Here is a 243,793-nt window from a genome sequence, read left to right as displayed (position 1 = left end):
TTTATTCCTTTCGCAGTTCAGCACCAAGGATGGTGGAATAGCCACCTGAACATGGGGAGAAAAACAACAAGTAGTTCTCGCCTGACAGAGACACACACAGGTTGGCGGAGGATCCGCCAACAGCTGCAAAGAAAACAGCGTCTGGTATATGAAGAGGAGCCTCTCTCTCTCTCCTCATTAAGGTATTTGAGAAGCCGGAGGGTAGGGGGGATACCGTGGGAAAATCCACGCCAACCTGGCTGTGATTCCGTCTGGTCTTCCTAAATATGAATGTATAGGTAAAATCCGTGGGGAGGTTAGTGCTTTGAGAAAGTAGCAGCCAGAGCTACACGCTAACGGCTCCTATAAGGGTGTGCCTGCTGCCTGAGCTGTTTCGAGGTTTGGTTTTTCTTCCTAGAGACCAAACCTTCTCTTCTAAGTCCCTAATATAATAAATGATGGACAAATAGCAAATAATTTAACCGCTTGCTTTTATTCAGAGAGCTTGATCCAAGAAGCCCAGAAACAGAGAGGAAAAAGGGGTGGGGAAGGTGACTGATCCGTATCAAGGAGAAGCAGGGTTGTTTGGTTTCCCTCTGCTTTCTCTCTGTCTATATTGGGGGAAGGAAGAGGTGCAGGGGAAGAGTCCAGATCACCGAGGGGGGAAAAAGCCGTCTGAAAGCAGGGGAGGCAAAGACTGGTTTGTAGAAGGGGGTGTGGGAGCAGCAGTGCTTTGAATTCGTCAAGGATACAGCGAAAGGACTACGAGGTTTCTTTCAGGGTCGTTTGCAAACCAACTTTCCAGTCGCTGGTGCGAAGAGAAGCTCTAACAGCTGCTATTGTACGAAAGCGAGGAGAGGAATAGTGGGAAAACGAGGCGGAGACCCTGGGATGTCAGGGGAAGGCAGGTCCTATTGGAGGGGGATTTGGGAAGATAGAAAAGGCAGTTCTGGAGATTTGGCTCATAGTGGTGGAGGGAAAGGCGGCAAGTTGGGGAAGAGAGGAAGGGTCGACCTAGGTGGTGGGCACAGGAGATGGGAGGAGGGTAAAGAGCAGGGAAGATGTGGGCTGCAGTGGGGCATTTTCGTGTAAGGGGTAGGAGGTAGAAAGTGACCTCAAGAGAATCAGGCTCCCTATCACCCCTCCCATTTCCCATCTTCCTCCAGTCCCTGCTGGTCTCACGCTGACGGGTCTGTCTGTCTGTCCCCCCAGTCATGTCTGACCCAGAGAGATGGGCAAGCTCGAGGATAACGAGAGGGTGATCCTCAACGTGGGGGGCACCCGGCACGAGACCTACCGGAGCACGCTGAAGACCCTGCCGGGGACCCGGCTGGCCCTGCTCGCCTGCGAGTCCCAGAGCGAGTCGTCGGGCGGGGAAGAGCAGCCGCCGCCGCCGGCTCCCCCGCCACCGCCTCCCCCCAACCTGCCCCCGCAGGTGCCGGGCGGCTGCCCGGAGGCCAGCAGCGGCGGCAGCCCCCGGACCAGCGGCGGCCCCAGCGAGTTCTTCTTCGACCGGCACCCGGGGGTCTTCGCCTATGTGCTCAACTACTACCGCACGGGCAAGCTGCACTGCCCGGCCGACGTGTGCGGGCCGCTCTTCGAGGAGGAGCTCGCCTTCTGGGGCATCGACGAGACCGACGTGGAGCCCTGCTGCTGGATGACCTACCGCCAGCACCGCGACGCCGAGGAGGCGCTCGACATCTTCGAGACCCCCGACCTCATCAACGGCGAGCCGCCCCTCGACGACGACGACCTGGCCGCCAAGAGGCTGGGCATCGAGGACGTGGGGGCGGCGGCCGGGCCCCCCGACGGCGTGGGCGGGCGCTGGAGACGGCTGCAGCCCCGGGTGTGGGCGCTCTTCGAGGACCCCTACTCCTCCCGGGCCGCCAGGGTGAGAGCGCGACCCCGGCCCCGCGCAGGCGCTGAGTCCGGGGGCCTGCCTCAGCCCCTGAGCCCCGGGGGGCGTGGGGACGTGACCCTGCCTCAGCTCCTTCCCCCCTGGGGGTGACCTGACTCAGCCCCTCCCCCCGTGTGTTGGGGAGAGTTGCCAATTTTGGTGGGATGGATTCCTGGAGGTTTCAGCACCTGACATAATCTTTAATTCAAGATTAATCTTTAATTCCTGGAGACTCTAGGACAATCCTGGAGGGACCGAATCAGCCCTTGGTCCCCCTAAATCAGCCCTTGGTCCTCTAGGGTGTTTGTGTATGTGGAGGAGGGGTGACCCTTGCTCAGTTTCTGGTCTCCCTGGGGGTGTGTGGGGGGACCCTGGTTCAGGCCCTGGGGTGGGGTGCGAATGTGTGGACCCTAACTCAGTGCCTGGTCCTCTGGGATAAAGGGTGTATGGGGGGGGGCAACCCTGCCTCAGTCACTGGTCTCCTGAGGTGTGTATGTGTGTGAGGGGGTACTCCTGCCTCAGTCACTGGACCCCGAGAGGTTTTGTGCATAGGGGTACCACTGACTTCTGGTGTGTGAATTGGGGTGTATGTGACCCTAAATCTGTCCTTGGTCCCCTAGAGGGATTGGTGTGGGGATGAGTTGACCAAAGGCTGTATATAGATACCCACAAGAGTAGCAGGATCTGGACCCTGCTAGAGAGTGACTCTGACTCACCCTGCTCAGGTTTTGATTTTGTGGGTGACACTGTGTTAATAGCGAAGTGAGGGTGACTTGCTTCCTGTGATTTGTGAGGGTGTCCTTAGTTCTCTCCTTGCTTTGGTGTCTGGATCTGAGGGTGAACATAGTTTAACGTGTGTGTGACAGAGGGTGATCCTGATTCACTCTAGTCCTTGGATTAGTCCTTGATTTCTGAGGGTGACCCTTACTCATTCTGTGATCCAGGACATAATTCTGAGGCAGTAAGTGATTTTACTAAGTTATCTTGATTTAGACTGGAAGTTAGGATTTTACCACAGATTATTTTTCTGTTTTTGAGTGAGACCCTGATTTTAGTCTCATATTTTTGTTTCTTATTCAATCACCATGTGGATTCACTGTCTGACCTGTGGCTTTGGGCCTAATTAAGTCTCTGGAGTTCCTTCTGGTAAGGAAAGCAGGTGCAGTTTTTGAAGAAAAAGAAATGGAGGTTTTCCCAGGTTTAATTTTTTTTAACCCCCCCCCCTTCCACAACAACCTTCCCCAAACAATTTCTTCCTTTTGTGTTTGTTGTAACTACAAGTGGTTTTGTTTTATGCAAGTGGAATACATGTTTTGCAACATATGTATCAGGATTTCTTCTGAAGGGTTCAAACTTGGGCCTCATTCTGCAAATACTTACAACTATGTTTAACTTAACCATGGGAGTAGTCCTATTGACTTCAATAGGATTACTCACCTTTGTAAAATGAAGCATGTGGTTAAGTATGTTGCTGAATCATATTTTAGGGCCTGATCCAGCTCCCATTGAAGTTAATGGGTTAATGCTTACTGACTCAAATGGGGGTAGGATTGGGTCTTTAGTGAGAGGAGAAACTATCCAGGCAGGAGGTGCATTTCTTCCAGCTGCTCTGAGGCTCCCCAGTCACTCCTGTTCTTCACTGATTGGTAGCATTCCCAAGGAATCAAAGCTTGTGCAGCAGTTCGCTTTGTCTGTGCCACTGGCTTCAGATAATACTGAAATAAAATATAATAGAGAATTAATGATAATGGAATAAATTCCTATTGTTGCTTACTAATAGGACATACACACACACATTTATAATATTTCAGCAATATTATTTTAAAAGTAGAATGTGCTCTAGATGTCAGACTAATACCCGTCTTCATCAAAATGCTATTGGAAAACATCTTCAGAATATTCATTACCTACATTTTCCTTTTAACTGTGCATTGAATCTATAGTGGGTTGGTTTGTTTTTTTTGGAGACTTTCCAACATTCTTTGCCAGAGAACTGACAAATATGAAGTAAAGGTTAAATGGAAGACACCAAGAGAAACGTGGAAAGGCAAATGCTGGCTATAATTGAGTCATAGTACCATAGTTCCTTCACATGTTTTTGATCCGCTTGAATTCCTCAATAATATCTTTCAATGCTGAGGACCAGAACATTTTATCATTAGTTGTTTGGTTGATATTAGTGGATTTGTCGAGTCTTAAAAATGAACTGTGTATTTATATTGTAACATAACATTGTAATCTGCTAATATTAATGTTATAGAAGTGACTGCATTTACTTCTCAGTAGATTTAACTCTTGATTTCTAGTTTTGAACTCTTGATTTCTGACTGGCTGCTTAATACTGAAGTGAATAAGCCCATAGCTAGAGCTATAACTACATTGCCTAAATTCAGTGTTTTGCTTTTCCTCAAGGCTGCTACTGTTTATGGTGACCTTTCTGCTAAGAAGGCCACTTTGTGAATTGCTAGTGGCTTTCAGAGAAGAAAATAATTTTGTGTCTAAGTGCTAGTGAACACCTAATGAACAATTTCACTTAATCACCTCCCTGCCACTTTGGGGACCTCAGGCACTGGTACACCTTGGCCCCGTATATTCTCTGTCTGTGGTTCATAATAGTCTAGTCTCCTGTAGGTTGTAATATTTTGATCTAATTTCTGTTATTGGGTTTAGTATGTGAGTGCTGAGTGGTATTGATGGCCTGTGATATATAGGAGATCAGACTAGATGATCTATTGATTCTTTCTGGTCTTAAATGATGATTCTCTAGGTACATCAAGATTGAAAACAAAACAACAAAAACCACAACACTCATGGCAGCGAGTCTCAGAGCTTGGTCCACAGGACTAGTGCTATGGGCTAAAAATAGTAATGTAGAGGTTCCCACTTGGGCTGGAGCCTGGGCTTTGAAACTCAGTGAGGGGAGAAGGTATCAGAGTCCAAGCAGGTACATCTACCCCGTAATGTGAGTCCCACGAGCCTAAGTCAGTTGATCTGGGCTCGGAGACTGACTGATGCTTTTTTCCCCCCTTTGGCAATGTAGACATAGTGTAAGACTCTAAGTGACGGCAACCTTACTCTGGAATTGAAATGCTATTGCCAATTTAGACACCATCTTTCCAGAAAGAAAGATAGCTTTCTGACGCTTCTGATAAATGCAATAATAGTTTGTGTAAACTCAAATAAATGATGTGTAAATCTATAAACATTTTAGGTGCAATCCTGGCTCCATTGAAGTAGTTGCAAAACTCCCATTGACTTCAGTGAGGCCAGGATTTCACACTTTGCATTGTAGTCTATCTTATTGACTCATGAACCACTTATCTCAGATTATAGAGATACTTAGTGTTAAACGTTCATAATCACTATTATTTTTTAGGATTATTGTTCTATGTAATTTGAGCGATTTCAATTTTCTGAAATATGACAAAGAAGAAAACTGGCATTTTATTTATTTTGATTAACAGGATAGCACTTAATATTTATGATTTGTGATTTCTAAACTGTGATCTCTAAAAATAGAAATTTATAGAAATTCAAATATAAGTTGTCATGGTAACCTGTTGTGGTGTGTGTGAGAGATTCTAGCAAGACCATCAAATGATGTTATATAAATAGTGGAAGTAACTAGTTTGTTGATGAAAGATGCATTTGTTTCTATGATTCTAAAAATCTTCAACTTTAATCATATTCAGATGGTAACTGAGATTTATTACCTGTTTTTTTCAATATTCTGTTAAATGGCCTAAGAATGAGAAAGTATTGATATATTAACTGATGTTCCTTAAGAACTCACGTGTCCAAAATGGTGGTGGTGGGGCTTTGATTTTGTTTCGGTTTTTTAAAGAGATATATTAGTAAAACAAAGATAAGACCCAGGTATGTTGCAAGGTAGAGCATGATCAGTATAATTTCTGCCACTGTATAGATATAAAATGTGATATACACATGTGATATCTTTTAAATGGGATTACATAGAATAATTTCTTTCAAAATTTCCAGATCTATGCAACTTTTCCTACTGTGGTTCTCTTTTTGAACATTTTTCTTTCACTCCAGACATAAGTAATAGAGAAATCATTCACAAAACAGCATTTTGCAAAATACTGTTATGCACATATAAGAAGACACTATGCTAAGACACTAGCATAGAAGGGACCAGTCATTTAATATTTCTGTGTCTTTGTTTCCCCATCTGTGAGATAGGTATTATCCCTATCAAGTGTATTATGAGACTTAATTAATTCATATTTGTAAATCACTTTGACATCCTTAGGAGGCAATTGCTATATAAGTGTAAAGTATTAATTGCAGTAAAGAAGAGCAAATTGCAAAGATGAATCTGAAAAATTTATAAGGAAATATTTGAGTCAAAATTAAGTGCTGGGTGTGAAGGAGTTCAAACAGAACCAGCCTTTGGGATCCAGGAAGCTTTTAGTTATCGGACACTCCCAGCACCAACAGGGACTTACAAATGCCAGAGCTAGTTTCAGATTTCATGTTTAAAACCAAGTAAATTTTCTAGTTCATTTTCTTTTGAAATATAATCTTGAATATGTGATGCAATGTAAACAGATCATTAGGGTTTTTTATTTATTTTTCAGAAACATCCTGGGTTATCCATAGTCCCCACTATGGGCTTTCAGATCTGGCCTTAGGGTCTATAAAAACTGTGGCCACATGCCCCTCATTTTTTTAGAAGACCGTAAGTTCATTCACCACTGTGGGGACAGTGTCTGCAAAATGGGGTAGTTGAACAATGTGACAATCAGCATGGGCTATTTCACTAAATATGGTACTTCATGTAAGGCCCTTTACATTCTAATCCTAACCTTCTGTAGCTGTAGTCAAGTCACATAACCCGTAGTTTCCTTATCTCTAAAATAGAGACAATAATATTTGCCTGCTTCGCAGTGGGGAGGGTTATGACAGCTAATTAGGTAACGTTTATGAAGTGCTAATATTCATTGATATGCAAAAACTTCTGAGAGTCCTTGCAACCTTTAGGTCTATCTGGACAACTACTTCTTGCAGAACTTTAAAAAAAAAAAGGTATATCCACCAGCACTCTTGCTGAAGGGGAATGGGAGTCGTAAAGATACCACACTGCAGTATAAAATTAGTCAGTTAAACTTCAAAGACTTATCTCACTAATCCTCTCCAAAATCCTCAAGCATTGTGATGTGACTGCAGTGGGCAGGAATTAGTTACATTGAGCAAGATGGGAGAGGAGACACGTACAGGGGCGGCAGGTTTGTATAATTTTTGGTGGTGCCCAGAACAGGTCCAAGTCCCGCACCCCCCGCCTTGTAAGCTGATCTATATATTTTAAAATAATGTAAAAATGGACTGGAAATAGTACAGTTTTCCTATATTGCACAATGTGTGGGGGTATAGGGAGGTGAGGGCTCTGGGGTGGGGTGGGGGATGAGGGCTGGGTCTGGGGATGAGGGGTTTGGGGTGTGGGAGGGGCTCAGGGCTAGGGCAGAGGGTTGGGGTGCAGGGGTGAGGACTGCAGGGTGGGGCCGGGGATGAGGGGTTCATGGTGCAGGAGGAGGCTTAGGGCTGGGGCAGAGGGTTGGGGTGCAGGGGGGTGAGGGCTCTGGCTGGGGATGCAGGCTCTGAGGTAGGGCGGAGCTGGGGATGAGGAGTTTGGGGTGCAGGCTGCCCCGAGGCTGGGGCCAGAGATGAGGACTCTACAGTCCCTCCAGCCCTCTCCCCGCCAGCAGCACACTCACCAGGCACTGTCACTGCACGTACTCCTAGGGGCTGGGCCCCTGTCAGGTCCAGGAAGCCCCCTCGCCTTCCCTTGGTGGGTGCCAGAGAGTGCGGAGGGCTGCCATCACATGTGTGCCTCCTCCCCTCCTCCCTCTGCAGTGGCACCGCTCCCTTTTGTAGCTGGCAGCAGCCGGTGAGGGAGTTTAGCGCGGAGTGGCAGGGCAGCCGCCCACTCCCCAGGGCGCAGGTAGGGGCGCTCCGGGGGAAGCGTGCGGGGCAGCAGGTGGTGCCAGGGGAGAGACCTGGCCCTGAACATTAGCGGAGCCAGGCCTCCATGCCCTGAATTTGCTGGAGCATGGGCACTACGGGCCCATATAACTCGCCACAGCTGGAAACGTATTGTTTTGTAGACTCACTTCAAAATGCTAAAGTCCACTTGATGTATGGTATACTAGGGAGCCCTGTTATTAACAGCATCACTGCAGGAGTATCTTGATTCTTTATTTGGAAATTGTGCTAGTTATATCCTTAGGGCTAGGCTGTTAATGATGTATGAAGCTTTTAAAAATTTTGATTCTGGAAGTAAAATTGCTGGGCTAATCTGATTGAAACATGGCGAGAGGAGGAGTAAGGAAGCATGACAGAGTAAAAAAGAAAATGTTCAACTCAGAATATTCACTCGCAGGGTAACAAACCTTTCTAATTTCAAATTATTGATTTCTTCCGCAACTGAAACAAATATATTTTCAGACGTTACCTTCTGAGATCTTATGAGTCATATAGCCCTCTTCCATCTGGAAATGATTACAGAAGTATTCTAAGGAAATAAAAAGGATCATAAAGAAATTGAGAGCTTTTTTTGTCATCCTGGTAAGCAAAATGCTAGTTTTATTTGTTTAGTGGGAAAACAATACATCAGATTAAATTAGCTAGACCTAACCATTCTGTTTGAAATATTTAGTCTGTAGGGACAGTTGTTGCTTTTAAAGCAACAGGAAAAATTGTACTTTATGCAACAGTGGATGCAGCAGTATTACAGCAATTCATATCTAGCCAACGGATTACTGTACCCCAAGGGCTGATTAAATCATGTTGTAGATGACTCTTACTAGTTATCTTCTGGAATACTATTACAACACTACCGCAATAGCTTGAGAATGTCTGCTAGAGGGCTTGACTGAAAATCGTTGCTTAATAAATTACCTAACAGCAGCTGATTTGGCCTACCCTAAATTTGGACAGTATCTGTTTGTTTGTACCATCATATCAATAAGGTAAAATAAGAGAGATTTCTGCCTGCCTAACTTCTGCCTTCTTTCTACAGCTGTTCTGCCTGCTGCTGTTCTTGTTTCCATGGAAACAAGCCAGCTCCTGACTTCCTGTTTCCACTGCAAACATTCTCTCTCTGCAACTTATTCATCTTAGAAAAGCATTTTGCCATGGCTCTGACATAAATGCCACACAGATGATCTGTCCTGTCATTTTAGAAACAGAAGATTTTATATCTGCATGCATGTGGCCAAATTCAGGTCTCAGTTACTCTGGAATAATCTGAAGAAAATCCAGTGAAGTCAATGGATTTGTGAATTTACATTGGTGTAACTGAAAGCAGAAGTTAGCTCAAAATATGTGCACTTGCATACATAGCTAATGATAGTACAGTGTGAGATTTATTTTCACTTGGGTAATCTATTAGACAAAATTGTGTTCTGATTTTTTTTAGTTAATACATAAAGGGCAATCTCTTGTATTTTGACCTTGGAAAATATTTAAATAACAGAATAATAGTTACTTTGAAGAAGAGTACTCATTTAGATGGAATGGCTGAAGTAGATTATGGCAGGAGGAAGACCCTCCCCAGTTTTGGTGGCTGTTGTGATAGGTCTCAATACTATATGCTGGCACAGTGTTGCATCCTCATATGGTCACAGGATGCAGCCAGGAAAAGAGAATGGGAACACAAGGAGAAATGTATTGGACAGGTGTTTGTGCCCTTAAGATGGCCCATAGCCAGCCAAAAAGGAGGCTGTGTGAGTATGTGTGTGTGCAGCATGAGGAACTTAGCAGAGGCACCTCCCTGGTGCTACCTTTTCCAATTTCTACCAGGATGGAAAATCTCTATTGATGCATAACACAGAAAGGTGATGGGTCAGATAATTCTGAAATCCCTACTGCAGTTTCCTGCATTTAGAAGATTTTAAGATATTTTGCATAACATTTCTCTGTCCAGGGCTGTCTGTAAATTACATAACACGTTTTGTGGGTGACTTTCAAGACCCACCCACTGCTTGTACCTCTTTGTAATACTGAAACACACATGCAAAATTAAGGACCCAATCACCTCCTAATGTGTTATATACTTTATGGACAGCCCCAGATTCCCTTCCTCCCCCACTAAAGAGAGGAGAGGGAGCACCTGTGTGTGACCTCCTCTTCCTGTGGAGTTTTCCCAGTTACTTTCTTACACCAGGAAAGGGGGGGGGGGAGGAGTGAGAGATCTTTTAATAATAGATAGTATTTTATAGAGCTTTATATATTCAAAGCACTGTACAGACATTTTAGAGAAGAGGGATACACCAGTTCTTCCTGGCTATCAAGCACTGTTGCTGTTCTATCATTGGTGAAGATGGTTGGGAGCTCCTGAGACTCCAGGTCTTGCTGTTGCTCACACTTCACATTTCTCAACTCATGGAGTGGAGAAGAGGGAAAGCCCTAGGGCCAGGTCATCTTGAGGGAGGGGAGGGGAGAGGAGGGGGTGCTCTCTCTCTCTCTGTGTTTAGCAGATGATGGGGAGATGTGTTCCCTTGTCCTCCTCTGTATTTAACTCCTCTTCATACCATGTGTCTGACAAGGAGATTTATATATGTGCTTTTATAGCCAATGCAGAAACTTGTTTTTTTTCCCTGGCAATTTACTTTTCATTGGTAATGAATTTACAAATAAAAATGAATTTAGGTTATAACCTTTCATCTAATATAGAATTACAGTATACAACTCTGGTGTTGGGGATTTATATAGTAGCATAACACCCCCACAAAATGGTGATCAAACAGGTACAAAAATGTTTTTAAAACAATGTTACTTGGTTCTGTTAAGTGATTTTATCCTAATAGCTTGCAGCTCAACATACTGTCCTTATTTGTACACAACACCTGTTGGCTTCAATGAGAGTTTGACCTGAGTAAGGACTGTAGCACTAAGTCCTTTCATGCAGCAGATACAATTTTAAGTGATGAAAAAATAAAGCTGTGAAATATGTACAAACATGTTAATATTAATAAACTTAGTATCATGAATGTCAACAAAATAAAACAGAAATTTAAGTACAAAGGTGACTTGGGCTATTGACTTCATTACCGTGAAATATGCCATAGAAGGTTGTAATAACTACATGCTAATTCTGTTGGAAATACCTATACAGAAAGGATAACATAAAGTCACTTTTGTTTCTTACCACTTCCAATTTGTTTAATTTAAATGTATTGCTAGTACTTGATAACTAAAAACAATTTTAAAAGCAGTACAGTACTGCACTTTGCTTCCTTCAGTTAAACCTCTGTAACAATGAAAATATGTCACCTCTTAACACAAAACCAAAGTTTCTGCTATTTGCATCTTGTTTTGGAGAACCTTTGACCAAAAAGATGACATTATAAGTGATAATCAAATTATCCAGCTATATACCATTACTGCATGTTATTTTCCTTCCTGCCTTTAATGATGTCCGAATGCTCTGAGATGTTTCTGTGCATTTGGTTTTCATGCTGGCAGTTTAATTCAGTGTCTGTTCTTATCACAGCCTTCTACAATCAGCTGGGATTCTAGTTCAATCATACACACACTCTACTTTTCTTCTGAGAATTAACACTGGGATGTTTCTTATTTTCTAATTTTATTTTCCTGAAACCTTGTTCTCTGACAGGTAAGATTTTCTTTCTGGAGTGGGGGTATATGCACATGTCACATATATACAGGTGTGAAGGGGTCAGTTTACCACTGGCACCTCCTCATGGCCAAGTGTAGAACCTCTCTCTCCACTGGAGCCTTTCAGGGTGTATCAGGATCTTTCCCTCGGGAGGGGCCTTCAGGGAATGGTTGTCTGGGAAATTCCTGCCTTCAGTCAGCCCTTTTCTCAGGTTCTCTTCCCTGGTCTGCCCACAAGGGAGCTGTTCTGCTCCATTTTTAAACTCCTCCTCCAGCTGTGCATGCCTTGTAGGTGTTGCAGGGGAGTTGTGTCTGAGCCCAGAGCAGCTCCTTAACCTCTTGTTGTCCAGTGTGGGGTTTGTACACCCCAACACAGGTGTGTATGTATGTATATGGCAAAATTGTATTTTTTTTAATTTAATGAAATTATATTTGTTGCCTAATTTATAAGAGGTGATCTGAACAACCAGTGGTCAGACATTAAGTTTAAGCTCATTTGGAATTTTTTCTACATTGAGTTTAATAGAGCTGAGACTGTTGTCATTTTAGAGCATGTCATCGTTAGTACAGGTTCTTCAGTATTGCTGGATGTATTGTACATAGTAGCATCCTGCATCTTGGCAGAGGGTTAGACTAGATGACTCTGGCCGTCCCTTCTAACCATATGGTTCTAGCTCATTAATATGCTACTGGAAAAGTGCTGTAGTCAGATGAGTAGTCTCTCTTAGCATGGTGATGAATACTGTGTACTGAATAATAACATGGTAATATTTGTTCTTAATATTGTGTACATTACATATTTCACAATATAATTTTGCTTTAAATGAATGTAGTTTCTTAAGGTTATATCTCTGTCATTAGAGTAGTCTACATCATATTATTTGGTGTGTCTGTTTATTGAACAATTTGTGCTGCTGGTTCAGAACAGCACTAATATAATGAGGTACAGCGTACTGACTGTATAAGAAATAACCTTTTCTTTTGCTATTTAGTTCATATCCTAAGGAAATAATTGTACTACAGAAACAACTGCCATCAAACTGGAATGATTGCGTTGAACAATAGTACAAGGATACTCTAAGCCTGTGAACTGGAATAAGGTGTGGGATTAAAAAAAAAACCAGTAATGAGATACTGGGACTCAATGTACTGCTAAGAAAATTGTCCTTCAGAGAATTACCTTTGGGAATGTATGATGTGGAAGTTAAGCAGAGTGAGAAAAAAGATGGTGAGAGAAACTCTATTCAGACATGTGTTGTTACAATAAAAGGCATTGACAGGGCTCCTAATACTTTTGTAACAGAGTCTTCATCTGTGGCCTTCGTTGCACTGAGACAGAATTTGGAGAATGGAGAAAGCATCAGGGCAATAGGTGATCTAAAATTAATGGAAGAACAATTTCCTCTAATCACACTTTTATTAGCCTGTTTAATTTCTCAGAATATAAATGGCTACAAAATATATTAATCTCTTATGGGCTGTCTGGTGTAAATTTAAGTGAAATCAAGTGTGCAATAACTAGTATTTAATATGACATCTATTAATCACAAATGTCCCCTTTAAGAAGTGATGAAAATTCTTAAGGAATATATAAAGTGCATTGTTAAGTAAACAGGCATATTAGTATAAATTAGCTTAAACTTTGATTACTGCACAATTTAGGAAAGAAGTAATTTTGAGCTTCTAGAAATTGCTAATAATAGGCCATGAGAAGACTTCACCATTAGGCATTCTGAAGTAACATAAAAACACAATTATTTTTTTCAGGGGAGTCTTATATTTTCTGCAGAGAGACTGTGAAAGAGGTTTAGAGAGAGAGGCGCTGATATACTGGGACACTGGGAGAAGGATTTGGCAAAGACCCAGGACAGAACAAGATAGGAAGTGGTGCAGGGAGGCAGCGAGAGGTATGGGCTGCTGATTCAGGGTCCCTGGACCAGAACCCAGAGGAGAGGGAGGGCCTGGGTTCCCCTACCAGTCCACCAAGGGAGGTGGAATGAAAACCCCCTTGCAAGGGGTAAAGACTATTGAAACTCCCTGATATCATGTTTAGGGACTAGTGAGTCTGGAGTTGGATTGAAGGCCAAATGTGAAGTTGATAGACTATTGTTTGGTGGACTATTGGTTTACCTTGGAAGGAGCGGGACTACATGTGACCCAGCTGGAGGGCCAAGTCACAAGACTCAGCAGACCACAGACAGAGCAGCTGTCAGCAGGGGATGTAAAAGGAGAAGAGCCTGCTACACCACATCCAGCCACAAGGGAGGCACCAGCTAGTGAGTCACGCTCCCACAGGAGAGGCAAGGGTTTCTGTTTGATCTTCCATGCATATTTGGGAGGTGGATTTTCCCTGTGCTTTAAATTCAAGGGAAAAGGTCTCCCTTTGATTTTTCCATCCAAATTTCATGGCATGATACATTTCAAAGGGAATTGTGGGTTCAATCCTGAGCACTCTGGCTCTGATCCAGAAAAACACATGCATGTGAGTAGTTCCTTTGACTTCAATGGGGCTTCTCTTGTGCTTGAAGTTAAACATGTGCTTAAGTGCTTTGGTGGATCAGGGTCTGAATCTTCAGCACCTTGCAAGAGCAATCCCTGTAATTCCAACTAAGTTTTTTCTTTTTTTAAAGTGGGAAGCTCAGTCCTCTCCTTAGTGTTATAAGGTAACCAGATGTCCCGATTTTATAGGGACAGTCCTGATTTTTGGGTCTTTTTCTTATATAGGCTCCGATTACCCCCCCCTGCACCCCCTGTCCTGTTTTTTCACATTTGCTGTCTGGTCACCCTATAATGTTATGATGCTCCTTCCCTACATTTCATGTTGGACTTTTCAACTGAAGAGTGTATATAGCAGATAGACTTCAAAAGCTCTCTCAGCGGTAAAATCCTGACTTCAGTGGGGCCAGTATTTCAGCCCTGGTGTTTGGATGCATATTCTACTAGGCGCAAGCAAATGTTTAGGTTAAGTAGCTGACATTTCTGAGTGTATACATTTCAGACATCTCTCCCCCTAGATCAGTGAGTTGATGGAGATCAGTCTTTGGGGAAATGCTGTATATGTTGTAGATTTGTACTGGCCTTTTGACAGCAGGAAAAAGAGTTCTTTCATATCAGCTGCTAAGGTGGCCACACATCTGTCCTGCTTGCAGAAGAAGCAGTGCTGTTTAGCATTCTTTTCAGGAAAAAAGCAAATGAAGCTAAGGTTGCAGTGACCAACAAATGTTCAACAAAGCAGGTTTGATGCATTGCAGCTACAGGGCCTCTTTGAGAAGTCATTGCATATCTAAGTTGATGCCTATACGATGGAACAAATGTGGGGGAGAATGAGAGAAAAAAATGATAAATGAGAAAATTATGCCTCAGATAGAAAATGGACAATCTGTGGCTTTCTGGCTTTAGAATGAAGAGAGAATTATGGTCTAATAACTTCAGTTTGTCAAAATAAAGCTAAATGTAAAACCATTAAAAATAACGTCAAGAGAAATCTTATACTGTATTGCATGAGCTTTTATCTGGTGACATTCATAGCTTTAGGGAAGATGATGGATGCACTTTTTCAAAGTTGCAGGCTCATCCATGTGGGGCTATAGCTTTTATCATGCTCAACCTCCCTTCCCTGACTTCTAAGTGAGAAGGGGGGTCTTTATAAAAGCACCCCTTTCTTTGTTGAATGAACTCATTGGATGTTGGAAGCAGCTAATCCGGCCTATATTCTACAGATAACAAACTGCAGATCCCCCCAATATGGTCTGAGTTCTAACGTCTCATTGAAAATTGTAAGCAGGGCCGGCTCCAGGGTTTTTGCCGCCCCAGGCAGCCAAAAAAAAAAAAAAAAAAAAAAGCTGCGATCGCGATCTGCGGCGGCAATTCAGCGGGAGGTCCTTTGCTCCGAGCGGAAGTGAGGGACCGTCCGCCGAATTGCCGCCGAATAGCTGGACGTGCCACCCCTCTCCGGTGTGGCCGCCCCAAGCAGCTGCTTGGCAAGCTGGTGCCTGGAGCCGGCCCTGATTGTAAGTGTTGCTTACAAATTGCTTCCACTGAGGCACAAAAGCTCAACCGTTCTTCCTGAATCACCCCTCCCCTGCATATCAACATCTGGCCCAGACGCTGAGCTGTTAAGGCCAACGGACTATATTTAATTTTTAACAATTCTGAATAATATAAAGCAAATCATTTTGTTACAGTTCAATAAGCAATAGCTATTATAAATGTGTGTATTGTTAATGCTACCTTTTAATTTATTAGCACTGCATTAGCAGCTTTTCTTTGTAAAGCTAATAGCACACACTAGTTATTGATATGAAAAGCCAGTAAAATTTCAATGGCTTTGTAAACTCAAACTATTTAAATCTCGCAGGCATTCATTAGAAGAAATGTTTCCATTAGTCTCTAGAGAAGGCGTGGATTTAGTCAACTTTACCTTTGTATTTTATGAGAATTGTGCATCACTACACTAGAATCCTGACAAATTCATATGAGAGAGAATGCTGCTCTTTGAAGTAACTTCTGCTTTCCCTAAAATATGAAGGGCTAACTTTTAAGAACAGTGTGAGAGAGTACTTATCTCCTGGTTTGTGTAGATACTGATTGTACATTAACTATATTTTGAATTAGCAATTACTGCAGGTCAACAAATATTGAAGGTTTTCTTCACATTTACCAATAACGTTATTCTAAAACACAAGGTAATTGTGGTAGATTCCCCATCATCCCACCCAAAAACCTTCAAAGCAAAACCCAACCCCCCTGTGTGACAGGAAATGTCTTGGCAATAGTGGATGGTAAAATGAGTCAGAGAAATTTTTCACTGTAATTCTCTTACTGTATAGCCAAGTATGTTGCTAACATGACAAGTGTGTACACTATAAGAACAGGTATGAAATGTGACAGGGTAAAACTCTGAGTCTCATTCAATCCAGATGCAGTTGTGTATTTATACCTTTTTTTTAACCTGTAGTTTAAGATGTTAAAGCTGGTTTCCTCTTTATCATTATTGCTTCTGGTGGTCTGTGCTACGAGCCTTTAACACAAGGGGCTGTGTCCAGGATTTAGGACTGCCTGTCAGCAGAATGTTCTTGTGCTTGTGTGTCTTGAGTCAAAACACAAATATTATTTTAAGATAGAGCTTTGTGGTTCATGTGAACAGTCTGCTCTATCACTTTAATACCATGATATTTTTCACCCAGCTGGATTAAAGTAATTTTTGTTAGACAACACTTGTTAATAAATGCAGCATTTCTTTCTTCCATGTAGTTTATCTTAATAAAAATTGAAAGGAAAAATTATATGCAATGTAAAGCCCTGATTGAGGAAAGCATATCTCTTAAGGAACGTGCTTAAGTTCATGCTTTTTGGGAGGGGAGGGATAGCTCAGTGGTTTGAGCATTGGCCTGCTAAACCCAGAGTTGTGAGTTCAATCCTTGAGGGTGTCAGTTAGGGAACTCGGATAAAAATCTGTCTAGGGATTGGTCCTGCTTTGAGCAGGGGGTTGGACTAGATGACCTCTTGAGGTCCCTTCCAACCCTGATATTCTATGATTCTATGCTTAAGTCCCATTGAAGTACTTGGGCACATGTTTAAACCTAAGCAAGTACTTAAGTGCTGTCCTGAATAGGGATGGACTTCAGCATGTGTTGAAGAGCTTCCCTGAATCAGGAATTCAAATAAAAGCCCTGCAAAGCTCTTAAAACTCATTTGTGTCCATATCCTCATCCCCAATACAAGAGCTGGGTAAGTGAGATTTGTCCAGCTTCATTTGTGGCTGAAGAAAGGAAATCTTTCCATCATCCACAGGTCTTCGATGCGTCAGTGGAGATGCTTCACAGCTGCTAGTTTAGCCTCAGAACTATAATAGTGTAGTAGTCCCTCTGATCTCCTTTTCATATGGCCTGTAGTTTTGACAGTGGACACCCTCCCATCTCCAAATCTCCTCCATGTTACTAGGAAGCACTTCTCTGGCACCCAGAGTGAGCTGAGAACCCCATGTGGATTCTCAGCCTTCCCCACTCCTGAATACTGGAACCACACAGCTCTGCTGTATTAAAGACTTTCATTGCTTGCAGAGGTGGGGCAGGATTTTGTCCTTGGTATAATGAAAAATGCATTAATTTAGTATAAATTTGAGAATTAGATGGTCAATTACTATCTTCTTTTCAGAAAATTTGACCCTGTGACATGCCCTCTCAGGGAGCCCAGCAGAGAACATAATGAATTGCTGCCACTTTCTGCTAGCTCAAAGATCAGAAAAAAGAATCCTGAATTTTAAAAAAAATTATAATATATAAAGACCAGGGCTAACATTTTCTGGCTTGGATGCCTATAACTGGGCCCTTAAATAAGTGATGCTGAGCAACTTCAATTCCTTTTAAGTTCAATAGGAGCTACAAGTGATCAGTACATTGAATAAAGTGCCTAACTAGGCATCTTCAATGCATATGCAGACTCTTGTGTCCATGGGGAGTCTCATTGACTTCAGGGGGGTCTATACAGAACAGGAGGTTGTAAATTGCAGGATCAGGACCTACATTAGAAAAATTGGGTCAAGATTTACTTACTTATAAACCAGTATTAAATCAGGATGGAAACAATTTACCTGTCTGATAATACACTCCCATTAGGGTGACCAGACAGCAGGTATGAAAAATCGGGATGGGGGTGGGGGTAATAGGAGCCTAGATAAGAAAAGGACCCAAAAATCGGGACTATCCCTATAAAATCGGGACATCTGGTCACCCTAACTCCCATAGTTATCACTGCTGGAGTCACAACTGATGTCACTTCTTAGGCCAGGTCTACACTAACCCCCTAATTCGAACTAAGGTACGCAACTTCAGCTACGTGAATAACGTAGCTGAAGTTCGAAGTACCTTAGTTCGAACTTACCTCGGTCCACACGCGGCAGGCAGGCTCCCCCATCGACTCCGCGGTACTCCTCTCGTCTAGCTGGAGTACCGCAGTCGACGGCGAGCACTTCCTGGTTTGACTTATCGCGTCCAGACAAGACGCGATAAGTCGAACCCAGAAGTTCGATCGCTCGCCGCCGAACTACTGGGTAAGTGTAGACCTACCCTTAGAGTATATTCTTATTAAACTATTCCATCCTTAAGATAAGATTGGTATCCATCCTTATGAAAAAGCCCTATACAATTTAATACTGAGCAATATCCTTTCTATAGGTTTATTTCAAACATCCTAGACATTTTAATAGAGAATTACATCCCTGCTGTAGAATTCTATAGTGTGGTTTGAAATAAACCTATAGAAAGGTTATATTTCTCTGTAGTTTATTAAGTATCTCTAGAACTCTATGAAACCCTATATCTTATTTATTTTCATTTATAATAGATACTGAAAAAGCACCTGTCCCAGGGATGCAGCTCCCTCTGTTGTAACTGGTGGTGCAGGGCAAGCACATTCACTGGACGAAGTTCCAGCATAGACGCCTTGCTCATAAAGTTGAGTTATAATAAAATGAAAACTCATTGTACATATTTAAGGTGTCATAACATGTCATATCCAGGTTGCAAAACAGAAAGGAACAGCTCAAACCTGGCATATGCACTTTTGTCTTTTGTTGTGGGAATACAGAACAGAGAAAACCACAAATACCTGAAAACCAACATTTAAGCAGTACACAAAAAGGGAGAGTGCAGGCATTACTTTTTGCAGTGATTTCACCACCTATCAGCAGGGGAAGGTGTCTGGAGGCTGTGTTGGATGTAACAATGTCACTTTTCAGAAAGCTGGAGAGGCTGAAATGATATGTATGTGTGAAGCTACAGGATATTTTTAAAATACGTTTTCCTAGGGTAGAAATTTTGTCAGGTGGTTTGTTTGTTTTTTTTGAAGGGGGGGCGGAAATGAAAACATCTATTCTGCAGTGTTGTTAACATTTAGTTCACTGTGATTTCCTCCTTCCTCCTCCTCCTCCCCTCATGATAGGCTTGTCTGGTCCAGGATAGGAAGTGAGATTGGGACGGGGTGCTTGCCAGAGAGGAAGAATAGTTCAGAGGTAGGTGCTAGTGTAGGAGTCCAGAGAACAAGTTTAATTCCTTGCTCTGCCACAGAATTCATAATGCCTCTGTTCCTCATCTGTAAAATGGGGAAACTGTAATAGTACCTCCCTATGTTGCTGGGGTGTTGTGAGGATAAAAAACATTAAGAATGATACCCACAGTAATGGAGGGTATATAAGTACCTGAGATAAGAGAGCATGTGGGTTCAGTAGCTGACTTTATCTCAGGACATTTGTCAAATGAGGTATAGCATACAGTTTCTGTCTCTGGGGGAAGGATCAGGCACGTCTCAAGGGAGGCTGGGGGTAATATATTCATCTGTGCCTTAAAGTTTAAGAATATAAACATGAGATGCACAGAAACTGCATCAAAAGAACATTATTGTTGTTGGAAAGTCAAACACTCAAAAGGTAGGAAATGATCTACCCTAGTTCTTCATTCCAGACCCATTCTCCTTACCTAGCCTCTCCCAGTCTCCTTACGCAGCAAGTCCTAGTTTTACACCTCCCCATTCCCTGTCTCACTCTTCCCCTGCTCCCAGTCCCTGTCTCCTTTCCAAACCATTCCTAGTTCTCCCTACCCTACAGTTCCTTGTTCCCAGTCTCTTGCCAAGCCAGTTCCAGGTTCCCTCCTCCCAGCTCCTCATCTGAGCTGTCTCTCTGCTCCATACTGTCCTCCAGTCACTTCTTACCCCTTCACCCTCATTTCTCATCCCCAGATGCTCAGTCAAAGTTTCCCTCCTTGGGTTCCTCATCCAGTCTGTCCCCCACCTTCCCCCACAATTAAACCAGTATATTTGTCCAGCCAATCCCAGTTCTCTCACCACATCCTGGTTCCTTGTCAGATCTCTCTGCCCTTCCTCCTCCCCATCCCATTCACTCATTGCCAATCACAGTGTCCTTGTCCAGACAGCCCCAGTTTTCCCCCCCAGATCCTCATCCAATCTCAGTCCCCCCCACCACTGGTTCCCTTTCCCATCCCCTGAATTTTCCTTTCCTGGGTCCCAATTCCCTTGCTCAGGCAGTCCCAATTTTCCTCTGATTCCCCCTCCAGTTCCAGGCTCCTTGACCCAAACTACTCCCCCCACCCTACCTCTCCCACAGGTCCAAGTGCATTTGGATCAGGCAGCTTCCTCTTCCATGCAGCCTGGGCTCTGTGTGTGTGTGTGTGTGTGTGTGTGTGTGTGTGTGTGTGTGTGTGAGACATTGAGAGCATAGGAGAGACAGCCTTCCTACTTTCCATTTAAACCTAGGACCAGGCATAGCCCACAGCAGCCCAGATCTGCAGTTGCAGGAAAAGTCCTGCTGAGTACTGGGAATCTTCAGGGAATCTAGCTGGGAAAGCTGTAGCAATTCTCTACTGAGCATGTATGAACTGCAGTTTTTCAAAGGCTTATAGCTTGGCCAAATTTAGAAGGATTTTCATGTGGACTACAAGAGGAAAATCTCTGATACAGAGGCCACCCCCTGCCAAATTTTAAGTCCCTGCTCCAAAGCACAGGGGGCATGAAAGCTGTTCTAAGAAAAGGTCACCAGAATTTCTTAACATAGGCAAGAAATTGTATTTTACTTTAGTCTTTTTCTTGGAAATGTATGAATTGTTGCAGCTGAAATTTTCCAGAAAATCTCACACTGAGTCAGACACCCAACATGGAAAATTTCAGGCCAAATGGTTAAAATTTGGCCAAGGTACAAGCAACTGAAAATTGGATTTTGTAATGTTAAAGTTGCCCAACACTTCCCAATAGGCAGTGCTACCAGCTTCACCTATAATTGATTAAGAAGATGTACATTTTCAAAAATCTCTTGTTGATTGCTAGTTTGTCTTTCTGAAATCACTTTTCAGCTACATATTCATTCTGACACTCTGTCATAGGTCACATGTGGGAATGCCATCCTTGTAACCATCTTGGAGCTTGAAGGTTATATTTAGAGTGACCAGATGTCCCGATTTTATAGGGACAGTCCTGATATTTGGGGCTTTTTCTTCTATAGGCACCTATTACCTCCCACCCCATGTCCTGATTTTTCACACTTGCTGTCTGGTCACCCTAGTTATATTGGTTGTTATGACTTGTAATCTTTAAATCATGATTTGAGGTCTTCAGTAACTCAGCCAGAGGTTAGGGGTCTATTTCAGGGGTGGGTGGGGGTGGTTCTGTGGCCTGCAATGTGCAGGAGGTCAGACCTAGATGATCATGATGGTCCCTTCTGACCTTTAAGTCTGAGTCTATGAGACTTGGTATTTACACACATGCTGTTTGACTTCTCAGCTAGCCTTGAAGCTGAGATGCAGCTAATTTGAGAAAGGCACAGAGCTAGCAAGGGCTGTCCCAGGTGAAAAAAATGGCAGCAGTTGACTCTACACATCAGGAGAGTTCTGATCAATTACTGAAGGTCAGGTTGGTGACCTGACTGTGTACAGTTGTGTGCTACTTTGTAATATGTCTGTTAACTATTTTATTAGAGTATTAGAAAATTGATTTTGATTAGCTAGGTGAGAGCAGCAATTGAGTTGATCTAAAATTGGGTAAGAAGCTTTTTCAAGGAGTAGGTGTCACCTACACTGCAGTTCTCAAATAATAAATATTTCACATAACAGGAAAGTAACACTCTGTGAATTGCTTAGGGATTCAAGACAGATGCAAGCCCAGTTAAAATGCTGTTTCTGTTCTGGAAAAATATCAAACAACATTTGGCAAATATTAAATGCTTCAACTGTATAAAGCACACAGCTTGTCACAACTGAGTTTGTTCCAAAAGCTGAGAGAGATGTTAATTAACTAAGGCTAGGTCTACACTACCCGCCTGAATCGGTGGGTAGAAATCGACCTCTCAGGGATCGATTTATCGCGTCCCGTTGGGACGCGACAATCGATCCCCGAATCGACGCTCTTACTCCACCAGCGAAGGTGGGAGTAAGCGCCATCGACAGGAAGCTGCAGAGGTCGATTTTGCCACCGTCCCTACGGCGGGGTAAGTCGGCTGCGATACGTTGAATTCAGCTATGCTATTCGCGTAGCTAAATTTGCGTATCTTAAATCGACCCCCCCCTGTAGTGAAGACGTAGCCTAAGTCTTCACTAGTCCTGTGCAGGTAAAAGACTACGTCACTCAGCTCATTCCTTTGAACTTACTTAGGCACAGAAACTGGATTCATCTGAAAAGGACTGCACCTGTAGCCCTGCTAGAAATAAATGATAGTTTTTGAGAATTTGTTCTCATGCTTTTGAATTTTGGACAGTTTAATGTTTAGAATGTTTTCAGCACTTGACTAGAGGCAGCATATTTGATATATTTTGTAGAATCCATATATGTAAACTTTCTCATCATGTGAATGAAGCATGACAAAGTAATCTTGTATTTCTCTAGGTTATGCGTTCAGTAGTGTAGACTGTATAACCTAGATCAGTTTCAAAAGTTATCAATTTAGATTGTCACTCTGTTCTTTCCAAAGGTTGCAGTCTCAGCAGTCTTATGAGTTTGAAGTGTCTCTTTGGAAAATCTCCAGTGTCATTCTTTCAGCACTTCCTATTTGTTATGACATCCTCTAAGCAGCAAAGAATTTCCCAGAACATATAGGGAATCCTGACAGACTGAACCACAGTGGTGAATTGACAAACTAGCACACTAGAGATTTCCAGTGCTTCTATAAATAGCTTTAATTAGGAAACCAATCTGAAAAATATATTAGGACCTAGAGGAAAGACATTGTTTGAGGGAAAACCTAATGAGGAACCGCTGAAGAAGACTGATGCCTTTGAAATGACACCTAATTAAGAAGAAAGACCAGGGGAGAGAAATGAAAAGGTGGCAGGGGAGGAGGAGAAGAATTTTGAAGACCAAAAAGAGGTTCAGAGGATTAGGGAATAGCATTGCCTTGAAATGTAGGTTGTGTTGATTATAGCTACTTCCTGATTTGTTTTACTCTGCTGCCTAGGGAAGAGAAAAATACATGTTAACATTTTTGTAGGGTAAAATATTTGCATTTATCATAGACCCTGGGAATTCTTGAGCTGATTAGTATAAAGCATTTAGGGGGAGAAAAAACTTTAATGCCTGTTAATGTAGAGCTATAAAGTCTTCTTGGACAGAATTATACACACAGAGATTATTGAACATTGAGAAAGCATTTTTTCTGAAAAAAAATCTTTGTTCAGTGCACTGTGGGCCTGATCCAAAAACATAAAGACGTGAACTGAAAGACTCCCATTGACTTCAGTAGGCTTTATATCATTGTCCTGTATGTGTGTTTTTTTCCATCCTGGCCTCTAATCATGCCACCTCCTCAGTGTCCTCATTAGCTCTCAATCAAAGTTTCTTTCCTTGGGTTCCTTAGCTAATCTCAATGCCTGTCCACCCTTGTGGCCTAGCCAGTACCAGTTCTCCTCCTGCACAGTAGCTCCTCATCAAAACGGTCTCCCCTCCTCTCGCATCTCCTTCCCCCCATACTACTGATTGTCTGTCCTATTCTTGTCCCACCAGCTCAATCCTGCACCCCAAATCCTCATCTGGTCTCAGTCTTCCCTCCACCTACTGGCTCCCAGTCTCCTTGCCTAGCCAGTCTCAGTCTCTGTTCTGGTTGTCAGTATCCTCCCACAGCAAAGCCCAGACTCAGTTTCCCACTCCTCCCCCAGCTAGTATCCAGTCCCAGGTTCCACCCTTCCTCCCCCCAGTGTCCTTTTCCAAATCTACTCCCTTCACACTTCCTGCAAGTCCAGCTCTTGTTGCTTCTGCTTTTGAATCAGGCAGCTTTCTCCTCCTCTATGCTGCTTGGCCACACCAGTGGCGGTCACTGAGAGCATAGGAGAGACAATTTGCTTTCAGTTCAGGTGCCTCGACCTAGCATGGTCTGATGCAGTCCAGAGCTGCAACTGCAAAGAGATTTTTGCTCATAGCTGGGCTGGAGGATACTAAATAGAAGCTATTAAAATTAGACATTTTAAAATCAGCAGTTCCAGATGACTTTCACCCCAGAGGTTTAAAAGAACTGGCTGAGTAGCTCACTGGACCTTTAATGTTGATTTTCAAGAAGTCTTGGAATACTGGGGAAGTTCCAGAAAACTGGAAGAAAGCTAATGTTGTGCTAATTTTTAAAAAGGGTAACTGGGATAAACCGAAGTACTTGTGGCACCTTAGAGACTAACAAATTTATTTGAGCATAAGCTTTCGTGGGCTAAAACCCACTTCATCGGATGCATGTAGTGGAAAATACAGTAGGAGGATATATATATATATATATATCTATATGGAGATATGTTCTCTGTGTGTGTGTGTGTGTGTGTGTGTATATATATATATATATATATATATATATATATATATATATATATATATATAGCCTCCTACTGTATTTTCCACTACATGCATCCGATGAAGTGGGTTTTAGCCCACGAAAACTTATGCTCAAATAAATTTGTTAGTCTCTAAGGTGCCACAAGTACTCCTGTTCTTTTTGCGGATACAGACTAACACGGCTGCTACTCTGAAACCTGGGATAAACCGAGTAATTATAGGCCTGTCAGCCTCACATCAATCCTAGGCAAGATAATGGAGTGGTTGATACAGGACTTGATTAAAGGAGGATGATGTAATTAATGCGAATCCACATGGGGTTCATGGAAAATAGATCCTGCCAAATTAACCTAATTTTTTTAATGAGATTATAAGTTTGGTTGATAAAGGTAGTTTGATGGTACCGCACAACATTTTGATATTTTTATATTGTTCTAGGTTTTTTTAACATGGTATACATTAAATGGATTAAAATCTGGCTGACTGGTAGCTCTCAAAATATAATTGTAAACAGGGAATCATTATCAAGCAGGTGTGTTTCCAGTGGGGTCCTGCATGGATTGGTTCTTGGCCCTATGTTATTTGACATTTTTATTAATGACCTGGAAGAAAACATAAAATCATCACTGATGAAGTTTGCCAATGACACAAAAATGGGGGAGTGGTAAACAATGAAGAGGGCAGGTCACTGATTCAGAGCAATCTGGATTACTTGGTAAACTGGGTGCAAGCAAACAGTATACATTTTAATATGGGTAAATGTAAATGTATACATATGGGAGCAAAGAATGCAAGCCATACTCACAGGATGGGGGACTCTATCCTGGGCAGCAGGGACTGTGTTAAAGATTTGGGGGTTGTGGTGGATAATCAACTGAACATGAGCTCCAAGTGTGATGCTGTGGCCAAAAGAGCTAATGCAATCGTGGGATGCATAAACAGAGAAATCTCGAATAGGAGTAAAGAGGTTATTTCACCTCTGTATTGGGCATTGGTGCAACCATTGCTGGAATACTGTGACCAGTTCTGGTGCCCACAATTCAAGAATGATATTGATAAATTGGAGAGGGTTCAGAGAAGAGCCATGAGGATGATTAAAGGATTAGAAAATCAGCTTATGGTGATAGACTCAAAGAGCTTAATGTATTTAGCTTAACAAAGAGAAGGTTAAGGGGTGACTTGATCACAGTCTGTAAGTATTTACATGGGGAATAGATATTTAATAATGGGCACTTCAGTCTAGCAGAGAAAAGTACAGCATGATCCAGTGGCTGCAAGTTGAAGCTAGACAAAGTCAGACTAGAAATAAGGTGTACATTTTTAACAGCAAAACCATTGGAACAATTTACCAATGGTCGTGGTGGATTCTCCATCACTGGCAATTTTAAAATCAAGATTGGATCTTTTTCTAAAAGATCTGCTCTAGGCATTATGTTGGGGGAAGGTCTGTGCTATACAGGTGGTCATACTAGATGATCACAGTGGTCCCTTTTGGTCTTGGAATCTATGAATCTATGCTCAATGTGGACAGAATCTTCAAGGAATCTAGCTGGGAAAGCTTTAGCAAGTCTCTCCTGAGCACATGCAAACTGCAAATCTTCAAAGGCTTGTAACTTGGCCAGATTTGGACTGATTGTAACGGAAATGGCAAAAGGCACATCGCTGACACGAAGGCCACCACCTGCCAAATTTCAAGTCCCTGCTCCAAATTGTGTGTGGGTGTGGGTGTGGGGCATGGGGGTGGGAGGGGAAGCACTAAAAAAACGGTCACGATATTTTTTTATCAGGGGCAAAAATAACTCTTTCTTGAAAGCACAGAATCTGTTCGGCTGAAATTTTCCTGAAAAAATCACCTGGAAGCAGACATCCAGCGTTCTAAGCAACTGAAAATAGGGTCATGTAATAGGAATTGTTGGGCAACTTTAACAATAGGTGGTGCTAATAATAGATAAGAATAATTTTTATATAATTTTTATAATTTTATAATTATTTCCCCCCACTTTCTGCTTACTCTTGTAAAATTACTGGACTCTAGACTGCAGCAGCATGTACTGATGATACCTTGCACTTCTAAAAAGCTGGTTGAAGAGAAAAGAGACTTTGAAATCTTTTTAAACATAGAGAGTTTTTTCCTTGCATACCAAGAAGGACTTTAGATGAATCTGTCTTCAAAAGAGAACAAGGTGGAGTCAAGATCTGATTCATGATGCAGGCCAGGTTATTAAAACAGGCCAGGTGGAATCTGCACTTTAATAAATAAAGCAAACTTCAAAAAGGGATGTCCAGACTTAAATGTTTCACTTCAGAGATGGCTACCTTTCAGTGGTGAATAAACTGACATCTCTGAATAGTTTGTGTCAATTAGGGCATGTTTACACTAGAAATGCAAGTCGACCAATATTAGGTCAACTTACAGCCACTGCAATATTTACTGCAGTGGTGCATGTCCACACTACTCTCTTTGGCTCAGTGGTGCATGTCCTCACCAGAAGCGCTTCCACTGACCTAAGAAAGGCAGTGTGGGGAGCTGAGAGCCTGGTCTCTCAGCTCTGCAGGCTCCTGGGCTCATCGTGGGCTGTCCCCCGGGGTCCACTCTCCCCCCCCCCCCTGCTTCCAGCTGAGAGCGGGGCCCAGCCCCCCAGCTCTCCAGGGAAGTGGGGACAGCTGGGCTCTAGCTGCCCAGTTTTCTTGTCAATTTCATGGCTCCTGATGTGAAAGCGACAAGATAGCTAACAGCAGCAGATGTAAGGGATGCAATGTCTACACAGACACTGCCTTGCCCTAATTACACCGACATAAGCTTTACGCCTCTCATGGAGATGTTGTTATTATGTCGGTGTAGTAGGGTACTTACATCGGTGGGACCAAGGCTGTAGTGTAGACACTGACATAGTTAGGTTGACATAAGCTGCCTTATGTCCACCTAACTGTGTAGTGTAGGCCTAGCCCCAAATTAAACACTTTTGGTTGAAAAGTAATATGTATTATATTTTCTATGTATTATTATACCTGGAAAGAGCTGGAAACTTATTGTTAATGACCTGCTGATAGTCAGTTCAGTTCAGCTGATAGTCAGTTTAGTTCTTAAGTTTATCTTTCTAGGGTGCACTAGCCTGTCTGGACTTGGCTTTGGGCTAAGTAGGTATGTCAACCATAGCACAGTGGTTGAGATTTCAAAGCTGACCAGGGGATTTTGCCCCACTGCTCCTATTAAAATTAAGAAGAATTGTGAAGTGGGGTTCTCTATTTGGCTTTGAAAATCTCAGCCAATCTACAACTTGTGTTTGTTTTTAAAGACTGAAAAGGATATGGGTAGCAATCAGTTTGTCATTTATACTTCTGTAGCTGATGTTTCTTTTAGAGTGTTCCAGTGAATGAAATTTCTAGTTCTTTTGGGGTCAGTGCTCTGAACTCCTCAGCAGAACAGACAAAGTCGAGTTAACAAAGCCAAGGAATCCCTGATGGACTGCAGATTACTTCCATTTTTGTCATGCTTTTCTTAATTTTGGTGAGATTCTCCAAAGTTAGCTGTATCCTCTTTCTCTTCCCGGGGGAATAAAATATTTCAGTAGGTACTATGGTTAGTGCCAGAGTTCCAAAGTCTATCAACAGAGGAGTTATTTTTGTAAATTTACTAACTTTAAATAGAGCTGTAAAGAAATGGGGTTTTTACAGTTCACAGATTAAATGGGCAGTAATATGATGATGCTGAGAAGCCCTTCTTGCTTTAATCATCTTGTGCTGCACTGTCTTCTCTACACTGCTGCTGGCTTCAAGGCAAGCTTTAGTTGTGCTGGTTCCCTTTTACATCTGCAGCACGATTCCAAGGCCAGAAGGAACCATTATAAATCATCTAGTCTGACTTCCTGTATAGCAGTGGTTCTCAAACTTGGGCCACTGCTTTTTCAGGGAAAGCCCCTGGTGGGCCGGGCAGGTTTGTTTACCTGCGGCGTTTGCAGGTTCAGCCGATCGCAGCTCCCACTGGCTGAGGTTCACCGCTCCAGGCCAATGGGGGCTGCAGAAAGCGACGCGGGCCATGGGACATGCTGGCCGCCCTTCCTGCAGCCCGGCCTGGAGCGGCGAACCGCGGCCAGTGGGAGCCGCGATCGGACGCGGCAGGTAAACAAACTGGCCCGGCCCGCCAGGGGCTTTCCCTGAACAAGTGGCGGCCCAAGTTTGAGAACCACTGCTGTATAGCATAGGCTTTAGAATATGACTAACATATGCATCAGTTTGAATGAACAATTTACTGCAATTTACCATACAGTACTGACAAAGTTACCAATGAGTATAAACTAAATTTATTTCAAAGGCTAAACACACTCTTACTATAAAGAAACAAAGTGATAGGAAAAAAAAACTCTGCCTCTTGAGACTGACGGTTCATTTTCACTGTTTTCCTAAAGACCATCTTTGAAGCTGGAAGACAACTGTTTGCTTGACTGAATTTAATGGCTTCCCCATTTGAGAGGAAACAATTTGCAGAGCATGAGAGCTTGATTGATTGGTTGACTAAATGTCACTGGAAATGTCATAAACATGAAAACAACTTGCTTTAAATTTCAAAGCAACAGGTCATGCCAGTGGGGATCTAACCAAGGTCATGCAGTAGAAGGCTGTTTGATATAATTTAAATTTATTTGATTTGATACTAACATATTTTCCATCACATAAGGAAGGATGTGAGAGGTGAAACTTCCTGCCTTACTAGCCTGTGATTCAAATGGGGCAAGTTACCTTATGTGCAGAGGCTTCTTTAATTAAATTTGTTCCTAAATCTGTAGCATTATTGCATTTTCAATATCTGTAACTGTTTAGAATTCTATTTATCAAAGAAATTAATGTTCCACAGTTTTGGCCTCTGAGGACACACAGACTTTCATGGTTTGCCTGTTGCAGAGCCTGAGTTTGATTCTAGAGCCAAAATAATCTGCTTTGCTGAGTCTGCAGCCAGCCAGCCAGAAACACTAGCATCAAGCGGCATGAACTTCCTCATTCTTCTCAATGGACCAATATCTCTGAAACCCAATTATGACCATGTCTGTGCCAACATCTTTAATCACTGAACTGATGATCAAAAGTTTATTGATTATTGTTAGATATTTGTTATTTTATCATATCGGAAACCTTGAGGTTCCATTCATTTGAAGGGCTTGGTGAATAAGGCTAAAATTAAATATACAAAGAGAATACTATCCTAACAGATACTCTTTTGATTAATCAGATACTTGAGATGTTTACAAGTGCATTTAAAAATAACAGTGGTGGTTACGTTGCTGCCAACTAAACTGCAAATGATTCCGGTGTTGTAGCTTGCAGGATTTTGTGAGATTTCTATAAAACATCATCTCAGAGCAGCAGCAACTAATATCCTAATAAATAAATATTTCTGAATGATTCCCCTTGTGCCATATAATGATATCTGGCATCCTCCACTACTCCACTAAACATCTGGATTAAGGCAATCCAGAGCTTTAGGCATACTATGACATTAGGCCTCCATGACTCTACCCCCACAGCTTCACCTCAACCCCACTTGGATTGGTGATGACAGAGAGCTTTTCATCTCAGCGGAGTTCCCTTCTTTCCCCTCGGGGTAGTAGCAAAGTTCTTCCCACTCAGAACAAACATATGTGCCAGCAAAAATTTCATCTACTCTCCAGAAAAGCAGCAATGGCAGCAGGAGAGACTCCCAATATTTACCCAGCAGTCAGGCTGTATCTGTTTGGGTGAGCAGGCTATGCCTGTTGCACTGTTCTTCTCCAGCCACACAGTGTTCTGCTGGGATGGTGTTGGAAGAGCTTTCAGGTCAATGGGTCTTGGAGTTAACCTCCCCTTGAAATGCATGGGGCAATGCATGCCTTTCTGAGCTATAATTTCTGACTGTCTTCAGACTCAGGCAGACATCTCTGCATTGGTTACACTTGGGTCATATTTCCAAACTTTTGTCCACGACCATGAGAGATAAAAGTCTTAAACTAAAACCAAAGCCAAAAAATATGTATATATATAAACAAACAAAATAAAAAAAAACAATGTTGCCAACTCTCTTGGTAAAATCAAGAGTCTTGTGATATGTGACTTTTTTTGGATAGCTCTAGCTTCTGGAGTCATGTGAATAAGTGTGAGTCTTAGGGCATGGCTACATTTGCAAATGTAGAGCGCTTTGAGTTAAACCAGTCTTCGGAGAGTGCAGTAGGGAAAGCGCTGCAGTCTGTCCGCACTGACAGCTGCAAGCGCACTGGTGTGACCACATTTGCGGCACTTGCAGCAGCATTGGGAGCGGTTCATTATGGGCAGCTATCCTACAGAGCACCTTTTCCCATTCTGGCACTGTGGCTTGTGGGAAGGGGGTGCGGGGTGCAGGGCATTCTGGGTCCTGTCCCAAATCCCTGTGATGCATTGGTTTACATCCCAGCAATCCCTCTGCTTCTGTCCACATTTGGCGCCATCTTTCAATATTTTTTGTGCTGCGCGCTCTGTCTTCCCTTTCGGTCTGCGGGAATGGAGCCCGAACTGCTGAGGAATATACTGATGAGTCTCGCCAGCACGTCACATTTGGCAGTTGAGTTACTCCTTAAGATCCAGTGAGGACTCCGACGATGATATCGACTCGAGTAACGCATACGACATGAGATTGCTTGTGGCATTCACGGACATGCTCACCACCGTGGAATGCTGCTTTTGGGTTCGGGAAACAAGCACTGAGTGGTGGGATCACATTGTCATGCAAGTCTGGGATGGCAAGCAGTGGCTGCAGAACTTTTGGATGAGAAAAGCCACTTTCATGGGACTGTGTGATGAGCCCGCCCCCACCCTGCGGCGCAAGGACACGAGATTGAGAGCTGCCCTGCCGGTGGAGAAGTGGGTGGCTATTGCAATTTGGAAGCTGGTAACTCCAGACAGCTACTGATCGGATGCTAACCAGTTTGGAGTGGGAAAGTCTACCGCTGGAATCGTGTTGATGCAAGTTTGCAGGGCCATTAATCACATCCTACTCAGAAGAACCATGACTCTGGGTAACGTGCATGACATTGTGGCTGGCTTTGCACAAATGGGTTTCCCTAACTGCGGAGGGGCGATAGATGGGACGCATATTCCAATTCTGGCACCAGCCCACCCAGCGTCCGAGTATGTTAATCGGAAGGGATATTTCTCTATGGTTCTCCAGGTGCTTGTGGATCACTGCGGGCGTTTCATTGACATTAACGTAGGCTGGCCCGGAAAGGTGCATGACGCATGCATCTTTTGGAACACTGACCTGTTCAGGAAGCTGCAAGCCGGGACTTTTTCCCCAGACCAGAAGTTCACTGTAGATGAAGTCGAAATGCTCATTGTGATCCTTGGAGACCCCACTTACCCTTTAATGCCGTGGCTCATGAAACCCTACACAGGGAGCCTTGACAACAGCAAAGAGCGGTTCAACAACAGGCTGAGCAAGTGCAGAATGACTGTGGAGTGTGCTTTTGGCCATTTAAAGGGCTGCTGGCACTTTCTGTATGGGAAGCTGGACCTGGCCGATGACAGCATCCCCGCGGTTATATCCGCATGCTTCACCCTCCATAACATTTGTGAAGGGAAGTGTGAAAGCTTCACTCAGGCATGGACCTCGGAGGTAAACACTGGAGGCTGAATTTGAACAGCCAGAGAGCAGGGCTATTAGAGGGGCCCAGCGCAGGGCTGCAAGGATTAGGGATGCCTTGAGGGAGTAATTTGAGGCTGAAAGCCACCAGTAATGTCTGGTGCTCTGCACGGGAGTGAAGTGCAGTGGTTCCAATGTTAGTAGGAATCTCTGTTTGTACGCTGACTTGCAGTGTCTGTTGCTTTCCTGGGCTAAGGTATATTTTACTTTATGCAATAATAAAGAATGTTTTCAAAGCCAAAAAATCCATGTATTGAAAAAAAAATTCATTTATTGAAAAGAAACACAACTCTTGGGAAACAGAAAGGGCAAGGGGGTGGGGTGGAGAATGGTACAATCACAGATTTGCATATGTCCTGTTATCATACTCAGCCTTCCTGTCTGGAGTCCTGTGCAATGAGTGCTGTACTTCAGGATGGCTATACTGCATGGTGATGGGGGTTGAGTGCAGTGGGTAAGAATCATAGTTTTTAGGGCTGGGTGGTGAAGCTACAGGTGTTGGAGGAAGCTGGTGGCGATAAGAACCCGGATGTTAGGGAAAGTGGTTTGGAGGTGACATGGGGGCACAAGGGAAAGAGTTTTGAGACAAGGGCTGCGGGGGGGGGGGGGGCACGGTAGTGCTCCGCCTGCATGGCTACAAGCGCCTGGATCGAGTCCGCTTGGCGCTCCATGATGCTTATCAGACGATCCGTGCTTTGCTGCCGGAGCTCCGTGCTTTTGTGCCGGCGATCTGCATTCTGCTGGTGGATCCTCCTTTCACTCTCCCTCCACTCTGCATTTTTAGATTCTCGTTAAGTGACTGCTGCATTACTTCATGCAGCCTATCTTCTTTGCTTCTACGTGGCCTCTTCCTATTCTTTGCAGTCTCTTGGCCAGTGATAACACGGACGGCTGAGATCTCAAGGTTGCATCTGTAAAGGCAAAATGCAACACTTAACAGAGGCAGCATTGTTCCCACCAGAGAGAGCAATGATTCCCCCGTACTTAAGGAGGGCAAGCACAGTCTACACAATAGCATAATTTGCCCATCCCAAAGCGAGCGCACATAACCCATGGGAGCCCCAAAATGGTGAGTAAGCACAGGGTCAAGGGGGGCTGTACTGTCCTTTGGGTTTCTGTGCCTTGGGGAGAGCCAACAGCTGTAGGGGGCCCCATACTGAACACTGTCCCCACATTTTCCACAGGAGTTCATCCTGGAAGATATCTCGCTGCTGAGGGTGACATGGAAAGCAAGGGAGGGGCTTCTACTACAATGCAGCTTCCTCCCTGGCCCATATGCAGCTTGCCTCTGGGCAGCAATGGTCCCCCCGCCTCTCACGGTATAGTGGCTTGGACATGTTAGCCTGACTGGCAGAAGGACCACCGTGGCTCTCCCAAGAAACCCGCGCAAGCGCATTGCTCAAGTTCTGGCTGAGACCTTTGAAGAGATCACCGAGGCCGATTACCGCGATGTGAGAGAGCACATCAACACCCTATTCTGCATCTAGGCATGCATGCGGCCCTAACCCTCCTCACCCCACGAGCCCACACAGAATAACTTCCTTCCCAAAATAAAAGCTGCTTACCGGGAACCTCCTCTGGTGTTTGTCCTTCCCCAAGCACCAGCCGCCGCGACTGGCTACCTTCCTCCTGGCTTGAGAACAGCTCATGGCTGCATGCATCAAGGGATTCTGGGGTGTCTTCCTCCATCTCAGCACCCTCACTCCCGCTTTGCTCCTCCTCCTCCTCCTGCCTGCTTGAACTGGGCTCTGAAGTGTCCATGGTGGTACTTGGAGTGGAGGTGGGGTTGCCCCCAAGTATCGCATCCAGCTCTTTGTAGAAATGACAAGTCGCGGGGGCAGCACCACAGCGGTTGTTTGCCTTGCGGGCTTTGCGGTAGGCACTCCGCAGCTCCTCCACCTTAACCCTGCACTGCAGTGCATCCCGGTCATGGCCCCTTTCCATCATGTCCCTTGATATCTGCCCGAAGGTACCGTAATTCCTATGGCTGGAGCGCAGCTGGGACTGGACAGCTTCCTCCCCCAAACACTGATGAGGTCCAGCCTCACCATTGCTCCATACTGGGGATTGCCTGGCGCGTGGAGGCATGGTCACCTGGAAAGATTCGCTGATAACACTCCACGCCTGGCTGAGCAAACAGGAAGGGGATTTTCAAAATTCCCAGAGAATTTAAAGGGTGGGTCTGACAGTTGGTCACCTGAGGGCAGGGCAGTAGAGTTCAAAGTGATGACCAGAGTGGCTTGAACAGGCATTGTGGGACAATTCTGGAGGCCGATCAGAGCGCATTAACAGACCAGGGTATCCACTCTGGCGCCGTGGCGCTCCAGCGGGGGCACATCAAATGTTATTCTTTTGCAGCCTGTTTTGTAAATTGGAAATAACTTAATGATGTACAGGAAATAATAAAACGGCTTTCTAGTCACAGAAATTTGAAAAAAGTACATGTACAGATGTAATATAAAAATATACTTACAGAACCAGAATGGGATATCTGTATTATAGATTAAGGATTCGCTACACATTGTCCATGTGTGGATGCTCTTATTCTGGAATAAGAGTACCTTGTTTCTGTAGAATGTAGCTACTAAGAAATACCAATTAACATAAATGATTCCATAATATATCAATCTTCTTCAGCTAAGAAAATCTGTCATACATTGTAATTAGACTGAAGTTATTTTTCATTCACATTGGTGCTGCTGTATAACCATGTTGGGTCAGATGAATCTCAGCTGATATAACAAGATGCGATAGATGAGCAAGACCCACTGTTCCAAAGATGTATGCATCCCTGGGGAAGGCAGAGAGTTTTTCCACCACCATACCATGGTAGATCCCTGAAACAGTGGCTCTTGATTGTAATGTGAGTCAACTCCCTGACTGCTTTAGTGTGGCAAATAGCTGCGGAATGCCCATATTTTGTGCATTTATTACATATTTCAGCTTTAGCTGGACACACATCTTGAGCTATGAAATTTTCCACATCTTGTGCATTTAGTCTGAAATGCCTTGTACTTAGTCTGGGATTCCTGCATAGCCTCAGGGCTTTTATGGAAATGACTTTTAGCACTCATGCTGTGTCTGTTTACAGCTTCTAAGCTAGTTTCAAGATTGTCTGGTTTGGAAAGTTTGTTTTTTTGCTGGTTCACAAGTTCAGATTGCTTTGCTATTTGGGTAGTAGCATGTAGATTTAAAGCTGTCTTTGATTGTCATTCCTATGAAATACTTTTATCTCTAAGTCCAGTGATTAGCCTGTCTCTGACATTTTCATGTTTTGCAGTTCCATAATCACAGTTTTCAGACAATGCATGTAGGGGTCCTATAAAAGATCCAGCATTTTCTCCTGGTTCTTGAATTCTCTGATGAAAACATGCTCTTTCATAAACCACGTTTCTCTGTGGTATAAAGTGTGCATCAAATATAGCTGGAACCTTTTCATAATCATCTTTGTGACTGTCTTCATTAAAAGCAAAAGACATAAAAATATCCTCTGTCTGCTTCCCCATAGTATAAATTAAAGATGATACCTGGATAATTCCATTTTCCTGGTGGAGCTTTGTAGCAATCTTGCAAAAAACTTCTTGGAGTCTGTCCATTGTGAAGGTCTATCAGTGCTGAAGTTCTCTGTAGCATTGAGAGTGGCATGTTGCTGAGACTGATCCTGAAGGCTTTGTTGCTTTGTTCCTGCTGTTTGGAACCTTTGTTCCTGTTTTGCTTCTGTTTCTGTTCTCCTCTTGCAGCACTAGTTTACTTCTGAGACTATGTCATGTACACCTTGTACACCGTAGGTTGCAAGGCTGCTATTAGTAGGCCAGGTTGTTGTACCAGATATGGACTTGCTACAGAGCATCCTCCCCAGAGAGATACACCAGATGTGTTCACTATAATATCCTTTAATGCACTGCCAGGTATATCTGTATGCACAGCTGAGGTATACGTCACCTAGTGGCTAAATAGTATAATATAGCTTAACATTCTATTACAGGCTCCAAATGTGGAAGGAATCCAAATATAAAACAATTATGTTGCTTTAAGATCTGGCCTGTGTAACCATGCTCTAAAGATGTAGCATGGAGGAGTGCTGGTAAAGCTGATTTTTATATCCTGGAACCAGTCACACAACATAAGTCAGGCTTACTCGGTCACATTGCAGGATTGGTTTTAACTGACAACTCTAGCTACTGCTGCAGTCTGCATTGTAGTGAGAAGAGGAATAGCCACCTAAGCAGGGTTTTGCACAAATTAGCCCTACACTTTGACCTTTTGACCTTGAGTAGAAGTTCCAGTTATAGCTGATAGAAATTTTTCGTTTGAAATATTTTTCCAACAAAAATGGCTTTTTCATGAAAATTCACTGTCCAATTCTGAGAATTTTTTTGTGCTTTTGTGAAACCCAAAAGCCCAAAATCTTTTTAGTTATTACAAAAAACCTCAAGCTTCTTAAGAGAATTTTTGTTCAAGAGCATAAACACTTATGTATTAAATATACTCGGAATATGGGGGTAGAGTCTCTGCCTTAATCCTCTGCCCTCAACTCTGCTAAGTACTGGAGCAAAGAGTTTGATCCCATTCAGCTGTCTTTTTATTGTTGTAGAGCGTAAACACAAATGAATATGGAAGAAGTTTGAGGTGAGAGCCCATTATTGGACAAGAATGTAAGTGGATCCATGTGCCCATCACGTAGAGATTGTTTGGTATTAATGTCACTGCTCAAAGGGCTGTCAAGGTTAACTGTCTTTAACAGCTGTTCTAGTAGGAGTGTTAAATTCCTGATGGCTGAATGTTTGATCTGACAACTGCAGTGGTGTATATTTTCCTGGCATTCAAAATGTTATGGAACTCTTCCTTGTAAAGCAAACATCTGACCTCGCTAAAGGGACAGAGAAATAATGAAATAATGCAAACATGTAATCTGGATGTGTAAGGTTTAAAAAAAAGTTCTGCATTGAAGCGGCCTATACTGAAAAAGCAAAAAACATAAACCATTTTCATATGGAAAGGGGATATATTCTCATGAGCAGAGTGACCAGGTGTGATTTCTCAGAATGTCCCAGTGTTTCGGAAGTGCCAGGTTTATCCTGGCAATTTATACTGAAAGAGATGTTTTAGCTTCAGTGTAATCATTCATCTGGCTGACTTCCCCCTGGCTGGCTGTTAGTGATCTGGCCCCTGCTACATCTTCTTTCCCCCACGGCACCCTTTCTACCTTCCAAATGAACTTAGGGCCAAGTTGGATCTGTGTATCACTTCCGTGTAGTATCTATAATGGAATAGAACGTGGGATGCTCCAATTTTTGACAGACTGATCTTTCTAACACCCCCAATATCAGAGCATGCACCATTCATTAGGTAGATGCTGTGTCAGGGCAGTTGAACCCCATGTTATCTTTTAAGGTCTGGAGAGTACTAGTCTTTCTGTAGCTGGAAAGTCATAAGTAATGAGGTTGATAACAATGTATCAGGCAGGTTAGGTAGTTCCCTAGAATAACGGACTTTTTGACACTGAAAGGAGAACTAAAGCTGGGTTTTGAACATTCACTTCTCCGCAAACATAGACTCTTGCTTATTGAATATGTAAAGCATTCTGCCACAAAGTAAGCTTTTCACTTTGTTTGGTTTAGTAACATGTTTGGGGGGTGTAAAGGGTGTTTATGGAGGAGAGGGGCAAAGAAAGCAAAGAAGAACAGAAAACATACACTAGTTCTATATTCTCTGACTCTCTTTCTCTCTGTTTATATCTGTCAGTCTTCCTATCTATAATGTATGTGTGTATGTATAACAATTTTCCTACCCAGGTATTCAGTTACTTTAAATACAAATTGGTGACTTTAAAGGAAATAGGAATTGGCAAATGACTATTCTAATCAGGCAACAGCATTTGTTAACTCCGTCATATTTTTTTCTTTTGCTATAATACAATAAAGCTAGTAATCTGAATATATTTTCTATTCAATGTAGTGTGATAACTATTATAATTATCAATGCAGTGCCAGTCACTTAAGGATGGGGTATTCAATCTGAATAGTAGTCTTTCTTCTAAAACAATTTTCACTCCCACTGTAATAACTTCTTTTAATAACAATATGACATGAAGTTATGCCTAAATGCATTTTAGAAAAAATATTGCTGACGCTTTCAAATTAGTTTTATGTCTAATTAAATGTCTATCATGACAGATCAGGCATGTGGGGATGTCCAATTGGATTTGTCTGTTGTATTAATTTAGATGGAATATATGGGCCAGAGGTGTTAACATAACTCACTGTCCAACAATAAACAGTGTTAAACAAGGTCTGGTGTTTGGTATACAAAGGACCTCAGCCTCCTTAGTCCACTGACAAATGCACTATCAAAAATCTTCTAAACATTTTATTAAAGATACAGAAAAGAGGGGACAACAGTTAAAGCATTTGAAATGTAAAGCATTAAATAAGGTTTTCATTTTCATAACACCCCTTGATTCCATTGTTTTAGAAGGACCCCCCCTTCTATGACAGTCTTAGATGGCATCAAAGATGGTAATAACTTTGGAGAAAGAAAAGAAGTTAGCTGAGGTGAGCTGGAGCTCTTGCTGCTGCTGTTAAAGTCCAATCCCATATCATCTCAGGAGGTGTTTGGGATTCAGCTGGAGCTGGTACAGGTAGTGTATTTTATCTAGGGCCCTCTGTCTGGCCCAGCCTGGTCAGGACATCTTTCAAGATCAGACTAAGGCCTGGCATCCCAGGAAATGGTAGGAATGGTAGTCGTGATGGTGAAGCTTGCTTCATCAGCCTCCATCAGTTCTGTTCTTTCTGTATTCTCTCCCCGAAGTCACCTTCTTTAAGGACACATAAAGGGAGTGATGGATGGAATAGCCCATCCCCAAATTATTTTGTCCACCAATTAGGCCTAGTAACTGACGTATCGATTTTGGTTCATTAATTTCTGGTTGCACATCTTTTGTTTTTACCATGCATGATTTCAGCATAGTCCTGAATTATATCAATGTGGCCTTTTTTTTGTTTGAACTAATTTAGTTTCCCTGTCTGGTTCTCTTGCACCTGTTTAACATTCATTATAGGAAGCAACTTGACTTATTTTCAATCAACATTTGTTATTATAGGTTATTGTATCATTTTATAAACTTTTACATATTTTTTACAATTGATCTCACAATTAGGGCAAATTTTTAGGCCCAATTATCACAACGTGTCTTAAAGAGCAGGTGAACTGCTATTGGGACAGAGAGACGTCATAAAGCAAATAAAGCAAATTATTGCATCCATCAATGTGATATGTTTAATGTATCGCATTGAATCTTCCTTCCCTGCTGAAATGCTAAATACAGAGTTGCCATTCAGACCAAGATTGAACATTAATAATATGACATTTTAATGTGACACTGATCAGATGGGATGCCATGGAACTAGATGTGTTAAAGTAGGAATATTGGGTGTGTGAGGTCTGTAAGAGTGGGAGAAGCTCTACATGGAAGTTCATAATAATAATTATCTTTGAGACCTCAGCTTGCAGGCTTCCACTAGGCTAGCAGGGAAATTCAATTGCCTAGATTTTGGGAAGGGATTAAGTATAGATCCTCCTGATGCACATTGTAAAATTACTGGCCCAGGCCTGTGAAGCTCACCCTATCCAGACCCTGCGTTTCTTTTGGCTAGATTGCAGTTTTTTGAGTGAACAATTCAGTGCTTTGGGCTAAAGGTTGGGGTGTTTGTTGTTTTGCTTTTTGAATTAAAAATGATTTTTCTGTCTGGTTTGTATTAAATTTAATTCCTATAAGAAATTATCTTTTAGGACTGAATTAGAAATGGATATAATGCACCTTTTTTGAACATTTGGGGTTGGAGAGGGAACATTTTTGGGATGAAATTTTATGTGGACCTTACTATGTAGATATGCCTTGAGTCAATAGTGACACTGACTGTCTTTACAAACCTCTCTAATGAATAAAACTACCTGTATATGAGACTTTCTTTATATTAGCACTAAAGGTCCTCTGTTCTTGAGGGGAAAAAAAGGCAAATGTACCAATCAGAATCCATCTCCCTGGTGCCAATATTTTGTTAGATTCATAGCTGTGATTTTCAAAGCATCCTGAAGGAGCTAAGTGCCAAAATCCTATTGAACATCTATGGGATTTAGATACCAAACACCTCTGTTAGGCTTTTTTTGACAACCCCAACTGATTAGTCTAAATTTAATTAAATGTATGGGCTGTGGTGTAAATTGGGACAGCTCCTTTGACATTAATGGTGCTACACTGATTTACAATAGCTGAGAACTTGGCCTTTAGTTTATAATGGCTGTATCAGAAAAATTATAATGAATATTTCATGGTTTATTTTAACTACACCTCTACCCCGATATAACACTGTCCTCGGGAGCCAAAAAATCTTACCGCGTTATAGGTGAAACCGCGTTATATAGAACTTGCTTTGATTCGCCGGAGTGCACAGCCCCACCCCCCCAGAGTGCTGCTTTACCGTGTTATATCCGAATTCGTGTTATATCGGGTTGCGTTATATCGGGGTAGAGGTGTATTTTTCTCACTATCAGTAGCATGTATTAAGTAAGGAAAACCTCCATTTTGTGAATGTAAAACACCTTGTCTTTTAATTTTATTATATGCCCAAACACACTCAAGGAAACTAAGAAAGTATCAGGTATTTACAGGTAGTTGCTTCCTTCAGCCTTTCACTGGAAAATGTTCATTCCTGCTTTGTTGTACTTGGATATGGAGAACATTTTAATTCCTTGATAGAAGCTGTGTACTACTTGGCAAACTCTGAATGTGTCTTTTTAATGCTATTTTGTACTATACCAACACAAGTCTATCATTATCAGTTATAGGCAGGTGCTTGAGATGTTGACAATTGGTGTGGATTAATATGTCAGTAAATCATACTGAATTAATTTAATTTGGGATGGAAGCTGATCTCTAATCATGTTTAATATGACTGTGACTAACACTAAGTTTAATGTCAACCTCCCATTAAAAGTCATTGTCACAACTCATGAAGGCATCTCCTAAGCCTTTTTAGGTTGCCAATTACATGTGTTTGCCTCTTAGCTTGACACTTCCTTTTACAATTCTGGTGTTAGAATAAACCATTTTTCAAGTTTATTTTGTTCACATTGTTTATTCCTTTTCTCCCAAGGAACAGTTAAGAGTTCAAGCCATGTTTCATTTCACTCCCTTCACATGCTACAGTCCTCTTTTTAGATCAGGCCTAGTCAAAAAGCTTGAAGGCACTTCTAACTAAGCCAGAGTGAAGCCAAAGGGACTGATTTAGTTATTCAGGCTAGAAGAGGAGCTGAGCTGCTCAAACTGATGATACACATACTGAAAATAAATAACATGATATATTAGGTCATTACTGCCTCCAGGGATTACTAACAAAGTCTTGCTGGCATGGCTTTTCCATTTTCGTGGGCACACAGCTGAGCCAGATCAGGCCTGAACTCAGCTTGAGCCCTCATTGACTTGCCTGCATCAGCTTGTTTTGTAGTTAAGAACCTTTTACATTTTCCCTCAAACAACACAGAAAAGTATAACAATCTATTTTAAAAATATTTTGTGAGAGGTCCATTTGCCCTGTATATTAATATTGGTTTTAGACCAGCTTTCAGGAACTAAAATCAACTACAATACATATATGGTGCCATAGGGGTGCTATCATTTTTTTAAAAAGCAGAACCTCCCTTTGATTACAATGGGGGGAGGGAAGAGTTTGCTGAAGGTGCTGTTCTACTCTGAAAAATGGCATGTTGACTTACTGTACAGATCAGCTCCCCGTGTTCCTGAGAATCCTAGCTGCTTGCTTCAGTGACTAAAATTAACATGGAACCCCACAATGCACTTTTAGAGAGTCACCTTTTATTGGCAGTAAAACTGGTGCACAATATGGCCCCTTGATAATGAGGGTCTGAACAGTTGTACACTCGTGCTAGTGAATTTAGTTTTTAAGCCTTCTGAGACTAGCAGATGGTTCTAGTTTTCAGTCTGTGGGAGGTTATTTTTGTTTGGGGTTTTTTATTACTATTATTTTCAGGAAGGAAGAAATGCCAGCATGTAAAACATCCAGATGTTTGCTACATATTATAAGGAAGAATCATATTAAACTAACTGACAGTGCCAAATTACAAAGTATCATTTTTCTTGGTTACTATTTGTGTAGTCCTCACTGATTCATAATTACATTATTTCTTTCTAAAAAAGTGAACTTGAAATCTCTGTTCTTTATCACAGAAGCAGACATTCAAATAAATCTATTTGAACTGTAGTTCAGGTTACACGAGCAATAAAAACCCAGCTTGGATAAATCAGGAGCATTTGTGTGTACGGTTCCTTGAATCCTAAGGCATTTTTCTTAACATGCAGAAAATGTAAACAGCATTCCAAAATGTACAAAGAGAAGGAGATCGCAACCTGGCATTGCTTTTAAGGAAATTTTCCTGCTTTCTTATTCCCCAATATATTCTGTCTGCTTTGGAAGGTCATATTGTCTGTACAGCTTTCTCCATATGGCAACATTAATAAGTCATAACCACCAAAATATGTCTATGTTACCCAGGTATGTATATAAAGAATGCTTCAGGGCAAACATTAATTATTGTGGTGCTATTTGGATCTCCATATCATTCAGGATGCATCAGCACTTCTGTCCTGTTTCTCAGGATTTAACTCAGCTCCATAAATTCATCCTGATTTGAAATATGACAGACAAGACCTTTGTAAGTGAGCATATTAATTTTGTTTAATTGATTTATTTAAATCAGTTGCTCATGAAAATGAGAGATGATGGCTTTGGCTTGCACAACATATGCATGCTCCCCATGCGTGGCTGTGTCACTGCACCTCAATCCAGTGCCCTTACTCTGCCATTTGTGGGTCTCTCTTGAGCAAACATTCTGTATTTTGCTAAAAGGAATGATGGACAAAACTCCTTTGAGTGTTAATACGAGAACAGCAATCTTAGTTTCACCTGTATCATAAGCAAAATTTGATTCCAGGTCTACAGAAAAGAAAGACTTGTAAAGACACTGAACCATTAGGCCTGCCAATTTGGCCATTGTATTTGCTTTTGTAAATCACAATATTTATGATTTAAGGTCTTCCTGCACTCATCTAGTTCAAAACCACATTATGGAAAATAAGTCTTGCAAAATTTTTGTTGAAAAAATCAGGTAGATTGGTGTCTTGAGTATTACTTTGAGGGGAAAATGAGAATAAGATATTTAGTGGAATTTTCAACAAATGTGTTCTAATCATTCGAAGTATCCAAATTCATCTGGGAGTGTGAGGATTTATCGATAACTTCTACTAACCCTAAAAGTTTGGAACGATATGCCAAGGCTCTCGGTAGAGTCTCCATCACTGACAATATTTAAACATCAAGATTGGATGTTTTTCTGAAAGGTCTGCTTTAGAAATTATTTTGGGGCAAGTTCTATGGCCTGTGTTACATAGGAGGTCAGACTACATGATCACAGTGGTCCCTTCTGGCCTTGGAATCTATGAATGAATCTAATGGGATTTGGAGACTGGGATATATGTGCCTTGAGATGACTACTGTATAGTGTACATATATGCAGTCAGATTGTGATGACTGGAGCCATTACTGTCTGAGTTCAGCCTGTATGAAATTAACTTCTGTGGCTGCTGGCTGACAAAAAGTCTGCAGGTTTCAGCTGTGGAGGACGATTACAATTTTTTTGGCGGGGAGGGAAATGCGCTTATTCAGCAGCCATGAATATATGATTAGATATTACAGAGCAGAGTCTCGGCTTCCAACCAGTCCTGTTACCAGGACTGACAATCAGTTTTTTTAAGTGCCTGCTTTTCAATTATGCCTCTCTGTCAGGACTAGAGATGGAGGCAGATGGTTTTCAAGAGCAGAGCTATAAGCAGAAAATAAGTCAAAAGTAGCTCAAAAATTTTACAAAATACCCTCTGTGGCCAATGTAGACAGCCTCTGTGCATGTGAATTTCTGTGTGGTGGGGAAAGAGAATCTACACTTTTAAAAAAAAAATGTAAACCAAACTAAACACTCACTGATTCCATCTGCTGGAATAACGTCTGTTTATTGTACAGCCCTATGCAGGGATGCTAACGGAAACAAGAATCAGGAGTTGTGGACGCCAGAAGGAGATGAGTCCATGTCTGACGGGTCCATAGCTTGTAGTATTTTTGTGGGCTCTGGTGGCTGAGCAGTGTTGCTGCTGAATAGCTTGGCCTTCACTGAAGCCAGAAAAGCTCAGGTCTTTGACACTGAAGAGTTGACATCCATGATATGAGGATGTTGTGCCAATTTTGGAAGTTTGTTTCAGGGCAGTTTGATGTCTGGCAGCTGTAGGGGTGTAATCTACTAGAATTCTTTGAGGGGGTCGTCAAGCATGTGGACCAAGGGGATCCAGTGGATATAGTGTACTTAGATTTTCAGAAAGCCTTTGACAAGGTCCCTCACCAAAGGCTCTTATGCAAAGTAAGCACAGGATAAGAGGGAAGGTGCTCTTATTGATCGGTAACTGGTTAAAAGATAGGAAACAAAGGGTAGGTATAAGTGGTCAGTTTTCAGAATGGAGAGGTAAATAGTGGTGTCCCCCAGGGGTCTGTACTGGGACCAGTCCTATTCAACGTATTCATAAATGATCTAGAAAAAGAGGTAAACAGTGAGGTGGCAAAATTTGCAGATGATACAAAATTACTAAAGATAGTTCAGACCCAGGCAGACTGCGAAGAGCTACAAAAGGATCTCTCAAAATTGGGTGACTGGGCAACAAAATGGCAGATGAAATTTAATGTTGATAAATGCAAAGTAACGCACATTGGAAAGCATAATCCCAACTATACATATAAAATGATGGGGTCTAAATTAGCTGTTACCACTCAAGAAAGAGATCTTGGAGTCATTGTGGATAGTTCTCTGAAAACATCCACTCAGTGTGCAGCGGCAGTCAAAAAAGTGAACAGAATGCTGGGAATAATTAAGAAAGGGATAGATAATAGGACAGAAAATATCATGTTGCTTCTATATAAATCCATGGTATTCCCACATCTTGAATACTGTGTGCAGATGTGGTCGCCCCATCTCAAAAAAGATATATTGGAATTGGAAAAGGTTCAGAAAAGGGCAATAAAAATGATTAGGGGTATGGAACGGCTTCCATATGAGGAGAGATTAATAAGGGTATGTCTACACTAACCCTACACTTACCCCAGCCTACCCCTTGCTCCCATGGCTCATGAAGCCTGGACAGTAGTAAGGAGCAGTTCAACTATAGGCTGAGCAAGTGCATAATGGTGGTAGAATGTGCCTTTGGACGTTTAAAAGCTTGCTGGCGCAGTTTACTGACTCGGTTAGACCTCAGCGAAACCAATATTCCCATCGTTATTATTGCTTGCTGTGTGCTCCACAATATCTGAGAGTAAGGGGGAGACGTTTATGGTGGGGTGAGAGGTTGAGGCAAATTGCCTGGCTATTGATTACGTGCAGCCAGATACCAGGGCGGTTAGAAGAGCACAGCAGGGCGCGCTGTGCATCAGAGAAGCTTTGAAAACCAGTTTCATGACTGGCCAGGCTACGGTGTGAAAGTTCTCTTTGTTTCTCCTTGATGAAAACCTGCCCCCTTGGTTCTCTCTACTTCCCTGTAAGTCAACTGCCCTCCCCTTCCTTTTTTGATCTCCGCTTGCAGAGGCAATAAAGTCATTGTTGTTTCAAATTCATGCATTCTTTATTAATTCGACATACAAATGGGGGGATAACTGCCAAGGTAGCCCGAGAGGGGTGGGGGAGAAGGGAAGCACAGGGGTGGCGTAGTTGTAGGGGCACCCCCTAAAATGGCATGCAGCTCATCGTAGAAGCGGCATGTCTGGGGCTGTGACCAGCGGCTGTTTGGTAGGCTCCTTAAGTTTCACGCGGCACTGCTGCGGGTCCCTGTTATAGCCTCTGTCCTTCATGCCCTTGGAGATTTTTTTCAAATATTCCGGCATTTCGTCTTTTGGAACAGAGTTCGGATAGCATGGATTCGTCTCCCCATACAGCAATCAGATGCAGAACCTCCCGTTCGGTCCATGCTGGAGCTCATTCAAAAGTTCGTGGGGCTTTTCCTGTCTACCTGGCCAGTGCATCTGAGTTGAGAGTGCTGTCCAGAGCGGTCACAATGGAGCACTCTGGGATAGCTCCTGGAGGCCAATACCATCGAATTGCTTCCACACAACCCCAAATTCGACCCAGCAGGGTCGATTTCAGCGCTAATCTCCTCGTCAGGGAGGAGTACAGAAAGCAATTTTAAGAGCCCTTTAAGTCGACAAAAATGGCTTTGTCGTGTGGACGGGTGCAGGGTTAAATCGATCTAATGCTGCTAACTTGTAGTGTAGACCAGGGCTAAGACTGGGACTTTTCAGCTTGGAAAAGAGACACCTAAGGGGAGATATGATTGAGGTCTATAAAGTCATGACCGGTGTAGAGAAAGTAGATAAGGAAGTGTTGTTTACTACTTCTCATAACACAAGAACTAGGGGTCACCAAATGAAATTAATAGGCAGCAGGTTTAAAACAAATAAAAGGAAATATTTCTTCACACAATGCACAGTCAACCTGTGGAACTCCTTGCCAGAAAATGTTGTGAAGGCCAAGACCATAACAGGGTTCAAAAAAGAACTAGATAAATTCATGGAGGATAGGTCCATCAATGGCTATTAGCCAGGATGGGCAGGAATGGTGTCTGGGAATGAGCGACAGGGGATGGATCACTTGATGATTACCTGTTCTGTTTATTCACTCTGGAGGACCTGGCACTGGCCACTGTCAGAAGACAGGATACTGGGCTAGATGGACCTTTGGTCTGACCCAGTAGGGTCATTCTTATGTTCTTATGTAGTTGTAGAAAGGAGACCATAACTGCATGTGTGGGGATTGGGGGCGGAGGGTTATAGTAAAGGAATAGTAAGGAAAGGGTAGAGGGGCACGCAGCTGCCCATTCAGTGCATGGGATGGATGCACAAAGGGGTGGAATTAAGGTTGCACAGTCAACTGCAAATATGACAATTTCTAACTTTTGAGTGCTTCATTTTGCAATCTAAATAATGTTCTTTTATGTATTTTTTTGTATGGAATATAGACTATTCTGTGCAAAATGGTATTGGAAAGAACTGGTTATATGAGGAAAATATCTCAGAATTTCTCAATTATGACAAAAAAAACCCCTCTCATGTGAGAAATAGTTGCAAAGATGACTCTGTCTATCGATCTATCTATCCAGTGAAGAGCCTTCTAATTTTGTTTCTTTGGGTAAAATACCAAAATAATGCAAGTCTTACTGTTCAAAAACTAAACTTTCTGTGTCCAAATCTTTTAGGCCTTCTCCAGATTAAACAAACAAAACAATGCAAACAAAACAAAAACATGAGAGGATACTATCAATTAATATAGGAAATCAGCTTTACACAGCTTTAAAATCTATCATAGGGAATATTTTTCTTGGTTCAACCTTTAGTGTTTTTGCATCAATCTTTTCAGCAATGAGTATTATCTTTTGAAAAATGCAGCATTTACACTAAATCCTACACATACACAAAATAGTTGTTCAGTCAGTTGCATTCCTGTCAGATATCTATCCTAAAAGCCTTTTGAGCTTTGAGAGGGATAATTCCCCGAAGAGTTGCTGGTCTTTTTTTGTAAATTCTTTCACTTGTCTGAAACTAACTAATCAATTCAACATTCAATCCTTTATTTAAACTTTGGGATTATCTTTCTGCCAAATATTCCTGTTTAAAGTATAGTTTCACTCTAAAAAATGACCATGTAAAATGGAACCTTCTTACTCAACAGATCTGTTCTTCATGCATATTAAGAGACATATCTGTTTACATTAGTGACAAAAATATTTTTTCTACCTTTCATTCCCTGCACAGCTGTGAAAAAGTTCATTCTTTTTTGTGCATCATCAGCAGAATTGTTTACTTATTTAACCCCAGTGAGGCTTACCATTTGTGGGTGATACTAGTCAGTCTTGCTCAGCACAGCCATGGAGGCTCATGTAAACACAGTCCCCTTTGCAACAGTGACCTCAGGACAAAAACTGCCCCAAAGTCTTCTGATTGGATCGTTGGTTTGGGCTCCCTTTTGCCATAGCAAAGAAAACCCTCTTCTTCAGAATGTAGCCAGTGGAGGCTGGCAGTGATGAGCTGCCAAAAACGTAACAACCGGTTCCCTCCTCACCCCACGAGGGGGTCGTGGCCCGCCCCCCCGGGGACTCCTGCCCCATCCACCCCCCCACGTTCCTTGACGCCCCCCTGGCACCTCTGCCCCATCCACCCCCCCTTCCCTGTCCCCTGACTGCCCCCCGCCGTCCCATCCAATCCCTCCTCTCATTCCTGATGGCCCCCTGGGACCCCTGCCCCATCCAACCACCCCTTCTCTCTGTCCCTTGACTGCCCCTGGAACCCCTGCCCCTGACTGCCTCCCACCGCCCCATCTAACCCCTGCTCCTTCCTGACTGCCCCTCCCCCGGGACCCTTGCCCCCATTCAATCCCCCTGTTCCCTGCCCTCTGACTGCCACGACCCCTATCCACCTCCCCCAAACTCCCCTGCCCTCTGTCCAACACCTGCTCCCTGCCCCCTTACCGCGCTGCCTAGAGGTGGCTGGCGGGGCTACAGCTGCGCCATTTGGCTGGAGCCAGGCCGGGCCGGGCCGTTTGGCTGGAGCCAGGCCGGGCCGCACCGGGCCACGCAGTGCCTGGAGCCGGGCCACGCTTGCTTCTCAGCCCTCCCAGGCTTCCCGCGCGAACAGCTGATTCGCAGGAAGGGGGGTGGAGGAGAAGCAGGGCGGAGTGTTCAGGGCAGGAGGCAGAGGCGGAGCAAAGGCGAGCTGGGGCCGGGGGCGGGGAGCTGCCGGAGCTTTACCGGTTGTTAAATTTAGAAGCCCTTTTAGAACCGTGGGACAACCGGTTCTAAAAGGGCTTTTAAATTTAACAACTGGTTCCCGCGAACTGGCTCCAGCTCACCACTGGAGGCTGGCAAAGTTCTTAGAATACTACCTAGTTTCCAATTACTTCACTCCTGGAAACTGGGAGCTTTCAAGTTGCCAGAGGAATAGGAGGCAAGGTGGGACTAGAATGTTTGGAGTATTTCTCTTGAAACCCTGTCTAAGTTTTCCCAGGATCATCCCTATTTTTAGGTAGCTGTACTAGGAAATCTGTAAGGGTGCTCCTCAGTACACACTGCCTGCTGTCCAGTTTTATGAGCTCAGGATCATCCTGGATGTCCCGTTTATTTGTGCCTCATAGGTGACAACCTTATCTTGAGGAGAGCAGGGGAGTTTGGGTGGTTGGGAATGCGGTTTTGTCGAGTGCTTATCTGGAGGCTGATGGAAACGGAGAGAGTTTGTGTTGTGCACAGAAATGTCCAGGTAGGTGGCTTGAGGCTATTATGTAGCTGGCGTGAGGATCACCATTAGAGTGATCAAATTATGGACAATTATACGAATTCAATGTTTTCTTAGGATAAAGACAGTAAACTGAGAAAAATACATTGGGCTTAATCCTATACTCCTTGCACACTCAAAACCCCATTGAAGACAAGATCAAGTTTTTATAATTGTAAGCATTGCATGAAAATAGTACTGACAGCTTTTTCTTCTGAACTTAAATTCCACTTTATGAGTAGTTTTGCTGTATGAGTTTTACCTTTGTTAAGGTAATATCTTCTTAATCACATTTTAGTCTACTCTAATCTGAGTGCTGCTTTTTTAGTAGTGTTGCTATATAGACTGAAAAATGAGAATATTCCCCAAATACCTTTAGTCTGTTTCCATGTGAAATTGTACATTTTGTGAGTCTTCGGCAATGAAGCATTAGATGCATAAAACTGTGAAATACATGAAAAACCTAAAAGCATCATATAAAAAATTGAATCTCTAAATGTATAAAACTCACATTGCACATCATCCAGCTACACATTTAACAGTTTTCCCTGAGCATTAGGCAGCTAGAGCTGGAAAGATCATGAATATTTTATCCTGGGAGATGAAAAGTAACCATGTCGCAAACAGAGGACCTTCTACATTTTTTATTTTGTTTGTTCCCTTTTTTGTTTTTTGTCTGGATAAATCAGCCTTTTATCTTCCCAAAACTAACTCAATGGGAAACATTTTAGATGGTAACGCTTATTGCTGAGGACAGAGCTCATCTGCAGCGGGTTCCCTCAGTGATGAACTGCGCTAAGATGCAGCTCATGACTGTCCCTAGCAGATGTTTGTTTCTTCAGTCAGTGGGGGTTCTATGAAAAAATGCCAGGAAAAGGGAGGACTGAAAATGTAATGCTGAATGCCAGAAATAAAATGTTGTCTAAACCCTTAGTGCTCTCTTTAGTTGTAATGATGATCTGCAACCTTCTGATTTGGGCAAAACTACAGGAACTAGAGAGGGTCATAAATCTTGGCTTTTTGCTTTTTATTATTTTGTATTACCAGAGTGCCTAAGAGCCCCAGTGATGGACCAGGATCCCCACTGTGCTAGGTGCTGAACAAAAAGATGGTCCCTGCCCCAAAGAGCTTACAGTCTAAGTAAAAGACAAGAGACAACAGATGAATAGAGAGACATGGAGGAATACAAGGAAACAATATTGGTCAGCACAATAGTGAGCTAATGGTTGTCAAGTTTTTTGTAGGCCAGGGGAGTTTTAGGAACAGATTTGAAGGAGAACAGTGGAGTGGCTCTGCAGATATTTATGGGGAATACCTCCAAGTGTGAGACGCAACATGGGAGAAAGCATGAAGGTGCTTGTTTGAAAATTTATTAAGTGGGCGATGGAGGCTGGCATCATGGTGAGGCAGAAGCTGATCTTTCAGTACTGATTGAGAGATGATAGGTAGCCTGGGGATAAGCTTTGAAAGGGAAGACAAGTAGCTTCAGTTTGATACAATGGAGAAGGGGGAGCCAGTGAAAGCTTATGACGAGAGGGCTAACTAGTCAAAGCTAAGAGAACGATCTTTGCAGCAGCATTCTGAATGGATATGAGCTGGGCAAGATTGCATGTGTGAAGGCCAGAGAAAAGGATTTTGCAGTAATTGAGACTCAAGATGATGTGTGCCTGGATGAGCATTTTCGCTATGTGGATAGATTGGAAATTTTAGAGATGTAATGCAGGAAAAATCTGCAAGACTTAGACATAGACCTCTTTCTAAGTCCTCACATTCATTATGAGTCAAAGATGACAATCAAATAATGGGTCTGAATGACAGCCAGGATGGTGGTGTTGTCCACAGTGATTGTGAAACTCTTTGACAGGCCAACATATTGAAGAGAAATTGGCCAGCCCATTGAAGATGTCCTTTCTAGTACTGTGATGGGCTAGGTTGTTTTGAGGAGAAATCATGCTGGTAAACTCTCAGATCAACAGATTTTTGTCTGATTCAGCAAGTAGACTATGGTGCAGTGCACCTAATGCATTATTTTTGTCTGAAGAATTATTTCAGTGCCAAACTGGACTTTCTTACACAGCTCATCCACTGACAGAGATAACTCTGTTGCCTCAGTTTATATTATTTAAATTTATTTTTTTTAAACAATATTTTGTGGCTTTTCTTTCTGAGGGCTCTTTAGGGCTTCTTGCCCACTGTGTTTCTGTTCTTTTAAAATAAAGTTCTTTTTAGCTGTTTTTCACTTTGTAAGTCTGTTTAACTTGCAGCCTACTCTTATTTTTCCTGTTAATCAAAGAGTTCTCTCTTTGGGGCTAGATGTCAGGGAAGTTAACCGAGCATGCCAGCACAGTTTCCCAAGATGTTATTTCACATACATAGTTGCTACAATAGGAATAAAGAAATGATCTCTGGATGCTGTAGCTAGAAGCAGTGGGGAGGAAAGCCTTCAGCAGGTGACAATATTTATTTATTATGGATGCTGAAATCAGGCAATCATGCTGCAGCTGTAGTTCTAAGGAGGCCATCTGACCTTCTGGGGGTAGAGCAGATGAATATATTTTTAGTGTATTGAACCATTAGTAATTAAACTTGAAAAATGGTTCTTTCAAACAAAGTATTAATGCTGCAAGATAGTGGAGAGTACCTAGGAGTAGTCATAATTGGCACTCCATTCTCTAGGGGGCAGATCTTCAGCTGGTGTAAATTAAGAACACAAGAACGTAACAGCTACCACACTAGGTCAGGTCAATAGTCCATCTAGCCCAGTATCCTGCATCTGAGAGTGGCCAGTACCGGAGCTTCAAGGAGAGTGTACAGAACAGGGCAATTTTGGAATAATCCTCCCCGTCTTCCACTCCAGGCTTCTGGCAGTCAGAGGTAGGGTTGCCTCAAGCATGGGATTTCATCTCTGATCATCTTAGCTAATCGTCATTGATGGATCTCTCCTCCATGAATGTATCTAGTTCTTCTTTTAAGCCAGTTAAACTTTTGGCCATCACAAGATCCCATGACAATGAGTTCCACAGGTTGTGCATTGTGTGAAAAAAGTATTTCCTCTTGTTTGTATTAAACCTGATGCTTATTAATTTCATCAACTGACCCCCGGGTTTTTGTATTGTGGTGAAGGGTACATAATTCTTGTCCATTCACTTTTTCCACACCATTTATTATTTGATAGACCTCCATCATAGCCCCCCTTATTAATCTCTCTTTTTTAAGATGAACAGCCCTAATCCTTTTAATCTCTCCTTGTATAGAAGCTCTTCCATCAGCTTGGTCATCTTTGTTGCCCTTTTCCAGTTCCACTATATCCAGGATTCAAGGTGTGGGCACACCATGGATTTATATAGTGGCATTCTGAAAATTTCTGTCTTATTTTCTATTCCTATCATAATAGGTCCTAACATTCTGTCAGCCTTTTTGTCTGCTGTTGTGCACTGAGAAAAAGTTTTCTGAGAACTATCCAGTAACTCCAAGATCTCTTTCTTGAGTGATAGCAGCTAATTTAGCACCTACCATTAGATATGTATAGTTGGGATTCTTTTTTTCAGTGTGCATTATTACTTTGATGAATGTTGAATTTCATCTGCCATTTTGTTGCACAATCACCCATTTTGTGTGACCCCCCTGTAACTCTTTGCAGTCAGCTTTGGACTTAACTATCTTGAATAATTTTGTATAATCTGCAAATTTTGCCACTTCACTGTTCACTCCCTTTTCCAGATCATTTATGGATGTGTTGAACAGCACAGGTCCCAGTACAGATTCTTGGGGGACTCCAAATTGTTATGGTTCCACTGACTTCAATGACAAGTTTCACCAGCTGAGGATTTCCCCCTAGCTCTTGCTCTCCATTGCTCGAGGGTGCACACTAAAATGCACAGTTACAATTTTGTTCTAAATATATCTTCCCTACCTGTCAGTACAAGGGATGAGCCATGGAACTTCAAACCACATCCACAACTTCTCATTTGAAACTTTGAAATTCAGATAATGCCCTTCCTGCGGTGTGCTTAAAACATCCAGGAAAGATGTACTGATTTCTGAGTTTAACAAAAATTGCAACACTTTAGATACACACATGGCAGCTCAAAAATTTGATCATGTTTATAAGGGAGAAGATTAAGATGCCATGTCTCAATCTGAGTATAAGGAAGTCCACAGCTGGGCCACTCTAGGGAATTAATTGTGATTCAGATCTCAACAGGCTATCAATCACATAATCCCTGTCCCCCAAATCACATGATTTATAAGGAAAATCAGACATAGGTAGAGCTGAACCTGAACTCCCCTTACAGGGCCAGCTCACCTTGCGGAGGTACTAAAGGAAGTAAATAGTTTGCTTTCAAAGATTTAAACATGAAATCAAAATGAATACACATTATTGCTTACAGCTTTTCTTTTGACTTTTCATTTATACTGAATACCTCTCTTGAAAGGAATAGATCTGATGAGGAAGCTCTCCAATATAGCATTGCACAGAATCATTACGCGATACTCTCTTCACACCTCTTTCAGAATTTACACAAACCAATCCCATTTCTCTTGGTGCATAAACTTTAGAATATTGCAAATATTCACAAGCCTTTAGGCTTTTCTCTTATAAACATATGTTTATGCCAATAGAATATCATGGAGTATTCTCCACATTATTACATTCATGCTCCCAATCAACACTGAATCAGAAAGTAAAACAGATGGAATTTATTTGCTCATGAATTATGCAAAATTGTAGTTCCTGCATTTTCATTGGCAAATGAGCTAATGGCTATGTGGGTGGGCTGTGTACTAATGCTGGACTATGATTGCTTTGATTCACTATCTCTGCTTTCAAGTACACCTGTTCTCCATTGTGATTTTCAGCTGGAAAATCTGCCATCTGGATTGAGATCAGTTTTTTGAATAAAAATGAATGGATATAAATTTAGGTCAGAAAAATTTTCTCAGCCAAAAAACAAAAACAAATTCTTTTTCTGTATGTAACTTAGTAACAATAAAAAATGTGTGTAGAAAGACAACTTACTGATATAGAGTAAATAATTTCATATTGCATGCTAATGGACCATGGAAGCTGAAAATAAAGGATATATGCAAAGTGTGTCAGCAAACTGCTTTAAATTTTGCAGATTGCATTTGATCAAAACACATGGCTTGGCTGAAAGTTACTGTTTATTAAAATCCTGCTTTCTTCCAACTGAATGGCTAAAAGAAAATTATAATGTTACTACTGTAATTATATTTGATGCAAAGAAACTAAGGAAATAAATAGGGAATGATGCAAACCAGTAGATGATAGGGCATACCACCTGATCATTACCTAACTTTGCTCACACACACATTTACTGCTTAACGTACTTTATTATGGTTGGGGAAGGCCTCTTTTGACTTAAAAAAATCTTCCTCTTTTTGGTTTGCTAAAAAACGGACTCAGATTTAATTTCTCCACAACCCAGTACAGTAGCAGAAAAAATACAGGAATTTGTAGTAGTCTGATTTACATAAATTTGAATAGTATAAGTAATTGGACAGTACACTTTATAGCTGGAAGAATAATCTTTGATCTTGTTTTGTCTCCTCTTGTGAGCACAAACAGTTCCTGGTTCTAAATATGATTTATTGAAAGCAATCAGTACAGTGTACAGAGTAATATGAATATCCAATATTAGGAAAATTAATGACTCTTGCTCTTCCAAGTTCTGAGGAGTGAGACTGTAAAAATGAAAACCTGAACCAAATTATGCCCATGTTTACACTTGTGCAACCCATTGCCTTTAGTGGGATTGTAGGTGTGTAACTGACACTGGAATATGGCCCATGATTTAGCACTTAACAAGCAAACTGTGTGATTAAAAATGTTTCTCTGTGTGTTAACGCTTCATTCTATTCACTGTTCAGCTATGGTCAATATTTCATGTCATTCTTTTATTTTGCTGGGTGTTTGTATTTAGAAGTTGATTGCAATGGTTTTAAAGGAAACAAAGTGTCTTCAAGGGGGAGTGTGTTGCTGCCAATATGGAATCATGCATTAATGATGAGCCCCGCTGACAGCTGCTCATTCACCTTTGTCTTCATTATGTAAAGCACCGTCTGTCAGGAATGAATACTGTCCGACTTAGAGTAGAATGGTTTATTGAGTATCAACCACTGGACCTAAACTATTAATAAAGTGAAAAGATTATCTGGTGACACATACACACAAAAAGAAAAATTAGAAAACTCTTGGGTTTCCCACTGATTTGAACTAAAGAATCATCAGCACCTACCTACTGTGTTTACTGCAGTTGACTGCTTTCATATGAAATCTGGTATGACCCCAATTTAGCAAAGTACATCTGTTGCTTCTCTAAACTACACACTCAGGTTTTGTCTATACAGCAAGCTAGTGTTTTACAAGCCGAGTTGTGACTCTCCAGTATACTAGCTGGTCATGCTAATGTCCCATGTGGTCACTACTACAGTGCAGTGAAACTCCTGCCACACTCTGGGACTTTTACCGAGCTGTAGTTGTGACCACATGGGACGTTATTGCTCAGCAAGCAAGTGCACTGTAGAGTCACACACCCTGTCTTGCCGCGCACTAACCCACAGTGATAGATAAACATTCAGCATCAAAGCATTAGATTAGTGATACAAGTCAAAAGAAAGACACTTAGGGTACGTCTACACAGCATTTTGGAGCCTGTGGGAGCGAGCCTCCCAGCCCAAGTTGATCGACTCAGGTTAGCGGGACTTGTGCTAGCCCTCTAAAAATGGCTGTGTAGACAGTGCTTTGAAGTGTTGACTTGGGCTGAAGCTTCAGCTCTAAAGCCCTCTCCCTTCCTCAGCAGCAACTTCAAAGCGCAGCCTACACAGCCATTTTTAGAGGTCTAGCACGAGCCCCATTAGCCTGAGTTGATCAACTTGGGCTAGGAGGCTCACTCCCACAGGCTCCAAAATGCTGTGTAGACATACCCTCATTGACTCCAATGGGCTTAGGATCATGTGCATTCTGAGCTATTGTTTTGGTTTTGGAAACAGAGTGAAGATACCCAGACTCTTCTTTCCCAGGAATTCAGGTTGAAATTATTTACTTCCATCATTTTGGAACCAACAAGCTCTGAAAGTAAATAATAAAAGATTAGGAAAACCAGAATAGAAAAGAAGGATAATGGCTAATTTGAAATGGAGTAATTATACTGCTTGTTGCTTTATAATAGGTATGTAATGTGGAAATATTTTCAACTAAGGAATGCAAAGTAAGTATCTTTGGCCTGAATCTGAGAGATTAATCTAGAGAAAATTCCATGGAGAAATAAAATACATGGAGAAAACTAAATGCAGTGATACACTAGGGTGTTTACAATCTCAGTGTCAGTTCATATGTAACAAGAAAAAGAAAAACCTTAAGACAAATTTGCAATAGGGACTTGAATACCAGTCTTGATCCAGAAGGCTGGGATTCCACATGTGCCAACATACACCACTTTTGCAGTGACCTTTAATGGATACAAAAGAATGTTATTCAAATTGAGAGTTGGTAAAATGAAGTAAGGAATCATGACAACAGTGGTTGGAGGAATTGTAAAGCAGGTTCATTTTTTTTCACTAGTTGTGAAGGTTGCTATAATGTTAAGGATTGAAAGTCTGTACAATTCTTGATACCAAAATATGTGAAAATCCCAAATTATGCATCCTTGGGGATGTTAATATAATTTACCTAATCCCAAACTAAAGTGTTACTAAGAACTATAGTATAATAACTAAGAAATAAACACTGCATAATTGAAAACCTTTCTCATGCCTAAATATAGCTATGGATGTCTATAAGAAGTGCTATATGCACATAGAAAAAGTATCCTTTCAGCTATCTGATAGAAATAACATATTCCAGGATATGCTGTCTAGGCCATGCTTCTAGATATATATGGTGTCACTAATAGCTCATGTATAAATAGAGATGATAGAATGTATGTACTATTAGTGTTTCTATGTTGACATCTACATAATTCTACACATCCTGTTCTCTGTCACATTTAGCCATTCTAAACATAATTAGTGTATTTAGTTAAAACTTAAATATATAAAAAGAAAATAATCATATATACTGGAATTATTTTTGTGTGTGAATTTTGCCCCTGGATTACTAAATTAGCTCATAGGAAGCATTCACGCAGTTTCCTACTATGTTAGCTAGTGTGCCAGTAAAAAACAAATACAAAAACAAAAAAACCCCTATTTTAGAACAGGTTCACTCCTTGAAATTTTAAGAAGCAATAAAAACTTCATCTAAACATTTTGTGTCCAGTTGTCCCAGGTGGTAGATCCAGGAAGAAGTAATGTTGGTTTTAATGTGTTTTTTAATTTTATCTCATCAAATTTTCCACATGTTAAAATGAGCAATAAGTGGAGGTTGTTTTTTTTTAATGCACTTTCCTCCAGCGCTAGGCACAGTGTTCAGGATTGTCCAAGTTGCCTGAATGCTGCAGATTTTGAACAAAGGAACATTGTAGTGCTGTCTTGCCCTTTCAAAGTCTTCCCCCTGTAACTGAGCTCTGCAAACCTTTCATAATGGAACACACCACCAGGTAATACCTAATTTTGTTAATAGCTAGCACTTTGAGATTTGTAAAACTGGGTCACCTTTCATTTTTCCCCTTCCCACTCCAGCAGATACCACCAACTCCTCCAACAGGCCTGGGCTCACTCTTAAACTTTTGCTGTCGATACAGTGACTTGCTTCCCTCCTTTTGTTCCAGAGCACATGTTGCTGACATCTTCATTTTTCCTTGTCTCTTCAGAGGCTGGCTGATTGCTCTGCTTCACCCATCCTTTGCCTTCAGTAAAAAGACTAGCAAATTTACTAATCTGTTTCCTGAATGAAGAGAGCACATTTAAGGGTTAAGGCTGCCTACATTCCCATTCATTTGCAACAGGGACTCTATACACTTACTGATCCTTGTGTTGGTGACGCTAACATTCCTCTCCACCTAGGGTCTAATACATCTTGTAGTAGTCTACAGTGCTAGGGTCCCTGTTTATAGAATAGAGTTACAGCAGAACCTCAGTTACGAACACCTCAGGAATGAAGGTTATTCATAACTCTGAAATGTTCCTAACGCTGAAGAAAACGTTATGGTTGTTCTTTCAATAGTTTACAACTTAACATTGATTTAATACAGATTTGAAAACTTTACTATGCAGAAGAAAAATGCTGCCTTCCCTTTATTTTTTTAGTGGTTTATGTTTAACACAGTACTGTACTGTATTTGCTATTTTTGTTGGTCTCTGATGCTGCCTGATTGTGTACCAAGTGAGGTGTGTGGTTGACTGGTCAATTTGTAACTCTGGTGTTCATAACTCTAAGGTTCTATTGTATGTGAATCCCTAGAATTGGAATTTCTAGTACCTCTCCTTCCTCGTGAATTTTCCAGATCCTTGATGAGATGCATCTGTGCTCACTTTTTCTTTGGCATAGTCTGAGTCAAGAACCAGGATAATGGTACTTTTTGTAGTCAGAGGAATGGAAAGCAGAACCCTTTTGTTAGATCATTTTTATCCTGTCAATGTGCTACCAACAGTTCTGGTGGTGGCCACATGGTAAACTGTGTCCTGGAGCAACCTTGAAACCAAAACAGGAACAAGATGACTCAGCGAGTGAATATGCTAGTCATAAAGCATTCAGTGTTTCTAGCCCTTTCAGAGTCATCAGTTACTGTTCACAGGGGATTTAGGATAAAAAGGTGGAAGAACAAGATGGCTGAGGCAGAAATGTGAGTCATTTGTGAACTACTATTGTTGCTGGTTGCCTTCATTTACGGAATGTGCAAAATACCCATCTCCCTTCATGCAAGTGATTCTATCACATTAATAGTTACTCAGGCTATTCTAGCAGCACTTTTCCATTATTCAAGATGGACTATTATGCTGTTTGTTCTCTTACAATACATCTAAAATATGAAGTTTTTTCTTTGTGATGATTTCATATTTTTCACATTTGTGTTCATTCTCCTTTGCTTAATTTAGCGTTGCCTGATAGTTTTCATCTCCAGATGCAGATACATAGAATTAGCTTAGTGTATTGACATGGATCAGCCATGGTATTCAGCGCACAAATCCTCTGGGCACATAGCTATTTCCCATGTTGCTTTTGCTGCTGAGTTAAAATAAGCAAGTGGAAAAAATGGAAGAACTGCTCTGCAGAAATGAACTCTATTGTAGCTTTGAGATAGTGACGCTATAATTAAAGCTGAGACTGGCATTCCATTCAAATCTCCTCTTTTTGATTGGTCATACTTTCTCAGAAATTCTTTTTGGGGCTGCAATTTCTGATATTTGAGCTCATCCAATAGATGAATTTTTTTGAGGAAATTTGAATCAAATTGTGTGTGTGTGTGTGTGGGGGGGGGGAATTTCTGTGCAGACTTTGTGTGTGTTTATTTTTGCATTCAGCTAACTGAAAAATACTGTTTAACACACAACTTCAAATGTTGGCTCACATTCCACTTATATTACTCACGTGAGTAGCCCATTGAATTGGGGCAACCTTAATTCTGGAATTGTGTAATTGTAAGGTTGCAAAGTTAAGCACTCTGAAGTTCTTTTAACATTGGTTTTCTGGATGTATTTTAATATAAAATACTGGTGTCTGCTAAAAATTTTCATGCCCCCTCACTTCATCTCTTTTTGGTATGATGTGAAACTTGTTTACCAAGCTGCTTCTCTTCCCAGTGGTGGCTACACTTCACTGGTGAAGGGTATGTCTACACAGCAATGAAACAGCCCGAGCCCCATGAGCCCAAGTCAGCTGGCATAGACCAGCCGAGGGTTTTTCTTTGCTGTGTAGACATAAACATACAGGGCTTGATCTTGCAATGATCTCTGTGCCAGTAGATCACTGCACCCATGCAGAGACCCGTTGACTTCAACTGAAGTCAGCAAGGCTCTGCATGGCAATATTGAACTTGTTGCAGATTCATGTGCTTAAAATTAATTATTACATGTGTAAGACTTTGAAGAATGGGGTCCCTAGTGTGTGTGAGAAGTTTTAGAATCCTTTGCAGTGAAATACTATATACATATAAAGGCATTATTCTGAGAAAGGGAAAATGACAAATACTGTATCTATTGTTTTAAAGGGTTTAAAATGTGTAGACTGTAATAAAATCCATTTGGGGAAAAAATCTTTACCAAGTTTTCTGAAACCATAAAAAGAGTTATACAGTGAGCCTTTGCCTTTGACAATTCTTAGTGTATCCCATGGCTTAGTAACTAAATTAGTGTTCTTTGTTTTTGTTTGTTTATTTTTAAGCAAAAGAAAACCCAGTAAAAGTTATAACAAGGCAGAGAGAAAGAACTCTCAGGAGAAGAGAAAAAATTGTCGCCAGATCATCAAAGCTTTTAATGTGATGATGAGAAGTTGTGGCTTGAATAAAGAATAGGTTTGGGTTGTAACTAACAGCTTTTAGGACAGTGTTTGTTCGTCTGCTGATCTAGAGCTATAGGGATGATGTACTTTGCTCACCCTTTATTTCTTCTCCCAGTACCTAATTTTATTCCATATTTTAAATGTTTTCTTCTGTTAAAATATTTTATTTGGCTCCTTTTCCTTTCAGAACATTATTTTTAGCTTGAAATCAACAGGAAAAAATGCAAACAGAGACTGCTACAAAATCTTAAATAGCTCAAAAGAGCAGTTATGAAGAAATTTTGTTAACAAGTCAGTTCCTTACTTATGCTTTAGATACATATTGTAAGAATATTCTCAGCAACTCTTATCAAAGAAGATTCTTCCCACTGTTGGGGGGATGGTTTGTTTCTGTTGTCCTACTGAAATGCCACTGCTAAAGGGTTTGGGTTGTGGGGAGGGTATTCATTTACTTATCTCACTGGTCTATTCTAGCATCTAGGTGAGAAACACTCATATAGAAAATGTTATAAAAATGTCAGCATTTGAAAATGGATACCACAATTATTTCTTATGCTCTGTTTAAGAGAAACATTAGAATTTCAGATACTGCTGCATGGTAACTGTTAATGACTCCTACACAAGGTACAGTTGGTCTATGCCTGTATTTGAACTAGGGGTGTGATTCCCTGCTTGCTTAGACACAGCTGCCCTAGCTCTGCTCAAGCTAGTGCACTACGAATAGTATGGTAGCTGTGGTAAGCGGCAGCCTGGGCTAGCTGCCCCAAGTACATACTCACAGGTCCAGGTGGGTTTGTACTTGGGGCAGCCCATGCCACTGCTTGCCTGCTGTGATACTGTAGCTACACTACTATTTTTAGCACACTAGCTCGAACAGAGCTAGTGTGGGTATGTGTACGCGAGCTGGGAATCACACCCCACAGGCGTCATGTAGTTGTAGCCTAAAAGAGAGGCTGTGACCCTGCAAAGGGATCCACCAAGCCCAGGGCTCTGCCTCAGTAAGTGTAAAGTTTTGATGGTTCAGAGTGAATGGAGAAGTTGTATAGCATTTATTTTCAAGTAGCTATTTAGCTAAATTTCATGTGTTTTATTGTTCCTCATTCTGCGGGCCACCGCCATCTGTTTTGTCCACCTGTTGCATCCTGTTTGTCATACAAGTGGTGAGATCTCTGGAGCAGCGACTGTCTTCTTTGTTACATGTTTGTTCAGTGCCTCACACAATGGTGCACTCGTCCTTGGTTGGATTCCTAGGCGTTAGTGTAATAGTAGGTGAAAGGAAGACTGCACACAGTCAGTACTCCATCTTCCAGCACTTTAAAAATAATTTATTTAAAAATATTTGAAAATTAGTATTTTATTTCCATAGAAAAAAATTACATATTTGCAAATAGAGGATTAAATTGTGGTCAATCTATCATAGTGGCGCAGGGCATGGGCCAGCTGCCTGCATCACAGATAGCCGTGTGAGAAGGTGTAACAGACTGCTGGGAATCAGCAATTGAACCAGCACTCTGGTCAGTGTTTAATCAGTTGGACAGCCCCCACCCCTGGGAGGGCCTGATTAAGGAGAGGAGTTCCTGATTACCAGATCAGATTGGGGCTGGGAAGGTAATGAGCTAATAAGTCTATTAATAAGAAGACTGAATACAAGAGCACAGGAAGGAAGTGGAAGATGGGGAGGGAGAACAGACAGGGCCTGACAAAAGGGAGGTCTCTGAGAGGAGACACCTTCCCCCTAGGGTGACCAGATGTCCTGATTTTATAGGGACAGTCCTGATATTTGGGGCTTTGTCTTATATAGGTGCCTCTTCTCCCACACCCCCCATCCTGATTTTTTACACTTGCTGTCTGGTCACCCTACTTCTCTTGGCCCCTCCCCCACTTTTTTGGGAGAAGGGGTAGAAAAGCTGGATAACCTTGTCAATACTGTGACTGCACTAGTATGTAAAAAGTAGCAGAGTGAAACACTGTAAATAAACTGCACCGTGGGATTTACAAGGTCTCTGAGCAGTCTGTGCAAGGCAGAAAGGATGGGAGCAGAGGGATCCCATCACACGTGGGTACTTGTTTGGATCCTGCATTTATCCATGCAGACGGAGACCCTGATGGGGGAGCTGCTGTAATGGTTTGACAGGCTGGGAGAAGGAGGAGATATTACAATGGCTGGTGGAACCGCAGAAGGAAATGCAGAAAACCTTGTAGACCTTCCTGTAGTCTCGCAATTTGGAGAGACTGTCTGTGCTTGCATGGCAGGCTGAGCAGCAAAAAAGCCCGCAGGAATTTATAAGGGAATGAGACCAGGTTCAGCATCAACTACTATAAAGTGCAATGAGTCCTGCAGCTGGGATTGGCAATCAAGCACAGGGGGTACGCCTCTGCAAATGACCCCAACACAGTTTTGGTCATATTTGAGAGAGTGGCTATTGGGGCAGGATGGAATAAGAGAATCTGGGCCCTATGGCAAGCATCCTATTTAATAGGGGAAGCTCAGGTGGCCTACATGACTCTCAGTGATGAGCAGGCAAGGGATTACAAAGTGGTTAAAGTGGCCATCCTAGACTTGGGGGGCCTTTCCACAGAGAAGTATCAGTAAGAATTATGAACCATCAGATAGACTGGGGGATTACAGCCCTGAGTATTTGCCTGAAAATTGACAGCCTGGGCCAAATGTTGATTGAGGCCAGATACCCAAAGTGTGGGCGATATCACGGATGCTGTTATTCTTGAACAGTTCATTCAGTCTCACAGAGAATACCCAGGTATGGGTCAGGTGGCATCAATCCATTACCCTAGATGCAGCAGTTAACAGAAGAGTTCATAGAGGTGGACATTCCCAGTGGAGGACTGCAGTTTAAGGGACCAGATGTGGGAAGGAAGACCAGAGAACTTACAGTCAGAAAGGGTGCCAAGACTAACAGGGAAGGGCCCAGGGAACACCATCTGGATTGAGGGCTGTCATGTGTTAGCTGTGTGGGTGGCAGGAACATATACAAAGAGATTGCTGTATATGGAGTGTGGGTTTACAGAATTCTGTGGTTGGGTTGGGACTTCCAAGCAGGGAGAAAGAAGGAAGTTACTGACCATTTCTGTAATGTTGGGGAGGAGGTATTAAAGAGGTGTGGTGGACACAGCCTCACACTGTTCACTAATAAGGGGGAAGTTGGTGAAACCCCATTGAATACTTCCTGGAGCAAAAATGAGGCTTGAGTGTATACATGGAGGGGATAAGAAACTCTGCCCCATGGCATAGGTGCCCCTTGAAGTTTGGGAGAAGATTAAAAGGAAGTGAGTTGGATAGTGGATGGGTCGCTGCCACCCCCAATTTAAGCACAGGCTGTAAACTCTTCCCATTAGGGAATTAAAGGGGTGTCCAGGATCCCCAGAGGGAACTAATGAAACCCATGGCAAAGGAAAAAGAGCCGTTAAATATAGAAGGGTTAGAAAATATTAGACAGGAGAACACAAGCCAAAGAGAAAATAAAGAAAGGGGAGTACCCCTAGAGATGAAGGGGGAGGGAAAAAAAGACAAGGAAATAGTTTCAGGGATAAAGCTAACCCGAGCTCGTTAACAGCAGTCAAGTGGCTGTCTAAACTCCTACCTCCGGAATGCCAGGAGGAGGGTATCCAAAGAGGAGTTTGGAGGATTTGCAGGACAAGCGACCATAGGTAACCAGGAGGAGAAGGGTCACCAGCAGACCCCTGCACAAAACAGAGGGTGAGAATGCGGCGAGGGGACTCCAGGTTATCCCTGGTGTGAGGACCTGTGGACCAAAGTGGAATTGCGAGGGTGACCTCCACCCAGGAAATGTGATTTTTTTTTCTTTTTCTTTTTTTGTGGGTGGAGAATGGGTGGACCCTAAAAAGGAATCTTAGATGATCACCCTGGAGGCAAAGAAAGGCTGAAGCTGAATAGCACCTCTGGTAAAGGCAGGAGAGTCTGGGGAAAGAAATACCTTTCTGGCAGGCAAGGGGAAGAGGTGTGTGACAACTGAACCAGTACGCTGGTCACTGTTTAACAGTTAGGCCCTGGGGAGGGCTAGATTAAGGAGAGAAGTTCCTGATTACCAGATGAGATGGATCTGGGAAGGTAATGTGCTAATTAGCCCATTAACAAGGAGAGGAGCGAGGTTGGGTGAGGGTGAGAACTGGCTGGCTGGGCCTTACAAAAGGGAGCTCTGTGGGAGGAGACACCTTCCCTGCCTCCTTCTTGTTTTTTGAGAAGGGGTAGAAAACCTGGATAACATTGTAAATACTGTGACTGCACTAGTATGTAAAAGGTGGTGGAGTGAAACGCTGTAAATAAACTGCATGGTGGTATCTATGAGAGAGAAGGTCACTCAGCGGTCTGTGTGAGGCAAAGAGGAGAGGAGCAGAGGGACCCCATCATAGAGGGGAAGAAGGCTCCAAAAAGCTGCTATATCTCCACTGTTATGCAAGTAGGTGGGAGGGGGTGGAGCTACCCCAACTCACCAGCCAGTATAGCTGCCCCAGTGCATGTATGTTGTGCTGGGCATAGACTCAGAGCAATTAACTCCCTTTCTAGAGCAGTGGGGGAACTGGGAGGGAGATTCTAAGGTCCAGAAGTTATGTGCGTGTTACAAGAATGACTGGGTGAAATTTTATGATCTATGTTATGCAGGTGGTCAAACTAGATGATCATAAAAGTTTTTTTTCTGGCATTAAACTCTATGAATTATGACTCTTCAGTCATAATCTTCCTCCTAAACTGTTCTTGAGGCTATGCAGTAATATACTACCTCTTACTCTGGGCTCATCCAAAGGTCTGACTGAGACCTTAGTTTTTAAAATACATTATTTTTCTCCTCCCTATTCAGTGAGTATACCGCTGCCTCACTCACTACACATCATGCAGTTGGTGTGCCAAGAGCCACAATTTCCTTTTGGTTGCAATGATGTAAATCCAGATGTGGAGTTGCTCTGGATTTACTTTACTGTAATTGTGAACAGAACTTGGTCCAGAGTGGGACAGAGAATCTCAGTATTCCTGCTTCATGCACCATGTTGTCTTGTGAACCTGTTTATGGTTAACCTGTCCACTGAAGGATAGGGGTCCTGGAAATAGTAGTATGCGATCTTGAAATGAAAAATTACATCATAATACCTACACATACTAATCTCTAGAGAAACCCAATACAGCTACCATGTTAAGGCTTCATTCTAATTTATAATAAGGCCCTTATACATGGCACTTAGAGTGGGAGCAACACAGTACAGTACCAGAGTGGTGTAAAGGGGCCTTAGTGTAACTGAAAATGCAGCCTACACTGATGGTATGCTACTGCTTAGCTTTTGAGGCATTGCAGCAGGAATGGAGTGTTTCTCCACTCTGCTGGGTGTAAACGAGGGGCAGGTACTTTCTGACTCCCTTTAGATCATTAATTGAAGAGGAGGGGGAACAGGTCCTTTCCTGGCATCCTCATCTTCACAGACAGAAGATATAAGAGCAGCCTTCCTGACCCACAGTGGTACATGGGGACAGGTCACACCCAAGACACAAAGAAGAGGTTGGAAGTGGGGAAGGAGCAGGCTTTAGGGAATTTGGGGGCAACAGAGGTGGCATTTGGAAGGGTGGAAGTTCTCTGATGATTGGACTTCAACAGAACTTGAACCTGGAATGTAATGTGCATTAGGTGGCCTGCTTCCAATCCCTGTGAATGAATTCTGCAAGGTCAGATTAATGGATTATGTGAGCTAAACCCTTCAAGGTCCATTCAGTTCTAATTGCTCCCACCCAATGTAGAGTGTTGACTTATACTTGTCCCCATGAAATCAAATAGACCAAAATGAATGGCTTACAATGAATACTCAGAGTGGCTGTAGCATGCAAGTTTCCTGTGAAGTGGTTTAGAGTGAAGCAAAAAAGCAACAAAGGGGAAAGAAAAGCCCTATTGCAATGGATTTATATGATCTAAATAGCATTATAATATCTGAATGGTTTTAGGCCAAAGTGGCATGTGGAATTGGAGAGATTTGCATAAGTACTAACTTGCCTCCAGTGTTAGCTACAGCTGACTAAACAATTAGTATGGAAATACTGTAATGTCAAATCTATGGTCACAAACTGTATGAAAATGTTTGCATAAAAGTTCATGAACTGTTCTTTTTGCCCTCCTTCTGAGCCTGTTTTTCTTCCATCCTCCTTGTCTCTACATTGCCTTGCATTGATGGGACCATTGCACTTTGAGGCTGGACTCTTTAAATAAAATCTTTCAGTCTGGAATCACTTTACTTCTGAAATAGAGAATCTTTAATGTTGGCAGTGGAAGAAAAGTAGGGCAAAACATTTAGGGGCTTTCCTAGTCTAGAGAGAAGCCTTGTCCTCTCTGAATAACTGTATATATGATGATACATCTGAAAGCCTATTTTAGAGGAAAAAGAAAACGCTTTATTATTAAAGTGAAGAAATGGGAGTCAGATCTGGCTTTACTCCCAGCTGTGCCACAAGCCTCAGCCTCAGGCTTAATGTTTTTTGTGTCTGTTTCCACATCTGTAATGAGATGATAACACCACAGAGGGCTGTTGTGAGGCTGAATTCATTCATGTGTATGAAGTGCTCTGAGAATGTTGAATGGTATTGGGTGGGCATAACCTGTAATTTAGTTCAGTGTAAGAGACTACCTTATTAAAACTAGAGTGTCTGACTAGCATGATATAGTCACTGAAGTTTTACCAACAGCACTACGTATGTCATAGTAATGATCCTTTATATATAAAATGGAGAAGAGTAAGAAATAAACTTCAATCCAATCTCACCCAGCAGAGGTCAATTTTTATAGAAAGGACAACCCCTTTGTCTGTGTTATGCTAATGTTGGAATCCTGTAGTGCAATTATATTATGAATGTCTCAATATTAGTAAGAGAGACAAGGTGAGTGAGGTAATCTCTTTTATTGGACCAAGTTCTGTTGGGGTGAGAGACAAACTTTCGAGCTCATCTCTTTCACAGACAGAAGTTGGTCCAATAAAAGATTACCTGACCCACCTTGTCTCTCTAATATCCTGGAACTGATACTGCTACAACACTGCACCCAATAACAGTAACAAATAACAGACATTGTCTCATGGATCGTAGTGCATTTAGCTACATAACTGTTAAATGCTTTTTCCTGTTAAATCTCTAAGGATGCTGTTGTCTACCGAGACATGCAGCCATTTTGTGTTCAATTCATTGCAGACTGTAGGAGTGGAAAAACACCCCATGCTCTCTTATGGAGGCTTGACTTTTGTTTTTTCTTTCTTTGGTCCTCTGAATCTGACAAATTATCTGCTTGCTCTTTGTGGTATGAAAAAAAATATAACATTATGGATACAGTAAATTCTTCTTGTTCCTCATAACAAGAACATAGCTGCTATCTAAAGCTGGTCTAAAATTTTCCAATTACATATTTTTCTGTGTGAAAATACCATTTCATCATCAAAACTTTCTCTGGGAATGTCTTGAATTTGATGAAATTTTGTTTTGGAATAAAAATGGGGGAAAAATTATTTTAAGATCAAAATGTTGAAACTTACCAGAATGGAACATTTCAATTTTTCATTTTTGAAAACTTTTTGAAATTTATTTTATTTTTTTAAAAACTTTTAAAAAACTTTAAAAATCTAAATCAAAATGAAATGTTTAGAATTCATCAAAATGTTTAGATTGACTCAATTAAAAAAATGTGGGAAATTTCAAGGTTTTTTTTGGTCTTTATTCCAATTTGGACAAAAGCATTTCAAAATGTTGGAATTTCCCATGGAACAGAAATTAAATTTTGACCAACTCTGCTGCCGACCCTTGATCGTACCTGTTCTGACAACACAAAGGGTATATATGTTATAAAGTTATATGCTGCCTATTGAACTTCAGCTGAAGTCTACCTAAATTTAATTCTTCTGCATTTGAACATAGCAGTTCTCTTCACGTCCACTCAGGTATACCACTTGGTTTCTCCACAGCTGCATTATGTCGGGTATTAATTACAGCTGAGTAAACAATGGATTTTGTTTAAACTTGGACTTTTTGGCTAAAAACAAACAAAAACAAAACATAAAAAAACAAATACTGTAATATTTTGGCCAAAACCAAACATTTCAATTTGGAAATGCTGCCATGATTTATAAATTACAAGGCCAGAAGGAACCATTGTAATCATCTAGGCTTACCTCCCTTATAACACAGGGCAAAGAACTTCCCCTACATAATTCCTATTTTAGACAAACATCCAATCATGATTTTAAAAATTGCCAGTGATGGAGAATCTACTGTAACCCTTGATAAACTGTTCCAATGGTTAATTACTCTCACTGTTAATTTTTTTACTTTTATTTCCAGTCTGAATTTGTTTAGCTTCAATGTTCAGCCATTGGATCATGCTATCCCTTTGTCTGCTAGACTGAAGAGCCCAGTATCAAATATTTGTTCCCATATAAGTGCTTATAGATTGTAATCAAGTCACCTCTTAACCTTCTCTTTGATAAGCTAAATAGACTGAGCTCCTGGAGTCTATAACTGTAAGGTATTTTTAATCTTTTAATCATTCTCATGGCTCTTCTCTGAACCCTCTCCAATTTATCAACATCCTTTTTGCATTGTGAGCACCAGAACTGGACACTATTCCAGCAATAGTTGCACCAGTGCCAAAGACTATGCCTCATAGGAGTTGGTTTTGGATGTCTTATGCTCCCATTCTTTACTGTAGTCTGGTCTCTCTAGGTGGTTTGTATCTTCCATGAAGCACCATAGTCTCCATTCATAGTGAGGAGAGGTGCTTGCATCATGGGAGTCCCTAGCCATGGTGTGTTATGGAATATATAGTCCAGCTGTGCCCATACAGGAGAATGGGAACATGAGGAAACTGAACTAAATTTCTTATGCAACATCATAGTGGGATTTCTGAAATGAAATATTTTGGGTTTGGGGCATTTGGTTTTTCAATGAAAAATTTAAAATTTCCAGAGAAAGCAGATACTCTTCACACATTAGCATGTACACACAAAGACCCAGAAAAAGTGTTTACTTGAAAACTCAGTTTTCCGTTGAAAAACCATTTCAAAGAAAAATTTGCAACCAGCCCTAGTATTAAGATTAAATACACCAGTGGCTGTAATTTTCTTTGAATTAGAACATTTGTTAAATGTATCTTCTACATTATCCCAAGTCCCAGTGAAATGGTTAATAGCAAGTCTATGCAAATGAAACAAACAACTACAAAATATTAGGTTAGCTGTACATTAATGGAATGCATATTAGTTGTTAAACCTCTGGGAGGTTATTACCGTAGGAAAAGAAGGATGGAAAGCTATGTATATTATCCTGGGCACTGTGTGGGAAATCTACTTCATCTCTGACCTTGCAGAAGAACAAATACAGAGGAAAAAAAAAATCTGAAGGCAAGTCTGTTTTTACACCTAGGGAGGGATTTTCAAAAACACCCAGCATTAGTCTAGTTTTGCTCCCCTTGAATTCAATGGTAAAGCTCCTTTACTCTTCAGTTGAAGGTGGAGTTAGGCCACTGCTTTGTGTTTTCAAAAATTCTACCCCAAACGCATGACTTATTGTAGGTGTTTGCTAATATTGTTGCACCCAAAAAGTTTGAAATATAGAGTGGGTGTAAGGAGGAAAATGTTCTGGGGTGGGGAGGGAGACTCTTAACATTTTTTTTTAAAATTGTATAAGTGCCTAAGGAGCTTTATATGTGTGCATGATAATACTGTAAGTCAAAATAAATAAAGAGGTAAATAACTTGAGCGTATAGGCTTTTTGAATGCAAAATAATTCTATTGATTTCAAGGAGAGCCAGTAACCATATTTATTATAATCAGCTGCAATAAAAAGCCCTGCATGCATTTGGTAGATGAGCCTGCTCTACAAGCTCCAAGAGGTATGAAATGAATTCATACAGATAACTGACTCAGCCTCACATTGATAGGCATGGCAGGCTCTGCCAATCATTCTATTCTTTAGGGATTAGATGAAGACATGATTTCAGATGTCATGCTTTCTGTGTATAACCAATGTTCCTATTATCAATCATCCACAAATGATATTCAGATAGGTATTATTATGTCTCTGAGTATGATCTGTGAGTTGTTGGAGGACAAATAAGCTAAAAACATGCCAAACACTTCTGGGACATTTTCCTAAACACATTTTATTAATAAAATATATTATGTTGCTTGTTGATTCATATTATGGCTGGTGTTATAGACTTTAAAAATCATTTCAGTATATTGACCACATGTAAATCAACAGTAAAAGGGATTTTGTAATATATGAAGATAACAGCCATATCAGGAGCCTAAAGCTTAAGAGCTGAGTAGAACTGCAACTAAAATAGTCTTTTGAAGATTCACAGAGTAACTAGTAGTCTAAAAATGGGTGATTGCACATCTACCTGGCTTCATAAACGTACAAGAGATAAACACAGCTTCTAGAACCTTGGCCATTTGCTTTGGCTGTGTGAAGGTACACGTACTAATTGAGCAACAGGACTTGCCCTCCTCCTTTTAGATCTCTAATCCTAAATGTGCAAAGGAGGGAAATTATTTTAGGAAAAGCTTAACCTGTATTTTAACATATTTAAAGCTAAGGATGAGAGAATTAATTTTGCCTTATTTAGAATCAACTTGAAAATCATGGGTTCTAAATTTAGATAAGACCTCAAAACAGCTGAGGTTCAAGCAGGCGCTACCAAAATGGGAGTCTGAAGTGCCTGTATGGATTTTAAATTGAATTCACCTGGTGGTACTAGAAGCTGGAAAAGCATTACTTTTTTTGAGCAGGGTAGGCTTCTGTTAGTTAGAACTACATGCTTTCCTAGATTGATTTTCTTCTAAACAACAATGGGGAAAATGTTTCACAAAAACTAATTTCCATGAAATCCCCAACTAAAAATAAAGTTCTAAAGGTTACATAAAATCTCCTTTGGTTTGCCTTTCCCTGTTTCGAACAGTTGATCAGCTTCCAAAAAAGGAAGGTTAGAAATAGCAAAAGTATCTGCTAGGAACACTACAACAGGACAAAGATGCATGTGAGCATTAGCTGAAAGACAGTTTTAAATAAGCTGAACTCATAAACAGCTGCCTTGAATCAGAGAACCTTAGATAACTTGGAGCCATTGCAAGGAATCCAATAGTGCTGAAAGATATGGGAGGAGATATTGATTTTTAGCCTTTTTACAAAGAAAAAAGAAAGAAAATCCTTTACTATTATAAGTCAGAAAAAGAGGAGGGAAAGTCAACCTAACAGCCAAATATTGGAAAAAGAGTGCAAGAAATCCTTATGGTTGCCAAGGTAGCTAATCTTAGTAGTTTTTGCCAGGCCTGCAAAACATTTTGCTACTAACCCCATGCCCCACCTTTCCCTACCCAGAAACAAAAGAACTAATGCCTACCACCCAAATAAGGATAACTTACTTTTTTCTACCATGCTCCTACCTTTAATGTGCATTAATGTGAACGAACAGCACAATATCCATGTTTATAAATAAACAGAGTAACCATGTGTGCCAGAGAACCAGGAATGTCCCTGTGTTTATGGCCAACTCCTGTTGGTTTTACAGAAAACAGTATTTTGTCTTGTGGTGACCAGGGTCACTGGACAGAGCTACTAGCCAGCTGAGCTTGGGTGAGCAGAGATGTACCATTTCTCTCTTTTCTATCCCCTTCCTCCCATAACCCCCATCCCAAACCACCAAGTCTTCCTGTATGCACCTCTCTGACATTCACTACAACCGTACGGTAGGAATCCTCTGTCCCCAGGACAAGGGTTTTCATCTTTATTGCCCTATAAATAAACTCTGGTGTTTTTTAAAAAATATGCACACTGTCTCAAACTATTAGCTACCATAAATGGTTGGGGCAGCTTAAATGCAGGCAGCTCAGAGTTTGAGGAACATTTCTGATTTTTTTGAATAAAAATTCAACTAGTAGACTGCTGTATTTAAGGCTTTTTGACAGTTAATGTTTCTACTTTTATCACAAATCCTGAGAGCCATTCCGACTCACTGAAGCCTTCAAATAGTTCTTGAACAGTTTACGTTTCAAACAGTTTTATTCTTCAGCAGCCAGATATGTTCAAGAAAATATGCAGCATGACAGTGTCATGTGGGTTAATCTGAACTACTGCTGCAGTCTGTTCTTAATAACTAGTAGTGATGAAGTCAATAACTCTTCAGCAGGACTCTTTTGCTCCTTTGTTAGTTCCTAATCATGGAAGTCACAATGATTTATTTGGTTTGTTAGTAGTTCTTTGCAAGCTCCACACTATAGCCCAGGGGTTGGCAACGTTGGCACGCGGCTCGCCAGGGTAAGCACCCTGGCGGGCCGGGTCAGTTTTATTTACCTGCTGACGCGGCAGGTTCGGCCGATCACGGCCCCCCACTGGCCGCGGTTCGTCGTCCTGGGCCAATGGGGGCGGCGAGAAGTGGCGCGGGCGAGCGATGTGCTGGCCGCGGCTTCTCGCCGCCCCCATTGGCCCAGGACGGCGAACCGCGGCCAGTGGGGGCCGCGATTGGCCGAACCTGCCGCGTCAGCAGGTAAATAAAACTGACCCGGCCCGCCAGGGTGCTTACCCTGGCGAGCCGCGTGCCAACGTTGCCGACCCCTGCTATAGCCAGACTTAGTATTTTTTGCTGGGCCTGTGAAAGTATTATTTGTCCTTTTCATCCCATTGTAAAAAGCTCCTGCTCAGCATCATAACATGGCTAAGAGTAGGTATTGGTGGGTTAGCAAGATGATCCTTTGGCATATTCCCAAACTTAACTGGCTTTCCATAACTGCTAGTGGAAAGGGGTCATAAATCAAACTACTGGTCTTCCACTAACATAAGATGAATCCCCAGGTGGTGCACTGCCAGCATATTGGCTCTATTGGCTTCCTGGAGGTGTTCTTGGTTTTAAAAGAGTGTGTGGCCAGAGTAATTGCAGTATGGTTTTTCCCAGCTTCTGGAATTGCTCCCTTATACCATATGTACCAAGGTGTAACATAGAGCAGCTGAGGAGCTAAACAGACTCCAGCTGGCTGCAGAACAAGGGAAGTAAAAAGGTAGCAGTATTTGCCTCCCACTTCTCTCCTCTCTCTATGTGTGTGCTGAACAGAGCTCATTCAGAACAGACCCAGTCAGACCCTTAGTGTAGTCAATTACAGCTCTGCAAAGTTAATGTAAAATTATTTTTACAGTGTCTTAGGCCATGTGTACACTACACACTTACTTTGGTATAGTTATTTTGCTCCGGGATGTGAAAAATCCACACCCCTGAGCAACGTAGTTATACCAACCTTACCCCCCCATGTAAAAGCTCTCCCGCTGACATAGCTACCACCTCTCAGGGAGGTAGAGTTATTAAGCCGATGGGAGAGCTCTCTCCCATCAGCTTAGAGCATCTTCACCAGATGCAAGCTGCACCAATGCAAGTTGCTAGTGTAAACCCGCCCTTACATTAACTTTGCACAGGTGTAAATGCCTACAAAGGTGCAAGGCAGAGGAAATTCACTCTGTCACACACCCCCTTTTCTGCTCTCACACTCCATACATATTTCTCATTCACCAGACTCTCAACTCCCCCACTCAGTTGTTCACACTCCAACTTGCCCCCAGTTATTCCCTAACCCGTTCAATGACTGCTCACCTCTAGATTCAGTCACCCACCATTCACCCTTGGCAATCAATTTCCTTCCACCCCAAATTAATCAGTTCTCTCATCTCTTCTCCTCTTCCCACCAAATTAATCAATTCTCTGACCTTTCCCTTAAATATCTTTCACAACCTCACCAGTTTATCAGTTCTGTTCCCACTTCTAGCATATCTATTTCCTCTCAGAAGAATCTCTTGAAAGCTGCAACAGTTACAGCAACCCCTTTATGCCAATCTTCTTACAGCTTCAGGAGCATTCTCAGGAATTCTCCCCAAGCTAGGCTCCCTCCAGTTCTTTCCTGGTGCCTCACCTCTTATCCTGGCTGCTTTTCCAGTCCCTACAAAGGGACTAGAGATCCTGCTCTACCTTTGCCTGTGCTTAGGGAGGGGCGCCTAAATCTTTTAGACTCTTCTCTGAAAGGAGATAGGGAGCTGAGTATCCTCTGTTCCAGTGCCTTTGCTTGGAGAGGGACCATGGATTGTTGCAGGAGGCTACAGGGCTTTAGATTTGGTCTTACCTGGTTGGGGCTGAGACCAGTGGGCACAGACCAAGCTCAGGGGGAGTCCAGAGGAACCACTGACCTCGACTTTCATGTGGAGGCAGGGTAGGGAGGAGTCTGGATGATTCAGCAGGCAATGCTGGTCTGCTATTGGATTAAGAAGAGTGTACCAATAAGGTAACTCCACCTACTGCTCGCATGCTATGGCATTGGTGTACACTGAGTTCTTTCTCTAAATATTTTTCTTGGTAACAATAAAGGCTAGAAACATGTTTTAAAAATGAATGCTTAGATTCTGGTTTGGAGGCAAGTTGGATTTTGTCTGGCTGAATAATTATAATAATAATAGTTGTGGGCAAGACTGTTCTGTTGTTTTAAATCACCCTTTCTAAGGGTATGTCTACACTACGAGAGTAGTTCGATTTTACTTAAATCGAATATGTGGAATCGATATTACAAAGTCGAATGTGTGTGTCCACACTAAGGACAGTAATTCGACTTTGTGAGTCCACACTAACGGGGCAAGCGTCGACATTGGAAGCGGTGCACTGTGGGCAGCTATCCCACAGTTCCCGCTGCCCATTGGAATTCTGGGTCGAACCCCCAATGCCTTCTGGGGAAAAAAATGTGTCGAGGGTGCTTTTGGGTAACTGTCATCATCCAACCGTCACTCCCGCCCTCCCTCCCTGAAAGCGCCGGCGGGAAATCAGTTCGCGCACTTTTCTGGTCAGTGACAGCGCGGATGCCACAGCACTGCGAGCATGGAGCCCGCTGCGACCATCACTGCAGTTATGGCCGTTGTCAACACCTCGCACCTTATCATCCACCTTTCCCAGAGGCAGATGCTGAGAAATCGGGCGAGGAGGCTACGGCAGCGCGGTGAGGACCTGAAGTCTGAGAGTGGCACAGACCTGTCACAAAGCACGGGACCCCGCGCCGAGGACATTATGGTGGCAATGGGTCATGTTGATGTTGTGGAACGGCGATTCTGGGCCCGGGAAACAAGCACGGACTGGTGGGACCGCATAGTGCTGCAGGTCTGGGATGAATCACAGTGGCTGCGAAACTTTCGCATGAGGAAGGGGACTTTCATGGAACTTTGTGAGTTGCTGTCCCCTGCCCTGAAGCACAATGACACCCGGATGCGAGCAGCCCTGAGTGTCCAGAAGCGAGTGGCCATAGCCCTCTCGAAGCTTGCAACGCCGGACAGCTACCGGTCAGTCACGAACCACTTTGGCGTGGGCAAATCTACCGTGGGGGTTGTTGTCATGCAAGTAGCCAACGCAATCATTGAGCTACTGCTCTCAAAGGTAGTGACCCTGGGAAACGTGCAGGTCATCATAGATGGCTTCGCCGCGATGGGATTCCCAAACTGCGGTGGGGCTATAGATGGAACTCACATCCCTATCCTGGGACCGGACCACCAGGCCAGCCAGTACATTAACCGAAAGGGCTACTTTTCAATGGTGCTGCAAGCACTGGTGGACCATAGGGGACGTTTTACAAACATCAACGTCGGATGGCCGGGCAAGGTTCATGACGCTCGTGTTTTCAGGAACTCTGGTCTGTTTAGACGGCTGCAGGAAGGTATTTACTTCCCGGACCACAAAATAACTGTTGGGGATGTGGAGATGCCTATAGTCATCCTCGGGGACCCAGTCTACCCGCTAATGCCCTGGCTCATGAAGCCCTATACTGGCGCCCTGGACACTGAAAAAGAACTCTTCAACTACCAGCTGAGCAAGTGCAGAATGGTGGTGGAGTGTGCTTTTGGACGTCTCAAGGGGAGATGGAGAACCTTACTGACTCGCTGTGATCTCAGCGAAACCAATATCCCCATTGTTATTGCAGCTTGCTGTGTGCTCCACAATCTGTGTGAGAGCAAGGGGGAGACCTTTATGGCGGGGTGGGAGGTTGAGGCAAATAGCCTGGCTGCTGATTACGCCCAGCCAGACAGTCGGGCGATTAGAAGAGCCCAGCGGGACGCGCTGTGCATCCAGGAGGCTTTGAAAGCTAGGTTCCTGAGTGAGCAGGGTAACCTGTGACTATTAAGTTTGTTTACAGAGAAGCTGAACCTGCCCCTGTTTCTTTACCCAGTAAATGTTCACTATCCTCTCCAGTTACATACCCCGTTCCCCCCGTTACCCCCCTTCCAACACACGTTTAAAAATAAAATCACTTGAATTTTGTTAATGAACACCGTTTTCTTTATTACTGTTTTCTCGGTAAAGTGTTGAACCTGGGACGCAGACTGTGGTGGGGAGCGGGTGTAGTGTAGTGATGCAAAGGACGCTTCTAAACTCCAGGAATGACAGGCTCCGCAGTGGTGGACTGGTTGTTTCAACGGAGCCTGCCACCCCTCCTGTTCGGGACTCTGTGTGTGGGGGGGCTATGTGACTTTGTGGCAGGGGGAGGATGGTTACAGATCCCCTGCTGCGTGGCTCTGTGATCCAGGATAAGGACCGCTGCATAAGATCTCTAACCGCCCTCCCCCGCCACAAAGTCACATAGCGCCCCCCCCCCCCCTACAGAACATGAAAACCACCTCCCAGACTGACCAGGGTAACTAGTGACTGCAATGTGTGTGTGCCCTGCTGCTGAACCTGCCCCCGCCTCTGTACCCTGGTAAAGGTGACTGTCCTGTCCAATTACCAACCCCCTTCCCCCCCTTCAGACAGACTCTCCTCTAAAAGAACATGATGGAAACAGTAATTAACAGAAACGTATTTTTTATTAGCAACTACACATGAAACTGGGGGATGAAACTGGGACGGGGGCTTGGGTGAGGCGGGAAGGAAAGGACTTATCAAATTTTGGGGAATGAGAGCCTTCTGGTACTTGAGCAGTCTGCAGGGGTGGAGTGAGAGTTTTCACGGACTCTGCCGCCCCTCCTTCTTGGGACTTTGGGTGAGGGGGGTATGGGACTTTGTGGTGGGGGAGGGCGGTTAGAGATAGACTGCGGCGGGGCTCTGTCCTCCTGCCTCCGGTCCTGCAGAACATCCACAAGGCGCCGGAGCGTGTCCGTTTGCTCCCTCATTAGTCCAAGCAGCGTTTGAGTCGCCTGCTGGTCTTCCTGCCGCCACCTCTCCTCCCGTTCCATGTGTGATAGGTGCATTTGGGACAAGTTCTCCCTCCACTGGGTCTGCTGGGCTGCCTGGGCTCGGGAGCAGCCCATAAGTTCCGAGAACATGTCCTCCCGTGTCCTCTTCTTCCTATGCCTAATCTGCACTAGCCTCTGGGAGTGTGATGCCAGGCTAAGTCGGGAGACAGTCGCAGCTGTGGGATGGGAAAAAGGGAGTGAATTCCTCAGAAAGATAAATTTAGTTGTGAACAAAGAACATAGTCTTTCTCTGTGAACAAGACCATGCACAGCACCTATCACATGCGCACTCAGGACAAGGTCGAATTTTCGGCCTTCGCATTCAGTGCCTGGGGTCTTGCAGTGCAGATCAGAGAAGCGGGGCAGGACAGCGGAATTTGTGTAGCAGGCCGACATGGTAAGCCGTAGACTTGTGGCTGCTTAAAACTTTAATAATAGCACTGGCCTCCTTTCACGTTCAAAGCAATGCCAGTCCCTGCTGCCAGCAATCCGGCAAGCATGAACTCTGCCCCTGTCCCACCCCCTCGCGGCTGTCCCAGGGAAAGATCCCTGTATGCTGCCCCTCTCCCGCCTCCACCGCGTGGCTGTAAACCGCCAGTTACAGTTCTGTAAAGGAACAGGCAAGCCGTCCCAATACTAACATTCCCCTACCTAATTCAAAGCAGGTCACCATGAGCGACATCACTCTGATGAGGATTTCAGAGACGGAGAAAGAAAGGATGCTTCGGGAAAGCATGCAAAGACCAGGGCCGTATGCCGCCATGCTCTGCAAGGCAATGATCCCGGAGTACTTGCTTGTCTCCTGGCGCGGAAACGTTTCGTACCACGGAGGACCCAATAAGGCCGCTCTCCCCAGGAACCTGATGCAAAGGCTTTCCAATTACCTCCAGGAGAGCTTCGTGGAGATGTCCCAGGAGGATTTCTGCTCTATCCCCGGACATATAGACCGGATTTTACTGTAGCTGCACTGGCAGGGACTAAACAGTAAAGCGCCTAGGGCAAACCAATCATGCTAAACCGGACATTGTTAGATTTTTTTTCAGTAGTTGCACTGCCAAGGACTGAAACGTGAAGCGTCTAGGGCAAACTAATCATGAAAAACCCATTGTTAATATTGTTAATATTCCTGTTCTGTTAAAAATAAATGTTTACATGTTTAAAACACTTACTGACTGATCCTTCCCCTGATTCTGTGTCCGGGTTAACGCCTGGGGACGGTTGGTAGGGGATCTCTGTAAGCGTGATGAAGAGATCCTGGCTGTCAGGGAAATCAGCGTTGTAAGCGCTGTCGACTGCCTCGTCCTCTTCATCTCCTTCCTCATCTTCCCCGTCTGCTAACATGTCCGAGGAAGCGGCCGTCGACAATATCCCATCCTCAGAGTCCACGGTCAGTGGTGGGGTAGTGGCGGCGGCCGCACCTAGGATGGAAAGCAGTGCCTCGTAGAAACGGGATGTCTGGGGCTGGGATCCGGAGCGTCCGTTTGCCTCTTTGGTCTTCTGGTAGCCTTGTCTCATCTCCTTGATTTTCACGCGGCACTGCGTTGCATCCCGGCTGTATCCTCTCTCTGCATGGCTTTAGAGATCTTCTCGTAGATCTTTGCATTCCGTCTTTTCGATTGCAGCTCGGAAAGCACGGACTCATCGCCCCACACAGCGATCAGATCCAAGACTTCCCGATCAGTCCATGCTGGGGCCCTCTTTCTATTCTGAGATTGTACGGCCATCTCTGCTGGAGAGCTCTGCATCGTTGCCAGTGCTGCTGAGCTCGCCACGCTGTCCAAACAGGAAATGAGATTCAAACTGCCCAGACAGGAAAAGGAATTCAAATTTTCCCGGGGCTTTTCCTGTGTGGCTGGTCAGAGCATCCGAGCTCGGACTGCTGTCCAGAGCGTCAACAGATTGGTGCACTGTGGGATAGCTCCCGGAGCTATTAGCGTCGATTTCCATCCACACCAAGCCTAATTCGATATGGCCATGTTGAATTTAGCGCTACTCCCCTCGTTGGGGAGGAGTACAGAAGTCGAATTTAAGAGACCTCTATGTCGAACTAAATAGCTTCGTGGTGTGGACGGGTGCAGAGTTAATTCGATGTAATGGTGCTAAATTCGATATAAACTCCTAGTGTAGACCAGGCCTAAGAAGCTGGGCCGGTATCTCAATGTATCTAATCAAATGTGCACACAGTGAAAGAATTTCTCACTTAAAATAATATCAAACAACTAAAATAATGTATTTTACTGCTGCTCCTACCAATGCCTCAAAGTTTTTGTCAGTCTTTAGTTTGGTTTTTATAATACTTACTCAGGGTCTGATATTTAGCTGTATTGCAGTCACTTAAGAGATGAGACCACAGAGTGCTCTTTTAGTGGATTCCCTGAAGCAAATGCTAGTTGCCCACAGTTGATGAGGATAACAAGTCCTTTAGGGCAGTAGATGCTTGCAAACCCTGTTGTAACAAATCTAAGATAAGATAGACATTGCATGTAAAAGTCTGAGCTTAAACAAAAACACATGAAGTAATGGTTGTGGGTTTCAGCTAGCTAGAAAATCTTTCTGATAAGAAAACAAGGATTGTCAGGATAATGCTACTTACATCAGGTATTCTGCCCTGATGCTGAGACTTGGAGTAATCATGGAAGCTGTGACTTTCATTCTCTTCCATGGACCTTAGAATCATAGGGTTAAAAAGGACCACAAGGGTCATCTAGTCTAACTCCCCTGCCAAGATGCAGGATTTGTTGTGAGACAGATAGCTATCCAGCCTCTGTTTGAAAACCTCCAATGAAGAATGTTCCACACCCTCCCTAGGCAATCTGTTCCATTGTCCTACTGTTCTTATGGTTAGGAAGTTTTTCCTGAGATTTAATCTAAATCTGCTATGCAGTAGGTTGAACCCATTGCCTCTTGTCCTGTCCTCTGTGACAAGAGATCAATTTTTCTCTATCTTTTTTTTATGGCAACCTTTCAAGTATCGGAAGACCACTGTCATGTCCCCTCTTAATCTCCTTTTTTCCAAACTAAACATACCCAGTTCCTTCAGCCTTTGCTCATATGGCTTGCATTCCATCCCTTTGATCATCTTTGTTGCTCACTCTGGATCCTTTCCAGTTTTGCTACATCCTTTCTATACGTTGGTAACCAAAACTGGACATAATCCTCCAGCTGAGGCCTAACCAGCGCTGAATAGAGCAGTACTATCATCTCCCGTGACTTGCATGCTATGACTCTGTTAATGCAACCTACAATTGCAAAAACTGCCAAGACAGTTTTTCCCTATTCTCTATTTGTGCATTTGTTTTTTCTTCCTAAGTGTAGCACCTGACATTTGTCTTTGTTGAATTTCATTATGTTGTTTATATCCCAGTTCTCCAATTTATCAAGATCCCTCTGAATTTTAGCTCTATCCTCCAAAGTATTGGCAACCCCCCCTCCAGCTTTGTGTCATGTGCAAACTTGATCAGTATGCTCTCTATACCTACATCTAGGTCATTAATAAACATGTTAAACAATACTGGACCCAGAACAGATCCCTGTTGAACCTCACATGAGACCTCCTTCCAATCCAACATCATTCCATTAATAATAATTACTTTTTGCTTGCTATTGTTTAACCAATTATGTATCCACTTAATGGTAGTTCTGCTGAGCCCACATTTCTCCAGCTTACTTATCAAAATGCATGTGGGACTGTGTCAAAAGCCTTGCTGAAGTCCAGGTATATTATGTCCTCTGCATTCGTCCTATCCACCAAATCAGTTACCCTGTCGAAGAAGGAAATCAAGCTGGTTTCCATGCTGGGTGCTAGTTGATTACCCCTTCATCCTCCAGGTATTTACAAATTGAATGTTTCATACATTGCCCTAGTAGCGTCCTAGGTATCAAAGTCAGGCTGACTTTAATGAAACCAGAAATGTTATAGGTGAATAAATGGTTTAAGGTTTTTAATTTAAAATGTGATGATACAGCCATGAGGCTATATATAGTACCAAGAATTTAGTTTACCACAAGGAAATCCCATAGACTGGTTAAGATCCAGGGCACACGTGTGTTTTTTGCATGTTTTATACATTGCTGTGGAGTTTAAAGGACCAGGTTAAAATCTGTGAATATCAACCTTTATAACTGATTACTTTGCTGTTTCTGCAACCCAAGAAGATGCTTTTAGGCTCAAATTGTATTCCTAAACTTTATTTGATCTGGGATTTATTAATATCCAGTTCTCTACAAAAGCTCATACTCACAGAGCTTTCTGAAAGGTACTAGTGGATTTAGAGTGGAAGGCTAAAACAAAGTCAAATGCTAACACACAAGCTATACACAACCAACATGGGAAGAATACGTGATGGTGGGTTTTGGTAGTTAGAGTCTTTTTTGAGTGACAGTCTGACCTATGTTTCAGGTTAAGCTAAGCAATGTTTTTGGTAAGAAGCATTAATGGTTGTGCCATAGGATTTCTGTGTGTCAAAAGTGTGTGACCACTTACAGGTCAGAAACAAAGATGACTCATGAACAGAGAATAAATATGGTCTGACTAATTCCGAAATATTCTAATTCGTGTTGAGTTTAGTGGGAGTGTCTCCTAACATTAGACAAAATACCATCTGTTTGGCACAAGGATGCCAAAGGCAGTGGGCATAAAGAGCCACTTTCTAATCCAGCACACCCATACAATAATAGAACAGGCATCAAGAGGGGTCTTTGTTAACATGCTTACTACAATCCCATAGTCCCAAGTGATTTGCCAACTTCAGGCTAATGCAAGGCACTCAGCTTCTCATCTAGCATGCTATGATCAGCTCTATGTGTTAGCAGTAAGTACGTTACTCCTCCTTGGAACAGCAGTAGAGTGTTTCTGACCACTAATAATCCTTCATCCCCTAAACTCTAAGGTATGCCACATGATCAACCCTGTTCTCTTTCCCTTATACTTCATCATGACACAAGAAAGCAAAAGCTGGCCTGCAGTTAGTTATTTACAGAACAATAGATGAGAAAATTAACCCTCCGTTTGCACAGCAAACTACTCATTGAATCACAACACTTGAGGTCTAAGGCGTGTCATATTAAATGAAGTTAAAAGTTTAATTACATTAATTTAAAAAAAATGCTGATTTTATTAAGTTGCTGAAGTTCTTATTAGAGATGTTCTCAAACAAAATCAATAGAGCCAAACACTTTGTGGGCTCTGGAGAAGTTCAGATTTAGAGCTGGACCTTGCAATGTGGGTCTATCACTAGTTAAAATTTTCTCAAATATGCAGAAATTACACCCTCCTTCCCACACAAAAGCTGTTTACTTAGTGAAAAAGTTGCACAAGTGCATTTCCTGTGAGCACAATCCATACAAATAGGGAAATCAGCAGTTAACCCTAACATTAATTTCCACAGCAACTTCAGTTCACATGTCTAATCATACAAATATCTTGATACCTATATGCACACAATCTTCACCTTCACAGCAGACTTTCTTTTACTTCCCATGTTACCAAATATGCAGCTCCCTCAGTCACACTCAAATACACAAGATTAATTGGATGTTTCTTCTGAAGTAGTGATAGCACAGTGCATGCTTTTACAAAGAAAGCATGTATTTTGGTAAAATACCTTAAACTCCCCAAGGCTGCAGGTAAGCTTGTGCATTTGCGTGGGGTTTGGAGGAACTGAATGAATATGTGCATTGTGGCTGGATGTATGTTGGAGGGAAAGGGATTTCTGTTGTGCAGGTGGAGAGTTTGTGAATGTATAGGGTGCTGTAATGTTTGGCAATATGGGGCATAAGCAGGCATGTAGATGCAAGGAGGAGTGTGTGGGGCCATAGGGGTAAGCAAGATATAACATGGGGAAGCAAGCAGGACTAAGGGGACAGCATGAGGCTGGGGGTGAGTAGAGCTAGGATGTAGGGCAGGAGGGAATAGGTTAGTGAGTGAGACTGTAGTGAAATTGGGAGAGTAAACAGACCTTAATTGGAAGCAAAGAGATTTCTTTCCCTGGTGAAGCATAGCATCAGGTGAAAAACCTCTCTGGCTTCTCCTTTGCCTTCACCTATTCCCTGTATTCCCCTTCCACAGACACACTCATTCCCCCTGCCCTCATATTCCTGCGCATTCCCCATGGTCCTCCCCCCTAGTCCCCATGCCCAAGGCTGCTGGCTAGCAATAGGTTTGTCAGAAGCAGAGCTGCCTTGAAGACCATCCTAAGGATTGTGAAAGTGGCTCTCCTGCTGACAAGCCACAGGAAACTTCTTCTTCCCAGAGTGTGCCTCTTCCATTGTGGAGATGCAAACTGGCTTTGTCAGCCTAATTTGGCTACTACTCTACTCTCTCTTTGTTCCTTCTCACCATTTCTTGGCACCTAATAACAAGGGAGATTAGGAAGAGGGGTGGCTTGCTGCTGAATTGTACTAACAAACCAAGCTTGAACCTCCCCTGTGCCTCCCACACAGGCACTGTGTGGATCTGATGAACCTCATGCTCTTCAATGTGCAGAACAGCTGCTTCACTAGTCTGTGGAGAGAGATAGGTGTTGCAGCACACTAGATATTTCTCTCAGAGCACAGAGAATCCCCTCTCCATAAGCTAGAGCAGGTGCATCGGATGGAGAGAGCAGGGCAGCACTGGTGTTCCCTGTTGCCACCACCTTTTTAATGTGCATACCCTCAATGCCTTCCCATAGCCCAGTTCACACACTGCTTCTCCCAGCATCTTCAGTCCCTCTCCGGATGTCTCTTGCCTCCACTCTGTCCACCATGTCCCCATACTCCAGCTCATTTCCTTATTTCCATTTCTTTCCCTTCCCCCCGCCAAGGGCACCTTTTAATTTTTTTGGTAAGTCTTGTGATTTATAGAAGAGCATGCCATTGACAAAATGTCTCTCCTCTCTTGTCTTCCTTTGATAAAACTCAATTTAGTTATGACAAATTACAGCAATAATTTTTAAATTACAGTAATAATTTTGTTTATTCAAGAGATTGTAAATATGAGATATGGGGTAAAATTTAAAGACTATGAAACATTTATATTTTATGAAGCATGGGGAAAAACTAATCAAAATTCCAAAAAGGGAGCATTTAAATGTTTACTCTGCTGAAGCTACTAAACTTTTTTATATAATTAATATTATCACATTTAATTGTACGTTGAAGATTTATTCTGCCAAATTTGGAGATTAATAATTAAAATACAAAAGAGAGAGATTTTTAATAATGCTTTATGTTGAAATCGCAGTAAAACCTTAACTTTGGAATCACTACTAATACTTCCAGTACTATTCTGTATTTTCATTAATGACTTACAGAATTTGCAGATGACACCAAGCTGGAAGGAGTAGCAAGCACTTTGGAAGAGAGGATTAGAATTCAAAATGACCTTGACAAATTGGAGAATTGGTCTGACGTCAACAAGATGAAATGCAGTAAAGAGAAACACAAAGTACTTCACTGAGGAAGTAAAAATCAAATGCACAAGAAGATGACTGGGAATAACTGGCTAAGTGGTAGTACTACTGAAAAGGATCTGGGTGTTATAGTGGATCACAAATTAAATATGAACCAACAATGTGATGCAGTTGTGAAAAAGGCTAATATATTATACACCTGGGGTGTATTCACAGGAGTGTTGTATGTAAGACATGGGAGCTAATTGTCCTGATCTTTTTGGGACTTGTGAGGCCTCAGCTGGAGTACTGTGTCCAGTTTTGGGTGCAACACTTTAGCAAAGGTGTGGATAAATTGAAGAAAGTCCAGAGGAGAGCAATGAAAATGATCAAAGGTTTAGAAAACTTAACCTTAAGAGGAAAGGTTAAAAAGAATCTGGGCATGGTTAGTCTTGATAAAAGAGGACTGAGGATGGACCTGTTAAGTCTTCAAATCTGATAAGGGTGTTATAAAGAGGATGATGATCAGTTATTCTCCATGTCCACTGAAGGTAGGACAATAAGTAATGGACTTAATTTGCAGCAAGGGAGATTTCGGTTAGATATTAGGAAAAACTTTCTAATTATACAGGTAGTTAAGCTCTGAAATAGGCTTCCAAGGGAGGTTGTGGAATCCCCATCGTTGGAGGTTTTAAAGAACAGATAGGACAAACACCTGTCAGAGATGGTCTAACTTTAATTGGTGCTGCCTCAACACAGTTGGCTGGACATGACCTCTTGAGATTCTTGGCAGCCTATGTTTCTATGATTCTATAATGCAAATGAAATTGGTTTTCTTCTATCTGATTCACAAATTGTGTAGAAAATGCTCTAATTATTTAGTAAAACAGGAAAAACAGCCCCAAGAATGAGAGAGAATTGCATTCTTTGCCCCAGATACACTACTCCCCCATCACTTGAACAGTAAAATCGAAGGGCAGAAAGGAAGTGACTGTTTGACATGACCCCCTCATTGAAATGCTGTGTTTAGATATCTTCCATCTGACTGCAGATACAGCTGAGTTTATATAAACGTTAGTACTTCTGAAATGTTAATTATAACTGCAATTGTAGTTTAAATTTAAACATGATGCATTTTAGCCTGAGAAAAGTATAGATAATTTTGGTACAAATCTATTTTTAGAGTAGAGTAGAGTATTTACAAAGAAGCAAACAAAATTAAATTGGTAATGTTAGCTGTTTTTGAGAAAATTATAAAGCAATGTCATTTCCATAATTTATCTCAAAACTTTCAAAAAATATACACCAAGAGATATTACAGTAATTTGGATGTAATTTATAAATCCATATAATCTAATCTGTTTGCACAGGGAACATATTGTATAATTACTAAGTATTATATTACAGGGCCTGGACAAATAGATATTCTAAAACTCTGCCTCCCATCAAGTTTGGGCATGTCAAAATTAAAACTAAATTGACATATTTCAATTATCCAGGTTGATACAAGTAGAAATAGTTCAGTTATACATGGTTCTCTAATATTTTTCATGAAGTAATTAAACAATATTTGCATTAGATACACTACAGTTCAGCTCAGAAATGTCTTCACTGGTTTCCTGTGATGACTAGTTCTTTTCCAACAAATCCAGTTTTTATTAATTCAAATTAGATTGTAAATTCTTTGGGGCCAGGACCATGTCATTTTGCAAAATACTTAAGAAGCCTTATGATGCTACCACAATCTAGTTAATAACAACAATGGATGAATGAATCTAATAGAATCAAGTTAAATTCACATATTTGATCTAATTTGGGAAGTACATTAAGCATTTTAAATAATACTACTTTGTTTCCTTGAATATTATCCATTTTTCATCAGTATCATGAAAACTGATACTTTCAGCTCTCTGGTGCAGTACTTGTATTAGTAATGTGCCATTACATTAAATTAGTTTGTTTGTATGATCCTGTACTTTATAAGAGCCTTCAAAAAGCTCAAGATTCATGAGTCAATATATTTGTGAATAAAATCAACTGAAGTGGAAATGTCATTTTCTCAGAGATGCCTTTTTCTTTCAGTATTTCAAATATTGTACACTGATGTGGGGAAAAAAGCCCTTTAAAATATAAGGACAACATATAAAAAGTAAAATGAATAAAAGTATAGAAATTATTTAAACAAAAATCTTGTTATAAATGCCTTTGTACTTGAGTATGTGTAGTATTGAGAGAGAGCTAAATGATCGTTTCTGAAGCTTTAAGTATTTGATCAAAGATAATTTATAATTCTGTTTTTAGGAAATTGAGGACTGCAATATTTGAGTCCTTTTATTGCGATCTCCTGTTTGCTTAGCAGCAGCAAAACAATGACAAACTAGCAAATTGAATAGATGTCACTCCTAGGCTCCCCCTAAAATAGCTGCAGAAATGGTAGAAATGATTTATTCAATATAACTAATGCTGTAAAATATCTGTTTAGTAATCAGTATTTTATTAGATTAGCATTTCCTTGGGGGAGTGAAGTGATTCCTATAATGATACATGGGGCCTGTTGCTGATCACATCTTGATTGTCTGGAGTTTATATGTGCCCCAGAAGGTTGTATAAATCAGCTGGTCAGGTATACAAGTAGGGGAGCTGTACTGATTAGCCAGATGCATAGGGAGGGTTGGATGTTGTAGGGCTGCTTAGGAGCCAGGAAACTCATAAAACTGAAGTCCCCACTAGCCTAAGCAGCACTGCACACTTGAAAGGTCTGTAGCAAATTGCTCCTCATCCTCCTAGCACAACTGGGGAGCTCTGGGGCCAACTATCTCCTGATGCTTCCCTACGGTGGTGTGATTCTGCACCATCCCCAGTGTTGGTCTGTGACTAAACACAACTGAGCTTAGAATGTATAATTTTCCAGCTTTGCCTAGCTTATATAAAATGGGAGGAAAATCACTGAGATTGTAAAATCTCTTACAGGAGAAACTTGTGGCTGCAAAATCTTGATAAGAAAATTGGTTGATTGTTTATGTCGTCGTTCCCCATCTTTATGCAAATTGACTGATATGTAAGTGTGTTGTGATTTTTCTTCAGGTTCCAAGTGTGCTGTATGTTTGACACAAGCTACCCAAACATTCCAGTGGGTCCACGCCAGCCCACTGGCAGAGTTTAGGGGCATGTACATAAGGGCATACTTCTGTTTTCAGGGGAATGTGAGGAAGCAAAAATCCTTCTGGGATTCCCACTGTTCTTCCTGCCCATATTAATCTGCTTTAACAGTGAAGCTAAAAGTGAATGTTTATGACTCAGGGTGATTTCTGTGGAGTAGCATAGAAATGACGCTCCAATTATTTCTGCAGACATAAAGCTATCACTGCCTAATAACACTATGTCAAATGCATTGTTAAAGTAATATTTGAATTACCTTTGCCATTTGGGTAGAGTTTAGATTTGTCTGAGCTCATGCATAGTTTAAATTAAAAATTCTTTGCAGATCCTGAAAAGAGTTCTCTTGTGATGAGCTTTATTTATTCTGGAACATTCTTGGCAAAATTTTATTGGAAGCATTCTTTTATTCTGCTTTCTCTTATCAGCAGTTAAATAGGAGGGAGAGCAGAACCCTGCTGCTCCTTTTATAATAATGTTGCTCCTTTGGCCCGAGCAGTTAACCAATATTTGGGGCCTTGCCAGGTTGTTTCCATTAGGAGGAGAAATTGATGGTACCAATCAGGTATTTCTTTGGTGCAATCCTGTTTATTTACAAATAATGTAAATGCAGCCCTGTTTCACTGAACACAGTAGAATCATACAACAGTGGGCAGTTTCCTTGCTCAGAGCCTGCCTTTCCAGCACATTCAGTGTCCAAGGAACTCTGTCTCTCTTCTTTCTATAAGGGTCACATGTGAGACTGCTCCTCTTACTGTCTGCTGGCTTTCTTCTGTAGCACACACCCACAGCTTGCCAAACCAACCCCCAATCCCCTTGCGTTTACAATCAAGGGCTTGGCTACACTTGCGAGTTAGTGCGCAATAAAGGAGCCCTGTGCGCACTAGCTCACTTCCCGTCCACACTGGCAAGGCAGGTAGAGCGCTCTGACTCCACGGCTAGAGCGCTCCTGGTACTCCACCTCGGCGAGTGGAATAACGTTTGATGCGCCCCTGCTGGAGCGCTGCGGCGCCAGTGTGAACGGGATGTTGCATTACTGTGCTCTGATCGGCTTCCGGAAATGTCCCATAATCCCCTTAAGTCAAGTGGCCACTCTTGTCATTGTTTTGAATCACTGCAGGAATGCGGATATGCCCTTTGAAAGCTCCGTTTCTGACAGCCGGCTGCTTATCTGCTCCGAGACAAAGCAACCGTTAGTGTGGAATGCTGTGTGTGAGAGAGAGAGGTGGCGGGGAGGGGGAGGTCTGCTGCTTTCTGAACTTACAAGATAGCATGCTGACATGCTCTCAGCCCCCCCAAAACCCACTCTCTCTCCCCCCATATACACACAACACACTCCCTGTCACACTCCACCCCACTCCCCTATTTGAAAAGCACGTTGCAGTCACTTGCATGCTGGAATAGCTGCCCATAATGCACCATTCCCAATGCCGCTGCAAATTTGGCCACGCCAGTGCGCTTGCAGCTGTCAGTGTGGACAGACTGCAACGCTTTCCCTACTGCGCTCTGTGAAGGCTGGTTTAACTCAAAGCACTCTACATCTGCAAGTGTAGCCATGCCCCAAGTAACCTCTTGGCCCACATGCTTAGGTCCCGGTCAGGCCTTGTCATGCAGCCCCAGTGACTTGGGCAGTGGCTTCTATTATTTCCAGCTATCTTGCTTTATACAAAGGCTTAATTGCTTCTTGCATTTAGCCTGAAAGAAGAGTATTTAGCACACCCATCAGCTTTAACCTGGTCTGTGACTGTCTATAGATCAAGGACCTGCTTGATGGCAGCTGTTAGCACCTTCCAGTATAACAATAACATTGCATTTTAAGATGTGTGGCATCTTCATGAGAATGTAAGGTGATCATCTGCAGGAGTCAAGAAGGAATCCTATTTCTCCCCTTCCCCAATGTACAGTGTCTCATAGTTGTATAAGTGTATTCTGTTTTTTTTTACCTTCCTCTGAAATATCACATATTGACCTCTGCTACAGAAAGAGTTTAGAACTCAACTGAGTAATGCCCTGACCTTGCATTCTTTTATGAGACCGTGCTAGCTTCTTAAGTCCTCATATATACATTTCTCTTGGTAGCAAAAGGGAAATCAGTAACAGTAAATCGCTTTCTAGTTCATATTTGCCACCAGCATTTTTCCCAGCTTTGCTTCTGATGGATGTAAGTTTCAGAAAGCCTCATGTTAATTGAGTATTTTAGGATCTACTTCATCTTGTCACAGACCATTCTCTGCAAAGAATCTGGTTGTAGTGATAGTGTCTCCCTTTTCATCTCATCATGCTCATGTAGCTGAAACAGGGCACATTTCAAAATGTTTGGAGATTTGGTTAAGTTTTTCTTAGCTTATCCAACCTTTATCTGAAGTTTTCTGGTCTATCAAATTCATATGGAAATTTACCAAGATTTACATTAGTTCAAGTTTCCAATGAGGCTGAAAATAACAGCAACATTTTTTAACAGTATTTCAGGATTTCTGGTCCCATTTGTAAACAGAAGAGCAGGGAATAGACAATATTCTATTCTCAAGGGCTTTGGAGGGAGTGGGGAGGTCTCCCAAAGGGGAAGATGGGGACAGGCTGACCAGTGAACTTAAATGTTAGGCACAATAAGTGGAGTGATAAAGTTCCTGATGCATTTTGACTGGAGTTTTAAAAATATTGCACATTTCCACTTTCACTGGAATTGTTAGGCATTAACACTACTGAAGATTTCAAACACAAAAACTTCTAACCTATGAGACTGGTTCTAAGCTGGTGCATAGAATCCAGTGGATTTTCATATTTTGCCAACCTATTCATGACAATACACTTCATAAAGTTTTGGGTTGTAATACCTTTGAAAAGATTCCAATTAGCTCACAGAGCTACAACCCGTCTGCTACAAGCAAGTCTGGTAGGTGGAGCCATATAATAATGATGCTACATTGGGTCCCTAATGAATAGTAGTTCCATTTCAAGGTCCTGATATTAATCTTGGAGACTTTCAGTGACTTGGATCTAATGTACCTTATGGACTTCATCTCCATGACCAGAAACTTCCATGACAGCTACACTCAGGAATGATGGGGTTGTCCACGACAAGAGTTATCTGTGTGAGTGCTTGAGTCTGGACTTTCTCAGTGGCTAGTCTATGGTTATGTAACTCATTTCCTTAAGATATTAGAGTGACTCCTAATCTTCCTGCCTTCAGGTTGAAATTCAAGACCAATCTCCTCACCTTTTACTTTCCAATAATAACAATAAATCACTAGTAACCAGTGCCAAACCCCTTTCTATACCTTTTAATTGGAGGAAGGGTTTCTTTTCTTGTAAAGTGCTCAGATACCATAGTGATGAGTGCAGTATAAATACGCAGACAGACATAAATATGGGCCAAATACCTAGCCCTGCAGTTAAACCCATATTCATATTCATTATAAAAATATTTAGGACTAATTGTCATACACTCCTTATGGAAAAAAGGCTTATAGAATTGAATAGCAGTCCATAGAATTTAGTTAAACATCAAATGGGCCTCCATTTCAGTTGCCTACTAAATTTTGGTACCCAGCATGAGAAATGGGCTTTTACCATTTGGCATCCAAAATAGTGGATACTTTTGAAAATTTAAACCATGGGTTTTAGTAGTGTGTGTGTGTGTGTGTGTGTGTGTGTATATATATATATATATATATATATACATATATATATATATATATATATATATATACATATATATATATATATATATATATATATACACGCATACGTTAAATGTTCTAGTAAGGCTACTATTTTCTTTTAAATTGTGTAGGACTTTGCCATAAGAGTCAATGCTGGAGCTAAGGTGCTGGACAAGCACTCAGAGGATCTGGGTTTAATTCCCAGCCCTGCCATTGCCATACTGTGTGATCTTGAGCAAGTCACTTCCTTATTGTTTGTGCCTCAGTTTCCCATCTGACCAATGGAGATAATACTTCACTACTTCACAAGGATTACAGAAAGATACATTCTTTAATGTTTGGGGAGTTCCATCAGGTGAGGGAGACCAAATAAGTACCTAGACAGAAAAAATATTTGCAGCATAAAGTGCTTCTGCCTTTTTTCTTGAAGTGTGAATACTATTTTCTACGTTCTGGGAGAGTAAATGGTGATACTTTAAAATATACATTTTTATCATTTGTGTGATGCAGTAGGTATATTTTCTTTAACTTGCCAAAACCTCATAAAGGAATAACAGTCATAGCACAAGGGCAGTGGTTCTCAATCTGTGCTTTGCGGACCCCATGAAAGACTTAGATTGAAAACCGACGAACAGAATTAAACTATATATGCAAACCCATGAAAAAATGTTGAGAACCACTGCATTAGAGTACAGGAAGCAATAACTGGTTTGTGGTATAAATATCAAAATGAAGCTGATGCAATGGATAGCCGCAAAAGCCAAATAGACTTGTGGTAATCCAAAGCCTCTGGCTTGCTTTGGCCATCACTACAAAAGCCATTTATTGCTTTGAATATCCCAGTGCTATGAATGAAATTCCTGTTAGACCACAAGATTTAAAAATGATGGAGACAGTAAAACATAGTGTAAAATAACTGGTATATTCTTCTCTAATGGTGGAATGAAAGAGTTTGGTTTTTAAGATTTCCAGAGATTCGTATTGGAGGATGTGGCAAATATGTGTATGTGTGGGGGAATAAACGAGGGGACAGAGAAAACAAAAACAAAAAAAAAAAGGAGTGAGAATAACACTAACCCAGGAAGTAGAAAAGGAAAAATGGGGAGGATGATAAAATGAGTGATGAGAAGAAGACAAGGAAATAAAATGGGAGGCAGAGAGATAAAGGGAATTAAGGAATGTAAAGACATTACAAAAAACATGCACACAGTTCAGGTTAGAAAACAGTGTTCATTTCATCTACTATACAGTACATTTTATTTCCAAGACAGAGAATGGAGAATCCACTTTAAGCCCATTGTGGGGTGGGAGAAATTCTTGACAGAGTTGGATCCAGGAATGAGGGGCAGATTACTTGACCACAAATGTCCAGCAATAGGACATACCAGAGCCTCATCCCCACCCTAATTAGAAAATTTACCAATTAATTTTTATGTGACTTTCAATCCCCCCGGAATTTTGTTTTTCACACATTTTGAGGGCTCCAAAAGCATTTGCAGATTGGTTTGTGAAATCTACTTCTAGTTTAAAATGTCTTAATTTTGCCATTTGGGCAATTTGAAATTTGGCACAAAAGTACTCGCAGAGTAGTAGCCATCTTTCACAGCTTAGGCTTATGGACAGAAGATGAGATTCCACAGTATTCTTTACAGACAAAAGAATTTCAAATTTTCTTACAATTGTTTTCTATTTCACAAATGTGTTTTAAATTCACAAACAGGCACATTTTGAGTCCCCCCCACTCTTTTGTTATGAAACTTTGCACAGTTGTAATGTGCTTAAAATATACCGCAATATAAAATGAGCCTAATACCAATATTATTTGAAACACTATCTTTGCTACTTGTTTTAATCCCTCATAGTGGGGCATGTAATTTTAGATGTAAAGCCTTTCTTTAGACATAGATATGAATATATACCTAGCTTTCAGGCTTAAATGTATTTCTGGTGTGTGTGTGTGTGTGTGTGTGTGCGCGCGTGTGCGGGCATGCGCATATAATAAAACAATTCAGTAAGACAAGATGGGAGGAAATGTCAATATCATAAATCAATAGAAGTGTACCTGTTATATTTCAAAAGACCACTGAATGTCCCTGGATTTGATAAACAGAGAGATCAATCACATATTAAATCAATTTTCAAGGGGAAAAAAAAGAAATCTATTGCATTGCAATAAAGTGGGCAGTATTCAGTCAATAAATTCTGTGAGTGAATGTTCCTGCTTTTGGGCTTTTTAATATCTATAAATCTAGACATTTTCATATTGATGTGATTGTCTAGATTTTTGATCTGTTGATAACAGGTAAAAAGAGAGAATCTGGCATACAGTTGTACTGATCTAGAAAATGACAAGAGAGCCTGTCATTCAGTCTCAGTTTGAATTAGTAAAGCACATTTCAAATCAAAATACTTAGCATATTTTCAGGATATTTTCCTACTTAAACGTTTGGCTTGTAAATGTGAGATGTGGGGTGCTGAGAATTTTGAAACATCTGCCCCCCCCCCAATTTTTCAAAATTACCATTGGAAAAAAGTCTCTCCTTCTTTCAAAAGGACAGTCTATTGAATGTATTTTCAAATGCCAAGGGAAAAGATAGGGGACAGGTGGGGGCGTAAACTAGTTGTGTTTTCAGCAGAGAATGTAGTGATTCCCATTGATGAAACCAGGCAGTGACACACAGGGCGAAAGCACTGTATACAAGTAAATCATTCTCGACATATCCCTTGGGCACTTGGCTTTCTCGTGTTATTCAGTGCATTGGGATGTGCTATTATTATTTCCCATGTGATAATGTGTGTGCCTATGCTGTCACTTTCCATTGCTGGAATAAGCAGTTTGAGCTGAATTATTTGAGTTTTAAATATTCCTTCTTTTCTTCCTAAATGAAAAGTTGTTCTTATGCAATTTCAGGACTTATTGAATTTGGTCAGCGAATAAAAACAAGATTCTCCCGTCTCTTCCCCCATCGCCTACTCTAAAATTAAGAAGAGCCAATTACATTGTGGACTGTTTCTAACATGTATTGGGCACTGGTAGCTAAGTATAAAGTAAGGTGGAGAAAATGCAGCTCTGCCTTCCAGTCGTGTTCATTTCCAAATGTAGGGCCTGCTCCTGAGGATACTAAATGTGGGCAACTACCACTGATGTCCAAAGCAATTCTGGATGCTCATCCTCTGTTCAGATGAGACCCAAAGAAAGGTGTAGTATACGAGGCAGTCCTAACAAACATATTTTTGTTTTAAAGTAATCATGTGGCACTTTGCCTTGTGTTTTTCAAGGACATTCTATTTGTGGTACACACATTTCTTTTACCTATTCATGAACATAGTAGAGTAATGCTGTTTGTCACCATTTAAAATCAGGACTAAGACCGCTAAATCCTGATCGCAATCTCAACTGGCTGGTCCTGAAAGGAAAAAGGCTCTTGTGTTGTTCCTCCTCCACTCCCATATTCTTTTTGCCATTCCTATTATTCAGTAAAAAGCAACAGAGGGTCCTGTGGCACCTTTAAGACTAACAGAAGTATTGGGAGCATAAGCTTTCGTGGGTAAGAACCTCACTTCTTCAGATGCAAGTAATGGAAATTTCCAGAGGCAGGTATAAATCAGTATGGAGATAATGAGGTTAGTTCAATCAGGGAGGGTGAGGTGCTCTGCTAACAGTTGAGGTGTGAACACCAAGGGAGGAGAAACTGCTTCTGTAGTTGGATAGCCATTCACTATTCAGTAGTGGCTGTGGGTTTTTTAAAGGTGGTAGGGGAGGCGAAAGCACACTGTTTAGCATCCCTGTCAGTATAAATAATGTAATCACATGCTGAACTGTTTAAAACAAATAACAGAAGTAATAATTAGAGCTGGAAGGGAAACTGTTTTCCTATCCCATGAAAATGTTCAAGATTCTGAAACTATTTCCTGTTCTGCTTTAGGATGAAACTGCAACCTTTCAAAACATGTTGTGAAAAATGTGTCTGAGAGTGTGTGCAAGAGAGTCTGATCAACAGTCAAGTGGTTAGGGCACGCACCTTGGATGTAGAAGACCCCAGTTGAAGCCCCTATTCTGCCCGACTTGGAATTCATAGATTTCCCCATCCGCCGCCTTGTCTTGTTTTTTTTCTGATTTATTCAACTCACAGTCAAGAATCAGATTTGTGACCACTGTCCTTTGGTTGAGAGGAGTTAGATAGAGCACCCTTCAGGGTCCCCCAATACAGCTCTTGATTTGTGCCTGAGAATGCGGCCCTCATTCTGTTCCCAGCTCTGAATGTTATTTTAATCAAGTTTATTTAAAATGTCCTTGACTTTAACAAGTTGCACATGTATATTTGACTATCAGTCAGTGAGATGCAATCACTGGTCCCAGACCTGAGAAGCTTATTTCACTGTTTTATTATCAGATTACACATATTCAGGACTACGCTGTGGCTTTGAGCCACTTGCCAAGGTTGGCAGATTGTCAGTAGGTACTTCTCTAGCAGGAGCACAATGCCTCAGAGCCAGAGAATGCAGCTCTTCCTATGTCCTTTGAAAGGATGTGAAGGTGTAATTCTTATTCTTATGTATTATTAGTGCTTGTGTGATATCTCCTCTTTTCCATCCTACATCAGAAAATCAATACTAACTGACTGCATGAAAATTGTATGATCCCACCTCTGAGGAGGAAAGAAAGTAATCAGTTGCACGAGTAGCAGATGGAACATAACAGTACTTAGCAGCTATTGGGGGAGAGTGTAGCTCTATTCAAATCAATGGCAAAGCTCCAGTAAGTTCAATTGGCCCTGGATTTTATCCAGTTTTCTTTGCCTCCTCTTGTAAGCATGGACTCCATCCTGTGGGGATCTGAAGAAGGAAGTTGTCTGATGCACAGAGAGAGGAAACTGTTCCTGGCTCAAGTGATGACCTTATGTCAACAGCACTGGCTAGAATTTGGTCATATTTGCATGCTTACCTCCATTCATATGTTTTAAATTAAAAAAATTAAACTGGTACTTCAAAAGGTAAACTTTCCACTACAAAGCTTTCTGCACAAAGAAGTCCTTTTTTAACTCCAGATGTGTGTCTTGAGTCATTGTAGCGGAGGTGTACATGGTTTGTCCAGCTCAGAATATTAAACGAGGCAATTGTAGCATTATGCAAAGTGACAATATCAACACCAAACATAAAATATATCATTAGCAGTTGTATCCAAGCTTCTGCTTTAGTTCTCTATTTGTGTGGGGAATAGAGCAAAAGTTAAATGAGTGATATTCATAGACGAGTCAAGCAGGGTTGAAGCAATGTCAACATGATCTGTTGTCATGAGAGAATATCTCTAGATGAAATTTCATATGTAACCTGTGTAGTCAAAGTCAGAAAAATTTCCATATGACCTTCTGAGGCACAAAATATGGAATCCTGCCATTGGACAGCTGTAAGTCAAATAGCCTTCACAAAGACTCATAGATAAAACTGTCCTCTAGAATAATTTGTACAGGGTCTTACTGTGAAATGGCATCACAGTGAAAAATATCCTGCAAGTGTGCAAGAATAAGTGTGCATATAATTAATCATTAAACCTTTGAATTGTACAATGCTGATTTTTAAGTCATTTGTTACTTGCCACCCTTTTTTAATAGGTGATATAAAAATAAAATGTCAGCTCAGCTAATTAACAGTAAATTACACTAAAATAATTAACCAGAGAAAATGTCACATAAGAGCATGGTACTGTTGTCTGTTTAAAAGTTTCTTTAGTTTCACTGTCACAGATCAGGTCAGGTGCCCCTGCTGGCCACCTACTAGATTTATCTGCAGACTGAGCGGAGTCCAGCTACTGTGCCAATCTTTGTGTCTGTAGGCACACTCTTGGGGTTCAGATCTGCTGAATAGCACCTCATCCCAAGAGCTGGAACCTGCTGCAATGGTGACACTTCAGCCTCGTACTTAAACACACCCTCTCCTTGGACTCCACTCCAAGGGGTGAGCTTTCTAGTTTATACTTTCTAGTTGTGAAGCAGATAATAAACAAACACACACACTTTGCAATGAGTTTAACACCTGAATGCTCTTATTTAATCAAACAAAGCACAAGAGAGTACAGATCATTTAGAAAACAATAAGCATCCTAGCTGCAATCCTCCTCGCTAGCTCACCCATCCCTTGGGAGTTTTTGGGGCTCAGAAAAGCAGGCAGGGCCTCAGGGAGGCCCCTACATACTGGGTTGCTGCTCTCTTCTTTTGAGCTATAGACAAAATGTCCACAATCCCTAGATAAATCTGCTCTTCCCTCTTTGCTTTTAGCCCCCTCTGTCAGGTGATACCTTTGCCAGTTTCTCCTCAGCAGCACAAACCCCTGCCAGGTGACTTCATTGCCAAGGCAACCTCTTCCTTGCTAAACCATTTCTGCTGCTTATAAGCCAGTCTGCTGTGCAGAGCTATTACATTTCAATGGTAGAACATTTTAAATCAATGGCCCTCTTTTGTTGTTCTTTTGCCACCAACCTTTGGAATTTCAGCCCAACAAGGAGGCAAACAGACAACAGAGGAGGTAAAAGGCTGCACATTCAAAATGGAGTTTGCGGCTTGACACAGATGCATAGAGTTCATAATCTCACACAGCATCCATCAATTATAGAGACAGATTCCCAAAGTGTAACAATGACATGCTGTTGTCTCTTTTCTTTTCAGATTCAGACTATTGCCCAGTTACGTAGCTGGAGAATGTTTGCAATTGTTCTCACTCCACATGCTTCACAGCCCAATTTCTTGCATTATAGAATTCTTCCAATGATGATTGCAAAGAAAGGATTGATCTTTCCTTATAAGAAGAATTTCAGAGAAACAATAGAGGCTGATGGTCTAGAATACTTGAAAAATAACTCTATACAAATAAAACTCAACTAGCTATGTCACGTGATAAATATGCTTTATAATCAGCAGCAGATTGTAGTTGTAATCCAACAGTGGGATTTTTGGTTCCCCTCCCTACAGTCCCAGTTTTACCTCTGCAAATCTTCAGGTGTCTAACCTTATGCTCCCTGCCCATGATGCTCTTCATTCTCCTCCTGTCTTTTCCCTTCCTTTTCCTTTCCCTTTTCGCCCTGTTTTCCTTTGCCCATTTCCTTCTCACTGCAATGATACCTTCCTCTTCTCCACTTTAATCCTACATGTGTCACTAAAATAACCTCAAACTAAGTTGTTGTAACATAAATTAAACAAATTAAAAGAGATTTTCGAACTATTGTGATCTGTGCTTGCCATCACCCTATTTGTATGTTGTAACCTTTTCTCCCTTGGTTATATGTGGCATTTTTTTTGTCTTCTTAGTTTGGCAACTCCTTTGAGCAAAGAACAGCACTTTACAAATAAAGAGTAAGGAACATTTTTTTCCTAGCTAATATTTTCAATGGAAATGGAACTTCCAGAAAAGCCATAATACACACAATTTTCACATAGACATTTTTAGTAAGGATTCCACACTCAGCTGTATTCAAAAACAAAACATTGGCAGGACATTTACATGGATTCCAAACATATTCACAATTAGGACACAATCTGCACAAGCCAGTGGAACCTGTAAGTTCTTTGATCCAAAGAGATTTACTAACAGACCCCTGAGGCCCTGTTTAAAAAACACCTCAACAATGCCAGTCCAGATAAAATCCTGTAAAATCACAATTTTATTTGGCACAATAAGAAATAAATGAGAGATGAAGGCTCTCTGAAAGCAGGAAATAAAGAAAGCAGGAAACAAAGAAAAAAATAAAAAAATACCAGAGGTAAGATTAATTAATTAATATTAATAGAATTTTTAAATACTAGCAGAGAGATTTCACTGCTCTATAATTCCAAAAAATTCTTTTCCCTAACATTTCACAGCCATCGATGCTATCTCATACATGTTTTCCTTTATATATGTAAGTGTTGTAAATATTTTTGTGGCCTTTTCATATACTTCTGGATGCTACTTGAAAAGAGGACAACTGTCTTTCAAACCATTTGAAACCTATGACAGCTCTAAAACCCTACAACACTGCAACTGATTGTGCACCATTCCCGTTATACAATACAAACATATGGACCATTTGGAAAGACTCAGCAAATTCTAATGCTGTCTAAACCAAAATTGCCATTTGGAACTTGGATGGAAAATCTATCGCACAGCATGACAGAAAGGCACACTCTCTTTGCCTTTCTTGTAGTCTACTTCTGGGGCTACTCATGTGAGTAAGTATTATGGGGTAATGCCTAGCATGCTTGGCTATATATTAAGTCATTCAAGAAATTCCAATTTGTATTCCAGGTCGTATGTAAAGCATGTGTAGAAGCTAGCAGAGGTAAGGCTGAGTGGTAAAGCTTAACTTCTGGAATTGCCTCACTTTGTAGTATTTTATTTCCCCTTTGTTAGGGTCAGATTGTCGCCTGTCCTGTTCAATCATAAGTAAAGATGTAAGGCATCCCTTACTTTTCTGTCCTCTTATCACTCTACCCTTCACAGACTTTCTTTACACTCTGGATACTTCCACTCCACTCACTTTCTGCACTCTCCACATACACTCATTACTATCCACACTTCTGGAATTGACTTACCACTAACTCTGCTCTTCTTGGACAATATACTCTGCTGCATTCTTTCTTGGTCCCTGCTATCTCAGCCCCTCTACTCTTTGCTGCATTTCGAATTCCTACTCTCTGCTGAGTCCCCTGGCCTAGCAAACACTGTTGATGGTTAAAAAGACCTGCCAGAGGAAGGTGATTAGGAAAGGGACTCTATGGTGGGCAGGAGTTGGGGACCAGGGAAAGGCATTATGGTAAAATCCTAGAGAGCGGCCCTGGAGTCTTTTTCTCCTCCTCTCCCTGGATTTGAGAGAAGACATGCCTGAAGCTGAAGATCATAAGAGAGGTAGCAGGGCCAACAATGGATAGATCTTCTTCCCCCTCTCCTCAGAGGGGAAAAGGACAGGAGAGGTTCAGTATGGCCTCTCTTCTGAGCCCTTCATTGCTTTGCACAGTGAAACGTAGAGTCCCTTCTGCTCCCCTGAACAGCTGTGAGCTGTCAGGAGAGGTGAAGCAGGAGTCTGTTCAAGTACCACGTGGTTTGTGAGAGAGGTATTTGCTGCCAGAGATTATTCCTTTTGCTACCTTCTGACAACATGTGGCTAGTCAAGGGATGCCACATTCAACCACACAGGTCCCAGGAAAGACTAGACTGGGAAAATGAGGTTTGTTTATAAAGTGTTAGCCAGTCATGGACAATCTCAGTGTTAACCAACCTAATTTTCCTAGGTTAGAGAGAGGCATAGTTAGCATGACTCAAAAACCCATCTCTAGCAGCAACTATGGCAAGGAGCAACAGAAGGCTTCATCTTTTCTCTTCTGAGGAGGGGCAGGTACGAGTCTCCTAATCCTGTTGCTGGGGGGAGTTAAATGCTCCTCAGTGGAACCTGTTTATGCTGTAGCAGTGGTTCCCAAACTTTACTGATTCACGGCCCATCTTCTTTAAAAAATGATGTTTGAAGCATCCCGGGCAAATTTCTCTTTTTATGCAGATTTATTTTTTGCCTGAACAGAGTTAAGTTAAATATTTCCTAACTCACTAGTCAAATAAATGCCTAAGGAAGATTAAAATGTGTGCATATAACCAGGCCTGGCTGGAAAACAAGAATTTTCTTTTACAAAAGTTTTTAAGGTTTCCGCATTTTGTTTTTGTTCCAATGTGGAATGAAACCAAGAGAGAGGTAGACTAGGGCTGTCAAGCAATTAAAAAAAAATAATTGCGATTCATCGCACGATTAATTGCGTTGTTAAACAATAACAGTACCATTTATTTTAATATTTTTGGATGTTTTCTACATTTTCAAATATATTGATTTCAATTACAACACTGAATACAAAGTGTACAGTGCTCACTTTCTTTTTGATTACAAATATTTGCACCGTAAAAAACAAGAAATAGTATTTTTCAATTCACCTCATACAAGTACTGTAGTGCAATATCTTTATAATGAAAGTTGAACGTACAAATGAAGAACTATGTACAAAAAAACTTGCATTAAAAAAATAAAACAATGTAAATCTTTAGAGCCTACAAGTCCACTCAGTCCTACTTCTTGTTCAGACAATTGCTCAGACAAACAAGTTTGGTTACAATTTGCAGGAGATAATGCTGTCTGCTTCTTGTTTACAATGTCACCTGAAAGTGAGATCAGGCGTTCGCATGGCACTGTCGTAACCGGCATTGCAAGATATTTACGTGCCAGATACGCTAAAGATTCATATGTCCCTTCATGCTTCAACCACCATTCCAGAGGACATGCGTCCGTGCTGATGACGGGTTCTGCTTGATAACGATCCAAAGCAAAGCAGACCAACACATGTTCATTTTCATCATCTGAGTCAGATGTCACCAGCAGAAGGTTGATTTTCTTTTTTGGTGGTTCGGGTTCTGTAGTTTCTGCATTTGAATGTTGCTCTTTTAAGACTTCTAAAAGCATGTTCCACACCTCATCCCTCTCAGATTTTGGACGGTACTTCAGATTCTTTAACCTTGGGTCGAGTGCGGTAGCTATTTTTAGAAATCTCACATTTGTACCTTTTTTGCGTTTTGTCAAATCTGCTGTGAAAGTGTTCTTAAAATGAGCAACATGTGCTGGGTCATCATCCGAGACTGATATAACATGAATTATATGGCAGAATGTGAGTAAAACAGAACAGGAGACATACAATTCTCCCCCAAGGAGTTCAGTCACAAATTTAATTAACACATTATTTTTTGCGTCATCAGCTTGGAAGCCTGTCCTCTGGAATGGTGGCCGAAGCATGAAGGGGCATATGAATGTTTTGCATATCTGGCACATAAATACCTTGCATTGCCAGCTATAAAAGTGCCATGCGAATGCCTGTTCTCACTTTCAGGTGACATTGTAAATAAAAAGCAGGCAGCAGTATCTCCTGTAAATGTAAACAAACTTGTTTGTCTGAGCGATTGGCTGAACAGGAAGTAGGACTGAGTGGACTTATAGGCTCTAAAGTTTTACATTGTTTTGTTTTTGAGTGAAGTTATGTAACAAAAAACCCCACTACATTTGTAAGTTACACTTTCACGATAAAAAGATTGTATTACAGTACTTGTATGAGGTGAATTGAAAAATACTATTTCTTTTGTTTATCATTTTTACAGTGTAAATATTTGTAATAAAAAATAATATAAAGTGAGCACTGTACATTTTGTATTCTGTGTTGTAATAGAAATCAATATATTTGAAAATGTAGAAAAATATTTAAAATATTTAATACATTTCAATTGGTATTCTATTGTTTAACAGTGCGATTAATCATGATTAATTTTTTTCAGTTAATCGTGTGAGTTAACTGTGATTAATTAACATCCTAAGACCCTAGAATAGCCAATAGCACTCACTGAGAATACAGGAGACTCCTTGGTCTGAAAGTAGGAGACCTTTACCTGGACATCAGGCAGCTTCTTCTCAAGGAGGTCTCTTGCTCCTCAGCAGTGCAAGCCCACTCCCAGTCAGGTCCCCTGGATGCCTGGGCAAACCACACAGCTGCTTTCCTTGCTGTGTATAGGCTCAAATTGTAGCCAGCCAGCTGCTCTGTAGTTGCAGAGTAAGGCAGCTCTTCTTAGTTCTGTCACCAGAATTTTATCTGCTGCACATGATCAACAACCCCCACACCCAACTTCCCTGTGGAGACAGAAGGAAATTCCCTGAGTGCCCTCTGCCTTGCAGCCCTGCAGGGATTGCAGTGGGAGTTCCTGCTCTGCAGCAGCATTCTGTGTGGGGGCTCCCTTTGGCTGCAGGTTTTGCAGGAGAGTGCACTGAACCGTTATCACCGTTGGTGTCTTTTGCCAGATCTTTCAATTATTATTCTTAAACCCAGATTGTCACCATGAAAGATGCAGACAATTAATCCCCATTAGCCATGATAAATCCAAGGATGAAGGCCTGTTGCACCCTCAAAATGTCAGTTTAAGTAACTTTCATAGAAAACTGCCTGTCATGACTCTCAAGATGCTTTCTAATCTTATTACATTGAGCTTGGAGATGAAAGACAAGAAAAGTAAAGTAACTAAGTGCTGTAAGAATCCTGAGAATTCCCGAGGCCGTACTTCATAAGTCAGACATCATTTTCCCTTGGGAGGCTCACCAACTGAATGAAATGAGAAAAGAAAGTGCTGTCTTCAATGGGGAATCTCTTACTTTTGAAACGATCAGTAAAGTAGTTCATCAAGAAAGTGCTGAATTTTGCTTTGGCTTTGTTTTTTCAAGGCAAGAGGGTTTTTTTTTTTTTTTTGGCTTTGTCCTGCTATCTGCTTGATAAGTCAATGGACAGGTTCAGTGAAAATTTTAAATGAGGAAGAAAGCAACTTAGGAGCCTTTTCAACCACACCTCCAGAGTTGTTTACTTGATAAATTCTTGAAGGAGGAAGTTGCCTCATGTCTTTAAAGACTTTGGTAAAATGTATGCATTTTACTAGTATTTTGTTGATTAAACGGTGCTATGATTGTCCTTAATTACTTAGCAATATATGTGACAATTTACATCTTCAAAGCACAATAAACATCCTAAGTATTTTTTTAAAAATGTTCATTATTAAATATTTTAATTCATGCCAAACCAAACAGGAAAAATGGTCTGAGGGATTCAAGAGCCAACTGAAAAACAGGAAGCATTGGGGCATGTATGCCTTAAACCCACACATGTAAATGAATTAATAATCATTAATTCAGAAGGTCATGGGGTGGTGGGGGGGACGAAACCTCCACATTTTAGCATATACTGTTCTGTTATTCCTGACAGAAATTTTTTTCCATTCACACAATAATCAATCATCTGTTCTGTGTACATTGAATAGGTAGAGCTTTTCTATTAATAGAATTCTTTTGCTACTGTCAGTGCTATATAACACTTAAATACAGATAAGAAAGGCTAAGAGAGTCCACAAAGCTAAAGGTACACAACTTCATAGAAGGCATCAATGACAGCACCTCTAGGAAATATGATTACTGTGATACATTAATAAAATATTACTAAGGGAAATGTGAATGTACTGTTAGAGAGTCTGTCTGTGTGTGGTAGCTATTTATATGTGTTCTCTGGCCTCAGTTCAGCAAAACATGTAAGCATGTGCTTAATTTTAAACATTGACTTCAATGGGATGTAAGCATGTACTTATGCATTTTGCTGAATTGGGGCTCCTTTAAGCATCCATATAAACAGCCTGGGGTTAAATATAATAATAATACTTAGAACCTATACAGCACTTTATATCTTCAAAGCACTGTATGATCATTAATAATACAATGGAAGAGGCACAAATAAATGTATTGAAAAAATCTTGAAAGGTGACAGGTGCTATGTTACCTGCATTTATCTCTGACTTCAATGGAGTTTTGCCCAACTTGAGAGTTCAAGGGTTTAGAGGGAAAATTTTTCAGCACTTCTGGAAAATCAGGCTCCTTTAAGGTGTCTCAAGTCGGGCACCCAGAATCACTAGTTACTTTCGAAAGTTTAGGCCTTAGCTCTTTTCATATGTGTGGGTTGAGCAGTAGCATGCAAACCCAAGTGCTACGTCTTGGTGCAATGGGAAATACGATTTGTCCTTGAAGTTAAAAATATATTTTAAATCAAATTATATAAAGACCATTTGTATGAAACCTTTTCCTGAATATTAGTCTATAAAGCAGTATATTTCATATATAATATGAAAATTAGGAGTCCTTGGTCACTAATATGATGATTATTATTATAGTGTAGATGTTTCACTTTGGGACTTCTATTTTGTTTCTCTTTTTCTAACCCAGGTTCTGTTTCTATGTTTTAAACAGAGAACAGTGAATGGCCACCCGTTCAACCAAATATAACACATTTAAAGGTCGGACCACTACTGCACAATTGTTTCATGACCTAATAAAATTGCAGTGTTTTTCTTTAGATAAATTTTGTTATGATCTGAGATATAGTATATTGAAGAATAAATTATGCTGAAACCTGCCCTTATTTTACAATTCCCTTTACTGTCTGAGTTACTGGAACTGCAACTTTTGCTCATTGAAGGCATAATTCTTCCCCCTTTTCTGCAGCAACGTAGGACCCAAGACACAACAGAGCTGAAGCAATGCCACTGTGCCAGGGGGGGGGCAGGAATATTTTTCTGCAGCCCTGTGAGCAATTCATACTTTTTATGAGCCATGAAGCCCAGACGGAAATTAGGAGGGTTTGGAGGGAATTTGAAAAGCAAGTAACCAAAGACATTTTTAAGAAGTCTTTGCTATTTGTTCAAGACTGTCAGAACCAGGAACTTCACAAGAGGAATAGCAGGTCTGCTGGACTACAAGGCAGTAAACTGAGCAGTTAAGGAGAATATTATAAGGACAATGCAGAGAAACTAATGATCACTCATCGAAATGTGGTATAAGATGACATTCATTGAATGTTACTTACCTAGTTTTTCAGTTGATCACTCTGTTTCTTAGTTAAAGAGTAGCCAGTTTTGTATTTTAAACACAACTAGATTTAATGTGCGTGTAGGGGTGAGGGTAATGGGCTTACGCTCCACATCAACCCTAAAATATTATTTAGAGTGGGTTTTTGTTTTTTGAGTTTGTAAAGAATTAATCTGAGATGTTCAATTTCAATGCTTGGGAGAGGCTTCAGGTTTTTAAAAAAGACAAAATTATAATGGATCAGTTTTTCAGTTGGAAAATGCTTTTTGACAAAACTAAAACATTCCATGGGAACATTGCTTTTATCAAAATTTTTGATGAAATTAGTATCAAAATAATTCATTTCTATAAGGTCTAAATATTTATTATTGAAACATTTAGACTTTTGTTATCTATAATAATTAAAGTCAAAACATTTTGACTATTGTGTTATGTCACATAATATTACAGTCAAAAAGATTTGACTACTGTATCTAGGGCTCTTCTTTTTGTAGGTTTAATTATTAAAAATAACCGCCCCAAAATGAAATTAATAGTTATGTTATTTGCTCTTCAATAACCCATTTTTTGGACGTTTTCTTTGCAAATATTGTAGTGAGTAATGTATATTATATACATTACAATAGTATGTACTGTTATGGATAATCTCTTTGTAATGTTCCTTAGTGCACTTTTAACATAGGACTGTTTCAAAAAGCACTATCTTAAAGTGCACTATGGGAACATTTAGTGGACATCAACAGGTTCTACATGGATCAATTAATGCTCAACATATTAGTGAGCCCTAGAAATCACATCCCGGTAGTCCACATTACTCCTCCATATAGAGAACTCTTTACATATAAGTAGCCATTTCTGGTATCTTCCTGGTGTTTATCAGATTAACACAGATTTTATTTTTATGAGGGTGTTTTATTGGTTAAAACCAAAAATCAGAAGCCCTAAATACATCATACAAGTAAAATCAATCAATTACATTTAGACTTTATCAAAATGAAACATTTTGACTTTATTGAAGTGAAATGTTTTTTCATTTTCTAAAACCAAATTTTGGAATTCATGTGCTGCAGAAATGTCAAAAATTTCAAATTTTCATTCTAATTTGAAAAAATCCCTGCAATTTTGGAAATACCCATGGAACAGCAATTCTGGGTTCTCACCAGGTTTAACTCCTTTCCCTCCTCACAAAAAACCTAGGATCTAACTCATCCCTGGTATAATTTCTTTGCATTAATTTGATTCACTATAAGTAAAACACATCACATGCAGTCAGCTTTGTTCACATAGATTTGATGGTCATATCCAGTGTAACTAGGGCCTGAATTTTATTAAATCTGTGACGAGAGTGAGAAACACTGTTAAAGCTGTTGGTCTCTTTGCAAAATTTAATGTAATTTAAAACATTTGTGAAGCCAAGAATGGCAAAGTTTTCAGTCCATGATCCTCTCGCTATGCGAAAAAGCTTTTGTGAAGCATGGCCTTATAAGTCTGAGTCCAACAAGTATTGGCATAATATAATTTATCAGCCAAAGAGAAAAGTCTATTTTTAGGAAGAAAAACATATAGACCCCAATTTATGAGAGCATTTAAGCACATATTTAACTTTGAGCACATGCTTAAGTCCTGTTGATTTCAATGAGACTTACAGGACCTTTAGCAAGAAGTTATGAAGTTAAGAAAACTTCTGATAACAAGCTGGCTTTCTCCCCAGCTCACAAAGGACCCACTCTCACACTTAGGCCTGGTCTACACTACAAAGTTAGGTCGACATAAACTGGATTAGGTTGAGTTAGTAATGTATTTGTCTACACTACCAAGTCCCTTCCGCTGACCTCCGTGAGGGGCACAGTGCTTCAGTCGACATCCATGCATCGACATGGGGCTAGATACTGTGCTGTGTAATTCGAATGAATTGGCCTCCAGGAGGTGTCCCACAGTGTGACTGCTCTGGAGAGCACTGTCAACTCCCCTGCACGTCAGCCAGGTACACAGGAAACAGACGCCCCCTTGTTAAAGCCCCGGGAACTTTTGGATTTTAATTTTCTGTTTGATCAGCGTGGAGAGCTTGTCAGCATGGCCGGTCATGGATGCTCAAGGCCGCAAATGCGCTCCAGAATGGAGTACACAGGAGGTGGTGGATCTTATTGCTGTGTGGGGAGAAGAGTCTGTGCAGGCAGAGCTCCGATCCAACAGAAGAAACACTGACATCTATGCCAAAATCGTGCAGGGCATGGGGAAGAAGGGCTACATGAGGGACACGCAGCAATGCCGCATGAAAATAAAGGAGGCAAACAGTTGCTCTGGTTCTGAGCCACAGACATGCCACTTCTATGAGGAGCTGCATGCGATTCTTGGCAGCTACTCCACCACTACCCCAAAACACTCCATGGATATCTCCCAGGAGCCCTATGTGACCTCGAGCAGTAAGGAGGAGGCCATTGTTGATGAGGAACAGGGGGAGGAGAATGCAAGGCAGGCAAGCGGAGGATCCATTCCCCCCAACAGCCAAGAACTGTTTTTAACCCTGGAGCCCATCCCTTCACAGGACCAGTTGGCGGCGGAGCGTGATGCTGGGGAAGGCACCTCTGGTGAGTCACATTTCCAATCAAACTGTAGGGGTTACAAGCTATTATTTTTAAAGTTTAATCTGAACAAAAAAGTAGGTGTAGTGGTTATTAGTGGCCACTCCAGCTACGCAGAGGGTCCTCTCTGAAAAAGACTGTTTATGTGCACTGGGATGGCCCTGGAATCTTCCATGGAGATCTCTAGGAAGCATTCGTGGAGGTACTCTGCAATCCTTTGCAGAAGGTTTCTGGAAAGGGCTGCCTTATTTTGTCCACCAAGGTAGGACACTTTCCTGCATCACTGCAGTATTAACTCTTCTGGCATCATTGCGGCACACAGCATTGCAGCATAAGGACCAGGTCTGTACCCAGATGCTTGCAGCATCTGCCCCCTTGCCGCTTCTGTTACCTTCAGGAGAGTGATATCACAGATGGTCACCTAGGGGAAACGGGGGAAGTTTTAAATGCTAGCCCTTAAACCGCAAGCAATTCGACAAGTAATCTGCCCTTGTTTGGTGAATTCTGTGTCACATAACCATGCTTTCCTGAGCATGCCCTGGTTGTGGTTGGAAGGGATCACCATGTATTGCAACCAGCATTTAAAAAAAAAAAAAAAAAGAGGGGAGGCGACGCTTCCTGTTTGTCTCCGTTCCACCCCAACCCGGTGAGGTTTTTGTAACGATCAAACTATTTGCGGGGCTTTATGTTGGTGTCTGTCCTCAAGCACCATCTAGGTTGCTAGGGGAAAGGGGGCCGTGCTGAGGTTGGAACCATTGATCCCAAGGATGTCTTAACAAAAGCTGTAGCACAAGACCTCTCGCCCAGGCCTCATGGCCTTACTCATCATGGCTGTAGCAGCAAACCGATTCTTGCAGTAGCCAGCGGTTGTGATTACATTGTGGCTTGCAGGGGAGTGCATTGAGGGGTGTTTCTTTTAAAAAAAGAATTAACCTTGCCCCAGAAACAATGTATGCACTGTCAATGCTACCCTTGTGCTTTGTATTCTTTGCAGCTGAAACCTTGTCCATCGGTGCATCCTCCACACTGGGACAGAGACTTTCCCAGATTAGAAGGCAGAAAAAGAAGACATGGGAGGACATGTTCAATGAGTTAATGCATGCTTACGGGAGTGACAAGATGGAGCTCGGCATATGGAGGATTGCACTGTCCGACAGACTGCACAAGGACAGCGAGGACAGGAGACAATGGAGGGAACACAAGCGTGACATGCAGGAAGAGATGGTGCGGATTATGAGTGAGCAAACAGACATGTTGAAGCGTCTGGCTGAGGTTCAAGAAAGGCAGTTGGACGCTAGAGTCCCCCTACAGCCTATGCTGAACCCGTTGCCATTGTCACCCAGTTCTACATCCTCCTCTCCCAAACATCCTAGGATGCAGAGGGGAAAAGTCCAGTATTCCTTGTACTCAACACCAGGTGAGGGTACAAGGACCAGAAGGCGTCCATTCCCACACTTTTGATTGTTATTGCAGTGCAATTGTAAGCAAGCTGTCCTTGTTCCCCTCCCCCCCCAGTGTTATCAGCCCTTTTGCCCCAGGTTATCTTACTTTTCTTTGCTGTCTCTCAGTGTTTGTGAGCATAATAAAACTTAATGGATTGAGGAGAAAAGGCTCTTTATTCTTTCAGCACACAGTGGTTAGTGGAGGTGGAGTTTACAGGGGAGTAAATGAAATGAAGAGGATAGCTTGGTAAACAACAACACACATAAGTGTCACATTCCTGTGGATCATTGCTGAAATGAGTTTTCAAAGCCTCACGGAGATGCAGTGCCCCTCAATGTGCTCTTCTGATTGCCCTAGTGTCTGGTGGCTCAAAATTGGCTGCCAGGCGATCTGCTTCAACCTCCCACCCCACCGTAAACTTTTCTCCCTTTGTTTCACAGATATTATGGAGCACACAGCAGGCAGCAACAACAATGGGGATATTGTTTTCACTGAGGTCTAACCTAGTAAGCAAACAACGCCAGTGGGCTTTTAAATGTCCAAAGGCACATTCCACCACCATTCTGCACTTGCTCAGCCTATGGTTGAACCGGTCCTTACTGCTGTCCAAGCTGCCTGTGTACAGATTCATGAGCCATTGGAGCAAGGAGTAGGCTGGGTCTCCCAGGATCACGATTGGCATTTCAACATCACCAATGGTTATTTTGCAGTCTGGAAAGAAAGTTTCTGCTTGTAGCTTTCTGAATAGACCGGAGTTCATAAAGATGTGTGCGTCATGCACCTTTCCTGACCATCCCACGTTGATGTCTGTGAAATGGTCCCTGTGATCCACCAGCACTTGCAACACCATTGAGAAGAACCCCTTTCAGTTTATGTACTCTTTGGCAAGGTGGTCTGGTGCCAAGATAGGGATATGCATCCCATCTATTGCCCCACCGCAGTTAGGGAACCTCATCACAGCAAAACCATCCACTATGTCCTGCACATTTCCCAGAGTCACTACCCTTCTTAGCAGAAGTCTATTTATTGCCCTGGCAACTTGGATCACAACAGACCCCACAGTAGATTTACCCACTCCAAATTGATTCCCCGCTGACTGGTAGCAGTCTGGTGTTGCAAGCTTCCACAGAGCTATTGCCACTTGCTTCTCCACTGTCAGAGCAGCTCCCATTTTAGCATTGCTGCACTTCAGGGCTGCGGAAAGCTCTTCACACAGTTCCTGGAAAGTGACCGTACGCATTTGAAAATTCTGCAGCCACTGCTCGTCATCCCGTAGCTGCATAACTATGTGGTCCCACCAGTCAGTGCTTGTTTCCTGGGCCAAGAAGTGACGCTCCACCATGTCAAGGTGACGTGTGACTATTGCCAACATCAGCAAATTGCTCCACTCCATGGCTTCCAGCAGGGCTGCTTGCGTAGCATCACATTGTTCCACATGGCAGCTCCTGCTTCGGCTGAGTAAATATTGCAGGATAAGGCGCGAGGTGTTTGTAATGCTCACAACAACAGTGTACAGCTGAGCGGGGTCCATGCTTGCTGTGCTATGGTGTCTGCGTGGGTAACCCAGGCTTAGGAAAAGAGTCGTGAAAAAGGCTTAGTTTCTTTGCCATTGATTTCAGGGAGGGAGGGAGGGAGTAAGTGCATCATGGGAGGTTAGCCATGTTCCCATAACCACAGTACAAATGTTTTGGTCCCATGAGGCATTGCAAGCCCAACCCAACATTCCCCACTCGGCTCCATGCACTGTGGGATAGCTACGCACAGTAGTGTAGGGTAGTGTAATGTAATTTAATGTGGACATGCTCTTAGTCTCTGTCCAGGAAGTTTTATTTCTCCAAGCATAACCAAACACAAAAAATAGTTCCTTACCCTGGGCTACCACTCCTAGGGGATTTCCCCCTCACCTCTCAATGCTTCCTGCAGGAATCTTCCATGCTCTCCCCCGCCCAGGTTTCCATGGCCTCCGCTCCTAGAGGACTCTGGCAGCCTCTCCCATGCAGTTTCTTGGAGCTATCTGGCTCTGACTCCTCCTGTCTCTCCAGGTCCAGGTGCCCTCTTTTAAATCAAATTGGGGTCAGCTGACCAGGCACAAGTGCTTTGGCCCTGCTCTTTCTTAAAGGGGCAGTGTCACCCAGTGACGCGTCACCCAGTGATGCTTCCCCCTTACAAAAGCTTTTTGAATCAAGTTCCATCCTGCATAAGTATGGAAAAATTCCCAATCAGAAAAATTTTGTGTGCATGACATTTACATTGACCAGTAAATTGGCATAGCACTATGTGTGATGTTTCAGCTGCCCTGGCCCACCTCCTTAAAAATGTACATCAGAACGTTTTAAATCCAGCCAAAGCTCTGCTTCTCTCCCCCCCCATCCCCCATTTGGAGCATAATTAAGTTAATCGTTCAAGGCAGAGTTGACACATGTAGTGATTGGTCACAGGGTTTTTATGGTCATATTTCATATTTTTCTAAAAGGATGGTACCATGCTGCAGTTTTACTTGGTGAATGTCCTGAGTGCAGTGACAGTACCTTATTATTCAGCATAAAATGTTTATGCGCTGATTGACTGCTGATTAAATCCATTCCGTGTGGAGCACTACAGCTGAATTATACAGACACTTTCTTTCCCAGCAGAATATTAAAAGAGGGAATATTTTACTGTGGTGCCTACAATTCCTTTCAAGGATATGGTGACTTGAATATTAATATCCCCAGGTTTGCAGATGTTGACACTATATACCATAATAAAAAGTAGTTATGTTCCAGTTTGGTGTAGTTTTGTTCACATTTTTAATGCTTTTGGGCCATTATGAGTTCAGCTCTGAGAGATGCAGGCACCCTGAATGCCTGAGAACTTCTCAGCACAATGTGGGAAACCTGTTTTTAGTGACCAATCTGATGTCATGTTGACTGATGTGTTGCTGTGCTAAAAAAAAAGTGACAGATAAGTAAACAAGTTTACTGATGAGAGGAGAATCTGTAATTGGGAGTTTGACCAAGGTCAACTGGACATTAAGCAAAAAGTCATACGCAGCAAATTGGTTCAGTGATGAATGGTATAATCATCTGCAGAATGCAATCAGGGACTTGAAATGAGTAATTGCTAGAAGTGAGAATGCGCGAGGGTTTGTAGAAAGATCATAAGAGATTTAATAACAGCATAGTGGAATGATATTGGGTAAAATTCTGCTCTCAGCTATACCAGTGTAAATCCAGAGTAAACGACAGCCAGATCCCTGGCTTCCCACTCTATCCATTTGTACCATAGAGAGCTACTGTAACAGGACAGGTGGGAATTCTCTGTTGATGGGGAATCTCTGAGAGGCAGAAAGCCGATGTCACTTGCTCTACTCTATCTGTTTCTGAACCCCAGGGTTAGAAGCATCCCTCATAGGTGTGTCTGGAGGAAGAGAGGGGTGGTGACCGGAAACCCTTTGTTTTGGTGATTCTGGGCTGGCAGAACAACCCCCAGAGGGTCATTCCAGCTGGTGCAAATTGGAGCAGACCTGAGAATTTGGATCATTGTCTTCAGTGAAGTTACTCCAGATTTATACAGATGTAAGCAGGAGCATATTTGGTTCATTGTGTACAATAGCAGGACTCAGGTCATCCTGATAAGAGTGAAACAAGATCTAAACATTTAAGATGCAAGACTATTTACCTTTTGTTTAGGAAAGCTAAGCAATTAAGTATGGTGTTAATAGGGGATCTGATAAAACAATATATTTCTTAAGTGTTCTTGATAATATCTAACTCTCTATGAATGTACTCCCAAACCATCCTAACCCGAGGAATTGACATGACCTGTAGATAGACCAATGGCAGTGACATATTTGCAATTGTAGATATTTAGCCAATAGGGATTCTATTGTGTAAACAGCATCTCTTTATCTCCTTTTGTTTGCTCTTTTGTGGGAGGGAGTTGCACTGATAGGGTGAGTAGTTCACTAATTTTGTGTTCTTCCAGTGATGTTAGGCTGCAGTATGTCTGATTGTGGAGTTCTCTTTCAGGTATTTTCAGTATTCCAGTTAACTAGGACATCACCAATGAGCGTGTGAAAAGCTTCTGACACAGCGTGTGCATAGAGAGTGTCATCACACTTAACTGCACATATTAGGTCAATTCCTCAGTTCTGGTTGTTCTGAGCAAGAAGCAGACCAGGGTGGGTGATTGTGACAGGTCATGGCAAAGCATCTCCTTGATCCTTGCACTGTGGAATGCTAAGGCAGTTTCAGGGGCCCATTGTATTAACTAAGGATTGCTGAGCACAGCAGTGCTCTGCCCAAGTTTCCTATCTCCCTGGGAATGAGGAGGAGGCATAGGAACCATTCTACTTTCTACTGCCAGAGAAATCCCCATGTAGACAACTGCCTCTGAGATCAGGGACTGTAGAAGGGGCTCAGTCACTTTTGCCCCCTCCCGTCTTGCACTGAGTACAGCTCAATTTGACTTGAGAGTGTGAGCTACAGAATCCAGTCTGTTAAGATTTTCGGAAATCCAGGGTGTGCACGGTGGGGGAGAGGGGGAAATGGAGGCACACCCCAAGTAATTGGCAGGGACACAGAGTTCCTCTGGCCCCAGGGCTGCGGTGGGGGCATAGAATGTGCCCCTCCAAAAGTGGTCAAATTTAAATTCCTGTGCACACCCCTGGATAAGCTAAATTCCATACCCTTATTTCAGCACTGAGTAAGTGTGTAGTGTAGCATATGGAGGGCCCTCCCAGTGTATTCTTCTTCCTCTATCTCTTCTTTTTGCTCAACATTTGAATAAATAAATAAATATACAAGGCCTGAGATTTATCATCTAGCAGGTTTCCTAACCAAACCTGAGTTAGCATGATCCAGAAATCATATGGCTAGTAATTTTCATTAAGATTTATCATTCAGTCTGTGGGCTATAAACATAAGACTATAAGAAAGTATAGAACATACAATGAAAAACAAATTAGGAAACTGAAATGGCAAGGCTGTGTAAGTAACTTGTAAAGGTGGTTTTGAATCTTTCACATCAGAACTGGACTACTTGTTTAAATTACTCAATGTGTCTAAAAGATAAAATGGTGGTAACAAAATATATGCTTTAACTATGGGTCTCTAAATATCTCCAGCACTGGCAGTTCTGGAAAACACTTGCAGATTGCTGAACCAGACTGAACTATCTCTAAATGCAGCACCAGATCTACAGACTTGTTTAAACATATAGTAAGATATTGAGCTGAAGATCATTATTTCAAATCAAGTGACAATCTGTGGACATCTAAACGTGCAAAGACATCCCAATCAAATCTGCAGTAAAAGGACAGGTAAACTGGTTTTGAGCAAACCATTTTTCAGTGCTTTGAAACTGGGTAAGTGCCTCTGTCACGTACACCATTCTAACCATGGGGATTCCTCCAGCCTCCTCGCTCTGATTTACTCAGTGCACATACTGTAAGTAGCCTGTCACAGAGCTTTTGTTCTTGAATACAGCCATAGGCTGTGATAAACTCCAGCCAAAAATCAAATTGTGGCCTCTAATGAAATGGATGCCACTAATTCAGAAGCATCGGTACTGTCAGTTAATCCACTTGGTTACTTCCAGGATAAGAACATCAAGGGGTTGAAAATGAATACATTTACTTTCTCCGTTACATTTAGCTACATCATTTGACCTGGTTATTATTGCTCTTCCTAGAATTTCAGTAATCCGATTAGAGAACAAGGTGTTTTTTCCTGTGAAAAGAGGAAAGCATTTTATGAAACATCATATTCTCATGAACTGTAGGTTGGAAATGGAATCTGATTTGTACAGTCTGCAATAAAATATTCCATCTAGTTATCTTACAAATGACAATGTAAAAGTTTAGTTGGAACTGCTTTCCATTTGTGAGACAGATGGGTAAATTCTGTTATAACGGATCTTCTAAATTACCCAAGGGCCTTACCAAGCTAGCCAGTGTAACTAGTAACTTGACCCACCTAACACCTGAATAAGTGCAGTTTGGTACCTGAAGTTAATTTAAAATAATTTTTTTCATGTGGTTACACCAATTTAGAGTGAAGATTTTTCTCAGATGTGCTATGGACTCAGTGATCTTTGTTTCAACCCGTCTTTAGGCTAAGCCAGTACTGGGGGTCAGTGAATGGCGCAGAAACAGCACTCTACTGTGGGTCTGCATATCTGACAAGCATTTTATTTGATTTTATTTTTTCCAGTTAACCAACCTTAAGCCTATTTATTTATTTATTGTGGAGGAAGAGAAGGCAAGAAGCTCTGCTCCTTTGTTAAGCTGAACAAGTTTTTAGAACAGATCTATAATGTGCGAACCTTTGCACATTTATTTTTAAACAAACCAAGGTGCTCAAGGCTTTTTACAACAAGCCAGATGTAACAATGGACTTTGGGTGTTTGTTTTACTTGATTTATTAGCTTTTTTAAAATCTGGCATCAGGTAGCTGCTGCCAACAACTGTAGAAGTGTATCAGCAACAGCGTGTGTATGTGTCTGTGTTTTGTACCTATACACATGCTACACAGATTTAGCATGTGTCCCCCACAGATTTGGGGGACTTTAACTTCCCAGACATAGATTGGGGAACAAATGCTAGTAACAATAATAGGGCTCAGATGTTTCTAGACGTGCTAGCAGATGAATTCCTTCATCAAGTAGTAGCTGAACCGACGAGGGGGGATGCCATTTTAGATTTGGTGCTGGTGAGTAGTGAGGACCTCGTTGAGGAAATGGTTGTAGGGGACAACCTTGGCTCGAGTGACCATGAGCTAATTTGGTTTAAACTAAATGGAAGGGTTAACAGAAATAAAACTATGACTGTGACTGAGGTTTACGATTTCAAAAAGGCCAACTTTAATAAATTAAGGCAACTACTTAGGGAAGTGGATTGGGCTAACATACTTAGAGAGCTAAAGGCAGATGAGGCCTGGGATTATTTCAAGCTGAAGTTGCACGAGCTGTCCGAGGCCTGTATCCCGAGAAAGGGGAAACGGTCAGTAGGCAGGGGAATTAGACCCAGCTGGATGAGCGGGCGTCTCAAAGGGGCGATTAAGAAAAAACAGAAAGCGTACAAAGAATGGAAGAGAGGAGAGATCGGCAAAGAAACCTACCTTATTGAGGTCAGAGCATGTAGGGATGCGGTGAGAAAGGCCAAAAGCCGTGTAGAGTTGGACCTCGCGAGGGGAATTAAATCCAATAGTAAGAGGTTTTATAGCCATATAAATAGGAAGAAAACAAAGAAAGAGGAAGTGGGGCCACTGAAGCTTGCAGATGGAGTGGAGATTAAGGACAATCTAAGCATGGCACAATATCTAAATGAATATTTTGCATCGGTGTTTAATAAGGCTAATGAAGGGCTTAGGAATAGAGGGAGCGGGACAGAGGGGAATAAAGGAGGGGCAATTGACATTAAAGTATCAGAGGTGGAAGCCAAACTTGACCAGCTAAATGGGACTAAATCGGGTGGACCGGATGATCTTCATCCTAGAATATTGAAGGAGCTGGCACGAGAAATTGCAAGCCCCTTGGCAATAATTTTTAATAAATCTGTAAACTCGGGGGAGGTACCGATGGACTGGAAAATAGCTAATGTGGTTCCTATTTTCAAGAAGGGGATAAAAAGTGACCCGGGTAACTACAGGCCTGTTAGTTTAACTTCTGTAGTATGCAAGGTCTTGGAAAAAATTTTGAAGGAAAAAGTAGTTAAGGACCTTGAGGTGAATGGCAATTGGGACAAATTACAACATGGGTTTACGAAAGGAAGATCGTGCCAAACCAACTTGATCTCCTTTTTTGAGAAAGTAACAGACCTTCTAGATAAAGGAAATGCGGTGGATCTAATTTACCTAGATTTTAGTAAAGCGTTTGATACTGTGCCGCACGAGGAATTACTGGTTAAATTAGAAAAGATGGGGATCGATATGAAAATCCAGAGGTGGATAAAGAACTGGTTAAAGGGGAGACTGCAGCGGGTAGTACTGAAAGGGGAACTGTCGGGTTGGAGGGAGGTCACCAGTGGGGTTCCTCAAGGTTCGGTTTTGGGTCCGATTTTATTTAATCTATTCGTTACTGACCTCGGAACCGAATGTAGGAGTGGGCTGATAAAGTTTGCGGATGACACAAAGTTGGGAGGTATTGCCAATTCGGAGAAGGATCGGGATATTTTGCAGGGAGACTTGGATGACCTTGTAAATTGGAGTAACAATAATAGGATGAGATTTAATAGTGGGAAGTGTAAGGTGATGCATTTAGGGATGACTAACAAGAATTTTAGTTATAAGTTAGGGACGCATAGGTTGGAAGTGACGGAGGAGGAGAAGGACCTCGGAGTCCTGGTTGATCGCAGGATGACTATGAGTAGGCAATGTGACGTGGCTGTGAAAAAAGCTAATGCGATCTTGGGATGCGTTAGGCGAGGTATTTCTAGTAGGGACAGGGAGGTGCTGCTTCCGTTATACAAGGCGCTGGTGAGACCTCATTTGGAGTACTGTGTGCAGTTCTGGTCTCCTATGTTTAAAAAGGATGAACTCAAACTGGAACGGGTACAGAGAAGGGCCACTAGGATGATCCGAGGAATGGAAAACCTTTCCTATGAAAGGAGACTCGAGGAGCTCGGTTTGTTTAGCCTAACCAAAAGAAGGCTGAGGGGGGATATGATTGCTCTCTTTAAATATATCAGAGGGATTAATACCAAGGAGGGAGAGGAATTATTTCAGCTTAGTAGTAATGTGGATACGAGAACGAATGGATATAAACTGGCCGTGGGGAAGTTTAGGCTTGAAATTAGACGAAGGTTTCTAACCGTCAGAGGGGTAAAATTTTGGAACAGCCTTCCAAGGGAAACGGTGGGGGCGAAGGACCTCTCTGGCTTCAAGATTAGTCTTGATAAGTTTATGGAGGGAATGGTTTGATGGGATAATGTGATTTTAGTCAATTAGGCATTAACGGGCCATCGCGGGTAAAATGAGGGTCCGGCTGTAGAATCTTGCCTGTATGCTCGGGGTTCTGCTGATCGCCATATTTGGGGTCGGGAAGGAATTTTCCTCCAGGGTAGATTGGCAGAGGCCCTGGAGGTTTTTCGCCTTCCTCCGCAGCATAGGGCAGGGGTCGCAGGCTGGAAGATTCTGTTGTGGGTGAGTCAGCTTTTGTGGCCTGCATCATGCGGGAGGTCAGACTAGATGACCATATTGGTCCCTTCTGACCTTAAAGTCTATGAGTCTATGATTCAGTGTCACATTATCAAAATCAAACTCTTTGTCCCTGACTCAGCAAGTTCCTAGCTGTAAGCATGTGACTGGTCCCATTGATTCTAAAAGTGTCCTATAAGGGCACGCTCAAAATTGCACACCCGTAAACTTGGACACAGTAATTTTGTAATACAAACTTTGAGTCTACTTTTCTTGGTTTCCTCTCTGATTCTTTCAGCTTAACACCTCTAAGTTTGATGCTGATCTTAATTAAACAAGCATTTCCATTGGACATGGATTTCCATGGAGTTAGTCTGGAATTACAAGCACATAACTGTGATCAAATTGGATCGTCTATAGCTCTACTCTGTTGCTGAAACAAACTATGTCTCAGCTAGCTTAGGTTTTGGTGACGCGTCTTCGATACATATTTATTTCCAACATCCTTTGCTGCAGACTGCTGCCTGCCTCATTGTCCTTGATTTTTCTTTAGAGGTCAAATGTTCAAGTGGGCCTTAGCTTGTGCAACTCTGTATATGCAGACCAGAGGCATCCAAATCTTGCACAGGACATTTTTATGCAATGTCGCTTCTGCACACAATCGTAGAATGTGAACACACCCATTTACATTTAATTTGTGTTTGCTTTACTCTCATAAACGGGAGGTTTTTGCACATACTGTACGTTCTTTCATTTGTGGGCACAAGGATTGCATGTGCAAATGAATGAGCTGCAAAGCTTTAAGTATACAAATAGAAATAATGTTCTGAAAATTTGGCCCTACAAATTGCTTTGAATTTGAGTGTTCCAGAGTACCCTAGAACCCAAAAAACAAATGTAATCAGAATCTGACTATTTCACTGTTGTACATATTACTGCTAACAGCTAAATGAGGTTCTCCTTTAACTCAAGTAGTATAGGTACCTGATTTTTTTGAGCCAGAGATCCTGGTTTCTATCTCCAGTGCCATATATGTGGTGTTTATCTGATAGTTACAACAACACACGAATATATGAAGCCATGGATTTGTTACTAGTGGTGGTCACATAGTAAAATAACTCCCTCTCCCTCCAGTGCGGTGGGAAGGTTTATGTCCAGAGGTACACAAACTTTTCCAAAGCAGCTTTGTCCATCTCCAGTTTCCAACATTAATGTGCTTGGACCATTTACAAACTGCAGATAAAAAGAGATTTCATACTTTTCTGCGAGAACTTTCCATAGTTACGTCAGTAGCACTGAATTGAAATAGCTGCTCTACAGGATTTAAGGAAAACTGTTAACATATATAAAGATATCTATAGCTGTAGATAGATAGATATAGATATAAAAACGTATATATTGCTGTCCATCACTGTAATACCTGAGCGCAATGTGTATATATGAAGCATTACCCTTCATAGCCTACAAGTGGCTAGGGTGTATGTCTTTAGTTAACTGCCTATAAGCAACATGAGGGATAAAGCTCACATCCCTTATCTTTCCAATAGAGGCCTCTACTCAGTGAGCTAAAAGAGTGGCTCCTAAGTCAGTCTGGGTAGGGAACTGAGCTGGTGTGACAGATACTGAATTCTGTAAAGGACAGTGTTATAAATTCACATAAGCCTTTTCTTTACAGAAGGACTCTCAAAACCCATTGCACATTGGTAGATAGTGTGCTAAAATAGTACTGAAGTTTAGCTGCAGAAAACATACTTTTAGCAACCAATGTTTTTAGCACTTGCCCTTTATGGTCTGTTTCAAAAGTATGATGCAACGCTTTACCCCATGACACTCATTAAATGTTAATTGGAGTTTTATGGCTAAAATCAGATGCCACTTAAAATGTATTAGTAATATACTAATAAATACTTTGCACTTCAAGAACCTTCCATCCCAGGATATCAGAGTGCTAATAGATAATTTTGCTTATCAGTAATGAAGATATTTTTTCTCGTCAACTATATGGCTATATGAAGAAATGACAATGAGTATATAAAAAGGGATGGTCCCAGGGTAGGGACACACATCATAGTAACTGTTCTAGGAGTCTTTTGTATTTGGTAACCCAGAGTAACAGAGATATTCCTGGATCCCAGGCAACAGATAAAGATTGGGCCAGGAAAAGAAAGCTATCACTGGCACAGTTGTTAATGTAAGAAATGCATTAAGATATCATCTAATCAAAAACACACTGAATTAAAATACAGCAAAAGGAAGATTATGCAAGAAGATATGAAAGCAAAACATGATCTATATAAACACAAATGTAAAGTAACATGCTTAGCACTTGCTGCAGTGTATTGAATATCCTATGTTCCCATGTCAGGAGGCGCTCAGCACTTCACAGGACTGAGCCCTAAACCCCACATAGTAGGCTCTGAGTCTAGAATATTATTCTTTTTTGGTAGGTGCAACATTAGTGCCAGCTTTTCTAAACTGAAAAACATGCCCCATCCTCATTTTCTATTTGATTTCTTTTGGAGCTGGAACCCTCGTGTTCATTTTATGCATGGCCACTCAATTTGTCTCAGGGCCAGTTTTTGTGCTGGATTGGCACAGGAGTATTTCCTAAACTTTCCCCCTTACTATCATGGCAGCTGCACCTGGCAAGGGGAAACCACCCACAATCTGAAAAGCTAATCAGAACAATACTGTCTGCTTCTCTCCTGACAGGTTAATTACTTGCATGACATTCTATTTTGTGTGATTTTTGGCTGATTTTGATACTTTTATTTTAAGTGTGGTTCCTAGCAGAGTTTGAAAAGGCTGATACATTGTCTGCCTGTCTGTCAGTTTAGCTGGTGCTCGATAAAGGAAAAAGAGAGAGAGAGCACAAAGGATATTCTGCCATTTGAAGTTTTAAACTAGGAACCATCCAAAATAATTATGTTATGAAGTCTGAGAAATTTCCGTTTGAAACCGTACAAGAGGAAAATTAATTACATGACAGCTAAATAATAGACTGTATCCGGGTAGCTGCATCAGTTATGATCAATTGTATATCTTGTTTGGTAGTGGTAAGGGGATAATGTGTTGGTTCCATTGCTTTAAGCATGTAAATAGTTCCATTGAAACCAAATGTGTAAGTAGAGGTGGGTGGAGAGAGGTAAGTCACTTTCATGGAAGATACTGATATTTTGAAATTTTGGTTTTGTTCTGATTTGTAAATGAAAACCAAAATTTTCAAAATTCTCTGTGAAAGGGAAATTGAGCCCAGCCCTGGGGCTGTCCATCTTGTGGGCTATCATGGTGCCTGCTCCCCAGAAGCCAGACAGGGGAGCTGGCAGAGAAACGTTGTTGAAATTGAATTGTCTCTGCAAAACGGTTTAGATTTTGATGAGTCAGTAAATTCCAATGGAAAAAATATTTGTTGGAATTTCTGTGACCAGCTCTAAATGTAAGTCTTTGCAAGGTCTGTGACTTGGCTGGTAATGCATGGGAGTCTGAAAATGAGACTGATTTTTGATTATTAGTGTTGTTTTGCTATTTTCACTTGAAATTGGGGCACTTCCTTAAGAAACCCCTAAAGATAAACCTGTTGTATGAGAACAGTGAAGGAACAAAATGGAATATGTTCACATTCAATGAAACAGTATAAACTCTCCTACATGTTTTTTTCACGTAATCAGTGACGGTGAAAGTTTTTGGATTAACAATGCAAGTTATTTAAAGCCCTCTCGGTGACCATGCAAATCTCTCCACACTACACCATGGAGTTTGAATCGCTCAGACTCCATTCCCATTCAAGTTTTAGCCTGTCTTCTGTGACTGCCAGGGCACTACTCTGTGCCATTTTTTATGTTAGTTTCATTGATGTGGTCACTTGTCCACTAGGAACTAGATTTGGAACACGGATTCATAAAGGATCAACCACAAACGAAACCTTTGGGCCAGATGAAACTGTTGAACTAGGATGCCCCTTCCCGCCCCGGTATCCCATTCCCAATCTCTTGAGACACCCAGCGCTCCCATTAAATTGCATTACTATAGAAATTTAAGAATTGGCTCATGAATAATGGAGTGGGTTAAGTGAATTGACCAGATATTATAATTTTCAAATTGAGACAATTCCAGAGGTTTCATAACGCTCCCCACCTCCTCATGACTAAATATTTATTTATATTTTTTGGGATGAAGAGGATTTTGTAGTTTTCAGTGCATGCCGAGGATCTGAAAAGCCATTGCTGAAGAAATTTTTAAAAGACAAAAGTCCCTCATTCATTTATGGGGACTGACCCAGACAAACCAGGATGGCATATTACTTTGTGTCAGGCAACTACAACTAAAGAGACGTCCAAATTCTTCCCAAGTGAAGACGTTCACTGAAATACGTTGTTGACCTGGAAGTGTGTGGTTTAGAAGAGCCAAGAATGGCCTGGCTAGACACAGAAGCACTGTTTGCATTTGAGCAGTTTGCTATTGTAATCCCCTCATGCCTGTAGCACACTGTGTCCGCACGTACAATGATGTGCAAACATGCACAGCACTGTTGTAATTGGTAAGCACTGTGGCATCCACCACCATGGCATTCTGCACCATTGTATTACCAGTGTAGACAGCAAGCACTGGCATAGAAGGTTCAATTGATCTTCCCAGCACCATTCCATACTGATCAAGAAACCCTTTCAGTGGCATCTCCGGTTGAGTTTCTGTACTTTCATGCGCCGAGAACAAGTCTTTCAGAAGTCACTCAACTATTCAAAATTCCTCACAAACCTCAATCTCAACACAAACACTTCCACCAGTATCTACTTTTGAGATTGCTGAATTCCAGTGCAAGCTTCTGAAGCCTTTTGTGCAACACAGTTCTCTTCTTTGTCTCAAAAAAGCATCCTGTGATCATGCAGCCGTATGAACGAAGCAGATGCTGGAGGGCTTGTATCAATCTGGGGCAATTAGGAGATCTGAGTATGGTTGAACTTGACTCTGAAGAACACGCTCATTTCTGACTGGGTGTCAGAGCATTTGGATTACTATACAGGTGTGGTGCACTGAGAACAGTAATGTGAGGAAATCCGTGGCCTGAAGGTCTGGGATACAAATGTCCTCTCTGGGGCAAGGTGGGAAACCAGCCCTTTCTATCGAGAGTTCAAGGAAATGTTCAGATCTTGGGGCACAGCAATAATTCTTGACATCACAAGACACCTGTGCTGTTGTGGACCTAGAAGGAATTGGCCGCCCTTGTCATTCTAAACCCAGGCTGACACCAGGATCAGGGCGCACCTGAGCCTTTGCCAGGGTCCCTCCCAAGACCAGATTTCCTACCAAAAACTGTACAGCTGGTTCCTGAGCTAGTTCTGGAGAAAAGGAATCAGTAGATTGTGGGACCTTTTATACAAGGTAGGTTGCTTTTTATTGCATTTTTATTAATTTGTGCCTTTTCTGTGTATTTGGGGCTGGAAAATAGGTTTTCTTGATCTGCACATGCACTATAATTCTTGTGAAACAGAGGTGTTTAGCCTTGTGTGAGGACAGAAATCCCCCTAGCTGCAGATGCTATCACTGTAGCTGATTGGGCAGCACCTCCCCACCTAGTTCAGTGGCCGGGACGCTGCCAACTTTGACAACTCCTTCAGTGACTCCCGTGACATCCTTACCCTGCAGTAATCAGTCCCCTTGGCCATTTTCCCCCAGCAACACCCATGAAGGTGAAACTACCCTGTTAGCCTTGTGCAGAGATTGGCTGAAGCATGTCATGTGACTGTTCTCAGATAGAGGCCATATACTGAAACATTTAAGAAGTCACATACTCAGTAGTACAGGAAATTGCAAAGCTGGATATGGCAGATATAGCTTACACCATAGACCTAGTTTGTAAATTATGTTGTTTGGGTCAGTCCATGTGCTGTGGCTGGACAAAGGCAGCTATCTAGTCAGGATCAAAATTTTCAATATGCCACACTTTTATACACACAGAAGAAAAGGATATTCACAATACTAATTTACCTAGCTGTCAACTAAGAAAAGCGGCAGTGGTGGCGGTGGAAGCATGGCTCCGTTCATTCCCTCTGTTGTCAGCTAATCTAACTGGGACAGGAATCTAGTGAAATTGTTTATTTTAGCCCTAATCTTCCCAGTCTTCAGGTATCACCTAAAATAATCTCTCAGTAAGTCACTGCTCTAGTTTGGCAACTAAATTCAGCAGAAATACTGCTTTCTCCACATCCCACACCAGTCCTTAAATACTTCTCTGCATCCTGCAAGAAGGAACTTTATGATAGACTATCTGTATTGAATATCACCCCCTACTCATTCCAACTCCAAAAAAAAAAAAAAAAGTGAATATTTAGTTAAGGGGTGCTATTTTGGTGCTGCTACTTACCATTTTTAAACTGGGCTCAGACCTAGCTATCCTCTGAGACAGAAGAATGTGAAAGTTAAGATTCCTTTGAGAGGAACAGATACAATGGTTGTTATTAAGAAGTATGTTGCTGCAAAGCAATGCAGTGTTCATTAACATCCCTGCTAAATCTTTGTTTTTCCCTTTTCACTATCACTAGGGCAGATCCCATTGCAGGCCAGGGTAGTGAGCTCTCATCCAGACCCTGAAGGGACAGAGCACCTTGCAAATATATTGTTAAAATGGAGAATCGGGGTCTACATCGTCTAGAGATGCAGAACAAAATCAGAAGATAGACTGGCAGATCAGATGAGAGGGAGCGGAAGAGACAGAATTTCAAGAAAGAAAAAAATCAAGATGCTTCCAAATCACCAGGACAGATACAGAGATGAAGATCCCAAACCCCTGAGGGAACACATGATAGATGGAGAAGGCAGCAGGACTAGGCATTCCATAAGGAAGTCATGAGATAATTCAGGTTGACTGTGCTATCTTTAAGTGCCTCAGCATTTCCCCACTCACACCTCTCACCCTGTATGTAGCAGGAATCTGCACCTCCCTCAGTAGCATGTCACAGAACAGCAGCACCACATTTTGGACTGCCCTGTTTTTTTCCTGTCTTCTTGCAGCCTTACCTAAGGCATTCTAATCTTGAAGAAATCCATGATCTGGAGAACATTAATCTCAAACGGACCTCATTTCCATGGAGTCCACCTCATGGAGTCATGGAGTGCCTGCCAATGGACTACCTTTTGTATTTTGATTGCAGTCTGATATTTGTGCCGCCACTTTTGTTGTTGTTAAATAAAGTTGTTTTTTTCCAGAATGTAGCTTTCTCTCAAGATGTTATGACACTGGAAGCTGTTATATTGTCAATGATATATGAACAAAAGGAATTTATTCAAAATCATGAAGCACCAAATGAAATCTAGAATTCCCCAAGGCATAGTTCACTTTTCCATCACTACCATCAGCCACCATCTTTTATTGGTCTGCCACATGCATATTTCAGCAGTGACAATGCTCTTAAATTTATGTACAAGTAGATTAGTCCTTATCTAAGTAAAAAGAGGTATGCATAACCAATCTTGAAAATAACATCCACCACCAGTAAATATACCATGCAGACATAAAATCTGACGTGGAAACAACAAATTGTGCTTTGTTCAGTCCTCTGCTCACATTACATAATGCTTATTTTGCAGAGTATGTGAAGTAACTCTAATGAGCATAGCATGCCTGATACTGACATCAGTGGCAGTATCGTTCTCCAAAGGTTCTCTGGTTGCATGATCAGCAGCAAGATTTTCAGTCATGTCAAGGAACACATTTATTGAACAATTTTATGACTGAGCAATTTGCTACAGATACTACCCCTGAAGAACTGTGCTCCATATGACCTCAATTTACATTTAAAATAAATATTTGTGGCCTGCATTACTGTGAGGATAACTTTGAAAATATTAACTGAGCATATTACAATGCAGTGTTGTGTTCCTGAGTCTTCAGACAGCCTGAAATGATAGTTCTGAGAGATGTGAACTGTCCCAGGCATCTCAATGACATGTTAACCCTGCAACATAAAGATGGCAATTTAAATGTCAATTCTATATCACTACTGTTCATTTTAGCAAGAAGTGTCCAGCAAATCCAAATGCTTATACCAATCCTAAATTACCCCCCATACCTCTTCATGTAGGGAACTTAAATATACTTCTTTCCCTCCCCCCAAAAGCGAGCAAACAAACAAACAAAAACCTGAAAGGAGCCGCTGTACTGATTTCATTATTCATATCCACATTTAATGTATTAGCTTCAATTTTCCAAAATAAATAAATGGGAAATAAAAGGAAACCGGAAAGGGGATGAAGATGTTTATTTCCCCATTGCCAGGTGGCTTAAGTGAGATGCAGATACTATGCTAACCATCGATACTGCTGGGAGAAAATACCCTTCTCACATAATTTTAATGTTCATCTTAAGTATGCTGAAGTGGGAAGATCATTCTTGTCTGTCTTAGGAGACACATGAAGACTGCACAAATACATTTGATAGATTTGAGACAGGAAGTCATTCCTTGTCTCTCCTGAGAATACCATCGGGGTAATGTATTGATTCCCTTCAAATGTTTGCAGGCTGTTGCCCAGCAGCAACATGCTCCTTGGACAAAGAAAGATTCAGCAAGATGATGTCTTGTGCATGACAGCACTGATATCTGTCATCACACTAATTAGTCCAATCTTGAGTATAAGGATTAGTGTCAGACCCTTGGGCAAACTAGTGAAAAAGCCTTAAGAGAAGGGCTAAGCTAAACCATGTTTTGCAATGCAGACGCCTTGAAATAATGGGAATATGTTTGAAGTGATGGGGCTTCTTGGCTAACACTTGTAATGGTGATAGCATAGAACATAATTTATACAGCAAATATAATGTCTAATTTGAATTTTGAACTTTGGAGTATTGAGTTGTTTGCCTTTCTCTGTGTAATTACATTGCCCATTCAGCATCAGCAAGACTATTTTATCTGAGGAAAGGGTGGGGATTAGTGGATGGTAGCTATATTAAGATTTAAAAGTTGCCTATTATAGATTTTAACCTTCTCTTTAAAGGAAAGCACGAGAACATAAGAACGTAAGAACGGCCATACTGGGTCAGACCAATGGTCCATCTAGTCCAGTATCCTGTCTTCTGACAATGGCCAATGCCAGGTGCTCTGGGATTACTATGAACAGTTGGTCAATCAATGAATGTTATAAAGTAAAACGGTACACCCAGGGCCTGACCCACCCACCTCTGGGCCCTAGGCAAGTCTGTCCCCAAGGCTCCCTGCCATCCTTCTCCTGGCTGGCTCCCCCATGTGGGCACTCACATCAGCTCCCTGTACTTGTAGCAGGTCTATGAGACTGTCCCTGAGATGAGTCCTGCGGGCAGAGCAGAGGGAATGGGCTGCTGGAAGCAGGACAAGGCCAGACAGGCCCCCAGGGCAGGAACCCTGATGCCAGAGCTGGCCCCATGGCAGCAGCAAGGAGGAGCAGCACTGGCCATCCCACTGCTCACTCAGGTTTGTCCCTGTGGCCCCTCTGTCATGATGAGGGTGGGGGAGGATAATTTGAGTGAGTAGCATTGCGGTCCGATGGATAGGGTCGGAGAGCCACTCAGGTTGGGCCCCCCTCATGAACTGGGCTGTAGGCACACGCTGTAGGTTGCCTGTGCCTTAATCCATTTCTTATACCTAGAAATCAACATCCATGTATCAAATAAAGTTACTTGATGGTTTGCTCTGCCCCAGAGAGTTCACATAAACTTAGTTGCCTATTGTTGCAAAGAATAATTCACTGTCTTCTAAATTTAGCTTTGATCTATGTAATTGTGTAGTGAGTTTGGGAAAGATTCTCACAGAACATGTATGGCAGCTTTAAAACAAAAAAACAACCAAATAAAAACAGCTTTCTGGCCTGAAACTGCTCTTTCAGTGCAATTGTTCAAGTACTTCATTAAAGTTGCCAGAAGAACGTATCAGTTCATCAGTTTAGATTTTTATGTTAACGCACGTCTCTTGAAGGACTTTTGAGCTGCTCTTGTTGATTTATGGAAGAATTCCAACGGTCATATCTTGTCCGGCCTAGGAAACAAGCTTAAGCTGAAATTCTATTTTCATTTTAAAGATCCATCTGTTATTTCATCATAGGAAAACCTAAAGCCTCAGCTGAAGAGGAGATACTTTAATTTTATTAGACAGTGGATTTGTTTAATTAAGTATTGCATTCCCCCTATGAGCCAGACTCTGTACATTGGAATAAACCCGAGTCTTATAGAGGTGGTGCTAATGCTTCATAGAACAGCAGAGAAGGCAAGGTGCTTACCTGTCTTGTGGATGGCTCCTGAATGGAATGTGTCCAATCTGTGTAAGTAGCAATTTGATAGGTTTACATGAACATCTTGACAAATTTATGTTGCGATGCTTTTGTTGCTTAAAATACAGCTTATGTTGCTGTATTTTAAAGAATCCTTATTGAGGTTTCAGGAACAAACCATCCCGATGTGTAAAAAGAATAGTAAATATGGAAGGCGACCAGCTTGGCTTAACAGTGAAATCCTTGCTGATCTTAAATGCAAAAAAGAAGCTTACAAGAAGTGGAAGATTGGACAAATGACCAGGGAGGAGTATAAAAATATTGCTCAGGCATGGAGGAGTGAAATCAGGAAGGCCAAATCACACTTGGCGTTGCAGCTAGCAAGAGATGTTAAGAGTAACAAGAAAGGTTTCTTCGGGTACGTTAGCAACAAGAAGAAAGTCAAGGAAAGTATGGGCCCCTTACTGAATGAGGGAGGCAACCTAGTGACAGAGGATGTGGAAAAAGCTAATGTACTCAATGCTTTTTTTGCCTCTGTCTTCACGAACAAGGTAAGCTCCCAGACTACTGCACTGGGCAGCACAACATGGGGAGGAGGTGACCAACCCTCTGTGGAGAAAGAAGTGGTTCAGGACTATTTAGAAAAGCTGGATGAGCACAAGTCCATGGGGCCGGATGCGCTGCATCCGAGAGTGCTAAAGGTGTTGGCGGATGTGATTGCAGAGCCATTGGCCATTATCTTTGAAAACTCATGGCAATCGGGGGAAGTCCCGGATGATTGGAAAAAAGCTAATGTAGTGCCCATCTTTAAAAAAGGGAAGAAGGAGGATCCGGGAACTACAGGCCAGTCAGCCTCACCTCAGTTCCTGGAAAAATCATGGAGCAGATCCTCAAGGAATCAATTCTGAAGCACTCAGAGAAGAGGAAAGTGATCAGGAACAGTCATCATGAATTCACCAAGGGCAAGTCATGCCTGACTAACCTAACTGCCTTCTATGATGAGATAACTGGCTCTGTGGATGAGGGGAATGCAGTGGATGTGTTATTCCTTGACTTTAGCAAAGCTTTTCATACAGTCTCCCACAGTATTCTTGCTGGCAAGTTAAAGAAGTATGGGCTGAATGAATGGACTATAAGGTGGATAGAAAGCTGGCTACATCATCAGGCTCAATGGGTAGTGATCAATGGCTCCATGTCTAGTTGGCAGCCGGTATCAAGTGGAGTGCCCCAAGGGTCGGTCCTGGGCACGGTTTTGTTCAATATCTTCATTAATGATCTGGAGGATAGCGTGGACTTGCACCCTCAGCAAGTTTTCAGATGACACTAAACTGGGAGGAGTGGTAGTTACGCTGGAGGGAAGGGATAGGATACAGAGGGACCTAGACAAATTGGGGGATTGGGCCAAAAGAAATCTGATGAGGTTCATCAAGGACAAGTGCAGAGTCCTGCACTTAGGACGGAAGAATCCTATGCACTGCTACAGACTACGGACCGAATGGCTAGGCAGCAGTTCTGCAGAAAAGGACCTAGGGGTTACAGTGCACAAGAAGCTGGATGAGAGTCAACAGTGTGCCCTTGTTGCCAAGAAGGCTAATGGCATTTTGAGCTGTATAAGTAGGGGCATTGCCAGCAGATCGAGGGACGTGATCATTCCCCTCTATTTGACATTGGTGAGGCCTCATCTGGAGTACTGTGTCCAGTTTTGGGCCCCACACTACAAGAAGGATGTGGAAAAATTGGAAAGAGTCCAGCGGAGGGCAACAAAAATGATTAGGGGGCTGGAGCACATGACTTATGAGGAAGGCTGAGGGAACTGGGATTGTTTAGTCTGCAGAAGAGAAGAATGAGGGGGGATTTGATAGCTGCTTTCAACTACCTGAAAGGGGGTTCCAAAGAGGATGGATCTAGACTGTTCTCAGTGGTACCAGATGACAGAACAAGGAGTAATGGTCTCAAGTTGCAGGGTGGGAGGTTTAGGTTGGATATCAGGAAAAACTTTTTCACTAGGAGGGTGGTGAAGCATTGGAATTGGTTACCTAGGGAGGTGGTGGAATCCCCTTCCTTAGAGATTTTTAAGGTCAGGCTTGACAAAGCCCTGGCTAGGATGATTTAGTTGGTGTTGGTCCTGCTTTGAGCAGGGGGTTGGACTAGATGACCTCCTGAGGTCCCTTCCAACCCTGATATTCTATGATTCTATGATCACATAGATTCTATGATCACATCAATGCTGGTCTGAAGTATTACGCCCTCACCTTATTTATAAAAATAAATGAATGTTTGTGAAGCACTCAGATACTACAGTGGTGAGCACCACAGGAAAAAAAACATGACCAAATTAATAATTCTGACTTCAGAGCAGGGTTTGAATAGCGTACACTAAATAAGACATGGGGTCACACATTGAACAATGAGGAGAAAACAAAATATTGAATGGCTTTTCATTTAGTGAGCACCATCCCTTCTGTGCACCGAATGAGGCAGGGATCCTGTGGAAAATATGTGATCATGTAATTAAAGATTTCATCATAATACAAAAGAGAGCCGAGTTAAGGTTGTACATGCAACCTTAATTCGTGCACTTTCTTGCTTTGGATTGCTTCTCTTTGCAACCTTAATTATGTTCTTGTAATGTAGATTTTCTTGTGTGTAATTAAATATAAATTACGAAAGTGTGTTCTGAAATAATACTATTTGATCCCTTGGTATTTGAGAGTGCCAATATTAAAATCCCACTTTCATGCCTCCAGACTAGTCTTTCTAGGCGGGAAAGCATAGTCCAGTCTCCTTGTCTATTCAGTCCTTCGTATCTCTGCTGACTGCCAAAAAGGTGCTAATTAATGTAAACTGTGGTATATCTCTGTGATGTGGACACTAAGAACTAACTGAAGCCATTAGACTACTGTTGGAGGGAGATAACTTCCAGTCAGACTTATGCTTTATTTGATCTAGAAACATACAGGTTGAAGGCTCTATACAAATCCCTTGATTTTGTCTTATCTAAAATGGTGACCTTTGTATCAATACTTACAGTGTGAGTGTTGCCGTGTTGTGTGTGTTTGGGGTGGGGCAGTAATGAGATGCAGATGAGCAACCATCCTCAAAAATTCTTGTAACAAAGTCTAAGAAACATTTGGCAACTAATGCCATTGTATTACGATTACATGAGGTTAATAGAGAGAAGGGAGGTTTCCACTGCAACCAGAGATGGTGCCATTAAAATTCTTATCTGATGGAAAATGCCCAAGTCCCAAATGTTTTTCTTAACAAAGCCCTATATTTACTTGTCAGATTCTGAATCATGTTTTCAGTCTCAGAGCTAGAGAGAAAGAAGATACAAGTGAACTTGAGTAGCTCAAATGAGGCAGATATGGTATGATTCAAATTATGTTTGTAACTTTCATTTTAATGGCCATAAGACTTATGGACTAGGCAAATAGAAATATAATAGAAGCCTTCTTCTCCATAAGTATTTCTCTCTTTACACCATGTATCCACCTGGTTGTGAAAGTTTATGAGAAATAAACATTATGCTGAACATTTGCTCCAGTTTTGATCCATTGATCCAAATAAAGCGTTGCCATAATCCATCATGTGGAGAACAATATTGTGTGTAAAATATCATAAGTTGTCAGGTCCCAGAGCCTAAACTCTGCCATACTGATCAGAAGAGAGTGTAGTCTAGGACAAGGAAATTAAGCATGCAAAAAAGCTAACAACACGGTATGTGGATTTGGGATTGGCTGAGATGGATGGCTTTAAGTTGAAAGATAAACAGTAATTGGCTTTCTTCCTCAGCCCTGTAGTGAATCCTAGGTTCTGTCTGACATACTCTTCCTCAGGAGTAAGAAACCATTGAGCCTCTAATATCAGAACTTGAAACCCAGAAGCCAGATTGAGAGAGAGAGAAGAATGCCTCTCTTTCTCTCTCATCTTCTACTGTCAATGCAGAAACAGCATGCATTGCATTTTTGTGGTTGTTAGAAATGGTCTTGCTATTTTAGCAGAAATATATAAAGCAGTATGTAATGAATGATAATGGTTTGCTTATCAGTCCATGTAGCCATGCATACATTTTCAATAATGTGAGGTCAAAGCGAACCTGACTACTGATACCTTTTGAAATGGTGACTGCTAGAGTGGAAATGCTAAGTCTAGCCCAAAAAATAAAACCTAGTGAGTTGCCAGGTTAGCCACAGCTCAGCCAAACTATAACTAAAATAAGACCTATGCATTTAAATTAATGAAAAGGGAAGCCACTGAAGGCAATAGAAAATGATCAACAAAATAGCTTTTTAATTAGAGGGTCCCTGAGACTTGTGACTAGCCTCTAATTTTATGTTTTCGGTAGGTTGCTACATACTTGGTTCTGTACTGGACTAACAACGTAGCTGAAGAAAGTCAGGTAATTTCAGTTTGTCTAAATGGGAAACCACTATGAGCATTTGGAAAGCTAATTTCTTTTTAAGAAAGATCGTATTCCCATACAGGAATCAAATACAATAGATGTATCAGACTGTTCTTGGCAGCAAATATATCTTGCTTCCTCCTGCATGATTCTGAAAGGCCCTGAAGGCAACTGGTGCTATTTTACAGTGTGGAGATGGAAAGAAACTAAACAAAGCATCCTCATTCTCTATGCATCTTGGAGGTTACTTGGATGCTAGTGCAGAAAAGTGTTTTGCTGGCAGGTGGGGGAGAGAGGGAGATGTGGGAAAAACATCAGCATATGTATATTTTCATAGTTCTGCCAGTCAGACCCCTTTCTCATGTAGGTGTATGTAAGAGACAGCAGCTACAGTAGTAACTGTGGAGTGTTCCACTACTACTTTATGGCTTAGGAGGAATGATCTCAGACCATTTGCCATGTACCCCATCGACTTTTCTAGTGCGCAAGTTGTTCACCCATCTCTGAAATGCAGGGTTAAATCCTTTGCCCACATGCACAACTGAGGTAATGTTCTAATTATACACAATATTCAGTAGTACAATAATACACATACACAAAGTTTGTAAAATGCTTTTGGCACCCTTGGATAGGTGCTATTTACATGCAATTTAAAATACAACATTATTGGACTCTATTTTTCTGCTGGTATTTACTCCCTAGTTCTCATAAATCAATGTGCCTTAGATTAATTGGGCCAGTAACTCCTCTGGTATAAACTGGCATCATTCCATTGACTTAACTTACACTGAGGTTCTGGGCCATTGCATTATACAGGACAAGGACTTAACTGCTTTGGAGGGACTCATTATAGAATTGGAACTCCCAGTAAGGGAAGGGAAGTTTATAGCCTTTTGCAAATGTTCCTCACCTGGTGTTGAAATAAGGTTGCTTTGTGAGACTGAAACATATATGGCCAATTGAAGAGCCCGCACTTGAGAGAGAGAATTCCCAGTTTCTCATAAAATAGCAGCTCATCAGTGACTGAGTGAATAGCTAGTACTGTAGCACCATAAATTCTAGCATGCTATATTACTGTGCACCTTCATCATAGATCTCAACTCTAACACCACTAACAGGAAAATGTATCATGTTTTTCATTTAATTTGTGTCTGTGCATAGAATGGTAACAGCAAAAGTTTTACAATTATGTTGAGTGTTAAATTATGTTTATTTCAGAGAGAGAGAGAGAGAGAGAGAGAGAACTCTATCAATGATTGCTAAAAGGAAGCCATTACTCACATTATGAAAAATAAAAGTTTGGCAAGAACTCTACAAAGCCTGGTTTGACATTAGTATTGGAGCTGTAATGTAATTTCATCGTCAGGGGGCTTTGGCTTGGCTGGTGGGGGAAAAAAGTGGAGTGGCACCTTTAAGAGTTCCCCCTCCCTTGGGGGTTGGGAGGGCAGGAAACATTACCGGAGCTGGTTGGCAGGCTGGTGGCAGGGGGTGGGGCTCAGGTAAGCTATTGGCTTCTGCACACCAGATGAGGGTATATAAAGAGCTATCCTAGCAACCTGAGCCACCCTCTATGCCAAAATTTCCCAATCAGGAGGCCTAAAGTTTGGTAGCTAAATTTATATGTGGGCACCTAAACAAAAGTGGCCTGATTTTCAGTCAGTGTGAGCTGCAAGTGTTTAGACTATTTGAAAATCAGGTCAATTTTTTTTAGGTGCCTAAGTATTGATTTAGGAGCCTAGATTTAGGGTTTGACATTTCTGGCCAATGTATTTACTATCTCATTTCAGTTCTTTGCCAAAGAAAGCATTTGTGTGAGTAAAGCCTTAATTGCTTCAAGCAAATACAAAAAGGGGTGTGACCAGGGCTGGAAAAAAGTAATTTCTAAATTAGTGAATACTTGCAAGGATATTGATTTATTTTGCAACATTTGCCGAGCTGCCCTGCTTACAAAGCAACGGTGTGCATTGAGGGTTCAATTCTGCAAGGGGCAGAATGCTCTTGGAAGGAAGTGCTGAGCATGTGGTGATGAGTGCCCTCCACTCTCACTGAATTAAGGAACACTCAGCACTTTGTAGGAGTGCTGAAGGATTGGATTATAAATATGCAAATCCTATCTCTGTAAAGCAAGAATATTGGTTGTGTTATCAAGCAAACCTTAAAGAGTATTTTCTTTAAGAAATTCTTTCCCCACCCCCTAATTTTACTATAAGGCTACCAAGGCTGGTAAGGAAGATTTTTTTAAAAATTATTTTCATTCTAGATGTGTAGTTTTACTGCCAGATTATGTATCATTTCAAATAATGTGTAATCTGAATATATTTCTTTGGAAAGAGACTTTTGTTTTCTGTTAAGTCAGCACTGAGCTTTCACTAGAAAATATTAAATGTTGTATTCCAAGGGCTTATTAAATATTCAACACCTGGCTTTTTTTTTTTTTTTTTTGTAGTCAGTGCATCAAAGGTAAATCTTGTAAGGCCTGCAGTCAAACTAAAGTGAACTGAACCTTCAGAACTTCCAGTGAGTCCTCCTGTTAGAAAGTATACATTACCCAGTGCGGGGATTTGGAGGAGGAAGTGATAGGAGCCAGCCTCAGAGTAATTTATACTTAGGCAAAATGCAGAATCTTTTCTGGAAGGATACTGAGAAGTTGGCAAAGATTTAACCCAGCATTAAACAACCAAACAAATAGGAAAGCTGACCAGAATTAACGGTAATGTAGGGCCTCATCCAATGCCCATTGAATTCACTTAGTCCAACCCGTCCTTGAAAAACAAATAGTCTGAAGAAGTAACAAGGTTTCAAGGTAATACAGAGAAGAAACATATCTTGTGAGTAGAAAGTATGGGACTGAGAATCAGGAGTTTGAAGTTCAATTCCCAGCTCTGTTACTGACTTACTATGTGACCTTGGTCAAATCACCCAGGCCAAATTTTTTTTTAAATGGCCATTCATTTTAAGTGTCCATATGAGGTACTTAGGACATGGTTTTTTTTCACTTAAAGTCAATCAGAGTTGCAGGTACACAACACATCTCAAAATCAGACCCTAGATGTCTCAAGTTGGGTAAAAAAAAATAGTGGTTTATTTTGAAAATATTTTAAACTCTGTGAGCATCAGTTCCCTATCTTCAAAGTGGGGATAATAACAATTACCTGCCTCCATTAGAGTCTTAACTGTTTAGGTAAGCACTTTCAGCATGTGAAGTGATATATAAATGCTAATTGTTTTTACTAATGATGTTTTAAAATGTGAGATCCTTGGATGGAAGTGCAAAGAATTATTGTTTTTAATAAAGTGACTTTGCCCCTGCAGAAGCTCTACATTTGTGTTCTATTTTTCAGCGTTGACTTAATCAGAATTACATGTTTTATGAGCAGGATATGTGACTATATTTTAAATCAGTATTTAAGGGAAATAATCTTTGGATTGCTATAGAATCTCTCTCACTTGAAATTATCATTAACAATAGGGTGCATCATTGTGAATCACACATTTATAATAAAAAGTGCTGCTGAGGAGCAATGCTCTATCTAAATATGTCAAAGCATTTCTTAAGTGATAACTAAATAAACCACATAACTCTGGGAGGCAGGTAAGAGGTAGCAATCACACACCACTGTAACATAGCACCTATTTAATAGCACAGCAGCACACAACAATTTAGGTCTGGAAACAGTGAATATTGTGTCCGATTGAAACTGCGGGGGACTTTAAGTAAGTACAATATTATTACATGATTTGGATTTAAGCCAGGGCAACACAGTTAAAACCCCCTTTTTATGAGCAGCTGAATGAAAATTTTCTATTGACATTTAATGGAAAATGAAAAAAAACCCCATAATTTTCTCCTTTTTCATGTATATATTTATCTTTTTTCATCAAGCTTAAGCCAGGAGATTTTACAGATCCAGGGCCAGATGTTAAAAAATGAAGTCAATGGAGCTATGCTGATTTACCCAAGTGAGCATTTTGTCCTACAAGCAGTCGGGATCTCAGCTGCATAGGCCCTCCTGAAACATACTGCCTCCCTAACATCATGATGGAGCAATAATTCAGTAATCACTTAGATAAAAAGCGATGTCTCCACTTTCTGCAGCATGTATGCATACCTTGAATTTTGACCAGCCCAATCTTTGTTTAGAGTTGTGAGCTATGTTAACAATCGAAGTACCACTATCATTTATTTATAGGCTGGGCTACAGGTTGGTTTGGTGATCTCATCCACTACAAGAAAATGGACTAGAAATCTATGCTAACTTCATCTGAAATCTGATGCTTACCCATGCAAACAGAAATGGGTGTTTCATTTTAGAGGCTCATTGACTTCAGAATGAAAGCAAATGAAATTAGACAGAGCAACAACATCACACTTGGTAAGTAACTGGAGAGAGATAAGAGCGTGTGAAAATATCCTATATTTTCTAAACCAATTCCTTACATTACAAATGTTGTAAAAAGGTTGACAGACTCCGTTTCAGTATGTAGCCTCAGCTTACATGGTACTTTGTTGAGGAAAAAATGTTAAATAGAAAATGTAAAGGAAGATTTTTCAGTGAGAATATGTTCTTTCCTGCCATGAACATAATTTTCATTTGCTGTAAAGTGGCTACCAGAAGATTCTGATGATTATTATAATAGCACCTATAACACCTACAAGTCCCAACTAGAGTTGGGGCCCCATTGTGCTAGGTGCTGTACAAACACAGAGTAAATGATTCCCTGCCCCAAAAAGCTTATAGTTTAATTAAGAAAAGACACAACAAATGGGCATAGCAAACAATCAGGAGTTGGGGAGGTGGCAGGGGTACTTAAATCAAGTTCTCTCTTGCCCAGTGACATGGAGAATGGTGTGTGTGAGTGTGTGTAAAACCTCTGAATTTACACTAATCTAAATGGGGGTTGCAAGGTTATCTATGAATCTGTCACTAACACTAGAGACATATCACATGTCTTGTCTTCCTTTGCTGGGTGATGTCCACACTGTGGATAGCAGAACAGCATACTCAGCCTTTTCTGAAGGTGATTTGAATGCCTCTTCTTGCATTGCCTGCTGTAGGGGCACTGTAGCTTCCTTGTGAAAACTGAAGGTACTACCTGAATGGCTATCCCAGTCTCTGGACAAATACAAGCACATACGTACTGTGTGGCATACGTCATAGCCTCATGACCCAAGCCGTTTCCCTGGACATAGACTACTTGGTATCTCTGGCAACCAATGGAATTTCCAAATGTTTATTAGTGAAAACATGAACCAGAGGTGTTCAGGTTGCTAAAAACCAGGGAGGCTGTGGAAAAATTCCAAGCTCCTTCAGTATTTTGACAGTGACACTCACACTGGGGCCTTTCAGTGTGAACATCATACAAATTATAATAATAAATAGCATGCAACACAGTCTTGCCTGTTACTAAACCCCCTTGTTGTCTGGCATATTTTTTTTACAAAGAATCCTCGTTCTTGAGCTGAAGAAAATACTCTTACTGAAACTGGGTACTTTATAAAGTAGGTGCTAATTATTTGCTAATTTGATTACTAGAGGATGCTGATCACTGTTGAATGCTAATTTGTTCCTTATTTTGTCATGGGGATTCTGTTTCTAAGTTCTTAACAAGCTCACTTTGGGCTAGGCTGGAAATAACTTACTGTTCTTGTCTTTTAAGAAAAAAAATTGCACGCCATTGCAGTATATATAACAAACAGAAATGGAATACCTAAAATAGGGGTGCCCAAATTCTGGAGGCCCATAAAATAGAGCAGAGTAGGATAAAGATTAGGATAGCCAAGGGCGGAGTTGCAGAACTCCATGGATCAAGCTTTTGGCCACCATTGGCTTAATTAGCTATACAATCCATGTCAAAATTACAGAGAAGTTGTAGCAGCCAATGAGGTGAGTTCACTTGACGAGTGCCCTGTACTTCCAATCATCCTGGCCAGTTGGTGTTACTAGCATCATCACACATGAGTAAGGGCAATGGTGCTGGAACAATTTATATAGTGGAGGTGCTGAGAGCCATTGAACCAAACAATTAACTCTGTATATGGTGGAAACCACTTCAAGCCAGGGGGTGCAGTAGCACCCCTGGTTCCAGCACCTATGAGTAAGGGGGGTTTGTGTGTGGATGGGGGTTGATTTAACAAGAACAATTGCGATATAACAGATGGTAACTTTGTAGTTAAGACAAGGACAGAGAGCCTGCCTGATAAGAATCAGGAAGGCTGTACAGGTTTGTCGCATCTTACGCGCATTTAACATGCGCGATTTCAGCTTTATGCGGTCGGCAAAAAAAAACAAAAAACAAAAAAAGAGAAAAATAACAATTTTAATACTGTACCTGTAGTGTGGGCAATTCCGCCCGCCATTCAACTCAAAGTAATTTTGACTATACGCGGTTTTCGCTTTACGCGCTAACCGCGGAACGGAACCCCCGCGTAAGATGAGACTCGCCTGTATAAGATTATTGTGTCTTAGTTTTAGTCCATGTTGGTTTTTAAGGTAAAGCCTAGTTGTAGATTTTCAGATTCAGAGTGTTTGGTAATTGCATTACCTTAAATTTAACTGATTGGGGAAAGGGAGGCAATAATAAAAAAGCTGCAAGTCTCTGATATAAAGTAATGCAATTAATCGAATATAATTGTCAGGTCATATTACAAAATTAAACTAGTTTTCTAGAGTAAAATTGATTTTTCCTTATTAGTCATGCATACAGCATTTTCTCAACAGCAAAAAATAGCTTTTTAGATTAGCGAAGAAAGAGCATATAGATTTGCACCAGTGCAATTTGAAATTAATGATTGATTTATTAAATGCACAAAATTGTGTTACAATGATGTTAAGGTCTGGCTTAAACTAATAGAACGGAGAAATTCCAAGTTAAGGCTGCCACTCTCCTTAACTTACCCCATTGTACTTAAAATCTTCAGAGTTTCTAGTGGTTTGTGATACAATATACTGTTGTCACAGCTTCACTTGTCTGTACTACTGGGACCCAGGACCTAAGTTTCCCTTTCCAGTAGACTGGCAACAGGGAACAATTATTCTGCTGCTTTACCAAACATATGGTGTTTTTTGTACCTACTGGACTTCTTTCCACACTTTGTTAGGTGTTCACCTCTTTGTGTTTGAGATAATTAATTTCAGATGGTGGATCAATAGGCTAAACTAACACTATCTCGTGTGATTTGTAAGCAATATTTAAACAGCAATAAAACATATTCAGTTTTATTTACTAAAGTAACTCAGAAAAAAAAACCATGCCTCAGAAGATATAAAGGATGTTATATGAACTTCAAAACTTACTTTTCCTTACCAGGTAAGAAATGAGTATTTATTTCTAGATAGAAAAGTGAAAAGCCAAAAGAGAGAGCATGAAAAATCACTTTAATGAAGTCATTTTGTGACACATCTTTCTGGGCACCATACAGCCACTAATCACAAAGGACCAGATTTTCAAACGTATTTAAGCACCTAAAGCTGCAGGTAGGTGCCTAGTGAGATTTTCAAACACACCTGAGAGTTAGTGGCCAAACCTGCTTAGGTGCTCTTGAAAATCCCACTAGGCATCTGTGATAAATGAAGGGCGGAGTAGCTCCCTTTTATGGACACCCAGCAGCTATAAAATCCCTCTTAGTAGCTGTTCTCTAATTACTCTACTTGTAAAGGGTTAAAAAGTCTCACCGCTATGCATAGGTAAAAGGAAGTGAGTGGGCACCTGGCCAAAAGAGCCGATGGGAAGGCTAGAACTTTTTAAAATTGAAGAAAGACTCTCCTTTTGTCTTTCTGTTCTCTCGGGGAGAGGCAGACAGGGCAACAGCTATGCCAGGGATTGGCAACTTTTGGCACACGGCTCGCCAGGGTAAGCACCCTGGCGGGCCGGGCCGGTTTGTTTACCTGTCGCGTCTGCAGGTTCGGCCGATCGCGGCTCCCACTGGCCACAGTTCACCGCTCCAGGCCAATGGGGGCTGCGGGAAGAGGCGGCCAGCACATCCCTCGGCCTGCGCCGTTTCCCGCAGCCTCCATTGGCCTGGAGCGGTGAACTGCGGGCAGTGGGAGCCGTGATCGGCCGAACCTGCGGACGGGTAAACAAACTGATCCGGCCCGCCAGGGTGCTTACCCTGGCGAGCCGCGTGCCAAAAGTTGCTGATCCCTGAGCTATGCTGTAAGAAGCTTGGGCCAGGTATGAAAAATCATCAGTATCATACCTAGAAACTACTCATTTAAAACCCCAGATATGTAAGTAGATCAGGAAATGTCTAGGAAGATGTGATTAGGTTTATCCCTTTTATTTTGTTATGGCTTGTGGACTCCTCTGTGCCTCTATTTTGTTTTGCTTGTAACCTTTAAGCTGGACCTCAAGAAAGCTATTCTTGGTGCTTAATTCTTATAGTTGTTCTTTTAAAATCTAGCAATAGCCTGAGTTCCCAAATGTACTTTTTTTTTTAATTAATAAAATTTACTTTTTTCAAGAACAGAATTGGATTTTTGTGTATTAAGAGGTTTGTGCACATGTTGTTTAATTAGCTAGTGGCAACAGCTTTTTTTTCTTCTTCTTCTTCTTCTTCTTCTTCTTCTTCTTTCTCAGCTGTTCCCCGGAGGGGGGCGTGAAAGGGCTTGAGGGTGACAAGGAAGGAATTCCCAACTGTGCCTTCCTAGGGGTTCTGCACTTGGGTGTTGGCAGGGTCTACCAATCCAAGGTCAGAGAAAAGCTGTAACCTTGGGAGTTTAATACAAGCCTGGAGTGGCCAGTATTAATTTTTAGAATCCTTGCAGGCCCCCACTTCCTGCACTCAAAGTGCCAGAGTGGGGAATTAGCCTTGACAGCACCTATCTGCATCTTTATTGAAATTCTGGCCCAAGACTCCAGCTTCAAAAAAATCTGCCCTGCACTGTTCGCTTTGGAGGAAATCCAGACTTTTTTCAAGTGTTTGCACCCAAGACTAACAAACAAATTGCCACCATGGTTTAGGCCCTGATTCAGAAAAGCACTTAAGCACATTCCCTATTCAACGTACCATGAAATCAAGTGCTAATATACCCCTGAAATATTAAAAGAAACCCCAACCCACCAAACAAAAACCCCAGCCACTTTCAACTACAACAGGGAAGTCTCCAAAAAACTCCTTTTCATTCTGCCCATTGCACTGGATATGATGACCCATTTATCTCTCCCTCTAGCTGCTTACCTCAAAGTTAGTTTTCATGGGCTCCCACCCAGAGAAGTTTACTTTTTGCTTAAGTATAATGGTGGGAGAGAATCACAGATCGAGAGGCACCGTACATTTAAGTCCTTAACAATCCCTGGTGAGTGTTGTGGAATCACAAAAAGATATTTAACAGTATTTTATCTGTTCCTGTGTCTCCAGTAGTTCACTGGTATTTTGATTTCCATTTGAGGCATTTGTCCTGGATTTGTAATTTTGATAACAGGATTAGTGGCACATGAGTGTTAAAGCTGGGAGTACTTCTGTAAGAGGGGGTTTGTGTAATGGCTGAAAGAGCATTGTGGATTTTATACTGATGATTATCTATTACTTTGTGCCCTTTGTGATAACAGCAAGATCATTAGAGGTCTGCAATGTGAAATAATTAAAATGCAATTCAAAAATGTGTCGAGCGCAAGAGAGACACATTTTTATGGTTTTAAAGTATTATAAACTACAGGATTTCCTTGTCGTCTACCTATCTACTTCTACATCTTGTCTCCATCTCTATAGCACATGGGTGCCTCCCAAGTATTTAAATAGCAATAATAACAACCTCTCTCCTGTTCTTCCTTCTCAGCCTGTAAGAAAAATATCTTGCTAAGCTTATACGTTAGCGCAGAGTGCGGAGAACTGGGGTGTGATGTGTTGCTAAGCTGGTAGGACACTGCATTTTGTACCAGTTAGAAACTATGTGCCCTGAAAAAGCTCCTTCATAGATAGGATGAGCTGCAATAATCAAGCCTAGAGGTCAAAATGAATGGATCACCATGACTAGCTCTGTGTGTCTGATAGAAGAGAAAAAGTTCAGTCGTTTGGCCAGTCACAATTGGAAATGTGTTTCTTTTGCTGCTATGGCTATTTGGCATCCACTAACACTGAGGAGATCAAAAGACCCCAAGATACAGGCTGGCAACAGACTGAGGGCAATGCCATTGACAGTGGGGAATGTTATACAGGAGCCAAGTACTTGAAAGAGTTTTCCTTTGCCTACCGGCATCATCTCAGTCTTGCCTGGGTTCATCTTTCCCCAGCTGTTCTTCATCCAGGGGATGATTTCAGCTGGGCATTTATTAAGAAAAGTGGGATTTCATTCTGGTTACATTTCATGTAAAGGAGATGAATGGCTGAGTGTCAGTCATGCGTTGCTGCCCCTTCAGCCTGTATTATCTCACCAGCTCTCTCAAGGGTTTCACCTAAAATTGAAAAATACAGAGGAGAAGATTGAGCATGTGGGATGCTGCAGATGAGCAACCTCCAAAGCCCTCATACAGATCCTCTGAGTTCCATCTGGGAAGGAGGACCCAAGCTATTTCTCTTTCTCAACCTATTGTGTTTATCCGTGTGTCTGATAATTCTGATCTGTGCTATAGTTTCAACCAGTTTGCCTGGTATTGAAGTTAGGCTTACTGGTCTATACTTGCCAGGATCTCCTCTGGAGCCTTTTACAAAAATCAGCGTTACATTAGCTATCCTCCAGTCACATGCTACAGAGTCTGATTTGAGTGATAGGTTACAGACTACAGGTAGTAGTTCTGCAATTTCATATTTGAGTTCCTTCAGAACGTTTGGGTGAATACCATCTAGTCCTGATGATGATTTATTACTGTTTAATTTATCAGTTTGTTCTGAATACCTCAATCTGGGACAGTTCCTCAGATTAGTCACCTAAAAAGAATGGCTCAGGTTTGGGAATCTCCCTCACATCCTCTGCAGTGAAGACTGATGCAAAGAATTTATTTAGCTTCTCTGCAATGGCCTTGTCTTCCTTGAGTGCTCCTTTAGCATCTTGATCATCCAGTGGCCCCACTGATTGTTTGGCAGGCTTCCCAGTTCTGACGTACTTAAAAATGTTTTGCTATCAGTTTTTGTGACTTTAGGTAGTTGCTCTTCAAATTCTTTCTTGGCCTGCCTTATTATACTTTTATTTTTGACTTTCCAGAGTTTATGCTCCTTTCTATTTTCCTCAGTTAGATTTGACTTCAAATATTTTAAAGATGTCTTTTTGTCTCTAACTGCTTCTTTTACTCTGTTGTTTAGCCACAGTGACATTTTTTGTTCCTCTTACTGTTTTTTTTTAAATTTAGGATATGCATTTAGTTTGAGCCTCTATTATGTTGTTTTTAAATATTCTCCTTGCAGTTTGCAGGCATTTAACCTGTGTGAGTGTTCCTTTTAATTTGTTTCCACATTTTTGCGTAGTTCCTCTTTTTGAAGATAAATGCTACTGTGGCGGGTTTCCTTGGCATGTTTCCCCCTACAACGATGTTAAATTTAATTACATTAACTTCTCTGCAACGGCCTTGTCTTCCTCTCATTATTATCATTATTATCGAGTGGTTCAGATGTGACCTGTCTCTCCTCAGTCTGGTATGTGATCCCACTTTTCCTTTGAGGGGTGGCCAAATAGTATACTCTCCCCTGGCTGAAGTCTAAATTTTATCTGTCTTTTGTAGTCTTTGTTTATGCTGCCCCTTTAGGTTTTCTATATTAAGCGTTTAATAAAAGATGTATATATGATCTAGCATGATTTTCCTACAGTCACCACTCATTCTCCCCTTTCTGTCCCTCTTTACCCCCCCCTCTTTTCTCTGTATTTTGGTTCTAAAGAGTCCCCCATCTGAGCTTGTCAAGCCCAGTCAGAACTAGAATTTAAATGAGACAGCCAGCTTGAGCAGCTGTTGCTAAAAGTTCTGTGAAAATCTCTGTAGAAATCTCTATAACCACAAAATTAGGCATGCTTCAGAATAGATTGTAAACTGAATTTTTTCTTCTGATCATTATAAACTACTTGTAAAAGATTGATCCCCATCTACTCACTCTTTTTGTTTTAGAGTGGATAGCAAGCATAATTTCTCTTTAAAGATAATATTGGGTCCTTGGCATTTGAAATGAATGGAAATATACACTTTTAAAAATGTAACCTACAATAGAATGCACAACCCCCCTTCCCCCACTTTAAAAGAATGTTAAGGTTACAAAGTCAAACACTCAAAGGTTAGGGAATGTCAGAGTTAAGGCTGCCTGGGCAATTAATTTTCCTTCCTTGTGCATATGCATTACAATACCATGTTTAATTATGAGATCACATAATTTTTCCACAGGACCATTCCCTCTAACTCCCCTGGCTCTTCAACTGATATCAATCTCTTCTACAGTTTCCATTCCCATGCCCCAACCTCCTTCCCAGTTTCCCCACCCTGCTCCCAGTCCCAGTCTCCTTGCCTAATCAATCCCAATATCTCCTACACCCCAGCTTCAAATCCTACTTTCTCCTCCAAGCTTCTTGTTCCAATCTACTCCCGCAGCCTCCTTTCCCCTATTGTCTCCATTGCATTCAAGTCAAGGTGTTTTCTCCTCCTCATGGCCTGGGAGCCAGAAAAGATATTGAGAGGACAGGAGAGACAGCTTCTCTGCTCTCCGTTTCTGGTGCCTGGTGCCACAGTGATCCACAGCAGCCAGGAGGAGCACCTGTAGGAACAGCCCTACTCAGGCACTGCAGCCTGAGGCTGGAGCATACTCAGTACAGATGGAATTTTTGGAAAATTTAGCTGCCAAATGCTAACAAATCTTTACTGAGCCTGTGAGAATTGACATTTTTAGAGGCTTATAAGTTATAACTTGGTCAAACTTGGGCAATTTTTCACAGGAACAGCAAAAGGAACATCCCTGACACCAGGGCAATTCTCTTGCCAATTTCAAGTTTCCGTTCCAATGAAAAGGTTGTATAGATTTTTGTAACATGGTCTAAACAACATATTTTCCCATAATCTTGCTTTTGGAAATGGCTGAACCTTTTTTGGTGAAACTTTCCAAAAATATTCAACCCAAGGCAGATAATCAGCATGGGAAATTGCCAAATTTTAACCATTCAGGCTGAAAAGTTACAGACAACTGAAAATAGAGTCTAACAATGGGAAGTATTGGGCAATCAAATCTAGAGAGAGCTATCAGCTCTGTGTATAACAGAGAATATTTTCTCTAATGGATGACCTGTATCGATGAATTGATTGTTTACATCTAATTTTTTTGGTACAAGAAATGTTTGTAGCACCCCCTCTCCACCCTGTTACCTTCTTTAATGCCAATCTGCTTACAGGTATTGATGGACAGGTCTGGATTCTTCTGGATCCCACCACCCACTCAGCAGGGTGTATCTTCTTTATTTTTTCTTATGAATTTATTTGGTGGTGCCTCCACCCCCCTCACTCCTTCCTGGCAGGGTCAGCAGGGCAGCTTAGGAGGAAAATTCTAACCACGGGGTAATCCCCACTTACTTGCCAGATAGTTGGAGACTTCCAAGAAATAACACAAACACATACAATATATTCAACACAATAATTATATTGAACAGGAGACTAATATAACATAACAGGGTAAAACACTATTTTTATGGTCAACAGTGCCCATGCTGATAATACCCATGACTTTCCCCAGTCACGTGTCCTGATGTAGCAGATATAAGATTAGTGTCCCGTTGGTACATGTACTTTGTTGGGGTCCTTGATGATCTATGACCACAAAATTCTTCTCTGCAGTAGTTTAGCAGTGTGGCTGACTGGGTTCAGTACAGCCCAAAGGACTCACAAGTAGGTGCAGGTGGTAAGTCCCTCCACAGGTTTAATATGCAGCAGGTTATAAAATCCCCAAACTCTTACTCCCTGGTTTGAGGACACAGTTCAGGGAGTAGGGGGTCCCCAAAACAAGTTCCCTGACTGACTAAAAGATGGTGCACTCACAAACTTCATGAATGATCCTCAGGTTCAGAGATGACTCTGGACTCCTCAGTCACTGCAGAGGGGCTGATCTCTGCTGGCAGGGATCCTCTTCAGGCAGGAATCAGGCTGCTTCGGTCCCAGGATTTCCCCTCACCACAAAGGGGTGCAGGGCTCAAGATGCAGATTACACAACTGTACTAAAATCCAAACTGTAGTCTCCTAGCCCGGTGTCCAGACACACACAGCAGGTAGCAGCCCTGGACTAGCAGACAGAGCAGAGCTGACCATGTGATGACTGGTCTCACCTAGGTAGCTGGAGGGCTAACTCAGCCTGACTGGGGAAGTTTCCCAGCAAAACCTCTACAAACTGGGAATCATCAGTGGAGAAGGAAAAACCCAGCTGAGGGATCTTGCTTTCAGGTCCCTAGAGGCCAGTTCTCAGGGGGAACCCTGCATGCAGGCCTGGGACTCACACAGCCAGTCCTGCCCTTGCCCTGGCTGGCTCCAGACTCACTCAAAAATGGCTTCTCCCCTTTCCTGAACTCCCTGGGAAGGGCATCTCACTCCCTATTGGTTGCGGGGCAGTCTCTGAGTCTGCCTTGGCTCCCCCTCCCTACCAGGGACAGTGTGCCTCTCCCTGAACTGCCAGCAGACAGAGCCCCAGGAATCTAGGTAATCTCCCTGAGGGTTACACGTTGATGACTTATTCAGAGGATATAGCCAATATTCTTAGCAGCATGTGTGAACCACAGCCTTAAACCCCATTAGGATCAGCTCAACCTGTCCTACCTCTTTCAGAGATTGAGAACCATGGGGGTGGAGGGGTCTCTGACATTGGATTTTTGATATCCACACTCAGCAGGCAGGACTTTAGTTTTCAAGGCATAGTGTCACTTTTTTAATGAATCATGGTTACCCTGATGCCCTTGATGAACAGTCCCCCCGCCACCAGATTTTTGTTCATCATGCAGTGTAAGGGTTGGTTATCACTCTCCACCTCAGGGATTGCTTCAGTTTAATGTTTCATGTGTATTAGTCTGTGAATCACTTTGGGAGCCTTTGTAATTAATTGTGCTATACAGTGTAAAAGTACAATGTAAAATGTATGAGTGATTATGATGATTGTTTATTAGTAGGGCCCTACCAAATTCATGGTTCATTTTGGTCAATTTCACAATCATAGGATTTTAAAAATAGTAAATTTCATGATTTCAGCAATTTAAATCTGAAATTTCATGGTGTCGTAATTGTAGGGGTCCTGACACAAAAAGGAGTTGTGTGTGTATGGGAGGGTGTCGCAAGGTTATTGTAGGGGGGTTACAGTACTGCTACCCTTACTTTTGTGCTGCTGCTAGTGGTGACGCTGCCTTCAGATCTGGGCAGCTGGAGAGCAGCGGCTGCTGGTCGGGACCCAAGCTCTGAAGGCAGAGCCGCTGCCAGCAGCAGTGCAGGAGTAAGGGTGGCAATACACCATACCATGCCACCCTTACTTCTGCGCTGCTTCCTGCAGAGCTGGGCCCTCAGTCAGCAGCTGCCACTCTCTGGCTGCCCAGATCTGAAGGCAGCAGCACAGAAGTAAGGGTGACATGGTATGGTATTGCCAACCTTACTGCTGCGCTGCTGCTGGCGGGGCGCTGCCTTCAGAGCTGGGTGCCCAGCCAACAGCTGCTGCTCTCCAGCCATGCAGCTCTGAAGGCAGCACAGAAGTAAGGCTGGCAATATTGTGACCCCCTAAAATAACCTTGCGACCCCCCTGCAACTCCCTTTTGGGTCAGGACCCACAGTTTGAGAAATGCTAGTCTTCCCTGTGAAATCTGTATAGGGTAAAAGCACACAAAAGACCAGATTTCATGGGGGGAGACTAGATTTCACAGTCCATGATGCATTTTTAATGGCCATGAATTTGGTAGGGCCCTACTTATTAATGTAAAGTACTTTATGGTTCTGATTTCCTTTTTCTTTCCTTTTCTTTGCAGTTCATTGCTTTTGCCTCTTTATTCTTCATCCTAGTTTCAATTACAACCTTTTGTTTGGAAACCCATGAGGCTTTCAATACTATTATAAACAAAACCGAGCATGCCATCAATGGCACAGAGGTGGTTCTACAGTATGAAATTGAGACAGATCCTGCTCTGACGTATGTGGAAGGAGTCTGCGTGGTGTGGTTTACATTTGAATTTTTAGTCCGTGTTGTTTTTTCACCCAATAAACTTGAATTCATCAAAAATCTCTTGAATATCATTGACTTTGTGGCCATTCTGCCCTTTTACCTAGAGGTGGGCCTGAGTGGGCTCTCCTCCAAAGCTGCTAAGGATGTGCTTGGCTTCCTCAGGGTGGTGAGGTTTGTGAGAATCCTGCGAATCTTCAAACTCACCCGGCACTTTGTAGGCCTCAGAGTGCTGGGCCACACACTCCGAGCTAGCACCAATGAGTTTTTGCTGCTGATAATATTCCTGGCACTAGGTGTGTTGATATTTGCCACCATGATCTACTATGCTGAGCGAGTAGGGGCCCAGCCCAATGACCCATCTGCTAGTGAGCACACACAGTTCAAAAATATCCCCATTGGCTTCTGGTGGGCTGTGGTCACCATGACTACCCTTGGGTATGGGGACATGTATCCTCAGACTTGGTCAGGCATGCTAGTGGGTGCTCTGTGTGCTCTCGCTGGGGTGCTGACCATAGCCATGCCTGTGCCTGTCATTGTCAACAATTTTGGAATGTACTACTCCCTGGCAATGGCGAAGCAGAAACTTCCAAGAAAGAGGAAGAAGCACATCCCTCCTGCTCCTCAGGTGAGCTCCCCTACCTTTTGCAAGACAGACTTGAATATAGCCTGCAATAGCACACAGGGAGATGTCTGCCTCGGCAAAGACAACCGGTTGATGGAACACAACAGATCAGGTAGGACACAATCTCAAATGCATGTCCTCTAAATACTTTATAGACCAGTATGTTTGGTAGGTGTCAGAAAGCATTAAATCTTTCTGCAACTAAAAGATGTAGTTCCCTCCCCTCTCCCTTCACTCCAGTGTTTGCGTGTGTCAGTCTTGTAGATGGCAAAATAGTTACAATGACATTCCCAGGTCTGTGCATAGCTGGTCTATACAGTTTGCTTGCTATGTTGTGAATGCTTTTCTGCTGATGACATCGATCATTTATTTTGCTTGTTGTTTGTTTCATTGTACTGATGTTCTTTTGTTTTCCTGCATGATTGTGACTATCTGAACAGCTACTGTGTTCCACACCATTGAACTCCATGCTGTTCTGCTGGGTGTTTGTCTCTTGTGTCAGCTTTGCCTATGGCATATAGTGGCATATTATGTAAGATGCAATACAAGAGGAAGTCATTAAAAGAAACAGGTGCTTTACCTTGTAAAGGACAGCACTCAACGGAAGAATATAGAAAGCTGGCTTCTAGCTTTCAGATTTCTTTCCATTCAACACTCCAATTCCCTGGCAAGAAGTACTTCCCACATCTGTGTTATATGGGACATCACATTGTGTTTTTACTGTTATTTTGATAATATGACCGATATTAAGTTAAAGTAAAGCTTCTTGGGAAAAACTGAAAATGGCAATCATCAGCACCACTCTAGATGTCATTTCCCAGCACACACTGAATATCTTTTGAGATTAAAGAACAAAGTTAAGTAGCATTTAGTTTAATTACTATAGATTTGCAGTCACAAGTAGGACCGGTCAGAAAGCAAGAATTCCGTTTTGCACGAAAGTTTGAGCCCTAGCCACTGGGTTTTAGAGTTAGTCTCAATCTCTCTTGTTGGAGCTGTTCCACTTTGTACAAATAATTAAATATTCATTGGGAAAAATAAAGAGATTGACTCTGTAGCCTGATGGTTAAAGCACTCACATGGCATGTAGGAGACCCAGTTTCAAGTTCCTGATCCAAATTAGACAGAGCAGGGACTTGAACCAGGATCACCTATATTCCCTGCAAGTGCCCTAACTACATGGCTATTGAGTATTCTGGAGTTGAGTATTCTATTGAGTATTCTATTTTCCAGAAATTCCATCGTGGACCTGAAAAACATTCCAGATGAAAGTTTAGTTGAAATCGACACATTTCTGAAAAAGTTTAGTTTTCAATGAATCAGCATTTTCTGGCAGAAAAAAAAAATCTCAAAAAAATCCTGACCAGTTCTAGTCACCAGGCATTTTTTTTCAAATCTGTTAACTCTTATGCTGAACATGGCTTTATTGCAAAGCTCCCATATAAATCATTAGGCTCCTTTTGTAAAGTCAATAAGTAATAATAATGCAAAAACATGCGTTTCAGTGTTGGAGTAGCTGGATTTTGCTCTTTAGAGGGAAGAAGCTGAAAATTGTGACTGTGAAAAGTATCTTAATTCAGTTCTGACATTACACCACTGCTTAGTCTTAGGTTAAAAGAAGATCAATTAAAGAGAGAGTTCTGAGAACTCTGAGAGAGTTCTCAAGCAAAGGTAACACAGATTTTTTTAAAATTCTAAAGATATCAAAAAAGGGAGAGAAACTTTCAGATGACTGTGTGTTGTGGGTGGAATATAGTTAGTTTTACAGTGCTTGACTGATACACATTCTCAGACAGCATCTTCAAAGTGTTAATGACAACAGCTTTTCTGTGTCATCAAGTCCTGCTAAAGGCATTCCAGAAGAGAGGAGGCTCTGTGTGACAGCGCAAAGAGATAGTTCTAGTGAGTCTGCAGATTTATTTACAAGGTGTTATAATCCTTGAGGTTAGAGAAAAAAATCTTAAAGTGATCTACTTCTGGGTTTTTTTTCTCGCTCTCTCTGATAGCGCCACCATTTGTGCTCCGTTTCTAACTTAATTTCTTGTGTAGTTATTGGGATTGTTGTGCATAACTTCAAGGTACAATATTGCCATTTGTGGCCCCAATTCAGGAAAACACGTAAGCACATGGTTAAGTGCTTTCCTTAATAGGGACGGTTTCTTGAATTGGGTCCTGAAATACTACATATTTCTTGTTTAAAAAAAGGGTCTTTTGGAAAAACAAAAGTGGGCGATGTAGAGATTCTATTGCGTGCTGAATCTTAACCACACTGACTAAGGACCGCATTTAGCCCTCAGGTATATATGATTGATTTCAATGGGAGTTACATTTAATGTTAATTGTGCATTTCAGAGCAGCTTTGGCCCTAAACATTTATCATTTAATTCCTATATCAAAAGTTCTTTTAAAAACTATTCTACAGCAAAATGATCAACATAACTTAATTTTTAATAAAGAAGATAGTCAAAGAGATTAACACAATATTAAAACAATTAAGACAGACTACTGTTGGAAAGGTTAGCGTCTATAAAGGCACGTAATTCAGTAGAATAGCCTTTTATCTGATGGCATTTTATTTTATGTTAAGCTAGCTGAACATTAGGAGATATCTCAAATAGAGCTGGGATATTCAAAAGATGATTTGTTTTTGAATAAAACATTTACTTTTGCCCTTTTGCTGAATTTTGTAGTGATTAATGATGAACTGCAATCTTTTTCTTTATTCTTATCATGACATTATTACTGTTTTTTGTACTTGAGTGATGGGAATATCCGGCATTCAACATAAGCTCTTTGTGATGTCTCATTTCCTCATTCATTGTTGTCTGTAAATGGGCATGGTGCTTTAACCAGTGTTATCAGGTGAAGACAGTGCAGGAAGTGAGCAGCCACTCTCACCTGGGGAAAGGCACCCACCAATCAGACGCTCTAGTACCAGAGACAAAAACAGAAGAGGGGGAACATGTTTCCTACTGACAACAGGTGATTACACGTGTGCTACTGATGGAGGGATCAGGAAAGGTATGGACTTCTTTCATTAGATTGTAAAAAGTCACTCAGCAATGTTCTTGTGAAAAGCAAGCTTCAAGTAAAATAAGATGTGAACAACTGCGCTATTAGGAAAGATTGTAAATCAGTTCAATGCTTTTTCTTTCTTTCTTTCTTTCTTTCTTTCTTTCTTTCTTTCTTTCTTTCTTTCTTTCTTTCTTTCTTTCTTTCTTTCTTTCTTTCTTTCCTCTTCTGGTCCTTCCTTTTAGAAAACATTAGTTATTTTCCTCACTCCCCCTTTGTGGTATATCTGACAGTCATTCTTCTTGTGTCTTCATTTGTCTGTACCCTACAAAAAAGACTGCAATGTAGCTCTTTCTCATTAAGTCACTCACATGCTTCTTTAAAACATGCTCAAGTCTGATAACTCAGCATTTTGTAGGCTCTTGGGTGGGATTTTCAAAAGTGTTCAGCATTGGCCTCTCTCGACTTCCATTGACTTCAGAGGGAGCAGAGTGAGGCCAAGGCTGAGCACTGCTGAAAATCTTGCCCTTAGATCTGTATGCAGAAATGTGAATGTGAGTGTGCACAGCTGCATTTCTGTGCATAACTACTATAATTGGAGAATAATATGATTATCCATTAATGCAAGGTAATAACATGAGCAATTGCAGTGATATCATATGCAGGTGTAGGTGTTCAACTGTATATTTTTTGCTCGCAGATCCTAGGCCTCTGCCCATTGAGAATTAGAATCTGTAATATGTACTAGATACTTATAATTCTTCAAGAAATTCCTTTTTAGGGCCCAGTCTGGTGAGGTACTGAGGAACTCTTGCAAAGTGCTCATTACCCTTATCTCCTAATTACTCTGCACCTAGCAAGATCAAGTGTATAATTTCAATTAGACATTTCAGTGTAACAACATGACATTGGTTACTGTTAACTTGGTAAAAACCACAACTAGAACAGGTCAGAAAAACCAAACTTTTCTCTGAAATAAATTTCAAATGAAAATTCTTTATTCAAAAATTTTCATCTGAAAAATTTGGGGTTTTCAGTGGGAAGTTTCAAGCTGATGCCAACAAAAAATTGTTTTGATATAGCTTAAAATATATTATTTCAATTTTTTTGAAACAAAAAATCTGAAAGAAACAACATTTTAAATTTGAAAGTTATATATAAAAATGTTTCAGAATTTCCCCAGGAAATCTGAATTATGTTATTGAAATTGACATTTTCCCATGGAAAATATCTGGTTCCAATGTAATCATATTATTTGGTGGGAATATTTTCTAGCTGTAAAATTTTGACTTCTCTAGCCATAAGCTTCACTATAAGCAAAATACTTTGACCATTGGGCCTGAAGTTTATTCAACACAGATTATGTTACTTCATAATCTGAAAGCACTCTCAGGATATCATCAAAATAATTTGAAGATCTGAAATTTAATTCACATATCAAATGCCATAGTTTTGCATTTTTTTTTATTTTGAGTTTCAATGCTTTTTCCTTTCATTGCAGACTCTCACTGACTTCAATGGGTTTTGGATCAAACTCTTACCCCTGCTTTCATCCATCCTGTGTATTTTTTTCCCCACTCTTCAGATCTCATTCTTTTTGTCATAGCATCTTTGCCTTCCCCTACCTATCAGTTCTCCTTTGCTTTTGTCATTAAAAAAGGGAAAAGAAAACATAACAAAATATTATCTTTCTAAGTTGAGTAAAAGACATCACCTAATTTCTTTTGAATCTCTCTACCTTCCCATATTGCCAAGAGTATGTTTCCAAGAGATTTGGACAAATATGAATAAAAATAGATGTTTTTTTCTCAAGCTAGCTCTTTCTAATCTGTGCAAATTCCAATAGAAGCTCCTAAAATGAATTTAAAATGAACTGGAGGTTTGTGAAGCATCACAATCCAACCTGCCCTTACAATCTGGAGATAACACTGCACAATGTATTAGCAGACTTTGGATTATAGATTTGCTTTTAGCAAATGTTCTCAGTACATCAGTCAAGAAATTTTGAGATTGGGAGAAATATTAATTATAATTTCTATTATATATTTGTGTCCAATATGGTTCACAATGTGTTAGGCCCTGTACAAACCTAGCACAAAAGAAGATGCAATTTCTGCCTTAAAGAACATGTATTTTGGAGAGACCCTAGCACATAAGACCAGATTTTCCTAAAACTGCTAATCATCTCTTCCCAAATATGATATAAATACCACCAAAATTATCCTATGTAGAAGATGAACAAGTAACTGCTCATCTGTATTTTCATCTACACATTTAATATTCTTCAGCAAGAATCTCATGATTTCATTGCATGCAAATACCCCAGTCTTGCAAACTGCTTAGATATCTGCTTAGCTTTAAGCTGGTAAGTAGCATCACTGAGGTCAATAGGACTATTTGTGCTTACAATTAACATGCACATAAGTATTTGCAGGTTTAGGGCTCACATCTTTTAGTATAAGGCAAAATTTGAAGTAGAATGTGGGAAGAATCACCCTGAAGTGTTTGTACTTTGTGGTAGTCTTCTGGATGCTATCCCTGAGTATTTTTGTACAAACCAGTGGGGTTAACTCATTGCTTCATGGGTAGAATTATTCAGGTTTTATTGTGTAAACAGTGAGACAATGATGAGCAATGTTTTCTGGTGATTTAAAAGCACAGTCTCTACTAAATTCAGACAAATCTATATGCAGCATAAAGTGGGTAGATTGACCTAACAGTATATGTGAACAGAAATGTTTGCAAGTGCAATGTTCCCCCCAAATTGTGAGTTTTTAGATGTGACTACCCAATTTCAGAATTAATTTTTCATCATGTTAGGCTTATGAGCAGTCATGTTGTGCTTTTCATTAGAATCAGTTAAATAAAGACTGCAAATAATTGTGATTTAACTTTGCAAATCAGAAAGAAATTGCAAATTTAGCTATCTTATTATACTTTTATATTAGATACAAAGTCTGAGCCTTAACATTCCTGAAGATAGAGCCTCTTTACCAACAACATTATTTCATCCTCTACATGAATAACTATAAAATTACTTTATATAACTATGTAGTTTTCTGTACATTAAGGAAAATCTGATCATATTAGAAATTGGGTTTAACACAGATTATATCTTTCTAACACTTTTTTACAATCTGTTCTTTTAAAGACCTTGAGTATATTACTCAAATGACACAATCTACAGCAATCAGTCAATAGTACTCTATGAATGACCAAATCATTACTTGATTTGCACTTAGCTGAACCCTACTAAAACCAGTGGATTTGTACTGAAAAGTAGGTCTAAAAGTATGTAGCACATATGATTTGTGATGGCTTTGTTTATTCTCATTGGAAAGGACAGCTACGTTAAGATCCCGTTTTTTTCTCTTTTGTCTCAGCATTGAGCTCTTTGCAGGCAAAGTCCCTTTGAACCCAAAATAGCACATTTGATTACATTGCATTGTATTGTTTGTCTTTGTCTATTTTCTGGCTGAATTCAACTGATGTCTGTGCATTTTCTCATAAAAGGATACGAAAAATCCCGAAGCTTAAACAACATAGCTGGCTTGGCAGGCAATGCTCTGAGACTGTCTCCAGTAACATCACCCTACAGCTCACCTTGTCCTTTAAGACGCTCTCGATCTCCCATCCCATCTATATTGTAAACCAGATGGCATCAATCGGCTACATAGCATTAATTCAAATACTGTTTACCACATTATGGAAATAAATGTAGCATTAACTGTAGGTTCCATAAATACAGTATAAATTCTGCATGATATAAATGTCAGTAGTAAGAAATGCCACTTGGGTAGCTGAAGATTCTTATCTTGGCTTTTAAGATTGTCTAAAGTAGTGCTTCTCCTTTTATCTACTATATTGTCCTACTTTACCATGGCAATAAAAGGACAGCTAGTAGACTCCATTGGCCAGTATATTCAATAAATAAGTGTATTTTCAGGGAGATATATTTAAAACAACGTGCTTCCAAATGATAATCAATCACTCCATTGAACCTTCATTACTTGTGACTCTAACCCATTCTGAAGATGTCTGGAATCTTGTCTTTGTCACACACAATGTGATTTGGGTCTGATCATTTGCATGGATCATACTGTCTCCATCACCTGACAGCAGTGTTGCAGATTACTGGGACCATAGATGGCTCTGGATGTGTGTTCTTGCATTGTACCATCCTGCTGAAATGAAAGCACTGATGAAATGGTCTGTATGTGGGATTGTTTTTTGTTGTTTAACCTTTTAAATTTCTTTAAATTATTTGTTTTTAAATGGTTTGATTTCTTGATTAACTTTGGTACTAGACTGCTGTATCAGAGTTCTGAATGTCTCCGGTTGTTTGCACACAGATAACTGCAAAGAGGTTGTCATTACTGGTTACACGCAAGCTGAGGCCAGATCTCTTTCTTAATGGCTTGGGGAAGGCACAAAACATGAAAGAAAGGTAAACACCATCCAGGCTTGCAATTTTAAGCTAGCAAGTGCTGCTTGGTACTGTAGTCATTTTTCTACTCCAGGGTTCTTCAACATTTTCAGAGGCAGAGTGCCATGTAAAAGCAAGAAGATTATTGCTTTTATCTGTACAAATATAGGAGGGCAGTAGTTCTCAAAAGGGGTTTGACCAGCCTTAAATATGATTCATGAGCTTCATAAATTTCTTCAGTCAGTGTTTTTTTGAGGTGCTTTGTTCTATATGTTGTTTCGTCTGTCTGTTTTGCTACGTGTCTGCTGTATTCTTCATCTGTCTCCATAAAGCACAGAAGTACCTTTAAAATGTCCCCATCTTTTAAGATTAACTGTTGAGTACATTTTCTCCTTTCCCCCCTTTTTGGTACAGACTATACATTTCAAATGTAAGTTAATATCCTTTAGCCTACCTAATGTGGGAACTTTGAAGATCTTTGAAACGTGGGATTTAGCAATGATTTTGCCATTCTAACTGGTTGTCTACTGCAGCCGCATCAATCCCGCTACCTAGCAACCAACATTCATTACTGTATTCAAACTGTATCCCCTCCAGTGGCTTTTTCTTTCAATTTAAAAAGCAAGAACCTGTTTACGCAACAGTACAAATGCAGTAGTAGATTTGATATTTTGGGCTGGTGAGGAAAAAGACACCCAACAACAAAGTCTTATGGAAGAAAAAAAAAAAGCGCGAAACTAAGTCTTAAGAGATCCTTGAGATTGTTGAATAATCCCTGACTGTCATATGTTTATATTTTTTGTTAGGAAGAGAAATAACTTTTATTGTTGACCATGTAACATATTCTTCTGTATGTAGCCTAGCTCTACAGCATGACCTGCATGTCAGACTTCTTGTACTATAATATATTTATCAAAGTATACATTTCTGATATTTAGAGATGTACAATGATTTAGTTTTGGTAAAACATTGCCAATAGAGAGAGATAATTGCAAACAGCTTTTTAGCAAAGGAATTAATATAATATCTGGTGCTGCTGTTATATTGACTACAGTGTTGTACAGAATTTATCATGGATTTTTGACTGCTGAAAAAGGGACAATGGAATTTAGCCATACCAAGGACTGTACTGGAAAGAGACTACTGCTGCTGAATGGGCCATGATAAACAACTCGTGCATTGAACAGGTCATTGAGCCGTCACATGGGAAGTAGAGATTATTATGAAGATGAAGGACTGATTTCAATTGCTGCTGCCAGTGGAAGAGGTGACTAGTCACTGCTGATGAGTCAGCTGTAAATACAATGTGTGTGCATGGAATATCAGCTTTTGCCATCTATGTCAGAGGAAGCTGAATTCAAAGTCATCATATCTCAGACTCCATGCAAAGAACCACGTGCCTCTCTCTGTGTATTCTCCCTGGTTCCCGCAGTATGGTCGTGCTGTGGATCATGCAAAGGCACACACTTATAATTGTAGTGATGTAAACTACATCTGTCTTCACTTCCCTCATAACAAAGGTATTTTTTTTGCAAGGGTCATGACCATGGACAGAGTGGGTTTTGCTACAAGTTCTTGTTTTCTCAGTTTGCCATATCTATATTTTTATGAATTCCAGTGTACATGCCAATTTTTGTTTACTTTTCACTTTGATAAGAGAAATGTGACTGCAGACAAACATCACAGACTTTGTTCACAGTACACAGTCTTTTTTCATTGTTACCTCAGACTATAAGTATTATGAGAAATAAAATTCTGTCAGCAAGAATATTTGGGTTTTTTATTCAAACTATCGCAGAAGCAACATCAATAAATATCAAATATGTATTAAAATTATATCCTAAAAATGTATATTTTGCATAAGAGAGATATTCTTTGATCAATTACTTTTTGTGAGTTTTGTGGTAAATTGATCTAGTCTGTTCTATGTCTTTGATGCATTGTAGTTGGTACAGTGTATTAATTATGTTCTCCCCATCCTATTTAATGAGAATTTCTCCAGAATATGTTTGTCATCCTGGTATCCTGAATGTAGGGACTATCCCAGTTGTGAAACTCTGTATCGTGGAACTTTTGTGAACACGTCAAGGTGCATGCACAATCCTGGTGGAAACTAATAGAAATGTAACTAACTGAAATGGAGAATAAAAGGCAAATGATTTGGGGATGAGCTTGGAACATACCTTATAATATGGCTCATGTGCTTTCTTTAGGTTAATGGCCTTTGATCATTCTTATGATTTATATCATTCCCCAGACCAGTCTCCTGGGGCACATACAAAGAGCTCATTCAAAGAATTGGGTTTGAAACAATCTAAAAATCTTTCTCTAGGAATCTTGTTTCCTTCCTGTTACTGATCCCAGGGCTTGTGTGGAAATAGGCACTGGGCTAGTTAATTATAGATTAAATAATAGACCACTGTATCCTGGAGTGTAGTGACACTAAAAGAATTTAATGGTCATGGTAGGTAACCAACTGAACACGAACTTCCAGTGCCATGCTGTAGATATGATGGCAAATGTGATCTTTGGACATAAAATCAGGGGAATATCAAGTAGGAGCAGAGAGGTGTTACTATCTCTGTATGTTGTATTAGAGAGTCCTTTACTGGAATACTTTGCCCAGATCTGGTTCTCCACTTCAAAGGGATGTTGAAAAAGTATGTGGGATTGTTTTTGTTTTGTTGTTTAAAAGGTTTCAGAAAAGACCTACAAGAATGATTCAAGGTCTAGAAATTTGCCTTATAATGAGAGACTAAAGAAGCTCAAAGGCTAAGAGGCGACTTGGTCTACAAGTAACTACACAAAGAGATTTTTGATAGCAGAGGTCTGTTTAAACTAGCAGAAAAAGGCATAATGAGAGCCAATGGTTGGAAGCAGAAGTTCAACAACTTCAGATTTGAAGTAAAGTGCAAAATTTGAACAGAAAGGGTAATTATTCATCGGAACAATTTACCTAGGGATGCGGGTTCTCCATTGCTTGAAGTCTTTACAACAAGAATGGATGTATTTTCTAAAAGCTGTAGCTCAAACAGAAATTATCGGTTTGATGTAGAAATTGCTGGGTGAGGTTCTGTGACCTGTGTTACGCAGGGAGTCAGTGTACATGACCATAACGATCCATTCTGGCCTTAAAATCTATGATATTGTGAATAAATTTCTCCATATTTTTATAAGGTTGCATTCAGCTTCAGATTAACTGTGTTACTTTAACTAATACTTATAAATATTATGATTGAGATATCCCTGTACCACAAGTGCACTATGCAAACTGGAGTTAGAATTCTTAAGGATCAGAGTAAAAAACTAAATAGCAAGCAGTATGCCATGGAGCTTTTTCTATATGTGAAAAGGGTTATTGCTGGTAAAGATGGTATTAGGACCCTCAGAAGGAGAAATGGTGTAAATGAAATTAAACTATTAAAATAATTGGGATCATAGTGGTAGCATCATGCTATATGGTTACTGAAAAAGAAGAGGGAGAGAGGGAGAATCAATTTGACATGAACATAATCAGCATCATATTTTAATATGAAGATATGAATTAAAAAGTCATGAATGAACTAAATTATCTGAAAAGGAAAGACATTGATTTATCATCAAAGTAAATCAGGCAGAAAGTCAGATAAAGGAAATGGGAATGGAAAACTAATACTAGAAAGAGAAAATGAATATATTAATAGGCCTTATTGCAAGTCAGTGATAGGAGTGAATACATAATAGATATATTGAAGACTAATAGAGCTAGAAGAAATTCTGAAAAAGCAGAGGTTACGATTAAGTGAAAGTTATCAAAAATATTAGCATTATTCTGCAATCCATTCTTTTGGCTTTCTAATGATTTTTTAAAACTCTTAAATCTAGGAACAGACCAGTTATTTGAAATTATCGTCTTTTAAATCAGAGATGATTCACGAATGAATAATACTGAAAACTTGGTATATGATCTTCTGTTTTGCGTTTGTGTCCATTATGTCATGATCAACATTTCCTTCCATGTTAATTTTGCAATCATTTTTCTGTTCTGTGTTTAAAATGTTCAAAAATTGGCATCTTTTTGTCTGTGCAAATAGTAGTAAATAATTCCAGTTAGGCATGTAACCATCTGATTTGCTGCCTCAAGCAAGAGAAAGAGCCGAGATTTTTTTCAAAGGGGCTACATCTCTGCCTATGTTTTTGAGAGTGCAACTTTGCACAAACAAACACTGTTGCTTGCACTTTTTGATCACAAGTACCTGTGTGCAAAATTGACACATGCAGTTGACAGATTCACAGATGGGGAGATTCCATCTTGCAAAAATATCGAGAATACTTTTTGAAAATTTGGTACCTAACCGCAATAACCTGTGGTCATATTTAATTGCTCCCACAATGTTGTTCCTGCGATTATTTGCTGATGCAAGAAGGGAGAATGAATTTAAAAACTGGGCCCTAAATGGACTGCATCTAATTTTACAGGGCCTGGCCACACTACACTATGTTACTGTGTGAGGGAACCCAGCAAGGCCAGATTAAGGCAGGGGCTTTAGGGGCTGCAGCCCAAGGCCTCGGCTCAAGGGGGACCCTGAAAAAATAAATTACAGGCAGTGATCTCCAACTCTGGGCCACTAAAAGTCCCGTGGTGCAGCGGGGCGCTCAGGCAGGCTCCCTGCATGCTGTGGCCCCACGCTGCTCCCGGAAGTGGCTGGCTGCTAGTACGTCTCTGTGGCCCCTGGGGGGGGAGGGGGTGGTGGCTCTGCACACTGCCCCCTCTCCCAGCACCATCCCCGGAGCTCCCATTGGCCAGTGGGAGCAACGGGGGTGGCGCTTGCAGGTGAGGGCAGCGCACGGAGACATGCTGTCCAACTGCTCCCGGGGGCAACAGAGACGTGCCAGCAGCCGGCCACTTCTGGGAGCAGCGTGGGGCCATGGCATGCAGGGAGCCTGCCTGAGCCCTGCTGCGCCGCTGGCCAGGAGCCGCCTGTGGTAAGTGCCTCCTGGCTGGAGCCTGTATCTTGCACGCGCTCCTCCATCCCAACCCCCTGCACCAGATCAGAATCCCCTCCTGCACCCAAATTCCCTCCCAGACCCCGCACTCCCTCCTACACCCCAATCCCCAGCCCCCTCCTGCACCAAACTCCCTCCCAGGAAAAAGACTTGTACACAGGGGCCCCACAAAATCTAATAGCCATGGGCCCACAGGAGAGTTAATCTGACCCTAGAACCCAGGTATAACATATCCCAATCTGGTTATAACCTATTTGCATTTAGAGAATTCCAACCTGAATTCTCTAAACCTGTGGCACAGTTTGGAGAATGTTAAGTCAAGTCCCAGCTACTTTATAAAATTCTCATTGTTTGGGAAATGTTTTGAGTACACAAAGGTAAAACCTGCCTTTGTGCTGCAGGATGGCATAGGCACTCTTTCTTAGAGAATAAAAAGTAGAGTATTTCCTGCCAGTCGGTTCAGAGCTGCACCAGGCCTACAGATATCAGGGGCTGTTAAAATAATAATGTGGAAGTTGTGTCTTGCCTGTAGACTGCTTATTTGCAAAACCAGCAAGCTCAGATTTTTTTTGTTAAGAAGCTTCTTCTTTAAAATGAAGCAATGCAAATTTCCATCTGTCTGAATAATAATAGACATGCCATATTATCCTATTAGGCTGATTCTAAATATAGCTGGATTCTGTTTCTTATAAGGATTTTCTTTCTTTGTGAAAAAATACAGCACCAAGGTTGTATGAAGATCTTAACAATTTCTTTTCATGGATATACATGGCTTTGGGATAATGTAATGCAGCATTTGGCATTTTGAAGGTGAACATAAACTAGTGAGTTGGCAACTAGCGTTTTTCTATATTTTGCTTCCATGAACAGAGATCAGGCAGGGCTGCTCATGAACTGAATCATTAATGGGAGGTGGAGCAGATGGAAAAGACTGGAAATCAAAGCTCTCTAACTCTTGGCAAATCTGTTGTTCGCTTACCAATAAACTCTTGAATTGTGGATCATCCAGTCGGGTGGAAAATGTAATCATCTGAAAAGCACTCCTGTCATTCCAATGGTAGAAAGGTTAAATTGTACAACTTTTCTTTAAGCAATGCCTTTTCATTCTCTTGCTCTATTCTGTTTAGAAACTGTCCCAAACCATTTTGATTGGAGTTCATAGGCAACAGAAGGAGTTTAGTAAGTACTCTTTTGAACCACTACTTAACACTTTGCAATTTTGCTTTTGATTTGTGAGGATTGGAGAGATACAGATGTTAACAATCTTAAACCCCCAACTCGGCAAAGCATTTAAACACATGCTTTAACTTTAAGAATATGAGTTATCTCTGCAGCCCGTTATTGGATTGGGGTGTTACTGAATGACGGTCCCAGTGTGAAACCCTGGCCCTACTGAAGTCAAAGGCAAAACTCTATTTACTTCAATAAAAGAGAGAATTTCACCCCCACTCGAAGTCTTGGGAAACAACTTCTGTCTAACTCAGGCTTTTCCAAAACATTTCACCATGGCTCCCAAGTAGTCAAACAAATGCAAAGTGAAATCAAACAGAATGAGGCCTGATCTCAGACTCTAAAATTTGAGAGAAGCTGGGTGTACACAAAAAAACTAGAAGAAAAACATCATTTTTGCTATTTTAAAGCTTTAAGTTAATACAGCTTGGTGAAGAGTTAACAAATAAACAGTGACTAAGGGCAAGACCTTTACTTGGGAGATATAGAAATCATAGGCAAGTCTAAATTTCAAAGAGAAGCATCACAATCTTATTGCATTTGTCAATGTTTGTATATAAATGTTGTCCGTGATACAATTGTTTTTCCTGTTAGAAAAGAAGGATGCATTGTACTAAGTACCCACACTGACAAAATGATCTGATTCAGGGACCTTGACAGATCTGTTTTGTAAAATATGAGAGAAAAAAGGAAAAAATTATAGTACACAAAAAATTAGGCCTTTTGCAGGGGTAGAACTGTCAATACTGAAGCCTTTACATCTAGACTCATAGACTCATAGACTTTAAGGTCAGAAGGGACCAATATGGTCATCTAGTCTGACCTCCTGCATGATGCAGGCCACAAAAGCTGACCCACCCACAACAGAATCTTCCAGCCTGCGACCCCTGCCCTATGCTGCGGAGGAAGGCGAAAAACCTCCAGGGCCTCTGCCAATCTACCCTGGAGGAAAATTCCTTCCCGACCCCAAATATGGCGATCAGCAGTACCCCGAGCATACAGGCAAGATTCTACAGCCGGACCCTCATTTTACCCGCGATTGCACGTTAATGCCTAATTGACTGTAATCACGTTATCTCTTCAAACCATTCCCTCCATAAACTTATCAAGCCTAATCTTGAAGCCAGAAAGGTCTTTCGCCCCCACCGTTTCCCTCGGAAGGCTGTTCCAAAATTTCACCCCTCTGACGGTTAGAAACCTTCTTCTAATTTCAAGCCTAAACTTCCCCACGGCCAGTTTATATCCATTCGTTCTCGTGTCCACATTACTACTGAGCTGAAATAATTCCTCTCCCTCCTTGGTATTAATCCCTTTGATATATTTAAAGATAGCAATCATATCCCCCCTCAGCCTTCTTTTGGTTAGGCTAAACAAACCGAGCTCCTCGAGTCTCCTTTCATAGGAAAGGTTTTCCATTCCTCGGATCATCCTAGTGGCCCTTCTCTGTACCCGTTCCAGTTTGAGTTCATCCTTTTTAAACATAGGAGACCAGAACTGCACACAGTATTCCAAATGAGGTCTCACCAGCGCCTTGTATAACGGAAGGAGCACCTCCCTGTCCCTACTAGAAATACCTCGCCTAACGCATCCCAAAATCGCATTAGCTTTTTTCACAGCCACGTCACATTGCCGACTCATAGTCATCCTGCGATCAACCAGGACTCCGAGGTCCTTCTCCTCCTCCGTCACTTCCAACCTATGCGTCCCTAACTTATAACTAAAATTCTTATTAGTCATCCCTAAATGCATCACCTTACACTTCTCACTATTAAATCTCATCCTATTATTTTTACTCCAATTTACAAGGTCATCCAAGTCTCTCTGCAGAATATCCCGATCCTTCTCCGAATTGGCAATACCTCCCAACTTTGTGTCATCCGCAAACTTTATCAACCCACTCCTACATTCGGTTCCGAGGTCAGTAACGAATAGATTAAATAAAATCGGACCCAAAACCGAACCTTGAGGAACCCCACTGGTGACCTCCGTCCAACCCGACAGTTCACCTTTCAGTACTACCCGCTGCAGTCTCCCCTTTAACCAGTTTTTTATCCACCTCTGGAATTTCATATCGATCCCCATCTTTTCCAATTTAACCAATAATTCCTCGTGCGGCACAGTATCAAACGCTTTACTAAAATCGAGGTAAATTAGATCCACCGCATTTCCTTTATCTAGAAGGTCTGTTACTTTCTCAAAGAAGGAGATCAAGTTGGTTTGGCACGATCTGCCTTTCGTAAACCCATGTTGTAATTTGTCCCAATTGCCATTCACCTCAAGGTCCTTAACTACTTTTTCCTTCAAAATTTTTTCCAAGACCTTGCATACTACAGAAGTTAAACTAACAGGTCTGTAGTTACCCGGGTCACTTTTTTTCCCCTTCTTAAAAATAGGAACCACATTAGCTATTTTCCAGTCCATCGGTACCACCCCCGAGTTTACAGATTTATTAAAAATTATCGCCAAGGGGCTTGCAATTTCTCGCGCCAGCTCCTTCAATATTCTAGGATGGAGATCATCCGGTCCGCCCGATTTAGTCCCATTTAGCTGGTCAAGTTTGGCTTCCACCTCTGATACTGTAATGTCAATCGCCCCTCCTTTATTCCCCTGTGTCCCGCTCCCTCTATTCCTAAGCCCTTCATTAGCCTTATTAAACACCGACGCAAAATATTCATTTAGATATTGTGCTATGAAACTGTTGGATAGACTGTGAGCAGACATTGCAAACGTTTAGCTGTTAAGATCTTTTCTGAATTAGTAGTTTTGACCAGAACAGGAACCAGAACAGTGCAATTTTCTTTTTTTTTTTTTTTTGGACAGGTCCCCTGGCCTCTTTAGTTTTAGTAGGGCAAACCATAAAGCATGCACACAAGAAGAACAGTGCCCTTTAGAGTGTCTTTGGGAAAAGGCTTTTTTAAGTGAAGTGAACATGAATATATAAATATATATTTGTATAGATAATATTATGAATAAAAATAAAACTCATTATTTTCAGCTTTTTGTGTGTTTTGATATGTGATGCTTGTTTCCTAAGTTTTTAATCTCACTGGTCTTCACTTACCCCTCCCACAGAAATGCCAAATTGATCTCTTGGCGTTTCCACTGCATTCTTAAATGTAGAGGGGGCTTCTCCCAACCCCACTGGAAAGAACGGAGCCTGATCCCCCAAACCCTTCAGATGCCCCAAGGTCCATTGGAGGCATAGAGCCATTTACAAGAAAGCACAGTATTGCTGTACTGGCTTCTGGGCCTCCTATTGCTTTCCCGGCTTCCCTGGTAGTGGAATTCTATTGAAGCCAGACTGTTAGGGCTTCTTGGCTGATGCCTGCTTCTGAAACACTCCTTGGAGTGGCTTCATTCACTTGGAAAACTTTTAGCACTCTGACTTTCCTGGCTTCCCTCTATGGATATGTCTACACTGCAGTAAGACGTGTGGCTGCAGCATGTGTAGACATATCCAAGCTAGCTTTGATCTAGCTGGCTTGAGTAACAGCAGCAAATGTGGCACGCACTGTACAAGTCCACCCGGGGCCCTGGGTGCATATTTGAGCAGCTAGTCCATGCTGCCATGGCTTCACTACTACTGTAACTCGAGCTAGCTAAATCAAACTAGCTCAGCTATGTCTACACGTGTAGCAATTATGCCTCTGATTGCCGTGTAGATGTATGCTATGTCTTCTCAGGTCCCCTGTACGTACGTATGTACACACTCTCTCTCGCTCTCTCTCATTTCCCAGAACCCATCTTCCATGCTCCCATTCCATGCCACCTCCTCTATGCTCCTGAGGTCTCCTGCACTCATTAACCCCCCCCAACATGTCCTGCCCATGTCTATCAATGTATCTCCTACTCCTGCCTCCTCCCAGAGTACCTATATTGTGTGTACATGTCTGGGGTAAGGAGTTATTGATAGAGAGCCACACTGAATACATGAATTTTGAATTTAGTTCTAAAAGTGGTGGAGTGCAAGGTCACCTTCTGTGGGAATGAATTTCCTAGTCCAGGTCTAGGAGTGGAAAAAATTCTGTCTTCCACTCTGACAAGCCTTCCTCTTGATAGTTTCATTGTGCCATTGTCTGTAGCTGTTGTGGGAGGTCATGGTTTTGGAGGGAGAAACACAAGGCAGCTGGGGCTAGTTGCCTGGAGGTCTTTGAATATCAGGACAGAAATTTTGAACAGAACTCTGTTCAATGGGAAGCCAGTGTGGACAGCAGAGCACTAAGGTGATCTGTTTGCAGAGCAGATGGCCTGCTGCTTTTGTTTACTAACTAGAATTTTTTCTGGGTTTGAGGCTTCATTCTGAGACATGAGTTACAAAAAGCGCTGGAGGTTACAAATGCATGGGGCACTGTGGCCAGGTCTGTGTCCAATAGCAGGGGTGTTTTTGTTTGTTTGTTTGTTTGTTTAAAATATATACATCCTATATAACCCTCCTTTCACACCTGGATTCATTCTTCAGCCTCGCTGTGGGACAGATTTCAACAGCACCTTTCTCATGGCCACAGAAATGAGGAGCATTAAAAAAGTGTTCATTTAATTTTTGTAATAAAACAATGAAAGTTAAGAGTAGCACAGCTGTGAGTGGAGGGCGACTCGAACCTACTATCACGTTAGACCGGAGGAGTTTAACAGAGGCATAGAAGAGCATTCAAAAAACCTAAAAAGGTAACTACTCAGAAATTTAATTCAGAAATGAATTCCCAAAACATATGCGTGGATGTATGAATATGTGAAATATAATGATACTGCGTAGAGAGAGTTGAGTCCCAAAAATACTGGAGTGTGACGAAAAAGAATGGGAAAAAGGGCATATGGTTTTGCCTATTTTATTTTTGACCAGATTGCAATATTGAGCTAACTTTACAATTCTAAAATACAACAAATTAGGTGTGAGAACATTAACTACATGTCAAGGGAAAACCATCCCCCCTGGGTAACCATAATAATTTAATTTTAAGAAACATTCTGAGATGTGGATGTAGATCTTGGACAAAAGCAGTTTATTAACAGTTACATCTAGTACATTATTACTTGCAGAAGGTATTGTGATCTTCTGAACTAAATTCTACTGTGCATTTTACTGGAAGATCAAAGATTGTATACAGTTCACTCTTACTTTAATTCAAAGCTCCAGTGCAATATTTGGCTATTTTTTATTTAAATCATAAATGTCTCTTATAAAAGACTGGGTCACGTATTGGGACACACATGGTTCCTACTTGTATATCCCCAGGAACATATCACTTGCCTGCTACTCTCTTTGAGGCCCAGAGCTGGTGTGTGTAACAAATGTGACAGCACTCACAATTGAATGTTGATTTGTGTGATACCTAACAAAGGTTTCAGTAAACCAGGTGACTCTTTTGTTGTCCATACAAGAAACAATGTTATGTGATAAGCTCATCTATCACAAAGTTAGCAATACATTTCTGCCATAGGAATTATTTGTTTTCTCCTTTAATTAAGAATTAAACATATAATTTTGGTGCTGTGCAGTGAATTTTACTTATATTTTTCCTTTTATGTAAACAGAGCTCTTTGTTACAAGCACTTTCATGTATCAGGACTCCATCTCTCCCCACACTGCCTTGCATAATGGGTTGTACCCTCACAGAAGTATTCATTTTAGAATTACATTACTTCTCTGCTTTTGCAAGGTCAAGTACACTGAATACCATAAATTGTATGCTGTACATCATAACACAAAGTGTGTGCATGGGGGAAAGTCTGGAGTACATCTCATTGATGGTATTGAACTTGCGGGAGGTGGGCTTCTACTCTAAGGAAACTGTTTAGACACAGGGACCTTGAAGGAACTGCATGAGGAAACCTAAGGGACAGGAGATCCTCTTATTCCTGCACCCCAGCACTCTCACAAGCTCATAGGATAGCCAGGCTGACTTGAGGGATGGGACATAGTTACAGCAGGCAACAAACAAATGCTTACTGAGGCCTACATTCACATGCTGTTGCTGCCTGCTGCCCACAACTGAGGAACCAGTGAGCTCTGGAGGAGGAGAGGACAGCAAGAACCAAGAGCAGCTTAACAAAGGTAAGTCTACATTTTAAAAAAATGTTTTATCCCTCATCTATCTGGGCTTTGGAGAAGGAAGGAAATTCTGGCTCAGGGACAGAACTCTGGTGTGCAAAGGGGAAGCCCATGACAGAATGGATAGTTTGAGAGGGAGGGTTTGGATCAGAAATGTGGCTTTAAAGGAGGAAGGGGATACTTCGAGGTGGGCACAGAAAGGAGCTCTAGAGTGGAAGGGGACTGTGAAAGAAGGGGGATTGGGCTCAAAGAAGAGAAGTACATCAGAGAAGGGAGAGTGGGGAGAAGGAAGATGAATTCATCATGACTATGGAGGGAGAAAGAATCTCAGGATTAGGGGGCAGGACTCTAGCTCTCAGGCTGGAGAAAGAGGTTGGTAGAATAAAGTTTCCATCTAGGAGGAAATGTCTGGGAGGGTCTTGACATTTCTTTGTGTGATAGGGGCCAATATTTTGGTGTTTCTGGTCCGTGGTCAGCATTAAATTACTCCGGTCACCAACAGAGTTCAGAGCTTGCATATATAATCCCAGGCAGTATCACAGAATAAGGGCAAGCCCTGTTTTCCCATACAAGGGTTTATAAATGTTAAGTTCATTTTGTTTTCAAGTAGAAAAGGCAAAAGTTAAAATAATGACACCCCCTCTCCCCAAATAGGCAAGGGCTAAAATATGAATAAGAAATAAAAAATAAATGGGTCAGACTCTGATACCATCCATCCCACCGAGTAGCTCATTACTCTGTGAGTCATCCCATTGACTTCACTGACAGCAAGGGAATCAGAGTCTGACCTTGAAGAAACGAGTGAATGAGAAAGAGAGGCCAGGGTTAAAGTGCCAAACAAGGCACACTAGGTTAGGACTAATAACCAACAAAAACCGAGAGTAGCAGCGGGTATAGGTATAAAAAGGGGGAATACATACAGTTTATTACATAAAAAAATGGAACTAAGAAGACATATGGCCTATCTCTTTGGGCCTGATTCTGTGTCCAACTCCCTTGGATTTCAGACTCACACCCTTTGCTTGTATGGCGTAGTTTTTTCACTCTGTCTCTTTTCATCTTTTTAGAGCTTGATTGTGCCAGCTAGGCACAGTCTACAGTAAGAGGGAATGTAGAACTGAATCACCACTGGGAGCCTGAGGAGGCATTTTGCTGGTTTCTGGAATTCCTGGGTGTGGAAAGATTGCATGCCCACTACTCAAGCCCATGCAACTGACCCCCTCCTTGCCCTCTTCGGGACACCATATCCCCCCAAGGGAGTAAGTACAGAGTAATCCCTGTGCTCCTCCGAGTGCAGAGGATGCAGTTCTGGCCCTCATGCACTCTTCTTATCCCATCCGTACCATAGCACACCTGAGTAACAGCTAGGCAGAAGCTGGCCCTTTCGGTACATCTACACTGAACAAGAGGTGAGATTTGCCGCTTGTATCTGCATTAGCTTTAATCTAGCTAGCTCACTAAAAATAGCAATGACAACACAGAGATATGAGCGTCGACATGGACTGCACAAGCCTGCCTGCCTTTCCCCAGGGGTATATACTCCCTTGTGCAGCCTGCGCTGCCCTGTCTTCACTGCTATTTTTAGCAAGCTAGCTAGATTAAAGCTAGCACAGGTAAATCTATACAAGCTGCAAGTTGCACCACCAGCTGCAGTGTTGACATGCACTTATTAGACTGCATGCTCTTCAGAGCATATACTGCCATGCCTTCTATGTATGTACAGCACCTAGCACCTTTGGCACTATTTTATAAAAATAAAATACATCATAGATTATTTACAGTGAATATAAAAACTAGAGGGGGTCTCAAGACCCTGAACATCCTAAAGCCTGGAAAAGTTGGACTGCTTTTTGGCACATGTGTGTCAGCCTGAGACTTTGATGTTACTATGGAATGAATGGGCTTGCGCAGAAACCACTCTTGGGGAAAAAACTATGTTTCAGATGATAGCAGACCCTCTCCCACTCTGCTCCCCGCTATTCAGTCAAGTTTAAACATCTTAATTTGGTTCTACGTAAAGAAAATGTATGTTTTCTTTTGAAATGCTGTTTTCTTTCAAGATCAACTTCAGCCCAAGTTGCGGCAGTTTCAAAGAGACATCAAAAGCAGCAGTAGCTAAGGTTGAAGCACAAGTGCTGGTATACAGTCTAGCTGGTGCATGTTGGCTGGAGAATTAACAGGATTCCAAGGCCCTTCAAATTCATTTTATATAACTTCAAATGAATGTGCATTTCAATCAAAAAACTAGGCCATTTTAAATAACACATTAATATGCTCCCTCCCCCCCCCAAAAAAAATTAAAAAGAAAACAATTGAGCACTAAATTCCATCATCACATCCATGCAGTTGATCTCAGATAAGGGGATTCACTGACAAAGGGTGGGTTGTTTTGTCACACATTTAAGTAGAGATCCATGGGATTGCCTTTTCCTCCAAATAGTGTTTGAGGCTGACTTCACATTTCTTCCGTTTCAAGAATAATAGCTCCACAGAGCAGGATGTGCTTTGGCAAAAACAAGACACTTTTAGTATTAGGTGCTATTACACCAGAGGCTTCTGCCCTGATGCTGGCTTAAACAAAAGGCTAGTTCAGGTGAAAACATTAGACCCTTTAGGTGGCATAAAGGAAGCAGCATGGTGTAGTGGCTAAATGCCCAGACCTTGGAGCTAGAACCCTTGGGCTCTGTTTCAGCCTCTGCCATTGCTATTGTATGACCTTGGGGAAGTCACTTCACTGTGCCTCAGTTTGCCCATCTATAAAAAGGGGATAATGTGACTTGTCTGCTTTTGAAAAGCATTGTGTGAAATTCTCTTCTGCACAGAGATCCCCCACTGTGCACTATTTAAGTCTTCAAAATAGGACATAAGTGGTGCCTAGATCTTGCTTTGACTTCTGAGCAGGGACGAATTTCACTCCTGAAGATCTACATCTGAAAAGTGCTATAGATGTGCTGCATATGAGTACTACAACAGATGTGCTTCACCCTCTTCAGAAGTAGATTCAAGGGGAAGATGGGTTAATATAGCCACCGTATTTTTCACACATACATCTGCTAATGAAAAGGTCCCAGTGGAAACATCAGCACTCAAGAAGATGATCAGTAGTTGGTACACTGAGGAGAATTTTAGTTCAATAAAAATGTTGCGATAGCCTGGCACAGAACTTAATCCTGCTCCCTAAGTGGGTCATGCTTTTTGAAAGGAAATTACTGTGTATCCATTTCCTTCAGACCAGCATGTACTGACATTTCAATAAACAGAAAGCACTTTCCAGTGTGTATGAACTGAGGAATACATATGCAAATTAACTGGTCATTTCAGACTTCTGTATTAAAAAAATGGTGCAGTTTTCCTTTGCTTTTCAGTAAAATGTATATGTGAGAGGGAGAACTGAAATTGTTTATCCACAGTGAGACGGGAATTTGTGTTATATTATGTACAGCCTCATAGAAATGAGAGGAATCTCACAACACATGATTTTTACCTGTAACAAACAAACTAGGCTTCACCACTCCATAAGCTAGTAATGGTGTGGTGTGTATGTTCTTTCAAATTAATGGTCATGCCTGTTATCAAATATTGCAATCGCTTCTTTTTTTAGAACCTCCCGGCTTGGTGATCGAAAACATGATTTGTTGGATGAAGGTACAACACAGGCACTACTCAAATAACCTCTTTGGCCCTTTGGGGAAATATTGTGTAGGATAATCCAGTAGAATAGAATCTTTTTTGATTTTTGTACTGGGAGTCTGACCCTTGTCTTTCTCCATCTCACAAAAATACAGTTTAGACACTTGTTGCCAGGTAGGAAGATATCCTCTGCATATTTAGATTAGAAATGAACTAAGAAGCCTCTTCTGTTTGTAGCTGGAAAAAAAGCAGCTTGAAGCAATACACACACATCTAGTTCCACAGCAACATTCTGCAGCCTTGCTCAATGCAGACTTGTAAAATTGAGAAACTGTTATATTATACTAGTGATGATATGTGAATGTATAATCATAGCGCATGTCTAAAAATCCCAGAAAAAGTAAAATAATAATATATGAGAACAACATTCATCTAATCTAATGAATATAAAATAGCAAGCTTTCTTCACTACTTTTTATAAATTTACCATAACATTACCAACAATACCTTTTTCTATGTATTCCCAAGTTACAGACCTCGTACTTCTGTCACTATCAAAATGGGTTAAATGTTTTGGGTTTATTTGCTTTTTAAACTTTTCCCTTCTTAAGGAGAAGAAAGAGCTTCCCATTTCATTTTCTCTTTCCCTACTGGCATCAGCCCTATACAGGATTATCCTATTGTATTATCCTTCCTTCTACTACACAGCTCAGAGATTTTTATGCAATAGATACTAAAATTTAGCCATTAATGTTCAATAAGAAGATATTAATACAATATGTTGCCAAGTAGTAGTAACACTTTTTATGATGAGTGGCCATATTGTTTTCAAGTACTTTTCCAGTGCGGAGGGAACTTATCAATATTGTGATTGCCCCTGTCATATTTATGCTCACATTTTATGTCATTAAATTAATTTAAAAATCTGTTATATCAGTTTTATAAATTATAAATTTACATGGCAACCATAAGCACAATGGGTACTACAGTTGCTTAAATAGTATTCACTGAACTTAAGTTTCAACAAATTATTTTGGACTAGTCCCTTTAGCCAAGAATTTGTACATTTGTAAGTACTTGTTGAATATTTTGAACAAATAATTGTTTCATGTTGGGGGAGCTGTTCATTTTGACTATTCAGTGGAGGGGGACATATTCACTCCTATGCAGATGACCTGCTCAAGAGCTGTGCAACTCTTAATTAATGGGTAAATAACCTTAGCATTGCTCTCTGCTCAGGGTGAATTTCATTATATAGTGAATGATGAATAGCAAATACCCCAAATGATGCACATCTGTTACAAATTTATGAAATTTGCAAATATTTCCATAGAAATACAGTAGTCATTCAAATATTTGCAAATAAAAAATAGCATGCCCTCTCCCCCTCAACACAATCACTATTCATCTAGCTTAATAGCCATACACACCTAGCTGTCTCATCTATTACTCTATTCACAGCATGGCCATGCTCTTTCAAGAACTGCATGCCTTTATACCAAATATGATCATTAATATTGTGCACACTGTTACATTTGAGTGTTCACAGTGTGTTGCTAAAAAGTCTCATGAACATTATATGTTATCATGTGTATGACATCTGCCTGGCTGCCCCCATGAAATGAAGGTACAAAATAAATAAATGTCTAAAACCTAGATGTGTATTCTGCATGATGGAACAAAGATAAATAGCCATCAGCTACACTAGTGCAGGTATATTTTCAACAAGCCCAACCATATGAGCTGAAAAAGTGTAATTGGGGGGACCATGATAAAGTTTTGTTATTCCTAACAACCACACAGAAATGTAACCTTAATGTTAGGGAGTGCAGTCGTTTTGAACCATTTCAATACCTTAACCCCCTTTGCCTTATTGGCACCACCCTGGGATCACCCAGGCCTCTAACCAGGATCCCTCCTCCCATTTAGAAATATGGGAAGGGCAGGATAGTCACACCGCCCCAATATGTGTTCACAACCCTCCCGAAGGTCATGATGACCAGGCTGAGCACCACTTAGCTAGTATTAATTAGTATTCCCCAAGCTTTCCAACCGTTAGTTACTATATTATGGTAGTGTCCATGGGCCTCCGTGAGAATTGGGCCCCTATTGTTCTGGATGCTGTTCAAACAGTTAAATGCCTTCCTTGCTGAAGACAGCTTTCACTGTATATTTATCTTGAAGTGTATTTGTGAATATATTGTATATTTCATTTTTTTCTTCTCTAGGGATGCTCTGTGCTGAAGGGGAGCATCTAGACTTAAAAGAAGGAGTGTTAAAAAGGGGCCGTGAGATGGAGTGAGGAGTCAAACACATCACTGGGTTGATTTAGAATAAAAGTGAAACAAGTTTATTTAATAAAAAAAGTGAGTTCAAGTATAAGGGATAAAGTTAGAAATGGTTACCAACAAATAAAGGTGAAAAATGCTTTATAAGTGAATAATATTTAACAAAATTTCAGTCTTGGTTCAAGGTGAGATTCTTAACCAATCTGTTTCTTTCCAGTCATGGCTTTCTCCCAGGACCTTCCTCAGAAGTACAAGGTTCTGGTTTCCCTTGTCATCCTAGATGAAAGATCTTTGCCCAAGCTGGTTTCTCTCCTATATTCAGTTCCCAGAGACTTCAGCCCCCCTTGGCTGACGGGTCTATCTTTCTCAGCTTGCAAGAGCTCTGGCCCCAGTGTCTGTCCAGTGATGGATGCCAAGATGGACTCTTTTCACTCCTTATATCTTCCCAAACTTGCTGTTTGTCCCTACCCTCAGGATGACCTCATTCTGTTCTTCCCTTCCTGTGGACTTCCCCTATCCCTGCTCATTCATATGTAAGTGGGGCTTCCACTATTTTTGGCCACATCTTTTGGCCACATTGGAGACAGGTAGATAGCTTCCTTCCTGTCTGTCTGGGAGAAAACCTTTGAAATAAAGTGTTTTTTAGAATGTTAGTAGAATTATTCACCTTGGTATCAGCAGTTCTGACTAGTCATTCAAAGTCTGACTCTGAAAAGACAAAAGATAAATGGTTTTCTTAATGTATTTGTTTTTGAAACAAATCAACAACATTTATTTCAAGTAAGAAAAAAATCCATGGTTTAATCTTGACTGGATTACCACAAGTATTTGATATGCACTTTGAACCAAATTCAGCCCTCGATAATGGCCTTAGAACCCCTACTGAAGTCACATACAGATATTGGGCCAAATTCTGATCCCCTTAGGCCTGGTCTACACTGGGGGGGTGAGGGGGATCGAGCTAAGTTATGCAACTTCAGCTACGTGACTAACTTAGCCGAAGTCGATGTACTTAGACCTACTCACCACGGTGTCTTCACTGCGGAGAGTCGACTGCTGCTGCTTCCCTGTCGACGGGACAGCACTCGGGGATCGATTTATTGTGTCTAGATTAGACACAATAAATCGACCCCCGCTGGATCGATCGCTGCCCGCCAATCCGGCAGGTAGTGTAGACATACCCTTACTCATGTTAGGTACCGTGTTGCTGCACAAGTAGTCCCAATGTCTTTAATGGGCCTCTTTGTGGAGTGAGGCCTAGAGTCACAAGGGTATTTAGGCGCTGAGCTCCCATTGAAATCAAGGAGTGTAAATACCTTTGTGGATCTATGTCTAAGGTACTATTCAATATGAGCAAGGGATATCTGACCAATTCTGATGACAACGCTGGTGAGGTTCCATGGGAGAAGTGGAAGACATTTGGCCCTATTTCAGCTGTTTGGGTACTTGTGACAGATCAGGCAATTCACATGGCTTTGTGTATGTTCCCTGATTGGATAAATGCACAGGCATTTCTGGAATAAATATTGCCTTGTGCAGATTTAAAATTCCATTTCTACAAAGGCAACTTTCAAATTTGCTTTCTGGGTGAAATCCACTTCTCTTTAGAGGGCCAGCACAACATCTCTCCATCACCTCAGTCCCACTTGAGCTCTATTTTGAGGTGGTGCATAGGCCCTCTGTCGGTGTTCTGCACAGGGGGGAATTTCACCCAAATTAAACTGAGGTGCCAGTAAAACACAATCCCATAAGTATTTACCTAAAGTAAAACACAAGAAGAGTGTGAACATGACTGGAGTGCATGTATTTAAAAATAAGTGATTACTTATGTCAAATGTTTTACAGCTTATACCCAGCTCTAAAGAGCAAACTCTTCTGTGTTATAAAATGGATCTAATGAATAACCATTTTATAGAACCAAACTCACGCTTTTGAAAAGAGAAGAAGCAAGTATCTGAGTGCCCGCATGTATTCCCTCAACCCTGACCTCCCCACTGCAGGGATAGGATGTGTAATTACATTACTGCAGGACTCAATGTCACAAAGACTCCATTTGGAGCTTAATTCAACTCCCAACCCAGTCCCTGGGAATCTTTACACTGACTTAACTGGGAATTGGATTGTGCCTTAGTTACACACAGAGGATTTCCAGAAGTTGTTAAACCCAGGGCAGCTGTAGGTTTAGGCCCTTAAAGGTGATATTTCATTGAGTGACAGTGTCTGTCAATCAGCATTAGAGGGACATGCACTGTGAGGTCATTCCTGGAAATATTAGCAAGTCCATGAGAGAGGTCATTCAATGTTAGTGCTATAGCATAGGGATGCAAGAGACTGGATAAATACCCATGTTATCAGAATTATGCCTGGAACTGTCCATCATTAGGACTAACCCTGCTTGCTTCACTGATACAAGTAGCCCCACTGAAGTCAGGGATATTGCTTGCCTGATTAAAAAGGCTGCCGGGTCTAGCCTTTAGTCTATGTATATATACTTTCCCCATAGTCAGTAAACACATATACTTTGCACAGTGTCATTGGTGTACTGTGTCATTCTATGCACCTTTTAAAATTCCTTACAGCTAATAAAATTAAATGAAATTTTATTTCTGATGAACATTGTCTTTGCTGCATTCCTTCTCATACTAAACTATATCTGAAAAGTAATATACTGAAATGATTGATAATAGAACATAGGAACACAAAGAGGAATAAAAAGACTTGTATGGCTTCAGACTTTAGTTAAATTTAGGGCTTTTTTTAATCAGGGCCATTTTATGTCCTATCTTTCATGTGAAAATGTTACTACTACATCATGATTTAAAGCCTTCCTCTTTTTTCCTTAAAGAGCTGAATACCAAATGAGATCAGAAAAGGAGGATTGTGTGCTCAAGGAATTCCAAATTCTGTGACCTTTAAAAAGGAAAGACAGAGGAATCAGGGCCCCTATCGTTTTCTGCCTGGGGTCCATTCTTATTTCAATACCAAGATGATAAGTACTTAGATACCAAAGTGATAGATGCCTTTTACATATAAAATGAAGTAATACAGTAATGTTCAAAAACACCAACCTACTGTAGCATTCCTGGAGGGGTTTGGACAACTATGAGAAAATAATGCAGATTTTTGTCTTGTCTGCAGCCCCCTAGCATGGTGCGGGACAGCTGGATTTTTGTTTCCTGGGCATTTCCATGATTATTGCTCAGGATGTCCTTCATACAGGAGATTAGATTTCCTTTAGTACCTTAGCCTACATCAGTGGTAAAAGGGAAAAAGACGGAGGTGGGGGGAAATCTGACCCTCCCCCCATAAAAATGGAAACATTTGAAAATTTCTCATGAACAAGTGAGAAAACAAAAATTTCAATATTTTTGCAAATACTATTTTCCAGCCAGCTGTGTTTTAAAGATAACCATATCACATCAAGAATTTCTTTCTTAAAATGTCTAAATATTGAGTTGGTAGTTGCCTTTATGCAATACATTTTTTGTAGCCAGACACTCCCTAGGCATGATTACTGATGTCCTTCAAAAGGATGGCAGAGCGCTGATACCTAGATGATAAATAGTATAAGCCCTGATTCAGAAAACCACCCCATCCAGTAAAGCATTTAAACACCTGCTCAAGTCTCATTGGCTTTAAATGGATTTAAGAACGGTTGTGACTACTGGGCCTACAAAATTTACCCCTTTTGGAAGCTCAAATGTAAGAAGCAAATTAAAGTTCATAAAATGTTACAATAACCTCTAATTTTTGCTTGGAAATTATTCATGAAAAAGAGGTCGAGTGGTTTTCAATAAATGAATATTAAAAACAAGTGCAAGAGAACCTGAGAAAGAAGCTGGATTAGTCCAAACAAACAGGACCTGCTGATATGATTTAAGGATTGTTGAAATCATGCTTGGTAAAAACAGAAGACATGGACTCAGAAGCTAATAGACCAAAATTAGTGTGATGGATATCAGACCTAATTGATGGACAATATAATGAGGGGGATGAACTATGCTGCCCACTTTCCCTCTTTTTGGATTTCTTAAAAAAAGAGACTTTGAAAATAACTTGTTTGCCCTCTCTCTCTCTCAACACCATTCCCACCTTGCATCCCAGCTAGTCTTGTCGCATTTCATTTTCCCGGACCCCAAGACTGAAAGATCAGATTGAAAGACCAACTTCCAGGCGAAAAGCTGGCTGGCCTTCCTCTTGTTCAAATAACTTTTTCTCACTTGTGAGTTCTGAAAATCATCACATCGTTGTGACATCCAGTCCTCAGCCTCTCAGCGGGATACTCAGTGGGATACCTATGTCACAGAGACCTGTAAGATCCTGTTTTGTCTTCCTTCCCTGTTGTGTTATTTTCGACCCCTCTGTTTCTTTCTGCCTATCCTACCTTTCACTCACTCTCTCAGCTTTTCATCAAACCATGAAATCAGCTGGATTGCATCATAGCAACATGTGATGACCACAATCTTGTCTTGTTTAAGGAAAAAAAGACCCAACCAGATGACATCCCTGACCAGAAAGTGAACTAAGGTTCAAGCAACAGGTATGTGATCAACCTACCTGCCAAAGCATCAATTATTGATTGACCAGCTGTCTAGTGTTCCACAGTGATCAACAGCCATATTTCTCCCAACTTTTCTATCTGATCTCTCCTCCACCTTGTATTTGTCTGTTTGTTAGACACAGAAGAAGTAAATACTCATTAGGCATCAGGACTGAAAGTAAAATTAACCCTTTCCTTTTCATTAAAGAAATATTTTTGAAAAACATGAGTCATATTTTGCCTCCAAAAAGAGACACTAAAAGTTTTGATTGTTTGTTCTGCATAAACACTCAATTTCAGTTTCAATATAAATGCTTGTTTTAATTTCTTGTTCTTTCTTATATTTGATCAATAAACTTTTAATTTTAGAATGAGTACATTTGGGTGTTTGCCAAGAAATCAAGTAACCTAACGTTTCAGTAGAAAAAATAAAATAAAGCCCAGACCTCTTCATATCACTGCTTTTATGTTGAACAGTGAAAGAATTTATTACACCTTTAACTCATTGGACCCTTGACATTAATATAACAGCACTTAATGCTTACATGCTTTGCTGAAGCAGGATTATAATCTGCACTACAACACAAAGCAATGCCCTTTGAAGAGGTAAAGATCTTGTAATCTCTCTTTAAATTTTCTAAAATCTTGTTTAACACTCTCTTCCTCTCCTGTCTACGTTCTTGAGGTCAGATTTACCATCTGTTCACCAGATTTAAATCTATCCGCTGGAAACATTTTCCACTGAGGACAGGATAGTTCTGGTTCCAACTTCAGTTTGAATCTGATTTACAAAGGTAACTGAAATTCACCAGCTATAAAATTAAATCTGAAAACAACAACAGTTAAAGTTGAAATGCTCTGGGAACTGTACATAATTTGGTTATTCAATAGCATAATTACACTTATCCTTCTCTGTCCAACAACCTTTTCCCTTAAGAGATCTCAAACCTCTATGCTTCTTAATGGCAAAATCTGTCAAAATTGACATATAAAGACTTGAAAATTATTCTCTGTCAAAGAAGCTGGATTTCAGAAGTGCCTTTCTGAAGTTTCTAATAAATCAATATTGTTAAGTACATTAATGTAGTTGTAAGGTTCTTTCTGAAAAGGAATATTGTTTCAATGGAAAATATTTATATAGTAACTAAGAAAAGTAGGCCCAATTCTCAACTGCTCTGCACTTTCTGTTGCTGCTTATCCCAGGGCAAAGTGAGTACCAAAAACTGCCATTCTGATCTGGTGCAGTGTTTTATACCCCTTTTGCACTCACTTTGAATGTAAATGAGTGAACAGTGGTGAACTGGACGGTAGTATTACAGCTGGAAAATTTAGAAATGGGGACATTAATTTAGGATGTTGGTACAACAAGCAGAAGAATTGACGATGTTATTTCATCAAATGAAATTTATGGTATACTTATAGTCTACAATACCATTTCTCAGAAATGTCAAGGAGAGTGACCTTATTTGATCTCAACAACTGAACTCTGGTGAGGTTGCAGAACTCTTAGAATTGCAAATTTAATAAGAACACCTGAGCGATGAATAGGTTTCAAGGAACAAAAATTTAAACGTGGAAAGGAAGATAAAGGCTAAGATGACTGGACCATATTGGGGAATGACAAGCACCCCGCGGAATAGCAGAGTGGATACAGTCATCTGGAAAATGTGTGGCTCATTGTTTGAAGGAGTAGGATCTGTCCCTTGTCACACAAAAAACTCATGCTCCTGCCCTTTCTATTTCCCACCTGGATTACTGCTAATTTCTTCTTGCTGGCCTCACTTGGCTATTTGTCTGATTCTTCTAGAGTTATTCTTGTGTTTTCTTCACATAGACCCCCACGTACAGAGCTCCCTTCCTGAACTGATTCCTCTTCTCATTCATGTATCTCCTTAAGGCCTACTCTTGCTGCAATATTTATAAAATATTAGTTGACTAAGACTTCTATTTCCATTAGATATAATAATAATCTCCCTCCCTTAGTCCATCATGCTGAAGACTAGCTCTCACTGCATAGACTCATAATCTTATTTATAGTACTGTTGTCCTCTCTGCCTTGCTCCTTCCTGTCTGTCTGGTTACTCACTCAGTCATATCTACTGTGGGGCCTTGATCCTGGGAACTTACCTCTGAGATTCAGTGCAGGTGGAGGTGTCTGCCTATGCAGATCAGCTTCCAGAACTGCATCTTTAAGGCCTCAATAGAAGACATGATCTCAATGATAGTGGGATGATTCACAGGTGTAAATTAAGCACATGCATAGGGTTTTTTTTTTGCAGGATCAGGGCATTACTTTGCGAGCTCCCTGGGGCAGTGATCATGTCTTCTGTTTTTTGGGGGTTTTTTGAGTGGGGGAAGTTCATAGCACAACTTTGGGCACCATTGGAAAAAAGAATAAGGAGAGCAAACCTGTATGCAGAGGGAGAAAGCGTGGTTGGGTGTAAAGGGAACTAGGAATCAGGACACTCGAGATCTCTTCCCAGGTCTGTTAATCACTTGCTGTGAGATGTGGTCACCTAACCTCTCCTCAGTTTATCCATCTGGAAGAGTATAATACTAGTATAATACTAGCCTGCTTCATAAGAAGGATGGGAGGTCTGAGAATTAATTAATGTTTGCAAAGTACTTTGAGATCTTTAGATGAAAGCACTTTGCAAGTGCAAAGCGGATGACTGTTATTATTTGGCCCAGTAATTTCTTAATCACCACTCCCTCCCACTGCAAAACAAACAAAAATCAAAAATAACTTCCTCCCCCAAAAAATCTGATAAAAAACAACTAACCAGATTAAAGCAGAACAAAACAAAAACACACAACTAAAAAGGAAGATTACTTTTTCTTCAATGATTTAAAAGGTTATTTGGGTTGCGTGTTTCTTTTGTGTAAAGCAAGCTTAAGTTTACAGTAATGGAGTATCAAATTATTCAGCAATTCTATTACAGTACTATCCTAAGATTTCTGTTTTCAAAGCACCTTGAGAGAGAGGCTTTTAAATAGTTACGGGTTTCTTCTAAGTGATGTGTAACAAGTAATGCTGGAGTTTTTGTTGAAAATCATAACTCTGTATTTAAAAAAAAACCTGGGCTTTTTACTATTCCCCGCTGCCCAAGGGAATAGTCTAAAAAGGACAATTGCCATATATCAAGTATGCATGTCAATAGCAAAATGCTGTCCACTATATGAGAAAACTAATCACATGTAAAATCTAAACCTTCTCTACTGCTCTCCTTGCTTTTATTAGTAGAACTGTGTAGCAGCTGAGTTCCCTCTGGCTTTATACTTGTTTCCTCTCAGCCTCCAGGGGAATGTTAGAGAAATCCCAGTTGTTTCCTGTAACAGAGGGCTGCAGGGCTTATCTGTTGATCAGGAACTAGAATCCTGCTTAAGTCTGCTAAATTTTGATGACTCCTTGTGGCTAATGCAGTTTGTTAACTCCACCAGGGTATAAGAGTTGGATTTGAGTCTCTGCCCAGAGGACACTATGGGTAGAGACTGAGATGGCCTGGGGGAAGCCACAATTGGTGACAAAGCTTAGCACTTTCCCAAGAACCATCTAGTACTGCCCACTACTAGAAGAAGGTGACTAGACTTGATGAACCACTGCTGTGATCCAGTATGGAAATTCCCTATGTTCCTAAGATAAAAAGGCCAATACAATGTTCATACATCATATTGAATTAGCTATTCAGACTGAAATACATTAATATTTATAGATGGTATTAATGTATTTCACATTAATCTGAAATACACGTATTATAGATGGAGGTACCTATTTGCATTTTGTGAGGGCAACCTTATTTTTAAAGCTTTAAAGAAATGATAATAGTTTTATAGGAATGTGGAGAACAATTTCTCATTTCAACTATGTTGAACAATAGTTCTGCTGATTGTGAGGTTCAGAAAATACACAATGTAAACATCTAAACTTATTTTAAAAATTTGCATTTTTGCCTTATAAGGCAAAAGTGCTTAAGTGTCTTTTCATCTGTGGTGCGGTTGGGGGTCATAAGTCAAAATTCATAGGGAAAACGTCTGTTGGATTTAAGGGTGGAGTGCCAGGTATGGGGATTTCCTGCAATATCATTGTGAGAGCTTACTATATTATGTTTATATATAATTGTGGGCCAGGTATTGTATGTAATTCCATCCGGGTAGGAGGACCACAGTCCTGCAGGAACAAAAATAGTGGGGATGATTAGTCAAATTCTCTCACATTGTAAAAACCTCCAGAGAACTATCATTACCTGGAGAGACTTGTGTATACTGGTTCAAACTGGATTCTCTGGAGAAGCAGTAGACAAAGAAAAGACTTTTGAATAAATAGCCTGAGTTTAAACTGATTCAGGGTTGCTTGCTGATCGAGCCTATGGACAGGATTTTCCTTGGAAGGGTTAGAAGGACTTGACCTATGCCTGGACATGCTTCTTCTGAGCTAACAACTCTTATGAACTTGTCACCAAAGAAACCCTCCCCCCTGGGTGAGGTTTAAAAGACTATTCATCTGCTGGAACCCTCACTGGAGCTGGGTGATCTCTGATAATCTTAATAGCATGTGTATAGGTTCTTTTATTGTTTTAATATGTTTTCTCAGTAATGCTTTCACTTTATAAAGAATAAATGTGCTTGCTTAGACAGAGGTGTGTGGTAACATACCTATGAGTAGTTGAGTTGTTCATAGCCTCTGAGGACAAAGCAAAGCAGTTCTGCTTAGGCAGTCTGACTTGCTGGGGGAATTCACAGTGTATGCAGGGAACTGTGCAGCCTGGAAATTTGCTGGTCAGAAAGGAGAGAGGGATGGGTCTCTTCTCAAGAGAGGTGATGGCTGAGGAGGTGGGACCCTAGAGTGGGTGCCCTTGCTGGACCACAGAGGGGGAATCCAGATGCAGTTGCCCTGAACTGTGACAGGTGGATTTGACAGACGAGTGCTGGAATTAGAGACCTATAACACAGCACTTAAAAAAAAAATCAGTTGCCGCTGATTAAAAAATAAATTAAATAGTTGATAGAAACTTTGTGCATGCTAAGTACATGAATCCAGAGCCTACAGGTTGCATCCCACATCCAGAGTGGTGTTCTTAATGAACAATGATTATTGATGTCCTCCACTGTTCACTCCTTCCATACAGAGCCCAATTAAGGTAATCCTGGGCTCTATACACAACATGACCCTGCCACCATGCCATGGCCTCACCACTGCACCGTGACAGGGGTCCCCTTCCCACCCAGAGTGCCAGCATGGTTTCAAGTTGGTCTCCCTCTCCCTCAGTAGCAAAGATGATAGTACAGAGAGGCTAGGGAAGTAGTAGGAGGGCCCCCTTCCCTTCCCAGAGATTCAAGAGTGGAAGAGATACAGGTTGAAGTATCACTTAAATCAGCCTCCGTAACTGATTACAATAGCTAATGTAGTGTTCATTTTTAAAAAAGACTACAGAGAAGATCCTGGCAATTACAGGCCAGAAAGCCTAACTTCAGTACCAGGCAAATTGGTTGAAACTATAGCAAAGAACACAATTATCAGACACATAGCTAAACACAATCTGTTGGGAAAGAGTCAACATGGCTTTTGTGAAGGGAACTCATGCCTCACCAATCTATTAGAATTCTTTGAGGCAGTCAACAAGTATGTGGACAAGGGTAATCTAATGCATATAATGTACTTGGAGTTTCAGAAAGCCTACACCAAAGACTCTTAAGCAAAATAAGAAGTAATGGGATTAGAGGGATGGTCCTCTCATGAATCGGTAACTGGTTAAAAGGTAGGAAACAAAGGGTAGGAATAAATGGTCAGTTTTCACAATGGAGAGAGGTAAATAGCAGGGTCCCCCAAAGATTTGTACTGGGATCTGTGCTGTTCAACATATTCATAAATGATCTGGAAAAGGGGGTGAACAGTGAGTTGGCAAAATTTGCAGATGATATACAATTACTCAAGATTGTTAAATCCAAATCTGACTGCAAAGATTTACAAAGTGATCTCACTCAGCTGGGTGACTGAGTAACAAAATGGCAGATGAAATTCAATGTTGTTAAGTTCAAAGTAATGTACATTGGAAAAAATCCCAACTATACATATAAAATAATGGGTTCTAAATCAGCTGTTACCACTCAAGAAAGAGATCTTGGAGCCATCATGGATCGTACTCTGAAAATATCTGCTCAATGTGCAGCGGCAGCCAAAAAAGCGAACAGAATGTTAGGAAGCATTAGGAAATAAAACAGATTAATCTTAATAATAAATAATAATAATTAATAAGACAGAAAATATCATAATGCCCCTATATAAATCCATGGTATGACCACATCTTGAATAATGTGTGCAGTTCTGGTCATCCCTATCTCAAAAAAGATAGATTAGAATTAGAAAGGGTACAAAGAAGGGCAACAAAAATGATTAGGGGTTTGGAACAGCTTCCACATGAGGAGAGATTAAAAGACTTGGACTGTTCAGCTTAGAAAAGAGATGACTAAGAGGGTGTATAACAGAGGTCTATAAAATCATGAATGGTGTCAAGGAAGTGAATAAGGAAGTGTTACTTACCTCTTCACATAACACAAGAACTAAGGGTCATCCAATGAAATTAATAAGCAGGAGGTTTAAAACAAATAAAATATAGTATTTCTTCACACAACACAGAGTCAACCTGCGGAACTCATTACCAGGGGATGTTGTGAAGGCCAAAACTATAACGGGGTTCAAAAAAGAATTAGATAAGTTCATGGAGGATCGGTCCATCAATGACTATTAGACACGATGATCAGGAATGCAACCCCATGCTCTGGATGCCCCTAAACTTCTGGATGTCAGAAGCTGAGACTGGATGACAAGGAATGGATCACTTGATAATTGCCCAGCCCTATTCATTAGCTCTGAAGCAACTGGTGCTGGCCATTGTCAGAAGACAAGATACGGGGCTAAATGGACCATTGCTCTGACACTATATGGCTATTCTTATATTCTTAAATAATTTCTGAATATGTGGCTGAATTAAGGAAATTAACAGAGAATTGCAGTTTTGAGATAGTTTAAGTGATGTATTAAGGGGCAAGTTAATGTGTGTTATGAAAAATGAAGCAATTCAAAATGAGCTATTACCAAAGGCTGATTTGACCCTAAAACATGAACTAGACATTATTGTATTACTAGAGAAAGCAACTAAGGATGCCAGGGAGCTGTGTGTGCATGTGCGCTTTCATTGTAACAATCTCACAAGGCAAAACATTATTGGTTCAAGGACACACTATATAGCAACTGCAGGAAATGTGGGTACACAGAAAAAATGTGCAGGTTTATACATGGCTTATGTTTTAATAGATGGAATTTGATAACTCCAGGGATAGATAACTCATGGATGAGAGCTCCATGGTTTCAGCTTTACATTTAAACACGACAAAAAGATTTTAAACAGATGTCACAGTGTCTAGTCTTTTGACGGATGTGTCTCAGGATTCTCCATGGCCTTTAGTGAATGGGACAGTGAACAACATGGTAGCCAGCAGCAGCCTATGGTTTGAAGTCTTGGACTTCATGGTTGTTTGAGAATTCCTTAGATCAAGCCCTAGAAGATATAGTTGCAAATAAGGAGTTTTTGCTCACCAACCTTACAAAGCAAAAAGGTACCATCAGTAGATCAGCAGCTGTTACTCCAAATTTCTTCAGCTTTAAGAGTGATGACACACTTTAAGAGAACTTTCCTACAACACTGGAAAGATCAAGATTTTCCCTGATGTTGAAGGCAGGGGTTACCTACAGCAGTGGTTCTCAAACTAGGGCCTCCGTTTCAGTGAAAGCCCCTGGCGGGCCAGGCCGGTTTGTTTACCTGCTGCGTCCGCAGGTTTGGCCGATTGCAATTCCCAGTGGCAGCGGTTTGCCGCTCCAGGCCAATGGGAGCTGCAGGAAGTGGCGCGGGCCGAGGGACGTACTGGCCACCGCTTCCCGCAGCCCCCATTGGCCTGGAGTGGCAAACTGCGGCCACTGGGAGCTGTGATCGGCCGAACCTGTGGATGCAGCAGGTAAACAAACCGGCCCGGCCCACCAGGGGCTTTCCCTGAACAAGTGGCGGCCCTAGTTTGAGAACCACTGACCTACAGCACACATTGGAAAAGCATGCTTAAATAACAATAAGATGGATAAATTCTTCTTCTAGTACAGTGGTTCCCAAACTTGTTCCGCTGCTTGTGCAGGGAAAGTCCCTGGTGAGCCGGGCCGGTTTGTTTACCTGCCGCGTCCGCAGGTTCGGCCGATCGCAGCTACCAGTGGCCACGGTTCGCTGCTTCAGGCCAATGGGAGCTGCTCGAAGCGGCGTGGGCCGAGGGACGTACTGGCCTCCACTTCCAGCAGCTCCCATTGGCCTGGAGCAGCGAACTGCGGCCACTGGGAGCCGCGATCGGCCGAACCTGCGGCCGCGGCAGGTAAACAAACCGGCCTGACCCACCAGGGGCTTTCCCTGCACAAGCGGCGGAACAAATTTGGGAACCATTGTTCTAGTAGTTTCTGCAAGTTGTAACTTAAGGATGCACTTCTTGCTACAAGGCCCCTTCCTTTCCCTTCCCTGTCTCTTCAGGTCAGTCCCACTACTCCACCAGTTCAGAGTTCTGCTGCGTCCGCAATGTGTCATTTGCAGGATTTGGGGGTTGAAAGCTTAAGAAAATGAAGCTCTCTGTAGCCATAGTTTCTCCTGTTCACCAATAGAGGATGGTATCGTGCTCCTGCCCCTATGGGGCATCTCTTTTTGTTCACCAACAGATGGTAATAGTGACCTCCCTACCCTCTAAAACATCAGGCGACAGAGTTTATACACATCTAGATATCCCTACTTCTAGTCATTTTTCTCTTTTCTTCCAGCCTCATTTTATTTCTCCATTTTTTCTTTTTGTCCCTCCCTCTTTTACCTTGTTTCTCTTTCTGATCAGTCCTTAAGTATCTCTCACCATATAGCAATAAAGAATATACAATCCCATCTATATTTGGGTTCCTTTTCTAAATGAAGACTTAGTTGTTTGGGAGGTGACAGGAATGATGCTAACTTGCATCAAGAGTAAGAGAATTCCCTCTTCTTGCTATACTATGTGTATCGTGATCTGTGAGAACTAGAGTCAGGGCCCCATGTTCCCTGGAGGAACTGTGATTGATGGGGCACCAGTGAACACGGGGAGTAAGGCTGGAAGCAACTTAGCCACCTGGACAGAGCAGTGCACAGGGTTTAATAATGTCCCACTTGTTCAACTTAACCTGCATTCAGCTTCACTCTTTGAGAATGAAACACTACTGGTGAGTTAGGTATTCTCCTTCCAGAAGGTTCTTTAAGGAGTGAAGGAGGCAGCATCATATATTGGATTCCCCTCCCATTAACCCGAGAGGAAAGCAGCCACTTGGGACCAGATCCTCAAAAGTATTGAAATAGGAGACTTCCCAGGTAGATTGAATAAAAAGACTCTAAATCAAAATGTTCAGGTTTACCACCTTCACCATACAGACAACAGTTAAGTGTCACACAGAATACTTGACATTTTCCCTTCATTTACTCACAGGCTAATTTCCCCATTGAAATCAATGAGAGTTACACGTCCATATACTTCTGAGGATCGGGGCCTTGGTCTTCTTAAGAGGCAAGCATACTTAGAAAGAGAAGTTGAATTGGCCACCCAAATCACAGAAAGAAAGTGTGGGAGTAATTCATGGCCTACCAGGTCCTCACTTCAGCCATCAAAAGAAAAAGAGGGAGGGGACATTCCCATGATTGTTGGGGTAAAATAAAGCTGTCTGTTGGGATAATGATGGAGGATGGCTGGGAAGAATATTCATGGGTTTTGTGTCTGTATGAACAACTGTAGTGCATACTCGAAAACTATTGTAAGCATGGGCTGAGGTTTGAGAAGGTACTGAGCTGCAGTATCAAGGTTCAGATGGGTAGGTTAGAGGGGAATATTGTCCTTAGCTATTGTTCAAACCTTCATAGTGTGTATAAAATAAAATTCCAGGGGAATATCTATATATCTGGTGGAAATGTGACAGATCACTCCTGTAGTTCACTGCATTTCACAGTGTAATGTTACAGTCATACACCACATGTTAAACTTGTGCCAAACCCTTCTGTGTTTTCTGTGGATGATGTGCTGTTCATGAAGCACTGTCTAGTTGAAATTTTTATGACAATGGCAGAATGTGTAAGAGGTATGAGTTCTAACAGAGTTTTCTTATTGTAACTTTTTTCTACTGGTATTCAGTTTTTCTTTTCAAATGACTTGTACAGACTCTCCTCATACCTGCTTTATTATTCCCTTATACATTCTTAGCATAGTCTTGGTTTGTAACTAAAAAGAATAATGAAAGGTTAATGTAAAATATCCACACAACAGTGATGTTGTTCAAGTAATTGCAACCATTTTTTAGTCTCTAGTATTTCAGCAGGGAGTTTTAGCCATTTTAAGTTATGCTTCACCGCTATCTATTATAGTAAGTGCTTCCTATTATTGAAGAGCATCATTATATTAAGTCCTAATTATTATTACTTTGAAACTCTGAAATGTACAGAGAAGTGAAAGCAACCATAACTATGTTTCTTTAAAAAGACAAGTTGCCAAGGTTGTACATTTGAACCCCCCAAGTTATTAATAATAAATTAAATAATATTACTGAAGGACTAAGAGAAAAATATAAAGCTGTTTCAGGCTATTGAGAGTCTATTGTTTTACAAGCCTTTTTTAACTCCATCTAAAAACTGGACACACATCCTTTTTCTGTTTATACGGGACTCTAAAATATCCTTGAAGAAAAGTGCCACTTGAAGCTTATGTTAATCACTTTGGAGATCTATTTATGTTGGCAAAAAGCTTGTAAGTTCTGTACATAATTATGGTAGCCTATGCAACTATGTGATTGTGACATTACCCAGGGTACAATCTGGACTAATGGACAACTGTATCCCCTCAGTTCTCCAATCTGGTGTGCCTTTTACCCTGCTTCGCTGTGAGAACAACCATTTCTGGCCTGCTCACCCACAGCCTCCAGCATGTGAATCACTCCCAGCTATACTGTATAAGTGCTATAGCCAGCCACTCATGAATTACACTGCAGAGCAATACCAGCAAATGCCCAGTCCCAGACTTTCCTCCAAAACTGTGCATCTTGTACTGCCCAATCCTCCTGGACAATACAAGCTCATATAAAATTCTGTCATTTATTAATAGAAAAGAATATGCACAACTCTTGTTATCCCAAATGGAGTTTCCCAAACATTTCAATCCAAACACTTGGTGCAGATAAAACAATGAAACAAATTTATTAGCTACTTAAAGATAATTTTAAGTGACTACAAGTAATGAGGAATATAAGTCAGAATTGGTTACAAGGAAATGAAAGGTAAAACACAACTAACACCTAACTTAACAAGCTAAATAAATACAAAGCAAAGATCTCTCTGACCACATGTTCCAGCAGTTTTACGGGCTGAACTGCTTTCAGTCAAGATCTCCTCCCTCCCAGGCCCAATGCTGCTTCCTTAGTTCTTCAGGTGTTGATGATGCTGAGAGTAGAAAGCAAAGGAGAGAGATTTGGGGGCATCTGCCCTCTCTTCTTATAGCCCTTTCTCTTGCATAAGAATCATCTCCAGCTGATGTTCAGGAGACAGAATGTCTGTGTGGTCAGGAACCTTAAACTGTTTCTTTGTCAAAATGAAGATCTTTTGCCCACACCCTCTCACCTGCTGAAGAGTGGCTTTATCGGGCTTGGGCATCTAAATGTCACAGAGACCAACTTCTGGATCTCTAAAGTGGCCATTTTGCTGATGCCTTCCAGCGGGCAAGTATTAACTCCTATGTTTCCTTTCTTATTTCTGAGAAACTTGCACATTCACTACTATAACTATACTATATTACAGTATGATGTTATTTAATGGAGAGCTGCAGTTATATGCTGCAGTGACATATACTCTTTTTGAAATACAATATGGGCCTGATTCTCTTCTCAAGCAGGGGTAAATCAGAAGTAAATCCACTGAAGCCAATGGAGCTATAGTGGTGTATACCTGATGTAAGAATGAACAGAGCCCTGATAACAGTCTTCAAATCTGTTAAGGGCTATTATAAAGATAACAGCAACAAATTGTTCTCTATGCCTATTGAAGGTATGATAAGAAGTCATGGGCTTAATCAGCAGCAAGGGAGATTGAGGTTAGATATTAGGAAAAACTTTCTAACTTTAAGACTAGGTAAGCTCTGGAATTGGCTTCCAAGGGAGGTTATAGAATCTCTACCATTGGGGATTTTAAAAAACAGGTTGGACAAACATCTGTCAGGGATGGTCTAGGTTTACTTTGTTCTACCACCATGCAGAGGGCTGGACTTGATGACTTCTTGAAGTCCCTTGCAGCCCTACATTTCTATGATTCTATAATCTGAATTACAGCTGGGTGAATAACCGATTTTTTGGTTCACTGGCAATTCTGAAATATTAAAGACAAAGATTGTCAAACTGGCAAATTCATGAATGGTTTTGGGCTGACCCAGAACTGCAGTTTTTGGTGAATAAATAGTTGTCCAGTACCTTTTATTCAGCTGCAATCTGAATTCTATCTTCTTCCTCCCTTCCACTCAGGGAGGATGTCCTAGCAGAGTATAGGATGACAGTAATGTTGGCTCTATCCTCTAGTGTATTTTTCACCAGGGATAGTTTTTGCTTTTGATGTGCAGTGGTGCAGGATGTGCTTTGGGTTTCCTCAGTCTCCTACGGCCTGGGCGAATATCCTAACCAGTGGGCTTCTGGTATAAAACCACTATCATTTTTCATGAGGTGTCTTCCTCTGTAGCTGTGTTAGGTACCGAACTCCCTAAGAGGGGCAGGGCATAGGCTCCACCCCATCCTACTGACTAACTTAGTCAGCTCCCCATTCATCTTGGCTTCTGCAAATCCCATTCTTAGGTGCCCAACTCTCCCCACACATTATACAGGGAGTTTGGGTGCCTAACTCAGCACTGTGAATTCCTCTAGGTGGCAGGGCACCTAAAAGTTAGGCATTGCAATGCTTAAGCCCCTTTGTGGATCTCGTCCTTGGAACGCAAGCCTCCATCCCTTATATAAGTGAATGCATGCTAATGAATTCAATGGGCTTACTCACTTGAGGAAAAGCTGCAGGATCATGTTCACAGCCCTTAACTTGCAGTATTCACACATTTCTCTGGATGTTTTTGGGTGAAAATGTAACACTACAATAAGTCTGTTCCACAACACAATGTGGACTATGTTATAGGAACTACCTTAGCAGATCAGACTAGTTGTCCATCTAGTCCAGTATCCTGTCTGTGATAGTGTCCAGCAGCAGATGATTCAGAGGATATTCCCTCCCCCTCCTACCCTCAAAAAATAAATAACCTTCCCAGTCATGGCACTGTACATAGATACTTCAATAAACTATTTTTATTGTTTAGCCCAAATTAGAATGATAAAGGAAAGAACACTGCTGGATGTACTTAAGATTTCGGTCTGTTTCCCTTGGTGAGAGTATAGATAGTTGAAGTTGAGAACGTCTGCATACTACCCATATGTTGAAACACCTTGCCTTACTTTGTTACAATGTCAACAATATTCAAACATGGGGTTATTTGGTATTTAGTAACTAATACAGAAGTTATCTAATATTTTTTATGAATAAAAATAAAAGAAACAGAAGATGTTTAATCAGCACCAACAACCCACTAGGTGAAGATAATTAGCTAAAACACTTTTAACGAAGCTTTGATTGAAAACCAACATTAATACAAAGTTAATGCTTAATGTGCTCATGTGGCAATTAAGTTCAGCTAATTGCAACTATTTTGAGGAGAGCGTACCATTTTGGGATGCACTTTTGACCTCTTTAAATCATGCATCATAATTTTCTGCTATAGTACTGTCAATTTTTTTGCTATTGCTAAATTAGGGTTCCTTTCAATCTTGAATCATTTGTATTGAAGAAGTGGAATTCTGCATTGCACAATGGATGGTAGAACTGTGCCTTGTTCAATGAATGGAGAGTGAATGGAGAGTGACAAATTCTGCCACGCTTGCTCATCCTGAATAGTAGGTTACTCCTCCAGTACTGATTTCAGTCGGACTACTAAGGACTACTAAGGAGGAAAGTTCTACTCAGTGTGAATAAGGGTGGCAGAATTAGGTCCTGTCTGATCAAAACAAAGACTGAGGCTGAGAAACTTCCAAACTTGCATATTTTGAATCAGAGAAATTCTATCTAATTTGGAGATGGAAGACCTAATAGGTCATACAAGTTGTTCCCCTACAAATGCTGCATTGTTCTCTGTTATGTCTTCTAGTGTCTTTTTTGAGGAATGAAGCAACCTGAATTGTAAAATGGGAAGGAGTATTACTACCTATGAATGAGGAAAAAGACTGGGCATCCTTAACAATAGCCAATTTCAGGCACAATCATGTACATGGAAAACAAAATTCAAGGAACAAGAAATGTCCTAAATAAAATGGCTGAGTGCAGGACTTGACATAAAATTTGCTAAAGAATGACAAGCTATTGGGGACAGAGTAAAAATGAGGAGTACATAAGAACGGCCGTACTGGATCAGACCAAAGGTCCGTCTAGCCCAGTATCCTGTCTACCGACAGTGGCCAATGCCAGGTGCCCCAGAGGGAGTGAACCTAACAGGTAATGATCAAGTGATCTCTCTCCTGCCATCCATCTCCACCCTCTGACAAACAGAGTCTAGGGACACCATTCCTTACCCATCCTGGCTAATAGCCATTAATGGACTTAACCTCCATGAATTTATCCAGTTCTCTTTTAAACACTGTTATAGTCCTAACCTTCACAACCTCCTCAGGTAAGGAGTTCCACAAGTTGACTGTGCGCTGTGTGAAGAACTTCCTTTTATTTGTTTTAAACCTGCTGCCTATTAATTTCATTTGGTGACCCCTAGTAAATAAATAAGACAATAATGAAGATGAAAAGAAAGAAAATAAGAGACAAACAGTACAGAATAAAGGCTAGAAACAGGGTTCAAACCTGCAATGACTGAAGCTGTGGTAAAAGTCCCTTTGACTTTAATGGGAGCAGGGCCTGGCCTACATAGAAATGAATGTGAAAGACACTGGACAGAAGGTGCAGTCAGGTCAAAATAAATAATATCAAAGGCAGAAGAGAAAATTAAAGGAAGCAAAACTCAACCAGGCAAAAAAAGCAAAAAACAAAACAACCCAAGTCAGACAACATATGTGATAGCATCAATTTTCTGTTTAAAGCAGTTCCTAATTAATAAGTGATGATCTGCATTTTAAAACATACGGGGAAACTTATTATGAATTGTATGAAGGAGTTGACATTATTCAAGCCAAATTACCTCGTAGTTCACAATTAATCTAAATTACTTTTAAGGACAAAAAATTATACAACTTTCTTTTCCACTGTGAAAAATAATCAGAATAGTACATTTTGATCAAAAGCTTATGATCAGAGTTTGTGGAGAGAGTAGGTATGTAATATGTAAGTAGCTAAATTCAGGTCTGGATGAAATTCAAGGTTTAACTTCAAAGACTGAAATTTAAACAGTAATTGAAGCAATCATGCCTTCCCCTTAATGCCTTGTTTACACTTAAAACATATATAATCCAGGTTGCCATTTTCTTTTAGCAGTAAAACGGAAGCTAATATTTAGAAAGCTGACCTTTTGTTTTACTGTTTCTTTCAGCCAATTGATTTTGTGACCTTTTCATTCCTCACAGAAAGAAAAAGAAAAAAGCTACCAGAAATTCTTGAAGAATTGTTGGTAGTAGATTAATTTAGGAAAACCACTGGAATAAAAATAGTTTATTTTGTAATATTTCTAAAACAGTGCAGCATTGAAGTGGGTGGGAGAAATAAATTATTTACTGAATAATATAACATTTCTGTTAAGATTAATTGATACATTTTATGTAGTTTTTAGTATAAGCACTCCACACTGATATACATCAGAAAATGAATGTCAGATCTTTGATGTTTTGTTATAATGTCCTACACATACACAGTATGAACAGTCTATCGACTTTAGTGTTGCATGTTAGCTCATTAAATGCAATCATTATGCACTTTCCTCATTGGGCATCAAATGCTTTAGCTGTAATTAAAGCATGATCTGTACAGAAAAGGGTTGTGAATATTTGATTTGAATGTTATCCGGCATAGCAATGCCCAAGTCAGGAGGAATCTTTAAATAAAAGAGGAATATATACTGCATTATTCTATGACTCATATCTGCACCAAGAACTATCTATGGAGTTTGTTAATCTACACAGATTCTTCATCATGCACTGAATTAACTAGTTATTTATGATAGTTTGTCATCATGCTTGCTACTGATTCTCTGTCAGGGCTGGCCTCATCATGGGGCAAATTGAGGCGGCCCCCTCAGGTGCCAGACTATGGGGGGAACGCCACTAGGACCCAGAGTGTAGAAAATTGTGTCTGCTGCTGGTGCATATGTATTCTCTCTGCTCTAGATGCACAGAGATAGTGGAGTGCTGTACCGGAGGAAGGAGGGCACAAGAGACATAACAGGCAGGCAGGAGAAAAGGTGAGAGGGAATAACAAAGCAGCAGGAGCTGCAGGGAGAGAGAGGAGAAGGAGCCTCTTATGCAGGGCCGGTTCCAGGCACCAGCTGAGCAAGCAGGTGCTTGGGGCGGCCAAGTGGAAGGGGCGGCACGTCGGGCTCTTCGGCGGCAATTCAGCGGCGGGTCCCTCGGTCCCTCTCGGACGGAAGGACCTGCCCCCGAATTGCCGCCGAAGAAGAAAGCAAGGCGGTGGACCTGCCGCCGATCACGATCGCGGCTTTTTTTCCCCCCTGCCGCTTGGGGCAGCAAAAACCCTGGAGCTGGCCCTGCTTTTATGTACCTCTCTAGCACCCCCAGGAGCCTGGACTGATTAACACCAGCTTCTCAGGGAGCTCCTGTTTCCTGCTGCTTCCCTGAACCCACTTGAGGAGAACAGACAGTCAACTGAAGTAGTAGGAGCCAGTTAGGCCCTTAAGACGCTGATATCTTTTCTCACTCAGGCCCTGCTACCAGCCTGCTTATTTGTCCCCTTCAATTGAGTGTTGAGAGCCACTATAGCTGGCACAGAACAGCAGTCATGAGTGAAAGAAGAAAATGCCCCTCTGGGGCAGCATTCAGAAAAAAAGAAAGAAAGCAAAGGAAGCTTTTCTAGCTAAGCCGGAAGGAGCTCTCCTGAGATACAGAGACACAAATGTTCACGGTGAGCCTTCCGTCCCCAGTGAGGATGTGAGTGGTGAGGAGATGCCTGATCTTCCAGTTAGTCAGAGTGCAGGTGACCTGGCAGCTACTGCAGCATCCATATCTCCATCTCAAATGGATGTAACCATGCACATTCCTGAAGACAAGTGTAGATCAGAGAAGAGTGTGGTGGAGACAGAAGAAACAGCTTCTGCTGAGTTTAGTTCCTTAAGTCTAGAAGATCCAGGACTGTGGACCCACTTGAGCAGTAGCCTGAGGGACTTCCTTGTACTGCATGGACCACAGCAAGTGAAAAACTTCATGTTCCGCAAAGACAATGAAAATAGAAGTTTCCATTCAACACATTATTGGCGTGACAGTAGTGGTGACAAAGTGGAGAGGCCATGGCTTATGTACTCAAAAACCCAGAATGCTGCATACTGTTTTTGTTGCAAACTCTTCCAGTCTAATGTTTCAGCCACATTGGGTTCTACAGGAAAAAAGAACTGGAAAAATCTGGCTAGAAATCTGGTTTGCCATGAGAAGGTAGCAAATCACCAGAGAGCATTCCATAGGTGGAAAAAGCTTGAGATGAGATTAAAGTTAAAGGCCACCATAGATGATCAGCATCAAGAGACGATTGCATCAGAGTCTCTTTACTGGCAAAATATTCTGAAAAGGCTCATTGCCATTGTGAGAATGCTTGCTACCAAAACCTAGCACTGCATGGCACTTCAGATCAGCTGTATGTGCCAAACAATGGAAACTTCCTTAAAATTGTGGAGCTGATGGCTGAGTTTGATGCTGTACTCCAGGAGCACCTAAGAAGAGTCACCACCCAAGAAATGTACACACACCACTACCTTGGAAAAACAATTCAAAATGAGATCATACAGTTACTGGCAACAAAAGTCAAACAGAAGATTGTGGCAGAGCTGAAGTCAGCAAGATATTACTCTTTTATTCTGGACTGTACACCTGACATCAGCCATACGGAACAAATGACTTTAATGGTGCGTTTTGTAACAACAGAACCTAGTGAAAACCTGCAATGGTGACTGTCAGAGAACATTTTCTAGAATTTATTGACATTGATGATACTACAGGAGCTGGTATGACAAATGTGCTTTTTAAAAAGCTGGAAGATACAGGAATTGCGATAGCTGACATGAGAGGTCAGGGCTACGATAATGGTGCCAACATGAGAGGAAAGAGCAGAGGAGTGCAGACATGGATCCGAGAGTTAAACCCTTGAGCTTTTTTTGTCCCATGCAGTTCTCATTCAGCAGTGGGGGCCCGGGGCTAAGACAGGCTCCCTATCTGGCTCTGTGTGGCTCCCAGAAGGAGCCGCCAGGTCCCTGCAGCCCCTAGATGCATAGGTGGCCAGGGAGGTTCCGTGTGCTGTCCCCACCCCAAGGACCGGCTCCGCAGCTCCCATTGGTCGGGAACAGCGACCAATGGGAGCTGCACGGGCGGCACCTGGGGGTGCAAGGCAGCGGCAGCCCACGGAGGCTACCCATGCATCTAGGGGCTGCAGGGACCCTACAGCCGCTTCCTGGGAGCTGCAGTAAGCACCACCAGGACACTGCACCCCCAACCCCCTGCCCCAGCTCGGAGTACCCTCCCACACCCAAACTCCCTCCCGGAGCCCGCACCCCCCAACACCCTTGCCCCACTCCCCTCCTGCACCCCAAACCCCTCATCCCTGGCCCACCCCAGAGCCTGCACCCCCAGCCAGATCCTTCACCCCACCCCGCACCCCAAACACCTCATCCCTGGCCCCACCCCAGAGCCCACACCCCCAGCTGGAGCCCTCACTCATCTCCCGCAACCTGATCTCCTGCCCCAGCCTGGTGAAAGTGAATGAGGATGGGGGAGAGCAAGCAATGGATGCGGTGGGGATGCGGCCTCATAGAAGGGGCGGAGTAGGGGGCGGGGCAGGGGTGTTCAGGTTTGTGCGTTTTGAAAGTTGGCAACCCTACTTTGTACTGTGGCAGAAATTCTTCTGATGAGGGGAAGGAGACATTTTAGAACATCCAGAGAGATGTGTGGGCCTTTCCTGTAATTGAAGAGAATCTCCTACTTCATTCCGGGAGCCAAAGCTGGTGAAATGTGGTTCCAGAAAACAGATATTTTCCTCAGAGGCATTTATAGCCTCCATAGCATCTCTGAGATCTTTCATCATCATAGATGACTCACTGTCACAGAAATGGTCACATATGGAGGCTAGGTGAAAGATGAAGCAATCTGCCTGGGTAGGCTCTTCCATGTGGTGGAGGAAGTCTGAGAGGTGAAAGGAAGGTGGATCTTGTGGGGGTGGCATGCTACTAGCTGCCTTGGGGTAGGAAAGTAAGGATAACACCATTTAGCCTTTTATCATGGGCATCAGATGAGGTGGAAAAATCGGGGAAGCGGGGAAGACATCTAGGCAAAATCTTTAGCTAACCCACCTAACATGATTTAAAGAACAAGATGAATACTCATAAGTGGGCATTAATGTGGTTTTGTGACCCATTCAATACATATTTTCTTTCCTCCTAACTTTGTTACACAAGATAATTTTGAGTAAGATACACACTGTACATAAGGAGTCCCAAATAAAGACCTGCTATTCTAACCAGTCATGGGAGCCATTCCTAAGGCCCCTGTCCTACAAACTGACCAAGACAGGCAGAACTCCATGCCTGGGATGAGCCCCACAGGTTGCAGCCAAGTTCTACATAAGTGCAGGGATCTGCCCACATGGAGCAGCTTGAAGTACTGGGGCCCACACAATATAAAGAGAAGGAAAATAGACCACAAAGTTTTGAGACAGACAGACACAGGTCATCTAACAGCAAAACACACATAAACAGAGCATCACTTTGCTTTTTCTTCCCTTTCTATTATTGGTTTACATGCTTTAAAAATAACTTTAAAGTTATTATGCTGTGAGTTTAAAAATCATCAATAAAGATAATACTCTAATCAATGGAATTTTATACTTATTCTAAACATGAGCATGACACATAGTGAGTACTCTGAGGATAACTGTTAAAGTTAATAAAATCATTTGCAAGGCAAATAAAACCAAGATAATTTGAATAGTAGCATAGTTTGCGTTAGCATTCAACAACATAGCCAATGGCATCATGGAATTATATCATTAAATCAGATTGGCCCTGTGCACTTTTGCATTTGTATCCATTATAGGAAATATTTTTCTTACCAAAAAGAAAAGACCATGCAGAAAATTACACTGAACGGCTAATACCGGCAGAACATATTTAGCATTACTTTGCTTCTGAGAGTAACCTTTCAAGACTTGGACCTGCTCTGCTTCTTTGATTAGATCAGACCCAAACACAGAGTGCTCTGAAGAAAGAAGGGAAAAATCTCTCCTTTTGGCTAAAAAGGGAAAGGGGGATTTGAAACAGGTTACCCCCTTTCCGGGGTGCCACCTGATGTACTGGGGTACCACTGATCCTGCCTGTTCCACCAGCCTGGGCTCCCTTACACTGTCCTGATGAGCCATTCCCCCAAGCCTCCTCCAGCACACACACTGGTAGGGACACACCCAGCTGCAGAAAGACAGACACTGAGATCAGCACTGCACGGGAAGGTTTCAGCTAGGGAATTGCTCAGCACTCAAGTGACCACCCCCTCTGGAGTGTAAACCCAAAATTGTATCATCTTGTGCTGCACAGAGAACTGTACAGTGCAAATTCATTGAAATTGACTCCCTCCCTCAACGTGGAGGAAGATATGCACAGCTCCCCCACCCCAGTTATGAATTCCACAAACTGGTTTTAGAGAAAACAAAAACAAGTTTATTAACTACAAAAGATAGATTTTAAGTGATTATAAGGGCTAGCAAACAGATCAAAGCAAATTACCCAGCAAATAAAACAAAAGCACAATATAAGCTAAAAATACCAAAGAAATTGGTTACAAGTAGTAATTTCTCACCCTAAATGTTGTTTCAGGCAGATTGCAGAGGTTCTTGAAGGCAAGCTGCTCTTGCTTGCAGCTTAAAACTCCAGGTATTTCTTTCACAAGACAGACTCCTTTCCAGCCTGGGTTCAGTCCTTCTCCCCCGCCCCTCTGTCTTTGTTTGTTAGATGTTCACAGCAATAATTCTGGGTGGGGATTCAGTGAAGAAGGAACACTGATTATGTCACTCTGCTGCCTTAAATAGGTTTTACATATGGCGGGAATCCTTTGTTTTCCAGTGTGGTTCCCCTCCCCCACAGTGGAAAAATACTGGTGTTCTATCATGGAGTCCAGTACCAGATGACTTGATCACCTGACCCTGCAGTGTCAAAGCAGCCATGAGTCAGAGGCTGTTTGTAGCATCACAGGAAAGCTGCTCAGGAAGGCAGGAGATTAGCATCTTTAAAGACCTATTGTTCCCCTAATGGTCCATTGACTTGTTCCCAGCTAGCCAGTCAGACTGATTGAATTCTGTCTGCTGGGTGTTCCCCAGGTGCATACACTTTTGTAGAACAGAGGTATAGTCAATATTCCTAACTTTTATGCACAAAAATGATACATGCATACAAATAGGATAATAATATTCAGTAAATCATAACGTTTCCAATACCTCACATGCTCTATGTTGCATAAAATACACTATATGAAACAATCATATCATAATATTACTATGAAAATATGGGAAGCAGTGTCACAGGATTATCTTGATTTAGTGAAGAGATACAAGTTAGTTCCTGTATCTGGCCTTTCCCCCACATTGTCAGGTTCTTCAGCATACTGAATTCTTACTGAAATAAAATACTTTGATTTGAGATGATACTAATTGATCTTGTCACTTTACCAAGTTTGTAAAATATAAATAAAGTAAAAAACTCATCTATAAATTTCAGTATAATAGAATTGGAAAGATTCTGTATTACTGATTAAAATTTCATTGCCTGAAATTCTGCTTTGCTTGGTGTATTTTAAGTAGTTTTAAATAGTAATAAATATAAATAATAATAATTTTAAACTCATTAAAAATATTGCATCTGGTCCAAGTTGATGTTAAAATTCTTAGGCTTTATATTTTTAGTTAAAGACAGGAGGAGTACTCCAAGTCAGGCAACAAAGACAAATATAAAACCGTAGAATTTGGCAAGAGCGATCTTTTAGTTCAATAATGTACAAAAACTGGTTGATACTTAGTCACAAGTATTGAATGGTACCTTATTATTAATTATTATTATTATTAATTATTATTATTATTATTTATATTATTGCAGTGACTAGGAGCCTCAGTCATGGAGCAGGACCCCACTGTGCTAGGTGCTGCCCAAACACAGAAAGCTTACAATCTAAGGATATGACAAGAGACAACAGATGGATAAAAACAGACCCATAGAGGAGTACAAATCATGGACTCCTAGGTGCCGACCCAATGCCCATCTGTGGAAATATTTGGATGAGGTTGCTAGTTCCATGTTGCACACCAGAGTTTGAATGTCAAGATACGGGTTGTTGACTTGTTATATTGTTCACTTTTTTCTAATACTCATGAATGGCAAATTTCTTCCAATGTTCTGTTTTAAAAACACAACTAATACATGTATTAATTCCTTGCAGAGCTGTAATAGGACTGTGGATGTGGGAGGAAATGTATTATAAATGGTTTATGATTTCTTCTGTCTTCACTGAGTGAAGCTGAGCCACAATGGTGTATCAATTTTCCTTAAATAAAGATGGGATTTTAATGGTGTATTAATAAATGAAGGCAGCAGTAGTCATGGCTAGTGTGAAAGCAATAGTGAGAAGAAAATTAGAATTTGAAAGGAAGCTCAATACTATATTGCATGCTTATATACATTGCTGTTCCTTCCATTGGAAATGAAGGTCACCATCTCATGAGCAGTTTGGTAATTGTCTAAAGAACTGCAAAGTAAAGTTGAGTGATTCTGCCCCTAGTCTCTAATGGTGACTGAAGTACTTCCTCCTCCCAGGAGGAGGAATGGAACAGATTACATAAATTTACTTTGATGCATGAGTTTCTAGGCGTAACTTAAAACATTACGCCTATTTTTTTCTTTAGACAGGAATTGAGGTGGCAGCAGCACCAGGGGAGCCAAATGTAACAGAGCTTGAAGGACTCTCCTGGAACTGTTGCCTCTCTGTGCTAGGGAGTAGCAATTTCTCCCCACATTTTAAATCACCTCATACCTCTCTACATCCCGGCCAACACCACTGTTTCCCTGCCCTATCCTCGCTCATCTCTCACTCCCATTTCCCTTCTCCTCTACACAAGCCATCAAGCTTTTAACTCAGATACTGTCAAGTGGGAAGGAAAGGAAATTTTCTAATTCTCTGGAATACTGCACTGAGTTTGTGTTGCAGCAGATGGTTAGAATAGAGATTTAATTGGTGAGTCAATGAGCGTTGTTTGAATTAGTGTGTCGTCATTTTGGGAAGTGATTGTCTGTAATGTTTCTATTAGTAGCATTTAGATGATGAGATGAAGGGAGCATGGCATTGTGTTTTCTTTTTTACAATAGTAGCTTTCTATGGTCAGAGTTAAGTTGGCACATTCTATGGGGCAGTGGAGGGAGGAGGAATATGCATTGGGATGATAGATGTGCATGAGGTAACCTGCGGAAGGCAAAAACCTCAATAGCCTGGGATCACCTACAGCTCCCGGATGAGGACCACGATTGACAATGCCGCTCCTCTATACAATGGAACTCTCTATGACAGCAGTAAACCTCAGCTGTGATGGTGACAGAGCTTTCTGAGCGGCTGTTCCAAGATAATGGACATGAACCTCCACAATATCTAAAAACCACTAAAATCTCAACACCTTTCACTCCACCCCTTTGAGTTTGGCTTTTCACATATACAATAGAAAATTGTAGAAGAGGACACACATTTGATTTTTTTAAAATACCTACCAAATTTCTCTCTGAGGAGAGCAAGAAAGCAAGCAAGCAAGCCACACATGACATATACTAGTCTTATTACCGAATGCACTTCTGAAAGGTTCTCAGTTCACCATCACCATGGTGATGAGGGCAGTATAGAAACTCAACTAGAATAGAATAGAAATCATAGTTGTAGGTTGCTAGGGATGGCTCAAGACTTAAATGATTTACTGGCTTGGGTGTGTGTGTGTGTGTGTGTGTGTGTGTATTAATGGTAGATGCATTTAAGCAATTCTGGTTTTTAGCAAAGTTTTGTTTGGGGAAATTTCCCAGAATTTTTAAGAAGTTGGGATTAATACTAAAAGTTATTCACCTGGGTAGCTATTCAAAGTTATATGTATTCTCCTCCCTCACCAACAGCACAGCACTGGTCCCCTAGAAGTGCTCACGCACAGATGCATTTCTTTCTGACATGGTGGAATGTTTTAATCAAGGTGATTAAATCATTGATTTAAATCAGGTTAAGGCTTTGTAAAGCTAATTTGAAAATTTGTGCTATTGCCGCTTTAGATGAAGCTAACTAAATTATAAATGATTTTTTAAAATGCTGTGACTGGTAGGAAAATATTTTTTGAATTTTACAGCAAAGCTGTGGACCAAAAACAAAATACTGAAAAATTAAGGCTCTGATGTCATGAACACTTAGGTGGGTACAGAAATGTACTCATTTCAGTGGTGCTACTTGTGCTTGAAGTTAAGCAAGTGCATACGTCTTGGTAGCATCAGGGACTTAAATTGTATTTTTTATTAAAAGCTTCAGCGGCTTAAAAAAATTTGTCTCTTCAGAAGAAAATTGCTTCAGTTCGACCAATTAAGAGTTATTAGACTTTCAATACAGTAGCAACACTATTGTGAACTTTTTTTTATACACACAGATAAACATGTTCAAAAAGAGGATGAAATCCTGGATCCACTGAAGTCAATGGAAGTTTTGCAGGTGACTTTAATGAAGGGAGGATTTCTCTCGGAACCTAAGTCTTTGTAACGGTACCCAAGAGTGGGACTTTCAAAAGCATGTAAGTGATTTAGGAGCATAACCCCACTGATCTCAGACTGCAAACCCTGATGGAGGATTATAGCCTGGTAGAAGCATTCCAGCTTTCTTGACTTGCAGAAGGTCAGTATAAGGATGGAAGGTAGTGTTTCAAGCAAATACAGCATGGACTATTTGTGTTCTTGGGATTTGTCGGTCTCACAGTAAGGTTGTTACTGAAGTCATGGGCTTGTCTTGTTCAGTATAGATGAGCATTCTCAGTGTAGAAAAAAATCTCTATGTAAAATCTGAAATTCTACTATCAGTTAAGGAACAAGTGCAGAATATACACCGGAAAAATAAGACAATAAAATAGGAAGAAAGTAAAAAATCAGCAACATGTAAATAAGAGATCTGATTTAGATTTTTGAAAAATGATTTAAATTAAAAGTACTTAAATCAAAATAATTTTTAATTAAAAAATTGATATGTATCCACCTGGCTTCTCCATGAAGAGCCCCATTTCACTTGCAGACCCCTGGGCACAGCCTGGATGGGCCTCTTTATTCCTCTCACACATATGCTCCTCTTACCCCCACATTGCCAGTCTTCATCTGTCTTACAGATTGCTGCCACCGGCCATCTCCTCTATAGCCATTATTAAATAATTACGATGGCATAGGTGCTGGAAGTAGGGCTGATGGGAGCGTTGCCACACCCCTGGCCTGAAGTGGTTTCCATCATATACAGGGTTTACAGTTTGGTTCAATGGCTCTCAGCACTCCGACTTTACAAATTGTTCTAGCACCTCAGTATGATGGGATCGTTTTCCCCAGAAATCCATGTAATTTTAATCTAAAACTAAATCTTTCTTAATTCTTACACAGCACCTTACATCATTACTCCATACTCAGCGCAGTAGTCCCATTGAAGTCAGTTTTTTTCATGAGTATCGTAAGAGGATCAAGTCCACAGTCAAAATACTTTGACTCTGCTATATCCATCTTGCTTCTGTGTCAGTAACCTTGGATCCACCTGTGTCCAAGTTTATCAGTAAGTAACACCTTGCTCCTACTGAATGTAGGCTGAACTCTACTCATAACTAATTCCTGTTTTACCAGTCAGTTCCTTCCTTTTCCTCCTTACCGTACTTTTTTGTACAACTGTTTTATCACACGTTATTCTGTACTCCTCTACCATTGACCATCTAGTTTCCCTCTTACTGTAGCTCATAAAAATGAATGTTCTTTTCTTCATCTTCCTACAAAGGTGATAAAAATAGCAGATATATTTTGCAAATATAGAAATGATGCCCATTTGTAAGATTTTCATGTTGATTATAAATCTTAATCAATCTATTCATATTAGTAGGAAATGACAGGGACATGAAGGCTTTTGGCACTGTTGATAGTCAATCAATACATCTTCCTTGAGGCTTTGCAGTGTATCCTGTCTTCCAGATTTCTTCATTTTGTTTCTTGTACAGGAGGGCTAGTGTATGTTATGGGCACTTAACAAATTATAATACTTAGCACTTTTATCCATAAATTTCAAAGGAAGGAAAGTATCATTATCCTTATCTTACGGGTAGGGTAACTGAGGAACAGAAAAATGGAGTGATTCCCCTGAGGTAAAGTAGGAGTTTGGTGACAGAGCTGGAATTAGAATTCAGATAGCTTGACTCCCAGACCAGTGCCCTATGCTCCAGGCAACGCTGCCTCCCATTACTATTTTATTATGAAATAATAATCAGTGAGCGGTTTTGTGCACATGAAAGCTAACTTCTTCCACTACAATGAAAAGTCATTCAGGGAGAATGAAAACTAGGAAAGCAAGGAAGGGAGAGCACATTGTGGAAAAGAAGACAAAGATTATATATAGGTACTAATATAATCCAATTCAGTATTATGTTACAGCTATCATAAGAAGCTGTCATTTTTACCCCCTTATTTCTATTGTATTTCAGAAAAGCTCTTGAAAAAGAGCTTTTAGTTATATGAGTGGAGAATGAATATAAAATGAGAGAATTAGAGTTAGTTTAAGTTTGGTTAAGGAAATATGTTGTAAAGAAAGGCCAGGACTAGCAAGTAAAAGAAAAGCCTTGAGAATAGTGAGTTATAAGGCCAGAAGGAATGAAGTAGGGAGGATGTCTGGTTCAAAGAGTAACTAATAAGATAAAGGAGAAGTTTCTAAAAAAGGAGACTTCTGACCAAATGGGGTGACTGCAGATGGTTGTAAATAAGACAAGAGAATCTGTCTTAGAAGGAGCCAGCATGGACCTTCCTACCCTACATACCAATGTTATCTCAAAATTTGGGCGAATTCAGGTGCAATGGAAAATTATTGCTCAGGAAGAAGGATGGGAAGAGATAAGGAAGAAAGGCCTTGGGGAGAAATGAGGTTGTAAATCTTATCTGGAGTAAGACTGGAAATAAGGATAAATGGTTTCAAATTGTTTTTTAGCTAAAGTCAGCGATTGGCGTTGGCATCATTTGTGTCTTGAAGGATATAAAAAGAGTTATGAATTTGTGGGTTCTTGGTCAGATATGACATGCTGGAGAACATGAGGAATGAGACAGTTTCCCCTAGGTTTGTTCTATTTGTAACTATACTGATCAAATAATTATGAATATTTTGTTACTGAATTGGGTGTAGTAACTGCTTATTTTTTATGATGTCAGGCAAGTTTAGAGAAATTGTATAAAATGCCATTTGGCCTTTGGACTTAATAAAGTAATTAATTGTTAAGGTCTCCCACATTAATAAGTCCAAATATGATTAATAATTCAAACAGATATGCAGACAAGAACTTTGCATATACAGAATTTGTAAGACATTTTGTTCAAACAGCAATCTCAGTAGTAAATATCCTGTTGGAGGCAAATATCCTGTTGGAAACAAAACAAACAAATATCCTGTTGGAGGCAAAAATATTGTGTCTCAAGCTGCAGCCCAAAACAAATGCTTTTGCATGACTCAAACTGCTGGAGCCATTAGCCCTAATTGAAATGCACATCTAAACTGACACTTAAACCTAATTTTTTAGAGCCGCACATAAGGCTGTAGGCAATACTGTCTTAGCTGGATAGCACCTTGCAGTCCAAAGGCTTCAGAAGTGTTTTATTTATGTAATATCTGATTTACCTAGGAAGACTCACATTTTGCCCATCACTGAACTACAGTCACCTCTAGCATAGAATATATCCAGCAGCTGTTTATTAGCCTAAAGAAATACTACAGAACAAAAATAAAGACGACTGCATCTAACTGAAACTACAAAGTAGATTAAGTAGGTCCTTAATTAGACCAAAACAAGAACCAATCAACCATACACACACATTTTCTTTTTGATAATTTTGTAGTCTTAATGGCATGCATTCACCACACAGCAGTAGAGAGCAGAAATCCGTTGGATAAGGACAACACTGGATGACCCCTTTTTCTTTTGAAAGGTGCCATGGAATTGTTAATGCTCAGGCAGAATGGACAAGCCCATAGGCCAAGATTTTGAAGGTGACTAGTTAGTTTCGGTGCTGAATTTGAGACACGCTTCAAGGGCCTGGTTTTCAAGTGACAGTCCTCAGCACTTTCTGGAAATCAGGCTCCTTTAAGGGGTCCCACTCTCGGCACCCAAACTCACTAGACAATTTGGAAAATCTTGGCCATAGTGATAAGAAAGGGCACAGAGTAAATTACAAGATTGGAAATGCATAAGCCAGTAGCACTCACACATGCCAAACCAGCTTTCTTTTCTTCCTTTCTTTTTGAAATTAGCCCAATTAATGTTATTGCCTGCTCAGTAGGGTCTGTTTGAAAACAGCACCAGCAGAAACATCAAAGCTACATTCATTGGAACCACTAGACACTGACATTTTATTGTAGCTTAAATATGTTGTTCCCCCCAGATATACAGTGAGATCTTTATATAGGAAAAGAGAGAAATATTGTTATCATCTCACACATTGCTGGATATCTACCTGCACAGAAACTTAGGGTCAGATTCACAAAAGGACTTAGATGCCCAACTGCCACTTCAGGCACCACTGGCACTCACAAAACCCCCACTTAGCGGCTGCCTACCCTGTAGGTGCCTAAACCTGCTTAGCACCTATATTTTTGCAGTAAAAGTCCCCCTAGCTGCGTACATTTCTGCATCTGGATATGCACACTGCTCCCTCACTCTAGGCCCCCCCATTTTATGCTTAAACCCCAGTGTGATCCACAAAGCAGGGGAAGACAGTAATGCCTAAACCCCTTTGTGAATCTGACCCTTTGTACATAAGGAACATATCATACTAATACCTAAAAATATCACTCCAACTAACTATGGAAGATGGCAGTTACAAAAAATATGAGTTAAATCCTGCGAGGATAACTGAAACTCTATTGCAAAAAAGTATGTTACTAGTGAGAAATGTATTCAGGGACATTGTTAAACAAACGTTGAATGTCAATTCAGTACTAACTTGACTTGAAAAACAAAAGAGAAAGAAAGTTAGCCCAGCAGCAGTTGAGAGAATGATATTCTTTGTTAATTCCGCTCTTCAGAACATCCAGAGCATTCATTTATCATTATCAACTATAACTGAAATTGGGACAACTCAATACATAGCTCTGAGACTGCGAAACATGAGTCATCATTAGGTATTGGGCTAAAACAATACAACAATGTTCACTGACAGGAAAGCTTTGGATTATTTCATATCCTCACTTCTCAGTGTTCCAGGATATTAAAGATGACATTAGAACACGTGTATAAGGAGAGAATGCTTCCCAATCTATTTTACACCTTTTTAGTAGTATGTATTTTGCACAGGTCTGTGTTTTCATCAACATATTTCAATAAGTCTATTCAACATGTGTGCCTACTTGAATGTTGGTCAAGTACTTTCCATTGGCAGGGGGTATCTAAACATTTATGGTTCTCTAGAAATTTAACTTATACATTCCAAAGGCTAGTGTCCGAGCAATTGGTACATACAGTTTTAAGATTGTTCTTAAATATCTTGATCCAGATCCTCTACTCTGGCCAAGTTTTGCTCAGCCCAAGACCTGAGTAGGGAAGGGGGAAAGCCATGGTGCAAAGGGGCTGCTTTGCTGGGCCAGGCTCACTAGAGTACAGGATAGTCCAGCTATGCCTTTGCTGACTGCATTTAACATGGATGGCTGCCATCTGAGTGCCCCTGGTGGTCAGAAGTCACTCTTCAGCACCTTGTCTATGTTTCCCCAGTCTTCATGTCTCTTTCAGAACTCACCATCCACAGGTAGTTCAAAGAAGTCTCCTCTTGGGGTCCACTTTGAGTCCTCTGATACATTCTGGTCCTCTAGGCCTCAAGCCCAGTTCAGTGTCTCTCTCCCAATTAACCCAAACTAACACAAAACACAAACTCCCTCAATCTTTGACCTAGCTGGCCTTTACACTCTCTCCCCTGCTTGGACAGGGCCTCTCCCAGGCCTCCCTGCCTGGAGAGCATTCTTCCACTCTCTCTTGCTTCTTCAGCTTTTCCCTCAGCCTTCTTGCTCCCTGCAGTATCTACAAACACAGCTGCAGTCACCTGGGCTTCCTCACTTTACTAATACTTCTTCTTATACTTTATGGTGAAGCAGACTCAACTCCTGAGTCTATAACCATCACCTAATATATTCCTCAGACATGCATGCCACTACACTCTCTTATCCTGATCTGTATCCTTAAAAAAATGTAGATGAGCTTTTTAATGTTGCCCCACTTTCCCAATACTCTCACTAAATCCCTCATAATATATTTTGTCAACTTAAAGCATATATGGGTCTGGAGGGACAAAAGGCTGAGCCATTACAAACATTGAATCTATCTCCCCTTGTAAGTATTTTCACACTTGCTTCTTATCAAACTGTCTGTACTGAGCTATCTTGATTATCACTTAAAAAGTTTTTTTTCTCTTACTTAATTGGCCTCTCAGAGTTGGTAAGACAACTCCCACCCGTTCATGCTCTCTGTATGTGTATATATATATCTCCTCAATATATGTTTCACTCTATATGCATCCGAAGAAGTGGGTTGTAGCCCACGAAAGCTTATGCTCTAATAAATTTGTTAGTCTCTAAGGTGCCACAAGTACTCCTGTTCTTAAAGCATATACATTCTTCATAAAGGGCCTTTCTTTCCTGAGAACACTCCCTGCATTCCCATAGCAGATGATCAACTGTTTCGCTAACTTTACATGTGAAGTATCAGAGGGGTAGCCGTGTTAGTCTGAATCTGTAAAAAGCAACAGAGGGTCCTGTGGCACCTTTAAGACTAACAGAAGTATTGGGAGCATAAGCTTTCGTGGGTAAGAACCTCACTTCTTCAGATGCAAGAAGTGAGGTTCTTACCCACGAAAGCTTATGCTCCCAATACTTCTGTTAGTCTTAAAGGTGCCACAGGACCCTCTGTAACTTTACATGTGTTATTTAATGGAGCTTTGTGTCTATTCAGTAAATACCGGTTAAAAGTCTAAATACGAGTAGTTTGCTGATCCTTTCATAGCGCGTAGTGCATTATCCTCTATTTTGGGACATACCTCATACACTCTGCTTCCTCTTTTCTCCTTGGTCTATAATTCTTGCCATTTCTTTTAAAATCCTATGTCAATTTCTCCTGTGTTGTTGAAACAGTATTTCATTTATTAGCTCACTCCTACTTTCCCTTTTAATTGCCAGTATGCCTGATAATGAATCCAAAAAGGGAACAGCTGCAGTAAGCCATATGTCCCTTATCCAGTTTAATGCTAACATTATTCCTACCTATTCAGCTGTCATAATAACTACAAAATTAGATATTCTTTCCAATTTTTAACTCCAATCTCAGGTATGCAAAAGGCTGCTCCCACCCCCACCTGTTTTTTCATCTAAAAATCTGTCAGAATATATTGGCTCTGGTGACTCCCTTTGCCATATATAAACTCAAACTTTATCTTTCATCTAGGATGACTCTCTCTCTCTTTTTTTGTTATTATCTCATTCTAAATCCACATCAGGAGAGATAATTTTCTAGGTATAACTTACTGCCCCATAATTATAGATTTTAATGTCTTCTAGTCCTTCCTTTTCACTTAACACTCTTACCCACATTTTAACCCTAGGAGCATGAGGGAGTTTTTTGTGTCGGGCTACATTTCGTCTGCTTAATTCCCAACATTCCTCATATATTTGTCCAGTATTCTTATCTGAACTATTTCCCTTGCCTTTAGCCCAAAATATCAGATCTACCATTTTCATTCTTATATTGATAGGCATTTCTCCGGTAGCTACCTGCATTATACACAGCGGTGTTGTAAGAAATGCACCACATGCAATTTGCACTGCTTGAGCTTGAATTAACTCTGACTTTTTAATTCCCTTTTACTGCAATTTCCTGCTCTTTTTTAATACTGGGATCACTTGATTCAACCCAGATGTGGCTCTTGTTACCAGGGCTGGCTTAGTCCCAAGCTCTCCAGCCCATGAGACAAGCTACCCTGTTACCCAGCAGAACACCCCACCTACACCATGTGGGCAGGAACAGTAGCATAGAGACAGCTAAGGCAGCTCTACATTAGCTGGGGATTCACCTACATAAGATCCCCCCCATCTCCTTATTTTCCTCTTTCCCTGACCTCTTCTGTAAAACTAAACTGAGGAAGAACAGAGTAGAGCATGCTACAAATAAAGCTATTCATTAATTTTAATATCTGGTCTTGTAACCCACTTATACTGTACATCAATATATGGTGTTTCCCATTAGAACTTGTAGTCATTACAGAAAGTAACATCTCCTATTCTTTGTTAGGGCACAAGGGTAACAGCATATGCTACACTATCAGTGAAATTCATAAACAGTCAAAGCTTATTCACTTGTTAAAGTGAAGCATGTTTACACACTATTGTATTAACCGATCATTCTTCACATTCCTTTTCTATGAAAAATTAAATGAGCTATACCTAGGTGATATGGGCTAGTGGATATATAGTGCAGCTCTAAACCCTTTCAACAGCCTAGGTGCCACTTGGTACCAAGAGACATAGGCCCCTTCTCAGCACTTGTCTAGATGAACAGTTCCTGTGCTACAGTGCACTAGTGTACCACACACTAACTGTCCATGTGGATCCTGCAACCTCGCACTAAAAGTTCACTAGTACACTTTGATCTACTTCTATTTCAAAGTGGAGTAGGTCAGCGTGCACTAGGGAACTTTTAGTGCACAACAGCAGGATTCACACTAGTGTGCTGTAGATTTACACCCCAGCTTGCTGCATACTAAATGTTTGTCCAGACAAGTCCTCAACCTCTGTCTTTTTGGAGCCTTTCTCAGATAACCCAAGTAGGAGCGATCACTAAATAGTACATAGGAGGTTGAGGTGTCCTCAGCAGAAGCAAAATGTTGCAGATGTGTGTGTAAATGTGACATTTGTTTGCACAAGGTCCAGTGGCTATCTGGTTATCATAGGTCCCTAACATTCCTGTAGTACTCCATCTGAAGCTACTCTCTTCCCTGCTTTGCCATTTTGTTGAACAACAGGTTTCTGATAGGATCCAGTTTCAACAGCATTTTTGGCTACTGTCATAATCCACATCTTCTCTATGTGCCCTACTGCTACTTGACACTCAACAGCAGGATTCTTACTTAATGCTATATCCACTCAGCTGTCCCTGTTTCACTGTCCAAATGGAAGAGGGTTCATTTTACTTTAACAGCCTTGAGGTACACTAGCACTGGTTATAGGGTTCTCAGTCTCTCTCATTCTAAGGCCACCATGTATGACAGAAACCCTCCCATGGACCAACTTCTATCCCTCACCCCACTAGTCCTACTGCTTTCTTCTCAAAACATTGTATTCTGCAGGTTACCAGAAAGGGCACTGTGGACAGCTGGGTGTCCCCTGATAACAATCTGAAGGCATGGGATTGAGAGACATACATCAAATTTAGAAGACTGTATAGTATCCCATCCTAACAATGGAGCTCAATAATTGTCTTGCAAAAATAACATATCCTTATTTATACTCTAAATGTTATATTACCAAATAAGGCAGTTTTCAAGGTTCTGTATTCATCCAACTAGCTGTGGCTGTGCTCCAAGCACTAGCGAATAAAAAATAATCTGCATGCACATTTTAGAATTTCACATCTGCTTCTGCCTGATTAAAACTGAAAAAAACAACAACCCTTTACATAAGAACCAGCCTGATCATTTGTTCAAAAGAGAACTCAAACCAAAGCCAAACCTTTCTTAGTAATAGTAAAGGAGTAATGATCCCAAGTTGCAGTGGGGGAGGTTTAGGTTGGATATTTGGAAAAACTTTTTCACTAGGAGGGTGGTGAAGCACTGGAATGGGTTACCTAGGGAGGTGGTGGAATCTCCATCTTTAGAGGTTTTTAAGGTCAGGCTTGACAAAGCCCTGGCTGGGATGATTTAGTTGGGAATTGGTCCTGCTTTAAGCAGGGCGTTGGACTAGATGACCTCCTGAGGTACCTTCCAACCCTGATATTCTATGATTCTATGATTCTTGAGCTAACTTTTTGGTGATTCTTTTTCATTTTGTCATGCTTTTGCAATTCCTGTTTTGGGCCAGGACCAGTAGCAGAAGTACTGAACTAGCTCAGCAAAGATGGCTCTCAAATTATTTCCATCCATACTCAAAACAGGAAGTACCAGTCAAGAAATCCAGCTGAATAGAATGAAAAGTAAGCTTTCCATGACTTGAGTGTAGCAGTATATAGATTCATAGATTCTAGAACTGGAAGGGACCTCGAGAGGTCATTGAGTCCAGTCCCCTGCCCGCATGGCAGGACCAAATACTGTCTAGACCATCCCTGATAGACATTTATCTAACCTACTCTTAAATATCTCCAGAGATGGAGATTCCACAACCTCCCTAGGCAGTTTATTCTAGTGTTTAACCACCCTGACAGTTAGGAACTTTTTCCTAATGTCCAACCTAAACCTCCCTTGCTGCAGTTTAAGCCCATTGCTTCTTGTTCTATCCTTAGAGGCTAAGGCGAACAAGTTTTCTCCCTCCTCCTTATGACACCGTTTTAGATACCTGAAAACTGCTATCATGTCCCCTTCTCAGTCTTCTCTTTTCCAAACTAAACAAACCCAATTCTTTCAGCCTTCCTTCATAGGTCATGTTCTCAAGACCTTTAATCATTCTTGTTGCTCTTCTCTGGACCCTCTCCAGTTTCTCCACATCTTTCTTGAAATGCGGTGCCCAGAACTGGACACAATACTCCAGTTGAGGCCTAACCAGCGCAGAGTAGAGTGGAAGAATGACTTCTCGTGTCTTGCTCACAACACACCTGTTAATGCATCCCAGAATCACGTTTGCTTTTTTTGCAACAGCATCACACTGTTGACTCATATTTAGCTTGTGGTCAACTATAACCCCTAGATCCCTTTCTGCCGTACTCCTTCCTAGACAGTCTCTTCCCATTCTGTATGTGTGAAACTGATTGTTCCTTCCTAAGTGGAGCACTTTGCATTTGTCTCTGTTTAACTTCATCCTGTTTACCTCAGACCATTTCTCCAATTTGTCCAGATCATTTTGAATTATGACCCTGTCCTCCAAAGCAGTTGCAATCCCTCCCAGTTTGGTATCATCTGCAAACTTAATAAGCGTACTTTCTATGCCAATATCTAAGTCGTTAATGAAGATATTGAACAGAGCTGGTCCCAAAACAGACCCCTGTGGAACCCCACTTGTTATGCCTGTCCAGCAGGATTGGGAACATTTAATAACAACTCTGAGTATGGTTATCCAGCCAGTTATGCACCCACCTTATAGTAGCCCCATCAAAATTGTATTTGCCTAGTTTATTGATAAGAATATCATGCGAGACCGTATCAAATGCCTTACTAAAGTCTAGGTGTACACAGCTTCTCCCTTATCCACAAGGCTCGTTATCCTATCAAAGAAAGCTATCAGATTGGTTTGACATGATTTGTTCTTTACAAATCCATGCTGGCTATTCCCTATCACCTTACCACCTTCCAAGTGTTTGCAGATGATTTCCTTAATTACTTGCTCCATTATCTTCCCTGGCACAGAAGTTAAACTAACTGGTCTGTAGTTTCCTGGGTTGTTTTTATTTCCCTTTTAATAGATGGGCACTATATTTGCCCTTTTCCAGTCTTCTGGAATCTCTCCCGTCTCCCATGATTTTCCAAAGATAATAGCTAGAGGCTCAGATACCTCCTCTATTAGCTCCTTGAGTATTCTAGGATGCATTTCATCAGGCCCTGGTGACTTGCAGGCATCTCACTTTTCTAAGTGATTTTTAACTTGTTCTTTTTTTTTATTTTATCTGCTAAACCTACCCCCTTCCCATATGACTGAGACGGTGTATGTGCATCCTTGCCAGTAGGCATCTGGACAGAGCCACAAGTGGAATATTATAAGGATCAAATATTATTTTGAAACATATTGCAAGTCTATTCTAGTCACAACTGTCATGGTTTAACATGTACAACCTTAGAGGTACCTGTTCACAGAGATATGTATTCATATTTAAACTCATTGTTTAAAGTGTTGCCTGTCATTACTATGTTGGATGCATTTTATATACTATGCCAACTTGTTGACAAAAAAAAGAAAGAAAAAAAAAAAAGAGAAAACACATGGTAATTTAGTACAGCTGTTTCAGTGGTAAAAGTGTCAACAATACTTTAGCCTTTTTATTTTTGTCCTGTCAGTCAAAAAAATGTCCATTCTACCAAACAAATTAACATGCCCTGAAAGAATGATTGTTCATGACAGGCATTGACAACATTGTTGGACATGTTTTATTCTTTATTTTATCAGGTTATTCACTTACCCATTCATTCAGAAGACTGTGTAGCTCCTTTAAAAAAAAATACAATTTAATTAAACAATTTGAGGTCAAATTTCAAAGAAGTTTGCAGTGAATCCACCCCGAAAACATTGCAATTTTGCACATGAATCAGAAATTACGCATGAAGATGAGATAACACTGTGTTGACAGGTTGGTAATTAGCAGCACAAATGCCCCCCTGTGTGGATAAATACATGTCAGGTAGGCATAACACGTACAGCAGGTGTTGGGCAATCTTTTGAAAATTTGACTTTTTCAATACAGCTTCAGAGAAAATATGATCTCTTTCTGAAGACACTGTCACATTAACTGATATCACTTTCATACCTGCTGAGAACCTGTACCTCCTATTAACTTCAATAGTATTTGTGGGTGGTCAGCACTCCTTAATGTTCTGTAAGTTAAACACAAGACACTCTTAGGAAAAAAGAGAGGGCTTGATTTGGTAAAAGTTATAATAAATTAGGATGGAATGATTTATAATAATAATGAAATTCTACTGCTTATAGTTTCTACATGAATTTTACAGGACCTACTAGAGTTCTGTACCCAGTACAAACTGTAATCTTATCTGTAAGAACCTCATACACGTTCCATTCCGCTCTAGTCACTTGGTCAATCAGTCATTCTAATTTGATATTGTAATGTTGAAATTGGTACTCATTACTGTGTCTTATAATAAAGCATAGGTAAGAACTATTGTGACTATTAAAAGAGCAGAAAGCCTGCACTAGGAGTTGCCAATGATGCTGAAATACATTTATCTTTCCAGTACAAATCCCCTTTGGTTTGAGGAATTATTTTTTTCTTCGTTGTGTGCAGTGGTTTCCACTGAATTATATTTTAGGAATGTGTTTAATTCATCAAAATATTTTCAGCACAATGATTATGAGCAAAATGTTTGCTTGAAATAACTGCCTTTAGGTGAAAATATGTGTGCTGAACTACAGTGCCACAATACAATGTACAATCTTCATGCTTAGTAAATCGCAAGATGGCTACATCTGTTCCTCAAGTCAGAACTTAGAGAGACTGGAATAAAGGCAGGGCTGGAAAAAAGACATTTGCAAAGAGCCGTGTGCAGCTTAGTGAGACTATTCTGAAGGTTCCAGTACATTAGCACTCTGCACAATCATTCCCTGAGGTTTAGTGAAGCAAAATTTCTTTCAATATAGCTACAGTTTAATAGGTTAGCCCTTGTTTTATGAAAACAGAAATTAAATATATTAATATTATTCTTTTATACACTCAATGGGTTTTCCATCTGTCAATTTTTAAAGACCTAACAATCTCTTCCCATTATTCCTAACTTTATACCCACATCCATATATTCAAGATTCTAGGTTGAGTCACTAGCTTTTTCAGTCATAAAAGGCTAGAGGGAATTCTCTTTAGAGCTTGTCAGTGCTACCTTTAAATTGGCTAAATGTGATACAAGCTACTGCCTGCACTGTCTTCTCAGCCCCTGAGAGTGTGAGGTGTGTGAGACCAGAGCACCAATCCTGAAAAGGATTATGTACATGCTTACGTGAAATTCAGAAAATTTCAGTCAGCTGTTTTTCTAATTATGTTCAGTCTGATAGATCATCTGAAAAATTCAATAGCTTTAGGAAAATTGTAAAGATGTTTACTGTACTTAGAAGAACAGCAATGAAGTGTTACTTTTTTGATACCCAAACTTCTCTGTAGAGGTTTTTACATCTACTATATGTAGGATCTATCAAACTGTGAATGTCATCAGTGCTATGACTGAAAACATACTGATCCTAAAATGTTTTAATGTTTTCCTAATTATCCAAAACTGATCTAAAAATATTGCTGTCTTCCAAAGTTCCTGGCTTGCAAAGGATCCATACTTGGATGACTGTTTGGAAATTCAAAGTGATCTGGATATTTTTAGATAATTTCCCCAGTTGTCAGGTATGTGGGTATAAGATCTCTAAAATGTTTAGGGCCAAATCCTCAGCTGACGTAGATCAGCACTAAAGCTAATAGAGCCATGCCGACCAGCAAAGGATTCAGCTCTTAAAAAGTTTTTTTCCCCTGAATAAAATAGTTAAATTCTGTCTGAATGGCACTATTTGAATTAGGCACCATTCTATCCCATAATGTATTCAGTGCAGCTGTTTGTGTATGTGCGTCTTTGTACTGCAAGTGTTAGTGCCACTCTGATCTGCTTTCATGCAATTAACAAAGGGTATCCTTTCTTTCCTTTTCTGCTGCTGGCAGCAGACCACTTTTACTTAGCTCAATGCTCTACTTACCATTTCATTAGTTCTGAATTTACATCATCATCATGCCCTTCATTGACCACTTTCTTCACACCTTTGACAGAATGTGAGCCTGGGCAATTCACTTTATTTTCTAATAAAAAATGACATGCCTATCTTCAAACTTGTCACTATGGGGCCCAATCCATGTGATCAATGGACGGGCTGTCAGAGACTACCACAGGAACTGGTACACTGTATTTTCATAACATTGAAAAAATAGTATGTTTGGTTGTAAACCTACTTAAATCAGGGCTGAAATGCTTGCCTCAATGGGAATGTTGCCATTGATTTCAATGGAGCTTCACCCAATCTAAACACAGAACAGATCTCATAAATGTGATAGAGCCCTCTGTCTCTTTAGAAACCTTTTAATTCTCCAAACTTTTAATGTTCAGGTACTGATCTCTTCACTAGTTTCAGTGAGATTTCCAGACAAGACTTCTCTATATAACTTTAAAAGAAATATACCGTACTTTTAAGACATTTACTAGAGGAATTTAAAAACAATGGGGCTTGATCAATTGCAGCAGTATGGAAGAGACTCCTCCCACAGGGATCAATTGCAAACACTGTTTAGGGAAGCAGAAGAGGGGGCGGGGGTTAGCTGCCTCTATTAAGCTGTTTCCCTCCAAACATTAGCAGGAAATTAATGCAGTGTGAGGCTGCAGTAACTGTTCTCTGATTCATTCCATGCTGAGGAAACCACCCTGAGAGGGGCTCCAGAGGCAGCAGCAGCAGCTAGGGGAAATATTGACAGCATGGCTCCTTGGCACTTGATCCTCCCCAAGAGCCAGCACAGAAGCAGAGGGCATCTGAGCAGATGGCCTTGTTTTCTCCATATTGTGGGGAAACCATGGGGCCTGGGGACAGAATTGCTTCCTGTTCCATGGTGTGAGGAGGCAAATTGCACTCTTCCCCTCCAATAGAACGGCTTGGAGAACACCCACTGGTTTTCTTTCCCTCAGGGCCCTTCCTGTGAGTGTTTCTCTGGGGTGATGTGTGTGCATGTGCTCAGGTGCATGTGATACAGGCCATTCTTTTTACCTCTTCCCTCCCTCCCAGCCTCCCTCCTTCGAGATTTTTCCATCTACCATGTCCTACGACATCTGTAATTCAGAGATCAAGCACTTCATATCTATGAAATTTTGCCTCCCATTTGACTTATAAAATATACATCATTACTCCAGCACCAGTCTGGTCTTCTCTTTAAGTATTTAAACCAAGAAAGTAGTACCATAATTTTGCCCATTCAAAGCTCAAATGTCATTTCCAGATGGGTGGTGAGGGATATCTAAGGTATAATGGCTGTTAATATCTTAATGGAGACATTCTTCAAGGGTCCCTTCTCACAAGGTGCTGTGAGCCCTTGGCTCATATTGAAGTCATTGGGAATCTCACAGGAGGCACTAGGCATCGGCAGAATCAGGCCCTTAATGAGGACTCATTGTTCTGGGTAGTTAAAAATGTGAATATTCATAACAGGCTGCAAAATTCAGAGAGGAATTTATGTTGTCAGTATTAAACAGGGATACTGGCAAACCCCCCATATATGTGTGTAATTAATTCATAAAATCTAGTATAACAGATCAGGTGGCTAATCCAATAGCTAAACAGACACAACATTAAAAAACAGGAGAAAAAGCTTAAAATAGAAAGTATGAACACATGTCAGTAAATAGCTAGACAGATGGCATATCTTTAAGCAGGGCTCATGCATATGGCAAGCTAGTAGATTGAATTTGAGTGCTGTATGAGATCCCAATAGAGCACAAAAGGAATTTTTTTGACTCGGGTAGAGAATGTAAGTATGTATCTTACTGTTCCTTTAGATGACAACATAAGCACCTTCGTACCGTCGGTTTCTGACATGAGCTACAAATAATGAACAAGAAGTAAAGCATGAAGAGGCTGAAAAAGAAAGCACAAATTTATAAGCCGGAAAAGAAGTTCTGTCAGGAGGTGTTTGAAAAAAGAAAAAAAGTGTGTTAGACAGATAACATTTAATACTCAGAGAAACAGTTTTGGTGAATGATGAAAACTTATGATTGACTAAGAATCAACTTACTATGTTCCCATTTGCACTTTCTTCTTTTCCCTAAAGTCACACATTCTGTTTCTGCTCAAATACCCAACTAACAGCTCATTAACTAAACGTGTTTATTTCTTTTTCATTTCAGCTCTATTTTAAGAATGACAGCAGATCAAATGGTACATTACCAAAGGGTACAAATTACTCCAGGTGAAGGATTTTTGGGACATCATACATTTCTGTAACACATCATGAGGACTGTCCAGGTACAGGAGATTAACAAACCAGAACAAAAACATCCATTGCCTTTGTCATTACACAGAAGGGCCAGAGCACACAACACATGCTTTTCATTTCATTCAGCAAAGGCACACTCCTTCAAGCTGCATTGTTCTGGACAGAAAGTAAAATTTTGATGAGTGTATTAACTGAAGTGGCGCTGGGAATCTGCTACTCAGGCAGCAATGGGTCACATCTCAATCTGGCTATCAAACATGGTTGATTAGAGCTGGTTGAAAAATCCTATTTTTTCAATCAACAAAAATTCAAAACAAAACATTTCATTTAATTTTGGATTGAAATTTTCATGTTGCTTTGGCTTTTGAAAACGAAAAACACCAAAAATTTCAATATGATATACAATTTTTTATTTTTGTGAAACATTCTGATTTCAATAAAACAGTATTTTTAATGAAAAAAAAGTGTGATTGAAAAGTTTCAATCAACTGTTAATGACCTTGTTGAGAAAAATATGTTTTGTTTGTTTGTTTTTGTAATAATATAAAGTCAAAGAAATCCTAATAAGAAAAAAATAATCAATTTAGATATCCCCTGGTTACACAGCTATAAAGTGTGTATGTGTGTGTCTTTGTGTTAGGTGGGAATGCCCATCTAAAAACAAGTTGCTTATATATTAATACTTTCATACTTCTGTGGAAAGCCAACATTTTGGGCTAACTTTGGCAGTTCTTACTCACCCCTCGCTCAGACAAAATTGTCTTTGATTTCAGGGCAGGGCAAAGTGCAGGGCTTGACCCTCTACTTCAAAAGAAGAATTCTTTTCTTGCTGGGAAGAAAAGTACCCAAAGAATCTTTCACTCACATAAACATATGAAAAGCTTAAGAAAACCATAAAACTCCAATCTGTGTTTCATTTTTATGACTTATAACTGATTGAGCCAATTAATAGGAAATTGGTGTAAGTGTAAGACAAACCAAACCAAACCAAACTAAACTCAGCGACTCCTGGACTGAAAGATGAGCTTAAATCTACACTTGCAGCTGAAATGTTGCGTTTGAATACATTTGTAATCATTTCAAAATATATGCCTGGATCCTGCAATATGATGTGTGTGCATGGATCCTTACAGAGTCCTGTTGACCTCAGTGGTATACTTCAGGATCAGATCACGTTGCAAGAGTTTGGCCAATGTCTGCTATGGAAATACTGTTCAATTGTTAGCTATTCCATTGTAAGGCTACTTATAGATAGACAGTCAGACAGCCAGATAAAAGGGTGAGATTTTCAAAGACTGCTAAGGGATTTGGACACCTAATCCATTAATTTTAATGAATCTCAGACTCTATGTCAATACAGTTTCTATAGTCCTTTGCAGGAATTTCAGTTTTGTACACATATAATTTGAGATACATACCTGGTTGTACCAATGCAATCAATAACATGTTTGGAGACAACTTGCTGAACTATGAACCTTTTCTCTGTGATGACCCTGGTCATTCTTATTCAACAGACATGGATGAAAGATTTGATCAGTCCAAATATAGCACTTGAGCCCCCATCAACCACTTACTGACTCTTTACCGCAATGAAAAATCAAAGGCTGAGTAAATATATAAGATGTAAAGTTGTGAACGGATATCATGCTGGTGAGTCACACTGAACCTGCAGAATTATTTATTTAACATTAATGCCTGTCACATGGAATGTTACTAACTTCACTGCATACCACAACATATTTGACATTCTGAACATAATTGTCCCAAAGCAATTCAAAGAGATTAAAATTATAAGTGAGGCTCTTTGCCCTTAAAAAACAGGCTTTAATGAAAATGTTTGTGTCTGCTAATCCATAGTCATGGTTTATTTATAGCCCAGTGTATGATTCATCATTAGTGTTTCTTTCAAATTTTGGAAGAAAATTTTCTCTTACATGTGTGAGTGTCTTCAGACTCCTGCAGCTGCTCCTCAGTCACTACTATTTTCAACAGCAGAAAACTTAACATTGGCACTTTTATGCTTCTGAATTCTTTTTTGTTTTCACCATACACAATCAGTCCCATTGTAAGAATGCAAAGCAGCAGCTAATGCAACAATAAATTGGCTCGTCAGCAAACTGTGGCCCTTGCAACCCCAAGGAGAAACGGCTGACAGGATGAAACATCTTTGCTCCTTGATGGGAATCTTTACAAATAACTTCACTGTCTTTCTCCCTGTTGCTGTCTTCTCCCACAAAAGAACCACCTATGTAAGGAAGAGTCCTCTGCAACAGGTTAAGAGAAATTGTGCCCGGCCCTGCTTGGGTACACAACAGGGAAGGGCCAGGTACATGAAGCAATCCTTGCGTTCCCCTGAGAACAAGGGGTGAAATCCTGGCTCCACGGAGGTCAATGGCAAAACTCCTGTTGACTTCAATGGAGCCAGGATTTCACCAAGGCCATTTAGCATTGGCATTGGAGCCTCACAGTGGGAGGGGTGGGAACAGGAATATTACCCTCAGTGCCTAGTGGCCAGAAAAACTGGTCCTGCGCAATGGGGGCACACACGTCACCATGTCAAAGTGTGGCACAGCAGCCACATACCCCTGTTCTCCAGGAGGTATTGTGCCTGTTCAAGGCACTGGTATTTATTACTATCGGTATCTATTATAGTAATCGAGAGGCCTCAGTGACACAGAGGCCCCATTGTGCAGCTATATATAGTAGAATACAGACCCCATACTATCATGTCTTCAGAACCTCCTATTTGGAGCTTAAAGGATTCACTGACAGTGGCACTACAGGACAATTTAACCCTTTCTTTTCTGGAGGTACTGCCCCAAACAATTTCTCTTTTTGGCTATTAAAGAAATACTACAGTCTTTTCCAGTAATGTGACACAGCACCATGTCAATCCCATTGTGAGCTGCAGAGTCATTAGGGATTGTTACTGGAGGTTAAGGGGTCTGTGTCAGCTTATTATTTTCCTTGCAGCTTTGCTGCTCCAGCACCTGATCACATTTGACCAGAGAAGCAGTGGTGTGGCTGGGGTAATGAAGATCTAGTCGAGTCCAATGTCTCTAAGAGCAGATAGCATTTGTTTCTACTGGCAAGCTGAGAATTGAGATTAAACATATGGCTGTGGGATCACGCAGAGTCCTGGTGTAACACAAAGTACTAGTGTGCTGTTATCGCACTTACATTCAGTCAAATATTGAAGTCATGTATGACTAAAGCTCTTACAGACATAGGATTCAATTCTGTACTCAGTTTTAGCTGTCAGTGGGGTTGCATAGGTGTGCTGAGGGTAGACTATAGTTTACTGTACTTGCTTAGTTTTACTGGCTGCAGTAGAAGCTTTACTGAATGCAGTTAGTGCCATGGCACGGTGAGTGGCACAGGCCTGTGTGAAGTGTCTAGTGCCGATGATCAAGATAGTGATTCTACTACTGTAATCACTGGTTGCCAGCTAGTCTTGTTTAGGTGAAAAGGAAGATGAATGCAAAATTCCTCCCTGCTGGTACATAGCCTCTCCACAGGCAAAAACCTTGCAGTACCTCCTCAGTGGCACCAACCAATAACTGGGCCCTTACCTGCTACAGGCAGGGGAGGGATAGCTCAGTGGTTTGAGCATTGGCCTGCTAAACCCAGCATTGTGAGTTCAATCCTTGAGGGGGCTACTTAGGGATCTGGGGCAAAATCAGTACTTGGTCCTGCTAGTGAAGGCCATATATTTTTTTAATTTTTTTATCAAGCTTCTAGATAAGCTCCATTTATGACATCTCCGTGTCATACTCTGCATCAAATGGCAGGATAAAGTAATCAATAATGAGGTTCTGGAACATAGTCACTCCACAGGGATTGAAGCTACGTTCATTGCAACACAGTTATGCTGGGCTGCTCATGTGTTGAGGAGGGATGACACCAGAATGCTCAAGCAGTTGCTGTATGGCAAACTGAAAGTGGGCAACTGCCTCCGAGGAGGGCAGAAGAAACGCTTAAAGGACACACTGAAGCATAACTTGAAACAGTGCAACACTGACGTTGACGGCTGGGAGTCGTCAGCAACAGACAGATCACTCTGGCAAGTAATGGTCAGCGATAGGGTTACCTGTTCGAGATTAATCACCATATAGATCTTGAGGCACAGAGGCTGAGATGTAAATAGCAGCAGACTCAGCAGGCACAATTGTAATCCCTTCCTCAGCATCGAGCTACCCATGCACTCAATGCAGAAAGGACTGTCATTCGTACATTGGTCTTTTTTTAGCCACAGTCATACTCACAAGACACAATAACACTGTCAGTGTCATCTTTAGTCACAAAGGGCAACAACAACAACAACAAAACCTGGCATCAGTAGAAGAAAACTGATGCTTTATGATAGAAAACAAAATGTTTGTGAAATTTGTAACCAAAAATGTGTAACTTTACCCTTTAGTTTCAGCAAATCAATGCTTGTGGCATTTACTATCTGTATATTGCTGAATGGCTACTGAGAAATTGTAAGATATAACATAGCAAGCTACCAGCTTTGTCCTTTTGACCCAGTGCGAATAGGACAGGAGAATATCAACATCTTTGAATGATTCTATGGTTCCAAAGTAATATATATTTGAGTCTATCATTTAAGCTTCTGAGGAGATCTAGATATTCTGCACTTTTACCTGTCTCACTACCCCTTATATTGATTCTTTAACAGTAGTGCAGTTCTCATCACAGGGATAGAATAACTCAACTTCTTTCATACCACATGATCCCTCTCTTATCCAAATTTTGAACAATAAAATGTATGCATTGCTCACAACAGACTGATTTCAGAATGAGATATCTGTTCCTTCATAAAACTAAATGATCCCAAGCATATAGTAAGTGTGAAGTGTATTTTAAAGAACTAAACATTTTCTTTGGAAAGGCAAGGAGGAAGCAGGACTTTTAGTTTTCTTTCTTTGTTCATCCTCTGTCTCCCCCTTCTCCCCCCCCGATGAACCTGTGTTTCACTGTGTGGGTGTGGTATCCAGTTGTGACCCCTGTTCCAATTGTTGTGCAGGTCCCATGTGAAAAAAATTCAGCAATATATCAATCCTTCTCTCGGCAGCGTGAACCACTCATATCTATTTATACTCCCTGCATCACATTTATATGCAGATTGATTCATAAAAATTAAACAGAAAGGTCAGAGCTTTCCACATTTGTTAAGTAAACTTAGTATCAGACCATGAAGCACATTTGAGGTCTGGATACATTGTGCTCTTCTCTGATTTTTTGAAAGGATAAGACTCAGACTTACAGGCAAGCCTAGTTCTGAGTATATCCATCTGGCACTTGGGCAGGAATACAGTGGCACAGCAGAGAGCTCTCGGCCAATTTGTACTTCCCATGTTCTGGGGCAGATGGGGACTACTCTAATTTATGCCCTGCCTCCTGTCAGCCCTGGGAAGCTGAGAATAGCTATAGTGCAATGTGTTCTGGCCACGCCTTCTTCCTGCCTCTTTCCTCTCATCCCCTCTCCCTATATCAGGGCCTGAGAGCAGAGCCTGTATACACCTTTCATCAGCTCTACACTAGCTGAGGAGCTCTCAATGGTAGGGAACCATTTCCTCCTTCATCAAGGTCCTCTTACTCTGCTACTGTGGCATACAGTGCCTATAGCACAACTCAGAATCACAGTATTTTCTGGGCATCTAACCAAAATGCAGTATAACTAGGCTTGGAAGGATTAGATTTTTATTGGTAAATGTCAGAAAGCGTCGATTTCACTGTACACACACAAACTGACCAAAAAAAAAAAAAAAAAAAATCCACTGATGATCATTGAAATTTACAGATAGGCAGAGTATGAAAAATGTGGTTCAAGAACTTAGCATTTGATTTAAGGATATTTCCTGGTACTTTGTATGTTTTGACATGGGATGTTGACAATTTCTGTTTTAATGGTTATAAAGCTTTAAGTTATCGAATCTCAACGTTTACTGTAGTTAAATAATTATTGTCTGGCCCCCCACACTGTCAGATCACCCCATATTTTCTACAGCAGTGAACATTTAAATTGATAAAAACTGAAAATAATGCTCAAAAATAAACATTGATAGTATTTGTCAAAACTAAAAAAAACAAACATCGAATTCTGCCAAGCCTAAGTGTAAAGTAGTAAAACAATCTCTCTTTCCCTGCTTTGTGTATGTACGCCAGAATGGAACTGGCTTTTCCTACATTACCTCTGCACTTAGAATGCAGTTTCTGTTTGTATGTTGTAAAGTAGTTGTGTATTATTTTGTTTGTTCTTAATAATTTCCTTAAGCCTCTTTCTCCAAGATATAGGTCTTGGATCTGTACTCTCGGCAGCTACTATAGCCTCACAAGCTTTTTTGAGGTTTTAACCAGTGCTCAGAATGAGCAGGTGCTCACAGGAGCTAAGTTCCTTGTTTTGTTCTCCTTAGCTCCCTGTAGCACTTGACCACCAGTACTTATGAACAACTTAATTTGCAAAATCATGAAATATGGGATTTTTCATGAAATTAACCTTTAAAATAAAAATATTATTAATAAAATATGCTGCAAAACTTCTGCGATTACCACAATGCAAAAACAGTTGACTATAATCATGCAATATCACTTCAATCATTATAGTGGATAGTTGATTGAGTGTGTCTGTCAAGTTGCATGACATAGACCAGGCCATGAGACAGTTTCAAGGGGTCTGCAAAGCAGAGCCAGCATTAGACTGTGCAATGATGTGACGGGGTTGGGACTCACCACCGCAGCGCCTCCCGCTGGCACGTCTGGGAATTAGCTCTGTCCTCTGCGAAGCGCCCTCTGCTGGTGGTGTCCCGTCCATTGTCCGCTACCCTGTTGGTATCTGGACCTGCGTTGCTCCCCACTAGGCGGCGTCCTTTTCAGGACACTGCCCTCCGGCAGTGCCCACTGCTCTGGTCTCACCCCCTTCTGGGGGTCTGGTGTTATCAGCAGTCCTCTGTCTGCACCTGTTCTAGTGGCCGACTGCAGCCTCAAAGTCTAGCCCCTTTGTTGCAGGGACCAGCCATAGCCTGTATCCGGCCATGCTCCTCCTCAGCCAGGTGTAGTACAAGGGGGGGACCCAGGTCCACCCGCTACTCTGGGTCCCGACCCAGGGACCCTCTAGTGGCAGCCTCCCTGCCCTCCTTCTCTCCCCTTGTCAGACTATTGTCCCTGTTCTGCTTCCCCTTCAGCCCTGTACACCTGCTCGGCCCTTTGTAACAAGGCCTGCAGCCTCCGGTTTTCCTTGGCCAGAGCTCCCCAGCTCCTTCTGCCCTCCCCCAGCACTGCTCTGTCCAAGGTGCTACCTTTCCACTCAGGAGCCAGTCCTCCTCCCTTGCTAGTCAGGGAGAGACTGCCTTTCCTCCTGCTAAGCGGCCTTTATATAAGGTCTCACCCGGCCCTCATTGGCTGCCTCTGTCCTGCCCTGATTGGCTCCCAACAGGCCTGTGTTGATTGGCTGCCGGCCTGCGCAGCCTCAAAGGCCTGCTTCAGCCCTTTTCTCATGGGGTGGGGCACCCGCCCCACCACAAATGAGCTATAGCCTGGAGCCCTGGCACCCTGCAGCTGAAGCTCAGCACCTCGAGCCCTGATATCCCGTGAGGCAGAAGCATCAAGGCCTCCCACCTGTGGGGCTAAAGCCCAGAGCCTCATCATTCATGGGGAAGAAGCCCTGTGCCCCAGTGCCCCATTGGGCAGAGACCCTGAGCCCCAGCACCCTGCGGGGCAGAAGCGCCGAGCCCAGGTGCCGTGTGGGGCAAAAGCCCTGGTGTCCTGCACAGAACCCCGAGCCCCCACCCCGCCCTGCAGCTGAAGCCCAGAGCTCTGAGCCCCACAGGGCTAAATCCCTGAGCCCCAGTCCTGCTGCCCTATAGGGCAGAAGCCCCTAGCCCCACTGCCCTGCAGGGCAGAAGCCCCAATCCCTCGCCGCCCGATAGCTGAAGCTCTGCACTCCCCTTTCCCCGCCGTTGGGCCCTGGAATTTTTATAGCATGTTGGGAGGGCTTCAGAAAGAAAAAAAGGTTGAGAACCCCTGATGTAGACTAAAGTGAGAATGGCAATCATTACAGTAGAAGGTTGATTGAGAGTCCGTCAACATTTATGATGATAAGTGAGTGCAACAATCCTCAGGTTGAGTGAAAGGATCATTATTGCATATAAAGTTGGCTGACAATAAATCAAAAAAAGCAAAAAACATTTCAGCTGTGGATCATGTGAAGCAGTACCCAGTAAGAACCTTACATGCAGACACTGGTAAATTGTTTTGTTCATCTTGCAACGTGACTCTGGATTTGTTCAGAAAAAACACAACTGATCGCCATTTTGAGTCTGAATCACATATTAAACAAAAAGCATGTGCAGGGGCTACAGGTCAGAACAAACAAACAAAAAACAAGTGACAGTGTCCATGATGTTTAAAAGAACAACTGAAAATAGGTTAGCAAAAAGAGGTGCTACAATGGAGCTTGTGGAGGCCTTCACAGCTGCCAACATGCCTTTAGAAAAAATGGATAATCCTAAACTAACGGAGTACATTAGATAGCACGTACCAAATGCTGGCGGTTTCCTGTGTGCAAACAAACTTTGCCAAGATTATCTAACAGAAGTAATTGGGAAGCGTGGTCAGTCTACAAAATCTGTGCTGGTGGAATATGATTCCATTTCAATTGTAGCTGGTGAAGCACAGGATAAATACATACTCCACATTTTATTCCTACCTGGCAGCTGGAAAGATGACTATATGCCTATTTTCCTAGCAGAGCCTGTTCAGCTCAAATCAGTAAATTTTTCAACTGTATTGCAAGCTGTAGTAAAGACTGTTGTAAACTATGGCTTAGATTTCAATAAGGTCTCAGCATTTCTCTCTGACAATACGATGTACCTGTTCAAAGCTTTCCCTGATGTCCTACAAGGAATGATACCCAATGCAATTCATGTTATGTAGTGCACACATTCTTTCAATGGCCAGTGATATCTAGCATACACATTTCCCTGATGTGGATATGCTGGTTTCTTCTTTTAAAAAAATATTCAAGGTCTGTCCAAGCTGTAAACTACAATTTAAGGTGTCCATGGCCAATCAAAGTGGTAGCCAAGCAGTGTCTTTTCCACTTGAACCTGTGATTACAAGTTGGAATTCTTGGTTTAATGCAGGTGCTTACCCTGCAAAGAATATTAAATACTATCAGCAATTTGTGTGGTGTTTGAGGAGCTTGAGATGACACCAGGCACACAGTCTTTACTTAAAGTTTCTGTTCTGTTAAAACAAGGCAACACTGAAGACCAGGTGAAGTTTGTGGCTGAGAATGCAATCCAATTCATGCAGCTTCTAACATGACTTGAAAGTCGGCAGGTTTTGATTCACAAAGCATACAACAAACTGGTAGATCTCATCAGTTGGACAGAAGATATGGCATCACAACAATTTTCAGACTGCTAAACTGAAAATAGCCACAGACAAGAAGTGTTCTAGTCAATAGCAGAAAAATTAAACCAGTACTACAGATACAATCTGTCACTACCACCAAAATTTAAAAAACCTACTTTTTGAGTGCTATTCACATTTTTTTACCCAAATCAGGTTCCTTTTCTGTGTTTTGACCCTGAGCTGGGAGAAAGATCATGACAATGAATGTTCTGCTTACTTGACCTTTGTCATAGAATGCCAGATGCCGGTAAAAATTACTGAGTTTTGGGACTCTGTTTCTGATCGGTTTCCAAATCTCTAAAAGTTGGCAAAACGCTGCCTTACAAGTCCTACCAATTCCGTGGATGCAGAATGTGCGATTTCAATGTATGGACAGGTATTCAGCCTCCAGAGACAGAAGATGTCAGCTGCAACTGCTGGTGGATGCTGCATGCTGGAGTTTAACAAATAAACCAGCCTGTTTTATTTAGGTAAGCATAAATGTGTATTTCTAAGCTTTGTTGTGTACAATTTGTACAATTTTGAGTATTAGACTTTATTATTATTAACAATAATGATAATTAATTAATTAATGCAGCAGACTCCCTTATCCATGGTGACTTACAAAGGTAACAGTAGCACAGTACAATACTTGTTGTATATATAATGTATGAACACATCAGTGAAACTTACTATTTATTCTGTGACCAATGTGGGGAAAATGTGTGATTTCTCCACAATTTAAGTAGACCCCCTACTTAGGAAGTAAAACAAACTGGAAATGGCTTCAACTGAACAAGAAATTAATAATGTCCTGAGATTAAAACAGAAGCTAACAAAATAAAACTTGAAAGAGAACAATTCAAGGATCCAAGCAGACCTATAATGGACTTCACTTTTATTTCACAATATACATGCAGGGTGAAATCCCAGGTCTATTGAAAGCAATGGCAATATTGCCAGATACCGGGCTTTTACCTTCAGTATTCTGCTCCCCAGCGCACAGCAGTGTTGTATCACTACAAGGTTCCTCCCATATTTTTTCATGCCATTTCATTATTAGAGGTGATGCAAGTAGCACTACCTACAGGTAAGGTTGCCTGATCCATTTGTTACAAGCTTCGGTTTTCAGTTGCTTAGAATTTTGCCAAACTTTAAATGTTTGGACTGAAATTTTCCATCTGTCTCAGATTGATGATTTTTCTCCTTTTTTTTAAAAAGAAAATTTATGCTAAATCCATCTAGCCATTTATGAGAATGAGGTTAGGGAAAAATGTGACATTTTGCCCATGCTAGAAAAAAATTCTTAATACCTATTAATTGGAAAGCTCAAATGCCTCCATGCCTTGCAGCAGGGAATTATATTAAATAAACCAACAGCAAAAAACCTACAACTTAGTTTGTGTGTTAATGTAATTTCCTATGTTAAACGAATGTTACAGTTGCAGAGTCAAGTATTCAAAAGTTAGGAAATGCCCAAATTAAGGTTGCCTGTGCAACCTTAATTCAGCTGCCTTGTGAATATGCATAATGATAAGTCAGTCTTTAATTGCATGATCACGTACTATTTTTTCCATCGGACTCCTGCCTAATTCAGTGCACAGATGGTGGTCTGGAATGTAGTGAAGGAGACTGTTGTTGGTAAGACCCCTCATTCATTTGCTGCAGAAGTTGGAAGATGTGTGGTTCATGAGGCAAGGTACTGCAGGAAGAGGAAAGGATTGTTTGGGGTTAAGGCAATTGAGTGTCATCCTGGAGAACTGGATTCTATCCCTGCCTCTCCCATTGATTCTGAGGTGATGCTGGGCAAGTCACGTGAACCAAAATTTTCATAGGTAGCCACTGTCAGCTCATTTTCTGGGTATCCAACTTGAGACACCTGTGATCTAATGTGAAGAAGCACTGAGTACTCACAACTGCATCTGAGGTCAATGAGAGCTGTGCTTTGAACATATAAAGTGCTATAAAATGTGAAGTACCCCAAAAAATCGGCTCCATATCATCTCAAATTGGGCACCCAAAACTAGCTGACACTTTTGACAATTTTGGCTTTAATCTCTGTGTCTCTCTTCCATGTGTGTAAAATGGGGATAATAAAACTGCCTCACATCACAAGAGTGTTCTGAAGAGAAATGCATCAGTGTTTGTAAAGTACTAACATACTAGGATAAGAGCACCATAGAAAAGGCTATGAGGAAATTAATAATTCTGCGCTCAGTGCAGGGTTCGGATGTTTTACAGTAAATAATGCACAGGGACACGTTAAATGTTGAAGATAAATATAAATATTGAAGAGCTGCCCATTGAATAAGCACCATCCATTCTGCATCCTAATGCATAGACACAAGGAGGGTGAATTAAGATTGCAAGGACAATCTAAATTCTGGCATTTCCTAATGTTTGTTATGATGCATAACTTCCGAATAGGGGGTGTTATAGTATGATTATGTAGGAACTTAGGGTATGACTACGCTGGAGGTGTAATTTCCAGCTCAAGTGGGCATACCTATGGTCACACCGATCAAGCTAGGATTCTAATAACAGTAGTGAAGCCATAGCAGCATGAGCAGCAGGACAGGCTAGCTGCTTGAGTGCATACCTTGGGTCTCAGATGGGACAGCATCTACCCTATCCATTGAGCTTTCCTGACAAGAGTCTCAATAGTTTGTTTGGCATGAAACCATTTTTTGTTTAAAGATTAGAATTTTGCCAAACTTTAAATGTTTGGACTGAAATTTGGACTGAAATTAGTTTAATGTTTGGACTGAAATTAAATGTTTGGACTGAAATTAGTAGCCCTATATTTTTGCATTATGCGTTATGACTCATATAGGCAGAGGTGTGATCTACTGAAGCCCCTTATGTGGGATGGGGACAAGGACAATATAATAAGCAATGAAGTCACATTAAAATATATTATTTTCTATTCCTTCTCCCTCTCCCCACCCGTTTGCAGTTCCACCAGTGATTTCATCTTCTCTTTCGCTCCTGTCTCCAGTTTTGAGATGTCCCTTCTGCTATCTGCTTCTAACCCCTTCATCAACAGGTTCCTCAAGATTCCTTTCCTCCTTCACTTCCACTCCTGTCATTATCTCTCCTTCAGTTTCATCTGTACTGGCTCCTGTCCCACTGCCTACAAACATGCTACAAAAATAACCCTTTTCTCTATCCCCCCTGTCTTTCTAACTACCATCCTATCTCCTTCCTTCAAAGCTCTAAAGCATGTCTACTTATGCTGCCTAGCCTTTCTTTCCTCCAGCTCTGCCCTACTTCCTCTATAATTTGACTTCCACCTTCCCCACTCCTGTGTGGTAGCTGAGCAGCTATGTAGAAAGGGGCACTTCTATGTTTGTATTCTTTATCAGGGGAATATAGTAGAAATAGTGTGGATTAGACTTGTGGTCCATCTAGTCCTGTATCCCTTCTTGGGCAGTGGCCAGCATCAGATGTTCTGAAGGAAAGCTTCTTGCTAAACACAGGTAGTAGCAATCACTACCATAAACCACCACATATTGTAAGTGAATACCAGATGCTAGCAGAAAGAAGCCAATAAATAAAACCACGACTCTCCTCCACCTTCAATAAACAAACACATACAACAGCTATCTACATGCTTAGGGAAAGATGGCAAGTACTCTGAAACATACAAGAACTCAGCGATTTGCTGATGTTATATAATTTTTATAAGGCACAATGAGGTCAGTAGGTGGAGGAGGAGTTGAAAACCTTCACACAGTCTCCCCCGTTACATGCGAAAGCACAACGAATGTCATCAAATTGGCGGCCAAAAGAAGTTGTTCAGTAGGGATGTAGACAAATTAAAGCAAATCATAACATTTAATAAATTGCAAAGAAATGTAAAATAAATGAATATGTACATTAACATGGAATATATTTATTGTGAATTAAAGGGTCATCATTTTTCTAAGTCAGAAGAACAAGGACTGATCTCAAAGAGACTCAGGCAGAATTCCCTCGAGTCCTGATTCTGTCTAGTAGTTAAGACTGTGCTTAATTTTAAGCACCTGAGTAATACCAACTCTAAACAAATATTTAATATTAAGCACGAATAGTCCCACTAAAGTCACTAGGACAGGAGCATATGCTTAAAGTTAAGAACATGCTTAAGTGCTTGGCTGAATCAGGGCCCTAATGGGTCACGACACTCACGCTATTTCCCCAAATTATATTTTCTATATAAACTCTTCTGAAGCTAAACAGGTGGGATTGAGCAATTCTTTGAAGATAACACATGGCTGTTTTGATTTCAAAGACTGAGTTGAGAAGCTTTTGCTTGATTTTTTTGCTTTAATAATACTTTCTATAATCATTATATTCTCTCTCCATTAAACATACTAATGAGAGCTCTCTCAAGTTGCAATGAGACAGCTAAAGCCTTTTCAATTTACATGGGATTTTTTTATTCGGATTGTCTCGTGAGCTGAGCTAATGTGACAATGATAAACATGACTGTTCCAGCCTTATAATAGGGTGGCTAATAAGCCTAATTATGCCAAGGTAATGCACAGATGATTTAGGAATCAATAACAGTCTGATACAGAGAAAAGAAGCTAATGGAAAATATTTCTGCCATTAAATAATAACAGTAATAATCATCATATTTCTTTAGACAGCATCCCGCCTCCTCCTTCCCCTACAAAAGTGCTCAGGGTGCTGAACCACAGTCATAATAACAATTTCTCATTAAGTGAAAAGAACACCTGCCTTCAGCAAAATTACAAACAAGGTGGGAAAACAATAGGACAAAACAGCAGCAGCCGTGGTAGTAAATTAAAAACACCTTTGAACAAAAAAAAAAAGTTTTCAGGCATATTTTAAAAGTGGGAGAGAGATGAAATGAGCTGGATTTCAGGAGGGAGCAATTTGCAGGGAGCACAGCAAATACTCAATTGCCAACTGACTTCAGATGTGATGGGAGAATCCCTAAAAAAACACCAGGTGGTATCTGAGCACAAAAATCCATCCAGTGGAGATCCAAGGAGGAGGTCTCAAATATAACCAGGGCAAAGCCCATTCGGAGCTTTATAAACCATTAAAGCTAATTTTATACTGAATCCGCCACTTCACAGACAGCCAATGTGAAGAGTGCAAAGCAGGCCGCATATGATAATGATAGATCAAACACAGGCGCAGTTGTGCTGATGTGTTCTAAATGATTTGCAAGCAGTGGATCAGCCTTGTTGATAACCCAGCAGAGAAGAATTACAAAAATCAAGCTTAAAGGGCATACATTGCTGTTGCCAGGTTATCACAAGATAAATAAAGGTACAATCTACACGAATAGTGTAGCTGAAACCCCCGTTTCCAAGCTACATCCGACACATGGCTTTCCAGGCATAGCATGCAGTAAAAAATGATACCAAGAGTTTTACCCTAGTTCACAACCTTCAAACAAGTCCCTGCAATCAGAAGGAGCCACAAAGGAGGAGTGAGTCATCTCATGAAAAACAGTCCCAGTCCAACAACAACACTTTTGTCTTCCCAGGTGTGACCCTAGAACCTCTTAATGCCAATTGGCAAGGGAGCACAGGAGGATTACAGGAATCTCTTGATCCTGGCATGCACATTCTGGTTCACCAAAGAATGTCATGTAAGGTCTCAAATGAAAGCTGGTGTCACACTTGTCATCAATATCATTGCGAAATGTATGTACAGATGCTATGTAAAGAGTTATGGATATATACTGAAACTATGTTCTTAAAGTCTGTATGAAGGAATTAGTCACAAGCAAAGGTGAAAAACAGGTTTTCTGTCAGGCAGGCACTGTCTATTCATCTGTTTACATGTACATTGAATATTGGTTCACAATGGATCCCAGTCTGAACTGAATGCAAATGAAGGATTGTAAGAAAGAACTTCAGAAAGAAACTAATGGGAGGAGAAACACAGCGGGGGAAGAGAACTGTATCTTGAGGTACACTTCAAAGGTTTGCTTGACTATATTTAGGCGGCAGAGGATACATCTGGCTATCCCTCACCTAGGAAGTAAAAGGACAGTGGTTTTGTTTCATGAAAAAGGAGCTTCAACAAGGCCTGATTGAAAAAATTGGCAAGAACTTTGGATGAGATAAGCTTCTTTAGACAAAAGAGTAACTTGTTCATTTTGATTTCTGGAAAGCATGCTATCATTTGGTTTTACCATTTTTTCCCAATATCCTTACTCACAATCTCCTGAACCTCTAGTCTTTGATAATAAACTTATTTTGTTTTCACTATAAATATATCTCAGTGCTGTGGGGTTAAGCAAAGTTATGGTCTTGATTTGAAGCATATAAGCTAGTGTGCACTTTTCCTTTGGGAATAAGAGACCTGGTAATTCTGTGAGTGTTGCAGATAAGGGGCTGGCCACTGCAAGGAATGCTCCAAGAATTTGGGGGTTGGTATGTGCCTGTTGCTACTTGTACAGAGTGAACGAGGCCTGCAGAAGTGTGGAAGGCAGTGCTTGTGTTGTCAGAGGCTGGTGGTTTCAGGGAGCTGATCCACAGCAGGCAGAGTCAAGACTGCTTCTCACTAAGGGGAGGTGGTGGTGAGGTGCCTCACAACTCGGGGTACCCTTGGGGAGCATCACACTAGGGTTGAGGACCAGATAGCTCTGACGTATCCAACTGGCAGTCTCATTCAGGTGTTCCTCCAGGAACGAGACCACACTGCATGAAAAGGCCCTGTTTAACCAGAAAGTGTGTTTCCCACAGGTTACAAACATAAAACCATTAGAACCATGTGAATAATGTGACTCCAGCCGTAAGCAATTAGATGGCAGAAACAGTTAGTCACTATCAGACTGACTGCATTGGAACAACAGACCTGATTGTATTTTATGCCTCTTTGAGTTGCGCATGAATGGTAAAATGCCCTGTGGCATTTTTTGGAAGGATATGCTATACAAGAATTGAATTATTAATTATTGTAGCTATTAATGTATTTGATTGTACACAAGGGGCCTGATCCAATGTCTATCAATGGAAATATTGACTTCCATTAACTTCAGTGAAGCTGGATCAGGCCCAAGAGCCGTATTCTAATTCTTTTTGCCTACATCATTGTACACATATCCTAGTTATGGAACTGCAGGGGGGGCATTTCTCTCTCTACCTGTAAACTGAATAGTGAATAAGGATAGGAGCAGTTTAGTTTGTACATTTTACTTCTGATTTTACAGGTAGTCTCAGTATGAAATAAGACCTTCTACCAGTACACTACCTATGTGAAATTTTAAACAACTCCTAACCTTGGTCCCTATCAATGTGTACTGGCTGGATCTGGTATAAATATTACATTTTGCAGCATCTTCACATTTGCTAGTAGTCAAAGGCTAGTAGTCTTGCTTCAGTGGAGCATAAAAATAACTTTCTTTCACAGAAATGGAACATAGCGTTTTAAGTGATGTCAACAGCTGAATTTTCTCTGTAATAATTTAGAATATTTAATGTAATGTGTTTATCTGAATCATTTACTGTCTACAAGTGTCGTGTCATATCAATTGCAGAATACCAGTTTACTAATACAATGGAAAAAATTTAAAGCAAAATATATTGATTAAAATATCACTGTAATATGTACTGATTCATGTGACTGTGAGTGTGTCTACTTACTTGAACACTGATTGTCAAAGAGTCTAGTTACGATGACATATTAGCCAGAGGTACCAAGTGGATGGAGAAAGGTCATATGATACGATGACTTAAAACAGAGTAGTCTTGGCAGAGGATAAATTGGAATCTTTAGCAGACAAAAGTTGATGGGTAAAATTCTCTACTAATATAATTCAGCCGAACTCTTTTGAAGTCAAGGGTGCTGGTCTCAGTTACACCAGCAGAGCATTTGTTCACATGCATCTGATAAAAGTAAGCTTATTACACACTTAATGATGATTTCCTTCCTTTTCTGATGCTTTTTAGGCTTGTTTGGTACACACAGGGTAAAGAATTGGGAGGGGAAAAGAAGTGAAAAAATTGTAAATAAATAATGTGTCCTAATAATCCTGTTTGTGAAAAAGAGCAACTTGAATATGTGAAGATAAAATTGAGGAAAATATTGTGTTACCTACACCTATAAAGTCATGAATGCTGAGAGGACATTCATTCAATTTTTTTCAAAGATCGTGTTTTCATTGACGATATTTTATTTTAGAAATAATTGAACATTTTTATTGTAACAATTTTTTATGCTGAAAAAATGTGTGAAGTTAGGTGCTTTAGAAATCACAAGCCTAGTTGTACGGACCTTAGAAGGAGAGAAAAACATAATTAAGAAATATTTAAGGAACATTTCTGATTATAATGTGAGTTTGAATTCCACTTTCCTTGGGCCACTCAGCACTCAGACACTATGCTGTTAGGCAAAACTGGTCAGAAAATTATTTTTTTTCCTAAGGAAAATTTTGATTTTTTTTGTCTAAAAGCCCTGAACCCTACACATTTGATTTTTGTATTTTTTAAATGAAAACTCAAAATTTTCCATGAAAAGCAGACATTTCTGTGAAAAAAATTCATTTTATTGAAAACCCATTTTTCTGTTGAAAAACAGTCTTGATGGGAAAATACTGACCAGCCCTAGTGATAGACAGATAGATTCCAGGACTAGCAAGAAGTACTGTGTATCCCTCTGTAAAACTGGGATTCTTCCTTTCCAATTCTTGTTTCTAGCAGGACTATGAGATGTTAGACCTTAAACTGTCAGTGGTGCAGCACTGAATACTGCCAGTCTTGCACTTATGACTAATGAAATTTGGTGGGGGGCATGAAATGCCACATATGTGGGGGAGAAAGAATGAAGCATTTAAACCTCTGACTGCTAGAAGATGGGACTGCATGACAGGGGAAGGATCACTTTATAATTGCTCTGTTCTGTGCACTCTCTCTGAAGCATCTGGCACTAGTCACTGTTGGAAGACAGACTAGTTGGCTAGATGGACCATTGGTCTGACCCAGTATGGCCATTCTTACGTTCTCTAACAGGTTATTTATTTATTTTTTATTTAATTCTGGTTGGTTGAACGTGCTCAGAGGTTTGGAATGCTAGAAAAATTCAGACAAGCTGATGAAACGTTCATGAGTACACACAGCTTATTAAATGGCTTCACAGTTTATCACATTCATTATGGGATGGCAGCACCCTACTAAATTTGTCTCCCTGCATAAGGACAGCAAAAAAGAGCTTGCTGCTAGCCTGCTGCTGATGTGATTTCTTATTTATGTGAGAGTCTATTTAAATTCTAGATTCAGTACTTCTTTCTGCCTGAAGCACATGGGCAGAAGAGAGACCTGAGTACCAATCAATGGACTGCACCTCTTTCAGTGCTCATCTTCCCCACTTCATCTGTGTGCTTTAGGCAGAAGGGCACACAGATCAGAAACACTGAACAAGAAAGTGACTTTGCAGGTCTGATGTGGACACCAAACAAATAGTTCAGCTTGGGGACTGGAAGAGTGGGATCAGAATCCTAATCCCGCAGTCAAAAAGTGGGCAAGTACTAAGTGGCTGCTCTCTTAATCTAGCCCTACATAAATGGAAATGGCGATAAACGGGCAGAATACTATTTTCCCATACATAAAATTTCATATAATAACAGAAAAGATTCAGCTTTAATAAAATCCGAAGGGAAAAGTATTCTAAGATAATGAAAAGTAGTTTTTGCATATTTTAACACTGACAATAAAACATAGTAAATCATATACATGTTTGGTCGATAAAACAGAATTATGGCTGGGGTCACAGAAATCATTTTAGAATTTCTCTCCCTCTCTGCTTAAGACAGAAGAAAACCAGTATTTGGTTAAATCATTTTCTAATCTTTCAGCTAAAAGTTTGCATGGTTTCTTGAATACATTTTCCCTAAAACTATAGCATAAATATGAACATCTCAGCTATCTTTACAGAGCAACAAAGAATGATAATAATGTAAACATTCAATGCATGGCAGGCAGACAGAACTAGATCACTTCATAGCTACAGTATATAAAATATGGTTTCAATGCCCATTGAAAAAGCTTGAATGTATTTTGACCTGTGATAGAAACTGACAAATATCATGAGCTTTCCAAGAACCTCCGGATTCATTTGAGCCTGGAATTTAAAAAAACAACAACTCTCTTTGCAACTGTAGGTACCTTATTTTATTCTTAAGATTCAGGATCCTGACTGCTTAAGTAGCAGTGCTATGGGTTTCCTTTTCAAACTCATACACAGAAAGCAACTAAATGGACGTGACTTTTTTTCTCTATTGACAGCGTGTGCCATTCTTGCTAATCAGATATTTTTCCTTTAAATATTTTATATAGAGACAGCTAGAGAGAGAAAGAGGAATAACCTTTGGAACGGCAAGTAATCAGTCTATGGTACTGATACAGGGCTAGATTCACAATGTGTACTTTAGGTGCTCCAACACTGAGCTTTGTAGTGCTAACTTTTAGGTGCCCTGCCACCTGGTGGAATGCACAACCCAAGTTAGGTGCTCACGCTCCCTATACAATACATGGGGAGAGGTAGGTACTTAACAACAGGGTTAATGAAAGACAGCATGTGGAGCTGGGAGCTACCTAAGGCCTGGTCTACACTTGTGGTGGTGCGGGGGGTGGGGGGGGGGGGAATCAATCTAAGTTACGCAACTGCAGCTACGTGAATAACGTCGCTGAAGTCGACATACTTAGATCTACTCACCGCGGTGTCTTCACTGCGGTGAGTTGACTGCTGCTGCTCCCCCGTCTACTCCGCCTCTCGCACTAATGGAGTACAGGAGTAGACGGGAGAGCACTCGGGGGTCGATTTATTGCATCTAGACTAGACGCGATAAATCAACCCCCGCTGGATCAATCGCTGCCTGCCAATCCGGCGGGCAGTATAGACATACCCTAAGATAGCCAATAAGTGCCGAGGAAAGGGGTTTGTCCTAAATCCTGCCCCTCTCAACGAGTTACGTCTTTTGTGAGTCTAGCTCATAGTGCCAATCACCATAGCGTAAGCACTGAATACAAGGAAAAGGAGAAGAAAACAAATCCATCTTCCAAAGAGCATGGGCCTGTACAGCTATGCACTTACTCAGCACATGTCTAATGGCTGGCCCTGATTTGAGAGACTCATGTTATTTTGTTTGAT

At 41.1% G+C, this 243,793-nt stretch overlaps 1 protein-coding gene across 7 annotated transcripts; it reads left to right on the top strand.

The window, feature by feature from the left end:
• Positions 1-1,210: 1,210 nt before the first annotated feature.
• On the top strand, positions 1,211-160,243 carry KCNC2 (potassium voltage-gated channel subfamily C member 2). Of its 7 annotated transcripts, XM_065415475.1 has the most exons (5): positions 1,211-1,870; positions 150,826-151,753; positions 154,139-154,148; positions 154,550-154,662; positions 158,167-158,303. In XM_065415475.1, the coding sequence occupies exons 1-5, from the start codon at positions 1,211-1,213 to the stop codon at positions 158,301-158,303; spliced, it is 1,848 nt and encodes a 615-aa protein (XP_065271547.1). The 7 variants fall into 7 exon arrangements, with proteins under 7 accessions (XP_065271547.1, XP_065271532.1, XP_065271555.1 ...); XM_065415460.1 differs by lacking the exons at positions 154,139-154,148; positions 158,167-158,303 and adding an exon at positions 160,134-160,243 and having other exon boundaries at positions 154,495-154,662; XM_065415483.1 differs by lacking the exons at positions 154,139-154,148; positions 158,167-158,303 and adding an exon at positions 159,006-159,067 and having other exon boundaries at positions 154,495-154,662.
• The last annotated feature ends 83,550 nt before the right edge of the window (positions 160,244-243,793 follow it).

Source organism: Emys orbicularis, chromosome 1 (genome assembly GCF_028017835.1).
Source record: "Emys orbicularis isolate rEmyOrb1 chromosome 1, rEmyOrb1.hap1, whole genome shotgun sequence".
Classification (NCBI taxonomy): domain Eukaryota; kingdom Metazoa; phylum Chordata; order Testudines; family Emydidae; genus Emys; species Emys orbicularis.
Note: the sequence above shows the minus strand (reverse complement) of the source record. Positions and strands in the feature narration are given on the sequence as shown.

What these genes read in the sequence shown, in the direction of transcription:
- KCNC2 (XM_065415453.1), top strand. Translation starts at nt 1,211, where the DNA reads ATGGGCAAGCTCGAGGATAACGAGAGGGTGATCCTCAACGTGGGGGGC. An exon ending in ACTCCTCCCGGGCCGCCAGG is followed by an intron (nt 1,871 to 150,825) that starts GTGAGAGCGCGA and finishes TTTTCTTTGCAG; the next exon opens with TTCATTGCTTTTGCCTCTTT. An exon ending in TGATGGAGGGATCAGGAAAG is followed by an intron (nt 154,663 to 158,166) that starts GTATGGACTTCT and finishes TTCTCATAAAAG; the next exon opens with GATACGAAAAATCCCGAAGC.